Source organism: Lathamus discolor, chromosome 2 (genome assembly GCF_037157495.1).
Source record: "Lathamus discolor isolate bLatDis1 chromosome 2, bLatDis1.hap1, whole genome shotgun sequence".
In the NCBI taxonomy this organism is placed as follows: domain Eukaryota; kingdom Metazoa; phylum Chordata; class Aves; order Psittaciformes; family Psittacidae; genus Lathamus; species Lathamus discolor.
In genome coordinates, this window is record NC_088885.1 from 42,318,766 (window position 1) to 42,607,123 (window position 288,358).

A 288,358-nucleotide genomic window follows, 5' to 3' on the forward strand; every position below is an offset into this window, starting at 1 on the left:
TTCCCATTGAACTTGATGGGAGAAAAGCCAGCATCTCACAGCTCTTGCATCAGCGTGGCTTACACAGGCAGCTCTGTTACCATAGCATCAGGGCTTCTTTTGCAGCACATTTTCCATCAAGTGCTGGTTAAGATTTTTTTCTTAAATGCAAGAATCCAAAGCAGGTAACATGTTTATGAAATGTCTTAAAAAGAAAGTATATGGTCTGCTATTATTATACTGTAATAAGAATATTGAATCTGCAAGTTTCCCTTTGGTTTTTCTGTCTCCTCTTTTGCAAGATGTTGAATTATTGTCTTCCATCAATATACTACAATTTCCATTAGCTGAAATGGAAATCTGCCGTGAACTATGGAAAATGGATGGGAGAATAAACATAGGTACTCCATCTTAGCACAGCATTCTGGATTTTTTTCTTATAGTTATGTGTATTATAGATACTGAACACACAGACAAATACTAAGGGAAAATATCTGTCCAGTCTTGGACAAGACCCAGTTAAACAGACAAAATAATAAAGGAATGGCAAGATGGCAGGTATACCTCCTGGTATTTTTATCCTATGGAATGGATTTAGGAACTTCAGGTACTTTTCTGTGTTGCAGAAATTAGAAGCCTCATCACCTAGGATCTCCCAGAACTGCCTAAAGAAACAGTCACCTTCAGAGCATTTTTGATCCCATTTCTTCCAGAGGTAGCCCAGGCTGATGATGGTCAGCCAGTTTTATGATTAAATAGGATAATTTCAGCCGTGTGTTCACAGTTAATAAGTATGGAGGGACTTTTTATGGAGGCTCAATTTATGTCTCTTGGTCCAGGATGTAGTTAATAATTTACAGATATCTAAAATATTTTTCAGCAGCACTGAAATGCTTTTGACTCAACCTGTAGATTTTATTGGCTTCTTTGTTCTCAAGAAACAATGAGCTCCCATTTAGAGACAGGGAGGCCTGCCGCTGCTGTCTTCCTTTAAATCAGTACCTTTTAATCGAAGAATGAAGCTTTGCATTGTAGCAGGCGGCTTTTAAAGTGGCTTTTACCAAGCTGAGACACTTATTTTTAAGTGTCTCTACAGATAAGCCATGTGTTAACTGAGCAAGGTCTGGGAGCTGGAGACCAGGGTCTGCTCTCAGCAACACCAATACAGATGTGGAGAAACCTCCTTGAAGTCAATAGCTGGATGCTCAAAAGCTGAAAAGCCCTCCAGCCACGCTCTCATTCACCTCAGTTTGCAGCTATTTATTTCTTCTCTAGATCTTCCTGTTGATATCAAACCGGATATTTCATTCAGAGGGAAACAGGAACACCACTTTGTTTTTCAGCACCCTTTTAATCTTGCAGCAGGATTAAAATGCTTTTTGGTTTAATGCTAATCATATGCTGCCTGATTTTAGAGTGGCCTAGAGTTCTAAATTATTGTTTTGTGTGACAAGGGTGCTTCTGAGAGGATTAGAGAATTTCGCACGTCATTTAAGGTCAAAAAGGCTTCTCATTCATTTTCAACATACCAAAACCTTTTTTACTAAAAATTCAGTTTCTCTCCAAATACAGCCAGATGCATAATGCTGAAAATTAAGGTGTCTTTTGTCCACTTCAGAGGCCAGTCTGGTAAGGGAAGCATCCTGCATGTAATCAGCAGTGATTACTCTGTGCTCTCACATCCAAAGGGGATGTCCTGAGGTACCTGCAGCCTCTGGCCTGTTAGTAAAAATCCCCTTTGACACCCTGGTCTCACACCAGCGGGGCATACCCAAAGCATGTGGCTGGCTTCTTACCTAACTTCTCCTTTTGCCGAGTTGGGATAGTGGTGTTTCTCTGTAGTATTACTATTTCATTTACCTCGTTTGCCCCACAAGCAAGGCCACTGCGAAGCTAGGGTTCAGGATTGTGCAAATATGGATTAAAATCTCCTTAAGGGTCAAAATATCTGTCTGTGGATCTACTACACATTTTGAAGAGTTGCTTTGCTTATATAGCCTGCTAAGTTCTTAGGCACAGTGATAAAAGGCAGAGAGACTAAATCACCTTGGAGAATTACATTATTTTCTTATAAATTACCCACTTCCACTTTTCTAGTCAATAAATTCCGGAACATTTTACAATATCTCTTCCTAACACTGTTACATTTAAGTGCAAATTTTAGTTTGTGTAAGAGCGTTAATGCAAGATATTTGAAGGTTTGGAGTCTTTGTCAGCAGAATTGATTGGCAGCCTGAGGCAAAAAAACCCTCATTATAGTGGAAATATACAGAATAGATTAATTTCTTATTGCATTCAAATGATTTTGGGGAGAGCATTTTCTGTGCTAGCTTAAACTCCCCCCTTTCCCCCTGCTTCTTCTCACCTCTCCCACACATACTTAGGTCGTTCCTGCTGATATTTTTACTGCTTCTTTATTGCAATATATCTATATTCAAAGCTTTGAGTGTCTGAATTTGTTCTAAGAGCAGATCACTAAACAATGAAAATAATCTTATGCATCTCAGCGTTATTTGAACTGATCTCCATCTTCAAATATTTATTCTTCTTAGGCATATTAGCTTTATTTAAAAACATTTCATTATGTTACTTGATTTGCAAATCAGTCATTTAACATTCAAATCTTTTCTAGGGGAATACATTTCATATAAGATCAGCTTAAAAACCTTGACATGGGAGAGAGAAGTTAGAGAAGTATAGAAAGGTGAAAAATTAGCGACTGTTTCTCACATGCAGCAACTAAAGGGCATTAAATGACATTTCCAGCAAGTCTCAAAAATGGAGCAATTTGACACAGAATGCATAATCAAACAGTGGCACTCAGTTGATGCCACAAAATGCCAAATGTGGATACCCATACAGTGCTGGGCACTCGGAGCTAATCTGAGCTTTTGTCCAGCTCAGCCTCTTGGGTCTTACACCTTCAGGTTCTTGTTGTGTTTCTTACCCGTCATCTAGAAAATTCAGAAATTCATCTAGTTTCAGAATATTAGATAACAGTCCATGCTAATCCATGGATATAGTGAGAATTCTTACTATATATGCTGAAAGCCTGACCGTCTCACCCCATAGGGACAGGACTCGTGTGGCTCAGGCTGACTTCTCAGCCATAGCCTCATGGCCCATTCAGCATGTGGAACAGCTGTGCTGTTTTGTTCCTTAGCCCTCAAGGAGACTGATCACATTCAGATGGTAGATGACTTTTTGAAAACAAGAAAACAGAACTTGAATAGACATGACAAGCAGTGATGCACCAACACTTTGGCAAGGAAATATGTTTCCTTTCTGTGCCAGTCCTTCATTGTCCTCTCAGGTAAATACATTGCCTGCCAAGATCTACTCTTTGCATATACACAGAAATATGCAAATCTTCAACACTGTGTTTGGGAAAGGCAATAGGAGTGAGGCAGCCTGGACTCAAAAAGTCTAATCATGGTCAGGCTTCAGCTCCATGCTTTTTTCTCTCCCTTTAAAAGAGAAAGAATATGTCTGTATTGCTTGGAAAATTGTGCCTGACAGCTGCTGGCAACAACCTTTTTGTATTATCCACTGCCACAAGCAAGCCAAAACCTTGGCAAGGGGAGCATTACATAGCCCTGGGACATGGCTCAGCTCAGAAACCCAGCTTGGGGCTGATCCTCCCAGGGAGCTCTGCTGTGGTGCTCTGAGGGTAGGGAGATTCCTAATGCTGCCGGATGGCACTTTCTGGAAACACTTGAATGCATGTAAATAACCATTGGCTGTTCTTGGGTGTCAGCTATGAAAGGCACCTCATGAGGCTCTGCGTTCTTTTATATAACCTATGACCTGTTTTTCTTTTGTAAGCTGTGCACCTCTGGATTAGCTGAATTGAGGACCTGACCTGAACTCCGTGGTCACGAACTCCATGGTCATGAACTCCATGGTCCTGACCTGAAATTCATGGTCAAGCTAGGCTAGCAAAGATACAAGGCATTTTCTGTAAAATAATCAAAATTATGTGGCTTAGTGCCTGTTTTAAGAGAAAGAGGAATTTGATCTAACCCTTTGAGTTCTTGTGCCCTAACGATTTAGAAATATCAGACTTTTCAGATGATTCTCTCCTTCTTCCTGATTGCAACAGAGGCTTTAAAAAAACCCACAAAAGTATTGATAGCTTTTTGTATGTGTACCTTATGTGTGCAAGTGGTTTTTTTCAAGGTTGGGAAAGCATTTAACAGCTCAAATGAAGCACCTCTGCCACTCTGTAGCTGCCCATGTTGTCAATGCCCATTTTCACAGCAAACGGGTAAGATCCCTTCTTGTAGAAAGAAGGTCAGACTATGCAGTGTAGAAGCTCTGCTGCACTTCCTTAACCCTTCAGCTTTAGGACTCCCTGAAGGATCAGTATACATCTCTTTGGTGTGATACTGGGGAAGGTACAATCCTCCTTAATGGTCACACCAATGCTGTTTTTCTAGGCTGATGCAGTATTCAAAAACCACGCAGTTTCACATGGCAGTATTTTGGCTCCTTTACTGCATCTGCTGGAGTTCTTTTTTCCTCCATCCTTGCAGTTCAACAGATCAGCTTCATTTAATTTGAAATAAAGACAATGGCTCTCAGCACTGAAAATTTTCACTCTTTGAGAGGAGAAGGAGTCAATAATAAGCAGCTGCCACGTGCACAAGCGCTCTGTGAGGGCCTTTCTCAGACTCAGCAGGGGAAATGGGATTCAGGCAGACTGTGTAATCAGTGATTCTCTCCAGCTCCTGAAAAAGGGCAAATAGACTTAAATATCCAAATTTAAAAATGCAGCTGAATGGGCCATGAAATACTGTATCGACAAAACTCACCTTCTTTGAACAGTGCTCTTCATTTTGCAGAGAATGTGGCTCCTGTGTATGAGTTGCTGTGGGAAGAAAAGGAAGAAAATAGAAGACAGCTGTGCAAAATAAATATTTCTTTATTTCTGTTGTAAGCATGAAATATCTCTAAGCTCATCAGGGATTGTAATAGAGGGATATTATTTTCCATAAATAAAAATGTCAGAAGTCCAATGTACGGGTTCGTGAGTTTAATAGAAATGGTCTCTGTTGTAACAGTATGCTTTATATTCTAGTCACGATGCATCAGCAGTTTATTCTGGAGTTCATTCTGAGGAGGTAATGACTAGGAAAATGACAAAGAAAACTGTTACTGACCATTAGTGAGCAATCACTCTGTCATATTACCAAGATAATTTAGATAAATGTGGGGTTTAGCTGTCTCCAAGGGAGACAGGATGCTGATATCTTAGATAGTGCTGCTTTTTAAAGCTTTCCCATTTGATGAATATATATTTTCGCCTCAAAGACACAGACTAGTTCCCCATATCTTCCTGATGGAAATAGTAATAGCTCATTTCAGTGCTGTCATCTTTGCTCAGTTGTGTAGAGCATGAAGCTACACAGTTTTGCAGCAAATATGGAAAGCTCTGTTTGGAAACATAAGGTATTTAATAAATGAATATAGAGCATACCATGTTTTTCTTCAATTGGCTTCTATTATTTTAGCAGCTGCTAATTATGCAGTGTTGATATTTAGAGAAAAGAGTAACAGATTTATCTGCTCCATCTGGATAATCAGGCTTTTAGAGCATGTCCTTCTACCAACATTGGACTTAACTCTTCCTGCTTCTGTTTTCCTTCTGAGGCCATATCAGGTTAAACTAAAAGGTCCAGAATTTCAGTTAAGATAACCAGACAATTTTGTTCTACTTTGTAACTTATTTTTGTTGTTGTTCTAATTTTAAAATTGCCATTTCACTGCAGTCATCACTGGCACACGGTGGCTTACAAGGAGCTGCATTGGATCAGCTTGGTGTTAAGGCATGGATTCATAGCACACAGATCAAAGACTTTCAGGATCCATCTGCCAATACTAGGCTTCAGCATCCTGTATGAGACAGGCTCTTCCACAGTGTACATCAAATACCATATCCTTCTTGGAAATAATACAGTTCTGTGGGAAGGTTTTGCAGCAGTCAGATGATTGCCCATATCTAAAACCAGATATTCAGGTGCAGAGTACCCAAAGAAGCGATGTTTGCACATCGTGCATACAGTTGAGTCTGAGCTCACAGGAGAGTTCCTCCTAGCATATCAAAGTGCTGTAAAGCTGCTATTTCCATATGTCCATGAACAGGCCTAAAATGTATGTACGCATCTTGCTTGGCGGGAGCCACCCAGCTCTTGTTCCCCAACCTGAGCTTTCATCTTCAAGTTGACTCCACTGGTGTGATCTATGTGGAATGGAAAACATCCTGAGCCAAGACCAGAAAGAGATGCAAATCACCCCTATTCACTTCCAAGGCTGTTAACTCTCCAGGTACAAATAGTGATTTATATCTTCAACTTCAGTAATCTTTTAACTAGGGATCAAACTAAACAAAAGGATAGCTCCTACAGTGTCAAGGATTGATGTTGCAACAGATTTAGGATTAGACCATGTTACTCCTGAACCTTTGGTCAGTTTTTGCAGTACAGCATGCTGCTTCTACTTCAATTTAAGTAGCATAGCAATTGAATATTAGAAGGCCAAAATTAAGTGAATGGATGGGAAGTGAGGGAGCTGAAAAGACAGAACTGATGTAGGCAGCTTGTCAGATGGGCGGGTTGGAGATACAGGCTACTGTGTCTTGGACACAGTGAACTCATTTTGGGTGCCTGGGTACAAGCAGTTCTCTGCTGCAATCCCCCTGCCTGCGAGGAAGGCAGTCCCTCTGCCTGCAGGTAAAAAGAGCCCATGAAAGCCTAATTAATAAAGACTAAATTTCCACTATTAATGTATCACTGATAAAATTAATTCAATTGGTTTACTCTAATGATTTATTTCACTTAGGCTAGAGTTTTCTGGTTTTTTTCAGCCTGCTTTTTGACACAGCATAAGTCATATTGAACACACGATGCCACAGCTATTTCCATAGCAACAGGCCCTTCTAAATCTTGATTAGGATTTCTTGGCAGAGCTGTTTTCTCAATGCCTGGTTTTTGAAGGAGAAAGCTTTAGTCAAACACAAACCTTTAAAGAAGGCATATACGGAGAAAACAACTAGGGAGGAAAGATTTATTTTATAGAAAAGCTCTTCAGACTTTAGTAGGATGTGTTTCTATAGGGTTTGTGAACCCACAGCAGTTGTGAGATAAGATATATGCTAAATACATTGCATAGTATACGGTATCAAAAGATGAGCAAAAATATCAGCCTTGGGAACACTTTTTCTTTGTATCTAAACCACACATTTTTTTCCTCCAAAAGTGTGTTGGAACATCTCCTTTCTTTTTTTTACAACGGATTTTTCTTAGAGTGCAGATTCCTCTTTCAAGAAAGCCAGCTGTATCCTGGGCTGCATCAAAAGGAGCGTGACCAGCAGGTCAAAGGAGGTGATCCTGCCCCTTTACTCTGCTCTTGTGAGACCTCACCTGGAGTATTGTGTGCAGTTCTGGTGTCCTCAACATCAAAAGGACATGGAACTGCTGGAACAAGTCCAGAGGAGGGCCACGAGGATGATCAGGGGACTGGAGCACCTCCCGTATGAAGATAGGCTGAGGAAGTTGGGGCTGTTCAGCCTGGAGAAGAGAAGGCTGCGTGGAGACCTCATAGCAGCCTTACAGTATCTGAAGGGAGCCTATAGGGATGCTGGGGAGGGAGTCTTCGTCAGGGACTGTAGTGACAGGACAAGGGGTAACAGGTTCAAACTTAAACGGGGGAAGTTTAGATTGGATATAAGGAGGAAATTCTTTCCTGTGAGGGTGGTGAGGCACTGAAATGGGTTGCCCAGTGAGGTTGTGAGTGCTCCATCCCTGGCGGTGTTCAAGGCCAGGTTGGATGAAGCCTTGTGTGGGATGGTTTAGTGTGAGGTGTCCCTGCCCATGGCAGGGGGTTGGAACTAGATGATCTTGAGGTCTTTTCCAACCCTAACTATTCTATGATTCTAAGTCAGATGTGTTTTCACCAAGGCTGGCTAGTCTTTAACCAGGGACCAAAGCGGAGTTATATGCTTCTGAGGTCACTTGTCAGGTAGTCATTTTTGTTTTCTTTTTTTCCCCTAACACATATCTACTTTTCTGAGCTTTTTCACCTCTAAGTATTTAATTCACTAAAAGGGCAGTTCTCAAAGGGGAGAGGGAAAGGATATATACTTGTTATGTAGTCAAAAAACTGGGGCTAAAGATGCTGATAAACTGACATAATCTCTCTAATATTATGTAAAGGTTTCAGGAGCTTTCTGATTAATCTGAATCAATCCTAAGAAATAACAGAAGAATAATGAAGTCCCAGTGTACTTTCTGCAAACAGTACCATAAAGGCCAGCAATGATTTAATTTGGTAATCTTATATAAGCAAAAAGTTTCTATTTATTTATCCTAGCTGGTTAATTAATATGAGCACAGTGGTCCTCCAGCCTCCGGTCAGTTCTGTACTGGCAGAGCAGAGTAGTGGAGCTGGGCCAGTTGCAAAATGCCGGTTTGAATTCCTTTGCCAGACTGAGCAGTGAAGGTTTACTCCACAGAAAGTACCCGTTTTTTTAGTCTGATCTTTGGTGAAAATGTTCAAGCCTACAATAGATGGGCAAAGCATACAGAAATGTATCTCCTAGAGAGATTCGAGCAGGACAGCAGCTACCACAGGATACATTACAGCACTGTAAGACATTTGTCAGTTTGGCACTCTTTCAATTCCTTTATTTGCATTTGAATAATTATTGTAAACTGTGGAAAAGCTTATTTATTGTTTGATGCTTTTTGTCACAAGAGTGGCAATAGTGGCCAGACCACAACCACAGACAGCTCATGGCTCTGTACTGAGCAATGCCCAGCAGCTGGAGAGCAGTAAAACCCTAGGGCAAGCTTGGAATGAAGCATCCTGGCTCTACCATTCCAGCCTCTAAAAATTTGCATCTCAGACACTTCTCGAGACAGAAATTACCACTCAGGCACCACTGGTAACCACCTGTGTGTTAAAACTGACCATTTATAATCATAGAATCATAGAACAGTTAGGGTTGGAAAGGACCTTAAGATCATCAAGTTCCAAACCCCCTGCATGGGCAGGGACACCTCACACTAAACCATGTCACCCAAGGCTCTGTCCAACCTGGCCTTGAACACTGCCAGGGATGGAGCATTCACAACTTCCCTGGGCAACCCATTCCAGTGCCTCACCACCCGCACAGTAAAGAACTTCCTCCTTATATTCGATCCAAACTTCCCCTGTTTAAGTTTGAACCCATTACCCCTTGTCCTATCATCCCCTTTTTCCTATCTTTTAAACAATTTATTCAGGCCAGGACATTCCTCCCTGAGAGCTGAACTGCTTGACAAGCCCCTTGATAAGAGACCTTGTCAAATAACTTCTGGATATCTATATGCATGACATCATGTATGTTGATGTCTGAATCTATAGATGCTGGCTGGAAATCATCTGATCTCAGCAAGTTGTTGCAGTTCGGTTTGTCCACATTTGCTCTATGACTTTTCCCACTGACCCTTCATGATGCTTTTTCCCGCATGTATTTGGTACTAGATGTCTCTGATGGTTCGTAACCAGCACCTGGAGCACAGGCTCTACACATGATGTACAGGAGCACTGAAGGTAAAACAACCTGAGCAGAACCAGGGCTCCCATTTCACGTCTTCTCATTTATGAAACTAATTCTAACACTTGTCTCTTCATGTACAATATGGATACACTCCCTAATTTGCTCTTTGTTAACCATTTGATATGTTATTTAATAAATACAGAAACTGTCACATTGAAAAAAATACAAAAATCAGTGTGATGAAAATGGTACCAATCCTCCTGTCCTCCTCTGATGTTCAAGGGTAGAAAAAGGCCCAACAATGTGGGGTGTGTGCTGATACCTCACAGAAATAAATAATTTTGACAGAACATTGGTGGGATGGAAAAACCACTCAAAAGCTGTGAGGTGCCAAAGTGAAGGTTGGCAGTGCCTTGCTGAGAACATGTCAGTGGTGTTCTCCTGGCTCCTGCTGAGACCCACCAGGCTGAAATCCACCAGCCATGAGGATGCTGTCATGTGCAGCCCATGGACCCTGGCACTTCAGACAACATGTCTTAGTCCTGGTTCAGAGATGTTTTCCACACCCATGTTGCCCATGATGCCCCTGACACCCCCAGATGTCTGCCCCTGTGCTCCCTCTTCAGCAGCATTATGAAAGGGTGCTGGCCTTCTATCTTCATTGCTCACTGCCCTTCTTCAGTGCTGTGCATCAGAGAAGATGTGTGTAACAACAGCCCCAGTGAGGGCAAACCATAGCATTCTCTGTCTGTCCTCTAGCTTTAAAGAGGCTTCTCTGACTTCCCTGGTGCTCACAAGCCACCCCTAAAGCCTTCACACACTCTTGCCTCCCTTGTAGCCCCACACAGCTGAACAGGCAGTATGTTTTAATAAGGGAGGAGGGAAAACACACAGTGAAACACCAAAGCTGCCAGGCAAATCATCTTCCAAGATGTTGTTTCCCTGAAATGTTGATGGCCTTATACACCTTAGGGAGAATGTTAAATTGCATTTTCTCACAACACCATCATTCAGGTTGAGGATATCTGATAGCCTGAGCAGAGGCAAACCGTGCTGCTAATGGAGGAACATGAGCTGTCTACCTGTGGGTGGGGAGAGACATGGCTTGGTGTTGCAAGACAAAAACTAGAGTCTTTATTTTCTTCTACTTTTAGTGATTAAAAGGATTCTATGTTATACATAGTGACATTACAATTTTATTTTGGTTTTCTGTCATCACACTTCTACCCTGCAAAATCTTTATTTTCCAAAAACAGGAGGAAAAAACCCCATCTTTCTGTCATGATTTTTTAGGGTTTTGCTTGAGGGCACCATTACGTTCCAGCCATTTTTTGAGTGGGGATTTCAGTATATACAGTAAGGGGTTATATGCTTGGGTTAGTTTATTCAGGAGTAGCAAATCTACACAAGATATATGAAGTAAAAGGATGTGAGGGAAGCAAATGAGTTCCCATTCTTGCTGGATCATGCAAAAGATAAGGTCACAACAAGACAAAGTAGGGTCACTTTCAGATAAATTATATGTAATAATATCAGCAAAGAGTTCCTTTGATCAAAGTTAACTTCTAGAGGAATTAAGTGATGTTGTGAAAGCAATTTCCAAATATAGTTGCAAGATAACCTTTACTGCACTGCCTTTATGGTTATCAATTAAAATACATATCCCCATGAAATTAATCTGTCACTTATAATAGCTTTGTAAATCTTAATGTTCTTCCATGTGTAGTTCAAGAGGTAAATTCATGGCACAAAAAGAGAACATATTGTTTCCTTCAGGGAAATATCTGGTACTCTCTAGGCATACCAGGTAGAAATAAATACAAGCTCTTACACATACTACACACACATATGCATACATATGCATGAAAGTAAGTTATTCAAAACCTTTTATTTCTTTTAAATGTGGTGTTCTATGTTAAATAAGGTGATTAGCTCCTTTATTTGAGGGAATGTGGCTTCAACACTGATCACATTTTCCTTTGGCCACCACCAATAAAAATGAAATAATTCATCATAAATTAGAAGAACATGGATTCCTGACATCTAGTCCACTGGAAACAAGAGAGATAAATGAATAAAGAAATAGATATCACTACTTTCTTAGGTTTATTCTCAGATAGCAGAGTTCTGAGCAAGCCAGGTGATTATTTTTGCAATATTGCTCAGGGCCCAGCACAGTTTTGATGGTTTTGGTCTCTAATTTCTATCAATTTTCACAATATAACAAGAAGTCATCCTAAAAAAGATCTCACTGGCAAAACTTCAGGAAAAATCAGTGTACTACCAAAAATATGCTTTATGAGACAGACAAAATGTAGCATGCCTAGCTGTATTGCTTTGCGCTCATAGAATCATAGAATGGTTTGGGTTGGAAGAGACCTTAAAGATCATTCAGTTCCAACCTCCCTGCCATTGGCAGAGGCACATTCCACCAGACCAGGTTGCTCAAAGCTTCATCCAACCTGGCCTTGAACACTGCCAGGAATGGAGAAGCCACAGCTTCTCTGGACAACTTGCACCAGTGTCTCTGCACCCTCATAGTGAAAAACTTCTTCCTAATGTCTAATCTAAATCTAACCTCTTAGGTTTAAAAGCATTATCCCTTGTCCTGTCACTACACGCCCTTGTAAAAAAGACCCTCTCTGGAAAAGACTCCTTTTATTATTGTGTTATGGTAACCTGAATAGGACTATGTGCCTTCTTTATGCTTAACAATCTCATGCATTTAACTAATTTTGCCTTCAAAGTACTGGTCGGGACGTTTGTTCTCCAAGAGGTGTGTCATGAACATGCCATAGCCTTAATTAAAGCAGTATATATTATTCAAGCATAATCAAACATGGTTTAGGTTTAGTGAGTTGCTGAACATCACAACCATAAATCGCATGTCAAAGTTTCTCCAAAATAATGCAAATAACTCAGGTAAATGCTGCCACTGTTATTACAGAACCTTTTGTACTCATATAGCCTTAGCAGGTTTATTATTAAGTTTTCTTCCCTCAAATCTCCTCAGTCTGCTCCAGATGACAGGTATAAACCCAGAAGACTGACCCTCCGTAAATGCCAAGCAAATATAAAACAATTGCAGTGCCTTTTAAAAATACATCAATCACTCATCTCTCAGCACATCAGTCATTCACCTCCCAAGGCTGCAAGATTTTGACCTGAGTCATTGCAGTCTGTCTTACTTATTATTCTCCATGTCCTTTGTTGGGTTCAGGATTGCGTCAAGCCCTGAGTGAACGTGCTGCTGCTTGCCTTCCTCCTCCAAAATTCATCTGTTTCATTTCCAAAGGGGAACGTTTATTTGCCTCCCTCAGAAGGTGTCTTGGTGCAGCCCAACATACTAAACTGTAGTGAGCTAAGAGGGTGCAATTTCTTTCACATTTGCTTGCTACCATCAAGCCCCAGGTACTTTCCTTGGATGTCTGGTCTTTAGAGTATTCACTCCCATTGAAAAGCTTACTTTCTACTGAAACAAAATCTCATCAAATTATGTCCAGCCTCTGTTTTTATAGATTACTCCAATTCAGCAAAATGTTCACACCACAGTATCTTTTTAGTCTGAAAGCTGGTCCCCTTCGGTCTGATGGAAATGTAGAGTTGATGGCAATAAATCTTTCCAAATAAGACCTTACTTAAAAAGACCAAACCCTCGTGTTTTACAATTAAAAAAGGCACAAATCTATCTGTTCAGGGTTGTCTTTGACTCTTGAATTCTGATCTCTCAGATTACATTGATTACTCCACATCCAGCAACTTAGTATGAATCTGATATTCTCTGGATAGAGATCTCCATGCTTTAATTAATTCAATTGACATTTTGTTCTGTTATTAAACAAAAAGAAAAGGAAGAGTTGAATGCCAGGGTTCATCAGAATAGTTATTTCCCATTCAGTCATTGACTATCTGGATCATAAATGTGACTGTTTCATGTAGGAGCAAGATGTATTGCTTTTAGCCTTGCATTTTGGGAATAGATCATTCACTTCCCATTGCATTTAATTTTATCATAGGAAAAAACTTAATGTGACTTATGAATAAAATCATTATAATCACAATTATTGAGCAAGATGAGAAGTTTGCCAGGAACTGAGCAATTTCTGTTCCTTGGCTTCAAACTCTGTTTACTGAGTAATAATGTCATTTGGAAAATAAATGAAGACTAAGATTAGCCTTGCTAAAGAGAAGACAAGAACTGTTATTAGGCAACATTTTCTCTCAGGTTGTTGGAAATAATGTTCCATATGTTTCTGCATTTCTAGTTCTGCTGATGTAAGTAGTTTTCTTTTTACATAACTGACTTAACCCATATGTCCTAGAGATCCAAAAAGACACATGTGCCTCATTCATCCTGCTATAATATTAAGGCTGAGAAAGCCCAAGTCCATATTAAAGTGTTAAGCTATTAGCCATGGGAATCATAAGATGTGATTTTTCCTGCTTCTTGAGGGCTCAGAGCTGATTATTATCATAGACAGGGCTTCTTCTTGACTGGGGTATTTCTGTGTTACATTAGTGGGTGTGAGTCCACATCATCACTGTGTTTCTGACCGGGAGAGCTCTGTTTAAGCAAACCATCACTATCTAGCATGTGATGTAAACAAGAGCCTGCAAAGTATCTCCATTTTGGGTGAAGCCAAGAAGAAAGTGGGCTCTGCAGTCACATGTCTGGTGCTTTGGCCAGCCTTGGGTGTTTGTAGGTGGCCCAAAGTGGTCCCCAGCTACGGGTAGCACGGACATCTGGCCCTCAGCACCAGCTGCTTCGCTCAGCAGGTCTGCCACTGTGTTCCACTCTTCCTGCCAACACAGACAGCAGTTATCTACTTATTCCTCATGTCAGGAAAAAGGATGTTAGATGAGTAACTGACAGGTCTGTTAGAGACATGGCTGGTACCTGATGAGTGTCATGGGATTGACAGATCAGTCTATTATAAGGGCAAAGAGAGGCTGCTGTGCTTGCTATTGTATGATGGTAGATGGTGCAAAGGAGAAAGATACCTCCCTGTCATTAGTATCTGCACCACCCAGTCATAACACTTGCAATAGCTGGAGGAAGCAGGGCAAATATTTAAAACAGAAACCCAAGATTTATTTACATTTTCAAGTAGTGGCAGCAAGGACACTTCAGTTGTAACAATTTGTTCCCATGGCTTGCTACTTTCCCTATTTAATAAAACCCTCATTTCAAATCTGTTCAGTTTGCTGAGCTTCAGCTACTCACCTTTGCATTCCTGTAGCAGATAGATAGTGGTGGATTGATTGCCGCAGGGCATCTTGGTGAGGGTGCCCCATTCATGTCCCACTGCTGCCCCATCCAGCTCCTTTCCAGGCCCTAGTCATGTTTGTACAACTCACACATGGGCTGTTGTTATACCCCTGGCCTTCACCGTCCCTACCACAAGCAACACATGAAGTTCTTGGGGAGGAAGGACATAGTCCGAAGAGTAAGTTCCTTTTCCCAAGCACCACAGCAAGAGCAAAGGCTGTGCATTAGCTCTGCAGGCAACTAGATGATTTCCCAGCTGGTTCGGCAGCGGGGCATCCTTGTGGCCTCATCTGTCTAAATGCCCAGAGCGAAGCAATGTGTGTAATTGAGGAAATGGTTTCCAGCTGCTATCACTATAGAATCATAGAATAGTTAGGGTTGGAAAGGACCTCAAGATCATCTAGTTCCAACCCCCCTGCCATGGGCAGGGACACCTCACACTAAACCATCCCACCTAAGGCTTCATCCAACCTGGCCTTGATCACTGCCAGGGATGGAGCACTCACAACCTCCCTGGGCAACTAATTCCAGTGCCTCACCACCCTAACAGGAAAGAATTTCCTCCTTATATCCAATCTAAACTTCCCCTGTGTAAGTTTGAACCTGTTACCCCTTGTCCTGTCACTACTATGCTCTGAGACGCAAGTGTAGACACAAACCCATCTTTCAGCCTTGGAGCTGGGCCCTGCCCCTGTGAGGAGCTGGTAGCTAACATGAATAACCCCTGTGGACTTTATCATCAGTGCCCACACATACTCATAATGTAAAGCAAATGCCAGCTGTGTGTTTAAGATGTGATAAAAAAGAAAAGAAAATACAAAAAGCTAGACAGTCATGTGTCATACTGGCTTTAAGAAAGTGCATCTTATTTGGCATTTCCCCCACAAAGTGGACTATGGATGAGGGGCACAGGATGTGGAAGGAGGAGAGTGTCTTTCTTATGGTCTGTCTTTCAAAAACCTTGTATCCAGATAGAGTAAAACTTAATAATCTCACCCAGGACAATTACTTGGATTCCAATAAAACATGTAAATATAGTAAAGATTAAAATCCTTCTGTCAATAAAGAACTTGAATCTTTAAAAGTTCAAACAAAACCAGAGGGAATGACTGCTGACAAGGGCCCTTCAGTTCAGCAGGATGCTGTGACTGTGGCTTTACAGTGGAAGTCTGGCCAAGAAACAAACTGCTGTTCCTCCTCCTATTGTGTGGACACACAGTAATATCAAGTAGCTGAAGCGCTTGCAAGGCTTTCACTGCTTGTGTGCCCTCATTTCATTTCTGCAGGCACATCTGGCAGTGTCATGCTTCACTAACAATAAGTGGTAGCATATAAATGGGTGAGAAACAAATGGGGGAATATTATTAGCCAATATGAAACTGCATCAGTGTGTTAAGATAGTTTCAAAGTAATAGATGTTGTCATTTAAATTAGAAGAAAATGCATACCATTATTAGGATCTAGCAGGAAACTAAAATAGGCCATCACCAGGAATATGCTATGCCTATCGATCTTGTATAATAGTACTAAATGAAGTTGTAACTCTGAACTGTTTTATCAAGACATAACCCCATTTTTGTAAGATTTTTATTTTCAGGAGGTGGTTTTAATCTTTTTTTGTGTGTCTGGGAGAATGTATGATATTTTACTTTCTTTAGTTCACTTGTATGCTACAAAAGACCAAATATACTTGTCTTTTCACAAACAGGACACTGCCAATTGCTAGGCAAGGTCTTCGTGAAACCACCTCATATGTGGCATCTATTTTAGCTCTTGCATTGCCCTAGCACAGTCAGAGTGAGAGCTTTACAAAATACGAAGCTCACAGGCTACATCCAGTAGCTGCTGCTTGATTTTGACAGCTTACAGAATACAGCTGAGCAACAAGGCTTCTTCCATGCAAACAAGCTGCTTCCCAAATTCAGTATAACATTAGTGCCACTTAACTGCTAGCAAGGCTGAAGCTGTACAGTGTCACTGGGATCGATGAATTGACTGTTTATGAATGGTTATATTTTAGTAAATGGCAAAGTTATTTAAGGAGAAGTTTGTCAGGAAAATGCACCGGAATTTTATTGTGATTAATCTGGCTATGGAGAAGCCACAAAGTTAAACCACCAAACAGATGAGGAAATTAACCTCTGCTGATTGTAAATGCAAAGTGGTGGTGTGGAATCGATAGCAACCTGTCCGTTAGTGCTTACTTCCCTTCTCTTCCTCAGCCTTAACTATAAAGTACCTGTTTCTCTACTAAACAGAACCACATAGAACTACTGCTACTAGTAACATTTGTGACACTTTTTATCTTTGCAAAGATTAACCAAATGGTCTTCCACATTCTGAATAGAATTTGCCATCATGCATAGCCAAAGGCATTTAAAGTGTTTTCTAGACCTTCAGGGCAGAATTTTTTTGTATTTTGGCAAGATTTCAGGGTTGCTGCAAGGAGCTCAGATGGATTTTTGGACAAAACTGCACGAAGACAAAGGATTTCTCTATACATACAAATTCCAGGTTGATCTTGGTAACTGTCTGTGTCCTTACAGGTAAGTTTCAGGACCCCCAAAGCCAAGGTAGGTAATTGCCCGAGTTGCTGGGAGGCTGCCAGCCATACCCCGCTGCCTGCTCTGCCTGTGCTGAGCCCTAGGATCCAGCCAGGTAGCTGCTGGTACTGGGGGAGGAAGATGTGACAACTGACAGAGAAACAATTACTTTTAGCAGAGTTTCAATACTTTTTCCTAGAATCACTTAGTACCCACTTTTGCATACCAGTGGCAGCAGAGAAACTGCATTAATGCCCTTTCACTGTTTCTCTTTCCTCATACCCAGACTCAGCCATACCTTCATTCTAGTTCAGATGCTTCTCCAACACCTTCATTAGCTCCTCTCCCTTAGAGGGGAATTAAATAATTATATTTGCCTCTACTGCAATTATCAGCTATGCTGTATTTTATTCTATGCACCCCCTGCGCTTGTGTTAGCAAGACAGAGAAAATACATGCCACAAACAGATCTTGTTAGGGAAGTAAAAGGACACCAGCAGGGCAGCAGCAGGAATGGAGCAGAGGAAAAGTTCAGGGGAGAAGCTGCATTTTGGTGTAGGACTCCAAGTACAGAGTATCCTGGTCATATATCAAAGCAGTGAGACATGGATCACACATCTGTGTCTTACCCCTTTGGCAGAACTACACATTTTTTTGTAATCCAAAATGAAAAAAAAAATGGATTTTGCAAAGGATGGAACCATTCAAAGCGCTCCTGAATTGTTCAGCTGCCTCCCACAGTGGCTCTGAGTTTGGAGGTCTGAGGAGGACTACACGTCAACTCACACTAGGGTACCTGCAGTGGGCTGGAGCAGTCAATTTTCCAAGAAATGAGAAAGGGCAGCCACTACATCGCCCAGGAGGGATGCCAGAGAGGCTGAAACATGAGATCATTCTGGAAAAATTCTGCAGAATCTGAAGGTATTTCAAAGAAAACTGAGGTAGCTGCCTTGTGTAAAGGCTGTGATATCTTGACTGCAAGCAGCTATCGCTCCTCCATAGCTAGTTCTGAAAACAAGGGAAGGACTTTTTCACTCAGGGCTGTATCTATTTAATATCAACATTCGAGAGATTAAATTTCTGTAGCGTGAAGCCAGTTCAGACATTCAGAGAAGGGGACCACCCTGTACCAGTGCTATCGAACTGAACATCGGACATCCAGGGCCCAGGACCAGCACATCTTCACTTATGTGTTTGTCCTTGTACTGCTGTAACTAGAGAGTCCTGAAAACCTGCTTTGCTGCAAAATGCTGCCTGTGGTTCAGAGTGAAACCATCTTGTCTGGGTACATATGAGAAAATAGAATCACAGAATAGATAGGGTTGGAAAGGACCTTAAGATCATCCAGTTCCAACCCCCCTGTCATGGGCAGGGTCACCTCACATTAAACCATGTCACCCAAGGCTCTGTCCAACCTGGCCTTGAGCACCGCCAGGGATGGAGCATTCACAACTTCCTTGGGCAACCCATTCCAGTGCCTCACCACTTTTACAGTAAAGAACTTCTTCTTTATTTCCAATCTAAACTTCCCCTGTTGAAGTTTGAACCCATTACCCCTTGTCCTGTCACTACAGTCCCTAATGAAGAGTCCCTCCCCAACATCCTTATAGGCCCCCTTCAGATACTGGAAGGCTGCTATGAGGTCTCCACGCAGCCTTCTCTTCTCCAGGCTGAACAGCCCCAACTTTCTCAGCCTGTCTTCATACGGCAGGTGCTCCAGTCCCCTGATCATCCTCGTGGCCCTCCCCTGGACTTGTTCCAACAGTTCCATGTCCTTTTTATGTTAAGGACACCAGAACTGCACACAGTACTCCAAGTGAGGTCTCACGAGAGCAGAGCAGAGGGGCAGGATCACCTCCTTCAACCTGCTGGTCACGCTCCTTTTGATGCAGCCCAGGATACAGCTGGCCTTCTGGGCTGCAAGTGCACACTGAAGCCGGCTCATGTTCATTTTCTCATCGACCAACACCCCCAATAAGAGCTTTGTGAGCGGCAGCAGCACAGAGCAGCTGAGGGAAGAGGTGTGATGCCTTGCTGGGTCAATGGGAGGGTGGACTATGGTGGAAGTGAGCAAAGTTTAGTGCTCTCCTCTGTGTGGAATCGAACCAGGACATCTCTCAGGAGACTGATCTCTAAAGTATTTATCACTAGGGAAGGATTGATAGCAGGTAGCCCATTTCTTACAGATTTTTTTTTTTTGTCAACGTTTACATTTCCTGCCACCCACAGAGAAATAAAGTGAGAATGATGCTCTCATCTACTGAGCCATACACCATTTCCAGTCATTTGGGTTCTGGCTCAGTGAATCTTCAAGTATTTTAAAGAGCAAGGAGGACAAAACCACCTTTCACAATGATAATTACCTAACACACCTGCATCAGAAGAGGGCCTCGTATTTGATTGCTTTAAAGAAAAAGAATCCAGTGGCAAACAATGGAATTATAAATCTATTATTTGGGATCAGTCCATGACAATAAATCAATGACTGTGTCTCTTAGTTCCATTTTCAGCCTCCGTAAACTCCTTAGTACCCCTTAATTGGTTTGAGTCTCTTATTGATTTTTCCAGCTTGCAGGGGTCAGCAAGGTTATAGAGAAGCTGTCTCTCTCCTTAGCCTGCTCCATGTTGCCACCCACTGCATAATAAGGCTCCTGCTATATTTTAAAATGCTAATTTATTCTCTTTCAATATTTGAAAAAAGTACAAAAATTCTGCATTAAGCATATAAGGAACTCATTGTCTGTAAAATGCCAGATTTTTAAACAGTTTTCAATGTCTTAAAATATTGCAGAACCTTACTATAAAGGGTTTAGCATGACTGAGTTTACTTACATATTTCAATATTTATGCCTGGAAGAGAGACAAAGGAAAGGGAAAAAAAGACAGAAAAAAAGGAGCAATTATTCACAACTCACTTGTCTGAATTTCTGCTCAGAGTAGATATATGATGTTGTCCCTCCCCTCCATCATTGCCATCACCTGCAAGGGCTGCTAATAGACATTATAAGGGTGTTTCAACTATAGAAGTGCTAATAGATGCTATTCTAATGCTGCCCATCATAACAAATTATAATAATCTACAGCATGTCCGTAGAGAGGTAAGAACAAAGGAGAGATTAGTAACTGAAATAGTGCAGCAGCAATTAAAACACTTGTGGTTAGCAGCTGCTTCTAAATTGCTAGAAATTAGTATTTACATAAACAAGGACTTTCCTTTACCAAAAGGGGCTTATGTGTCATGTAGGGTCTGCTGTTCTTTTTTCTAGTTTCTAGGCATCAAGCAGCAAATGGAGAAGGTCAGCTGCATGATCATATTTACTCCTTCCTTCTGTAAAGATCTTCTTTAGGGCATTTGTATTATGTCCTCTATTAACAAAGCAATTCAATTGCCTTGAGGAATACACCACATTCTTAACTTGCAATCCAAATGCAGACATTTAGTTTCTTTCTCATATATTTTTTGAAAGGTCTTCCTTAGGTATTTTGAGCTTCAATCTAAGTCTATCTATCTTCTACAGAAATCTGTTTGGTCTTTGGTTTTTCAAGGTAATTCCTGTTTAAAGGATAGGATTTATCTGAACTCTCTCTGTATGGAATTGCCTTCTATCCCTGAGGCCATGCAGAGATAAAAGTATATTACTGGCAAGTTTTCTTTTCTGATTGTTACAGGTATTTTCCAAACATAAATAAGAAAAAATTAATAGGGAGGATATTATTTTAACCCACTTAGTTATGTACCTATTACTAATCAATCAAATTCCTCCTTGGCTACAGAACCAGTGCTTTCAAGAGAGATTTCAGTGGTAAGTGGCCAAGGAGCAGCTTGTGCCAAGGTGTGGCAGGGACTGCGGCCAGGGCTGGCTGTTGGTGCAGGGCACTGGGAGATGAGTGAGAAAGTGGGAAGGAGAAGCGTGATGCTGGCTGTGGAGGAAGGGATATTTCAGCACTCAGGTACCAGCAGGAGGGTGTGATGGCTGAGCAGGTATATTTGAGAGGCACAGCAGTGGCACACTTGTGCCCAGTGTGAGACAAGACAGGCAGGGGAGGTTGGTATAGCATCCTCCTATATAATATCATTGAATATATTTCTGTGGTTGATGCTTCTAATAGGCCAGAGACAGCTTCAAGCAGAGAATCTATTTCAAAGATTAATTAAGAACAAGGTAATCAGTAAGCAGAGATGCTTGCTGGCTTGTTTGTTTGTGTCTCTGATGGATGCAACAAGCTGGGGACAAGGGAATGTTTTCAGGAAAAGCAAAAAGAACAGTATTAGAGAACATACTGGTTCACTTTATAAAGACATCCTCCACCTTTACACTCTCCATAGAATGTCTCATAACATGTGTCCCAGGTAGGAAGGCTTTTATCTCCCAGAAATATCTTGACAAAAGGCAATTTTCAAAGTCTACTGACAAGATGATGCACAAATAATATAACTTTACCTTATTTTTCTGTAGGGAAATTTTGTATAGGAGGCAAAAAGAGAACTTTTAGAAGAGAGAAAGAAGAAATAAGAGAGAAAAGCTATTTTATCCCTGGGAACTGAACATTTTATCAGATATAACAATGTGGAACAGTAATATATTTGAAATGTTTTTTGTTACCTTTTGTAGACCACCGACTGCCTCTGTAAGAATTTGGAGGGCATGAAGATTTCTCACCACACAAGGTTAATTTTTATCTTTTTTCCAGAAAAGAAGTTATTTAGTAAAAATGTCATATTACAGATTACAATCTAATAGTGAGAAATTAAAACTGTACCATATCAACTTGATACCGTATGCATGCTTCATGGTACGTGTGGTTAATCATTCAAATTAATGCTTTAGAAAGGTAGTGGTTTCTCCTTTATTGAAATCTTAAGACTGCATGTTTTTCTAAACAAAAATTCTCTTGGATGAATGGTTTTCAAAAATTCAGGGGAGAAAAGTTCTAAACTGCCTTTGTTCATTATTGAGTGCACAAATCCTCATTGAATTTATGTCCTGCTGACCTACTGGTGTTTATGGCTTCCTTGGACAATGTCAGGAAGGCTGACTAGACATTCCTCAAACCTTACAATTGACTGTCTGGTAGCTGTACCTCAGTCACTGGTGGCAGCTGCTTTTCTAACTGGCTTTACATGCCACACTTCCAACCCTACTGGTTTCTCTGCCCATCTCCTTTTCTGGATGGCAGCTAAATTTTGTTTTCTTCTCAGTGATGGTATCCTCCACTGTATGACTTGCCCATTACCAGTGTTGCTCATTCAGACCTGGTTTGTATCTTCACCACAATACCAGCTTTTACTGTGCCTGCTGTGCTGGTATCACCTGCCACTTGGCAAGACCTGCAACACCAGGCAACACAAACTTGCTTGAGGAACCAGCCACACCAGGGCACAGGCTTCCACCTATCAGTCCCAGTGCCTTGACAGTTTGTATTGCCTGGGCTTCTTCTCAAAAATTATTAAAGAAATTAAATGTTCATAGGATAGGAGTAAAGGTCCTTTTACAGGTTGAAAGGTGGGTAAGGAGCAAGAAGCAAGTGGTACTATTTAACAACCACTTTTCAGGATGTGGAGAAGTCAGCACTGTGGACCAGTTCTTGGGCGAGTTTTGTTCAACAACCTCATCAATCACAGTGAAATCTCCAGGTCTGCAGATGGATAAAGGTTTACTGGGTAGCAAGATGCAATCAAAATCATGCCAGATGCTGGTGAATGGAAATGGCAGGCCCCACAAAAGAAGGTCTTTGATCTTCAGATGCCTTGAAGTCATTGATTGGCTCAATGCACAGCAGCAAGCAAGGAAGCCAACAAAGTCTTGCACGTCAACAGGAACAATACTGAGAACAAGATGGAGTTTTGATGCTTTGTGTGTTCCTTATGGCATACCTGTATCTTCAGCAATGAGCGTGCAGTTCTGGTGTGCACATCTCAGGAGAAACGCGGAAGGGGCAGGGGCAGCGGAGGGGTCACAAGAGTGGGACAGCTGTCCCACAAGAAGAGATAAGAACACCACCACTTTTCAAATGCAGCGCTGAAGGAGAGCCCAACCTTCTAGTCTGTCCTCATAAGGCAACTGTAATTCCCCCGCTGAGCATGTGCTTAACTTTAACAAGATTGTGAAGGTCATGGAATAAATGAATGCAGACACGTTACTCGAAAAAGAAAAAATCCCAGAGTCTCAGAACTGTGGGGTTTCATGAGCAGGAGGTGAGTTTAAAGCAGATAAAAAGCAAGCACTTCCTTATACAGCAGGTAGCTGTGGGAACTTGCTGTCATGGGAGGTTTCAGAGGCACACAGTGTCAGTAGGTTTAGAAGCGCTCACATCAAATTTGGGCAAGTTTGTAAGGAGTTCTTAAAAGGCTTAGACTGGGATAGTCCTTCTAACATCCCTAATCCAACAGTCACAGACGTTGGGGATGTGTGAGAGGATGGACCACAGGACGTGGCCAGGCTCATGTGTGTTTCCCAGACAGCAGCTCTGACTGATGCTGGCAGACAGAGAGCTGATCATCGGGCTGTGATCCAGCAGGGAGTCTCCCCTGTCCCAAAACATGCATGTCTCTGACACAGGAGGGCAGCCACAGCCACCACAGCGGACAGGCCCTTCCCCTCCCACCCACCGTAACTCTGACCCCTTCATCACCTTGTGCCAGACCATGGTGGACCCACTTGCAGAGCAAGAGAAAACATACCTTGTCTTCCATGCAATCTGCATACACTCATATACCCTGGCAAACCAAAGATAGGTGTTCAGATCTGTCTGTTTTGAACTTCTGTTACCTGGAGAGTTCAGACAACAATTTTACTTTTCACACAGCCAGGTCCTATCTGGCACAGACAGAGCATGGTCATACCTAACAAGCCTTCTGGATTCAACCTGATTCTTACTGAACAGCTTCAGTATCCCTCCACTGTACTACCTTGAGTCCCAAGCTGTTGATTAATAACTCATATAATTAAAAGTTAACAGTAAAAGAATTTCCCATTATATTGATGTTCCATTTTCTGTGAAATTGAGATGTGGCTAGCTTGGCGGGGGGGGGGGGGGGGGTGTGGAACAAGGGAAAAATTAAATACTGAAAGATTTTCTACAGTCTTTATCACTTTAAAGGAGCAGGAAAGGAGGAACATTAAAGAATAAGAAAGTAAATCTCAAGGTCAAAAGCACTGCTGTCGTCATAGAGTCAGTGCTATTTTCATCCACGTATTTCTGGTAAGAATGCACTTCATGTGATGCTGCAGGAGTGACGTAGGTGTTCTTCATACCCCTGAAAATCCTGCCCTGCCGTGCTCAGAAGAGGATCAGGTACCTTAGTATAGGGTGGAGTCAGGAACCACCTAAGTGTCAGGATGCGTCTCAGGAAGCAGAGACAGATTTTACCCAGGAGCAATGTGCCAAGCCCCTCAGAGGCCATACTGAAAGAATGATAAAAGATTACTTCCTCTTTTTTTCATAGTCTGGGGAAAGTGCTCTGAGCTCCCATGGCTAAAGAAAAAGAATTCCACTAATAAAGACCACAGTTTCCATGTTCAAACACCTGTGGCTTCAGGAAGGAAGTTCTCAATGCTGATTTAACTCTCATATACTCCAGTTATTCTCTTATGTCTCAAATCATATATTTTTTAACCTGCTGGCAAAAACTTGCGTAATGACATGGAGCAAAAACCTGAAGGCCATAAAACCCAAGTGTGTGTTGAACATAACTGACCTGGAAGTAAAGTGACATGGGCAAGAAGACTGCTGTATCTGCCGTATCTACACAGGAGAAAGCAGAATGCAGCATCTAACCAGAGGACGGATACCTTGAGTCTTCTACACAATGTTCCCAGGGATCAGCGGTGGCACTTGGGAGTACCTGTTCATCTATATGCCACAACAGACACTGTGATATATAGTGGTCACTGTTGCTCTTCCTAAAGAAGACCTTCCTGCTCTGGGAGCCCTGCTTTGGCTGCCCCGGCGTTGGCAGCGTCACCGCCAGACAGAGCCGATGAGAGGGGAGGCTGCAGCGCAGAGCTCGGGGGGCAGAAAGTGCCTGCCCTGGTCTCTTGAGGCGAGGGTGCACCATGGGCAGGGTTGCACCCGGTGCTCTCCAGTGGAGGTGCTGCTGCAGCAGGGGCTGAGCTGCGGGATGCTGACAGTAACTAAAAAGTGTCAGGAAAGCTGAGAGGGAGCAGGACTGCTTGTTCCAGGCCCAAATAGTGCAGGGGACACAGGCGTCCACCATAGCGCATACAGCAAAGGAGGAGGGCATTAATCCAGGAAAGTTGGGAGCTAGTAACCAAAAAAGAACCCAACAACAAAAAAGGAAGAATGGGTGATTGTCCTGCTGTAATCAGTGCTGGTGCAGGCTCACCTCGAGTACTGGGTGCAGTTCTAGGCCCCACCATTTAAGAAGAGCATGAAGCTCCTTGAGTGCATCCAGAAGGGCAATAGAGCTGGTGACAGGGCTGAAGGCACGTCCTGTGAGGAGCGGCTGAGGACACTGAGTTTGTCTGGTTTGGAGAAAAGCAGGCTGAGGGGTGACCTCATTGCACTCTTCAGCTCTTCCCAAGGAGGAGAAACAGAGAGAAAGATGCTGATCACTTCTAGCTGGAATCCATTCATAGGACATGTGGGAACAGCACAAAGCTGCACCCAGGAAGGTTTAGACAACACATTAGGAAGCATTTCTTTACTTAGACAGTGGGCAAAAATGGGAAGACACTTCCAACAGTGGTCAACAGTGAAATACACACATCAGAGTTACAGAGGCATCTGGAAAACAGCATGCTTGAAATTTTGGCCAGCTTAGAAGGGCTCGAGAAGTTAGACTTTAACTTCCATTTAACTCATTCCATTCCTTTCCACGCCCTGCACTCACGCCGAGTTGTATAATGATGTGCCCCTTGTATAACTGAAATGCCGAGGGGTTTTCAGCACCAAAACCACTTTCAAAGACAAAAATCAGGCACAAATCAAATTACAGGTGGAAAGAGTATTTTATTTATTTATAAATACAGGTTTTTATTTATCATATTCTATTTGAGTTTAGATCAGCTTAGCTTAGTTTAATTAATACTACAAAGGAAAGGCGTGGCAGGAGGGGTGCCGTGGTGGTTCCCCTTAGTGAAGCCATGCTGGCTGTCACCAAGCACCTTGCTGTTTTTCATGTGCCTTAGCATGCCTTCCAGGAGAATCTGCTGCAAGATTTTGCCAGGCACGGAGGTGAAACTGACTGCTCTGTAGTTCGCTTGGGTCTTCCATTTTCCCCTTCTTGAAAATGGGGGTTATATTTCCCTTTTTCCAGTCGTTGGGAACTTCACCTGACTGCCATGATTTTTCAGATATGATGGCCAGTGGCTTAGCAACTTCATTCGCCAGTTCCTTCGGGACCCGCGGATGGATTTCATTGGGTCCCATGGACTTGTGTACCTTCAGGTTCTTAAGATGGTCTCGAACCAGATCCTCTCCTAGCTCCATGTTCTTCTTACATGATACTTCACTGAGGGTTTTAATACTATTCTACTGAAGTGAGTCACTTACTTGTGTTTCATGAGTGTTGCAGGGAAAACCTGCTCGGCCCAGACAGTTTAAACCGAATTGGGATCAAAACACTTTGTTGAGCTTTGGAGAACGTGGAATTAGGCAGCAGTCAGTGAGGTGCTGCATTCGAGTAGTTGTACAAGAGGTAAACCCCCAAACTAGACACAAGAAGACCTCACCATAGGCAGTGTAGTAGCAAATGCCAATTGGTGTATTGATAAGGAATGGCGAGGAAACGCTGCATGCTCTCTACCTTTCTGCAAAGTCCATGCAGATGGAACCCAAACCTCTTTCCCTTCACCTCTGGGATCGCCACAGTCAGATGCCTGTACGTGGTATAAAAGCCTTTAGGGATACAGTGTGAACCTACAGATTTATTTAGAGGGACACCCCGCAGCGATGCCCAGTGCGTGGCCACCATGGGCAGGGCCATCCCCCTGGGCCTCCTGGGCACAGGCACTGCCTCAGGGCCAGCACCCCAAAGGCCTTGTCCAAGGGATGCTGGCTGAAGGGGCAGCAGCAGCAGCAGCAGGGCTGCGGTGGGCAGGGCTGCGGGGGCACCGTCACCCCCGTGTCACAGTGCCAGCACCCGGGCACGCAGCATCACAATGCTCTGGGGCAGTACGAGTCCAGCGCCCTCCCCTGTCCCACTGCCAGAGTGCGCGGCGCTGCCAGCAGGACAGAGCTGGCAGCCTGAGGGCATCCGAGAGGCAGTCCTTGGGGCAGAGGGGAATTCCTGGGAGGGGGGAGGGGGTTGATGGGGGCAACCCTTGAAGCCGCACGAAGCTGCAGGAGGTTCCATGTTGCAGTTGCAGCTCCTGGAGGGGCCACGCTCAAAGCTCGTCGCATGGATGGAAATCCTGCTTCAGTCGTCGGGGAGCTCGCCGTCCTCATCTCCTGGGCTGCAGGGAGTTAGGTGAGGGGGGGACTAAGGGAGGGAACACGTGAAGCTGCGAAGCTGCAGGAGGTTCTGTGCTGCGGTTCCAGCTCCTGGAGGGGCCACGCTCAAAGCATCATCGAGGGATCCTGCTTTAGTTGCCAGGGAGCTCGCCGTCCTCACCTCCTGCGGAGAGAGTGGCAGTGGCCGGAAGACAAAGGATGCACAGGTGGCTCAGTGCCCTCCCCGAGTGCTCTGGAGCTCCCACTGCCAAGCACAGGAAGGATTCGTGCTCCGAGGATTCATCAGGCCAATGGCATTTTGCTGCTGTTGGAAGCCCTTGAGATGGCTTCCGGGGGAAGCAGAAAAAGCAGGGCCAGTGTCCCCTTGTCCCCTTAGAGGCGTAACCAGCGCGTGGACCGGGAGCAGGTCTTGCTCACGTGCTCAGGGAGTAGCCGATCGCCAGCACTGGGGTCAGGAAGGAATTTTCCCCCGGGGCAGATTGGCACCAGTCCCCGGGGGTTTTTTGCCTTCCTCTGAGCACTGGGCATGACCACTTGTCAGGGCTCCTCAGTCCGTTCTGGCTGCGTTATCGCCCGGGGCTCATGCTCCACGAAGGCGGCCCCTCGTGTCCTGCAGCTGGGGGGGGAAGGCTTTTTTCCCCCAGGCTGGACTAGCAAGCGTCCCTGGGGGTTTTTGCTTTCCTCTGCAGCCGAGCACAGCCCCTCCATGGGGCTCCTTTGGGCCATTGTAGCTCAAAGGCAGCTGCTCGTGCTCCACGCAGGTGGCCCTCGTGCCCCGCATCCGGGGGGAGGCAGCCTCCTGGACTCCCAGGGTGGCCCCAGCGTGGCCCCGGGACTTGCTGCTGTCCTCTGTAGCATTGAGCACCACCCCTCCCTCGTCAGGTCTTCCCCGGCCCTTTCCGGCTGGCTTCTTTCTTGCACTGCTCTCGCACCACCACGGCACCGCTCCTGCCCTGGCTTTCCTGGGTCAGGCTGCAAGGGAGGGTTTTTCCAGCTAAACTGAAGGGTCTAAACTAAACCAGACTAAAATTAACTAAGCTAAACTAAATCAAATAGCTTTATTTAGAAATAAATAAAATGCTCTTTCTACCCGTAACCATTCTGACTTGTGTCTTTGTCAGTGACTTACAAAGTGGTTTTGGTGCTGAAATTCCCTTGGCATTTCAGGTAAAGAAGGATCTCCTCCTTGTACAACTTGTGAGCGCAGGGAATGGAACGCAAGAAAATGGAATGGAATGGAACAAAAGAGAGTGGAATGGATCTGAACAGAATACAACAGAAAGCTCTGCTCTGTTATGCATATGGAATCATAGAACAGTTAGGGTTGGCAAGGACCTTAAGACCATCTAGTTCCAACCCCCCCTGCATGGGCAGGGACACCTCACACTTAACCAAGGCTCCTTCCAACCTGGCCTTGAACACCGCCAGGGATGGAGCATTCACAACTTCCTTGGGCAACCCGTTCTACTGCCTCACCACCCGCACAGTAAAGAATTTTTTCCTTCTGTCCAATCTAAACTTCCCCTGCTGAAGTTTGAACCCGTTACCCCTTGTCCTATCACTACAGTCCCTAGTGAAGGGGGGAACCCTTGAAGCTGCACGAAGCTGCGAGAGCTTCTCTGCTGCAGTTCCAGCTCCTGGAGGGGCCGCGCTCACAGCTCATCAGGAGTCCATCTGGCACAATACGCTTCTCTCCAGTGGCACCCCATACATGCCTAAAGGAGAGTAGACGAGGAGTGCAGGTCTACTTCTCACAGAGCAGGCAGTGCCCACATACAAAAGATTTGCAACCGTTCAGTTCAGGAGCACATCCTGCTTCAGGCTGAGAGCTCTATCTTTGAGCCTCACTCATGTTTCCGCAAAGTTCATGCAGAGGCGACCAAACCCCCTTTCTTTCACCTCTGGGATCGCCACACTCAAATGACTGTGCAGGGTATGAAAGCCTCCATTGATACTGACCGGACACAGGGCGTAATTATAAATAAATCAAATACTCTTTCCACCTGTAATCTGGCATTTTGCTGCTGTTGGAAGCCCTTGAGATGGCTTCCAGGGGAAGCAGAAAAAGCAGTGCCAGTGTCCCCTTGTCCCCTTAGAGGCTTAACCAGCGTATGAAGAGGGAGCAGGTTTTGCTCACGTGCTCAGGGAGTAGCCGATCGCCAGCACTGGGGTCAGGAAGGAATTTTCCCCCGGGGCAGATTGGCACCGGTCCCCGGGGGTTTTTGCCTTCCTCTGAGCACTGGGCATGACCACTTGTCAGGGCTCCGCAGCCCGTTCTGGCTGCGTTATCGCCCGGGGCTCATGCTCCACGAAGGCGGCCCCTCGTGTCCTGCAGCGGGGTGTGTGTGTGTGTGTGTGTGAGTGGGTGAGCGGGGTGGAAGGGCATTTTTACCCCCAGGCTGGACTAGCAAGCATCCCTAGGGTTTTTTGCCTTCCTCTGCAGCCGAGCACAGCCCCTCCATGGCGCTCCCTTGGGTCATGGCGTCCCAAAGGCAGCTGAACTTTGCAGAAACGTTGATGGCAGACAGGGTTTCCTCACCATTCCTTGTCAATACACCAAGTGGCATTTGCTACTGCACTGCTTATGGTGAGGTCTTCTTCTTGGAAAGAAGAATTTCAGAAATCTCTTCTGCGTGTGTTCCACACGCTGTTTAGATATTTGCTTGTGTTTAGTGACATTCATGTGTCTACTTTGGGGGTTTACCTTTTGTATTGCTACTTGAAGGCGACGCTTCACTGACTGCGGCCTAATTCCGTGTTCTTGATAGCTCAAAAAAGCTTTTTGATCCCAATTGGGTTTCATCTGTGTGGACTGAGCAGCTTTTCCCTGCAACACTCAGGAAAAACAAGGGAGTGATTCAGTTGTGTGGAACAGTTTTTGAAGCTTCAGCTAAGCATCACGTGAGGGTACCGTAGAGAGGGCAGAGATTTAGAGATTGGCAGCAAATCCCCCAAGCCCATTTGTTCAAATCCTTGAAATGCAGAATGGCCGCTGGTCTCTCTCCCATAGGCTTCTTTCTTCTTCATCTAGAGAGTGGCTAAAAACTGGAACAGGCTTCCTACAGAGGTGACCAATGCCCTACGCCCATCAGAGTTTCAGATGTATTTGAACAACAGCCTTAATAACACGCTTATCTTTTGGCCTGCCCCAGAGTGCTCGAGCAGTTGGACTTGATGATCATTGTAGGTCTCTTCCAACTTCCATTTTTTTTCTCCCTACTTCCTTCTTTCCCAAAGAGTACACGCCGAGGAAATACTGGATGCTGGTAAAGACTGGCAGAAGGAATCCAGGATTTTCTTCAACTTTGTGTAAGACGATTTCCTCTTTCCAGTAACAGAGTAGCCGAAAAGGAGATGTTCATTGTTTGACCTCTTGCTCACCAACAGTGAGGGGCTGGTTGGGAATGTGATGCTTCAAGGCAGACTTGGCTGTAGCTGTCATGAGATGGTTGAGTTCAAGATTCTTAGGACAGTGAGGAGAGCGTGCTGCTGGAGTTCAAGAGAGCAGGCTTTGGCCTCTTCGGGAACCTACTTGGTAAGGTTCCATGGGAAATAGCCCTAGATGGTAGTTGGGCCTCAAGACTGCTTGTTGATATTCATTGATCACCTGCTACAAGCTCAGGAATGTTGTCTCCCAACTAGAAGGAAGTGTGGCAGATGGGCCAGGAGATCTCCACGTATGAATAAGTATCTTGTGAGGAAACTCAGAAGGAAAAAAGAGGCTTATAAAAGGTGGAAATGAGGGCAGGCAGGCAGCCTGGGAAGAATACTGGGATGCTGTCCAGGAAGCTAGGGACCACATTAGGAAAGCTAAGGCCCTGTTAGAATTAAATCTGGCAAGAGATGTGAAAAAAAAAAAAAACCCAAACAGAAAGGGCTTCTATAGGTACGTAGCAAATCAAAGACAGTCTAGGGATAATGTGGGCTCTTTCCAGAAGCTCTCAGGAGAACTGGCTACCCTGGATTTGGAGAAGGCTGAGGTTCTCCGTGACTTCTTTGCCTCAGTCTTCTCTGGCAAAGGCTCTGACCGCACCACCCAAGCCTGAGAAAGCAAATGCAGGGACTGTGAGAATGAAGACCTTAGGTCCACAGTAGGAGAGGATCAGGTTTGAGATCATCTTAAAATAAAAGCAAAAATGCAAGATCACTGGCATTGCTTGTGCCTAAAGCCAGGCAGGCTGCCAGTTCCTACAGAAAAGGAGATTAAGAGATGAGAGAATTAATAGAGTTCAAAGGTAGAATGCAACTGCAAAACTCTGAGCCTGATTCATTGCCTGTGGGTAGGTCCTATGTGAAAACCAGCTGGAAGTCAACCAGCTTCTAGAAGAGGCTTTAAGTATTTGACTGTATAAAACTAATGGAGGTTTCTGCTTAAACGTTTCTGTGCTTGGTTCAGTGTACTGCAATAACTGTTCCCACGCTTAGCAGCAGTGTGAAATACCCTGTGTGTTTCCTTCCGATGAAAAGAGACATTCATAACAAGTGACATCATCACCTGATTCAAAGCATTAAACCACTTATGCTGCCCAAACTTGCTCCCCCTCCTCCCTTTTTTTAAATATCATTTCTAGTTTTATGTGGATCAGATGGTACATTTCTGCACCACAGGGGAAAGTCAGTGTTTTCACTCATGCCATTTCACTTACCTTTTTGCCCCTCCTTTCTCCCTAAAGTGTTCCAAACTCACCATTCCTTGTTGTTCACATTCTCCTTTCTGAGCAGACATTATACAGCCCATTGTCACCAGGTTTGGACCTTTCCTCCCTGATGCCAGGTACCCCTGCTTCAGAACTGATTACCTGAACAGTGTCATGAGTCTATTGCTCATCTGGTGACTGCCCTGAAGGCAGAGATACTCATTGTGGAGGAGATGTTTGGACTTCCCACTGGGTACGAGTTCAGCTGAACTGGGGTGGAGGATCTGATCTGACTGGATTTTGAATAGATATGGACCTATCACAGAAGGTCATACCTAGAAATAATGTATAATGATCACCTTTTCAGCACCAGTAAGCACCCAAGTAGGCACCACATGAAGAAAGGCAAGGCTTTAAGATGGACCACAAGAAGATCATAGAGGAGGATGGAAGTTCTGGGTCTGAAATGTTCTGCCTTAGATATGAGGGGCTCAATCTTCTTGAGAGACTTCTGAGAGAAACATAAAAAAAAAGAAACATGAAAAGATGTTTCTTTATTTGAAGGCAATTTGCTACTTCAGAAGAAGAGAACAAAATAAAGGGTGATGACCAAAGTTTGTGGAGTGAGAGGACACTTGAGAGTGTAAAGAGAAAGGGTCTCAGAAGCCAGGGTATCTTTAAATTGCAAACACCATGAGAAGCTATTCTCAGATTGCTACCACAGTCCATAAATTAACTTTGGTCTTGGTCACCACTTTGTCAACAGTATGAGCTATTGCTTTAGGTCATGTTTGCTCTGGGGCCAATCTGTCCACCCATGCTGCACAGGCCACAGCCCTACACTGGCTGGTCTGGCAAAAGGAAGTAGAGAGTGACAAGCTGAAAACCAAAGACAGGCATAAATGCAGATGCAATAACTTTTAATTCTAAAGAGTATTTTGTACAATAATACGAACCACTCCAGGGTCAACTCCCCAACCCCAAATGTCCATCTGTATTAAAGCAGCTGACTTCTCCACTGGCACAGCACCAGACACATCTCATGTCCAAGATTCAGCACATCCACCAGACCTGTTTGTGGCACAGGGCATACATGACTTGATGGAAAGGGCCTTCTTCTGTCCTGGCATGACAACAAGAACTGCTGTCATACTCCCCACAGTGATTAGTATGAAGGAGCTGAGAATGTCACAGAAAACAAGAACACTATGAATATGCTGAACTGGGACAGGGCAATTCCACACAGGGAGGGGGGATGCAGGTGTCAGTCTTCAATTCTGTGAGTATATAATGGCTGAATGCAACTGAGTACATCTGTACACTTTTTTTTGAAAACAATCATCACCTTGAATAAAACATCCCAGATTGACACAAAACTGTATATTTTTTCCCCCAGTTCTTCACTTTTGCAGTGGTATCAGAACAACAACTATTAACACAATTATAATTTTAGTATCTGATTTTTAAATACAACTCTAACAGTAGAAACAATCCACGTCTGCAGTTCTCTGTCAATTTTCCCATCATGGCATTTCCAGTAATTTGTCTGCTTCTGATTCTCCCCATCCCCTTCCTTCCAATGAGAAAATAACAGTATTGTCCTTCTTTGTTCTTTCAGTAAAGCATGAGAGGAAGTACCAAAATACTAGTACATACTTCCATGACTATATATATAGCCAAAATATTTTCTTGCCACAGAATAAAGACCTCAGCAAAAGTCATCATACACAGCAAAATGGCATACACAGTGTATAGCTACAAATGGTTCAAAACAGCATGTTTATTTTATAATCATATTTAAAAATGATGTGTTGTGTCATTTAAAAATTATGTTCATTGTATCAACATTAGACTTTTCTTTGTGTCTCTTTCTCTGAGAGAAAGCCAAATAATGTCAAACTGTGACTTAAAGCAAAAATGTTCGTTTCATTGTTTTAACAAAATGTTGTGAAGAAGTCTTCAAATGTTTAATGTTACTTCTTGGGATAAAAATTACAGTGTAAGAGTTTATAAAACCAAGCTTTCTGTATATGATTAACGTATTAGTGGTATTACTGTATTAACATCTTTGTTGTTCTACTAATTAATTCAATAGCCAACTGGTATCAATTAGGTTCTCTAGTGATTATTTCCTTCTCTGTAGGGTTTATGAGATGGGCTTGATGATCTGATGTGATTCTTGAAACTCTTTAACATTTGAACTGACTGTGCATTGATGAACACAGATATGACATTGTGCACCAGGATGCTTAGAGAAACAGTATAGAATACATACATTTATATATAGGATATATATTTTATATACATACATTTTTGTAGCAGGGTCAGAGCAAATCATTACTTGAAAACTTGCATTTTAGTAGATTTACTCCTAAGATGGGGTGGAGAGAAGAGTTCAGCAGTTTCACTCCTTCGCTGAAGGCTCTTGTGGATCCTATCTTGTCATTGTAGATCAGAAATAAAACATCAGAAGACTTACCTCAAAGAAGACTGAATATTCCCTCTTGAATCCATTGGTGCTGTGGGATAAAGCAATGCCTGTCTGACAATCAGGAGGTATCACAGGCAATTGCATCCTTCTTGTATGGAACGAGGGATGTCACTAGAAGAGCCCCCCGTCCTATTGTTATAGATCTCTGCTTAAAGGTGCTTCCTGGAATCATCTCTGCCCTATCCAGCCTGCTTTTCTGCAGCAGCTTTTAAGGAACAGTACACAAGTCTGTGTGGCTGCTAATCACCTTTGGCTGGCCAAGAGACTGCAGACCTTACAGCAGTCATCCATGACTCTGTCTCCATGAGGTTTGTCTACCGTAGCGCAACTACTTTAAGTCTTTGCTGAGCAGTGCTGCTGACGGAGGGAGCAACAAACGCCTTCTTGCAAAATTACCTCAAATAGGTATGGTTCTTTTCAGTGATCTGTCGTGTGTACTTACAGTGTTACGAACAACTAATTTCCCTTCTATATAGAAAAGTGATATAGTGAGATTTAGTATTGCATGATTTCTGTGCTACCTCTGCCCTTCAATGCTAAACAACTGCTTAGAAAAACAAATACCTTTGCAGATGAGCAGGGGCTTGCATACATTCAATTGAATAGTAGGCAAGAATGCTTATGACTAGCTAATATGCTTTATGGTAAAACTGTTTGCTGATATAAGAGTGCTCAGTGTACTTGGAAGCTTAGAAGTGAGTCACTTCATTTAGTAGACGAAATAGGCACCCAGAAACTGCCTGACTACTAAGCTACTCTTATTTTCTTTTACTTGCAAAGATTCATCCAGGAGGGTCTAGAAAAGATTTGAAGCTGTGCAAATGAGCTGTCCAAAAAAAGAGAGACTTTAACAAGGTTGAACTTACAGTCCTCCCAGGATGAGTTTTTCCAGACTCCCATTCTGCAGAATCTGGCTGCTTTTCTTGACTCTTCTTTCCAGCAGGGCTTGATCCCACCAACCCTCTGAACCCCTACAAGCCATTGAAAGGGGCAGAGCTCCTCACAAGCTAAGCACAGATGGGTAGAAAGAGAGTGATTCCTCCACATTACTTGTCCCCAACTCCCAGCCCATGCTCATGCTCACCCACAGGGCTGGTGCAGGCAGCAGGGCTCACGGAGAGGTACGAGCAGCCAGCTGGAGGTTGCTCTATTACTTTTTCAACCTTTTCTTTTTACAGGGGAATTGAAGCCCGGCACTGATTTCCTGAGCTACTTGCTGGGATTGCCCCCTGCTGGGTCAGGAAGAGCTGGGCTCCTGGTGAGGTGCTGTAGGCAGAGCAGGCACCAAGCCACTGCTCCCTACTCACTGCCGGCCATTAACCTCTCCAGCTGTCTTGATGGTTTGAAAAGCGATTCCTAATGGCACCAGTGATTTCTATAGCAGAGTTGCCTTTCTCTGCAGGAAAGGCTCTTTAGGTCTTGGCTTCTCTTCCTCCTAGTCACTGGGAAAAGAGAAGAGGGCAGGTTTGGTGTAGAGGAAGCCCAGGCACTTCATAGCCTGCCACACCCCCTGAGTTTTGTTCTCTTCATTTAGAGTCTGCAGCTTGAAAATGTACCCATGTCTCATGGGTCCGGAAATGCTACTGATTCAGCGGATAATGTCTTGTAGTAGTCATCTGTCACTGCAACCCTTTCAGTGCACCTCACACAAGCCAGGCCTAACCCCATCTAAAAACTCTGACTTAAATAGGGATATGGGTGGCACAGCTGTTTAAAATGCTTCCTTGGTTATTGTGTGTTAGCACAGTCCTGTGAAAGGGTGTGAAGGAGAGGGCAGCAAGGTGGAAGTCTGCTCTTCATCCTCACTGCTCCCTTCCTGGCCTGAGGAAACACTCGAGAGGAGAGGAGACTGTGCTAGGTTGGGTTAGTAATTGAGTGAAGATTTGAATCTTTCAGAAAGACAGCAGAGAGTGTTCTTCTGTCTTTGTCTGTCTGATGTGGCACATCAGAATGGTTTAGGGACATTGTGCTACTGTCCATTTAGTTTTATGAAACAATGAGAGGTACTCTAGGCACTAAATAACTCTGGCTTTGCCTGTCTGTGACTTCCCCCTATATACACATTTGGCATAAAAAAGGATCATTAGGCTTAACTTCCCATTTTCTCTTTGCGTAATTGTGCCCTACTGTAGTGGAATGCTCCCTGCAATTTCGTCTGGCAGTGATAATTCTCTGTGTATCTTGGTGTGAACTGTAAGATGTGGGGTGCATTACTAATCAGATGCCAGGAATTACTCTAGCTAACTCTATTTCAGATGTGGCTGAAGCTATTTCTCTCATGTGTATGTGCAATGTAACTTGCTATTACCCTTGCCTCATCTGGAACGTATAGACTGTTAAAGTATTTCACAAAGGTCTATTGAACTACAGACTTATTTAGTACTTCACTTAAAATATACTGCAGGTGGCTAGAAGTAATTTCTTGAAATACAAGACACATGTTAGCCTATGATCACTACAGTTTCCCAGGCTGTTTCACATCATTTGCCAGGTGTTAGCTGTAACCTGCCCCTAATGCAGTGCATTTTACCGGAGCAGTTTACTATACAGAACTTCACAGCTAATTCCGCTAGGATACTCTTCACAAATATTTGGGCAGTGGGCAATCTGATAGAGCTGATAGCAGTGTTTGCAGTTCTGCTTTATTTTATTATTGATTGGAATTTCAAGTTGAGTTTTAATAGGGGAAAACAAATCACTGAAAAAGTGTGTACACTGTTCCAAGTATGAACCACAGAACTCCAGGTAGTCAATCAATGTCCAAACCAACCCAGTGACTGCTCTGAAGGACAAGCTGCATACATATCAGAAAACATCTCTATTTTTATATGCTGATATAATTTGGAAAACTGCATCCCTTACTCATAGGAAAACTACAATTTTACTTGTAACCAGTAGTTAAAAAGAAGTTTTGATGCAGAATGGAGTTTGAGCTGCCTGAATCAAAAGTTTAGCTTGACACTTAGAGAAAGGGTACAGCTAACAGTCCCCCTGGACTTCTTGCTTTTCTGTCCTAAGATTTCAGCAAGTAACTTGTCGTGGTTTAAGCCCAGCTGGTAACTCAGTACCATGCAGCCGCTCGCTCGCTCTCTCCCCACCACTTCCTCCCTCCGCTCCCAGAGGGATGGGGAGGAGAATCAAAAGAATGTAACTCCCACAGTTGAGATAAGAACAGCCCAGTAACAAAGGTATAACACAAATCACTGCTGCTACCACCGATAATATAATGATAAGGGAAATAACAAGGGGAGAGAATACAACCAACCGCTCACCATCTGCCGACCGAAACCCAGCCCAACATGAGCAGTGATCTAACCCTTCTGGGTAACTGCCCCTAGTTTACATAGTGGGCATGACGTTCTGTGGTATGGAATACCCCTTTGGCTAGTTTGGGTCAGGTGTCCTACCTCTGCTTCCTCCCAGCTTCCCCTCCTCCCTGGCAGAGCATGAGACTCACAAAGTCCTTGGTCAGAGTAAACATTTGAGTAGTAACTAAACACGTCGGTGTTATCAGTGCTGTTCCCAGGCCGAAAGTCAAAAACACAGCGCTGCACCAGCTACTAAGAAGGAGAAAAATGACTGCTACTGCTGAACCCAGGACATAACTACAACCTCAGTGTGACAGGAATCAAGAGACATATTGGTCCTTATATGTGATCTTTCATCCTTATGCCAAATTATTATACTCTAGCATATAGCCTCTCTTCATGAATTACTCTCTGCAAGACTTGCTGGACAAGGTCCACTGGAATTTAATCCCAGAGGGAAGGAGTTACAATCAGTGACAGAGATGCTGTGTGTGCTGTACGTAGACTTCTTACTGGTGTACTTAGCTTGATTCTTCAAGCCTGGAAACCTGAATAAGTGCTTTAAGAGTGTGTTAACAACTCACATTTATCTTGGTTCATAGAAATTCAGCCAGAACTAATACAGAAAACCCCTTTATTTTAAGGAAGAGAAACACTTACATGAGGTTTAGATTAGTTCAGTGGATGTTTAATGTAGGCAGAAAAGCTGATTCAGCAAGACAGGAGTGAGATAAAAGCTGTTGGATACAAACATGTTAAGGGTGGTCAGACCTTTAACAACATATTAGTTCATTGCTGAATAGCTGATTCTTGACTTTTCTGTCCTTCGGTATCACAGAGAGCCTTGGCTTGCTCAAAGCATTCTGTGGTACTCTGTTCTCTGGAATATTTCTTCTTATGGTTCACCAAGTATGATTTTCCCTGAACAGAAGGTACTGCTTTGGTTCATGCCATCCAGATTTATGAGCCACCTCCTAGCCACCTGCAGTGTATGTACAAATGTGTGTGTTTAAATACAAAGTTTGGTTTAAAAAAAATCCAACAACTGTACTGTTATGTCTGGGGTGTTAAATAATATTTGGAATCCTACCTGCAGAGACAGCACAATATACATACAAGTGCTGGTAAACCCCCAAGTTTTGTTTGCTAGGTAGTCAGCTGGAGGGCTGTGGGAACGGAGACCATCGGTAAATGGCTTCATCCTTGATAGGTGACAGACTGTTCTGTATCTTTATTGAAAGCCCATTAGTAGCCTGGCCAGTCATTGACTTGTGACACATTTAACACAGCTCATTTCAATTGTAAAAGTTTGGTAAAAGTCTGTTGTTCGAAAATCAGTTATTCAATCATCCAAGAATGCAGCAGCACAGAGTAAAGGGCGGACACTGTGCATATTAAGTACTGCAAAGAGGGGTGGCACTGAACACATTAGGTAGTAACACTGGGTCTCAAGTTCATTTTAAAAGGCTTGGTTTTATGGCAGAAAAGGCCATATTACTCACTGGTCTTTTCCAAGAAACAGAAAGACCAAATTACTCATTCTGCCGCACAGAGCCTGTTCCTCTGGTATCTATTTCACAGTCATAGACCAGCTGGGTGAGCCTGCAGTGCCCCTTTTAGGGTACACGCATTGTCAGATAGGATCAAGCAGGCCCAGCACTCTCTCCTGCTTGTGGCTTTGGTGCAGCTCTGTCTTGTCTCAACAGCCGTTTTCTTTCCCATCTGCAGCAGGTTCTGTTAGGCAGTCTCATAGCAGTCCTTGCTGTCTTAGTTTCCTGACATATCATGGCTTTTTACCTACCCCAGAGCCTATTGTTTCTCACCCAAAAAGCATGTGAAAGTTTGACCCTTTGACTGTGACGATTTCACTTAAAAAATGCCATGTATATTTCTGACATTGCTCAATATATGGATCTCTCATCTGTCAGTCTGCCTTGGTTGTCAAAAGCACTTCACCGCGTTGGTCTTGACTTTGTGCAGTCCTAAGTGACTGCCCATGGGCAGACACAGATATATATTTTCAGCTGACATAGCAAAGAAAATTGTAATAACAAGGAGCCATAGCCTTTATGTGTTTTCATTGATCTGGAAAGCCATGCTGAGTGAGCACACTGCGGTTCAAGCTCCATCGCCGCACTGCTAGTCTGTGGTGTGCAACTGTCCAAACTTAATTGATTAGTCTCTATTCAGGAGAAGTTTCTGGTAATTTGAACAGATATGTAGGTATGCTTGGACAATAGAGAGGAATACAATTCCGTATTTCCTCTGGATTTCATTCAAGGATATCTCCATCTCCAGCAGCTACATTTCTTACCTGGTGACACACATCTCATGAATATTCCAGACTCATCCCCTGGGCCAGGTCCCTGGCTGCAATGCTGCACTGCCTTGGGACTCCCAAATACAACATTTTTTACCTAGAAAATCACCATTTCAATTCATTTCGGTTTGGTACTCTTAAGTGGGTAAACTGCCATTCTCTTTTAGTCCAGTATTGAACAGAACTCTCCACAGGACATTGTTGATGGTTATGGCCATGGCTCCTATCATAACAGGGCCTGAGCTTCAACCAAGTGTATTCTCCCCATGCTTTGCTGTTTCTTGATTTACCTGGCTCACTCCACACCCAAGACAGTGTCAAAACTGGGGCAGCAGGATAAATTGGGAGGTTGGTCTCACATGCAAGTTTAATCCCAAGGCTAATGTAAAAAAGATAGGTCTGAGATGGTTACAAAGTCCTCTTCCCAATTCTGCAGTTTGAAAGAAATTATCTCAGCAGCTCCTACAGACAGATTGCGGCTCCAAGGCAGAAGTGAGAAAGTGAAGATTATTACCTAGGCTGTGCTTTAATTCTAGCCCTTCTATAGGACATAGATTAAAGGGCAAGAAAATTAATTAGTGCACTTCAAACCTGGGTGATAGATGAAGCACCGAGCAGCAGCTTCCTTCCTCCTTTCAAATGCAGAGGCCCTGATCCTGCTAGTAATCTGTGCGGCACTGGTGAGCAAATCCAAAGCAGTGGGTGAAGCACCTAACTGCAGCTGCTAGCTAGCTAGCTGCAAACGCCTGTGCTTTCTGTATGAAATGAACTTAGACCTTTATAAGGAGAGTTAGTAAGGCAAACCAGATTAATGGAGTTAATCTGCAGACAAGGTATTGAATCCATGTGCATGACCAATCATTTTTTATAGTGAAAAAACTCACTGTGGGGAATCAGATCAGCTCCAGAAAGACATGTGGTAGCTCATGGGTAGCTTTATATAGCCAAAATCTAGAAATCCCATTTTGGATCTTTCAAACCAAGAAAGTAGTCTATGAATTTAGCTCCAGAAGTTGCCCTGCACTTGGCTCTAGAATGGGCAAGCACAGCAGGGTTATGGTAAACAACAAAACTCCTAGAGTCCTGAGATTTCACCGCCAGAAGGAGAAAGAGTAAGCTCTAGCAAAAGAGCTACGTGATGGATGTTGCTTGAATTGCCAGCCAGAAGACAAACTGGGGGAGTCAAACTGGAGCCAAACAAAAAGTTCAGTGTAAATGACAAGAAAAATGTGTTTTAGGGGTATGGAAAGTATAGCAATATGCAGTGGATGAAGGTAAGCTGACAGATGAACTGTCACCTAAAAACTATTTTTTTGAGAGTTCACAGGTGGTTTTAGTTCCTTCAGTGGGACCAGACTGGACTATTTGGGGTTTGTATGTTAAAATGTTTAAAAAGAAATAAATTTCATGCAGCTGTGGCAGTGACAAGAAATGGAATACTGCCAGCTTATTCTAGTGCCTGCAGAGCTTCTTTAAGTGTGATTGGCCAGCTATTCCTTTCTGCACTGTTTCTGCTTTCACTTCTTCAAGAAATGCCTTGGTTTTGCTGGCTGGAATCTCAGCATTTTGAAAGACCTCCAAGGCATCCACAGGCTGCATGAGGTAGGTCCTCAAACATTGAGAAGCCATTCTCACTGGCATCATTTTCAGTTCAGACAGCAGGACAGAACTCTCCAGATGCACTTCATGATTCAACACCATGCCAGCATCAAAGCAGACCACCAAGGCATCCACTAATTTCCACAGGGGTGACTTTTATTTCAGTGCACCACGGGAGGGTTTTTCTTAGCTGTTGTCTTTTGTAGTGTGGTTTTGATTGGCTTTGAATTAGGCTAAAGCAGTAAGTCATTATTTATACATTTAGCAAATGCTGGTGCATCAGCATTATTTTTGACATTTAAATGTATGCAGCAAAATTAGCTGAGTTAGCTCCCCAGTTCAAATGAGAAGTGCTGCCAGTATGTCAATCATCAAGTTTGCATATAAACTGGGAAACCACCCATGGCTTCATGGAGGCTGCCCTGTCAGAGTGATCTAGATGGGCATTGAAGAGCATTCCCGAGTCCTGCTGTCTGGTCAGTAGGACTGCCTCTGGGATGTTCTATTAGCACTCCCACTGCACTGGCAGGGAGAAACACAAGGAGCAGCCGGTCCTTGCAGTGTCCTCAGCCATTATGGCCTCTCTGGGACCCTATTCAGCCCCATGTCCCACCCAAAACAGCAAGGCATTGCCAGCAACACTCCTGGAAGGACATCCTGCTCCCCTTCACTGGGCAGTTATGTCCAGGAGAGGACGGCCTTCCTGAAGCCATCTAGGACCACTGCACTTGCTGAATCTCAGAGAGGTTTGTGTTGGTTTACATCGTGCACCAGACACATTCTGGTAATATACTCATGAATATACAAGTAGCAGAATAGGGCAATAAGCCTTTTACCTCTTAATGGCAGCCATGAAAATTGCAAACATTCGTGACCCAGACTCCCATTTATCCTTGCAGCATGTTCAGATGTTTCCCAATGTTTGATTTTATGGTCTTTTTCCTGGTTTAGATACCTGAGTGCCCTGTACTAAATGGTTAAGAGATCTGAATCTTTCTCACAGTTGTCCCTACGATGTTCCCTTTTAGTGTTTCCATTTTTAAACAGTGGAGCAAGAAATTTGAAAGACACTCTGGTAGGACTGGGTCCCAGATAACAGTAAATATACAGGAAGAAACTTTGCTTTATTTGGGCTGAAGGAATGCAATTGCAAACAAAAAGTATTTATTGGGAAGAAGCTATAATACTACACCATAAAAACAAAATTGCTGACGAGTAACTTGCTCAGTACAACAAATAAGCATGACTGCATTTATCATGGAAATATCTGCTTATACTTTAAATAAAGTGTAAACAAGCAAATATAAAATTTACTTGTTTTATCAAAGCAAATGTCATCAATGTTTTTATTTTTCCCTGATATCTTTCTGTTTGTGTTTGTATTGCCTTCTTTTCAACTCTGCCCTTACAAGGTAGATTTCAGGCTAAATATTTATGTTACTCATTCTCAGGTTTTATTAGAAGCTAGAATAATACTGTTGCCATTTACCCGTATAACACAACAAAGAAAAATCCCAGCAGAGCTGGAAGAGTGGAGGGACACACTGCATCATCTTTGTACCTCTGCTGATTTCAGACTGCACGTGATAACAAGCCAAAAGTATTATTCTGTCAGTTGTTTTTGTTGTTGTTAGATGGTTCAGGTTTCTGTAGTCCCTCACACTGTTCCTCATTCTGCAACTGAAAGGGTTTGTTCTCTCATCTTCACGTGAGAGATTGATTTGTCACAGTCCCATTAGCACTAATAGCAGCCATTTGCAAAAACCTCTTGACAACTCTGAGCCAGGTCATTCAATAGCAATGCAGGCCTAATTCAGCTCCAGGGGCAAGTGTACACTGTCTCAGACCTGTGTGAAATGAAAAAAATGGTGTTGTGGACTCAGTGTGCTGTGTTGGGTTCCTTGCAAGTTACCCTCTTGAAGAACTGTGAGGGAAGCTATCTTGTAAATGAGGAGTGCTCTCTAAAATGATGAGCCTTGAATTTTGTCTTCCACATTATTCTCTTTGTTCTACTGGTTCTAAAGAAAAACAAACAAACCCAACCAGGAAATATGGAAAAATAGTAAATACATAGAATAGTAAATAGCAAACATAGAGAAAATAGTAAATAAAAATGTTCTATTACCACTTCAGTCAAACTTTCTGCTGCCTATCTAATGTCACTTTCCTGATTCTCGTCTTGAATAAGAAGTAAGATGTAGAGGCAAAGTGCTAAACTATAATCAATGTCATTGGTAATCCCAATTTACTCAGTTGGATTTAGAAACTACAGAACATATGACACATGAGAAGAAAAAGTATTTTGAGCTATCTAGAGAACAAAAGCATGGGCCCTGGTCCTGCTAGCAGTCTGCAAGGTACTGGTGAGGAAACCAAAAGCAACCCACCTGGATTCCCTCTGACCCGGGGTGACAAACATGAAGGAGACTTGGAAAGACTGACAGAAGCTGGAATGAATATTTGAGCAGCTCCAGCCAGAATCTTAAGAAAGGTACCGCAGGTGAGGTTTGCCTGGAAGCCGCATGAATCACGCTGGCTTCCCAGAAACCGTTTGAAGGCTGAAGGTTGAACATAATTCTAATTTGTCACTGTATCTCTGACTGCAAGCACTTCGGTCTGTGCTGGGGGGCTTCACCACCAAAGGTTTTTACAGCCTGCCATGTCATCCACTTTGTAAACTAACCACGTCTTGTTTAGTTCTCAGTTTTCCATAGGGTGAATTATTTCTCCCATCTCAGAGGATACAGCCTCCTCTCTGTGGAAGAAAGCTGACTTCTTCAACTAGAAAACACTCAACATGTCTGCAGTTTGATTTGAAGCTTTCACTCCTGAATCTCATGATAAAACTGAGATTAAAACTCAGCATTGCGAAACAATCTGTAGAGACTGCGGATGTATCCCTAAACTAGTGAAAACAGAGCTGCCTATTTTGAAAAGAGAGGAAAAGAGATAATGCATTGTCCTGGGTTCAGCTGCAGCAGCCATTTTTTCTCCTTCTTGGTAGCTGGTGCAGCGCTGTGTTTTTGACTTTTGGCCTGGGAATGGTGCTGATAGCACCAATGGTTTTAGTTACTGCTCGAATGTTTGGTCTGACCAAGGCCTTGTGAGCCTCATGCTCTGCCAGGGAGGAGGGGAAGCCGGGAGGAAGCAGAGACAGGACACCTCACCCAAACTGACTAAAGAGGTATTCCACACCACAGCACATCATGCCCAGGGTGTAACTGAAAACTACCCGGAAGGGTTAGTTCTCTGCAGGGTTGGACTAGGTATCAGTCAGTACTCAGTCGGGCGGGGTGGGGCGAGTTATCGGTTGCCGGGTGGTGAGGTGTCGTATTCTCTTCCCTTGTTATTTCCTTTATCATTATTATCATTGGTGGTAGCAGTAGTGATTTGTGTTATACCTTAGTTACTAAACCTTTCTTATCTCAGCCCCTGGGAGTTGCATTCTTTTCGATTCTCCTCCCCATTGCTCCAGGAGCAGGGGGAGGGCAAGAGCGGGGGGGGTGAGTGAGTGAACGAGCTGCGTGGCCTGGTTTAAACCATGACATGCATCTACTTGGAAGAGGCAGGACAGTGGTTTATTATTCTAATGGATCACAACTCCACTGGTTGCTTGACAAATCTATCTTAGCATACCTGCACAAGAAGACTACAGATCAGGAGATGTATAACCATCCAAGCTTTAGTAAAGACCTTCCAGCTGACAAGCTCAATAAATACAGCATAAACTAGAACTAGTTATAAAAACAGTTATTTTAAGAATATTAACTCAGCATGGATTCATTTTCAAATGCCCTTTTGCAGAAAAATGTCATCACTTTTAAAGTAGCTGGTACTTCAATAAGCCCTCTGCCTCTAAGTGAAAAAAAAAAATAAGACCCTCTGTCTCAGTTAAACTGCACCTGACATCAGAGCAAGCATTGTAAGATGGTACTGCCATCTTCATGAATAAGGAACATTTGATTTATTTATTAGTTTGAAAGTGAGAAGATTCTGGGAATTTGCTGTCAAGCCAAAAGACTTTCTTTTGCATTACCTGTTCTTCCAATTTGTATTAATGAAGCTGCAGAGAGAAAGAAACTAACAACTGAGTTAGTCTTTTATGAGCTATTTCCTTAGCTATTTCCTAAGCAAATGCAAAAAGTAATGGAGTCCTCTATATTCGTATTTCCTCAGTAGTGGTTTAGGACCTAACTCACTTCAGGTTACCTAGGTCCTAGGACACAGTCCTGTGTTAGAAGTGCCTAGGAAATGAAAGTCTCCTGTCACCTATGTGTCAGGAGAAAGTGACGGGAAAGTTCTTTCCTACCTTGTTTTCTCCTGGCTGGTCACTGTAAAGAAACAGAGGGCTAAAAAATGAGTACTCACCCCATGTACCTTATTGTCCATCATTCTGCCCATCAGGGAATACAGTCTGCATCAGTTAACTTTGCCATTCAGAAAGTTGGTGTTTTTCTGTTATATCAGAAACTGTAGACATCCAGCAGGCTGATGAAATACTTTTTATTAGTCCCAAGGGCCTAGCTGTTCAATAAATTAAGAGCAGGAAATCCAAGACATGTTATCTCTTCTCTCTAACACTACCTGAATTAATTGGCAAATTGTTCTTTGTTGCATAACAGGTGCAAAACACATCATACCCAGTGCCTTGCTCCTTCTGAGACAGCCCTCCAAGGTGCCCTATTGCTTTCTGTGCAGCAGGTCTTCTGTATCAGACTTCAAAATTAAATCTTTACTTTTGTCAGTGAGCATGGGCATCTTTACTGCCCGCTGCAACGTCTGGCAATGGGCTGATGATGTGCACGTAGACTGTGGAACATTCAGAAATCTTAGGAATAAAAAGTGCCAGAAAATGTAAAGTATTGCTCCTTATTGTTGTCGTATATTTAAACAGGCAGTAGGGGAAATACCTGAATTTCATTTAGAGATACTGCTTTTCAAGGGTCAGTTCTTAGCCCATTCCAAAGCAACACAAGTTTTACTGTTACCTCGAATGAGATGGGGGTTAGGAACGTTAATCTTAATAGATGCACCTGATAACCAGAAACCCACATCTGCTCCCCAGCTAGAAAATAGTGCCATATTGAAATCCTTCATACAAATACAGTGATTAGTTGTTTGTTACTTGCATGCAGCAGCATTCTGAATATTAAGCCAGATAAGGAAGCTTTCACGTAATGAATTTGAGAGTTCCTTCTCAAGTCAGACAGGTATTGGTAAAGAATTAATCTCATTGTCCTTTGAGCACTTACAAATGGAGCAGTCAGGAGGTTTTCATTGCATGGCAAGATACAAGGATCAGATTTTGAATCCCTCCTAAGCTGCAGTCCCTTAAAAAAACCACAATAGTAATTGTTTGTATTTGTGGAAAGTTTGTAGGCAATTCTCTGCTTGCTACACACAGCTCCTTTCTTTGGATTGAAGCAGAATTGAAGGTAGAAATCCTAGTTCAATTGTCAAATGCAAGCAGGGGAGGCAGTGGGTGGCCCTGCTCTTTGCTGTGCCTCTGCAGTGAGCGCTAGCCTCCCCCCGCTGTTCTGATTTCTCTTTCCCTCTGCATCCTGTGGTGCCTGCTGAGTAAGCCAGTTGCCACAATCAAAGCTAGAACCTCAGGGTACAAAGTCATCTCCCGGAAAAAACAACCTCTTCTGAACCAGACAGGCTGATTGAGGAGGGCAGTGCACAGGAGAGCAGCAGCAACCCTGACCTCTGCATGGCTTAGCAAAGCAATCAAAAGTTGCATTGTTGTCTCAATTGTGTGTGAAAGCAATGATTAAGTACTGTGTTTTAGCAAAAAGGGAAAAAGGAGATAGGGTTAGTTTGTGCTGACCATGTTCTCCACAGGAGACTGTGGCAAGCAAAAACTGTGTAGGAAAACATTCTAATCCTGAGGCCAAGCGGCTGCAGTGGGAACACTGAATTTCCATAGTTATGAACCAAGCCTGTGGGATACACAGTCCAGTGTTGGGTCTCCAGCAGTGAGCAATTTCAGATCCATCAAAGAAAGGTACAGGAAGCACTGTAACAGACAAAGGTGTGATAAGCCAACCCCATATAAAGTGCCTTATCCTAATTCTTGACTTGGAACTGGCTTTACATCTGAAATGAGAATTTGTCCAGTCTTTCCAAATAGTGTGTTTGTGGATTCACAATTGTGTAAGGACAGGTGATGGAGGTGGAAATAGCACTGGTTGTTATAAATGATCATATATAGATGCTTAGCTGAAGAAAACATTATTATGGTTACAAAGTCAAGAACAGTCATTAGCACAGGCTGTGCATACAACTGCCCAGGACTGAAACAAGATCACATCTTGGGAAAAGCTGTTCTCAGTGGCAAGCTTTGTAGTAGTGCATGAAGCATCCCTACCTCTCCTGTCAGCAATACATTTCCACCAGTATTCTCTTGTCTCTTGAGATACTGCACCAACAAAACTAGTTCAAATCCAGTTCACACTCTAGGGACACCTTAAGGGAAACCCAGTCACCTACATGATGCTCCTAATTTAGGGTTCATTGAAATTAAATTTCATTGTGCATGATACATTCCTCAGAGACAGTTCAGCATTAGCAGCTACAAAGGCTGCTGAGTTTGAGGAGCAAACTTTATGCCACTCAAGCAGTACCTTAGTGCACCTACATAAAGACCATTTTCATCTTCAGGTCTGAAAACTTTCACATGGTTAGATCCATTTTGGCTCCTCTGCAGGTTTGCTTAGGAATCCTTTTTAAAAAGCAATTTTAAAAGGCAAACTAAAGATCTAATTCTGGCACTGAAGAGCAGCTAGACACAGTAACTGCTGGACCATTACACTAATTGCAACTTAAATGTTTTAAAGAACAGACAGATAAGTTTACCTCAGCTTTGCAAAGGTATATTATTTAACAAACACACAGAGTACAGGTGTTTTTGCTACCTAGATAATGTGAAGGAGAAAACAAGCTTTTTTTGACTGATGGCTTTGGGGTTTTGAAGTTGGCTTTTTGATTGAATTCAAATCTTATTTATTGGGACTTTCAGAGCTTATTCAATAATCTACTTCACTCCAGACAATTTACATTACTATACACTTGTGAATTACAGATCATATTGAACCATTTCAGAAACCTTCTGAGGTGTAAGTGTATATGAGCGACAAAACCAGTACTGCCTTATGTAGAAATTACATATCAACTTATAAAATGCAATCTGTGTAACTTACTTTTTTTATAATGCCAACCACAACACAGCACAGCTAAGATGCATATGAGAACTGGGACCTATTCAGAAAAGACAGAGGAGTTTAAAGTTTACCTTGATTTTCTTATTAATATTTTTGACAGGTAACATGAGTATATTACCAGGTAACTTCTTAAATGTGAAACCTTCCTAGCTATAGCAGCTTATATAAGACACCAAAGCCAGTCAGTCTAGATATATTAGTCCCAAGAATCTATAAAATCAGTCCATCACCACTGGAAAGATTGGAAACTGGCTATTTGTAGGTCTCAAATTTAACGTGAAGTTAAAAACCATTCTAAACCAGGTATGTTTCTAATGGAAGTCTGTATCAGTCAGTCTTGGTCCTAAAGAACATTTTCCTGACAATAGCTAGGAAGCAAAAATATTTTCTGATAAAGTTTGTAGCTAATGGGAGAAATTGGAGGAGTTATAAATAACAGAGAGAGATGGTTATGGATAGAGCAATTGGGACCATTCAGCACACCAGCTGCCATAATCAATATGCAATTAATACTTCCAGGATCACCGAATTCTTGATGTTTGAACAGCCTTTTATCGTAGAATAGTTAGGGTTGGAAAGGACCTTAAGATCATCAAGTTCCAAACCCCCTGACATGGGCAGGGACACCTCACACTAAACCATGTCACCCAAGGCTTTGTCCAGCCTGGCCTTGAACACTGCCAGGGATGGAGCATTCACAGACTCCCTGGGCAACCCATTCCAGTGCCTCACCACCCTAACAGGAAAGAATTTCTTCCTTATATCCAATCTAAACTTCCCCTGTTTAAGTTTAGACCTGTTACCCCTTGTCCTGTCACTACAGTCCCTTTTATTGTTTTATATTCTTTGCCTTGACTTGAAGGTATTCTGAGTACTGGTACCTTTTGTACTTCAGTCTTCAGACTACCCTCAGTGTTAAAAATCAGTGATTTTATTTCAAAGAGTGCTTGTTCCCTGGAAAAGTCTTAATGACAATTTGGCTCCAAAGAAACCGTCACCACAGAAATGCTGGAAGTCATCTGTGGGAGGGGGAAGAATTGCCTCCATTCCTGCTAGCAGCTGAGACTACAAGGCTGTCCTGTCATTCAGCAGAATGCGGTGCTGGGAATGTTGTATATGCTTAACTAACTGGGAGAGCACTGGGACACAATTATGGTAATAAAGAGGTAAGATGCTAAACACCAGGATAGCACACAGCTTTCCTCCTAAAAAATAAAAGAAATCTGCAATTTTTTTCCAAAATAAGTATGTATTTTTCAAATGTGTTTACAATCAACCAGAAAAGAGGAGGAGCAGTCAGGAAGAGAGCAAACTGCAGAGCAGGAAACCAGAGCTCAGCATGTCTTGTGTGCCGCATGCATAACCATGCATGGGCCCCTTCAAAATGTAATCTTGTTTGTGTCACTGTTTGCTACACTCCCTAACTGGATTAAAAAGAAGAAGATGACAAATCCAAATCCTCCAAGAGCTATCTTTGGAACATCCTCGGAGATTAATGACAGACTCACAAACAGGAAACTGTTTATAAGACTCATTTGTGGTGTGCCTCTGATTAGGAGGCTGAGGAATTTATAACAGTACTAACAGAATAACGGAGAAAAACTTCAAGAAAAGCTTTTCAGGTTCTTCTCAGATTATGCTGTCATTCTTGATTTGAGGCTAGTGTGATACAACCAACCTGCCTCTTTCTCGCCTGAAAGAAAAAGATATTTTTCTAGGGTTTATTTATTTGTTTGTTATTTTGCAACTGTTTGGGGTTAATGAAGTGTGGATTTGTGAAGAGTGTGAAGGCTGGCAATGTACTTGTTACCTGTGGCTCCAAGGGAAGCACAATCAAGACTGACAGCAAGCTCCTAGTCTGAAACTGCATAAAATAGGAAAAAAAAAAAAGGGGGGGGGGGGGGGGGGGAGCATAACAAAGAACACTCGAGACATTGTGTATCCATTGGAAGCATTCTGCATCTTATGATATTCCAAACTTGAAATTCTCTAAGAATAGTAATTTGAGTAGTTCCAGTCTCAAATTTGCAAACCACACAAGTCATATCTTTTCAAAATCACGGTACTTGCAATAAAATACATGGTTTAAAAAAGAAGGCATAGCAAAACAAAATTCGTAAGATTTCTTAGGTTATCATTCTTTTCCATCTTGTTCCTGAATATTTCGATTAAAACTTACAGTTCCTTACATATTATGAAGATTAGAAGCTTAATTTTTCCAAATGGTAACCTCAATATCCAGTTAATCCACAGATTAAGGAGCTGGTGCCCTGTGACTCTTGCCAAGGCTATTGGAACTGATTCAGTCTTGAGAGAAGTTGGTCTTATGTAAGCCATAATGTCTTTAGTGTCTGAAATTGAAATTTGAAGAATTGTGATGGGTGTTTGTGGGAACATGCCAAGTGCAAGGTCCTACACCTGGGTCGGAGCAATCCCAGGCACAGCTACAGGTTGGGCAGAGAAGAGATTCAGAGCGGCCCTGCAGAGAAGGACTTGGGGGTGTTGGTCAATGAGAAAATGAACATGAGCCGGCTTCAGTGTGCACTTGCAGCCCAGAAAGCCAACCGTATCCTGGGCTGCATCAAAAGGAGCATGACCAGCAGGTCAAAGGAAGTGATCCTGCCCCTCTGCTCTGCTCTTGTGAGACCTCGCTTGGAGTATTGTGTGCAGTTCTGGTGTCCTCAATATAAAAAGGACATGGAACTGCTGGAACAAGTCCAGAGGAGGGCCACGAGGATGATCGGGGGCTGGAGCACCTCCCGTATGAAGACAGGCTGAGAAAGCTGGGGCTGTTCAGCCTGGAGAAGAGAAGGCTGCATGGAGACCTCATAGCAGCCTTCCAGTATCTGAAGGGGGGCTATAAGGATGCTGAGGAGGGACTCTTCATTAGGGCCTGTAGTGACAGGGCAAGGGGTAACGGGTTAAAACTTAAACAGGTGAAGTTTAGATTGGAAATAAAGAAGTTCTTTACTGTTAGGGTGGTGAGGCACTGGAATGGGTTGCCCAGGGAGACTGTTAATGCTCCACCCCGGCAGTGTTCAAGGCCAGGTTGAACAAAGCCTTGGGTGGCATGGTTTAGTGGGAGGTGACCCTGCCCATGTCAGGGGGTTTGGAGCTAGATGATCTTAAGGTCCTTTCCAGCCCTGGCTATTCTATGATTCTATGATTCTAACTGTGAACATGGAGAATCTTCTGCACCAGCCAAGGCTGATTGAAAAAATCATGTCAGATAGAAGAAAAGTGAGCAAGTGATTTGGAGACCTAATGGTCAGGCAGATCTCACTTGCAACTTTTTGTACAGAAATGTATGTATGTGCTCTGGCTACTCATCAAGACTGATTCCCTCTCCTTTTCACTCCCACAAAATGCCATCTATCATTACTGGCTGACACTTCCATTTGTGCACTGTGACCCCTCCAGAGGCAGAAGAAAAGACACATTTGCTCAGCACTGAGTCTTCTTTTATTACCTTATATGAAAAGACCTCTATTTACCCCATTAACAAGCACTGTTAAACAGCAGCACCTGGAATGCAATGAACTCAGAGACTGGATGCTAGATGCTGTACAAGTATACATTATGTAGGAGCCTCTACACTGAATAGCTTCTGGACATTAGGTCTTATTTTAATTCAGGGTGGGAAAGAAGTATAAATAATCTTATAGAAAGATTCTGCTGTTTTTTGGTTGTTGTTGGTTGGTTGTTTATTATGTATTTAAAGGTCATATCAGAACAGCACAGATAACTACATGTATATAACAAACATCAGTCTAACTGCTTGAATTACCAATACATTCATGCTGCTTATACTTCATTAGATCACAATCCTATTTATATAACATAGTGCATTAGTAATGTCAAGAGTGATATTTGTTTAATGGGCAATTTTTCCAGTGCTAGACTCCTGATTACATAAACCTTCAGGGGCTATGGAGAAATACAGCTGTAAAGAAATACACAGTTTATTTACTGTTATCCACTTGGATTGTGCATAATGCAGGCACTACTACTCCAGGACTTAAAGGAGACCCTCCTGATTCAAAGGTATTTTGCAAAAGAATATAAAGTGCCAAACCTGAAACCTCTAAGCAGTCAGTAGGGGAACTGCCGCATTAACAAGGTGACCCACATGACCAGTGTTACCACGTGACTGATGTTTATTGCTTCGTTTAGTTTTTTAATCCCGCAGTTTTCAAGGCAGCTTTGTGACTATGAGAGATCTGTTCTGCAAATTTGGAAATGGCAGCTCTACAACCCCAAATCTTTACCTGAACACGTTCTCAAGATTGGTGCTTTACGTTACACCCAGCTATGCAGAAAGCTGCAATCCTCACATGTCCCACCGTCTTCTTACTAGTTCACATCACTGTACGTAAGCAAAATCCTTTAAGGTTCTTTTGGTGATCAGTATGTTCCAAGGAAGGGATAAGTGTACTCTCTAAGTAACTGCTGACACTAGAAGCCATTTTGTAGCATAGATCTTCTCTGCAGTTATCATTTGGCCCCTGATCTTCACTCCTGCAATTTTTAGAATACATGTGGAAGGGTTTATATTCCAGAACTTCCAATAGCTCTTTCCCTGATATTTTATGTAAAAAACAAAAAGTTAAGAACCTTTTTTGAAAACTGAGTTTGAGATACGAGTTCAAATTGCATCTGACTTAGGACTTTCTTAGCTGGAAAACAATACCTGCAAAACCCTACAACTTTGCTACCTCAAATCCTGTGGAGTAGAAACAGCTGTGAGATTTGAACACAATGCCTTGCATATGTTTGCTTGTTTTGATTGTGGTTTCATTTTTTCCCTATTCGGTATGAATCAGTGAGTTAGGCTACCAACATTCAAAGGCACTACTTTCATGCCAGATGTGCAACTCCTGGGTCTAATAACAGGGGCTGATAGTGAAATTTAAATGAAGAATTGTCACTTTTCTATATCACTCCTGCTTCCCAGCAACTCCTGCTTTTTGATTACTGTAACACTCACTTGTGCTTATGGACTTCTTGAGACGGTGAAGATAGTTTTGGAGTGGGGATTTTCAAAATTCTTTTGATTGCAGTTTTAATTGGATTCATTAATTACCATGTAATTTTTAACTATTTTCCTGTTTGTCAAATGCTCTGTATTGCAATTAAAAGAGCCTGAAAACCACATTCTGCAAATTTCAGGTAATACAAACAGTTCTCTTTTAGGAACTGGGTTAGGTCACACGGCATGAAGGAGCTGTTAAATAGTCACAACTTTCCACCTGCACTGATCTGGGTTGGATGTGAAAGGTTTCGTATCCTATTAACAATCTCCTGAGCTAACCAGCCCCTTAAATGTGATTACAAGGATCACGCATCTAAGACCTTCAAAAGGGGTTACGGAGTTCTTTTGATCAACTAAAGAAAATACCTGGTAAAGCTCAGGATTGCGTCAGAGAAATCTTTGCATTCAAGAAATAACTCATGCTTTTGGGCATACTTGGTATTTCATTATGTTGGATATGGTGGAATACTAAGCTAGCTGTAGGCAAACTCTGTGGTGGTTTTCCTAGAGGATATTTACTCAGATGTCACAGGAAGTATTGTTTCCCTGTAATAAACACCCAAAGGGGAGGAGTTCCTCTTATTTGCTACAGGCTGTGCTCAGTTGAGCAGCTAGGGAGGTCAAAAAGCAGTTCCCAGAGAGGTAAGTTCTTTAATTTCTATAGTGGTGATCTCTCCTCTGCTAGTTGAACATGTTGTTTATTTTCTTAAGTATTTATGTATCTGCTGATCTTTGTCTGTTGCTTGTTATTTGCATATGTCCATAATTAGCCATCAAAACACCTCCTCATGCACAGAATAGTATTAAAAGCTCAATTATAAAGAAAAAAAAATAGATGAAAAGAGAGAACACGTGCCTTAGGTCCCACAGGCGTTCCATGGCTGAGCTCTGACCACGATTCACAGCCTAGAAGCAGGAGGAACTGCTTCTGTAGGCGGTTCCACAGTGTCCAGCACAGCAGGATCCTGACTTTATTTGGATGTAGTAAGGACTTCCACAGTACAGCAAGTATTTTATTAAGTACATTGTAATCTTAATTTTAGTGCCTTAATCACAGAAGCATCTTCTTTTTCTTTTCATCACTTGAAGCTTCTCAGAATGTAAAAGTGAGTTTATCAGTTCTGAAGTAAGAAAGGTCCATGCTATTTACTTATGCTTCTGGTCTATTATACTGCAATGAAAAGTTAGACTTACTTTGTAAGTATTGTCTAGTGAAATCTAATGTTGAGGATGCTGTGAAAGGGTATTTATTCATACTGCTTTCATGTTTCTCAGTAATTTAAAAATAGTTTTCAGACTTACACCCACAAAGTTTCTAATGAAGTCAAGAGCTATGTTGAAAGGCAAGGAGAGAGTCTGAAACCAATCTAACTGCAATCTGTTTAAAAGATAGTGTAGTACAAGATGCTGTGTCGTGGCATTAAGCACAACTTAACCTCATACCAGGTACAGCTGGAGATGATCACTATTTATCTTCTACTAGATATTGTCAATAAATAATACTTGTCCTTAATTATTTCAAATTTATTTTGGAAAAGAAGGTACATATACCCCCATTCACTCAAGAACTTTTAAAACTTACCTGGAAGGCTTCCTACAGAAAAGCAAAGCAATACATTTGAGGAAAAAGAGGGGCAAAAGCCATGGCATGTTGATATGGAGAAAGAACACGAGGGGGTAAAAATAAATGGAAAGAAGAAATGTGGCTAGGCTGTGTAACACAGAATGTCAGTTTATCACTCCACATACCAGTTTTTCTGCAAAACCAGTGTCTGTTTGACATGTAAATTGTCATTCACTAAGGGCTGCAACTCCCTGTTGTTTGAACAGTGCCTACCTTTACAGACCTCAAGAGCTGGCTGTGACATTTACTCATTTAAACTAGGATCCTTTCTGCAGCAATGGGCTGTTATTACTTGCATATCATTCAGGATCATCTGAATGAAACAGAAACTAGTTTTGGCGAGTTTCACAGACGAGTTAACCTGAACAATTAGTTAATGCAGAAGACCAGAGCGTCTACAGCACTTCACTCCAAATGGACTCAGCTCAGTCACATCATGGGCCTTTGAGACCCTTTGACAGGAGAGGGAGTGCTCAAGGGAATCTTACATCCTTGAAGCTAAGGGACAGTGACTTTGGCATGCAGGTATCAAGAAGCAGACAAGGCAAGCAGAAGTGGGTTTATTTTAAGACAGTAGTGCTAGGAGTGGAAGGGGATCTGTGAACTAATTACTGAAGTTATTGTCATTTCTGGCTTTAAGATTGTGTCTAAACATTTCTCAGCTCCTTGCTCCAGGCCTCAGATGCATGCCAGCTCTGCCTGGGAGAAGAGGTATGAGGGTCCACCATCCCCTTTTTGTACCTGGGTTTCCACTACAGGCTTCTAGCCTTTCATCATGGTGCACTCTGGTAAAGCTTCTGCTTGTAACCTGCCATCCAGCCAGACACACAGCTGAAACACAGTGGGTTCTAAGCACTCATAAGCACAGCTGAAATCAATGACAGCCTTGCTCAAGGAGAGGGAAGGTTTGCACAGTGTTGTTCACGTAGCAATGCAAGCCTAAAAGACATGGATGTTTTTACAACTGAGGCCTTATTCTCCTAGTGCTTCTGATCCCAGTTAGTAAAATGGGATTATAAAACTAGGAAGCTCATTTTGGTTTTTTATGGGGGGGGAGGAATGATTATGAAGGAACGGAACATCCAGCTGAAAGGAGTTAAGGAAGCCTATATGGCACCTTAAACTTTTCCTCATGAATTCCTATGTGCATAATGCTGTACACAGTCTAGAAATGTTAACAATTTCTATACAATAAAGAAGCAGTCATTTGATGGACGGAATTAAGGAGGCTTCTTGTCCGTATAAGTGTCTGGCTTGTGGTGTTTGCTGTTTAAGAATATATAAGTTTCTATTGATTAGTTTCCCACAATGAGGAATTTTATAAGGCTTCTTATCCATGTGATTTATTTGATGTCGGGATTGAGTCAAGCAGCCTTTCCCATCACAGATATATTCATGTGGGAAGGCTGTCCATGAACTATTTGGTCTCTGCACTGATTTCATGAAAGACGTATAATATAGATGGTTCAGAAATAATTCCCCTACTGTCAGACCTATCTGAAAACAAAACCCAGGTTCAAATGCTATGGGAAAAATGGAACAAGGTAAACTCAGTGCGACAGCAGAAGTCTCCAATGGAGGCACACACTCCCTGGTGCTGATTAAATTTGGCTGCTTCTTTGCAGTGGAAGTGCTAAGCATCCTCCACAGAAAACATAGAAGCATAGTTAAAGCCTGGCTTGTATATTACTTAGCAACTATACTAGAAAAAATCATTCATTTCCCAACTTTTGAATACTTTATCTTGCAACTTCACCCTGCTATCGGTATTACGTTGTGTTGCCGCTTTGTAGCTACCCCTCTGCAACAGGCACTAACGTGAGCTCTCTGCACGCACCAGGTCTCAATTATTTTTAGCGGCGCAGGTAAGCCTCCCGGGATGCCCGAGGACCACAGGCGCGGTGTAATCCCCGACGGGCGGATCGGCCCTGGTGCCTGTGGCCGCGCTCCGCACGCAGACAGCCCCGGAGCCCCCGGTTGGTTGCAGCTTTGCCGGGCTCGGCATCCGCCCGTTCCCCTGCCGTGAAGGGAAGACGGGCCGCCCCGGCGGCCCCGCCGTGCCCTGCCCTGCCCTTCTTCCCTTCCCGGGGCGGACCGAGCCCTCCCGGCTTTGCGGTGCTTGCGGGGGATTAACGGGGCAAACCGCTCATCCGCCGTTGACCCCGGGGCGGGACTGCGGCCGGGCCAGGGCCGTCCGGAGGAGGAGGAGGAGGGCGAATCCGAGGCACGACTGCCGGAGGTGTCCGGCCCCAGCCCCCTCGGCAGCGCTGGCTCTGCGGGCACAGGAGGTTTCGCTGCGGGTAATCCCCGGCCCGGGAGCGGTGGGCAGGGCAGGAGGGGGGTTCCTGTGGACGCAAAGTGACTGGCGGCTTCGCCCCTGCTCAGCAACCACGCCTCGCCGAGGGGCTTCGGTGCAGCCCGGCCCTCGGAAAACCACGGGCAGGCAGGACGGGTGCGACGGTGCCGCCCGCTGCGCCCCTCTATCGAGCCGGGCGCTCCAGGCAGCGCCGGGGTGTGCGTGCGTGGCCGAGTAGGCAGCGAGTGGGTCCCGTCCCCGGGAAGCGTGTGGAGGGCACGGGTTGGCACTGCCTTGGCCCTGTGCCCTGGGCTCACCCGTTCAGGCCCCGGGGCAGATCCTGCTTCTTTCTACTTTTTAAGTTGTTTCTTTTTTTCCTGTGGGTGAGTTTGGGGGTAAGGAAAGTGAGTATGCAGGAGAGGTGCTTGTGGTGGTGACAGCCAGGGTGCTGGGGCTGGCTGCAGGTGCTGCTAGAGCCTGCAAACCGTGGGCCTTAAGGAGAATGTGTGGAATATCACCGTGCCCAACAGCGTTCCCGGGGTACGCACATACCCCGTAACTTCTTGCCTGCTAATGTTAAGTGCTGGCAAGTTTTCTTGTTGTCTGTAATGCCTTACTTATCTTCCTATCAAATGGTTGTATTGCCTTCATTTCAAGCCTTGTCAAAACTCATTGATAACAGCTTCTGAATTAATTTTGAGTTGCTACTTAGCTGCTGTTTGAAGTTATGAGACATAGGGAGTGAGTGAGATCGCACCGTATTGATTTTTATGGCCTTATAAAATTTTACTGTGCTAAAATAGGAAAATTAAGTGATGCTTTAGCTTTGAAAGCTATGTTCTTTGCTAGTATATCGATCTAGCGTGTAGCTATTGAAAAATTATTCTCATCACTTGCAACGCCTCTCTTCTGGGAGCCACAAAATGAGCTGGGTATGATTCGGTTCATGGTTTGCTAATGTCAGTTCATTACTTCTGGTGGCACAAGGTCCAAATACAATTTGATAATGGACCATTCCCACTTCCATTATTAATCTTGTTTTCATGATGGTAATGCCCCTGCATAAATATTTGCTGTTTGATGACAATTGAAATAAAAATCTGTAGCTCGGATTTGTTTTCAAAATATCAGAGCTTTTAGAATTGACTGCAGTAATTAAATTCACCATTTTGTTGCTGCATTCTTTTTGTTGCCTCTTCGTAGAACTAAAGGTTGGCTGCAAAAATAGGGATGTTGTACTGATGTCATGTTTGAGCTCTGAAGGATTGTAGCCCTTGTGCACAAGATTAGATTGAATCTTACAGCCCTCGGTGATTCTTTAACCTATGGCTTAAAAAAAACCTCTCCTCCAATGGACTTTGCTGAGAGCAGTAAACCTCAGCATATAGTAGCACTTCTACTGTTGCAGGGCATGGAGGGGAATGGAAGAAAACCAAGGTGGAACTTAACACTGATGTAGATCTCTTCCAGTAATGGCCTCCTGAAGAACATTCAAAGAGTGAAGAGCTGGAGCCTCCCTAAGCAGGCTGACCAGTTCAGTTAGCAGCAAGTCAAAATGTCAAGATTAGCTGAATAATAATCAGCAGATGAAATGTCAGTATGGACACCTAATATGCATTTATCAATAGAAGGAGATCAGGTACCGACACCACACAGTTCTGTTTCTCTACTGTGTGTAGAAGTTTTACAGAGGTCAAGGAGTCCAGAGGCATCAAGTTTCTCTAAAAGCTGTCTTGCTTAGTTGGGAAAGTTCTTTTGCATACCAGTCAGCAAAGAGGAGAAGTGTTTTTAGAAACAGAAGAAACGGTTACCCAGTCCTTCAAAGACTGAACGCTTTAAAAGTGCCCTCAAAAATGGACCCATTTTTTCCCTTGAGCAGCCCTAAGGTTAACATATATATTTTGAGCTGTGCCCAGGAAATACAGTGTCTGAGGTAACGTTAAATTTATCACCACTTCTTGCCTCCAAATACTTTAAAGTAACAATTCCTTTCTACCATTACATTAATTTAGGGTTCAGTTGTTGGGTTCAAAGTTTGTTTGGCAATGTCATTGTGTGGTTCTTGCCTTTTCTGTCCATCATTAGACAATGTCCAAGTTGCCTGCCAACTTTCAAGTGATGAGACGTGGCTAGCTTGCAGTTTCCCTAACTGTAGCATGGATCTCATACTAATTTTGTCAGTTGTCAAGGTATAACTTTGTTTCCAGTGGTAAGGTGAGTAGGCTAGGATTCATTTCACCTAACATGTCTACTCCTGAAGCTGTATAACTAGTTCCCTGTTGTAGTCAATAGAAATTTAGCCAAGGTAATCATTAGAGTCTGGAGAGCAAGTTTTCTTAATGCTAAGGGAGATGCTAACCAGATCAGGTGAATCAATTTTTGATTGCTTTGGCTGACTAGAATGGGATTATGGTACCCAGCTTAGGTTCCAATAGGTATATTGTACGCATATCAAGTTAGGCGAATTCCAGGTCTTGTGTCTTTCTTACTTGTAGAAGCACACAAGTGGACTGACTCCTCTAGAAGGTGGTTGATTTTCATTCTTCATCTATCATAGCTGGGGCTAAAGAGGGTGGTTTTTTTTCCCCTCCGAAAAGTTTCTTGCAGATGGGAAAAACAATTATTCAGTTCTGGGAAAACACTGGGGAGTGTATAGAGTGGAAAGTAGCAAGCAAACTGATACACAATCAAAGAGGATAATACAGATAGATACACAGATAATACATAAGTTATGTAATTGTGCAGATTTATATTTTTGTTCACATTTTAGAGTAAAATTATAATGCTGAGTGTATTTGGCTTTTGACAAATGAAGTAAAATAAACCCCAAAAATTGTGTTCGTAGCACTTGATTTTAATTAATTGCCAAACTAGGTAATCTGGTCACACTGACCTTAGATTTGTCTATAGTTCCCATTCAGATATAGGTTGTATCATCATTGAAATCAGAGGCCAATTTCCCCTAGAATTAAGTGGGGGTGGTATTGTGATTTCCAGTGCAAAACTTATTATTTGAATGATGGATGAGAAAGTATGCTGCCTAAGTGGCTCATTATAGCTACATTTATACTAGCTCAGGATCTGAGCTGCAATCCATGTTCATGGTTGAATAATCAAACTATTTGGACATTTATCCAAAAAGTGCTAGGTATTAGTATGATGAATGGTGTATGTAGCCTCATGCTCTTGGACTGTCTTAAGGATTCCATGCAGCAACCTTTAACTTTCTTATTAAGTACTTGTCAGTGTGGCATAAACTCATGAATTAAGAGGAAATGTGTTGTGGGATTTTATTGTGCTATTGCGTTAAGTATTTCAAGACCCCACTGTGTTTTGCAATTAGTACCAGACCAAAGAACTTATAAACCACATATTGTATAAAGGCATCAGGTGGTGAGGTGAGAAGGGTTTTTTTTCTTTGATATAACAAGCCTCTGCAGTCTCTACATAAACATTGCCTGCAATTTCTTTTTCTTTCTTTTTTTTTTTTTTTTTCAGGGGGGGCGGGGTGGGGTGTTTTAGGTTGGTTTTATTTTTTGTAGTTTTTTTTGTTTGTTTGTTTTTTTAGGGCGATTTTTTTTCTGACATCCATTAGGCAGGAGGTTTAAGTTTCAGAATCTGAAGGAATGCAGGTGTCACCTCTACAGAGGTAACAGACCCAACAGGCAATGTAAACCAGTGTTGCTGGCTCCTGACATCTACCTCCTGTGACACATGTGAAGATGTCTGGCAAATTACAGGGTAAGGTATGTGCAGGTATGTCAGTTGAAATGAGGCAGTCTTTGAAATGAGAAGGGGGGAGTGGTGTGGACAAATAAAAGAAATCAAAGGTAACCTTGATAGGTATGTTTTGAACTGAACCAAGGCAGGCCTGATTCTAATTTTCAAGACCAGAAGACTGTGATATTCAGGAGACAAGATGCTGATGGGAACCTAAAGGCTGGATTCATTTTAGTCCTGTATGAATAGGTATCTGCTTCTGTAATCATGTGTGCTCCCTTTATGGAGAAGGATGAATGACATGAGGCGAGGTACCTCTCTTGTTTTATCAGCTCCTTATGGAAGAAATAGAGAGAAGCTTCAAACTAGGTGGTATAAAACAGGAATGAAAATATTGGATTGACGTGTAATATTCCATGTGAAATTCAGGTTCCATTGTGCTTTCAACCCAACCTGCAGAACAAAACCTATTGCTTATTCCTTCTTGACTCTGTTGTCTGTAATGCTCTGTGGCCTTGACCATAAAGCCCTCACGAGTGCAATTAGTATGTGACTTGGGTGTGATAAATGAGCTTCATTGACTTGCCTTTGCAGTGATCTGATAGGCCACAGGAGATACACTTTGTTCATCGTGAAGCTGCCCTTTCCCTTCCCCACTCCGAACTAGCTAGATACAGAAAAGGATGGAGAATGCAGTGATCTACCAGCATTGATGATGACCAGGTCATCTTAGGGACACAGTTTAGTGGTGGACTTGGCAGTGCTCGGTTAGTGGTTGGACTTGATCTTAAAGATCTTTTCCAACCTAAACAATTCTGTCACTGGATATCCCTGCTATGCAACCTGAGGTCTGCTGCATAGGGTGTATGTGTTTGAGGTGGCCTAGGAAGTGAGAAGTCACAGGGGCTGGCTTATAATAATTATTATCTGATTTGTTCTTATAACTAACATCAGATCCCCCTATTAGAGGAAGAAAACCACCCTACCACATTGGTTTGTTGTCTTGGAACTACAAAACTATTATTTTCCAGCCTCAAATACCCTGAATTTAATCACTCTGTCATAGTCCATTTGGATCTCTTAAATTTACTGGACAACGTCCTCTGTGGTTTAAACTTTATTTCACGAGCTCATTATGAAATACAACAAACAAGCACAATGAACAGGGGCTCAATCCACTTTTGCCCAGGTTGATTTAGCACAAGTTCACTTTTTCACCATTCACGTTATAAGGCTTCATAACTTATAACCCATAACTCTTCATCTGTGCATCTAGGAGAAAAACGGGACAGGGGGAAGAAGACACTTACCAAGCTGAGGGCAGGAGCGCTTATCTTTTCCTCCTCCATCACAGTGTAGGTGTCCCCTGTATCCCATGGGGAAGCAGGAAGGCCTCAGCAGTCCAGCTGCTGCTGGATCCACTTCAAAAGCTTTGGGTAAGCTGATGTTTTATGCTTTCGAACTTGGAGGCTTGGCCTACATCATTTCCCTAAGTTAGCAGATTCTGAGGAGACTGCCAGACAAAAGGTAATGGCTGTAGGACATAGAGATTTGCAGGTGTCATGGTGCATATTGGCCCTTTTGCTCTTTATGGCCACCTGTCCTGCCTACCTGGTTCTCTGGCTTTGACCTCCTGGTGCTGCTCCCAGCGTACATCAGGCCTTAGCAGGAGCCAGGTTTGACAAAATCTGAGCAGAAGCTGAGTGAGCTGTTCACATCAGAAGTATTTCAAAGGGTTTTTGTAGAAGTTCAAGGGTACGTTCCCAGCTCAGAAGTTTGGATCAAGTTGTAAGTTGTTTTTTTTAAAGTAAAATCCTAATGGTGAGGGGTATGATAAATTACCCAGTTGTTTGGGCATCCAGACGTATTCCAGAGACAGTCCAATTTAATGCTGATATATGAGGTTAAATCATTATCAGCTTTCTCGGCTTCACTGAGATGTAATAAAACGTTATTCATCACCCAGAACAGAACCCTTGAAATCATTCCATTTCATATATTTTTAATAACAGAGGTGGAAGCTAAACAATTTATCTGCAGGGGCTTGTTCGTAAACATGGTGGAAGTAAGGAAATACGATGTTCAGTATGACTTACTCAAGTTATGATTTTGAAGCTGTAAATTCAAAGACAAAGGATTAGTGTAAATAAATTCCTTCTGGAATGGTACTCTTAAATTATTGAACTAAGTATGACAGCTATTGAATGCATTGTTTTTAAGTATGTGGTGAATTTTCTTAAGATGATGTGCAACTGGTGTGATTTGCAGAGGAAAATGCAAGTACATGTGACAGTGTCTCTAGTATGTTCTCTGATGGCCAAATAGCACCTGCAGGATCATGTTTCCAACCCTTTTTATAGTTCTCCTTGTACCAGTCTCAACAGACAAATAAGCAATTGATTCTGGGAGTCAACGAATTTCAGCTGTGTTCTTTTAATGTATAGGAAGCTAACAAAGCCTGGGGAGCTGTCTGAAGCTGCAGGTTATGATGTCCATTTTTTTTTGTTAGAATGTTCTTGCTATAAAGCCTCTGTGCACAGGGGTGGGCCTTTGCTTAAGGGTATATTTGGAGATTCAGGGTATCAGTTCCCTGTTTGGCTCTGGCACAGGCTGGTCTTTGCATTCCTGCATCTTATGTACTCATCTTTGAAGAGGAGGAAATGAGTCTTCCTTTCTTTATCTTCTGCCTATCTCCTGCCATACCCTGCCTGGGTCAAAGGCTGTTACTGTGTACTCTTGTAATGTGGGGCATAGCAGACCCTAGGTTTTGATGGAAAGCTACATAATCTGTAGAGAATGATTTCTGGGTAGGCAGACCCTGATAGGATTTGCATGTCTCAGAGTCACAAAATGTTTGAGGCTGGATGGAGCCACCACAGGTCATCTAGTCCACCCTTCCTGCTCAAACAGGGTCTCTTTTCTAATGAAGGAGCTCTCTATGTCCTTTTCATCCCCAAAAAACACTAGTTATAGATTGAGTATCCAGTAAAACTTAAACAAATAGCTAACCTCAATTCTAAAAACAAAAGCTCAGGTAGAGAAATGTTGAAATTCCATCACTGTTGAATCCCACAAAGCAATGTTTTGGGATTATGAATCCTAATTCCTTCATCATCCTTAACTTGCTTATTATTTTGTGTAGTCCCAGTTATGAAGTCCCTCATAGCAAGCATTTCTATATATGTATAAAGTAACTAAAAACCAACAGAAAGAAACAAAACAAAAAAACAAAAACCAGAAAGCAAAACAGAATTTTGAGAAAAACAATATTTGAGAATAGGCAACAAAAAAAAAAGTTCTCCCCCGAATGTTTTAACTCGTTTGTGTTCATTTTCTGGTGAAGAGAATGCTTTGCCTAGAAGCAGTAAAGCTCCCACGAGGTGGAAAGGTGGTGCCTTAGGAAGAAGCTGCAGTCAGTGTCCTGGCCTATATGAATCTCAGGGAGTGCTAGACATTATGCTTTCAGTGCACAGTGCATGCAAAAACATTTCTAGTGTTTGAGACTGGTATATGCATTTCGCTTAGCATTTGTAGGAAAACAATTGCTATTAACCATTTGTTTGAGTGAACATTACAATTTTCTTGCTTCCTAGGAGCCATCATTTGAGATGCTTCCATTGACTGGGAAAACAATTATATTTGATAACTTTCCTGATCCGTCAGATACCTGGGAAATAATTGAGACTATTGGCAAAGGAACATATGGAAAAGTTTTCAAGGTGTTAAATAAGAAAAATGGCAGCAAAGCAGCAGTCAAAATTTTGGATCCTGTTCATGTAAGCTACTTAAATTACTTGTTTTGTGCTCCTTTAATTGTAAGTGAATTTATGTGGTCTTTTTTTTGTTTGTTTCTTTCTTTATAAATCTTGGTGAATCATTTGCGTCGGAAGTGGTGGTGAGATAAACTGCTTCAACCTGCTAAGTATCAGGCTATTTATCAATAAATTTTTTGAACCATAAGTGATCTTGGAAGTGGTTGCATGTGGTAGAATTGAGAAGTATACGTGAAGTTTGTTGCTTTTACTTTTGATTACCTCATGTTTATCTCTTAATTCCAGAAGCAGATCTGATTATTTTTCTTTTTAGTACCAGGAGTCCTAGCTGCTTCTGTTTTTACTGGTGCTCCTGTTCCTTTTTTATTTGCACACTAGCCAGTAAGAAAGTTACATGCTTTTAAGTGCATTAGATGTACCTGGAAGCTTCTATTTTGACTACATGCTTTTAGCTACGTGCTGTGAATGATATTTTAAAAATAAAATAGCATACTTTATGAAAACACAGAACCAACAACATAATGTGCCAAATTACGTAGATATCACAGAGGGACCCATCTTTTCAAATGGAAAATACAAAGGAAATAGCACCTACGCACAAAGCAACAGGTCATTGGGAGGTGGAAATATGTTGTAGAGTATGTTTTTGTTCTCAATAGCTGGCATTTGTTGGATGGTAGATAAATGCTCAAAGAGTAAGGAAGAACATCAGCCTGATTTATAAAGGCATATCCCACTGGTGCTGCGTATGGCTTGGGATTATTTTCTTGAGAACAGTGACCTGTGAAACTTGGACAAAGAACTGTTCTGTTTCAAGCGGCCCCTTTGAGCTCATCTTTTGCACTTCCAATATAGGGTTGTGAGGTATGTGCTTCCATTGCACAGCCTCTGGGCAGGAAGGGAAGAACATGCCATGCTGTGTGAAATGCCACAGGTCTGGAGCTGCACAGCCACAAAGGGCTCTGTCTACCCCTGCATATCACATAGTGTCAGATTGGGATCTCATGGCCCGTAAGTCCGTGAAATGAGTTTGTGATAGCATAGCGTCTTGCATTTTCTTAGCTGTGTTCCTTGTTCATCTGATTTTTATGTCAGCATGCTTTCCAAGCAACAAAAGGAGACATGTCTGCAATATGTACCTCTCCCAAAGTAATCATAATTTGCAGTCAAGTGATAAGGATCTTGATTAATTCAACTGCATAGGAAACTATTTTTGACTCTGTTGTTTTCAGTAAACAAGGTTCATGTGCTTAAAATGAATAGGCAGGACTTTTAGTTGGTGTTCATCTAAATGCGTGTATGGCAGGAAATACTTTTGCTTTCATCTGTTTCGCAGTTGTTCAGAGTGATTCTTAAGTGGCAACTGGCTATGGCAGAGAGGGATTACTGAAGGCATTGTGGACACTTTCGAAATTGTGTGCACTTTGGAGGCCATAGGAAAAGGATAAAGGATGATGACAGGAAGAAAGAAGAGGTAGTAAAGCTGATGCTAGAGAAAAGAAATAGATTAAGTAGGAGAAAAGGGAACAGAATGTAAAGAACACAGAAGAAATACAATGGATAAATATGCAACATAAGAAAATGAAGGAGAGAAAATGCGTAACTGGTAAAACCAGATTCCTTATTTGAATGAAAAGAATAGAAGTCAGTAATGCAGTCAACATCACGCTGCAAAGCTTGAATCTTTTATCTGAATATATTGTTTTTGTTCTAAGAATAGTATTCTTCTTTCTCCCCTCCTATTTACAGGATGTCTAGGGTAGCTGCTGAGCCTTCATGTTACTGTTAAAATGGCAATCCTGTATTAGAAATAGGGTGAAAGAAATAAACTAGTTCTTTTTGTTTAAACTGAAAGTATTATTAATGGCTGCAGAGGGAGCCATTGCAATGAAGAAAGAGATACTTTCTATGTTTTCTTTACATTTTAGACTTTTTTTCTTTGAAGAGGGTTTCAGAATTGTGCCACCTGAGAGGTGGACTGAAGAAAATAAGCAGAAGAAATGTGTTTTATTTCACTTAATTTAACTGATATTTCCACATTAAAATGGGAAACTATTTGATCGTGGGCGATGTGAGACTGAAATAAACATTTTGTGTTGAATCCTTTAGAGCTCTTGGACTCTGTGTTGAATATCAGCTCAGCTTTTTGAAACTGAAACAGGAAAGCGAAGGTGTTGAAATGAGAATATATAAAGATGGAACTGAGAATGCTCTTAGTCTTGTTCTTAGGACTATTAAGTAAATACCATTGTACTTTAGGGCTTTTAACCAAGTCATCCTATGTCTAAGTTCACATGGAAATATTCCCTGTAGCATCTCTGCAAGGGGAACTCTTATGCAGGTAAATATGTTAAACTCAACCAAATATTTGAAGTTTTCTTCTTTCATAAAATACAGATAAAGATTTTTCTTTTTAGTATGCACAGAATGAATATTCTATTAATTCTCTCTATTTTCATTTTTCCTTATAATAGTAAAAATCTTATAAAATTTGAGTACCCCTCAGGAGACACAAACCCATATTAAATCACAGTAGGACAGGAGGCTAATTCTTCTCCAATTTCCCTAAGGCAGTCAGGGCTATTGTATGTTTTGTGTGTAGACTTTTGGCTTTTGACTTTCTGGGTTTGGGGCTTTGTTGTTTCTTTGTTCTTTTGTTTGTTTGGGGTTTTTTTGTTTTGGTATGGTTTGGGGTTGGTTTTTTTTTTTTGTTTTTTGCTTTAAGATTTGCAAGTTCACGGTTTTTTTTTCCCTTGCTGTATTTCAGACTCTGTTTGAATAGACAGAATGTTATGTGTTGGATTTTTAAAATGGATACCATTATTTATTTATTAACCTCTTTGTATTTCTCATTTGTGACACTAGGATATTGATGAAGAAATTGAAGCTGAGTACAACATTTTGAAAGCTCTCTCTGATCATCCCAATGTAGTGAAATTCTATGGCATGTACTATAAAAAAGATGTGAAGAATGGAGACCAGCTTTGGCTAGTTCTTGAGGTAAACAATTTGGAAAAATAAGAGTTTTGTTCCAGTTGGCATTCTTATGTTGAGTATAAACTCAATAGTGGTTGCATGTGAAATGATAAATGCTGCTGTTCAGTCTCTACAGTGTCCTGAATTAATGGTCTGCTCAGAGTTCAGCATTCTTATTTTGGTATTATACTGATAGTGCTGTGGCTTCAGAATTAGGATATAAATTCTGATGCGGCTTCATAGAACTTGCTGCATAAAATATTTCTTTGGTGAAAGTCTTATCATGGGAATCTTTCCTTAATAGTATTTCTTTAAATATGACTAAGATAGGACGTAAAAGTTAAAGAAACCACTATAGTGATTTTTTTTTCCTAAATACAATGATAGAAATTAGTTAATTGAATTGCCTTTTTTTTAATGTAAGTAAATGCAGAAATAGGTAAGTCAATAAAAAGAGGGTACTGCCCAAATACTGTTGAATGAAGCAGGACTTCCACAAATGGAGTCAGTGCAAAATAAGGCCTGTGATTTGAGTGTTTCAGTCTTTAGTTTTGACTAGTCTGGGAGCAAAGAGCTTGATTGTTACAGTTTTTATAGATCCACTATAACCTATTCTGCAAAAACTGCCTCCTCTCCCCAGAGGAAAAAGAAGAATGTCTCTGAAAGGAATAGTGTGCCTTTCAGCAATCAAAGCTCTTGCTGATGTTTGGTCAGTGTTTGATAAGGTTGAGATTGGAGAATTGGTTGCATTTTATGATTTGTCAGGTAAGTGAATACAAATCTCCTGCCAAATATCTCAGTGATACAATGTTATCTAATCCTGGAAAGCTCTAAAAATACTGAAGTTCTAAAAGCTTTTCCAAATTCTTCTCACTTGCATTGGGAGGATGTTTTAAAGAATAGTTTGCCTTGGAAATAATAAATTATTAGGCTACACTGACATCAAAAGATGTCAGCTATTTTGTGCAGTGAGCATCTTTGAAGATCTAGCTTCTGTTGTGTCTGCTGGGCAGTTGAAACTCCATCTGTGAAACTTCTGGCCTCTAAAGGATGGATGCCAAACTGCCAGGATGGAACAGACTGTGAGGAAACAGTGTAGTGTTTATATTTTAGCTTTTATAGTTCACATGGATTTATATTCTTAATGTGAAAACCAAAAACCTACATCCAGAGTATAATTTTTATATTTATTCTTTGCATGCAAATCTGTACGTGTGCAAGGGCTAGTATGAGTGTGTGGAATAGTCCTTGATGCTTTCTGTCACTGCACATGTAGATCCATGAATACAATGGATTTCGGGGGGGGGGGGGGAGGGGGGGTGGAAACATCCCATCCATAAGTAGAAAAATAAATTCCAGTGGTGATTTTGGTGAAGCTTTCCCTTTAGTAAAAGTATCTGTGAAAGAAAACTGTTGTGGAAAAGATTCCTCTATGAAAGTGTCACCTCCCTTTCAGCTTGCATGCACCGTTATACAGCCATCGCAGTTTGTTTTTCACAGTGGCTATTTAGGTGTCCTAGAGTTGATGAGAATGAAAATATCATAATAATCTCCATTCTGTCTTGTTGCTTTGGGTTGTTTTGGTGTGGTTTTTTGTTTTTTTGTTTCTGGTTTTAGGGTTTTTTAAAAATTTGTGTCTAAATTCATAAAGGTGGTGATTAGTCTTTGCTTTAGATTACAGAGAACTCTGTTTCTGTTGCTTTGGTTTTGTTTTGGTTTTTTTTAATTGATTTTATCATAAAAGAGCATTTTCACTTCAGAACTGTTGCGTCCTCTGAAGAAGGAAATCCAGTCTTGAAATTTAGATTTGTTGAGTTTGATATCAAGGAGGAAAACTTTCTCATCTCCTTCTCTAAATAAAGTTATCAACTGTTCAGAATAACAGCACTCGACTCTCACTTCAGAAATCCCCCCTCTCCATAGGCTGCACTCAGATATGATGAACATCTGCTCTTGTGTTGGTGCTGTTCTGATTGTGTTTGTAATGAAGAATATTGTGGAGGGATGATGCTTGCCATCTATATTAAGCTTTGTCACATGTGTCCAGAGCTGCAGGCAGAAGAAACTGGCCTATTGAGTTTGTGCCGAAATCACTTGAGTATGTACTTGGGTGAATCAGCTTAGCAGTTTCATGTCAGCAGACACCAGCATGATGACACAGCTAAGACAGCATGTGCTGTAGCCCATTTCTTTTTGATCTGGATGTCAGTTCAGAAGGGAATAGATCTGAGATAATTGGAAATCAGCTGATGAAGATGGAACAGGGAGATAAAACACATTAGGCCCTACAGGTGAGCCTGTGGGTCAAAGGCAGGTGGGGAGAGCAAGTGGCACAGCCCTTGCCCAAGATCTGGTGCAAATAACAACCTAGTCATGACAGAGTGAAGGCTGAAAATACCACAGCATGGTAAATGGTAGGTATTACACAGCTTTTACTTTCTATTGTAGGTCAGAGACCCAGAATCATGATGCAACATATTTCTATAGTTCATTTCCTACACAGATAATGTAGACCTTTCAGAAGCATTTTGTGTCTTTTAAAAATGGACTAATTATGCATGCCATATATGAGATAAATTTTGGTTTGTGAACCATATAAGTAAGCTAGTATATTTTATAATTCTCAGTGTATTTTTATAGGAAATGGAACAGGCATTATTTTATAGGGAAAAAAATTTCTTTCATGAGTTAAACCTTAGCTTGGTATTAAAAAAAAAAAAAAAAAGGTTTGAGCAGAGTGACTTCCCACACAAAAATACAGGTTTGTAACATCAAAGCATTTTGTAGAAACCCCTCATTTCCGGAGAGGTGGAGGGAATTGCCAAGAAGTTACAGAAATGCATCCCTTTGTGCTGAATGTCAAGCAGACTGACAAAATGTTCTTTTTAGGTGGTTTTGGTCTCCTAGTGTGTATGTGACCATTTCGAGAACATTTACAATGCCCTGCTGAGTCAGACCAGTGGTCTGTGTAGCACAATATTTTGTCTCCTGTGGTGGCACTAGAAGATGCTATTTAGGAAGAGTGTGTCCAGTTTTTCTTCAGTCAATTTCCCTCATGCTCTCCAGTGACCATGACTGTTGTATTAAGGATGTCCCAGACTATTCTGTTCGCTATCCATTTATGGACACTAAAACTTGATGCTACTGCCATGCTATACAGTCTTCTTTTAGAGCATGGAAGTTTAATTTTTGTGTCATTATTATATCCTTATTTCTATATATAATATTCCATATGGTAGAATATAATATTTTCAACATTAGGAAAACACTTCCAAATCTAAATATTTTTCAATGTGTGGCAATAAATATAGAATCCTGTTCATTTGAGAGGGAAGAATATGTTACAGTTTCCAGTAGACTGCTAGCTCTGTGTTCTGATCAGCTCTAATGCTAAAAAGTACCTTCACAGACAGTATTTCAGTAGCTAGTGCAGTCTGTACAGGCACTCGTTATGCCCAGTCTTGACTGAAATGAACCTGATTCATTTTTGTTCTCTTGTAGAAACCTTTTCTTGTTGTAGGGTAACCTTCATCAGAGAAACCATGTGAAACTGTAGAATAGCTTGTACCTGGACTCTGCTTTTCTGAAGTGGCACGTTAGCCTTCCCATTCCCTCAACCTTTTAACATGGGAAAATAAATGCATTAAATAATAATTTATTTTAATTAAAATAAGTAAGTTAACTTAGTTTTAATTATTTGCCTTTATTAATTTAATGCATTGGTAACTTGTATCATTCTGCATTGTTGCAGGCAAAGTAGTGTACTTTGAGTTTGATCTTCTGAATGTTTCTTGATATTAATTGAACCTGCTAGCCAGACACTGAGAACTCAAAAGAACAGAAAGATTATAATAAGGGATTATGGTGATCCAGTTGGCAGCTGTGTTTGCTAATTTAAAATTTACCTGAAGTTGTTCGAATTTGTTACTTTCCTCTGATCTTTCAAAGTTAACATCAAGAGGAAAGGTTTTAAACTTAGAAATATCGAAATTCTCTTTTTAAATCCTTGGGAAGCTTCTATTTGTGTTGCATTTTCTTCAGAAAGGACGAAATCATTGAACCCAGTAAACAGAAGAGTTTTGAATTAAACTAGAACACAAAAAAGTTCAGTGAATCAATTCACCTGGTACTCTCTTCACATAGACAAAGTACAGACCCATGGTACGGATTCCATTTAATCGGAGTGAGGACACTTGAACAATTGTATAGGTAGACCCATATGGAAAAAAAGATTAAAGTGCCAACCTGCTGTACCAGGGTAATGGTAGCCCATTGCTACTGGATTAATTCCAGTGGCTTGGCAGGCCCGGGAAAGCTTGCACATCTAGCCAAAATGCTTAAAATCATAAGAACTGAGAAAGAACCTGTCTAACAGAGTATGTTATTCTGTGATAGGCACAGAGTAGAAACCAGTGTAGTTCCCACTCAATTACCAGTTGTAGGAGCTGTTGCAGTAGTCCCATGAGTCACATACAATGTGTGTGTAACAAGCTGAGACCCTCTGATGTAACTCCTTTCTGGTTTTGTGTAGATCCTTCAGAAGAATTACATTCTTAAATTTGCCCAGAGATGGAGAGCTCAGCACAATGTATAGAGTATCAATTACTCCTTTCCAGTCCTAAAAGTGAGGCTTCCTAGCAAGAGCTTACATCAAAGCTTTAAGCCAGATATGACAAATGGATTTGGAAATGGAGAGCCAAGAAGGTTACAGAAGTAGGTGGAGATCTCAAGCAGCTGCAAGCGTTTGTCACCACTGTAGCAGAGGAGAGTTATTAAGGAGGATTTGAAGGAGGATAGTGCTGTGGTTTTCTCCTTCAAAGCAGAAAGGAAGACATGTTATGCCTACAGTTACCCAGTAATGGATGCCAGCACTCTGAGTTAATCAAGGATAGGAGTAGATCTGTTGCTAAGGAAAAGCTGCTGTGGGTCTCAACAGTAAAAGCAACTAGCTCATGTTTGATGTGATGGAGAAGGGGCAGCCAGCATGAGGGTTCGAGGGAAGAGTGGGGTGGTCAGGGGTGGCTGGTTAGTGCTAAGAACTCACTAAGGCCAAGAGAAGATGATGTTGCAGTAACTCCTTGGTAAAATGAAGAATGCTGAACAATACATCTGCACTGCTGCATCTGGTCTGCAGTGAGTCTTCTGTGCTGTTGCACTGTGGTATCTGCTGTTTGGAGACAGAAGTTTAGTATAGCAGATGCATCCAGATGTTTGCAAGTGCTGGCTGTGGTCACAAAGAGAGCCCTAGAATTCATGAAGTATGTATGAATTTTCTTCACAGAATCATAAATGAACAGTGACAGCATAATTTACATATGTGTCAGATAGAGAAAAATTAGTATAATTAATGCCCAAATCTAGTGTGGCTAATAGTCTTGGATTCTTTACTGACCTACTCTACATGAAAGAGTTTCTGATCACGTTGCCTTTTCGACATCACATGTAATTCTAACGTATTGTGAAACTCACTGAAGTGCATCTTTCTCGTTTAAAGAACAACAACAACAGCAAATAAATTGCTCTGTTATATACTGTCCTATCTATGGAGTATATTTATCTAAAGAAATACAAGTAATACCACTCTCAGCAGGTCCAGTTGCCTTGGGAAATGGAGATTTATCTTTTTTTCTTCCGGGAGCTGATTCGCGGACGCTGCAATTCTAGGTTGCAGCGTAGTTTGCTACAAAAGTGAAAAAAACACTGACCAAAGTTCTAGGTATTGATATTTTTCTTTTTTAAAGAAGAAGGCTAAAATGGCCAGAAACACAATATGGATTTCCAGGATCAGGACAACAATGTATTAATGAAATTCAGGTCCTTTTCTTACCTCCACATGCATTAAGAAAGGCAGAGGCACATCACCCAAATATTTCATTGCTATTCTGTAGCTTAACATGGATGAGGCTTCAGCTGTGAGATGTAAAACTCCAGCTGTTGAGAGCTGTGAGATGTGAAACTCCAGAACTGGGTGAGGTAAAACATGAAGAGAGACAAGAAACTGGAGAAAACACCATCACCCCTCCCTGCCCCCCAACAAAACAAACCCAAGAGAGATTCTTTTTGCAGGAGGCAACAATATATTTACTTCTGACTCATTAATTTTGACTCGATGAGCCCTATAAGGAGACTGGCAAGTTCTCTGTGTTATATAAATAGATCAGTATTTTTGAAACCTTTGTATCTTGATAATCTTTCTTGCCTTTACCTCATTCCTATATCCCAGTCTAAAAGGGCAAAGAGTCCTGTAACATGTATGAGGCAGGAGATGCCTATGGTTCTTGTGGTCAGAATGTGCTGTCACCCACACATGGCCAACACAATGCGGCTCTGCTTCTATTCTGCATCCAGGCACAGACTGCTGCTTCAGAGTCCTGTTTGTGTCAAAGCAGGGCGTGCACAGAAAAGAAAAGCTCAGGGCAAGGCAGGTAGTTCTGTCTTTGTCTCTTCCTGAGCTTTCCAGAGCCATGATGAATCCTGATGGCTGGCAGTAAAACATTTTTCTCTCCATTAGCTTAGCTTGGTCTCTCTTTTTTCTCAGCTAATGGTATTGTCACTGTTCACGGCACCTCTTGGTGTGTCAAGAGGGAGAGAGGAACTGCTGTCAGTGTTGCAAAGCAGGCAGTGCTTGTTCTTGATGTGGAAACACATTTGGCTGAAAATGTCTGCAGCCTCACAGCTTGCAGGAAGGCTCGGAGCCTAGTAGATGCTGATCATACAATACCCTTTTTGGATGTTGCATGGTGGGAGTGGGAGCGACTTAGACTAGCATATCTGAAGTTTAGCAGGCCATTTCATGTCATTGAAGCTGTTGGGACTTCAGTTGTTGAAGTCCATTCAAGTGAAGGTTTTGTCTTTAAAAAATAATACAGTTGTAAGGAATGGGTAAGAGTATGGAAACCAGTTTTTCTTGTTGCTTGGATAGTTTCTGCAAGAGTGGGAAAAAACAAATTCAGTGATATGCATTTTTGTGCAAGGCCTCCCTGAGTAACAAGCAATTGCTGGAGTGAGCCCCACAGGATCTGTGGGAATGCCTAGAAGCAGGACCCAATAGTCTCATTTTCACTTTCAAAGAGATAAGCCTATCTGAGATAAACTAGAGACGCTGGTATATCAGTTACTTCTCTTTCACACGAAATAGAGGACCTTGTGGTATGTACAAATGAATAATTTACTTAGGATTTTCCTTTGGCATGTTTACAGTCATAGAAACATAGAATCATCTAGGTTGGAAAAGACCTTTAAGATTATCAAGTCCAACCATTACTCCAGGACTGCCAAGACCACCGCTAAAGCATATCACTGAGGGGTATGCTTTTGTAAGATACAGCAGCTAATATATGCAGATTCTTTTCTATCTAAGGGAATAGGGGAAGTTTGTGGGGTTTAAAAAAGCCTTTGTTTGGAAGTTGATCTGTATAGTAGAATATATGATAACAGCTATAATAAGAAAAAATATATGCAACTTTTTGGTGTGGAAGATTTAGTATAAAACAATAATCTTTCAGGAAATGAGCATGGTGGAAAGTAACTCATCCATTTGGGGTTTACAGCGGGTGGGGTGGGGGGAAGTGAGTTGTCATTTGTCTAAATGTTATCAGGTATTTCCAAATGACACATACAGAAGAAAAATTAAACAATTGAAAATTGCTTTTTCATATTTCTCAACATGGATCATTTTTCAGTAATGTCTTTGGTTATAATTGCTCCATTCAGACTAACTCTGAATATTTTGATCCATTACGTGTCTGAATTATCCTTCATTTCTCCATTTCTAGTGTATCCCTCTTTGCTTCCCAATTATAGCAATTTTTCACTCTTGAATTATATCCTATTTTCTCAAGATCAAAGTTGTGTGGCTACAACTATCATTTGATGCTTCGAAGTTCTAGTAAAACCTCGTAATTTCTGAAATAATGAGTATTTTGTGTTACACTGTTTCCACAGTCCGCATCTTTTAAACAGCTGGTGAGCATACATTATAGCTCACCTTGGTGGAGAATACTGCACATACAAAAAGCTGGTTCTGTGTAAACTCTAACAGTTTTTGCCACTGTGGAGTAAAGCAAAAGACCAAAAAAAAAAAAAACAACAAACAAACAGAGTTTTACCATTCCACCATGTAACTGAATAGCATGTGAATATTACACTCTCGCATTCTAATATTTAACATAATTTTGTTTTCTATATATTTTTGATCACAGTTTTACCAAAGATGTGAAGTTATTAAAAAAAAATGAAACGACAACAAAAATGGAAACACAGGAAACACACCATCAAATCCAAACCCTACATTTGTATAGCTTTTGGTGAAATCCCAGATTATCAAACCTTCTTTAGCTCTAGTGAGGAATGACATCGATCATCTTAAGCGTGCTTTGGCTAAGGCTTGTCTCTTTTTGCTTCAGACATCTGAGGTTTAAACGCTTAAATTTGAGTATGATAGGCAATATAATTTTGCTGTGTTAGTTCTCAGTTTACAGGTTGAGTCCCTTTATACAGGAACCGACTGAAGCAAGCGGACTTGTCTGTAGTGTAGAAAGGTCTCCTCATCCTTGTCTTTTGTTGACCAGAGAGGGCTGGAGATGACAGATTATAGAATAGTGTAGCAAGGAACAAGGAGCTAGGACCTGCAGGAAGCAGCCAGGTGTCAGTGGTGACAAAAAGAAAAGCTTCCTGGGCTCCAGACAGGATGTCAGCGTTTACTGCAGTTCAGAAAGCTGCTGACTTTGGTGAAACCAAACCCTGGAAGCAAGGAACTGCCTTGCATACTGAGCAGGAAGAGCTCAGTTTACAGAGCACTGTAATTTCAGTTCTGTCTGATCTAGTCTTTCAGAGTTAATCATTCCAGTAGTTTATTTTAAAAGATCCCAGGTCTTTTGAGTTTAGCATCCTTTTGGTTCTTACAAAATTCTCTTTAATAATGCTTTGGAATGATCTTCAGGACACTCGTGCTGTGATAGGGTCCCAGTTGCGGTAGCTCCTTTTGTAGTCACCAGAGAGAGCAGGCAACTCCTAGAGCAGTTAAGCTGTCCTGTCCTGCACACTTCTGGAAGAAGAATTGCATTTTGGCTGTGTTTCAGCTTCACTCCTTTTGTAAAAGAAGCCTTTCAACAAGCCCCATTGTTTGAATCAGTGCTTCCCCAGCCACACTTTCAAACTCAATAGAGAAGATTTATGTGCCAGTAATTTAAATTACAGTGAATTACATTAAATTATTGTCGTTATGTAGGAACATAGACATAAAATGAATTGTGTGTAGTGTGGACATGGCAGTACTTGGAACTACTGTCTCGACCCCAAATCATGTAGAAATGATGCTACAAAAGAGGAAGGTGCTTTGAAACTTTTCTTAATTGGTGAAGAGTGAACAAAAGCAACGTGATTCTGAGAAAGCAGTAAAAGCTGTGAAGTGCTCGCTGTCACCACAGGCTGCCTTATTTGATGCAAGATTCTATGTGTTTTCCAGAGCCTTAGCTAAGCTTGCAGCAGTCAGTAGAAATACTTCTGTTAACGTTACTGATCCCTAACTTAGGCCCTGCTTTTTTTCCCTTGCCAAGTGAATGATTTTGCACTGTAAATGTTTTTTTTACCACTGTTCCTTGTGTCTAATAAAACAATGAATTGCACTGTTCTCTATATCAAAATGTTCTGTCTTGATAAGCTGCCTCTTGCATTTGCTCAGAAAATTCTGGGCTCATAACTGAGCAGTGCCTTTCAGTTTTGTAGTTAGGTTAGTTGCGATTTTGCACAGTGATCCTCCCATTTATTTCATTTTTTTAAATAAATTTAAACCCAGTGTTACACCATTGTGAAGCTGCGAAGCTGTAGCTGAAGCTCCTTCAGAAGTTGAAGCTCCTTCAGAATTTCTATTGTAAATGTATTGTCTGGTGAATTAGATCTCACTTGCTTTACATAGCACTGTTCCAAATCATAACTTGATACCAGTTCAGCTGTATACTCTTTTGGGGAAGATACGTAGACAAGTGATAACATTAATTTCTTCATTAGCAACTTCATGGGGATGCAAATGTATTGTAACATAAAGAATGTAAATGATGGGATGGTGCAATATGAAGTTTGCATCAGAAGTAGCTAGCAGGGGAATTCAGCTAAGATGTTCCCTGTAAACCTTTTGTACAGCACTGTTGCCTACTTGCTTTTTTTCCGTTCTGTTAGAGACAAAACAATATTACAAATGCTTTAGAACCGAATAAATCCTGCTTTGAGGGGCTTACTGCTTTTTTTTTTTTTTTTTTTTCCTGTTTATGTAAAGTCCAGTGACTTCATTCAGTCATGCTGAGGTTGAACGAAGAAATTTAGAAAGCTACAATATGGGCATAGATGTGGCTTTTTCTGTTTATCCACAACGTGAGGCTGAGATATCTATGTCCTGAGAAAAATAAGCAGCTGTGAAGGCTGGCATTGCATAAGATGGAATAGGCAAATTTTTCCTCTGGCTGGCTGTCTTGTCAGTGCATGCACTTGATAAAGAAAATAAGAAGTTAAAAGCCAAACTGAAAGAGAAGAAATCAGAAGCAACAACAAAACACCCATGAGGCTGTGACTAACACAGCCCTGAAGGTGCTAGATCATGTAAGAGAGCAAAATTACAAATACCACATGGTTTGTGATCACTGAAGCTAAATAACTCAGGAAAGATGTCTGGTTTAGTGACATGTTTCATTTGGGCGAAATTCAAAGTAATCAGCTTTACCTAAAAGCATAGGGCATTGCTGTAGTTTCTTTTGATTATGGTTATCTTGTATCACTATTAGGAAAAAGAGGAACCCCAGTGTATATCTTTCTTCCATTTGAGGTGAAATTAAATCTGAGCTGCACAGACAGGAGCTGCATATTGAACCACTTGGCCTGTTGAAGAAACTGATTTAGTGCCCCATAAGTCTTCACAAGGACCTTCAAGTATTTGTGCTAGGTGTCAGGTGCTGTCAGTGGAATGTGCTCTTTGGCAGTAATACTTATGAAAGCATGTCACACCACAGGCAAAGAACAGGAGTTGATCTGGTCACAGCTGACCCTGTGTGACAGCCAGCACTGTGAGATGGACAGTCCATCAAATTCTGTCTTGGAGACAAGACAAAGAAAGTGACTGAGGAACTGGTTGTATCAGGTTGATTCATTTTAATTGAGAACTCCTTTGAAAAGTTGAAGATGGAAGGAAATTTGAGTGTAAAATATGCCAAAATAATTTTGTTCACTCTTCTGAGGAAAGGAAGGATGGTGGGGCAGCAGGGTAAGGATAATGGGCTTCAGGAGAGTATGCTTTACCCAGCCTGGCGAACTGATAAGTACTTGTGCTTAGTAAAGTAGTGTAAAAATGAGGGAAAGCAGGGTAGCTGGCAGTTATTAAAAGACATTAAACACACAGTAGTAAATTAGCTGATGCAGAGAAAAGGAAAAAAAACCCCACAGTATGAGATGAGTAAGAATGGATCGGGGTTTGTTTATTTTAATATTTCAGAATGCCTTCGAATAGGAGAAACAAAAATGCACAGCTAAGGTACAGGCACTTAAGGATAAACTCAGAGAGGCTAATGTGGAGTGGTAAAGACAAGATTATATAACTAAGACACAAGAGAAATGAGATACAAGAATGTTTAATATACAAAGGGGAAAAAAATAATGACCTAGGGAAATGCAAGCCAGTCAGTTTAACTGTGATATCCACAATTATTCCAGCACAAGTTAACAGAAACCACTGTAGAAATACCCAGAATCCAGTAATGTGGTAAGTGGTCGACTTGGGTTGTGCCAGAACAAATCATATTAATAAAATCTTTTCTTTAAGCAGGGTAACTGATGTAGCAAGGAGAAAGCAATATATGAGATGTGTCTTTTGTAAGGTTTTGATAAGGTCCCATGTGACAATCTTGTGAGGAAAATGTGGAAATACATAAGCAATAAAACAGATAACCTCTTTTTCATAAAACTGGATTCAGTTGTTCACTTTTGGGCTGGGAGAGTCTTGAATGGGCATCTACTTTTGCTCTGTTCATTAATAACTTAGGTGATGAAACAAAGTCCACATAAAAAGTTGGGAGTGGATGCCTAGTTTAATTACAGGCACATTGGAGGGTAGCATGAGATTCACAGTTGTGAATACTGGAGGGATTCTTTTGAATCACAGAAAACAAAGGTCAGTAGACACATGAAAAGTACTGCTATCCATGGGAAGAAGAAATGGAGAGTCTTCTGTTCAGCTCTTCCCAGCTAAGACAAGAGTTCCAAAGGAATTCTGTATGCAGTTTGGAGCAAGCATCAGTGGCAAATTTCAGGCAGTCTAAATTTAGAAAACAGGGATGATTTCAAAAGGTTTCAGCAACTAAGTTTGTACAGCCTAAAGAAAAGAAGAATGACATATCATGACAGTAGTCTGACAGAGATAGTGTTAAGTAGAGAATAATGGTAATTCATTATCAAAGACTACTGGAGGGAAGGACAAAAATAAAGCAGTTTTATTGGAAGCAAAAAATATTCAGGTTAGGTAGTAGGAAAAATTCTTTAACTTTTAGGCTAGTGAAACACAGAAACAGGCTACTTAGAAAGATTTGAGTCTCCCTTAGTGAGAGATTTTTAGGAGCAGATTAGACAAATATCTGTGGAGGACTGGCTGGAGCACCATTCCCATCAAGGCAGGCTGAGAGAATTGAGCTTGCTCGGCCTGGAAAAGAGAAGGCTCAGGGAAGACCTTACAGCAGCTTCCAGTATATAAAGGGTGACAACAGGAATTCTGGAGAGGGAATTTTTACAGGACAAGGGGGGAATGGCCTTAAACTGAAAGAGGATAGATTTAGATTAGATACAGGTTTTTCATTGTGAGGGTGGTGAGACACTGGCACAGGTTCCCCAGAGAAGTTGTGGCTGCCCCAGCTCTGGCAGTGTTCAAGGCCAGGCTGGACAGGTCATTGAGCAACCTGGTCTAGTGGAAGGTGTCCCTGCTGGCAAGGGGGTTGGAACTGAATGATCTTTAAGGTCCCTTCCAGCCCAAACCATTACCTGATTCTGTGAAAGTACCAGATTTCTACGCAATGCAAATAAAGTGGACTAAATTACTTCTTGGGGTCCCTTTTACTCCTATGTTTCTGTAGTTTTATGGCAACAAAGCAGCAGCAGCAAAGAATCTTTTGTTCTTACAGTTGTCAGTACTAAAAGGAAGTATAGCCAGCTCAGAGACTGGCAGTGCCGCTGTACTGCAAGATCAATGAAACGGGTCAGATTATTAGTCTATTCTAAAACCAGAAAAAAATAGAGATTAGTGCCTAAGATGCTCTTAGCATTCTTATGTGCGATAGCATTAAAGCGAGGTATGACAATGTGACTTATTTGTAACTATCGTTTGTGCATGCTGTTAAGTTGTGCATATGTGATGTGCTACCCAGTCATTTATGCCTGTGCAGCCTTTAAAGACAAGGCAGGTAGTAATTGTAGTTGCCCTGCTATTCTCATCCAAGCTACTGAAATAAGATGAAAGCACCTTGGCAACTGCAGGGTGCAAGCAAATGTTACCTGACAGCTTAGTACAGATGCATAAATCAGGAGCAGTTGGATGATTAAAGGCTATAATAGCCCTAACAAAGATGCAACTCCTGGTTTTCTTAAAAGTAAAGCCGATGCTGAATCCTTATTCAATGGGTATCAGAATCAAGAAGAGCTCAACAGAGAGGAACAGATCAGCTGGGTCAGATGGAGAGTGAGTATGACCTAAAAAGAACACCTGGACGACTGTGATGTGATGGCAATTTTAGCTGACATTTCATGTGTTAGGATCGTGCTATTTTATAGATCTATTGCTGAAGACATCTTTGCATACAAATAGCTCAATTAAAGTACTACAGGGTTGCGGCAGATGGGTGGGTGGAGGACTGTATGTCATCCCAGTATGAGTCTTTGCCTTTTGAGTGCTGGAAAATCGTAAGGGAGGAACCCTTTGCTACCACTGTAGACGAGTCACAACCAAATCTTCTGCCACAGCTATGCATGGCCATCTGAGCTACAGCATTTACATGCAGGTTTTCACATGGATCAAGACTTATCAAATTATTCTTTCCCTTGGTCTGAGTATGCAAGATTTCCCTAGTCTTTTCCCCCATTACCGCTGTCTAAATACCTGAACTAGGGACTGAATATATTAAAATCCAAATATTATGAATTATAAAAAACTATAGTTTGAAAAGGACCTTTGATGATTATTGGGTCCAGCCCCCTGCTCATAGATGTTTAATTCCAATGTTATAGGTTTACACAGGGTCTCTGCCATGCAAGTTGTGAATTATCTATAAGGATGGAGATAACACAGACTTGCTAGATAATCTGTTACAGTTCTTAACTACTTTTGTCAGAGACGCTTTTCCTTTATGTTCAGTAGGAATCTACTATCTTGCATTTGGGGATTGTTGCCTCTCATCCTTTGCTGTGTGCCTCTGGGAAGCACCTGTCTGTCTTCTCCACCCCCTTTTAGGTAGCCTGCAGGGTTCAGTTTACTGCCCTTTTAGTTGCTTGTGTTTGCAGGCAATATTTGCATTCTGTCATTGCAGGCACTGAAAATAACTGCTGGTAACTAAAATACCTGTAAATCACAAGGGAATGATAGTAAAAGTGGCTAAGATTAAATTGATGAAAATTGCTCATGTACAAAGTTATCACGATGACATTTCTAAATAGCATCCTTGTGGGAGGATCACTAGTATCTTCCATTACCGTGTCTGACAGTCTGGACATTCACAAAAGTCTCTCTCTTTAAATTAAGTTTATTTGAAGAGCTTAAAAGAGGATTTCTATCCTTTGCTGGGAAAATGCAACCTTTGGAGACTTCCTAAAAGCAGTTTAGAGTGAAGGGCTTTGGTTTTGTATGCAGTTCACATACCTGAGTTTTTGGAAGCTGAGAACCAAACTGAGAAAGTCCTTTCACTTTACATCTACTACTAGTAAAGATGCCACCGACACTTCTTCCATACACATTTTTCCTTCTGGAATTACTAGCTACTTAAAATAGGTATTGTTAGACTGATACAAACCACGAGAAATGCATCTGTGCATGTAATAGAGAATGTGTGCATGCGTGTTTTGAGTGTGGGAAATGGAGATAGAATTAATACTCTCTTCACAGAAGAGCCTATGTCTCATGACAGGTTGAAAGACAGTAGATTTGGTGAGTTACTTTGACCTTTAGGAAGCAGCCCTGTGGCACAGAGCTCAGATAGACACATAGCTTCTACTCTATGTCTGTCGCAGATTCTCCATGCATTTCTTGTTGTCTGTTTAGAGTGCCCTTCATCATGGTACTCTGAGGAGCTTTTACCAAATGAGGTGGACTTATGACACAGACTGATTAGCTGTTTGATCATGTGAGTTCACAGTGCTTGCAACAAAATAACAGCTACCAGTACCTCTCTTCTCTAGATGCTTCACTGGAAAGATCTTTTTTAAAGCCATCTTTGTTGCTTTCATGATTCCTTGTCATCCAAGCATTACAGTTGGCTTAACTCCAACACAACAGCTTTGGTAAAAGACTACACAGTTTTTCACTATGGACAGCATGCTACTAAGAAGCATAATTATAAGCTGCAATATTTAACAACACACCAGAAAACTTCCATTCTGGCAATACTGCTAAATAATGCTTACCCTATCACCTCTCATTGAAGGACTGCGTGCAAGCTGTGAATTATCTCCAGGGATGGAGATAACACAGACTTGCAGATAATCTGTTCCAGAAGAAATGTGATTTTTTTTTAATGGTTTAAGGATTTTTTCCCCTTTAAGTTGTTAAGTCATGAACTAGATCCTAGTCAGCATCCCCAAGAATAATGTATTGCCCTATCTACTCAAATATGCAAATATGGCCAACTACTGCATCAGGCAGGAGAATTGTCATGTTTTTTTATCCTGTTAGGAGAAGGACTTTTTGAGGTGTTTATGATAAGCTTGCATTGAACACACACAATTTGATAGCCAGAGTCAGGAGAAAGAATCACCATTTGAACTTCGGTTAAGTGCGTACTCAACAGGGACATATGGCAGCTTCACCTGCAAAAAAAAATAGACAGTAGAAATAGGGAATGAGACCAGATGCAACATTTTACCCATGAGGACTTGTTTAGCCTGTATTAAAAATAACCTGATATTTTAGTTAAGTTTTATCTTCCAATACTGATATTTATCTCCTAATAGGGATTTGTATCTTATGAGAGGGGTAGAAAAATTATTTAATGTGACATGTTTAAGAAAAAAAAAAACAAACCAACATTGCAGTTCTGGGCCCCTCTGTTCAAGAAGGACAGGGAATTGCTTGAAGGAGTCCAGCGCAGAGCCACAAAGATGATTAAGGGAGTGGAACATCTCCCTTATGAGGAGAGGCTGAGGGAGCTGGGTCTCTTTAGCTTGCAAAAGAGGAGACTGAGGGGTGACCTCATCAATGTTTACAAATATGTAAAGGGTAGGTGTCAGGATGATGGAGCTAGGCTTTTTTCAGTGATATCCAGTGATAGGACAAGGGGCAATGGGTGTAAACTGGAACATAGGAAGTTCCACGTTAACATCAGGAAGAACTTCTTTACTGTAAGAGTGACAGAGCACTGGAACAGGTTGCCCAGGGGGGTTGTGGAGTCTCCTACACTGGAGATATTCAAGGCCCGCCTGGACAAGTTCCTGTGTGATGTACTGTAGGTTACCCTGCTCTTGTGGGGGGGTTGGACTAGATGATCTTTTTAGGTCCCTTCCAACCCTTGGGATTCTGTGATTCTGTGATTCTGTGATTGCTGACCCAGGCAGATAAATTCAGTTTTGGCTTTACTGCCTAAACACTGAAGAACATAATTTCTGGGCTATGGTTTCTTCCTTCTCCTACCTAGAAAAAGAATATATTTCTTTCTGGGTTAGTTTTCTTTACCTTGAACAGAAAGACTAGCAGATATCCAGCTCTGTAAAGAAAACAGAAGAATATCCACCTATGAGAAGCACAATTTTAATACTAGATAATGAAGAAAAGTAGTTTTAAGAACATCATATATGTAATTTGTTTCACTGATGGTTTGTCACTTGTGAAACAGTTTCAGTGTTCTGAAATGCAAATACATTACATTAACCAGAATTGTCATCATCCATATGGTTTGATTAAACATGTCACTGATGTCACAAAGGTAAAACAGTAGAGACCCAGGGAAGATAATGTCATTGTAGAAAAAAAAGGTAACTAGAAAAGGTCAATGGAGAAGGCAGACCAGCATGGCTAAAGACAGTAAATTAAATCCTGCTTGGGAATCTGACCCTAATCCAGCAAAGTGCTTAATCTCATCATTTAAGCATATGAGTTCTTACCTCCCTAAGCATGCATGTTGTCCCACTGAAGTAAGGGTGAGATTAAGAGTTCTAAGATCATTGTCATAGAGCTCGGCATCTATCAGACCAGTGCTTTCATTGACCTGATGCAGGACATATCTTTCACCAAGATTTACATATTAAATAGTTTTTATGTGGGCATTCTAGTGCTGCAAGTTCAATGCAACCCAAGGGTTCCAAAGGTAGTCAGAAAATTATTGTAATGTTTGGGTACAAAGGGCTATAGAACGGTTTTTTGCTAAGGTGCAAGTCTTTCTATAATTGCAGCACAGAAAAAATGTAGAGGTATAGAAGAACAGATTAAAAACATCATATAAGGAGTATCTGATGTCTGGAATTCTGCAGTTGAAAGGTTTTATTTATAAGTTATAACCTTAATCCGAATAGACTTCAAAATATATAGTCAAAAGGAATTACTGTTTTGGCTGCATTGGTAAAACATCGTACATGAGTATTTATTGTCATTTGAAAAGCCACCAGATGATATAATATTAAACTTACAATTTATTTCACTGTCCTGTTGGAAGCAGTTGCTCTTCTACAGAGGTAATGTCAATGAGTATTGTTTACAGAGGTACAGTCAATGAGTATTAGGTGCATTATGGATGGTTTAAGGGCTTAAGTACCAATTCCTTCTTTGTGGGTGTGTAACTGCTACAGAGTTAGCTGCTAAAGCTACACTGTTGCTTCTTCCTGTGGAAAAACTGTAAGTAATAAAAATGAACATATGAAATATTGCAGATCTGAACTAATTTATTGGTAATGTGAGTGCACTGATCTTATTAGGGATCAAGGCCAAATCTCTGCTTCCTGTGTATGTGGGACAGGACATGAGAGACTAACTGGACCTTGGACGGGAGAAATGATTAACCAGAGTAGATTGTGGCTCTTCATCTAGAACAAGAAGCTGACATGGTTGATGCTACAGTGGCTATAATTAGTGTTACACCCCTGGCCCACCTTGTTTCAGTGGGAGTTGAGACCTACCTTTCCGTGGTGCTTTCATCGTCTTCCATGATGCCCGTCCCTTGTATATAACATCCTTCTACACTAGGAATTAAGGGCTGCTTGGCAAAGAGGGCATCTTTCCCTTTGGACCATTTTCCTGTTGAGAGAATTTCTCTGCTGCCTGTCTTTAAATCCATCCTATGTTGTATGTGGCTTTTGTACCTGAGAATTGATGCAGTAATAATCGATGCATTGCTCATGAGTTGCACATGATGATACAAGAGGCAACTGGCATGCCCCACAGAACATGCCTTTGAAGCAAAATTACTGCACTTTAAGCTACTTCTATTTCAGTGAAAAGCAATTATGTATATAGGAAAACAAAGATGTAAACTGCTGTACTTGTATTTGGGCAAAAGTAATTAAATGCAGAAAATAGTGGAAAAAAATGGCCAAAGTTGCTGTGTATGTTGTTTGTACAAATGGTAGACATGAGGACAGTTTGTGGTTTGCCAGTTTAATAGGAGCTCATTTGGCTACAAATACAAACCCCACTGAAAACTAAAACCAGGTGGCTACTCCAACATTCTTAATTCCTTCTTATATTTCCCTCATGTTTTGTAGCTGTGCAATGGAGGATCCGTGACTGATCTTGTGAAAGGATTTCTGAAGAGAGGAGAAAGGATGAATGAACTTATAATTGCTTACATTCTACATGAAGCTCTGATGGTAAGATAAGCTCTCAGTGAAAGGACTGTCAGTATTCAGCTCATATTTTTTCTTTAAATGAATGAAGATCATGTCTTCACTAACACGGCTCACTATCTTGTATTAATAGCAGTGTTTAATGAAATCAATGTAATGTGTAATTCAGATGTTTCTTTTTGAACAAGCAAGGTAAAGAAGAATTAGTACATTTCATTATTAAGAGAATGAAAATTTATTTCTGACTATTGTTTAATTTCCTCAGTAAACACAGTTCTGCATCAGAATTGCTTTGCTTTTGAGAAATAGCAGAAATATGCCCCAAATACTGTTCATTTTCTTATGTCTGTATCTGAAATATTATTATAACAAGATGATCAACAGATTGAGTGAATTCAAACACTACTACAAGAATACTGTTTTTCTTTTTTTGTTGCTGATCAGGATCAAGTGTCATTATTTTTCTTTTAACCAGAATTTGATATTCTGCAGTGGAATTTAGGCCTTAACAGCTTTCTTGGAGTTTATACTCTAAAGGTGTCATAAAGAATGTAGAGTTATAGCGCTTTTTTCCTGCTTTCATCTTCAAATTTCTATTTGACATAAAATGGACTAATTAAAAAATGTCTATTCCTTATGGTATGCTAAGTGTTTGGCTTTTTTTTTCCAATAAGAATGACATCTCTGTGGTTTTGGATTAAAAAAAAAAAATCTGCTTTATGGTTTTCCATAGTTTTCCGCTAATTTTGTTTCTGTTTTGTAGTGTAGAGGACAGGAGTGTTAGTAGAAAGTTCACGTTTACATCTCATCTTTCAGGGACTTCAGCATTTGCATGAAAACAAAACTATCCACCGTGATATTAAGGGAAATAATATCCTTTTGACCACTGAAGGAGGAGTCAAGCTTGTGGATTTTGGTAAGTTAGTATTACTTATATATACAATTAAGGTTGTACATCTGAAGTATGGAAAATAAAATAAATCAGAAAAGACTAATTATGTTTTTAATAAGTTTTTGAGTTCTTTGTTAAAAATTGCTTGGATATCCAAAAGTTATTTTCTAATTTGATAGAAATAAAATATTCAGAGACTGTGTTTTTACAACTTTGGGGTTTCCAGCAGTTTTGCTAATGCTGTTTCGTTAGCATGGCTAACAAATAGAAGGTATAATTTGGTGGCAGTAAGTGCCAAGTGCTTTGGGGCAGACACAGTGATTGAAATGGCGAAGTTAGTTAATAGAGTTCAAATAAGGTTGGTACTTAGTTCCTTCAGGACCATGGGCTGTTTCAGTGAAATAAGAAGCCGATAGGGAAAGCTTCCTGTTACATATGAGAAGACTTAGAACTTCATAGAATCATAGAATACTTAGGGTTGGAAAGGACCTTAAGATCATCAAATTCCAGCCCCCCTGCCATGGCCAGGGACACCTCACACTAAACCATCTCACCCAAGGCTTTGTCCAACCTGGCCTGGAATACTGCCAGGGATGGAGCATTCACAACCTCCCTGGGCAACCTATTCCAGTGCCTCACCACCCTAAGAGGAAAGAATTTCCTCCTTATATCCAATCTAAACTTCCTCTGTTTAAATTTGAACCCGTTACCTCTTGTCCTGTCACTACAGTACCTAATGAAAAGTCCCTCCCCAGCATCCCTATAGGCTCCCTTCAGATACTGAAAGGCTTCTCATAGAATGCCACCAAATAGGTCAGGCAGGATTTCCCCTTAGTGAAGCCATGATGGCTGTCACAACCACCTTATTGCTTTTCATGTGCCCTAGCATGCCTTCTAGGAGAATGTGCTCCAAGATTTTGCCAGGCACAGAGGTGAGACTGACTGCTCTGTAATTCCCCGGGTTATCCAAGGAAGTCGGACACCTAAATCCATCAGAAATTTTTGTAATTAACATTTCAGTGTACAGACTATTTACACTGGTTGCCTAAATATGGATCTGACCACAAAAGTCAGTGACACATCTGAACTTACTAGATCTTGTGAAGAATATATGAGCTTCACCTCAGTCTCATATACTTCATTAGTGTGATTTGAAACAAAACAAGAGATATTGCAAGAAAGCAGTAGAGGGGGAGATATTACATAGGTAATCCCCATTTTCCAAAGTCTGGGAAGAGTAACAGATTATTTTTGGCAAGTCTAAACCTAAGAACTGGCATGAAGTGAAAAGGATCTGATCAAGTCTGTTAGGCCTAAAGTGATTTTTGAATGTTATCATCTGGTTTTACCACCAAAAGGGAAAAACAGACACACAGGTAGGTGGATGCAACCTGTTACTTATCAGCCATACTGCAGTGATTTGCCTTAAAAGTGTATTGACTGCTGTTCCATATAAGGGGTGTGTGTGTGTGGGTGTGTGTTTGTGTGTGTGTGTAAAATAGTAATGCTCATTATTATGAACTGTTATCCCCTGGTAGCACACTGTCTTCTAAGGTTTAAATTCAATTTCTTGGTAACTACTTCACAGCACAGCAGACAATTGTAAATATGATTCCATTCAGAAGATGGAAAATCTGAAAATTTCCCTTTACCCTCCAATTATTTTTTATAAGATTTATTCAATTGATACATAGCAATTGTTTAAATTAATCATGGGATTTTATTAAGTAATTAAACTAATTAGTTAAATTAACTTTAATAAATAATGAACAAATATATATATATTCTATTTATAAATATATCTATGAATTAATAGAAATATATAATATATTTTGTATATTATATATATGCATATATTTCTATAATTATATGTGATATATTATATAATTACATATTATTATATCATATATTTCTATAAATTTATAAGTATATTACTTAATATATTATTAATAAATTTAATAACTAATAAATTTTTACTAATTAATTAATTAAATTACTCATGGGATTTTTACTCCCATTGCTGTAGCGTCTTCCTGCCAGTAGACTGTATTTATGTAACTCTCATTACTTCACATTTAAAATCCCCATGATTATTAGGATTACTTATTCTTCTGAAGATTCATGTATTTATGTTCACTATTTTATTCATCAGATAAAATGTTCTATTGAAAAGCCTTCAGACTTCCTAAATTATCTTCTGTACACTTGTGGGTATTTTCTGATAGTCTGGAAGTTTAATGTGGGGCAACATCAGTATTTTTGCTCACAGGTTTTTAATGTATTGTGTATACTATTTTTTTTAAGGTGCTGAAGGCAATTAGAGCTGTGGAGGATCAATGTTTCTGAAAATTAACTCACTTATGCAGATGTCAAAACATACAAGATGTAGGGATGAGGACCTGAATTCTTTATTCCCCAGTTACTGCAGTCTGCTGCTAAGGCTGTAATTGAAAAATAACCTTAAAATCTTACAGGGGAAATTGTGATTCCAAAGCACAGATGAGAATATGCACGAGAAACAAACATGCACACACACACTTATGTGGGTCAAGGAGGCGCCTGTAGTATCTGCAGTCCTTCATCTCAAAGGAATATAGAAACTGCACCTTAACTTAGGAAGAGATAGAAAGAAATTTTCCCTGGCTTTTTTCGCCCCCCCCCCCCCCCCCAAAAAAAAAAACCCACAAAGAACCAAAGCACAATATGAAGCCAATAATGAGTAGTTAAATAGGAAAAAATTGCACAGTCTTCACAAAATGAATGTGGAAGACATACCATTCACTCTTTGGGCTGATGTTTAAGGTATTCATCTGAGATTTGGAAGATTTGTGTCTTCTACTTAAGAGGATTTAAACCCACATTAATCAGATTCCAAGAGTATTTTTAAGCTGGGAATGTGAGTTGATCAAAATCTCCCCTGTTGGCACTGCTATAGAATGTTGTACATAAACATTTATTGGATAAGGGACTGAAACTCATAGCCATCTTTTAATATATAAGCCTGTATATCTGCAGGCTGCAGAATGAGATAGACATGCAGGCACAATCGCATTTTCATGCAGTAAATATTCAGTGGAACAAATTTTTTTCTTTAGGTTGAACCAATTATTATGTGAGGCCAAGCAAACAAACAAACAAAACCAACCCAAATAACCACCCTGGCCTTTCTGGCATGCACACAGCTTTTCTGTTGTGGGGAGGGGAGCAGAAGCAGTGGATTGAGGACCTCTGCAACCACCAAACACACTTGACAAAGGAAGTGAGCCATTCCCAAGATAATTTTGACTGTGTCATTCTCCTGCGTGCTGGTTGATGATGAGGTGTTCCTGAAGAACCTTTTGTTCTCCTCTCCTGATACTCTTCATGGTAATTTTCATGTAAACAGGTGCATAAAACGTGTATCTGAAAGATGGGTCTGTGAAGTGCCTTACAGAGCACAGTACTAGAAAAAGACCTATCCTCAGTCTGTATGTGTTATGTGGTAATACCATTTGCTCTTGTGTCTTTTATTTTTTTTTTAATTAAAGTACAGTTAGGAACTTTTTAAGAGTCATAAATGAAAGAACAGTTAACTTTCAGTGAATTAAATCACCTTTGAAAATAGCTTTACTTTCCTTTGTTCTTTCGGTACTCTTTAACTTGATGGTATAGAGTATCACCATTCTGAGTCCTTTCTTGCACAGGAGTGCTGGCTTTCCAAGAGCTTCATTTTGTGACACAGTTTATACACCTTGCCTTATGGTTGTTGTGTCATAGGTATTTGTGTATGCTGCGGCCATAGTTTTTGGACATGTTACAGTCTGTAATGGGTGACCTTCACAACACCCTTATAAGGAAGTAAATTACTATAATTCCCAGTTAACAGTTGGGGATCTGAAACTTTGAGGGACTGATCTGCTTGAGGTAGCAGAGGAAGTGTGTGGAAAAGCTTTCCCAAAATTCAGGCTAACAGCCTGAACTGTTTGCCCTTCATAGAGGTATTGATAGTTAAAAAGATGAGAAGGACTTTGAAAGAATACTGTGGCAGTGCCTCACCCAGATTGGTTTGAAGAGTGAAATTTTTGCTTTCCCTTAAAATTCTGCTGTAATATTGCTTAATTACCCCAGTAATATTCTCGTATCTAAGAAACACTCAATCCCTGTTGACATTAATGATGAAATCAAGTAAAAGAGTTTATAATGTCTCCACACCAATGCATCTGGAGCTCAATTACTTATAAAGGTATTGCCAGATAGAAGTTTTAGTCTAAACCGTCCAAGCCACAAGAAGTTTGAAATGCTGTTACGAGGGAAGCATCTTCTCTTGTCACATCCATCCAGTATGATAACTTCAATTGGCAAAGATAAACAAAATCAGTCTTTTTTTACTACAGATAATGAGTAACAACCAAGGGAATCTACTCTAAGCATCCCATGATCCAGGGGAAAAAGGGTACTAGGACTGGCTCCCTGAAATGCCTGTACACCAATGCACGCAGCATGGGGAATAAACAGGAGGAGTTAGAAGTCTGTGTGCGGGCTAAAGGTTATGATCTAGTGGCGATTACAGAGACATGGTGGGACAGTTCACATGACTGGAATGTGGTCATGGATGGCTATGTCCTTTTTAGGAAAGATAGGTCAGCAAAGCGAGGTGGTGGAGTTGCTCTTTACGTGAGAGAGCAACTAGAATGTATTGAGTTCTGTCCGGGGTCGGATGAGGAGCAAGTGGAATGTCTGTGGGTACGAATCAAGGGGCTGACTGGCACGGGTGATACAGTTGTGGGGGTCTATTACAGACCTCCTGATCAGGACGAAGGAGTTGATGAGGCTTTCTACAGGCAACTGGAAGTAGCCTCGCGACTACATGCCTTAGTCGTCGTGGGGGACTTTAATTACCCCGATATCTGCTGGAAGACTCACACAGCCAGTCATTCACAGTCTAGGAGGTTCCTCGAGTGCATTGATGATAATTTCTTATTGCAAATGGTGGACGTACCAACTAGGGGAGCAGCGCTGCTAGATTTAGTACTCGCCAACAAGGAGGGTTTGGTCGAAGTGGTGACGGTCAATGGCAGCCTTGGCTGCAGTGACCATGAGATGGTGGTGTTTAGGATCCTGTGTGGGAGGAATAGAATACCTAGCAAAGCCACAGTTCTGGATTTCCGAAGGGCCAACATTGGCCTCTTCAGTCAACTGCTAAGGGAAGTCTCATGGGAAAGTGTACTAGGCGGTAAAGGGGCTCAAGATAGTTGGTTAGCATTCAAGGACCGCTTCTTCCAAGCTCAGGATCGGAGCGTCCCAATGAGTAGGAAGTCAAGTAAGGGATCTAGGAGACCGGCGTGGTTAAACAAGGAGCTGCTGGGCAAACTCAAGTGGAAAAGGAGAATCTATGGATTATGGAAGGAGGGGCTGGCCGCTTGGGAGGAATATAGGACAGTTGTTAGAGGATGTAGGGAGGCAATTAGGACAGCTAAGGCCTCCTTGGAACTCAATCTTGCTAGTCGGGTTAAAGACAATAGAAAGGGCTTCTTCAAATACATAGCAAATAAAACTAAAACAAGAGGCAATATAGGCCCACTGCTGAACGAAGTGGGTACCCTGGAGACAGAGGATATAAAGAAGGCAGAGGTGCTGAATGCCTTCTTTGCCTCTGTCTTTACTCCTGCAGACTCTCCCCGAGGGCCCCGGATTTCTTTAGCCCCAGAAGGAGTCAGGACAAAGGAGGAGTTTGCTTTGGTAGATGAGGATTGGGTTAGGGATCAGCTATGCAAACTGGACATCTGTAAATCGATGGGTCCGGATGGAATGCACCCACGGGTGCTGAGGGAGCTGGCGGAGGTCATTGCTAGGCCACTTTCCATCATCTTTGGTAAGTCGTGGGAAATGGGCGAGGTGCCTGAGGATTGGCGGATGGCAAAGGTCACACCAATCTATAAGAAGGGCAAGAAGGAGGACCCGGGTAATTATAGACCGGTCAGCCTTACCTCCATCCCTGGAAAGATGATGGAACAACTTATTCTTGACTCCATAACTAGGCATATCAAGGATGAGGGGGTCATTAAGAACAGCCAACATGGTTTTATGAGGGGGAAGTCATGTATGACCAACCTTATAGCCTTCTATGAGGAAGTGACTAGGTGGAGGGATGATGGTAGAGCGGTAGATGTAGTTTTTCTTGATTTCAGTAAGGCATTTGATACTGTCTCCCACAGCATCCTCATAGATAAGCTAAGGAAGTGTGGCCTTGATGATCAAGTAGTGAGGTGGATCGAGAACTGGTTGAAAGGAAGAAGGCAGAGAGTTGTGGTCAATGGCGCAGAATCTAGCTGGAGGTCTGTGACTAGTGGAGTTCCTCAGGGGTCGGTGCTGGGACCGGTGCTGTTTAATATTTTCATCAATGACCTGGATGAGGGAACTGAGTGCACCCTCAGCAAGTTTGCTGATGACACAAAACTGGGAGGAGTGGCTGACACACCAGAGGACTGTGCTGCCATTCAGCGAGACCTGGACAGGCTGGAGAGTTGGGCGGGGAGAAACTTGATGAAATTTAACAAGGGCAAGTGTAGAGTCTTGCATCTGGGGAAGAACAACCCCATGTACCAGTACAGGTTGGGGGTTGACCTGCTGGAAAGTAGTGAACGGGAAAGGGACCTGGGGGTCCTGGTGGATAGGAGGATGACCATGAGCCAGCAATGTGCTCTTGTGGCCAAGAAGGCAAATGGCATCTTAGGGTGCATTAGAAAGGGTGTGGTTAGTAGGTCAAGAGAGGTTCTCCTCCCCCTCTACTCAGCCTTGGTGAGGCCGCATCTGGAATATTGCGTCCAGTTCTGGGCCCCTCTGTTCAAGAAGGACAGGGAATTGCTTGAAGGAGTCCAGCGCAGAGCCACAAAGATGATTAAGGGAGTGGAACATCTCCCTTATGAGGAGAGGCTGAGGGAGCTGGGTCTCTTTAGCTTGGAGAAGAGGAGACTGAGGGGTGACCTCATCAATGTTTACAAATATGTGAAGGGTAGGTGTCAGGATGATGGAGCTAGGCTTTTTTCAGTGATATCCAGTGATAGGACAAGGGGCAATGGGTGTAAACTGGAACATAGGAAGTTCCACGTTAACATCAGGAAGAACTTCTTTACTGTAAGAGTGACAGAGCACTGGAACAGGTTGCCCAGGGGGGTTGTGGAGTCTCCTACACTGGAGATATTCAAGGCCCGCCTGGACAAGTTCCTGTGTGATGTACTGTAGGTTACCCTGCTCTTGCAGGGGGGTTGGACTAGATGATCTTTTGAGGTCCCTTCCAACCCTTGGGATTCTGTGATTCTGTGATTCTGTGATCACAGATTCAGTTCCTGAATTCATTTAACTTCTAGATACATTAAAAGTTTGTATTTTCCTTATGAGAGAAGGCTGACTGAAGGCTGTTTTGCTACCTCAACATTTGTGGGAATTAGCTGTTGTTCTGGTAGAAAACCTTTGGGGAAGAATGTTACGCCTGAGAATTGCAGTAATTATGCTCTAAGCAGGGAGCATTCTCTACCACATCAATACAAATAATAAATAGCTGCACTATATTCAAGTGTAGCTGCTATGTTTTCGGTATAGGATAGAGATTTGATGGAAAAATATAGATTTACATTAAATTCCCTGCAGCACTTTAAAGGGAGACAACTGTTGTTGTCAACAATTGTATAAAAAGGGTTGGAGACAAGCAAAGTGTGAACTAAATTCCCGTTTTATAAATATTCTTAATTATATTCACAATTGCTTATTAGTGTTCTGGGAAGAAAGTCTATTACATCTGTTTCTCAGCAGTCTGGTTGAATGCTGTGGATTGACGTTAAACAGCCAGAGTGAAAAGAAACTGTACCACTAAAAGTGCAGAAAAACACCTACTAAAATTTTCAAAAACTTCTATCATGTAAATCCAAATTAATTTAATGCTAGATACATATTGAAAGTCTTGTGACAAATTAATCTGCAGCTTTTACTGCCTAAATATCTTTCAATGTCTGACCTTGTTTCATCAGTAAAAAACTGGCCTGAAGTCACTTGCATGCATAGCACACCTCATCTGTAATAAAAATTCATATATTCATCTGCATCTTACAGTGTGTAACCAGTTTCATAGAGAGCCAAGTGTATAACATCTGCTTATGCTGACAAATATTTGCTTCTTTGAATAGTCCCTCTCAATTCAATTTCTTTTCTCGAAATCAGGATGCTGCACAGGGCCTTTCGTGTATTAAAAAATATTAGTCTAAGACACAATTCCCATTTGGAAATTCTGAGATGCCAAATAATGTGCTGTTTGAAAAGGGGAGAAACTTAGCTGTATTATTATTTTTATTATTTTAACTTTGCTCTGAAAAAATTCAAGTGACATTTCATCGCGAAAGATTTGACATGTTTCTAAAATCCCCTGCCATTGCAGTGAGTGAGAGCTTAAAACGCAGAGCTTTTCACACTTGCATGTTATTGAAAGAAGAAGAACACGACTCCCTATCAGCAAACTAGATATGTTGCTGATATGTGGAGAACTCATGGAGGGAAGAACCACTTTTCCACTAAAAGTTCTGAAACATCTAGAGTTACGTTGCAAGTCATTCTTTTAGCTAAAAACAGGAGAGTGTAATGCTGATGGAAAATTCCTCTTCAGCTGTGTTTCTGAGGGTTAATCTTGTAGGCTTACAGTCTTGAAGAAGGGCACAGGTAGCTCATACTTCTTAAGGGACTACTGAAGCCTGCTGCCACAGACTAGAAATATCTCATGATGAGCAGCTGTTGTCTTGGAAATGGCCACAAAAAAATGTAAATATAGATTGTACTCTATCACTTAGGCAAATGCATAGCTTTCCAGCAGTATTGTGCCTTGCTGAAGGCCATGTCCTTCTATGCATCTAATTAAAACATGCTTCCTTGCCACATGTAATTAGACTGTTGACATTATTACCAAGAAAAGTCATAGGAAAAGTAAAAACCAAGTCAGATATCTCAACATCTCAGTAGATATTAGAAATATTCAAGAAGCCAGACATCTAAATGGATACTAGAAATACTCGAGTTCCCATAACAAAAATAAAAATTTGGAGGACTCATTAAATCTTTGGAATTCAAGCCAGTTTTTAACCACAAGAGTTCCTATGATTCCCCCCCGTTTGCCTATGACTATCACTGTGGAAAAGGCGATATTGAAAAGGATTGACACTGTCTATGTTTAGTTTCTTCTTCATTAATGGTATCTAAAGCTCTTCATCATTAGTCTCTGAATAAGAAATACATAGGAAAGATCAAAGGGGGTTCTGTAGGTAAAGCAGGCTCCAGTGGAAGATATGGAAAGAAGGTAATCTCACTGCTGCTGGCAGATGGTGGAAAATTACAAGCTGTTCTGCATGTAGTTAATAGAATAGTGGTTTCAAGGGTTCCTTTAATGCTGTGGATAAAGAGATTGTGTAAGTAAAACATGTATTGTAACATTAATGGAATATATAGTGAAGGTAAGGTGATTTTTGTACTTCAACCATGCTCGGTTTGCATTTTTTCTGCTTTTTGTTTTACATCAAGTATTTGATGTAGAAGTTGCATGTGAATATTGTCTTGGCATTCCAAATGCGGTTTCAGATATCACACTTTGCATGTAGCTAGCACAGTTTTATCGTGAATGTATAGTAGCCTGAGTCAACTAGACATGTAATATGAATTGGGGGAGGGAATACTGTATTGCTGTATTTAGACATTGAAAACTGACATTACTCTGTTCAATACTTGAACTATTTCTTCCACGTAGTTTGGAAATTGCAGGTAGACAGAGGTTAGCTTTTGTGTTTGGAATATAATAGGGTTATTATTTTGTTATGGAGAGAATTATCGTTCTTCTTTTAAAGCTACTCGAAGTCACCCAAAGTTAAGGCAATGTTAATGCTGGCAGTTCTGGATGGCCTTATAATTGCAAATTGCAATTTGTTAAAACAAGCCAATTGTATGGCACTCTTTTTGGTAGTATATTTTTATATTAACTTTATTCTTACTTTAAAATGTATGCAAAATGTCATTCAGATGATAACAAGTACAAATATTAAGTTAATTTCATGATTCAGCTGAGTTCATAAAATAAATTTCTTGGGTTTTTTTCTCCTAGAAAGAGTGTTTAATAATTCTGCCAGCATTTCTCTTCCTTACAAATTATGTTAGTGATTCTTTACTACTAGTAGTGATCGGTAGTAATTGATCAACGTAAGCTCAGATGCATAGATGTTTTTGTTATGTTTTATTGCATTATATTCATGCATATTCCCATAGAGAAATACAGGTCAAAATACTTAGTATTCTGTGACTGTACTAAGCAGGTAGAGTTTTTGAAGTATAGGTGTGCCAGCAGCTGCTATAATGACAAAACAAGAGTAGTAAAATCAGTTGCACTATAGAGCATGTCCAAAATATAGGAACAATCTCAAAGTAATTAAGGAGTCCATAGTAGGACTTCATCACAATAGTTCCACTGTGTAATTGCTCACCTCTCCTGATTTTTCTGGTGCATGAGGAGCTTTCTGCTGGTCATGTGGGGAAAGCATCTGAAATCTTGGGACAGAGGGTGGGGGGGGAACCACAGCTCTGTTCCCTTGCTGTGACACAGTGCTATGGACTCTCCCTGCCGTGAACAGACTTGATAGATGCAGTCTGTTGACTGGTCACAGTTGAATCTAGCGAGCCTTGTGTGGCATCTGGCACTTCAGAGGGAGAGAAGGCTCACAGGACTGTGCTACAAATGCACACAGTACGATTTGGGCTGCAATAGATTGAGAGTCTAGAGCCACCTTGTGCTCAGTGAATGGGTTGAGAAGACAATTGTGACTGATCCAGGTTTGGGGCACTGTTGGAACATTTAGGGGAGGGACATTTTAATCTCTGTCCCTTTTAATACATATCATGGTTCCCAGCCTCGCATGTCCTGCGAGGAGAAACCATTGAAGAGGAACTCAACATGACCTTGAGTAATTTTCCAGACTTGTAGATTACTTACTCTGGAGTAGTCAGAATATCCTATTGCGTCTCTTTCTCCTTGCGCTGCATTAGGTATAAATGCTGTCTGAATCATTCAGCAAAAATGAAACAATTAATTAAAATAATTTAATTTGAAAGTATTAAAATAATTTTTTCTGCCCTTAGCTTACTTCAAGCAATGAATCATAGCGAGGCTTATATTTGCCTTAGTCATTCTAGCATGCATCATAATAAAGCTATCTGCTTCACTGATTTAGATCAAAACCAGGCTATTATTGTGTTGTCATTTTTGCATACCGTATAGTGTCACATTCACACGTTGCTTCTAAAAAGCATTTACTAAGGGACTGTGGCAGAAGCCAACAGAAGTAGGAGACTTTGAAGAAAGCTTTCTTCATAAGCAGCTTGGCAGACTGCTTTGAACCCAATCATAGTAATAATTCCAAATTTTTCTAACTAGGGTTAGCAGGGATAAGGTGGATTGCATTGGCTTGAGCTGTGGAACATTTTCATTGTTGAATGTTTAATTCTTTGTTGAAGGCTTAGTCCCTAAAAACTTATTTTATGGGCCACGTGTGAATGAAAACCTTTGTGCTGTTCAATAACAATAACAAAAAACAAGAAATCATGTGGCCAAATTCTGTATCCAGGATAAGCTGTACACTTGGTCTTTCAACTGTTTTCTTCTAAGGCACATAAAGATGTCACTGATAGCTTAAACATTAAAGAAGCTTGACAGAGAAAGCTGGTGTCATATGCCAGAGACACATGAAGTGAGAAAATATGCCTATCTGGCCAGCAAAGGCTTGTTCTTGGTTTTCTCATGAGTCACATCTGTGTATACTAAAATCCATTAATTTTTACCTGAAAGTTGAACCCAGTTACTTATTTGTACTGAAGTATTCCCGTCCTTATGTATTTTAAACATTCTGTCCATCAGCACAGATGTTGCCAGTAACCCAGATAATCTTAACAGGAACACCATGTCATGTAAGAAAGAGAAACATCTCCAGGGTTTTCCCATTCATACACACAAAAAAAAAATAAAATATCTTTTTTGGGTCTCAAAAGTGGCAGTAAGTTTGAAACCTCCTATGTAGGAAGGCAGCATCTGAAAAGGAGGACTTTCCTCACCAACATACTTGAGTATTCATACCATAGAAGTAGTATTAGTTAGGTTGGAAAAGACCTCCAAGATCATCTTCACCAGATTGTGTATAGCGCACAAATCCCTTAGGCTCCAGAGAAGACTGCTTCTCCTATCTAAATATGTCTGGCCAATTGTGCATCAGGAAAACAAATGTTCCTGTGCCTCCCTTTCAGGAAACCAGCTGAAGCCCTGAAGCATGAGATTTGATTAGAATCATTGGTCTGGTGCCACACTGAACTGTCAGGAGCATGTGGAGGGCATCCCATGGTCACCTGCTCTACTGCAGGCCATGGAAAGGGTGCAATCAGAATCACAGACTAAGGGAAGCATGAGTACGCTGCCACACTATCCTGACAGTCTCCTGTATTATGAAAAAGTTCTCAAGTTTCTTAAAGAAAGAAGCTGTGTTAGAACCTTTTGTTTAAAAAAGATTATGTATCTCATAGATGTAGTGAACGTTCTGCTTTTTTTTTAAATCACTGCTTGCAATTTTATTATCAGTACGTACCTTGTAATGATTCTGTATCTCATTTAGAATTTTCGTTTTATTCCTTATATGCCTAAAAATGCCTTTTCTTTGTTTTTAATCTTTGTGGTGAGTTTACTGTGAAAGCCACTGGACTTTGATTCCCTTAGTTTTCATTTATATCACACTATATTTCATAGTACAGACTCAATTTTTTATCCCACCCTTGCTCCATGCCTCTTGGCTTGTAGTAGTCACCACAGATTTTTAATTTTCCATGCAGCTCATATACATGGTCTTCTTGTATACTAAGCTTTTGATCTTCCTGGAGTTGTAAAGGACCACTTGGTTACCTTTTGGGTATGCTTAAAATTTGCATCTGGGGTGCATGTTTTCCTGAGTGGGGTGCTTTAGTTATCATCATGAGCACACTACATGCATTAAAATAACACATAAAGACAGGGATGTGGTGATAAAAGGCAGAGGCACTCAATGCCTTCTTTACCAAGGTCTTTAGTTGTTAGACTGCCCTTCAGTAATCCCAGATCTGTGAGACCAATGGGAAAGTCTGAACCAAGGCAAAACTACCCTTGGTATAGGAGGATTAGGTTAGGGATTTAAATTAAATGGACATACACAAGTCCATGGGACCTGACGGGATGCACCCAAGAGCGCTGAGGGAGCTGGCCCATGTCATTGGAAGGCCGCTCTGGAATATCTTTGAAAAGTCTTGGAGCTGAGTGGATTCCTGAGCACTGGAAGGAAGCTATCGTCACTCTTCAAGAAGAGCAAGGAGGATTCAGAGAACCACAGGCTTGTCACTCCCACTGTGATCCTGGGAAGGTGATGGAGCAAATATTCCTGAAAATCATTTCTAAACATATGAAGGACAAGAAGGTGATTTTGAGTAAGCACTGTGGATTTATGAAAAGGAAGTAATGCCTCATCATAACATGACATAACACACACCTTTCAACATAAAATACTGCTGAAAATTCTAAATTTTTTTGGCTCCTCATTTCAACTTTGTTTCCTCTATTTTTATTTTGATCTTATTGGTCAGAACCTTATTTTAGTTCTAGATGTAATTTGAGCCCTTATCACCAAGTTCTCATGTGTCAAAAAAACTCGACTTTCTGTCAAGTGTGTGCTCACAGCCCAGAAAGCCAACCGTATCCTGGGATGCATCAAAAGGAGTGTGACTAGCAGGTCCAAGGTGGTGATCCTGCCCCTCTACTCTGCTCTTGTGAGACCTCACTTAGAGTATTGTGTGCAGTTCTGGTGTCCTCAGCATAAAAAGGACATGGAACTGTTGGAACAAGTCCAGAGGAGGCCCATGAGGATGATCAGGGGACTGGAGCACCTCCTGTATGAAGATAGGCTGAGAAAGTTGGGGCTGTTCAGCCTGGAGAAGAGAAGGCTGCGTGGAGACCTCATAGCAGCCTTCCAGTACCTGAAGGGGGGCTATAAGGATGCTGAGGAGGGACTCTTCATCAGGGACTGTAGTGATAGGACAAGGGGTAATGGGTTCAAACTTCAACAGGGGAAGTTTAGATTGGGTGTAAGGAAGAAGTTCTTTACTGTGAGGGTGGTGAGGCACTGGAATGGGTGCCCAGGGAGGTTGTGAGTGCTCCATCCCTGGCAGTGTTCAAGGCCAGGTTGGATGAAGCCTTGTGTGGGATGGTTTAGTGTGAGGTGTCCCTGCCCATGGCAGGGGGGTTGGAACTAGATGATTTTAAGGTCCCTTCCAACCGTAACTGTTCTATGATTCTATGATTCTATGATTCTAAAAGCTCACCCAAAGAAACAGTATTGTGCTATTTTTGTTTAAAACCTTGGTTTTGAGGTCAGTTGATTGTCTGTAAGAAATTCTGAGCCTTGACATTGTTTCAAAAATGTTCTGAAACACGTGTATACTTATGGCCTGTTAGTAACATTTTCTATTAAATACTTTTATGCTTTCTATCCATGCTAAGTAAATAAACCTGGGATCAACATTCTGGTCTCCCTTTACAGTCTTAGTGGGGATGCTGCCACCAGTGCAATACAATTAAAACCTGGTGTGTTTTGATGTTTGCCATTTGGACTATCAGAATTGCTTTGTTTTAATCTTGTTCTTTCTCTGTTGTCTTCTGTCGTGGATTTTGAAGGAATTATGTGTATTATGTTTTTAGCATTTTGTATGCATTTCAGCTGATCTGTCTGAAGTTATCCTGTCTGTATATATACCATTACACCAATACAACCTGAAAGAAGCAAACAAAGAAATGAGACAGTATCAAGAATAACAGCAATTACAGAGGAGTTATGACACCACCACTGTTCTGTGGGAAGTAGCTAATTCCCTCTCTGCTTCCTGACAAGAACGGTGACTTCTCAAAGTGAAGCTTAGGGTGCTAAAGGAAAACCTTAAACCATTGGGGCCTGTTGTCTCCAGATGTAGTAAAAAGATGAAGTTGAGTCATTTATGAGGGATTGTCTTCACACCATTGTAAGAGATGCAAAGAAGGAGAGGCTGCTTTTTGCAGCAAACAACATGGAACAGGAATGCCAAAATGTATCTGTTACCAGGCTTATGGGGAATGCAGTGTAAGATGCTGGTGCTGCTTTACATCTGTTTCTCTGGGAGATGAAAAAATACTGGGAAATAATTCAAAACATTTCAGCCTGTTTAGATCTGCAGGATTAACAGTGGGAGCAGTTTTTGGTCCAGAGGCTAGCTTGAGGAATGGTTGGGTTGCAAGTTCTTAATCCAAGGAAAGTCACAAAGAGGATGTTTTGGTTGGGAAGTGGACACTGAAGGGAGAAATGAAGAAAGGTTATGAAAGAGGAAGCCAGAGGAATGTAGTAGCTAAAATGTAAGCCTGTTGGGGTGGGGTCTGTGTTTTTATGTATAAATGCAGTGGCTAGCACGTTGGTAATGCAGTCTCCCTGCTGTGTGCTTAATGTGAATTTAGTAGAATTTGCTAGGGCTCACCATTCCCCCTTTAGCATCAACCAGTAAAATGTGCATACTTCTGTCACAGGACATAACCATAAAATGATGTTATACAGCCTCCCAATTTAGATCAGAACAGTGTCTGCTCAGATTGGATGCTACTATGAGACAAATCTTTCCTAATAATAGGGAGCTCATTTCTGCACTGTTTTGCTTTTACTGAGTACTAAGGTCAGAAGTAGATGGTTTTACTTTCAATGTTATTGCAATATGCCAGTTTTTGCAGTAAAAAAGCTTGAATAATATTCATGGTGTAAATCTGCTAATTTCTAGGTTTTATTAGTAAACTAGTGCCTAAAAAAAAAAAAAAGAGGAGGAAAACAATATTTTCTTCAGGGTATGGTCTGCATTGGTACTACTAATGCACTTATTCAGTAAGCTTTTCACTTTCATAAGATTTACCATTTGTGTGTGATAAACATTGTGTGATATGTGTATATGATAATGTGATATGCTATTTTATAACGTTTTTTTATTTTCTTAGGACAATATTTGACTCATTTTGCAGCAAAGCAATAGTGAAGGGGAAGGGGGAGGAGCAAGACGGGTTTTTTAGAAAATACAGAAGTTAAAAAAAGCTGGCCAGCTACATGCTTGACTGGTTACTGAAATGCTGGAAGAAATGTTACTAAGTGTGGAATTACATCATATTTCCTCTATACACAGAAAAAGCCTGAGGAAATATCATTTGTCATAAAACCTAGGCTCCATAATCTGAAATGCCACTTTACTGCTAGGAGCAAAATGGTAAAAACCCAAAACAAACAAAAAGCACACAAAGACCTCAAGAGCCTGATGAAGGCAGTGGTGAACAATTTAAATTAAATCAGCTTTTTATTGCAGTAAAAAAGGGTGGAGGAGGAAAAAATCTTTCAGTTTAATAATTACAGTTCAAAGAGAAAAAAGCAACAATGCACAGACAGAAAAGGATGTGCACGTTAATGTACCTTTTATATTTTGTTCTTTATCTCTACAGAAAGTCGTGATTATTTAGAATATCTGACAATGGAATCATAAAAATTTCTTTGCCTGCAGATCCGAATCCTGTTTCCTTGTCCAAGACTACAAAAAAGGCCTTAGCACAGGGGACTCCCACAACACATAGAAAGAGAGAGGGAAGAGTAGCTTCCTTTCCCTTCAAAAATGAGGATCATGTAAAGATGTCTGTTGGCATCTCTGCAACAGTGACAGATGTGTGGTGATGTGTGCTTACTCCTTGCTTTCTGAATGACGTGTTTTGCTGAGGGCTTGGAACAGCCACAGCTCGAAACAACCAGCCGGAAGCTGGACCTCGGACAACTCCTCGAGGTGCCAAAATCAAAGCCGTGCTTAGCTGAGCTGAAGTAGGACTGATGGACTTTGTGCTAAGACTGACCTACTTTCCATGGTGTAAACACTGTATCGGTCTTTCTGCATGCAGGGAGAAATAGAGATTTTACTTTCTCAAGCCTGAAGTAGACTAGAGGGAGGCAACCATAAAAGCAACGGTTGTGTTTGTCCCAAAGGAACAGGCAGGATCTTTCTTGCTGCCTTATTTTCAGCAGTTATATACATTTCTGTGACGGGCAAATGCAGATATGTTTTGTCAATCAGAGCTGAAGACCTACATAGCTTTAGAGTGAAAAACAGATCAAGCCCTTTATGATTTCTTGACCACTACTTTAAAAACCCCAAACCAATCAAATTCTGCCTAGACAGAGATGTAGTTAGTATTTCCACTGGGCAGTTACTGCGAATTGTTCCTTTTATGAAACATCAGCAGAATTTTCAGGAAGATATGTTCACCCAGGCTCAAACCAGACAATACAGGGGTGAAACTGGCCAGTGGTGCTCTCTGGAGCTTCATAGGTTTCAGAAAAATGAAATGGCACTCACTGAGTGAAACTCAGTCTTTTTACTTTTTTGAAAAGGAAGCAGATATGCATATGAAGGCAAATTAAGTGAGCTGTAGTGTCAGTCTTAGATATTGGAAGAAGTGAAGAACTCAGCACCTCTCTTGCCATCCGTGATATTGGCACTTCAGCCTGTGCCTGTGGTGGACCTCACAGATGGCTGTTACTAAATCCATAACAGTTTGGGACTTGCTAGTGGAATGGGAGTTTTTCTCCATGTGTGGACGTCACAGTTGACTCATAAATCCACAACAGTCCAGGACATGCTAGCGGATGGGTGGTTTTTCTCCATGTGTTGTGCTCTTTCCTTTGCACACAATAAAGATATTTCCAACCAATACAAACTTGTTTTGTAATGAAGGAAACTGATGGCAGGCCGGTCAGAAGTGTGCTGTATCCCACTAGAACTCCTAATATTTCAGTGTCTTTTAATTTAAAACCATAAGTAATCTTCAGACCTCAGAGCTCACATTCTAGCTCTTGGCCTGAAATAGTTAATTCCTCTAAACTACAGCTCATGTTACAAAGCTGATTTGCAGGCATTTGTTGTTGCTTTGAGAGTGTGCTTTGAACATGGAGAGACTTCTGGTCTTGTAAGAAACTTGCAGGTTTTATTGTTTCTTTTTTATGGCTGAGCCACTGAGAGATGAGGATAAGTATATTTTATAGGGTTCAACCTGAAATGTATTAATAATGAAACATAATAATATCAGTGCTGAGCGTTAAAAGAAAAAAATAAATATGTGCAAGGTACAGAACTCTTTTTATTTTTTTCTTTTCCCTAAAGTGCTCTACTGCTCTCCTAAAACAGGATATAGGAAAATTGTAATTAGCCAGTCAAAATATATGTCAGATTACTAAGGAAGTGCCCATATGGGGCTAAATCCCACTTCTACTTGAGTCACTGGAAACGAAGGATGTGGAGAACTTCAGGTGAAGTGCTGAGTACCTTTGTGGACTTGGCCAGACAGATGTATCTGAGATTTGCCTATAGAAAAAGTCATAGCATGAAGACAAGGACATCAACACTCAGAAGGGTTGTCTTGGATGGAAATAGCAGTTGCTCTGATTATGGCTTCCCTTCGTTCTTCCAGGTGTGTCTGCACAGCTGACGAGCACTCGCCTCCGTCGGAACACCTCCGTGGGCACCCCGTTCTGGATGGCTCCAGAGGTTAGATTCACGTTTCAAAACATTCTGTCACTGGTATTTGAAGGGTTGCGTTCTGTATTTCTGCTTGCTCTTTGTCTTTCTTCCTGACCGCTGGTCTGTTCCTCACATGAAATATCAGTGTCCTTTAAAAAAGCGTTTTCAACTTTTTTTTTTTTCTTACATGTTTGCAGGGATTAAGTTAAAATTGGGTTTATTTTTGAAATTACAAGGTTAAAACCAGAGAGCAAGATGTTAAATTGTTTATTAAAATGTTAAAGAGGAGAGAGTACTACCGTTAATCCTTTTCAGCCTCCAAGCTCTGAAACTGTGTGTATGTCATATTCCCATGGATGGAAGGAGCCCAGGGTGGTAATTTTTTAATACATTATAGCTTTTATCTTTTGATTTCTACACCTGGAAAGTTTTTAATGCTGTACATCTGTAGCTGACAGCAAGAAATGGAAGAGTTTAGTATGAATGAATAAGATGTACTATAATAGAGTGTGTGTATATATTCATATATGTATATATATAATATTCATAAGATAGTACATATTTTGGAGGTTTTTCTGGTCTGAAATTGAAGCATACAAAGATACATCTTAAGCTGAGTCAAGAAAGCTATTTTGTTATAAATAAGCTTTGCACTTGCAGCATTTGTGCACGCACAACACATGCATGTACATGCACACGAAACTATACATGTTTTTATAAAAATACTCTGTTCATAAACATTGGTCTAACCATGTAGCTAGCAACATGCATGTTGGTTTAGACCCGTAGATAATGGCATGAAAAATTCTAGATTCATTCAGCATTGTGGATAAGCTGAAATATACATGAAATCAAATCCATTTGCTGTAATCCAGTGGCAAATGCATTGTTGAAAAAATATCTTCATCTTGAAATTGGCTGATTTGGCTGAACAAGGACCCTGTAAGAGACAATGAATTCAACTTCAGCAGGAGTTCCTACTTGTTTCACTTCATAGAGAGAGCAGTATATCTCCATTAGTTATTTTGCAGGATTAATTCATAGAAAAGAGTTTAGCATTGCTGAGTTTCTTTCTACTTCCCTAAGCACGGGATGTAGTTTACCACCTTCAGCTGAAAAGGCCAAGGATTTGCACCCCTTTGTCTGACGTGGGACCATCTGGTCAGAGAACCTGGTGTCCATGGGCACCTGCCTTCTCTAGTTTAAGCATTGGGTTTTTCTCAGCAACAGGATGCCTTAGGTTGCTGGATGCATGCAAGTCTGTGGATTTCACTGAGCATCTCAGTCCTGTAAGAGATTTCCCCAGCTGTGGGTATACTCTTAAATTTGGACATACAGTGACCATTCAAGTCTTTTACTCCAACAGGTGATTGCCTGTGAGCAGCAGCTAGATAGCTCCTATGATGCTAGATGTGATGCATGGTCGCTGGGTATTACTGCAATAGAGCTGGGAGATGGAGATCCACCCCTTGCTGATTTGCACCCTATGAGGGCACTCTTCAAAATACCAAGGTAATATCTTGATGTACTTATTTCTGCCAGGTGAGACAGACCTTTTTCCTTAACTTACTTTCTTCAAGCTTAGACTGTGTAAATTTATGTGTAGAGTTTCTTTGTATTGTTTATACTAGGGGGAGGTTAGAAATACTTTGTCCAGCTATGTTTTCTGCAGGCTCTGCTTCAGCCATGTGCACACATTGAGTAGTTCAGAGCTGACTGTGACTACATTTGAGAAAAAGCCACAAGGCCTTCTCGTGTGTGGACTGCTGCACAAAATACATGAGCACAGTACTTAGCATGCAGAGTCCTGTATATTTTGTCATAAAGAATAATTTATGATAGAAATACAGAGTCTGAGCATGCCTCTATGATGAACAAGCCCCATACCTGTCCTCAGGAGTTATGTCCTTTGAAGCAAAGTGTTCTTCCACCACTCCCATACATTTAGGCTGCCACTTTTCATTAGTTTGTGCTGCTCCTAGCAGTTCCAATGTTGCTGTCCTTGGGCAGTGCAAATAGCAACTTCTTATATGTCTTCTTTGAAGCTGGAGGTAAAAGTACCCAAATTGCCACTTAACAGCATTTCAGGGAACATCTATCTCAAAGTCAGTAGGGAAGGATCATACAGCTGTTTGTGGATTTCATTCTAGTTGGAAAAGCACCAAAACAGTTGAAACCGCATAGTCTACATGAGTGCTTCAAGTCCTTTACAGTGAAGTCACCCAGATTAGTATAAATTTTCTTCAGGTTTAAGAAATCTTGGCTGACTTGGCACTGAAGCAGAACATGAATGCTCTTCTTACCTTTACTTCCTATGGGGCAAGTAGTTACAAACTGCTGTGGTCAGTCATTTCAGCAGGGCCTTCAAAAACCATTTGATTATACCCTTACAAGTACTGGGCACCTTCCTTCCCTCAAGCAAATGCAAGATCAAAAACCTTTCTTTCCATTAAGAACAACCTGAAGGTGACAGAGTAAGAAAAACAGTTATGATGATTGAATGAAAATAGACAAAAGTCACCTTGTCTATAGGTATTCCTTTTGTCTTTGTGTCTATACTTGGTCTTCTGTTTGAATGGAAGGCTGTTAAAACAATTTGTACCAAGTTAACACCTAAGGTAAACAGCTCTAACGACAAAATGAAAGTAGCAGTATTTAGGCCTTCGTTTGACTTCTGATTAATTTCTGATAGATGAGAAATAGTTAAAGAGCTAATTTCTTCTGACACTTTGTTCAGCAAGTTGACTAATTCAGTCCTGGGAAAACCTAAAATAGAATTTCTGTGTAAAAAGTCTCTGAAGAAAGTATATTGTTTCAGGCTCGTAAAGAGAAACTTGCCATTACAAGTGAATAGTGATTAATGGGTTGTTAGTTTCACTTCTGATAATTGATTTGACTGAAAAAACTGTAGTGATTCTTGGCTATGCTTGGTAGATCACATCTGTGCTATTTCTCCTTGTTAGTTACAGAAAGTAGGAGAACCAGTGAGGTAGTGTGTCATATACCCATGCTGGTTTTACCAGTCAAAATCATTATTTTTTTCAGTGGCCTTCTAAACCTTGTTACTCAGCCTGCCTTCATACATTGTTTTTGTCAAGTGAGCAGCTTATTAATTTATTGTCACATTGACCTTTGCAGGAATCCTCCTCCAACACTACAGCAGCCTGAACTGTGGTCACCTGAATTCAATGACTTCATTAACAAGTGAGTAACAGTTGAGACCACAGTAGCTGAACGTGGAACATGTGTAAATGTCACATGTAAAGTGTCTTTGTATTCACTATGGAAATCTGTTGCCACTAATACTTTTCCTTAAAAACCCTTGTAAATCCAGTTTGGCTTTCAAGTGGGAGTCCAGATTTAAAACGTGAAGTAACATTTTAACACATTTGATGTTTCTGTTTTTCTTACAGACTATTTTGTTTTAAAATGCAGTAATTTAACAACTTGGACTCATCAATTTGGTGAAATCTTAACTATTTTCAGTATAGAGCTTTTGTGATTAAGATGGATGTATTTATTATGGAAGCATAAGTAAACTACAGACCAGCATTTCAAAACTGAACAGCAGTCCCTCAACAATGATATGTTTTTTCTGCCAGCACAGGTGCTTGACTAAAGATTATGAGAAGCGTCCAACAGTATCTAGTCTTTTGCAGCATGATTTTATTAAGCAAATTGAAGGAAAAGAAAACGTGCTACAAAGACAACTCATGGAATTTATTGATGTTCATCAACAAATGGGAGTAACTGAAAAGGCAAGGTAAAAGTAGCTAAAAAAGTAGACCAGTTGGGACAATTTTGATACTTTCACTGTTTCAGAACGGCTAGCACTCAGGGAAAGATTCACCTGTCATAACTGTGGCTGGCCAAAAAATAGACAGCTTAATCTTTTGGTTCCCCTATAAAGCCAGTGGCAAGAGAGGGGCATTACGATTCGCATGTAGGATTAAAGAGTCTTTAGAAGTGCCTTTCCTTTCTCCTCTGACTCAAGATGCAGATTAGGATCTTATCATTCGGAAAGCTAAGGTTAGGCGAAATTATGTTTGGCATTTTCTTACATTTACATGGTCAGCTAATGTTCATTTTAAGCAAGTATGCTAAAAATAACTGATCAGGTTCCTGCAACAATTGGATACCACTGACTGAATGAAGTGTATTGCAAATTCAAATCCTATGTCTTATTGTATAGATATTTTCTTTCTTCCACTGGTATTTAGGAATATCAATTCTGAATAAATCACTTAGCACCTGATGGCTTTTGTTTAAAAGAGCTGTCAATGGCTTGGCTCAATTTTACAATTTAAAAAAACCCAATTCAGTATACTGAAGTAGTGTGTCAGTTGTGAAATGTAGCAGATTAGTATTGATGTACTACTGGTGTGACTGCTCCTGTGGTTCACAGTAAGGCATGACAATCTTTCTTTTCTTTTAAATGGCACATAAAACTTAAAAGACATTTTGGCATTATCGCGTATGGAAAAAGCTTACTGAAATCTGCCGCATTTCCTTTCAGACATATTTATAGTAATAATATATACAGCAGTCTTCAGTTTTAACTCTTGAAATTTTCCTATTTATTCTATGCTTTAAAGCTAATTAAAAATCTATTTCTAAATAATTTATAATTTTCAAGTTTCCTTGGACCTTAAATGTATGTGGCATGAGTAGTACTTCCCCTCTTCTGGCATTTCAGAGAAAAACTATGCAGTTGGCTTAAATTTGAGCTTCAGACTGGATTTGTATGTGCAGACTTTATATTTGCTTAATCCAGAAAGATTCTGGAATAGAAAGAAGTTTATTAGATGTCAGTGCTGAGCACTAAAACAGCAACATACTCCAGACTTTTGAAAGTATTAATTTATGCGATATAGGAAAATGATATGTTGGTAAAAGTAGTCCAAAACACTAAGTAACATGAACTGAAATCCTGATAACACTTGTGACACTGGTCCTTTCAAAGCCTAAATAATTTTTAAAAAACATTCTTGAAGTCAAATCGTCATGAGCTTTTTTACCCATTCTGTAGAACGCATACATTTGTTTTCTGTCAAGTCCTATACTTTTTTCCAAAATCCTTTCTTTTTTTTTTTTTCCTGCGTAAATGCTGCATAAAGCAAATCACATGAACTTTCTTTTCCTATACAATACATGCATAAAGAAAGTGGCCCAATTTGCATGCACACAAAGCAGTCAAATGGCACAGGAACAGGATGATCTATTGGTACTTCCTCCATCCTGTTTAGATTGTGTTTTATTCAGTCTTCACATGAATAAGTTTAAGGGAATGTAGTACCATGTGATGAAGTTACACATGTTTTTACAGCTGATCAAGTATAATTTCTACATAAATTTTCCCGAGGGAAGATGGAATTTTCTCTCTGAAAATAGTGGTAATTTATTTTCTGAAACTGTGTAAAAGATCTAGTTATTTAATTTAAATGGCATGGTTAAACTAATAGCTTGGTCCATACCTCATAGCAGGCTGATACTAATATAAATCTCATTTGCACTGATTTAACCAAATCTTTCCATACATGAGATCAGTGAAGGCAGTATGAAAGACTGGAAGTAAAAATCCCATTTTACAGTCACTGTCCCTACAATAACTTCAGCTTTAACATGTTTATTTTCTACATTTGCTGGAAGATTGTCTTTCATAGCAGTGCATGCAGCAAAAGACTAGCTGTCTCCTAGGAGCAGTAAGAGTACCCATCTTAATATCTGTTACCATCCCTGTAAGAGCAAGAAAAGTAGATATGATTTTCGAGTAGCTGAAACTACCTTATGTACCTTATTTTACTTTAGAAGAAATTAGAATTCCAGGCCTGTAAAGGAGAATGGCATTTGTTCTTTCTGCATGATAAAAGGGTTATACAAAGATCTTTGAATTCAGTGGTCGTTTTTTAAAGTCTTTAAATACTAATGATGTGTATCTTCTGGCCTTCAATCTGCACAGAGTAAATGGTGTCAAAAGCAGTGTGTATACAAAAGTAGCATGTAAATTTGATCCAGGGCCAAGGCATAGGCTGTGCAGTGGCAAGTCACCTGGAAAAGGCTCATCTTGAAATCTTCTGGCTTTTTTTTTTTTTTTCCTTGATTGTGCTGTTATGGGGCTGTTTTTACACTGGCACTATAGGGCCCTTTTGTGAAATTCCTGAACTTTTACCAGCTGCCGGCAACTTTCCTTCTAAAGCTCCCTCCTGGTCTCCAACTGACACTCTCAGTCCGTAATTTGAAGCTCTGCTGCTTTTTGGCACTGGGAGGCAAGTAGTTTAAGGCATTAAAAAACTCTCCCTTCCACTGAGAGAAGAAATCCTCCTACCTGTGTCGTGTTGGATAAATGGGCATGGCATACAAACTCAAGAAATTTGGTAATATTGCCTTAAAGCTGTAAGGAAGGAATCCAGTTATTGTCTCAATATGTGTTTCCTCTCCTCTTCAAATTCAACTTTATTAATAAAAGTTTTGTATTTCAAAAGAAGAAAAAGAAAAATGCCTGGACGGTAATAGCTGAGGTCCAGCCACTGCATCTTCCTGTGTGTGCTCAGAATCAAATTACCCTTTTTGCCCAGCATGCTGAGGTGTAATTTGATTCTGACTGCCTTCTGCAGTGGTTGTCTGTTGATGTGCTTGTGACCTTATCTTGTTTGCTGAATGTGCAGTGTATATAGTTCAAAAACAAGAGATCCTGTTAGGTTATGTCACAGGCTCAGAAGTTTGTGCGGAAGTCCAGATCTTCAGATCCAATCTTTGAGCACTATGGCTGCTCAGGAAGAATGTGTGTTCTAGACACAGAGGGGAGCCACCCTACAATCACTCCATTAGCACCAGTGTTCCTGAGGTATTTTCTACCGTTGATGAGTCACTGAGTCATTAGGACGTTGCACTGGGCCCTCTGAACCTTCCCATTATTGTTATTCCAGTGAAGAGGAACCTTGTTTTCAGTTCTGTATCCTTTCTTAACACCTAGCAAGAGGAACAGAGCCCACTTACCTCCAGAATAACCGGAAACATCAACTTAAAGGGCAATATGCCATAGACCTGCTCAAGACTTAATGTGGGTGATGGAAGACTGTACTGTTTTTTCAGTAGCCTCTGAACAGTCTTATACCACTAGCTTATCTGATGCTACTTGAGGTTCAAAAAAAGCATGTATACTAACAATGAGCTTCATTACAAATTCCACTTTTTTACTTTGAGAAAATGCAATACATTTTTTCTCTGAAGTCATCACTTCTTCATGCTAAAAATATCTGTTTGCAACTAAACCTTTTCTAATTCAGATCTCACGTTGAAATTACAATGCCAAGGGCATGAGAAAATGTCCCTTGATACATTAACATTTTCTAATACCATCTTAACTGAAACTCTCTAAAATCTGCTGTTTGGAATGATGAAGTAAGCTGAAGGAGATAAATTAATGTTAGGAAGTAGGTGAAGCAGGCAAAGTTGCATCCTAAGTGCAATTGTGGGGTTTTGTTTAGTATTTGGTTTCTCACTGACCTGTGAATTCTAGGTGAGGAGAGCCACATTCACGATAAGGGCCTTGGGCTTCTGCAGGGGTTGACTTTGTCATGGCTATGGCAAGAAAAGCCTTTTTCTTTGTGCAACTCACAACATGGCATTTGCCTCTTTCCAGAGGGGTTCATGACTCATAATGATCTTGATACTACTTTTCCTTTGGTCTTTTCAAATTGATGAACTTTCTTTCAACCAATAGAAAATATTCTGTTACAACCTAGTAGTATGATCCTGAGATTTTATGCAAATAAACTTCATCCCATATCAGTTACTCCAGTCCTCAGGACCACCTAGCTCTTTACATACTATATTCCAATTCTTTTCTATGTTGGTAGTGACACAAAAGGCATGATAATGGAATTTATTGCACAATCTTTAACAAAAATAAGACAAATTCTCTAATGAACAAACAATAACCTCATTTGAGCCTAGCCATTCACCTTAGGTTTCCCCTCACTTTTAGCAAATCCTTCAGTCACATATATTCTTGTAAGTCACATTATAGCTGTTATAATTTATAATTAGTGATGAAAATAATTATTAGAAATGAGTGCTGCAGCATATAGCCCCAAACTGCTCTAAAAAACCCACTTTTTGCTAGGGCAAATGAGGGGAAAAGAACTGCATTGTAAAGAGTTTTACTTTGCAACAGAAATAGCTGTCTTTGAAATGTCCTTCAGAACTGTCGCATCTACACCTGACAGTCAGGCTTGTAAGACTTTTATCTGGAGTTGTTTGGCTGTCTTAATCTTGACTGCTTTTACAATAATCTCTGCAGAAATGTGCAATGATTAGTACAGTGTGTATTTCCTGGGAATTATGACTCATTCCAGAATGAGCTGTATACGCAAGGGATATTCACTGCACCTAGATTTCAGCAAATGACTCTGGTCCCCAGGTTAAGAGCCTCATTGTTATATATCCTCTAAGTAAACATAGGAAAGAGACCCATGCTACTGCAAAGTGATTCCAAGGGCTTTGGGGTAAGCTGAATTACTTTCCTAAGATTTTGTACTTCTGTATTGGTCACGCAGGGATACCACTAAAATCTAGCGATAGGGTGCAGAACGGTTGCTCTATTTAACTATTTGGAAAGTTCAGGGAGGTAAGTGAGCTTGTAGAAGTTCAGTGTACAACATGCACAAAGGTGGTGGTGAATTTATTCTCCCCTGTTAAAAGCATGGAGTACCCTACAGTTTCTTTCCACGACTTTCCCTGATTGCGGAGACTTGTGTCACTTATTTTCTGGGTGTTCTCTCTCTCTATTTCTATCTCTGAGTCATTCTGCAAGTGGAAAGCAGCTGACAGCAATCCTTTAAGCCCAAATCTGCAGGGCAGATTGTAGCTGAGGGGAAATCACCACACTAGCTTGACTAATGCAGCGTGAGGAGCAGAGTAAGACAGCTCACACGGAGTCCAGTGCTGTCTTGGTCAAGGTCTCCAGATAGTATGTATCAGAGTAGGGCCTTAAACATGGGGGTTCAGAGATCCAGACCAGTCCTTCAGCACTTCAAGCCACTTCTTCATCTCACTGTAATTCAGTGTGGGCTTTGTAGGACAGCTATGCTGCAAACTGCTTTCAAGCTGCAGAAGTGATAAGAGTTTCTGGCAACACAACCTCCAGTCCCATGCTTCTAGTTAATACACATTTCTACAATAGAATAAGAATCTCCTTCCATGCAATACAATGGACAGCAGCAATGCCTGAATGACGAATAGTTTACTTGCTGAAGCAAAGCAGGAGAGAGAAGTTACTCCTGCATTCAGGCCTCCCTGGGAGTAAAGGTCCACAACTGCTACTTTACTGTCAGTCCACGTGCTCGGCAACTCATTTCTCCTGAAGGTGGGACACCTCACCAGGCATCACTTGCTTTTGGACCTTCACCTTCATCTTCTCAGTATGATTCTGACCATAGAGCATGGACCTGACTCATGATGGCAATAAAGAACTGATCCTAAAGAGTCCTTTTAGAGACCTCTTATTTGCTCAGTTAAGAACACATATTTTGCACTGAAAATTGTCAGGGATACATCCATCCCTTGAGACTATTATGAAGATTATGAAGGACCAATAATCTGCTTTTGGAGGGCATAGTAAACCAGTACAGGCTTTAGCAAACAGATTGTGCAGAGCAGGACATGACCTAGTTGGAAGGACATGGACCACCTCTGAATCAAAAGCCCTGTAGCTCTGCTGGGCAGCACTGTGCTCTCAGCAACGTTGCATAAGCTTGGGCACAGCTCCCTGAGACTGCAGCCAGTGCTGTCCAATCATTTAAACATAGAGGGAGCACAGGTTTTCCTGCAAAGCATTGTGCACATACAGCTGGAGTCATATCAATGCAGTTTTCTAAATTCAGGTGCAGGTTTTGCATTGACGTAAGACTACAGTTTTATTTAAACGTATTCCACCAGATACATCTGCTGAAGACAAAATTTTGATCTTAAGTGTGTATTGTTCTGTGCAGCCTCCAGAGAAATAGAAGCACCAGCAGTGACAGACCCTGTACAGGTTTCTCTGTGTTGCTTTTGTTTGTTTTCTGTTTGTCACTTTTAATGTTCCTTATAACTACTGGGAGGCGTACAGCTGTTCCCCCCTTCACCTTACAGAAAACCCGATTATTTCTAGTTTCTTTTTTACACCCAGACCCAGGCCAGCCTTTTTCCTGTCACTTTTTAGTCTATATATGAGTCTTCAGCCAGATTAAGCAGAGAGTTCAACGAGGCATCATGAGTCACACTTTTCTTTTCATGGTATTTTTGGACCTATCAGAAATCTTTTAAATACATTCTGACAATTTGAAGAAGAAATAGCTGCGGTTGCCTCATTTTGATTTAACTGAATCTTGAAAGATAAGCAGGGGGTGTGAAGGAGGATGCACACAAACAATGCTGCCTTGACTCATTTTCTTGTCCACACTGGAAGGATGTTTCTGGCCTTTAGCTGCTTAAATTGCTTGGTGAGCATGGCTGTGAGATCTGATTCCTCCAATGAATAATTTCTGAACAGAGAAATGTGGTTATTTCAGTTCACAATGTCTATGTGCATGATGATAATGGAATTTCAGTATTGATATCAACAGCATTGATGTGGGGGTTTTAAGCGGTTGGAGTTTTAGCAAGAGAAGCAGTATAACTGCCCTTAAGGGGACTGTGCCCTTTGACAGCAAAGCAGAAAAATATTGTGTTCTGCAAATCTGCTGCTCTGCTGTACTCTGGAGAATGGACAATAAAATCTGGTTTAACAAGCACTAGTGTTATCATAATGTCAGCTGAAGAGGATTACAGCAGAATCAATTTTATGTAATTAAGCTTCCCTGCCATAAACAGAGATAGTTTCCTTAAAAGAATAATATGAAAAAAGAGAAGTCTCCATGACTGGAGCATTCCCATCCCTTCTTGCAAGGCAGTTGTCAGCTTCCTGCATTAAATGAAAAATGGTAATTGAAACAAATCTTGCGAAATATCACTGTCACTGATAGGCAGTAACATTTAAACAAACAAACAAAAAAGTACTCACTGTGTAACAATTCCACCAGAAATGTAAAGCATAGCTTGACAGATGCCTTGTTTTGGGTTTTCCTTTGTCAGTGTAAAAGTAGAACAGCAGAGCTTGATATAGTCCTGCACTTCCTGCATCTTTCCTTCATGTACATGTTGATAGGACTTTCTCAAAGTCCTACTGATATTAGGCGCGTTCTCTGAACACAAAATAACCTTCATGGAGGAACAAAGGAGAAATTGTTTCAACTGTCCAAATTTAAATTTTTAGCTGAAACTGTTAAAATGTCAATGGGAGCTTGGGCTATAGAGGGGGCACATTCCCATTGAGAGGGTAGGATTTTCTCTGTACATCTGGCTTGTGAATGCAGTACTATACTTCAGCTGGTAAATGCAAATCAAGCAGCAGCAGACCATGCAAAGCTGAAGAGTGAATTTAAGTCTTAATATTACCACATCCTTTTTAATACAACCTGGGTGTAAGTGCAACCAAAAATTGTCTCATAGTGGTATTTTAAGGACAGTACTATCAGGACAGTAAAAATGGGCTCCAAAGGAAAGGGAAGAAGAGGTCAGACCTAGGAGAATTGTGATTGTTTTGCACCACTCATCCTTTTCAATGGTGCCTGCTTGCATTTGTGTGTGTTTTCTGCTTCAACTTCAATTATATTTAAATATAATACATACCAGATTACAGCCCAGTTTTGGATCTCTTGCAGCAAAAGCTGTCTTTCTTTCCCCACACAGACACGTACTCCTTCTATGTCTCTTTTTGTCTGTTTGCACTGCTTATGTTGTAACAGGACCATGTGTTGCTTTTCCCCTCATGTAATTGGGCCTCACTACCATCCTCACAACTGTATCTAGTCTTTTGGGGGCCTGTAGCAAATACTGACAGAAAGAAAGCAAGAAAACATTTGGAGGCGAGTTGCTTTCTCATGCAGATCCAGGGTGCTAACAACATTTTGAGAGTTGTCTGCAAAATAGCTGGGTGTAAAACTGGCAGGAATTGGTTCCTCTCTTCCACCAGGGCAATGTAGATGCTGTTGATCCATACTGTTCATCATGCTTCCTCGTCACTTGGCCTCCACACTGGGTTTTGGGCAGCGATATTGGCACAGAGACTATGCTAGCTCTTATAGTAAAGTCTTATGTTTATGTCTTAATGTTATGGTAGCAGAATTAGTCAGCTATGGTGTGAAACTCCTGCCTTTGCATTACAGATAAGGGAAAGACTCCAGTGGTAGCTGGCATCCGCGTAAGGGAGGGGTCAACTGCACCATTAGTGGCATGCGTATTAGGATAAGCTATTCTGATACCCTCAAGGAACAATAGTTAGAGACAAGAGAAACTGAAAGAAATGCTAGATGAAATGCATTCATGCCTGCAGTTCCATCATTCAGGTCTTGATTGCACTCACAGTTTGTGAGGGCATCATTTGCCCATTTCAGTCCTGGCAATCAGTAGCTGATGCCAAGTGGGTACCTGCTTGACTTTCTGAACCTGCATCCCACATCTCTGTATAGCCTGCGTGACCTGAAGTGGCACCCGTGAAGCAGGTGGTGTTCATGGAATGGGTGCAGCCCATTAAACTCTGCAGTAAATCTTTTAAAATCTTGTAAGAGTTCAGAAGTCTCTCAGCTTGCCCCAGAAGTGTGATGTTCATTCATTCTACCTCATCTTGGTGCAGCTGCCCTCTTCCTGCTGTTCTGTGTTCACTGTACAGTAAAGTACTGGGTAGAAAACACACTTTTACTCATGCCATATATCCAAATGTCAAAATTAAGTAAAGGATTTTGTCTGGAATCAAGGTAAAAAGTGAGTGTGTTTCACACAATGCAGTTTTCCTGCTGTATCAATTTGCCAAGGTGTATGTTCCATGTGTTTGAGAAGTGCGTTCCTACCTGTAGTATTAAGGGGAGTGAGGTCATATAAGGAGATCAGATTTACTTGATTGTCTTTCTGTGCTTGTGCCATTTTGCACATCTGAGCTGTATTCAGTTTGTGAACTCTGCTGTTACTTATCCAGTTTCTCTTTCCCTGATTTTACCCATCTCATAAAGCAAGTATAACTAATGTGAATTGTAAACCTTGCATTTTCTGCTGCTTTCGCTTTGATTAGCAATGCCTTTACTCTTGGATAGAGACTAATCCAAGTCCCTGGGAATTTTCTTGCCAATTTGTATAAGACTACATAAAGTTTTCTTTGGTTTGATTAAAAGGGAAAAGAAATTTCACTTTAAAACAAAAACTCAATTGAAATTTAACTCTGATAAGAAAAAGGGTTAAAATTTTGTTTCCTTATTTTTTATGATTTTTTTCCTGTAGAGCCCAAGAAAATTCTTCTTGGTCAGGATGTATTTCACATACATCTGGTTCTGTAGCACTTTACAGTGTGGTCAACTCAGCCAGGTTTTAGATCTTTGTCATTGCTGAGCTAGAAGTGTTTCCATCCTGGGTGCTTTGTCTGCATCATCATTGCCCTATTATTTCATTGTACACCCCTGGATTTGTCCTGTCCATGTGTCCTGGGTTGAGCAGCAGCAGTCATTTTTCTCCTTCTTAGGAGCTAGTGCAGTGCTGTGTTTTGATCTTTTGGCCTTGGAACAGTGGTGATAACGCCGATGTTTTCAGTTGCTGCTTGAATGTTTGGTCTGGCCAAGGACTTTCTGAGCCTCATGCTCTGCCAGGGAGGAGGGGAGGTTGGGAGGAAGCAGAGACAGGACACCTGACCCAAACTAGCCAAAGAGGTATTCCATACCACAGCACGTCATGCCCAGGATGTAACTTGGAGTGACCCGGAAGGGGTAGAGGGACTGCAGGGTTGGAGGAGGTATCGGTCGGTGCTGGGCTGGGGGGAGTGGGGCGAGTTACTGGTTGGCTGGTGTTGAGGTGTTGTATTCTTTCCTCTTGTTATTTCCTTTAGCACTATTATTATTGGTGGTAGCAGTAGTGATTTGTGTTATACCTTAGTTACTAAACTGTTCTTATCTCAACCCGTGGGAGTTGCATTCTTTTCGATTCTCCTCTCCGTCCCTCCAGGAGCAGGGGGAGGGCAAGAAGGGGGGGAGTGAATGGACGAGGTTTGTGGTTGGGTTTAAACCACGACACCATGATTTTTATCTGGGTTATTTTTCTTTTTGCAGGGAGGTGCCAGAGTTTGACTGTTACATGTTTTAAAAATATGTTATTTTTTCCCCTGTGCTGCATAGCTCCGATCTTGCAGCTGGTGTACAGGTGTTATCAAGCAGGGATCTCTACAGTCAAAAATTTCTTCATAGTATCAGCTGTGTGATTAAACCATAGATTTTGAGTTGTGGATTACAGGTGCGCTGCTCTAAGAAGTTATATCTTGTCTTGTCATTCAAATATTTGTGTGTTTGAATTCAGAACAATGGAAAGCTAGAATTTTTTGGTTGAATTGCTTTCAGGATGGTTACAGATGCAGGATCGGCTCTGTGTTTCCTTACATCAGGAAATCACGTCTCTTTCTTTTCTAGATTTGAACGTATTCATACAAAGAAAGGGAACTACAGTAAGTCACTCGTTTCAAACCAGGAAGAGGTAGATGATTTAGCAACCTTGGAGGTACTGGATGAGGTAAGAATCTCCTTTTTCACTTTTACCTGAAGGGGGGTAATTGCATATTAGAACACAATGGTGTGCTGTTGATTTTCAAGTTCAACCATGTTGTCACATTTGTGTCAAGTGTGTAAGTGTAAACAATGGCATTTTACCAGTTTACACCAAATATTTTAGATTTACCTTTTAGATTTACCATTTTGCAGGAATAGTTCCAACTCCAAGGTAAAATACCCTCTGCAGTTACAGCCCAAGACCGGGCAGTGTTATAGCACTATTTGCTTAACAGGGTTTATATTGCTAAGTATCCAGTCTGCAATGATGTGCTAACCTGAAATTAGTTCAGGTCCAATAACAAGCACCTTCTCCCCTGTTGCTTCAACATTTAGAGTGGTCTTAAACTAGCATACTGCCCCAGGCTGGGCTCTCACTGACTTTGGTGTGGAGATGCTTAGAGATCAATTTATGTCAGCTGGCACTATGACTTGTCAATGCCTTCCTGTGAACTTTTAACAGAATTACTGATACAGGTCTCACTGTTTATCAAGGTTTGAAAACTAGCCTGCTAGGAGCAGGGGAGCATGCTTAAGGGAGGGGGGAAGTCTGTTGTGTTTGTACTTGAAGCTTCAAAACCAGAAAGAAGAACCACACTACAGCACATTATCTGCAGGTCTTAGAGGCCATCAGTGGTTGTAAACAAACTGCCATTCTTCCTCTGCTGGGCTGCTCATAAACTATAATTCACATTCTCTTATCTTCCATCATCCAAGAGCTCGGTTATAGTAGTCTAATGTCTAGGTAATATTAATAGAGCTAATCCAAACTTCATCTACTGCACAAAGCTGAGATTTAAGCATTTTTTTTTTTTTAGTATTGAGAGTAGCCATATGCTAGTGAGACTTTTTTATCTTTTGGCATGAAGCATATAAATAATCTGAGTAAAAGAGAAGGCACAAAAACCAGATGAGCTAGAACTGTATCTCAGAATCTCATCTCTTCTGAGGCTGAGCATTCTCAGGAAGCCTCCACCTAAAGGCATCATTTGACTACATGATATTTTACTGAATCAAATCCAGTTTAAAACGTCTTTCACATATGAATGACAGCTTCTCAAAGCCATCTCCTTTCTTCCATTCAAACTTTTCTTCTAGTTTAGGTAGCCCATCAGAACAGTGAAACAGGACATCTTCTATCAGTGCAAGAAATAATTGTAAAAAGGGCAGAAGTTCCCCTTAAAAAAAATGTGTTAATGTGAATCTGGTTATGGCCAAAAGCAAAACAGCATTCAAAACCAAAAAGGGAAGAGTTTATAAAGGCAATGGTAAATCAAGGTTTTTAACTTGTGTTTTCCTTCAAAGGAAATGTAACCTCTTCAGCTGTTGAGAATTCAGGTTTTAGGTGTTATTAACCAGAACACAGTGCACAACACTGTGAACAGATAGATGTGAAGGAAAAACAGCTCCTTCTGCAGTCCTCTGCTGCTTGTCGTTCTTTTCCTGTGGGGATACAGCCTAAATATTTTTACATGTACCTCAAAACAGTATCAAGGCTGGTTTGCATTTTTTCATCCAGCTCTGTGTCTTGTTTTGGTTGGAAACCTAATCAAGTACATTACATACCCAGCTCTATGCGGAAGAATCTGAGGGAAATTATGTCAAGAGATTGGGTGTGCCACTATGGCTCTTTTTTTTTTTCTTGGTTCAGGGAGAACTGGGTCTCCAGCAGCAAAGAGCAATCACAGCAGAGAGTGACTGTTAATATAGAAAGGTCCAATCAGTTCAAACCTGTGTCTTATCATAAGTGAGAGTGATGTTAGACCAGTTGTAATGGCAGTTATGAATTCAAGCATATGGCTCCTGCATAATGAATTACATGAAGCTGTAGTGTTAGAAATGAAGACAGGACTCTCTTACAGAAACCTTTGATTAATCGAGTTACAGCAGTACTTATTAGCTCATTTTCCTACAGCCGCTTGCGGATCTGTAAGTATATATTGTTCAAAGTGAGTTTGGATGCAAGAAATTAGGAATGGCAATGTGTTTGAAAGTGTTACTCACTTTTCATCATGATCACCTGTATTCCTGACTACTAATACCTTCCCTCTCCATCCTTACTTATTGTAACTATGTATTTTATACATTTTTATAGTACTCTTTTTTTCCTCATGTGATTCAATGTTCCTGTTTTTTCTCCATCAGAACACAGTAACAGAGCAGTTGCAGAAGGGTTATGCCAAGGATCAGATCTACACCTATGTTGGGGACATTCTTATTGCTGTTAATCCATTTCGGAACATAGATATTTATTCTTCACAGGTGTGAAAATCTAGGTTTGGTTCTTTTTAAACTAGCACTGATTTCCATTGAAGTTTGAATATTTGTGTTAAGTATAAAGTAAGACCATTCTTGAGTTTACATCAGTTCACTCTGAAAAACAGAATTACCCATACAGTTATTTCTTCAAATGCATGTTGACACACATCTTTATCACATACTGGATTTCAGCAAAGAAATTAGAAACTCAAAAAAATTTAATTTCTGACATCTTTATGTCTATAGTACAATGTCTATATCATGTCTGAAGTGCAAACGGCTGTATTTGAGCAAGTCATCCGTTTTGATACATAGAAATAGATTTTTGACACTGTTATTCTTCTAGTGACTTTCAAAATTAATTCCTGCATGAGGTAAATTGTGCTAAATTTCATGAGGTTTGTTGACTAGAACCCCATGGAGTGTAAAGGTGCTAGCTGCCCATAGCAGCTAGTTCAGAAGTAGTATCTCTAAAGAGAAGTACATTTTTCCATGTGAATCTTACTTCTCTCTGTGGGAGGGAGTCTGCTTCCCTTGGAGAACTGTAAATGTCTGGAGGAGCGAGGGGCATTTGCTCCCAAGACAGCTGGGGAAGCCATAGCCATTTAATTGATCAGACAGCTTACGAAGCAGCCGTGTAAAATTTTAACTTTGTGAATTTGCCTGTCCATTATACAAAAGGGGACAGATATGAGTATCTGGTCATTCAGGAATTTTGCATTATTAATTATCATATACTGTAGGTACAGAAAAGTTCTTAAGTTGTGCCATCTATGTCATGCAGAAATACTAAACGGATGAGATGTAGAAAAAAAAATATAATTTGGTCTTTGATGTCTGGCAGTGTTAAATTTTCTTCTGCTAATTTGAGCTTCCCAGCATAGTCATCACTGCTGGTAACCTCAGCATGCTGTACTCTAATCTGACAATAAAACTCAACTGTGATTTAAAAAAAAAACAAAAGGTTGTTAAGGGGCAGCTGATAATGTTCTTGTTTTTCCCACACTTAGCATTCCAAACTGTATATTGGAGCCAAACGGACTGCCAACCCTCCTCATATTTTTGCTGTTGCCGACATAGGTTATCAGTCCATGGTGACGTACAACTCTGACCAGGTATAGATGAGGTAGTCTTAACTATATCGTTTGCTCAGCTGAGATATGTAGTGAGCTCAGAGTCATGCTCTTGTTCCCTTCAGTGTATTGTTATTTCTGGAGAAAGTGGAGCTGGCAAGACACAAAGTGCCCACCTTCTGGTTCAGCAGCTCACTGTCCTGGGCAAGGTATGTTTCAAAAGGGATTTCTCTGTAAGGCTTTGCTCTTAGGCATAATTGACTGAACCTATGGACAGGGCATTGGTAGGGGGGCAAAACTGTAATACATTTTGCAAAGAACTTCCGTGACTTCAGATTGGAACATGATGCAGATCTGTCTACCCCTTCCTCCCTGCTGAACTAGGGTCATTTGGAAATATGTTGGGGATTCTGCAGTGAAGTACCCGCTGCAGTAAGGGTTGTGACTTAGTCCGCCCTTGTTAAACTGTGTCTTCAAATCACCCAAACTATACTAAAGAAAATCCTCTTATAGCTTTTCACCTCCTTCCACAACCAGATTGCTGTCAGTGAAACATGGTCATTCTGGGAAGTGGCCACATAATGTTCTAAATAAAATGGCATTTTTGCATGTCCCAGGTGAGATGCAAGCAATCTGATCTATTGTTATGGTGCAATGCAGCAGGAAGCAGTTACTAACAAGGATCCTAAAAGTAGGCCAGCCATCTCAGTGCTGGGCCAGAGAAACTGATTACTTCTGGTGTTGTCATTATCATTATGTGTGTTATCTCTTCCAGCCAGCCCTTAATTCTGCAGATTGCTATATTCTGACAAGTTTCATGATTTAAGCATGCCTGTATTTACATACGATTCACATGGGAATGGCTTCCCTAGTGATGTCACACTTCACAATACCAACTAGAAAAGGAGAGAAACAAGAATGAACGTATTTGAATGACTACTGATAATTTTAAGCATTGTCTTTTCCATATCCAGGCTAATAACAGGACTCTACAGGAGAAGATCCTCCAGGTGAATAACCTTGTAGAAGCATTTGGGAATGCAGGCACTATCATCAATGATAACTCAAGCAGATTTGGAAAGTATTTGGAAATGAAATTCACTTGTGGTGGCACTGTAGTAGGAGCTCAGATTTCAGAGTATCTCCTTGAAAAATCCAGAGTTGTCCACCAGGCAGTGTAAGTATAAAAACATTTGACCTAATTTGGGGGCTACAAAAAAAACTATATTTGATCTAATTTGGGAGCTACAGAGTAGGACTACAATGTAGGAAATTATCTTGGATCAGAACATGAAGATGAATAAGGTACTGGGACTTTTTTCTTATACGTGATACATGAATAGCTTATAAATCTGTAAGCTAGCTGAAAACTGCTTCTGATTTTTTCGCTGCCTCCTGGGTTATTTAAGCCAATCTCATAAAAATGCAAATGTGATATATAAAGTATATCATAATGTGTGAAGAATTAAAAGGAGAAGAGAAGGCTGCATGGAGACCTCATAGGAGCCTTCCAGTATCTGAAGGAGGCCTATAAGGATGCTGGGGATGGACTCTTCATTAGGGACTGTAGTGACAGGACAAGGGGTAATGGGTTAAAACTTCAACAGGGGAAGTTTAGATTGGATATAAGGAAGAAATTCTTTCCTGTGAGGGTGGTGAGGCACTGGAATGGATTGCCCAGGGAAGTTGTGAATGCTCCATCCCTGGCAGTGTTCAAGGCCAGGTTGGACAGAGCCTTGGGTGAGATGGTTTAGTGTGAGGTGTCCCTGCCCATGCAGGCGGTTTGGAAGTAGATGATCTTGAGGTCCTTTCCAACCCTAACTGTTCTATGATTCTAAAAGGTTTCTAATAGTTCAGTTGTACCTTTCTTTGTGGAAGTTTGAGTAATGTATTAAGTATATTACTTGGATTTAATTCCTCTACATTTCCTTTAGTATTGTAGTTTTGTTTGCAAAGTGCTCATTTTCCATTTTGGGGCATCTAGTAGGATCTGATTATTAAGGGTTATGGACCAAAAGCAGAACAGGCCCATCTCTGCCGTGTGTGTATCTCATAATACAAAATGACAGAAAAATGACATGGCATTTCCAATTAATTTAAAATATCGACATGTATTTTCTATCCTAATACATAGCACAGCCAGATAAAAAATATTTTGGCAACTCCATTTCCACCATAATAATAATAGAAAAAAAAAAAAAGCTTGAGACAAAGAATGTTGTCAGTGATTTAAAATTTTGCCCTTGCTGATCACTTACTCATTTTTACTCATTTTGTAGTTCTGCAAGATCTTGTTGCCTGTTGTAGAGTTGTGACGTGAAGAACATCAGAGTATTACTTGGAATGTTTCAACAAACAATTTAAAGTTAAAAGCATTTTTGTGAAATGGTGGGTTTTCCCACAGTTGAACATAAGCACAGATACTTCTTTTTCAGAATAAAATGAGCTTTTTCCTTAAAATACCACCGTTTTCATAAATTTTCATGGGTTTATTCTTTGGCTGTCAATTTATATTTAGCCACATGCTGAGACAGGAAGTCAGCAAAGCATTTACATGCCTCAGATGCTATTTAGTTAGGTGTTTAGATGCCTGAAATCACAAGAAAATGCCACTGAAGTGTTCAGCATGAGAGTCACTCTAAGAGGTTATATTTTGTGGCATAAACTTCCAAGGGCACTTGAAGGTGTTTGTGCCTCTTCTGCTCTTCTGCCAGAGCAGGAGTCCCAAACTCACATGTTGAGCTAGGAATGACTTTTTGCAGAAAACCCAGTGACTGATTACCCAGAAAATGGGAGGCTCAAGTTCCAGACTCACTTCAAGCCAAGAGACTTTGAACCTGCAGGTTCTCCTGCCTTTCCCAGAAAGTACACAAAACATCAGGACATTGTGAGGTTTCAGACTGTGCAAAGCATGGCTATGCAACCTTATGTAACCATAAGGGGGGGACTGAGGGACTGACACTGAGGGGGAAGATAAGGGATCTGCTCCTACCCCTTAAATTGATCTTGTTTTCTACTGCTGACTGCCCACAGTAAAATAGAAACTAAGCTGCCTCTGGTCTAGGCACCCCACACAGACAGGAGTGCACCGGTCTGTGATCCTGTTTCACAGAAGCATATATTAGTGCTCCTGGGACGCATGCATCAGCTCATGGAAAAAGCAGGGGTTTGAACACAGTTCGTTTTTTCCATTTCATAGTGACTGACTTGGCTGTCTCGGGGTTCAGTGGTGGTAGCAACTTTCCATCTAAGCATCCAGTTCTTCCTCATAAGGTGCACTGGAACCTTGAATGTGCAATAAAGCTTCTTCTCTGGGTTTGGGCACCTTTTAGGCAAAGCATGCCAAGTAATAAGGCCTTTTGATGAATGTCTGCTTCTGTGCTTTCTTGGTTCAGGGCTAAAGGACACAGCAAACACACAGGGTTCAGTGAATCAGGAATTTGTAGTTCTCCTATGGTCAAAAGATTTTTATTAAATAGCTGGAGGTTGAGCAGCCCATTTAATACAGGTGGGTGAGCAAATTGCAAGATCTCACCCAGCAGCTACCAATTGCATCCATGGTAGAGCAGCATTTAGCTGGTTGTAGCACTGAGCAGCCACCCTGGCAGCTTCAGAACAAGCACACAGGGGCACACAAAGGGTGTTCACAGGAATTTATGTAATAAAGCTTCTTTCAGAGTGTTCTGTCAGTTTGCATGAGGCTTGCCTATTATTGAAATAACGTTTAATAATAGCATGTGTGTCATCAGTAAATGTAACCAGGTTATGTTACTAAAGCAGTTCATTGTTTCTCTTGTTTCAGAGGCGAGAGAAATTTCCATATTTTTTATTATATTTATGCTGGTCTGGCAGAAAAGAAAAAACTGGCACATTATAAACTGCCCGAATATAGACCTCCCAGGTAATGCAGTTTATTTGTACATAAATTGTTTACTAAGAAATGCAGTGTTGAAATCTTAAGCTCATTTATATTCTAACTCCGTATCCATCAACTCTTTCAGATATCTGCAAAACGATCATTTCAGAATAGTGCAAGATTTCATGAACAATAGCTTTTATAAGTCGCAGTTTGAATTAATTGAGCAGTGCTTCAAAGTCATAGGTTTTACACTGGAGGTGAGTGGTGATAACCTCTTTTTGGGATGAACTTTCACAGCTACCTTAATCAGGAAAAACTTACATAGAGCATTCAAATAATCTCCCTTGTTATTTTCTTCCTTTAGCAATGGTGGTTTTGTTGTTTTGGATATTGCATGGTCAACTTACTGTCATATTACCACATTTAAATTTTTAAGGTTTCAAGGTATTGATAATCTAATTAAAGGGTATTAGTCAACAAGACTTTGAAATTAGTGAACACAGCACAGCTGAGTAATTGAGGAAAAAAAAGGCTTTTGCAAATTAAATGCATAGAAAATGATGCTGCAACTATTTATTAGCCTGTAATTTTAGGCCTGTGAATAGGAGTCTCATCTCTGTTTTAAGGTGAAATCCATGGTATGAGTTCTAAAAATTCATTGAGTTTTGATGAACTCAATACGTTTTTACAACTCCAGGGGTAAAGTTGAATGAAGTTTTTACATCCCTTTGGAATAAATCTGATCGCTAAACATTAACCGAACCTATTCTTTCTCTATTATCTCACATCATTGCTCTGCTGGCCGTTAAGCTCCTTTCCTCAGGCTGTCTTTGGTATAATTAAAATAAAAACAAGCCTCTGGATTTATACAGTAGAATGCAAGGGAGGGAAACCCCATCCTGCACCCTAGTTCTCTCTTAGGAAAAGTAATGCATCACAGCTAGAGGTTACCACTGACTTCATTTATCGCAAATGATAGTAGGGGTATGACCTGTGAAACACAGCACTAGTGCTGCAGAATGGATGTGTGGTTTAATTTCTTCGACAAAACTGTGTGTCGTAAGGACCTTTTCACAGAAAATTACTCCAGTAGAATATTTCTGGCTTCTCTCAATGTAAATATTTGAGTAGCTAGCAGAACAGATTTATTCATCTATTCTGTTCCTCCATACTAATTTTGCATTAAGTTGTAGTAGCAGTGGCGTTCACAGTCTCCTCCTCCTTTACATGGTTACTCACAACTGCACTTAGTAATTTCACACCTGTACTATCACATCTTTTCATATCTGTACTTTCACCTTTCCAGAAGCAGCATCCAGAAGGATGCACAGTTCCGCACTGATAGCAGTTTTGTCACAGCACTGGAGACCTTGATAAGTACTAATTTATACCATGAAAAGCATCAAGCCTGGTTTTGTTCCCAGTTCTTTTATTCACTTGGATGGATGGAAACAATAGCCCTGACCATCCAAAAGAGACCTTCCTATATATTGAAGATCCAGTTAGAACTAGGTCACTGGCTGCATTGTGCAGTTCTAGCATGGATCTTTACTTGATTAACTCAGCAAGCCACCATGAGCTGAATCTGTAAAGAATTACTCACCTGTAGAACCCCCACAGTTTCAGAAGCAGGTTGAGTACCACAGGCAAACTGTGGTTACATGTGGGCCCCATCCATTTTAGCCTGTCTTACATTCTCCACAGGGTGAATTAGCATGTCTGAGGTTGTGTTTGCAAGTGCAGGAACAGAGAAGTCACCTTTCCCCACTGAAATGCTGATACAGGATACATGTGCAAAGACAATTTATTTTCAGTGAGAAAAAGATACCTCAAGACAATGATTTCCTTCTCTAAATTCGCTGTTCAGTAATGCAGCCTTCACTTTTGATATTCATGCCAGTGCACAGAGGAGGAGGTTCTGTATAAGCATGTTCCATGTTTTGTTAGCAGAAAACCTTGGACAGAATATCTTCTGCCCTCCAGTTAGAACTGAGACCTAAACAGGGCTTAATTTCTTTGAAAAACTTTTTAACTGACTGGTAGGCTTTAATAATAACTGCTGCCAGTTCTCCCTGTCTTAAAATCACACTGGTTTATTTCAGGCTGCATGGCAAAATTAATAGGAAAGGACCGCCTGAGGTGAACAGTAATCACACGGTATGAGACAGATCAAGCCAGATTTCAAACACTCTGGAAAAGGGCACAAAAATGTCAGCAGCTATACACACTGTACAGCATAATGCAGAAGTTAAGCTATCTATTTGTTTGCATTTCACCTATGTCCCTAAGCTTAAAATGAAAATGATTGCTTAAAACCTAGGTAAACTGCATCCCAATTATCCTAAGAATGATGTTTTAGAGTGAGCATATCTAGTTTGTCTTGCTGTCACAGGAGTAATTAATTTAATAACTGCTAGATTAACTTCTGAAAGTGTTGAAAACAAGCTCAAGTATTCTAGAGCAATTAAGGATTTTATCTGAGTAAATGATGCCTGACGGAGTACCAGCAAACTATTGAATATAAGGAATAAAATGCTGTGAAAAGTCCATCATTATAAAATACCAATTATATTTTTAAAAACTGCTTCATATAAAACTACTATAAAACTTATAAAACTGCTATTATATAAAATATGCTGTTAATGCACACCTCAAAATATATAGTGTCGGAGATTCCTAGCTTAAAGCAGTCTCCTCTACAGAAACTCAGCATTTCTGAGTAGAAAATATTCAAGAGATCGTCGAGTAACTGAGAAACATTCACAGTACAGATGAAAATTCACAGTTCAAATCTAAGTCAAGCCTGCAATGAAAGCATTGTTTCATTGTTTGCAAATCTGATTTTATTTGTCATATATAAGTACTTAAGATAATTTACTGTATGTATCACTTCACTGTTCCGATGGATATTTGTCTTTTTTCAAGGCACAATCCCTCTTCAGAGCCTACTAAATCATTTGAGATTTAAATACATTTAAGTAAAGTCCATACTTGAGCTCTTTGGTGAATACACAGCTCCTAACTGACATTTTGAAGGGTAAGGTGCTTTGCCAAATCAGGGATGAGGTCTCACTCTTCTCCCAGTGAAACTTTTTCTGGTTATGTCACTGGGAGCCATTGCAGACCTATTTTCAGGGTGCCTTTGTTTCCATGATTCAAGAAACATAGATGCAGAATTTTTTATGTTTTTGTTGTTTTAGGTACATTCTTAGACATGGTTGTGCCTGCAGGCACAGTGAAGGGCTGATATAAATAACCTCTGAATTCTTCCTGTGTAAAAATATTGTGTTCACCACTGTTTTGTGCTTTCCCTAGTCAGTGTCAATCCTGTCTTGTTGACAAGTGTGGAAGAGAGATTAGGCTATAGTTTGTCTTGCCCTCTTTGGGTGTCTTACACTTGAAAAACTATGCTGAGTACAGAACAGGCAAAGAAATGGATCTGCTGAGAAAGTATTCCTAAAAGTAGTGGGCATGTAGCAGACAACAGGAAGAACACATACTCATGCCTATCGCACAAACCAAAGTGATAAATCTATCTGGCTATTAAGTATTGCATCTTTTTTAATATACTTCTCAGGAACTTGGAAGTGTGTACAGTGTCCTGGCTGCCATTTTAAATGTGGGTAACATTGAATTTTCTGCAGTAGTATCTGAACATATGATCGACAAGAGCAACATTTCCAATCCAGTAGCCCTTGAGAATTGTGAGTATTTTTTCTTGATATGATTATTTTCCTTTACTTTTGATAGCAAATTTATTTTCTTGCAAGTGAGTTGTCAGTGAAAACTGTATTCACATGGAAATTTTGCAAGAATAATTAAATGCTGAAAATAGATAATTCCAAGATCACATGATTGCAAATACAAAGGGAAAAAATTTTCCATGTTATGCACCTCATTTGACTAACCAGTTCACTGGCATTCAGGAAACATGACTAATACTGCAAATGCCTGAAAATCAAATCTTTAGAATATTTCCAAGGTTATTTGAACATTTGATGGAGAACCTCATTAAGACATTGAATAGTTTCTTCCAAGTTTCTTTCTCACCTTATTCATTATTTGTTCCCTACATGTGTCTGTTGAAATATGGATCACTAATTCTTTGGAAGGGATGCCTTATGTTATAGGCTGCCAGGAGGCAGAGGAAGGAAAGGGTCAAAGATTCTCAATAAAGTTGCTACTCTTTCTCAGTAATTATAGGTGGGGAGATAACAAAATCTTCACAGTATCTTCTTAAACGTTTTCCTGCAGAAAAAATAGGCAGAAAAGTACTGTAGAAATGGGAAAGAAGTACCCTTTTTTTTTTGGCTCAAAAGGAGGGAAGCCATGGCTTATGTGGATAGATTATAACTGAGAGAGATATTCACACCTCACAGCTTACATATTCTTGATATAGTCACCTAGATTCCCTAGCATTTCTCTATGGAAAGTTTGGAGAAATAGCCTTCTTGGTAAAGCACTTTAGAACCTAAAGATTTCTGCTTTGAATCACTTACTCATTGACTGCAGTGGAAGCTAGGAAGGTGGGTGAATAAATTAGATACACTTGTTTGGCATGAACATCCTTGTTACTTATAGTTCAAGACTTTGATTTGGCTCTTATCGTACACTGAACTTGCAGCTTTGATTGCAAAAATGCTCACTTTCCTTCAAAAATCTGCTTCTGAGCTATGCCTGTGACCTTCCTTTCTAGGTGCATCCTTGCTGTGTATTCAGGCAGATGAACTGCAAGAGGCCCTCACTTCTCACTGTGTAGTGACTCGAGGAGAAACAATTATTCGTCCCAACACTGTGGAAAAAGCCACTGATGTCAGAGATGCCATGGCCAAAGCACTGTATGGGCGCCTCTTTAGCTGGATAGTCAATCGCATCAACACTTTACTCAAACCTGACAAACATTTAAGGTAAAAGAAGCTTTTCAAGAATAAAGAGAGATTTTCTGTGGGAATAATATCTACACTAGAGCATTTAAGACTATGTAGTGAAAATACAGTAGATATGGATAATACAGGCATCTGGTGTTTTCCTGTTTGACCTTTACTCATTTAACCCTTCATAAATTACATACTAACTGCTTTTTCATTTATACTTTTTCAGGGTCAACTTTTGACATTCACCTGCTGATTGCATAGGTGAAATTCTGCTCTTATTTGCATGATGCCATTGTTTCTGTCGCTGTTATGAGCGTAGTTTCCTGTATGTGTGATAGTAGTTCCCAAACACATTTACTGAGGTTAATGTCCACCCTATACCCTTACAAGGTGACATTTTAAACACAGAGACAAGAAAGATGTTGGGAATGAGAATATATCACATTTTGAGGCTTGCACTGGAGATCCTATTGGTCAGAGTCCTCTATGCCTGCTAATAGTGGTGGAAATGGGCAAACTTACAGCTACCTGAAGAGGAATATCAATGATAAGTAGCTTTGTTTTGCAGTCAAGGCTGCAATCCTAAAATTTTTATAAACTTTCAAATATTTGGTTACAGCAGAGTGTCAATAAATAGAACTTTAATCAATAAGTGATAGGATAAAATTCATTCCTATGTCTCTCACATACCCATTAGAAGAGAGACCTTTTCCAATTGAATACTTATTATGCTGGTGAGAGGAAGAAGGTTTGATCTGACATAGTCACTATGGAAAAAAAACCCCCACCCAGAAATCTGCTTTGGTTTTGTGGTATTAAAATAATTTGTATTTTCTATCTTTATATAATTAGCTCTGAGAAGGAGCAAGGCAGACAAATATCAGCAGTGTATTCACCAAAAATGTCATTTATAGGCAGATAAAATACTAACCAAACTCAGGTCAAAATCAACAAATACTTTTGGTCCCTCAGCAATTAAACACTTCCATTTTTGAGGTGGACTTCACAAAAAGGTTCAACTGCTGTTCATGAATATCTTGAGGCTGGTTCTTCATATCCCGTTTCCTTATCATTTTATTTTTAAAAATAATGAAATACTGTTTACAGATAGCCCCTCAAATGGGTTTTATAGGTAGACTGTGATTTATTTTTTTAGTTTAGCTAGGGAAAACACACTAATGTCAACTTCAGTTTTACATAAAATTATGTCCTCTTAATTTTTTTGCTTCAGGAAATAAATACAAAATTAGCACTTTTTTCCGGTTACAGAAATGACCATGTATCTCTCAGAATACCTTATCTAAAATCTCAAACCAATGTTTTTACTACTAGTACTTCTCTGGAACTTAATTGGTAATTTAAATTAATATCGCACTCCAGTACTTAAAGTAGTTATTTAGATGCATAAAAGGTCTAGCCGTTTCTTTTTTTTTTTTACCTTTAATGTTGAAATAAGTGGATTTAATTGTTGCCAATAAATAATAGGGAGAAATAATATTTAATGACAGCAATCTTTAATTTCAAAGATGCTGGTAAGTAAAGCCTCTTATTACATGAGAAACAAAAAGAACTGGCTGTTGTTTCAGTGCTGTAGTCAGCTTTTACAATAGAATAATAACTAGCAAATATTAGTTTAAAAGTAAAATTGTAAATCTGCTATGCACCTATCACTTGACTCAGACATGTGATTCGGTGTATCTGGTTTACAAATACAGTCATCTTTCAGTTGATGTGCATTTATTCTATTTCAAACAAAAAAAAATTATTGTTACTTTAAGAGGTATCTGTTCTAGCAAAAATTATGCCGTTTAACTGGCTTCCAGATTTGGCCCATTATTTCCTTTTGTGAAATACTACAGGAGCTAGTCAGTGTAAAATAAAGGTAAAGCAATAGAAAGCTTATTTCATCTTTGCAGTGGAAACGATGATGGTTTGAACATTGGAATTCTTGATATCTTTGGCTTTGAGAATTTCAAAAAAAATTCTTTTGAACAACTCTGTATCAACATTGCCAATGAACAGATCCAGTTCTACTTCAATCAACATGTCTTTGCCTGGGAACAGGTATGTGTTGGTAGTTTGATAAGGCTTTAATATTGCTGAACATATAAAACCTTGTCTCAAGAAACTACATCATTCCTTCTCCATAGTAGGTTGTAAATTGTGGATTATAACAACTGTTTTCTGAGTATGTATTCTGTGATGCAGTGCTTGCTACTTGCAAGTAAAATGCCCACATAAACTGCATTAAACTTGAAAGTTACAGTATCTAAGCAACATTAACACAGTGATAGCTGACTTGAAACAAATGCAATGTTGTTTTCTTGAGGAATAACATGAGTGATGTAATGTATGATTCTACAGTAAAAAAAGTAGTGATAGCATAATTTTTCAAGTGCAGTGCTCATAATACCTTGCTAACAAGCTTAATGAACACCAAAATTCCATTATTAAAAAATTAAAAATCTCACAACTATCTTGTTCTTATTCAGGAACTAGATCATCTAAGCTAAATAATGGTGGATTTAATGTAAATAATTTTATTTTAAACAGAGAAAAGGAATAGAGTTGTAATTATAAAAGTTTATAAAATTCAAGGGGATAGTGAAAAACCTCAAAAAATATAATCTTAGCTTTGTAAATAATTCCATGAGAATTAAATTAACCATTTTTAAGCCATTGTTCAATATTGTTATTTGAAGAAATAGCATGTTCAGGGAAAAAAAAATAATAATCTTGCTGAAAATAGAAATATTCCAGAATTCTGAATGAGCTGAACAGTCAACATGCAAACTTTCTGTTTTATTGAAATTATTGGGAGTTTTGATACATAGGTGAAAATACTAATTCTAATTATTATTTTAATTATTCATAGAAAATTAGTATTTTGTCAGTGTTAATCACTGCATGTATTAAGCACGAGTCAGATATAAGTTTGGAATATGTCTGTATATAGAGGTGTGCACGTGCATGTGTCAGTCTAGAGGTGTATACATCTGTTTGTAAAATGGATAATTTTTTTATATGGATCCATGTTTTATTCTGTTCCCAATTATTTCAGGAAATGCTGTCTTGCAGTCTAAGATCTTGTAATAGTTTTTACAGATTTATATGGAAGATTCTCGGTCACACTTATTTCCTTCTCTTTAATAACATCAAAAAGTCAGAGAGAAATTAGCCTGCACTACTATAATTACTTAGATATCTTCTTTCCAAAGTACATAAATTCACACAAAAAGAGCACCTGGCTACTGCTTTTTCTAACAACTGGATAATGGAAATAGCACAGACTGCAGCACTGTTACTTATTCCTGTCAAATCCAGGCACTGACCAGGTCCCATGGACTTTCATATGTCGACTTCGCTCAAATGATCTCTAATTTGATCCTCCCCCATGGAGGGTAAGTCTTCCTTGTTCCAGACTTTCCCTCTGGTCTCAGGGACCTGGGATTATCAGCCAAGACCACAGCAAAGAAGGCATCAAGTATCATAGAATCATAGAATCACAAAATAGTTAGGGTTGGAAAGGACCTTAAAATCATATAGTTCCAATCTCCTGCCATGGGCTGGGACACATCAGCCTAAACCATGTTTCCTAAGGCTCTGTCCAGCCTGGCGTTGGACACTGCCAGGGATGAAGCATTAACCACTTCTTTGAACCACCCATTCCAGTGCCTCACCACCCTCACAAAGAACTTCCTTACATCTAACCTGAATCTCCCCCATGTAAATTTAAACCCAATACTTCTTGCCCTATCACTACGGTCCCTGATGAAGAGTCCCTCTCCAGCATCCTTGTAGGCCTCATTCAGATACTGGAAGGCTGCTATGAGGTCTCCATGCAGCCTTCTCTTTTCTGTGGCATCCTTGCATTCAGCAACAGGCACACTATTTCCCTAGTTGCCTTTTTGTAGCTGATGGACTTGGCTTGGCTTTCCTAACAGTATCCCTGTACTCCCAAATTTTGTCTTAATATTCCTTCTCTTTTTTAATGGGACTTCCATCTTGTTCATTGAGTCTGCCTTTACTTGTTTCTAGATATCCTAATAGGGGACATTTTTGCCAGACCTATATTAATGCAGAAGTTTGTGACGTCATCATCTAGTAGGAGCAGTATGCTCTCCTGTACATGTCCTGCTGCAGTGAAGTCAGAGTGGTTATTTTGCTGCTGAGCAGATGAGGAAAAACTGAACTTCTGATTTTGACAACATAGAGTTTACCCCTCTCTCCCTGTAGGAAATTAGTACGACATTACAGATCTTATGCAAGGGGAAGATGATTCTTAAAGAAGATGATCGGACATATTTCAGTTTTGGCCACTCCCACTCATTCTGTCATAGATTTCATTGACTCACACCCATGTGGAAAGCACTAGGATCTGTGAGTTCAGGTGGTCTGGCCAGGATCATTTATGAGTGACACAGAGAATAAAGGATGCCAGCTTGCAAGTCTTCATCATGTCTCTTAGTTTCTTGCCAATATAGTTGTTGGGCATATCTTTTACACCATTTAGCAATCATTAGTTATTACGGGGTGGTTCTTTGCCTCAGAACTTTATTTATGTTAGCCTCCGTAATCTTTAGGCAAGGTCATTATCTGGTTTTACTTGTTTGGAATATATGCATCTTTATGTCTACAGTCTGTTTCCTTGGTAGGTTTGTAGGAAAAGGGAAGGTGTTGTGTGAAATGCTGTAACCTTGCAGCCATCCTCTTGTTGCCAGATTTAGAGAGTGTTCCACTCACTGGCTGGCTGCGCTGTGTTTTTGTATGAGTGAAGACCTTCTGGTCCTGAGGTAAACAATACTTTCCTCAATTTTATTGCTGTGAGCAAATGTTCTTCATTGAAATCATAGGCCATTCTTCTAAGACTCTTTCTTCTGGTGCTTACATGCACGTTTCCATTCAAACTTCATTTATACTAGTCATTTATACTAGTCCTTTTACAAATGTCCACATCCTGCCTATAAGCCAACTAAGATGTCTAATTTACATGATACTGCTTCACCAGACTATATCAATCTTCATTATATTATCTTGTAGCAGTCTCCGAAGATACTACTGCAGCAGTGCAGAATGAGCTATGTAGATTAACTTCATGCAAGTGTGGGTGTAAAACACCCCATTTTGGAGCCAGGAAATGACAAATGCGTTATGCTGCATTACAGCTCAAAGGCATGGGCTAGTATCTCTCCACAGCCCTGTGCAATGTCAGACAGACATGTTGGTATGCTCTGTGCAATCTCAGAAATCTCTAACATGACTCTGCATTGCCCCTGTAGATCTACCCAAGAAAGACTGCAGAACTGAATTTCTTTCACACTTCCCTCAAGCAAAGTCAAACAATTTTTAGGTACAATATTTCTTCTTTTTTTTTCTCCTGTTTTAGCCTGTTCAATTCCATACCACATACAATTAGATGAAATTTGACATATTTGTTGGGAAGTCAAGGCCTAAATCTGTTGATGATAGTCTAGTTCTCCATTAACCCATGTCAGCCTAATGAGTGATTGTATAACTAAGAGGGGTGAATAATTTTTTGTCAACATAAGCAGTAAAGCCAAATAATAAATGAACTCATAAGGCTGAATTGTACTTTCAGTGTTGCAGGTGGTATGTTTCTAGCAGTCAGTGGTTTGTCTTGTGTATCTAAATCTGACAAGTGTTCACAGTTTTGCTTTCCTCTGAAGTGTGACCTACAAAAATAGGGCCTCAGAAGTGATAGGAATAGTGGGAAGGAACAGTGGTACTATCACCACCAGTAGCTCAGCGTGTCTGCATACCAACATGGAGAACTCAAATTAAGGGAATTTATTCTTTATTGTTGACTTAACCTTTGCATCAAAGAATAAAGGCTTCTAGGCCTGAATGCAGCCTCCTTTCCCTAATTTAACAGAAAGGCTGAAGAGGGGAGTATTGTTTTAAATAAGGATAGTTTAGATCCCCAATAATCAGTGGGGCAAATAGATTTGTATCTGTCTCGCTGACTGGGGAAGAAATGTGGGCTCCCAACGTAGTCCCTTAGTCTGTAGTTAAGTACAATAAATGCCGGCACAAGTGGGTTTTTTAGGTTAATATTAAGCAAAGCACCTTCAGTTCTATCCTTCAGGGTGTTTTCCTTACGTGTAAGGTACTGATACAAGTTCATTCTGACAGCTCCATGATCTGCAGGTAACACTGTCCAGCAAGACAGATTTCCTATTTTCCTCATTTGTGATTCTTCTGCAGAAAATAAAAGGTATAATGTCAAATACGTGACTCATTTTGGAAAGTGGCAAGTTTACTGTCAGTTGGAATGATGCTACTTTTTGCATTAAATATATATAATATTTATTTTGCATTCATATGACAGTTTAATCTTTTACTTTAAGCTAGGAGATGTTCCTTCTGAGTAAGACTCTGGTGTTCCTACTTAAACCAAAGCGTCATCATACCATGTTCTCAACAAAATGCCATTACTTTATTTTTATTAAGCATGAAGACCATTTCCTAATGCATTTAATAGTTCTTTTGTTATTAAGTGAAACCAAGTTGCACAAGCTATTACCTAGTTTTGATCACAGAAAAGATACCATGCAATACTGAGATGAGATAGGAGCCCAAGTACTAGTGTAACTCAGTCATTCCTTTTGACATCCCATCCATAAGAATACTTTATAGTGGATTATGCTTTAGAATTTCAATGAGCAGCTGCTATTTTAAGGGGCTTTCTTGTCATAAAACATCATGGGGGATTATAGAATCCTTTAGCTGATTCAGCTTATTAATTCAAATGAGATCTATTTCATTGCAGGTTTATGATGTGCATCATTAAGACTGCTTGTATCCTAATAATATGTTTGAAGACCAGCATTGCACAAGACAATGTAATATGGTATCTTATTTCTGAGCCATCTGTTACACTGGTAGCTGGAAGACTTAGTTGTCAGCCATCCTCCAGGGGCCTGTGCGAAGTGATGGACTAAACTCTTCTATATCCTACTGGGCAGACAGCAGCAGGACCATTCTCATCAGCACTGGCACTCATTCAGTTGCCGAGGTGCAGACACAAAAGACTGAATGGCCACATACGCTGCAGGCTTGGAGGTCAGGGCCTGCTGGGCAGCGCGTTCTGAGCAGGGAGGGGAGCAGATGTTGCTGCTATGGTGTAGTAGTACAGCTATTACATGCCTCCTTTCAGTTTCAAAGAGGAGAACGCTTTTATCAGCTCTCTAAACCAGCCTCTCTCACAAGCATTTGAAGTTGGAAGAAGTTAATCATTAAATAGGTTGTCTGTGAGAGGATTTTTGAGGATATCTGAATGTCACAGAAACACTCTTCTCTGATAGATTGATCCTGAGCAATCTCTTCCCACTTCGTAAGTGTACTTTTAATAATCCTAAGCAGTAACGGCTGGTTGCATGAGCATAACATCTGTGTGTCAGTACAGTCATAGTCCTCAGGTAAACTGCCCCTACTCCGGTGTTATGACTGGGAGATAGCATGGGCTCATTCCCTTCCTGCCACTAGCTCCTGCAGGTGCATAATTAACTTCTTGCCTATATCAGTGATACATTTATTACTCTCCTATCCTGTTCTGCTACTTGGGTTATTGATTAAAATAAAAAGCAAAACTCCACCTGGCCACTGCTCCAGGGGAGACATGAATGAAGTTAATGTTATGTGTCTGAGATGAGGAGCACTCAATGAGGCTGTAACAGAGATTCTTACTGCTTACACCCTTGTACAGGCATATAAACTGAGCCGTAACCTATCCTTAGAGTGAAGAGTGCCCTTGGAAATTAGATTAATCTGGTTACTGGAAGGGTTTGGGTATATATTCTCTATATATGTTCTCTTTCAGATGGATCAGTAGATTTATTTATTGGGCCTGTATTTCAAGGACAGTGCTATGGATTTTATTAATTTTGCTGTTTCTCTCTGGGTTAGAGATTAAGAGGTGTGAAGTCTTATAACGTGCTTTTCTGTTGTATAAGGCAGTTAACTCCTTTTTGAAACGCCTTCTTCCCTCATTCAGAGGGATGTCATGAGTGAATGACACATACAGAGAGGTCTTTCAGGGTTAGAGGTCTTTGAGCTCATTAATATTAGCCGTCATTCCTGTTTATGACACTTCTCACAATGAACTCAAGATAGCACAACTGTGATGTTTGCACTATACATTAATATAATAATTTCATAAAGTCCTGTCCTTTGGAAGAGGGATTATTTTTAAAGTAGATCAAAAGGCTTAATCAAGTGTTTCATATTATAGCCTGCACAGGACTGAAGGCAGCCCTAGTATCTGTGGGAGCGCTGTGCAGAGGATAACTGCTATTGCATTATGTGATGCAGGCAAAAGTAAGGGAGGGGCAGCAGTCCTTAGAGCATCCTTCTCTTGGTAAATCTATGGCTGCCCTTGGCCTTGCTTAAGGTTTAAAGACAGTCATTCTTGTATTCTTCAGCTATAACTTCAGTTGTTTTAAACATAAAACAATTGCAACACACCGTGGACACAGCATTTGTTACCAGGCTTTTCTCAGCCTAGTAGGAATTCAAAGATATTTGCAGTCTTCAGGAGGAAAAAAAACAACCCAAGCAACCAAACAGAAAACCCGCAAAAAACACCAACCAGCTTTTCTGCTGCTTTTTAATCTTACTGAATGCCTTTCCTTGGTTCCTTAAAAGGAGTGAAAATGTTGTAGAGGCCAACCTGAGACTATTTCATTTTTAGAAAGCATGTACATCGTTCTTTAGTTATTAGAAAGTGTGTGCACCATTCTCCACATAAGACCTTTTCCAGGTGTTTGAAGAGAGAGATCAAACAAGTGAGGCCCCTATAATCTGTAGTCACTTTTGTAAATCTTGGCCATTGTATATCATATAGATCTGAGCAATGAACTGGGAGTGTAAATGTAGCTCTAAATGACTAAGAAATATTTTTTACATTGCAGGTGAGGGAAGTAAATAGTGCAAACACTATACTTCATCTTCTTCAACTCTGTTTCTTCGATTCTTGCATATTCCTAGAAAGTATCTTGCTTTACCAAATATGCCATAGGAAGCACCTACATACGCAAAGGCAAATTAAAATCTATAGCCTGACAGTGTTATACATCCCAGCTGACATTTGTTCCTGCAAAACCTTGATGTCTTTAGCCACACAATACTTTTTCAATGTAGTTTGAGTTTGCTGCAATTGACAGATTGTTAATTATTTTCTGAAGCGGTTATGTATCATAAACAAAGCATGCCTTCTGTTGGCTGTTACAGAATGAATACCTGTATGAAGGTGTTGATGCAAGAGTTATAGAATATGAGGACAACAGGCCCCTCTTGGATATGTTCTTGCAGAAACCAATGGGTTTATTGTCCCTGCTGGATGAGGAAAGTCGATTCCCACAAGCGACAGATCAGACACTTGTAGGTAAGTTCATGGTTTATTTCTTAGTTCTGCAGGATGCCTCCCTGCTAGATTTCTGTCTGATGTGTCCAGTTTAGGCTATATGCTAATTATGTTTTTAGCAGGCCCACATTCCAGTTTCACAGTATGTTTGTGGGAGGCATGCATGCATGAATGCATGTGTCTTTGAAGTACACAGAGAAACATCCAGAGTACAAGTGAACCTAGGCTGCTGATCCAGGTTTTTAGGTCTTCTGCCTTTAAGAATTCTTAGCTGCAAGGTGCGAAAGATAAAGATCAGAGTTAAAACTCTGGGTTCATCTGCCAAGACCACTGTTTTCAATGTTGAATCATGTTCAGCTTTGAGATTTTTGATGACCTGTCTCCGAACAATTTTAGTACTTTTAAGGGTAATGACTGCAAACCTGCCTCATTGCCTTTCAGCAAATTATGTTTCCTGTTTTTTTTATTCAGAAATAAAAATTAAAACCCCTGAATATGTTTTAATTCAGATCCTGAATATTTCAATGCTGCTGAGTAATTGCAGCTACAGTTGATGTAGTTGTTTCAGTGGGGTTTCTGTGCACATAAATCCTTGTTTTACTCATTTTTGAATCTGCAAAGTGTCAGATGAGAGTTTTAACCAGCACCCAATCACAAAACCTAATAACAATAACCTAGTAGCAATGCCCAAACTAAAACAATTATATGAGCTTGTTATCTTTCTATCCTCATACATTTTAGTCTACAGTACAGATCAATCAGTTGGTAAATGTTTCCTTACAATTACCCAAGGAATCCTTAGGAAGAATTACTACATTATTTCAATTGGTACAAAGTAAGTAACTGATCCAAGAGCTCCCATATTCTCTACCCAGTACCTTTTGTTACAAGACTATTATGGTACCTTTGTGCTTAAAAACATCAGACACTGTTTTGTGCCTCCACATTGTCTGAGAAGTCAGGCAATATCCTTAGAGAGATACAGCTTTAGAAGATAATTATTGTACAGTAACTCCAGTAAGATATGTGTTTCCTTTCAGAAAAATTTGAAGATAATTTGAAGTCAAAATATTTTTGGAGACCCAAAAGAGTAGATCTAACCTTTGGGATTTATCATTATGCAGGAAAGGTAAGATGCCTAATGATATTAGTTAGGGATTGTGAAATGGTAGAGCTGGTAGGAAATAGATGTCAGCTGGGTTGGTTCTCAGCCTTCCTGTGTTCAAACCTGACATGGAAATCTTGGCAGTGCCTTACACATTAAAAGTAAATCCAAAAGTTATTTTCTCTCATTAAAAAAAAAAAAAAGCAATAGCAGGTGTGTATTTTTCTTAAATGTCACCAAGTAAACGACTGTATTATAGAAGAACCAAAACGTAACCATTATGCAACTCAGCAATCTTCCCCTTAGTTCCTCAAAGTCCTGTGTATGCTTTTTCCCACTGCTTCGAATCGGGATCCACCTCTGTTCTTTCTACTACCCCATCAGCCTTACTTAGTTTTGTACCTTGTAATCATCCAGATAGGTAGCTCAGGCCCTGCTTTCTGCTTAATTTCATGAGGAGCATCTTGCCCTCCTGTACAAGATGACGTGCTGCACATGCTTTTCAGACTCAGGGGGAGTTGCTGTTGCTCTGCAGCAAGATGCCACAGGTCACCTAAACCTTGCCTTGTGAAAGCAAGATGTCCCACCTCCTCTTGATCTCTTTCAAAGGGTATAGAGTGAGCTTTGCTGTCTCATAGGAAACAGTGCTGGAGCAGCTGGCCTAGAAAGAGTCAACATACTGCCCATCATCTGATGGAAGATAACTTGCTCTTTGTGTAAGACAGCCAGCTACAAAAGGCCTGCAGTAGCTCCTCTGAATTTCATCTCCCGCTGAATTACATATAACCAGTACTGCATACTTACTGCTGAGGAGTGGAGAGCCAGCTCTCCCTGTACCAGTGCTGATACAGGAAGATTCCACTTGTGCCCCATCAGACCTTTCCAGGGTTCAACAACGTTTTTAATTAGGAAGTTTCTCCTACTGTCTAGCTTGTATCTCCATTTCTGTGATGTAAGTTCATTACTCCTAATCCTGTTTACTGTGGTGCTGGAGAACCATTTATTTCCTCTTCCTTTACAAACTTTGTTGTTTTTTGAGGTTTTTTCTAAATTAAATATGTCAGTATCTTCTACCCCTCTTTGCAAGCCAGGTTTTCTTGTGGATCCTTTACCGCATCACTGGGATAGAGCCCTAAAGGTACATTTTGAGTGAGGTGCACTGTTCCTGAAATTTTTAGAGATTTCCAGTTTCACTATGCAGTTTGTGATTTTGCAGACTACCTCTGCAATTAACACAGAGATCTCTAGGAAAAGTGGCAGGTCCTAGGTCCAGTACAGCCCGGTCTGAATGGGACAGAAATATTGTACAGTCACATGACTAATCCTGTGTGGTATGATTGAAATCAAGTGCATTGCTAATTGTGCATTTATATATGTACTGGTGTAATGGAGGACTACAATACACTTGTCCTAGTGATAAATACACCGGCTAAAACTAATATCAAGGTATCTTCATTAGGGAAAATAAATGTCTCAAGCTACTTTGGAATGATCGATTTGTTTTTAGTGATCTGCATCATAACGGTTATTGAAAATATATTGAAAAGTTAGAACTTACAGTGATCAAAAGGAAGAATGTAAGCAAGAGAGAGCCTGATGGCCGAAAAACTATTTGTGTGTCTTGATTTATTCAGAGAATATGAAAATATTGAAACAACATTAAATATTCAAATACTATTAAAAGCCACATTCCATTAAGCATACTTAGTGCTTAAATTTACAGTTACTTTTCAAAAGCCCAGAAGATGCGTAAATGCACTTTTTAAACAGGTTCTATATAATGCAAGTGGATTCCTAGCCAAAAACAGAGATACTCTGCCAGCTGATATTGTGCTGCTACTGCGATCATCTGAAAACAATCTGACGCGACAGCTGGTAACCCATCCTCTTACAAAAACAGGTATTGCTATTGGGGTGATCCTCTTATTCTTCTCTAACCTTCATGATGACCACCATTAGGTTTCATATGACCACTTGTTGGTGACATTATACACTTTGTGGCTTAACTTTCCAACCCTAGAATCTATACAGAATGGAGCCCCAGCCATCTCAAGCTGCAGGGGAGGGATTGGTCTGGTCAAGTGCCAAGGAAGTGGTAGAGGCTTCTTTCAGGGTCCTCTCTTCAGGGTAGGGAAGCAAGACAGGGAATCGAGTGCATCCCTTGAGTTGAGGACTGGACAGAAAGGATCAGGTAAGTCACTGGCCATTTTTGGGCAGGGCATGTATAAATTGCCTGGTTTTCTCTAAAGCAGTAGAGAACCAAGGTTGGGGCTCCTAATATCTGCTTCAAAGAGTGAGGAGACACTCCTCTGTTTCCCCAGAGTTTTAGGCCTTTACAATAGCTTCACTCATGCAGTCCTAGTAGTGAGCAATTCCTCAAGCAGTTCATAAATTGGGGTGGAGGAATATGACTGGCTCTACAGAAATAACTCCTAAGTTGCACCTAAATTGAACTACACCCTTGTACAGTGTCCTACCTGCTGTTTTGGATGATGGGTATGTCTCCTTACAACCAGTTTGCTGTTGTTTTGTATTACTCCCTGTGTGATGGCACTGATGCCATGCAATAACTACTTTACAACATTACTTTCTTGTACAACTACATGGGAGATGTACTTGCAGCAGAACAGAAAAGCTGAATTGGAAAATCCTAATGGAAATTTCTCTAAAATGTTATTGTAGCTTACAGAATCTGAGGTTTTGGCAAGGCTCCTGTTCTTCACAAAGGGAGCTTTGCTGGAAGAATGAAAATTTGGTCTTGAAGGTCTACTTAAAGTCAGTGTTCCTGTGAAAACACTAAACTCAATGTCCTTGCCTGGACTTTTTGACTTATTGATATCTGCTAGGGTACTAAGCTGTAATTTCTGTAGAGCCAAAGCCAGGTCTCAAATGGTCCCAAGAACTGATCACAAGTCTTCCGTAATGTTTTGTAAGAAAACTCTGTAGGTTGTTTTAGTCTTCTTATTAAGTATCATGAAACACTGTGTGTAGCCTTCTGAAACTGACCCAAACCATCCAGGTATAACAAGTTAAAGTTAGATTTCTGATCTAACTTACTCATCTAGAATCAATGGAAATTTAGAGGTTCCCCCAGTATCCAACCCATCTCGCCTACCTCAGGGATTTTTCTTAGGATGGGATAAATTTCTGGAGGTGCCTCTCTCCACTGAATACAACAGAGATCCTGTAAACACCTCACTTTCAGATAGCTAAAGTTAGCTAAAGTTAGGCTTGAATAATCCTCTCTTTTCTTCCCACCCTGAGATATTCAGCTAAGCCCAAGGGAAGTTTAGCACTTGATATCGTTATATAATATATGACAAATTAGCTCAGCATGCTGTATATTTGCAGCTGTTTATCCAGCTCTTACCCAGCTCTTAGTGATGCTAGCTGAGCACAGAGAGATTACAGAAGACAGTGAGATTCCAGGGGTGTTGTGCTATTAGCAGAAGCAGTAGCAGCGTGCAGCAGTGGTTGGGGTTTATCAACATAGTGACCTGATGGAAAGCTCAGCAAAATTTTCACTATTCCTTTAGACCAGTGTCTGTGTAAGCCACTCCAGTGCACCTAGTCCTCTAAGTCATCATAATAAAGGTGTTCCTCGATTAAGAATTCCAAGGTTAGAGTCATAAGACTAGGTCCATGCAAATAAACCAAACAGGGCTAGCGAAACAATCCCACAGGATTGCCCATTCTGACTATTTCATAGCATGCCTTCCTGGAACAGGTTTGGATCATGTCAGCTAGCAGTCTCCCAGAAACACAGAGACACACTTCAAGAGAAGACACAGGCCAGTAATGGTTTCCAACAAGCTCTGTGGAAAGATAGAACCTTAATTTTACCAGGAGATTAAAGGAGTAGTTAAGTATAGAGTTTAGCTGTATAGACTTGAGTTGTGATATGTCACTTGCCCTCAGGGCCAGAGAAGGGTGCTAGCACTTATTGTTGCTTTTAACTAATATATATGTAGCCTTAGAACTAGAATAGTACAGTAAAGTCATTAGGGTAAAACCACATGGATGCTCCAAGATGTGTCTTTCTCACATTCTGCAGCAGTCTGTTTATTTATTCTTTTACTCTAGTAGGTGACATAAGTGCTGAAGGAGGAAAATTCAGCCCATGTTCAATCTTCATGCAACTTCTTCAAAGCTTGTTCCACCCCAAGGGTGAAGGGGGAAATGAGGACATACTCCAGAAAAGTCAACGACCTTTACAGTTATATGGTTACACTGGGGGAATGAATAAGGTGGTTCAGCGCAGATTTTTGTTTAGCTGAGATGTAAGCATTTTGGTTGCTTGCTTCCTTTCATTTTCCCATAGGTAACCTGGCACACACAAAAAGCAAAACTACAATCAGTTACCAAATGTGGACCCCTCAGAAATCAATCAGTCATACAAAGGTAAGAAAATGGATTTTGTGATTCTGCATTAAATCCTACTTTAAACTAGAAAGGCAATACTGTTATTGGTACTAAAAGTAAGTGAGTAATCCCTTCCTTGATTTTTCTCTCTCCCCTATTTTCTTTTCTGTTTAGCTGGATATCTTTGTGTTGTGCAATTCATATTCCTTCCGTGAGGTAAAAAACTGACATTTCCCTTCTTTCTGGCTATAGTTTTGTGACAACTGCAAGTGAAAAATTATTATTTCCCAGCTGTATTGTAGCAAAATGAAAAAGTAAAACATTGGTGTGGAGCATAGCCAAGTTCCTTAGAGAACTACCAAAGTAACAGGGGTGTTGAAATAACAGACGGGACCTCAGACACTGCCAGGTTATTTGTGACAGTTATTTAGATGCTCTGTTATCGAACTGTGTCCTCTGTGTGTGAACATTCGTGTATTGTGTAGCAAAGTAATGTAATGTACTGGTGTAACTGATGTGTGCTAGTTATCATGCTGTAACTTTTTCTGTTTAGAATACTTTTTTTTCAATTAATTGTGTTTTGTGAGGGCTGCTTCACTGTGGCATTGCAAAAGGCCCTACAGACTCCACAGAGATAAAAAGTGACATTTTCTTTCTTCATCTTTATAGAATGAAGCAGGAGATACTGGACATCATCCAAGAGAGACAACCAGCATGAAAACACAGACAGTCGCTTCTTATTTCAGAGTAAGATACTAGATCTTTTAATAAGTTTTTCAAGAGTAGAATGAATGTTTATTCTTTCACTTTTTGAGATGCACCTGTTGATTTAGAGTCAACAGTGACCCATTTAGAGTTTGTGAAGTTCATATATGGCACAGTGGGCTGTGCAGTGCAAATATCTAGAGATTGTGATGTTTCATCTTTAATTGTACTTGATTACACAGCCGCATTTGTCATGATGATGTGTGATGATTGATACTAATCTACCACTTGATTGTTTTTCCACCAAGGGAGATAATGGGAAGTTAGACATTAGTGGTATAGCATTTCTTTAAGAGTTTAAGAAGCAAGAGGGGAAGTTAAATTGAAACAGGAGCTCCGAAGAAAGATCTTCATGGTCACTGCTCAGAGGCTGTTCTGAGTCCATCCTTGAGGTTCCTTCAGCAATGCTCTTGACTTTCCCAAGCACTGGATGCGCTGCTGGTCCTGCAATAGAAAGTAGTGTGAAGAGCACTTTCCTCCAGTGGTGCACTTGGGCTCAGCTCTGAATTTCCAACTCTTATTTAATTATCTCTCCCAGGAAAAACATAAAGATGGCTGAGGTGATGTTCATGACCTGTAAGAGTTCATTTACATCTATGACACAGAACAGGAAGAATCAAGATCTCTGATGAGTAGGTACAGTTACACAGCTTTGTGGACTGCAAAGGATAATTTCAGCCTAGGTAGTATCATGGTGGCCCAAAGCTGCATGGTATTTTAAAGTTCTAGATGGAAAAATTTATTGAATCTCACTCAAACCTAATGTCTGTGATTCAGTGCATTGCCAGCGCATCTAGCATCAGAGGCTGCAAATGAGTTAATTATATTTACACTTTTCTGTTATTACTTTCTGTAGTGGAAATCCCTGCTCACATCATGCTAGCTAATGCTCTTAAATCCAGTCCCACTGGTTTACTCATACAAAGAAATCTGTGGGTGGTTGAGAAAAGCATCTACCACCTCATACTGAGCAGGAAAAAAAAATCCATTAGTAAGTCCCACCAGTTTGTGCTCGATTGGCGTACTAGTGATGGAGCTAATTATGCACTTTGCTGCATGGTGCAGCATCTGTCCAGAAAGAACATTTTAATAGGAAACATATGGCTATTGACGTCCTAGACTAGTTTCATGTATCCAACCTACTGCTGAACAGCATCACCTCCTGGCTGCGTCTTTCTGTTGGGTCAGGTTGAATCTTGAGGAATGAGCCTCTTCATTTGTGTTTTAATAAGATCCTTCCATGAAGCAATTTTACAAAACACCAGTAAAGGTTATTTACAGCCAGATTCACCTCAGTAGGCATGGGGAGCTACAAACTGCATCCTCTCTGCCTGCCTGGTACCCTGGTGAGGCAGAAAAAGTGCAACTTTGGAACTGTGGTTTTGTGTAATTCTAGTTCTGCCCTCCTCAAAAGTTTCCTCTTGGGAGGGCAGCTGTAGTACAGTGAATAGGACGTGCTAGAGCAGAGCAGTTTAAGCAGCCCCTCTCCTGGGGTGACCTTATTTTTCTCCAGTTTAACAAAGGGATGGCAGTATAGATTGGCTTACTGCTCTTCCACTTCCCATGCATAGACTGATGATTTACTCTCTGGGTGAATAAGCATCTTCAAATAGGTGACTATAGGAAAAAGAAATGGGCTATAATTACCTAACAAGGCTCCAAAAGAAACAAATCACTGTAAGGAGAGTTTTTATCATATGTTAGGCATTATGGCAGTCTGTGAGAGTGTTCTGGGTGGAACTTGGTACATCCTTTTGGCATCAGTGTTTCACTCAAGTAGTATATGCTAGTAACTTAGAGATCTTACCAAAGCTAGAATTGTTGTTGGGTCATTTGCTTTATCTACCTTTAAAGTACCAGGTCACTGAAATTTAAATGGGTTTGGTCATGGTTCTAATGATATGAAATAAAATATCAGCTACACATTGACCTTTGTATAAGTTTTATAACTGGTGGCAGATATTTTATTACTTTCTTGCAGTATTCTCTGATGGATTTGTTATCCAAAATGGTTGTCGGCCAGCCTCATTTTGTCAGGTGCATTAAGCCAAACAATGATCGACAGGCAAACAAGTTTGATAAAGAAAAAGTGTTGGTTCAGCTGCGTTACACGGGAATTCTGGAGACAGCAAGAATTCGAAGACAGGGTTACTCACACCGTATACTCTTCGCTAACTTCATAAAACGGTAACATTGATGCAAAGAAGCCTTTTCCTTTCCTATCGTTGCTGCCCAGTGTTTGCTAAGCATCAGCAGTATCTTTGGCATGGTCTTTAAAGAAAAAATACGAAGTCATTTTCTGTGATAAGGAAAATTACAAACTGAGTGACAAAGAGTAGTTCAGGCACAAGATCAGTGAACTGTTTTGGACTGGTAGGGGAAGACGATGCATCTCAGGATGATTGTTTCAGGCTCCCTGCACATTTGAGTAAAAATTGTCTTACTTGTAATCTGCAAGTTTTCCTCCAAGACTTGAGGTTCAGAAATGTAATGCTTCAAATTAAAGCTGAGAATTTGGAGCATTAGCATCCAAGGGTCACTACAGTTTTTCTAGCTCCTGATACTCAGCACTGTGCAGAGTGGATGATAATTTAGTATTGCTCATCTAGAGCTAAGAAGTTCATTAAGTAAATAGTTTTGTTTAAAATACAATTTCTAAGTATTAATCACTTGTTAAGAAGAAAAGTAATGAACTCACTATGATTTTATAAGTCCTTTAACTATCTCTTGTTCTTCCACCCCAAAGATTAATCTTGACCATTTAATCTGTACTTTTCTCTCACAAATAACAACCCTAAGTATTTGCCTCAATCAGAACTGAGATTTGTGGAATGGGCGTCAAAACTGGGAAAAAGCAAGCAACACCCTTTCAGACAGAAGCACTTAAAAGTAGTAGTGCACTAGAAATAAAGAGCTAGCATCAGAGTGCAGCTGCAGGCACGCAAAGAGACAGAGGAAGGTCAAAGTGATATTTTTATAGCACTGTTTCTGGAAAGAATAATTTTGTGATTGTTACTGTTTCGGTAGAGTGCTGCATGGGAAAAGTCAGTTATCCCTGTACCAGGATGTGCTGTGGCTTTTGGTCTCTCCTTTTTTTAACAAAATTTGCTGTTCAGGTACAAGAGAGGAACGCTGTGAATATAACAGGGTAGATCTCCAGAGAGTATGCCCCTGGTTGCAGTGAGGCCATGCAGATCAGCAGCACTGAGGCACTGAGGATATGGCCCCCAGATAAAAAAAAAAAAGGATTTTTACTAAATATCTATCTCCTTGTCCTTTTTTGTTTTCCCGTAATAGTTGAGAGTTACAGGTAGACCTGAGATAACGGCAGAATTATTTTGTTTGAATAAAAATAAGTGAAATCACTGTGTAGTAAAAAAAAAAAAAATAGGAGCAGTAGGAATTGGTGATAATGCAGGAATCAACATTGTCTGTTCTTTTAGTATTCCATGAGGAAAATTTTACCATTATGTAAAGCTGGTACAACTCAAGCTTTGTGTATAAAGGCTGAATAACAAGAAAAAAAACAGAATGTACTGTCAGGAAGCACAGATAATCCATGTAATTTTCCTAAATTAAAAACGCCAAGATAGGTACTGTTCATTTTGTTAATGAACATTTGGAAAAGTCCTGGAACACTCAAGAACTTTCTTACCCAGCAGCTGAGTTGATTAAGTTGTGGGTAATTGTTATTCTTGAATCTCTTCTCCTAGTCAGAATTGATTCTGAGTTATGAGTTTGCCAGGTTAAATGTTTGTATATGAAGTGGCATAATGGCACGTATTGACATAATGGCATGTTCCAAAAGGATCTGCAAAACTAAATCCAAAGGGATAACAAGACCTGGGATGCATCTCACATCATGTTAACTATCTCAAAAGTAAATGGTCTAGCACTTGACATAACATACGAAATTTCCATTCTGTTTGTAGATATGAATGAGATAATTTAGGTACAAAAGCTTTAAAAATATTTTTCTTTTGCCACTAAAATCACTTTCACAGAATGCTGAGAGCCAGAGCAGCACAGAACTGGTGCACTGTACTTGGGCTGCACACTTTTTAAATGCTTTCTGGTGTTGATACAGAATTAATCAACCCTCCAAGTTGTGCAATATGCCATTCATCCAGTTTTGACTGAGTTTCTTAGTACTGCATATAAATCACAGCAATTTATTTCATGTGCTGCTTTGGGCTTCTTCAGTGTTCTTTTATGTAACTTTTATTATTTAAATAAATGGTTTAAATGTATTTGCAACTATTGCTCACTATTAATGGAATAAAGAATCATGTATTTGTCTTCAGGTATTACCTCATCTGTTACAAAACAAATGATGATCCTCCAGTCAGTCCAGAAACCTGTGCTGCCATCTTGGAAAAAGCCCGCCTTGACAACTGGGTTCTTGGAAAAACTAAAGTAATTTTCTGATACACTCTATCTGCATTATTGCAGTCTGTCATTCTAAACTTATTAAGCAATTTGGTTTCTTACCGCTTTGGTTGGAGTTGCTTTTGGTCTCTGTTGGTGTAAAACAAAAATGCCCTTTGCTGGATGCTGTTTCCTCATATCTGGCTAAAATCCTGACCTGTAAAGTGTTAAAGTTCTGATGGGCTTTAGTGAGGCCACAGTGCAAAGCGGTATGTGACAACAGCACTGCTTGCATTTTCTTTCAAAAAATGCGGTAACAAGGATCCAAATGTGCTTAGTCCAAGCTTTCTTAAGGCAAAGAAGTTATGGTTCTTCCCTGGAGCAATCAGACCCACAGAGGGAGAGGAAGAGATTCTGACTTTCCAGCCTGAGGCCTCTGAGGCAAACTCTGCTGAACACTGGGGGAAGAGATAGCAGAATGATCCCATGTGTGTGAAGTGGGATAAGATTTTATTGTAAGAGAAGCACATGTCTGTTTCCATACTTGCTTTTGGTTCTAGGTCACTAGTCTTCCCAGTGTGCCAGAGCGGGACACCCACCCACCCCCCCCCCCCAACTGACAGATCTCAGGAGGTCTGCCAGAGAAAAGAAGCATCAGACAAGTACTGTACCAAGTCTCTTTATTTGCTAATGTAACAGAAGTGCCCAGGAAGGTATGGATAGAGGCATGGATCCTAAACTATTTGAAATCATCTCAGTGTAGAAGAAACAACTGTTCTCCTTATGAGACATCTTCCTTCATAGGTGGGAAAGAAGCTATAAAGTTACCTCCTTCCCAGCCTTTATTTCCTTCTGCTGCTCTGCTGTCTTAGCGAGGATAATGGATAACATGCAGCCAAAGGAAGCATATCTTGAAATGCGAGACCTATAGCTTATGTTTACTTTGATTAGGTTTAACCTGTGTGCCAATGAGTGACCAAAAATCAGGTGAATTCTTCAAAATAAACATAAATATTGTCTTAATCACACAAGCTTTTTCTACATATTTTATTTTATCCTAATATATAGCAGGGATGTGTTTGTATCCATTGTGCTGGACTGGTTTTTTAGGGGTTGTATAAGCTTCATGCTCAATAAAAGCAATTTAGTAAATGAACAATGCCTTAGATTCAAAACAGTAAAGCAGGGAAGTTCAGATTTGGATCATGTTTATGTAGCATACATCAGTATGGTTAGCAAAACTGCCAGCCTCATAGTTTTGAAAACAGATTTAGAGTTACAGATGGAAGTTTGCAATGGGACTTTGAAACACCTTCCCATGAAAGCATAAATAAGCAGGGGCTAACAGAAGATGTTGAAAGCGAGAGTAAGGTAAACTGATACCCCAAGTAATGAAAATGCTGTCTCTAACAAGAATGATCCTTTAGGTACTACACACAGCTGAAGAGTCTGTTCATGATTTACAACCAACTTATAACTCTTGTCGATGTTTAATGGATTGAGTGAATACAGGGCCTGGAAAGGTAACTAAAACTTTTGCTTGTCTGCCTACTCTTTAAGGTATTCCTCAAATACTATCACGTGGAGCAGCTAAATTTAATGCGGAAGGAGACTGTTGACATGATTATTTTGATTCAAGCTTGTGTCAGAGGGTGGCTGGCTTCAAGAAGATACAAAAAGATAAAGGAGCAAAGGGAACAAAGTGCTATTAAAATACAGTCAGGTAAGAACTTTAAAGCATTGAACATTTTGCTTAAAGCTAGTGCACGTGTACGGTTGATAGATGGATGTGTGTGCTGGATGTGGATTTTGCCTTTTTTTTGCTGCTATATTTGACAAAATATCTTATACTTGACGATGTCTTTCTTATGAAGAAAAATTTCTTTTAACCAGGTTATGACAAACTCTTTGCTGAAGTTACATTTATCAATGTTACATTTCAAAGGCAATTTCAACAATGGAAGGACATGATTGCACAGATGATACTGTTATTAATAGTATTCTGACATGCTCTGACAAGGTTGTGTAATATAATAATGAAAATAAAATATATCAACTGTCCTAGATAATAAGACCAATTACACTGTTGATGGGGACATCAACTGAAATTTTTAGTACATCTCAAACATCATAATAACTTTTTTGGTGGATAAACATAGTTTTTATGTAGATTTACTGCTTGTTCTTGTTTGCCATTTATTTTTGAAAGGTAAAGCCTGCAACATATTTATGAATATTTTAATGGAGGTCTGGTGCAGACTTTTTTATTCTTGCAGCTTTTTGGGTACCTAATGAGTTATTTAATTTTTGACATTTCTTTTCAGCTTACAGGGGTTTCATTGCTCGTAAAGAATACAAAAATGCAAAACGTAATAAAAAAGTGGAAGAGTATATTACTAGGCTTCAAGCAAGTAAGAATTGTTTGCTTTCTTGGCTTTTAATGTGCTTTTCATACACAATATGTTGATCCAGATTCTTTGCTATTGAGTAGCCACTCTGACTGTGCTCATTTACACATTCTGAGGTATAATTCATCTATTACATATTTATATACAGTAGTTGAAACACGTCAGTGTATACTGTTACCTGTACCTCAGAGTGGCTTAAAGGCACTTTGCACAGCTGTGAAGTGGGCTGGTTAAATGCCATAGCAAGCCTTTTCATTCCTAGTCTGATACCTTGAAGTATTACATCTGGTATTGTTGAAGCTCCATGTGACACTGTCTGCGTATAATCTGTGTATGCATGCTATCCTATTAGAAATATGTTTTGTTATGTACCAGTAATAGTTATGTTTGAGAAGACAACAACCTGTAATTTCACCCATGTCTCTGATTCTTTTTTGTCATTGCTAAATCCAATCTAGCAAAATATTCTTCTCTTTTCTGCAGCAATAATCACCTTAATAAAATAATCAGACTTATGCTTTGTGGCATCCCTTTTCCATCCCTATGTTTCTGTCTCCCTGATCCCTGCAGAGATGCTCTGAAATCAGCAGCAGTACATCAAGAGGGGCACTGGTCTAAAAACAGCTGGCACATATCTGCACAATACTTTAGTAATTACAAAGGTGGCAACCGCAAGTATAAGCTACTGCTGCCAGTACCCAGGCTATCTAGATTTAAACTACCTCAGATATGCCTTCATGAGTATATACTGACACCAGAGCTGGTTTTAATCATTGCCAGATGCATCTGTTAATTGCACTGAGCCTATGCTAGCATTTGCTGAAGAGCACTTCACTGCAGTTGGTAGAACTTCATCAGTGTAGAAAGCAACCTAAAACCAGAATAAAATCCAGTAATGTGCCAAAGATAATTACACATCTGAAAGCTGTCAGTTATACTAGGATATTTAACAAATGAAAAAGTAGGAATTTACCACTTTGCTCTGTTTGTTGATCTCTCCAGTGCTTCTTGTCCACCTTCTCCGTCCTCTGTGCAGTTTCATTTCAACTTTTTTCAGTGCATGAGAAGGCAGAACAAAATGGATATCCATTTTTCTTAGCTTTCTGTTTCCCCCACCCCATTTATTTCTAAACCAATACAAAACTCCTCTTCCGGTTTGAAAACAAAGCTTCAACGGGTATTATCTCACAGTTCTCAGGAAACTTCAAAAGTGAACCAGAATAAGTATAAAAAGACCGAACATAGCTTATTGGCACGTTCGTTGACAGTGTAACCTGATTTATTTCAAAATAACTCCTGTTGAGTTGCTTTTGTATGAAAATGGAATGAGGACTGCCTCAGAAGTCCAAGAAGCTAGTATTCAAGAGCTGGTTGAAGGGAAGAAGGCAGAGAGTTGTGGTCAATGGGGCAGAATCTAGCTGGAGGTCTGTGACTAGTGGAGTCCCTCAGGGGTCGGTGCTGGGACCGGTGCTGTTTAATATTTTCATCAATGACCTGGATGAGGGAACTGAGTGCACCCTCAGCAAGTTCGCTGATGACACAAAACTGGGAGGAGTGGCTGACACACCAGAGGACTGTGCTGCCATTCAGCGAGACCTGGACAGGCTGGAGAGTTGGGCAGGGAGAAACTTGATGAAATTCAACAAGGGCAAGTGTAGAGTCTTGCATCTGGGGAAGAACAACCCCATGTACCAGTACAGGTTGGGGAGTGACCTGCTGGAAAGTAGCGAAGGGGAAAGGGACCTGGGGGTCCTGGTGGATAGGAGGATGACCATGAGCCAGCAATGTGCTCTTGCGGCCAAGAAGGCAAATGGCATCTTAGGGTGCATTAGAAAGGAAGTGGTTAGTAGGTCAAGAGAGGTTCTCCTCCCCCTCTATTCTGCCTTGGTGAGGCCGCATCTGGAATATTGCGTCCAGTTCTAGGCCCCTCTGTTCAAGAAGGACAGGGAATTGCTTGAAGGAGTCCAGCGCAGAGCCACAAAGATGATTAAGGGAGTGGAACATCTCCCTTATGAGGAGAGGCTGAGGGAGCTGGGTCTCTTTAGCTTGGAGAAGAGGAGACTGAGGGGTGACCTCATCAATGTTTACAAATATGTAAAGGGTAGGTGTCAGGATGATGGAGCTAGGCTTTTTTCAGTGATGTCCAGTGGTAGGACAAGGGGCAATGGGTGTAAACTGGAGCATAGGAAGTTCCACGTTAACATCAGGAAGAACTTCTTTACTGTAAGAGTGACAGAGCACTGGAACAGGTTGCCCAGGGGGGTTGTGGAGTCTCCTACACTGGAGATATTCAAGGCCCGCCTGGACAAGTTCCTGTGTGATGTACTGTAGGTTACCCTGCTCTTGCAGGGGGTTGGACTAGATGATCTTTTGAGGTCCCTTCCAACCCTTGGGATTCTGTGATTCCACGTGATTCACAATTAGTGCTTTTCTAAGGCCCTGTCAGACTACAGTATAAAACCCAGTTGTGCTGCTTCCAGTAAATATTTGGGTTTCTTTGCCCTGTTTTATGTCCCTTTTATACAGTGCTCATTACACCGAACCCCTGCACCTAGTGGAGCCCAAGATGTTCTAAATTATGAGTAGAGAATGCTAAAGCAAGTAAAACCAAGTGCCAAGTTAAATTAATGTGTTAGAATAGACTGTTTATGCTCCCTTCCCATTCTGAAGTGAGCTTGGCTTTTCCTGTGATACAAAACACTTTCAGCAGTGTTAAAGTAAGAGCTCCCATATCTATCGTCTCCTCAGGGTATTTAAATCACCTGAATCCTCTATGCCCATAGCCTTGGTACTGCATTTGGAATTAGAGTTCAACAGAGATATTTTTAGAAAACGCTATGCTCTTTTTAATTTGCCAGGGATTACCAGATTTGTGCTGAATCCCTGGAATTGCAGATTTGTCCAAATCACAGTACTGTGGAGACTGTGCCAGTTCCCATAAGGAAATTTTTTGCAAGTTCAGGAACTTTTGAAGCAACATTCTGAATGCAGTTCAGTTTTTCATTAAAACATTTCAGTGTAGATGTCTGAAAGTGACCTAGGTGTATAAACTCCTCCTAAAATCAGCAGAGCCCAGAGTTTGATTCATTTTATTCAAAACTACCTCATTTGCCCCCATATTGGTATCTAGTATCATTTGAGGTGCCCTAGGTTATCTTTTCTGGCCTCTAGTTTTATTTCATGTGGTATACCAGACTTTCTCTCTCCAGAAAGTCCTGTCTCTCTTGGTTTTTTTGCCAGCTCCATGTAGAAGAATCCTTGGCTATCCTGGAGCACTTCAGCTGGCACTAGATACCTATGTGCTGGCAACTGCATCAAGCAGTCAGCACCTTCATGTCTCAGGAAAGACCCCTGTTTGAGTCCTTACTCATCCTGGTTCAGACCAGAAACTTGAACTTCTGCCTCCCACAAAACACAAGTAGCGAGTACCCTTGCCATGGTGTACCTGGTTACTGTGGAGCTTAGCACATCTTTCATGTTGAGCTTTTTCATTTTGAATTAATCTTTGCAACAGAAGCACGAGCTGAGGCTTCCGTAACTGCTGAGCTATAAAATTTTCAGCTTTTTTCTGATCAGTTGAATGTTCAGCTAATTCCAAGCCTGTGCCAGAAGAGAGCCTGGTTTTCTCCATAGTCTGATAATCACGTTTCCCAAGGAAATGAAAGACTGAGTCAAATCAATTGCCTGAATCAGACAAAACAGGTACATGAAGCTGGCAACACTGTGTTCTAGAGGCACCTCTATAGCCCTATGCTTCTGCTTCGTTCTGCATCTTCCTGTATTTAATTTAGTCCAATAAAACACAAAGAAAGAGCTTGTTTTTAAAATTGGGAATCTCAAAAAGTTTTGTTGGACAGAATAATTTCAGATGAAATGTAATTGTAGTAACCACCCCAGTCTGTATTTCCTTGTTGTTTTTTGTTTAATGCTGTTACCATTTGACTCTCTGAAATGTCCAGGACACCCATTGCTTGTTGCCTAAGGTAGTTTTGTATTACAATTTTTATCAGTTGCCAGAGGATACTTACTCAGGAAGAAGAGAAAAGAACTAACTGAGGCAAGAAACAAAGCAGCAGTTACAATTCAGTCTCACTACAGGGGATATAAGGAGAGGAAGATCTTCAAAAAGGAAAGGTAGATTATTTTCTGTGTCTTATGTCACTCAAATGTTCCTTTCAGTGGCTGCACTGATGAAGAGCAACTATATAAGCTAAAAATAAAGGGAATTAGGATTATTCTAGGTATAGATGCAAAGGTAATGTGCCTTTATGTGGAGACTTTTAATGTCAGTAGCAAATATTCTCATACTTTTAAGCCCAGGGAATAAAAGCATTTTTAGAGGAAAGATCAACAATATTGTGCTTACTTCTAAGTTTAATGTAATCTGTAGATTAGTATCATTTTGGAAGTAGCTCATTGTAAATAATACTTGGACAGGAGCAAGAAATAGGTATCTGCAAGAAACTGTTCTTGTCATCTTAAGTCACCGTTTGAGATAAATATAGGTGATGACAGCAGGAATTCAGATCGAACAGCTACAAGTCAGGTGAGATGAATCACATTCTGAATATCTCTGCAGTGTGGTTGTAGGACCAGTCTTTGAAATGGAGCTGGCAGCATTTGCTAATCACCATCTTTAAGTAGATTTTAACCAGAATTTAAGTAGGTGCAGACTAGTCTAGGGAGGTGGAAAACAGCTGTGAAGGAGTCCAGAGTCTTTCAGAGGGAAGGAATAGGGTGGCATTTCACCTGGCACTGAAGTGATATTGATCATAACAGACAGTTTAGGGAATAGATCTTTTAAATTTGACCCGAACCTGTGGCTAGGATTGTTCTTTTTTGCATTTCTAGTGTGAGTGTGACTTGAAGGAGTTTTCTTTCATGAATACATTTCGAATTGTGTGTATTTATACATACTTGAGGTGCTAAAAAGTTTCTGCCGTATGTTCTTGTTAACATTTAAATAATTTTTTTACTGTTTTACCAGCCCTCATGCAGCCTAGGTTTATCCTCTAGCAATTTTCCATGAAGAGTTTAACAGGGATGTCTGTTTTCGCTCAAGAAATAGTAATAAGCAGAAAGACAGCAATTAGCTTGCTACCTTTAATTCCAGCTATATGCACTACAATCTTTCCCATGATTCAATGTATCAAATTGCCATTTAGTACACAAGCACCACCAAAGATAGTTGTAAAGTTGTCCCTATCTTTCATCTCCTTCAGCTATAATTTTTGCCCTAAACTCTATTCCATTCAGGGAATCACTTAGAAAGAAACAAACTGAAAATGCAGCATCCATTAGTGAAAAAGATGAAAAACTTCAAGATAATGAGGAAAGTCCAGCTGGAATGAAGAGGGCCCTTCCTAAAACAGAAGAAGAAGCAGCTGTCATTGTTCAGAGCTATTATAGAAGCTACAGGGTCTGTAAAAAATTTAAGGAACAGCAGAAAAAAATAGCAGAGGAAGAATTATCTGCTGTGGAATTCCTTGAAGCACAACTGCAGCCAGCTGAAAATGCTATATTGGAAGAAGTAGCAAATGAGGAGACTCCAGATGAAGCTGATGTTATTAGTGAGTGCCCTGGGTCTGGTGTCACAGGGAATGTACAGGACCAACAGACAACCTTTACTGAAGGAGAGGGAGGTTCTGTGAAGCAGAACCCTGCAGTAAAACATTTTGTTGAAGGTGAAGAGCGGGCCTCTTTGGAAGAGCTGTCCAACAAATCTGCCAAAATCACAGCTGAACCTAGCCCCCAGCAAGAGCAAGATAATCAAGACAAACTCCGTGCAGATGGGCAAAATCAAGAATCTGCTGTGGTCCAGCCCAGGACTGACAGGGATGTGGAAAGAAACCACCTGAAACATGAAGCAGTGATGCCTACAGGATGCAAAGGAATTATAAGAAAAGAGTCACTAAGAGGCTCATGGAAGCAAGTTGAGGCAGAAAAACAAAGTTCTGAAGACCAAGAAAAGGCAGCAGTGGTTATTCAGAGCACTTACCGTGGTTACAGAAGGAGGGGACAACTCAGAAAAGAAGGGAAACTACCTTGTGTAAGTCAAGAGAAAACTGTAAAGGAGCCAGCAGAAGCAGTCCATGCTCAAAATAATAATCCCCAGACAACAAAAGATAGGGAAAGCGCTAATACAGAGGCTGAAGACCCCAAGACACCAAAGGGAGACTCAGAGAAAGAGGCTTGTGATTTGGCAGCCTTTTCACGACAGGTAAGAAGCTTGTAAGCTACATATGTTAAGCATAATACTCCAAACAGTGACAGAATGGCAAGGTTCTTTTACTGGTTTCAGTGGTACCAAGGTTTTACTCTCTAAACTGAGACTGAGATTTTTGTAACAAGTGTTCTATAAAAATGCGTATTTTGGACTGCAAGAGAAAATACCCTTTTCAGGAAGGAAGAAAAGACAAAGCACTGTCAACAAATGTTGTTAGTTTTAACCTGGCTTAAGTTAAATGCAGAAGCTTTGCCTTTGTTGAAATGTGTGTTTACCAGGCAAGGCCCTTAAATCAGTAAACTTGCAAAATATCCTGTAAGTGAGACTCAAAGTTGCTGTGTCAGTCACTCACACATGTGCAGGGATGCCTACAGCTGTAGAAGCTAATTTGCATCAGCAAGGTATCATCTACTCATATATGTGAACCAATATGAAGTAGCCGCAGGGCCCGGGTGGCAATGTGGAGTTTTCTATGAGTCTTCTTCATTTTCTTCTTCCTCTTTAAGGAGGATGGGGAGGTAAATGTGGTAGGAGTCTACACTGCAGTAAGTGTAGCAATACCATTTAAATTCATTCTCTAGTCCACTATTTTACTTTTGATTACCTTGGAACATGTATACTTACAATAATGTAAAATCCTGTGTTATGTTTATCAGATATCAAAATTATCCGAAGACTACTTAGCATTGCAGCAAAAATTGAATGAAATGATACTGTCACATCAGCTGAGACCCGTCATGCTGCCCAAAGATAAACAAGCTAATGGCCGACTTCCTTCTCATGTTTGTCAGTCAGGTAAGGTCAAACCTTCCTGTTAGCAGAATTTTCATTGGTGAACAGGACTGTCTTCTGTTGCTGACCCAAGTACTTCATACAACTTTTGTGGCTACTGATGGCAGGCATAACAAATGTGTCTTTTACCAGACTTGACTTTTAAAAAAGCACAAGGGAAGGACAGCTGGATACCAGTCAAGCACTGCCTTCTGCTGGGCCCATGATGTGACATTTCACTCTGCAACACAGCAGGTTTGACAGTGTACACTAGGCTCAGCCACTCATCTACGGTATGGAGCGATGGCTGCAGGGACCTGAGCCGTGATTTCTTTCATCCCCGTGGCCATATTTATAATAGCTAACAGGTCCACTGAAAGACCTTTCTTGGTATGGAATGTGAACTTTCTCTTTCCACTTTTGAACATAATCTACACGATAGGAAAACCGTTTCCTTTCTAGCTATGACCAAAGCACAGGTTATTAAAATAAGATAACCACATAAAACAAATACTTGAGGTAATAAACTGCATATTATCCTGCTAAAGTGAAGCAGGTAGATATGGTGAGTGATCCACTGTCTATTAAACAGGGAGAAGCCTCCCTGTCTTCTTGCTCATATTATATGTTACAGTACAATTTGTACACACACATTTACAGAAGAAAGACAGGCTTTTACTGCAGGTTTCCCTCTAGGACTACCTTTGCTGTCCTACCCTTGTAAAGGCAAGGATTGTTGAGCTTTAGCTGTTCTATAAATCATGTGGTACTTACCTATTTGTAATTACTTTGGTCTTTTGCATTTATTTACACTTCTTCCTCAGCTTCACTAGTTTTATATGTCGTTTTACAGCTATAACACATGAATTGTATTTTATAGCTGTATGCCAGGTCGGAATACCTGCCTGCCTTCATCTGTGGGTAGGTGGCCATTGATCAGCTTGATAAAACATTTATGACATTGCTACCCACAGAAGGGGAGGAACTGTGGGACAGCTGTAGGGCACACTGTAACAAAATGTTCAGATTTTCAAAACTGCTTATTTTAATAAAAATGCAAAGCCTGCAGTTTAAGGAACATATGAGCAAAAAGGTTAAATGAATCTTAAATCCACAAGGTTAAGTTATTCTTAAGTGAATTTATTTGTATTTATAAAAATGCATAAAGCAAGCTGCACACAGTTCCTGGAATAAACAATTTTCCCTGTGGCTCGAATTTCTGAGTAGGTTATATTTGCTTGCTAAATACTTTCAGCTTAACATAATGGCTCCATCCCAGGACTGCACCTTTGGACTGTTAGTTAGCCTTGGGTTGGTGTGGTGTCAGAATAGATGCACAAATGGCCACTGCAAGTTTTTTGAGGTCAAAGCCTGAAGTGAGAGGAATTTGATCAGTATGGGAGCAATTTTTTTCTCTTTTTTTTCTCCAGATGAGTAATGGTGCCCATCCTTCTAAGTATTAAATGACAGTTCAAGTACAAAATCTCAGGAAGATAATTTTCTATATTTAGAATGAAAATCACATGGTACAAGTAGCTCTGCTGCAGCTGAGGACCTTTTCAGCTACATGAAGCAGTCAGACAGGCAGGATTTTAATCCAGGATTCCCCCTGCTGTAGTCTGTCTCAGCACTATGTATGGGGGTTTCATGGGTAGCCTTTGCAAGGAAAAGTGAGCCTGTGTAGCACTGGGAGAGCACAGCAGTTTTCACTGGCCAGTCTTTCTTCTTTGCAAGCCAGGGAACAGCAAGGCATAGGACTGGAGAAAAGCAGGGTAGTCAAGCACTTCTGCTGTCTGGTTGTTCTCAGCTATTGGAGTGGTCCTTTGAGCACTATGCAGCCAGGACATACAAAATCTGTTTTGGGAGTTGGCCAAATGCGTGGCAGAGCGTAAGACTGAGGAAATCACAGAAGTGGAATACAGCCATTTTCCATAAACACCCTCTCTGATATAGCAATAATCCCAGGTTACCAGACTCTCAGAAATTATTTAGTGTCAGCCAGAGATGAAAACTACTTCCCTCAGTGGGTGTGGTGGGACTTAGGCATTTGCAGTTGTGAAGTTCTCAGTCTCTTCCAGTTCCTAGTTCTAGGTCTGTGCCAGACTAATACCTCATTTTTTTCCCAATTGCTAAGAATTTGCACTATCAAGTGTAATTTCCAAATTGGGCAGTGGTAAACATCCTATGACTAAACAACATGTAAAAATTGCTAACGAGAATGCTAGAGAGCATTTTTCTACATGCAAATCTGAAACTTGAGTAATTGTATCCTCACGCTGTGTATAATTAGGAGAGTAAAAAGGTGTGCCCATGAATGTTGTAAGCAGTAATACCTATTAACTTCTTGTTGTCAAGTCCTGGAATTCCAGTTGCTATATTTGCATTTTCTGATTTCCTCCAAGCTCCTCTACAAAACCCTGCTTTACTCTTGCTTTCTTCCTGCTTTATTCTGAGCTTGTCTTTATACATCTGTCCCCATAAGATGTGGAACGGCGCTGAATCAAACATGTAACATTTCACTTAAATGACCCGAAGACAGGTTTATCTGTTTCTCCAGGTGGCCTAATAAATGGAGACCTTTCAATACTTAGATGCTTATCACAGCTGTAACCACACTTTTCTTCAGTGTTCAGTATAAGATCTGCTGTAAGACATAAGTTAATTTACATTAGCATCCTTGGATGTTGATTCCTTGAGATTGTTGTCTTCCAAGCTTATCATTGTATGTCAGAATGTGCACAGTTCAACCTAAAGGGCTGTTGATACTAACTCATCTTTATTCAAGCATTTCTTGCTCATACTTGAATGTTTCAAGCACATGCAGCTCTCCACACTTCCCATAGTTTGTGGTGGTGTCCAGGATACACATACATTAGATTAGCTGGTCCTAAATTAAATTTTCTTATTGTTTCAGTGTATCTGGAGCTTTCAGTGAGGGCTGAGTATGAAAGTAGTAATACCTTGTAACTAAACACCATAGAATTAAGAGTATGTTTGCAACTTAAGTGGGAACCTTTGAGGTAGTGTTAAATGAGCTAGCTGAGATACTGATAGGAATATTTCTTAGATTTGCCAAACTTTAATGTTACCTAGCAGCCACACTGTTCACATGCCTTCACTGACCCTTAACTCTGTATTTTATTCATTCTGATGGAGAATGACCTTAACTTTTATTAAGCTTTCCATCATCACTTGATCAAATGTATGTTTTGACAGACTGCATCAGGTTTGGGCAAGAGAGAGATTTAACTTCCTGGGCATGAGTTACAGCATAGCTAACATTCGATCTTGATGTTCAAAAGCAAAGCATCCAGGTCACAAGAGCAAAAACCTCTTTCTTTTGACTGAGTACTGACTGTATGCATTTGGGCAGTTTGAAGAAAATCCTTCCTTTCAACTTGTTTGATCTGTCTTCTTCTTGGTAAAACCTTTATGAAGGAACGCCTGTGTAGCATCAAATGTGGCGGGGCGGGGGGGGGAGTCAGTTTCTCCTATGCATTGCTTACAAGGCATGTATTGTGGAACTGACAGCAGCTGTTCAGGTGGATATAATCACAGGCTGAGACAGGAGTCTCAGCACAGTCCTTTGGTCCAGCCCTTAGTTGTGTTAATGACTAACTGGGGCATAAACCCTAAGCAAGTCTTAATGTATCTTGCTTTGTGCATCTTATTTACCCTGTTAGTGAAATAGGAATGATAGCACCAACTTAATATTTACAAAGTGCTTTGACTGCTCCTGTTGTGAATGGCTTCCTTACCAATGTTGTAACAGATGTATTGAAATGTTTGTTAGATAGAAAGCCTCAGTTTTCGTTTTACATATAAAGCATACAGCCAGATCTAGCTGGGGATACTTGAAGTCTTTAAGGAAAAATAGGATATAAGGTATTTTACTATGGAGAGAGTGGGCTTCAATAAAACCTTTTATTTGTCATGGATTCTAGAAGCAACATAATTGGCCTAGTAATAAATGAATGATTTTACCCCTCCTTTCTGCTTCATTGCCTAATACAGGAAAGTATAGGCCATCTGAAAAACAAGTGCATCGAACTCACCCTGTATCAGGCTTGGGTATTTAATTTCCATTCCACCTTTAACTCTACTAATTAAATGTTTCTCAAATTATTGGTAACTAATAAAAAACCAAGTTTTGCTTTGTGCAGTGAGCTGTCCAGTACAAACAACTACCATATCAGCTTATTTCAGTAGCAATAAACCCACAAATCTAAGCCGGGAAGGAAATCACAAGTTCACTTTCTGGTGAAGCAAAGCAAGCTAAACCCATCAAACTATGTTTTACTTACTTACTATGTAATTTGGAGACAAAACTCAGAATTGCATTTTCGGCCCCATATATAATTCTAAATAGAAACAATGGAGGTCCAAGTTTTGAAGCCTGCCTAACCCAACATAGTATTTCTGTTCAGTTTTTGCATAGCTTATCCATATGTACAACACACAAGCAGAGATGAAAAGCTGTTTTGAACTGAAACCTTTAGCATTGTCAAAATGCTGGGTTTTCAGTGTAATAGGAGTCTTGTTTGCAGAGGCATACAGAAGTATATAAGTAATTTCAGTTGGAATAATTGTAATCTAGAATATGATAATGCTTTCTGTGTTTGACAGTGATGAATTAAAGAATGTAACAGCATACATAGTGATGAATTATTAGGGAACAATAACAAATATTTAGGTGTTATGAGAGCCTTTTCCTTGGGATTTTCCTAAAGCCCCAGTTTGGCTTCATTTTTTTTTTCCAGATTTTCATGCAGCCATGATCTTTGACACAATTTTTGAAACCATCCTACAGACAAAGGGTTGGGTGTTTCTGTTCAACTACACTGAAATTTAAGTTTGGTTGTTGTTTCTTTTTTTAAAGATATCGCTTCCAGTTTAGGCTCCTGTTGTGTTTAAAATAGGGAAGATATGCCTCTACTCTCTCACAAATGGAAACTCACGTAACTCCAGGTGGCCCATTTGAAATGCAGCAAGGTAACAACAGCCCACGTAAGAGCACAGTCAGGGCTGCTATACCTATTCAGATCAAAGAATGTAATTTATATTTAACACAGGTTAGTGAAATGAATTTTTTGCGTCTAAATTTCGTTGTTTTAACACGAATTATCTGTACCCTGGCTTAGAAAAACACTGTTGTTTTCTTAAGTGCAAAATGTTAAAAGGGACTTGTTCATTGGTTACATGAGAAGCAGTCTGCATTTCAGATAAGAAACTAAAACAATAAATGTAATCATTATCCAACTACAATTTAGATTAACATTACTCATTCTGGCTCCTGCTTATATCTGTGACCTTTACAAGCCTTTATTTATCACACAGAACAAAAAACTTACACAGCTAATTTTGCAGGAGTCAACACTGATGTATCACTGATCATTTCTCATTTTAAATGATTGTGCTACCTCCTAATTAAAAAGTTGCCTGATGTGCATGCTAGAGTTTTTACTTCTATCATGTAAAAGGGGTTTCTGATGGTCATTAGAGAACAAAATACATTCTTCCTTCCAAGACTCAATCACATGTATTTAGCACATCTGGGTTAGAGAGTTAAAGTTGCTTCATGTGAAAGAGGATTCAGCAAAACACAATTCAGTAATTCATTGGGAGCTAGATCCTCATTCCACCCTCACACTATGTTCATTTCTAAAGAGATGTTTTCTCTCATGGACTGTCCCCTGAATACTTCTGTGATGGGACAAGGACAATATAAAACCTCAGTGGATAATGCAATGTACCTTGACACACAGTTCACTGTGCCTAAGCCTTGTGCTGTGACATCATTCATCTCCTTGTGTGTGTCCCAATCCACCTCTAGCATCAGTGTTCTGTTGCTGTGCAACCGCCTTCATCATGAAGGAATTGCTATAGCCTCCTATTAACTTTTCCTGTAGCTGAAGCCGACTGTTAAGGTGATCATGCTCACCATGCCGTACATTTGTGGTCCCTCAGCCCCCCAGAGTCAGTTCTGTGGTCTCAGCCTCCTAGAGTCAGTTCTGCAGGAACCCTGCACTCTCTGTTGGCTCTGTGACAAACAGGCTATGCATCCATATCAGCTGTACATCTTAGCACTGCCAGAATTGCATATACATTTTAAACAAGCAAACATCCAGGAGATTTTTCTGGTTCCTTGTGTGCCAACCAATGGAATCCACAAGTCAGTGTCCAGCTCTGAGTCTGGAGACTGCCAGAGAACAGCAGTTCCATTTTGTGTTAAAGATCTTAATTTTGTTTCCATTAGAACCTAAAGCATTTTTTGCGTGTTTGCAGAAAGTTTTTGTAGATATCAAGACCAGAAGTTGAGTACACTAAACTAGATTACACTGGATTCAATGGACATGGTTACGCTGTTGCCCAGTGGTACATGATTTGGCTTTAAACGAATAGCCTCAGCAGGAGACCTTGAGGAAAATCTACACCATGATAATGTAAAGGACCAACCTCTGAATCAGAGGTCTGATGCTACTGCTCTGATTCAGCACCTCAATGATCAACTTGGGCCTGAAAAAAATAGCATCCACACCACCCAAACCTGGGTACAAGATGGTAGCCTTCCAGTAGCCATTACGCATCTTTTCTTTTCCCATTTTTAAATCATTACCCTTTTCTCAATGTGGAGCATCAGCCCTTTTCAGAAGAAGTCTGTGCCAGGTAGACCGCTGGGCTGCCTCAGCCTGACATTTGTTACATGGTATGTGTCCCTGTGGGTAGTCAGGACTCAAATGGATAAAAGCATTCTTACTTCCAGGCTAGTGATGGAAATGCCTGAAACAGTTCCCTTCTTCAATTACTGAAAGCAGTAAAAGCGGCTATATGGATTTTTTTTTTCTCTTCAGTGAAATTCCCCCATTTTCATAAAAGCTTCCCATTCTATGAAGAAATAATCAGTGCAATCTTCTGCTTTTTTACAGTTGCAGCCAAAGTAGAAGACTCTCGCCCAGTGAAGAGACCCCCAAGGAGGCCACGGAAGCCCAAGACATTAAATAATCCAGAGGACTCCACCTACTACACTCTAATACATGTGAGTTTAGCAAGCTTTTGTGGGCTAAAACTGCCAGATAATTCCCACCTAAACTTTCTTTCTCACCACCCAACTCACTATATTCCTTTCTAATGCAGCATTAAAGCTGTGTCCTGCTGAAAGGAGGCAGGCCACAGACTTCACGTTTCAAACTAGATTTGAAATTGAGGTTCACTTACCCTGACTGGGAACCTAAGTCAGACCAATTTTTTTGTACATACTCAAATGTACGTACATCCATTATATGCATAAGCAGCATTTGCACTTTCAATACCCAGATTAAGTGCCCAGTCTCCATAGTTTCTTTGTAAGTCATGGGAGAGAAAGAGGTTTGTTTGGAGAGCTATTTTGAGCATCTAAATTAGCGCTTGATCTTGCAGAGAGAGGAAATATTAAAACAGGCTGTATTAGTATGCACACTGTAACTTCCTTTACAAATGTGTCAGATTGTGATTATGAAGGAACTGGCAAACACCAGCAGCTCAGGAGACTAATGGATTTGAGTGTCTCTATATATAGCCTTTGGTCCAAGTTCAGATACCAAGTGCTGCTTTCCACTCTTGACTTCAGTGCCCTTAAATATAGAAAAAAAAAAGCAAGAAAGTAAGCAGGAGAGAAAATGTAAAAGCAGCTCAGAAAGCAGTTCCAACAAAAAAGCAATTAAACTCATTTGCTCGAGGTGCCTGTATCTTCGTGACCTATTTTAACAGCCGGTGAGAGCCCAGCTAATAAACTAACCGTAGCAATTGCTTCTCCTTTCAACAGAAGGTGTCACCAGGGCCTTTAGGGGTAGTTGTGTCTGGCATACCAAAAAGGGCAAATACGACTATGTTTTATTATGGGGGCTTTGAAATAGCACAGCTTTGGAACAGTGATATTCTGAAAAGAAATTATATTCTTAAGAATAAAATCACATGTAAGAATAAGATTTGGTTTGTGAAAGCAAGACTGGTGACATAAAGGACTGAAATGAAAGGCATGACACTGAATTCTGTATTAGGAAATTTGTGAGGAGAAAGGGGTATTCTGAAGTAAATGAGTATTTAGAAAACCAATACTATACAGTCGGGAATATAGTATTTTCTGAAAGGTGATTTGTTACACAGCCAGCTCCATATCAGAAAACAGCCATCACAACAGTGCAAACAAAATCTGCAGTAGTACTAGGGAACTTTTAAACTAATTTTTAGCAGCAGTTTTTCAAGGTATTAATCAGTATTACCTATAATAAGTCATATTTTTCAAGAAGGTGTGAAAAAGAGAATCCTGTCTTCTTGAGCGAAAGTTCACTGGTAAGGGAAAGGTTCAGCAGAAATGTCTGTACACTGAAGCTTAGAAAAGGGACTTACTAGTTCTTAAGTCTGTAGACCTTGGGTAAGTCATTGAGCTCTAACCTGAGGTCCTTGAGGGTAGTCAGCTTTCACAGCTATCATGGATTTTTTACCTTATTAGATTCACTGTGACCTGCAGGTATTCCCAGATGATTATCAGGTCCAGATCACATGAAAGTGAAAGCACACAATCTAAGTGCATTTTTTGACATTTTTTCTGTATCTTCTGTGAAAAATAGAATTTGTCTCATGTCACAGATATTAATTCAACACCTTCCATTCTCACTCATTTCCTTGCATATCAAATTAGCTAAAGGGATACACAGGTACAAATGAAGCCTGACAATATTGTTCATACAAGGCACTAGAAGTTTATCTTGTGGTATATTTCTTTAAATCAGCCTATCATTTTGAAACTATATGTCTTGTCAATTTGCCTGCATTCTGAAGTCAATCAGGTTTTCTGATTCTCAGTGACTTTATGGTTACTAATCCTAGTGAGTTTTCACGCATTTGCAAGAAGCACAAGACCAAAATTAAGACCATCTGCATTTAAAAATACTGCTTTTGAAGAGTGGTGCATTAGATGCTGCAATATAACATTGTTTTTGCTGTAGGGACAGAAATCTATTAGAGGCAAGAAATTACTCACTTTCCCTATGAATCTTCTCTGCATTTTGAGTTGTCTTGTATCCTAAAGGGCACTCTTGCCACCTAATATACTGCTTTTTAAATGGGGCCTGTGTCCATTTTATTTTACTAAAACCTGGCGTGCCGCAAGAAGTGACAAGACTGCATGGACATTAATAAGAACAGGATTATGCCTGCTTCCACTGAGTTGCCTGCGTTCATGGAAATTCTCATGGCATCACAGTGAGACACTGATCACTGTCAGTGAGACAGTGTTGTCATTAAAACATTCATTAAAACAACTACAGATGCTTGAAAGTTTTAGATATCCTTTTTTTCTTCAGATATACAACACCCTCCTACCTAACATGCTGATGAATTATATCTTTGCATAAACTTTTCTTGCAGTATTTTTTAAATGATTTTGTATTTTCTTAGAAATCCATACAGGATGAAAAACGGAAACCGAGGAAAGAAAGGTAATTTTTTTCATTATCTTGCTATTGTCATTTTAGTACTCTAGAACAGTTCTTAGCTCTACTTCAACCAGGAGAATAAAGCATGAAAAAAAAAAAAAGCATGGTAATTCGGTGATTCACAGGAAGGACATCATATACAAAGTTAAAATAGGCAATTTTCAGCCACAAAAACCCATTATACAATTCAGTCATTCAGTTTTTACCACAGCATGGCCCTTTACCATGGCAACACAAGCATAATAATAAGTTAAGATAAGGTCCACATCAAAGATAGTTCTGACACAGAAAATAATTGAAGGTGCTTAAAATTCCAGTCAAAGCAAATGAGCAACCAGTTCTTTTTTGTTAGCAAAAATACAAAGACTCTTAAAATTCTCACCTAAAAATATATGACTGGAAATAGATCATAAAAAAAATAAAACAATAATTATTAATAGCAGGTAAAGAAGAATAGTCCTTGAAATTTCAACTAGAAGTCTTTACAGTGTAACTAACCCATTTTGATGGATCTCTGCAAAAAGAAAGCAAGCAATAGATATATTCTGCCTTTCTGTATCTTAAATCCTTATGTGTGCTGTAGACATGGTTCACAGCTTTTGACATACATCGTAGCTTTATTTTATTGGCGTTTCTGTACTTTTCTGCTGCTCCCCAGTGACATTGCTGTGGTACCACAGTATGCCTGCTATGGTAGCCAGGTCACACATGCAAGACAAATGAGCTCTTAGCACTGTCCTCAGCTGAAGTTGCAGAATACAAACTCTGTATCTAAAATACATATCTTAAAGGAAGTTAAATGCATTACATGCACACAATATGTGCTCAGAGCATCTAGCTTCATTCAGTCACAGCTTAAATTGCACTTGATTATGCCACTGCTTAAAGGATCCACTTAATGTCCATGTCCGCCATGTCTGGTCTGTTACAGCTCTTTTTCTGTTGTCAGTTGCATCCTGAAAAAAAAAAAGAAAGAAAAGAAAAAACCCCACACCTATTATTGTCTTCTTTTTAGCCATAAAAAAAAAAAATAAAAAAATAAAAAAAAATTTAAAATCCAAATCTAGTGTTTTCTGTCATTTGACCTTAGTTAGGTTTTACTCATCTTAAATCTAGCTCCATCTTACATCAGTTCCATGACTGCATCTTCTTTTGTGGGCTGACTCTGTGTTAGTAGAACATAGCAACTGAAATCAATGAGTTATTTCTGGTTGCTACCAATGTGAGAATTGAATTCTGAACTTCTTTTTTCAGGTTGCTTTTAGGGGATTATTTTTTCCCTGGTCATTCTAAGCTGAATGTTGGGATTGTTTTTTTCTGCACATATGATACCTTGGATAGCATTCATCTAACAAAATATGAGACATCTGCATTATTGACACTGATATCTGAACTAGTTGCCTTAGACTGTCTTCTGGTACTGAGAGACAAAACCGGTCATTTTCAGCAATATAATTAATCTCTTCCTCAAAGAGATATCTAAAATAGGTCAGATGAATTATACCCTAAAAATGCCTCTCCATTAAGTATAATGGCAAATCCAAACAATTTCAGTCATATATGTCTGTTTTATGAACATATAAAAGTATTCAGTATTTCAGAATTCTCAGTATCTGTCTGCATCATACAGCCGTCAGATTTCAGAGACTCATTTATGGCGCTTACATATGCTTTTCCTTAGAACCTCAGTGGAAAAACACAACTCATGATATTTGGTTGCCTTGTTTTTGAATGTTGAATGTAATATTCAAAAGTTTAACTGTTAACCTAGTGTACTTATTTATTGACAGTCTAAGCAAAGTCCTAGATTTAGATATCTACTACCAAGAAATTTCATCGACTGATCCCACCTCAAAGGACAGCAGTTCTACCACAAGAAAGAAGAGACACCCAGCTGAGCGCAAGACTTCAATATTAAGAGCTGCTGAAAGGTAATTCAAAATAATAGTAGGAAAAAATAAGTGTTGTATAACCTTGTTGAGATATTCAGAAGATTCACATAAAGAAAGATAGAGTTTCAAACTTATGTTTTTATTCACACAATCTTGCCAAATTAACTTGTAAAATGTGTAGCTGAAAGTTTCCCATCTTTATGCAGTAAGGACAAATGGTGGTATGATTGGTGTTCAGCCTACCTGCTAGTTTTTGGCTTCCCAAGTGCCAGATGAGATGGACAGACATCCTGCTGTATATCTGTTCTAAAATAAAATGAAACTGAAGGAGAACCTAAAAGTTGTATTTCTGATCTAGGTTTTAAATAGGGTGGATACATGCCAACTTTTTGCCTGCTTTCTGTAGATAAGACACCAGCTTGACTGCCTCCTTTTCCTACTGTTCTATAGCAGCACTCATGTTTCCAGCCTACGGTGGACCCCACCAAGGTGGACAGCCAGGAGGGGAACCCTAAAGGGAGGGTTTACTCCACCTCCTGTCTTCCCACATAGACTTCATAGAGGGTGACCTCTGCTGGGCTAAGGGAATTCGTATTCTCACTCTGGCCAATGTAGCCACACACATTGCACATGCAAACACATATTTATCTGTCTTGATATGTTTATATCTTCTTGTGTCTTCAGATATGTAAGAAAAACTTGGGAAGTATAAAGGTCAAAAGCTTAAGGGAAAGAGTAACCCTGGGATGATCAATGAATTTGAAAATGTGTCTATAGTAATAAAGAAAATGTTCATAGAAGATGTTGTGCCACTTCCTTTTTTACGGTTTTTTTTTTTTTTGAGGGGAGTGGATTTTTTCAGGTAGGATCTAAATTAGTTTTAGGAAGGTGTTATGGAGGCATGGAATTACAAATAATAATGTCAGGGAGTTACCATATAACTTACATCCCTTGGAAAATGTTGCATTTCTAAGGTGCTTAAATACATCAAATCTGTTACCTTGGGGTTTGGTTTAGATGAATGAGAATTTTGCCACTGAGCTTACTAGAAGGAATTTCTTACCTTTTACCAGGTGCTGCTCTGGCTGCATCCTAATTACCCATAGTGAAAATATCTGTGTAACTTCTAAATTTACACTGTTATCTCTGAGAGCAGATGAATGCAATTAATAAATACTTCTGCCCTTCAGCATCTCTCAAATGGGGCTACCTATATCTAAAGACTACACAATCTTTTCAGACCACAGAACTGAAGCACTGCGTATTTTTTATATGGCAGTTTACCTCCGATGCTGTTGTAGGACCACTGGTGGGGTACACCTGTAATGTAGAACACTAGAAATGTCTGTAATTATTTCAAGGTAATACACTTGCAAAATAATTGAGTTTTATTTCTAATCTTGCTTCATGGTAACACCTGGTGCCAGGTCACCATTCCAGCCTGTCAGAGGCGGCTTCCAAGGTGCCTCTTGCCATCTGAAAAAAAACAAATAAATAAGATGAGATGGACATTTACATTGTGCTGCGCAGGCAGGTTAGAAACAGAGCAAACAAACTGACTGAAAATCTGGTTCAATAACCATCAGGCAAACGCTACTGCAAAGCACCCCTGTGTTCTCAAGGGTTTTGTGTCCTTTTATTATGTCCCCTTTGTAGAAGAGCATGTTGTTCTTCTGTGTTCATCTGCTTTTAGTCTATAGTGTGTTTGTTCCGAGGTGCCTGCTTTATGCAGCGCAGGAAGAGGCCTAGCAAAGTCAGTTGGGTTTTTTTTGTTCTCCTTTTATTTCCCCCTTCTGAGGGAGGAGGTGAAGCAGTCGATTAGGAGTGTTTGCCAAGGTAAATGTTTTGACTTCAATTTCTAAACCACTTCTGTACTGAATCCCTAGGTCGAGGGTTGCAGAAAGCCCCCTGGAAGAGGGTAAAACTGAAGATAATCCCTATGACTACAGACGACTGCTGCGGAAGACCTCACAGCGCCGGCGCCTTATCCAGCAGTTCTAGCTGCTGCTGCTGTTCCTGCTGCCATTTGGCTTTTATTAGCATAATCTTTTTTATCATTTTATACCATGTGCTTCCTTATTTTTTTCTTTTTTTAAATCTCCAATGTTTCAAGTTTACAACGTGTGTTCATGTGAATGTGAATTACTGTGGTTTACAGCCCCACACCATTGCAAAGGGACACTGTCAGTCGCATCATATCCTTTAAAAAAAAGCTAATATAGAAATCATCTTTCTTTCGGATATGACTGCTACATCTTAAAATTATTAGACATTAAGGAGCTTAAATCTAGTTTACATTCCTCAATGCGTGGTTCTTTTTGGCATTTCATCAGTCTCATCCAATTAAAATAGATCATTTAGTTTATAGTTCCCTAGTTAAGCTTTCAAATCCCCACATGCACCTTCAAAAAACCTTAGTTATTGTTTCTAATAAATTGTTTTACGGGGGGGGACGGGGGGTGGTGGAAATGACAAGAACACCATAGGGGAATTTCTGCTCATTTTAGGTTTACATTGCGTGAGTTTTGGGATGAACTGTTTGTGGCAAGCATCCCTTTAATGAGAATAAATATAAATGATTAATTGGATGGCATATTATGGCAGTTTATTTCATTATTGACTTTAGTGTAAAGCTAGTAGCCAGTTTTAAAGGTCACTATTGTGTGTATAATCTTAATGTTGGCAATGTCCATTTATGGGGAGTATATCCAGCCCTCTCCTCTGCCTCTGAGCTTTGTGACTAAGTGATGAACTTTTAAATCGTGTTTGCTTTGTTCTCCTTTGCATTAGATTTTTACAAATCTTAATCTCTGGGGTGCCAAGAGAGGAAGAGAAGGAATAGAAATACAGTCTCTGGTTAATTGCTGTCAAAATTTAATGATCATTCTTAATCAGTTCCGCTAGAAATTAAGTGGAAATAAAAGCAATAGCCACCATGTTCAAATTTCCCCCCCCCAAGGTCTTATTCAAAAGACCTTGTTTCACAGAAACCACACAGATAATTGCTGTGCTTCCTTTCAGGATTCATAATTGCGTGTTCCCAGCTGCAAAGCAAGTGACAGCAAATTTCAGGATGCCAGGATACAGGCCTGATCCTGCTCCCTAGCTTAGCTCTCCTAAATCCCACAATTGGCAGCAGCAGCCAGCCACAGGGGCTGGGCTTTGTCTGTTCCCCACACACACTTGGCCCTTTCTTTCCCTAGAGACAGGTAATCATTGCTTCCTCATCTCTAACTAGTTATAAGGCTAGGTGCTAGATTAAGAATTGCTGCAATGTAAAATTTGTGACAAACTATTGAAATATCAACATCTGTTTTAAAGTTGCTTTCTCATGTACTAGTAAAACGGTAAAGTAAATAAAAAATGCACAAAGCAGTGTGGCTTTGTCTGAATTACGGTTGACTGTGTCTGAATTACACCCTGAGATGACGAAACATCATGGACTCTGGGGCACGAGCAAGCCAAAGCGGGAAGACCTTACAGCAGCCTCTTGCCATGGAAAGCCAGAGTTGCCCTCTATTTTACCTTAAAGCTGATGCGATGCGGAAACTGGAATATACCTGTAATTTCACATAGAGATGCCCAGACTGGTTTTATTTTACCTTCCCATCAGGATGGTGGTTTAAAAGCATCAAAACAGTGCAGTGAGCTTTCACAGGGGGACAACCATGGCAGTGCATGCTAAGACAGATGCCCTCGGCTGACCACAACCTGGGGGCCCCCGGGCTCGGCTGTGAGGACCCGGGGGGCTGCCTCACAAGGGCTCCCTGCAGGTCCGAATCCCGGCCTGCCTCCCTTCAAGGGTTAGGGCTTAAATGCCCTCCTGTGCTGCAGGAGAGGCAGTCACGCCAAGGAAGGGCCCCGGGGTCGCACGGAGCAGGGAAACGTCTGGGTGGAAGAGGAGGTTTGGTTGCCCTCAGAAACGACGTCGGGGAGGGAAAGGGAGCAGTTTTCCTTCTCTTCCAGTCTCGCTTCCGAGCCCGAGCTCCGTCGGGCTACCCATCGCCAGAGACTGCGGGGAGACCCCGGGACCCTGCGGGAGAGGTGCCCGGTCGCCAGGCGGAGGACGCAGGGACCTCCCCAGGCATCACGGCACCGCGCTGGACTCCACCCGTCACCTCCGCGGGAGCGCAGCAGGGACCCCTCTGTCCAGCTCAGGGGAAAGAGCGGGGAATTGAGTCCCCCCAGCCCCGCACACGCCCCTGCACCAGCGCCTTCGCCGCAGCGGCCAGGGCCGACGAGGCCGAGGGGCGGCGGGGACCCGGGAGGTTGTTCTCTCCCCGCGCCGGGACAACCCCGCCTCGGCGCTGCCACTCGGGAGTCCCCTGCTCGCAGCCGCGGGTGTGCCCCAGTGCAGGAAGTGAAGGGTTGGGAGGGAGGGGGGCATTTCTCGGTGCTTTGTAGCTCACGGGATTGCGGTGGCTTCCCCGTAGCCCCAGTGATCCGTGTCCCAGCCCTCCCCTCGGGGCACCGGGCTGGACCGACCCTGTCTACCGCGCTAAGGCCCAGAAAATCACCCTTCCCCTCCACTCAGAGCTCGGCAGCGCCGAGGGGATCTCGGCTCCCCGCTCCCACCCCGCCGGGCTGCGGCCGCAGGGACCGCAGGACCGTCGTTGCGCTGGAGGCTGCACAGGGCACTTCGCTCCCCTCCCACCCCAGCTGTGACAGCTGCAGCCCCACATCACGCCGCCCCCATGGCTCGGCTCTGCCCCGAGCGTCCCCTTAGGCGCAGGGCGCGGGGGACCCTTGGCGGCGGCGCCGCCCGCCCCGTCGCGGTCGGGGGTCAGCGTGCGGTGGCAGCGCGGCGGAGCGCACCCCGGGGGCGCCCACGGGAGACGCTCCCACCCACGCGTGCCCGGGGCGCCCCCGCCCCTCCTGCCGCCGCCCGGCGCAGACGCGCGCACTTACCCACCCGCCCGCCGCGCTCACGCACAGTCTCTCGGGCCGCCGGGGCTGCAGTTCGCCGCTCCGCGCCCGCCCCGCCGGTTCGCCTCCGCCATGGCAAGCCCCGGCTCCGGCTTCTGGCCCTTCGGGGCCGAGGAGGGCTCCGCCGCCTCGGAGAGCCCCGGCACAGGTAGGGGAGCGCCGAGCAGCCGGGAGGGACCGGCCCGACGGAGCCTCGGAGCCGCCGCCGCAGCGCTACCCGGTCACCGGAGACCCCTTTGTGGCAGCTGGACCGGCGGGACGGAGCGGCGGGGACCGGCAGCGGTTCTAGCCGGGCTCTGCGCGGCTCGGCGGGGCAGGGGGTTCTTGGGGAGCAGTGCCGGGTGCCGAGCGAGGTGCCCCCGGCCCGCGCCCGTCCCCACGGACCCTCCGCTCCATTTTCTCTTGCAGCCAGAGCCTGGTGTCAGGTCGCCCAGAAGTTCACGGGAGGGATCGGAAACAAACTCTGCGGTAAGGGGAGAGAGGCCCCGGCAGCCCGCGGCGGAGCCCCGGCTGCGCGCCCGCGGAGCGCCCGAGGGCCCTTACCCGGGGCGGGGGGGGGGGAGGACTGGGCGGGGGTGAGGCCGCAGGGCTGAGGCCGTGTGTTCGTGTCGCTGTCAAGCCCTGCTCTACGGAGATGCCGAGAAGCCTGTGGAAACCGGAGCCAGGGCAGCCCCGGGGGCAGCGGAGACGCGGCCTGCCTGTACCTGCGACAAAAAGCCCTGCGGCTGCCAGAAAGCGGAGGTGAATTACGCCTTTCTGCACTCAACAGGTAACAGCGCTCCCGGGCCACGCTGCATCTCTAAAACTAACAGGTTAAAACAGCGGTTCTGTAGGGAAATCGCCTCCTCCCGCCGTGCGCGGAGGTCTGAGGGGAGTCCGACGGTGCGCGGCGGCGGCTCCGCGGAGCTCCGCGCCCCCAGCCCGGCCCGTTCCGCGCCTCCGCGGGAGCTGGCAGCTCCCAAACCCTCCGAAAAATAAGTCAAAAGGCAGAAGATTCCGGGGAAAAAAAATGAAAGGGCAATAAAATCCCGTCGCGCTGGAGCCCGCAGGTTGCTCTTTCTACGGAGTACTGACAGCAGCGACCTTCTCGTTGAAGTCCCCTGTAATTAAGGTTTGAGGGGAGGAGGGAGAACGAGCGCTCTCTTGGTGATTTGTTTTAATGAGAGATATTATTGCGTTTCATCTTTCCTGACCTTAGAGGTAGCGTCCCCGCTACTACACAGACTCCCGCTCCTCGCGGAAACCCGCTGGCCAGGAATGTTCCCGTTCGCAAGGCGGAGCGGGGCGGCGCGGCGCGACCGGCCCCGCCGAGCAGGGAGAGAAGAGGGGAGGGCGGGCGGCTGCAGACCCCTCGCTGCTCCCGCTGAGCCCCAGCCTTCCCGGGGTGCCCGAATTGTGGGGCTCTGACACGGCTCTGCGCCGCCTGAGCCATTGCACTTAAACAAAAGATGTCGGTGTGCGCACCGAGACACCGTGCAACGTCGCCTCAGGAAAAGGCTTTAAATTATCAACAAGTTACTTGCATGGGGGAGGCACAGTGGAGGTGTTTCATTGCAAGGCAGATGGCAGGTTTTAGAGGGCTTCTTGTAGCGTTTGTTTCCCAATGCTTATTTTTCCTGAGATTCGTTTTCCCTTTTTTTTTTTTTCCCCTTGTTTCCCATTCCTATTGTCTAAAAAATTGGTCTGAAATATACTGTGTGGAAAAAATGCCATTTTAGGTAGGATATTAAAACCTAGATATCAGTTCTCAAAACACTCCTAAAAATAGTCTTACCAATTGGCTTATTAAATGAAAACAAAGTCCATCTGTATTGAACACGATTAAACGATTTCCTAAACATAAACTGGAGAAGCCCTTGTCCAAAACCTGTGTATAAGGTTGTAAAACGAAGTTAACTTTTAATTTCTCCTTTCCCAGATCTTTTGCCAGCATGTGAAGGAGAAATAACGACTATGTCTTTCCTACAAGACGTTGTGGACATTTTACTTCAGTATGTGGTGAAAAGTTTTGATAGATCAACAAAAGTTATTGATTTCCATTACCCAAATGAGCTGCTCCAGGAGTATAACTGGGAACTGGCAGACCAGCCACAAACCTTGGAAGAGATTTTATTGAACTGCAGAACAACTCTGAAGTATGCAATTAAAACAGGTAATGGCCACTCGCGTTTTCTACCTTCTGTGGTCTCCTGCATTGATTAAAGGTGTCATTGCATTTTCTAACGTTTCATTGAAACGTTAGAGACTGAAGCAGCGACCGTGTTTTGTCACTTCCAAGCAATTCCTAGCAGAGGCAGGCATGGTTTTCCCGGGTGATGGAATCTCGGTTTGCTGGCCGTGCAGCTCCGCGCACCCGTTCCCGTTTAAAATTAATGCTTCTGTGAGACGGAGTTGCCGCCTGGGACACAGAGCCGCCTTTTCACCGCCTTTGCTACTTTCCTCCTTCCCTTTGCTACTTTCCTCCTTCCCTTTGCACCCATCTGACATGAGATGGCCCGGGGCTTGCCCCTCGCTCCCCGCAGACCGGAGCCCAGAGGCAGCGGGAGCGGGCGGTGGGGATGTGAGGGGGGTATGTGTCCCTGCAGGGGGGCAGCAGGGACCGGCCCATTTAACAGCCAAAATCGCAATAAACATCCTGTAAATGGGAGCTCGCAGCGGCCATTTGCAGTGTGTCTGTCTCCCGTTACCTGCAGGACATAAAAATAGGAGAATTTGGCGAAACTGTGCACAAGGGTATTAAGGGCTTTTTCACCACAACTTTAGGCTCAAGCAATAAAAACAAAGCCCAAAATGGTTTAACAGCCTTTTGTTGCTGTATGTTTTCTCTGGGTAGGCAAGAGTGGGCTGGTTCCTGCTTTCTGGGCCCCCTCATCTCCCTTTTAGCTGTGCTGCCGTGTGGGCTTCGTAGCTGGCGGGGGTCAGCGGGGGTCTCCCCCCAGCTCAGTACCCGGGGCCACCTTAAATAAACTGCGGCAGAGCGGGCAAAACCCGTAGCTATGATTGAGAAATGATGTGGAGCGAGGGGAGCTCTTAGTGGGAATTTGAATTACTGAGAAATTGCTTAGAAATAAATGTGTAGCAATTACTGAAGGAGGCAAACGGCTGATTTGTGAATGGAGGTTTAGGGGAAACAAGGAACAGGTTTTGTCACCTAGGGACAGAACAGATTGATCTCTGTAAAGGTGGTGGTGGATCTGTATAATCCTTCCCGTTTAGATGTGGAAATGTCTAGCTGAATGTTTTGGATGTAGGAGTTGGGTGCTGTCAGAACGCCCGTAAAATATTGGAATAAATAGTTAGATAAATGATGTCCACTGGAACAAAGTCGATCAGTCCAGTGATCCATGTGATGTGTCTGGGCAGGGCATAGGAAAGATATTTCCCCAGAATGCTGTGAAACACAGGATCTGTGGATCTGGGAAATCAAACAATAGGGTTTCTTCAGTGATTTTCGTTAACTGTTTTTTATTAAAGACTGTTCCACATAATGGACCCATTTCATTTTGTGCATCCAAAGCAGACCCTTTAAAAGAACGTTACAATTTGTCTCCCTCCCTGAAAATATGTGAGGCTTTCTCGGCTTTTTTTTTTAATGTGTTTTAGTGAAAATAATGTATTCAGAGTTCAAGGACTGATGCTGAAGGGGTGTGTGTGAGAGATGCGGTGGTGTGGTGGGGTTCAGCTGAGGGGTGCAGAGCCACATCACCTGGCTGCCGCTGCTCCTCAGCATCCTCGGGATTTACACCCAAAGCCCTTTCACTTGTGCTTTAGAGCAAAACACCCGAATTGCCCTCAGAGGAAGGGCAGTGCACTGAGGTTTCTGGCAGCAAGGTTCTGCTCCAGCTCCTGCTTGCAGGAGCCTTTTGGACATGAGCTGGGGGGAAGCCTGGGCTGCGTTTGGCTGAAGGGACCCGGGAGGCTGATTGGAAAATAAATTGCATTGCTTAAATTAGAGTCTCACAGCTGGATCCCCAAGTCCAAGCACCAATCCCCGGCTGGGACTGGAGGAACCGGCTGGCCGAAGTTTTGGCCAAGGGGCAGGTGTGGGATGCTCCCAGGTGTTGTCTGTGTGCCACGGCTCAGTGGAGTTCCGGGGGGGGGCTGTCACACAGGGCTTTCTGCCCCTTACCAACTACCAGCATCTACCCCCAGCAAGAATTTTGTCTGTGAGAATGTAAAAGACAGCTTGCAAATGCAGGGAAAGATGGATGTGGAATTCAGTTCCTGTGTGACGCTCAGCAGGGGAATTGAAATGTGATCATTTAACAGTGGCCTAGAAATCCCGGGAAGGGTGAGAGGAGCCGGTGATGGTCCAGCTTTGATCCCTGGCAGGCTCTGATGCTGGCAGAAAGCCATGAACAGGAGGACTGTGAGCAAGGCCAAAGACAGTGCCGCTGGCCTTACCTTTATCCATGCTGTCCGACTGTGCTCAGACCTTCTCATTTCTTCCCTGTCGAGGTTGTGGAGGCTTCATGTTCATGCTAGAAGATGTCTGTGCCTGAAACCAAGTGTAGGCAGAAGCATATTTGAGAGGAGGGTGCATAGGGCAAAACAGCAACCTTGGCATGGGGAGCTCGGCTCTGGGTGTCCCAGTGTCTCAGCTCTGGTTCATGCCCATCATCTGCGCATTTACTCTGGCTTATCTGTAAATACACTGTGTACTGTTAAACCAATCAGTAAGCCGTAATCTCCTATTTTCACGTCTCATCCCTTTCCCTACACCCTGTTGGTCTCTTTTCCAGGCACCTCTTTGTTCAGTGACAGCCATGACAAAGGATGTGCATTTCAGTCAGGCAGCACCCGGGTAGCGATTTTTGAGCATCTCTCACAAATTCTTACCTGGCAGTAGAGCCTATATTTTAAAAGAAAGACACAATTTTCTGTGGCCATCTAGCCAAGGGAAAAGAGCTCGCTTATATATTAGGGTGTCACATGGATGGACAAACCCTTTCAGCTGGGGCTGGGGTCAGATTGGGGCATTGTGTTCTCTGTGATTGCATGTTAAAGCCATGCTGCAGAAGGGAGCGGCGCTGAGTGGAGGGGACCATGTTACAGGTGTAGGTGCTGCGGGCTTTGCCAGCAGCTGTGCCAGCAGAAGCAGCTCTTGCTCACCCTGAACTTATGTCTTTGTAGGAGCACAGTGCTGCTCCCCCCACCTTGCTTGCTCCAGGGTGCAGCTGCCCTGACCGCTATGTGCAGCCAGCCCTGTTCCTCCCTCATTTCCCAAAGCAAGAGGTGTGCTGTGAGATTCCTTGAAGAAACAAGCAGTGACAACAGGGCTGTCGCCTGGGGCTGGGTACAGGGCTGATGGAGAGCTGCTGAGACACTGCAGCTGCAAATATGAATTCTGAGTTTTTCAGTGTGGATTCATTTCCAAAGCAGGAGTTTTTCTGGCATCTTTAAGCTTCCTGTGGCACGGATTCACCTAAGACTTTCAGCTCCTAATTTTCTGTTGCTTTCTGTTGGGATTTGGGACCCTGCTTAGAGTCTGGCTGAGAGACTGAACCTGAGCTGTGAACACTGAAATCTCTCTCAAAATCCCATTGTCAGGGGAGATGCAGTCCTCTGCAGGCAGAGCTCCTGGGATCGCTGTGGCTTTGGCAGTGGTGGTGGCATGCACATGTGCCCCAGGGCCACCTACTCCACTAGAGAGCATGGAGGGCAGGGGCCAGATCCTATTCATCCTGCTGGATCTTGGGAGAGTCCCTCTGTCCCTGAGGGGCTTTGGCCACCTGTCCTGGGCAGTTTGGACCAGGGGAAGGTGGCAGTTCGTATCTCTGGTGTGGAGGGCTCGGTGCAAAACACAGTCAGGCTGAATGGCAATGGCATGAGGCTCATCTCAAATTAAGGGCACAGGGAACTGGATTTTGCATATGTGCACCCCCAGCCCTTATCCCCTGCTGTGGTCTGCCCACACAGCCCAATTATTCTGCCTTTGTGTGCTGCAAGGTGGGAGCTGGGGAGCAATTCCCTATGCTGTTCTGCCAGCCATGTGTCCGTGCCTGATAAGAGGCCACTGGAGACCAAAGATAAGTTTTCTCTTGGTGCTGGGTCTGCATTTCGTCGATCATCTTCCTCTGTCTTTTGTTTCCTGTGATGGCAATACAGCATGTTGTCTGTGGGTCAGGACAGGTGTTTTCCAAGCAGAGTCTGCCTTCCTTTGCGTTGGATGGTGTTTAAGTAATTGTGAATCATCCATAATTTGTACTGATAATTATGCCACTTAACAGGGGCTTGCGCGAAGCAACCAGTAAAAGCACAGTGTTAATGGTGCCTGGGTTTAATGGGTCCAGGCACATTTTTAAGAAAAATCTCTAACAGGATTTTAGGAAAAAATTAGGAGCCAATTAGATTAACCAGGTAAATGGACTGTCAGCTCATTGAGTATATTCTTACGCATCATTCTGATGGGGCAGCAGTGCTGGTTTTCATGGGGTTTGTTTAAAATCACAACTGCAAGCAGCCAGGCTATTTGTAATTGCACTCTGACAGGGAAGAAATGACAAGGACCTTCACCTTCCCTGCCATCTTCGTACGATCATCAGCCATTGAGTCATGTGCAAAGCAGTCACCAAAATGTTCCATTTTCTCATTTCGCCCTGTCTGTTATAATCATTAGCCATTCATCACTGATGTTATATGTACTGGCAACCTCTTCAGATGGTGTCTCGTGTGTGCCTTTCAAACCTAGCCAGGCAAAACCACATCCAGTGACAACATGTGACACACTAACAGGAGCAAACAGCTATTTTTGTGAGGCAGCGTTGTGCTAATTTTCAAGGCATATTGAGAGGATAATAAGGAATGTTGGAATTCATTATACTGTGTTCAGTGTAATTACTCTGATTTTACTGAGTTTCCAATGAGAAAGGAGAGAAATCCTGCCTTTTCCAAGAAATGTATTTATTGCTATTTGCTTCGTTTTGTACCTTGAAAGCACTTCCTTCTCTATAGAAATCAGGAGGTAAATACACCACTTGGCACTGAATAGTTTCATTCAGAGTCATCAGCCTTTCAGTAACAATTTTCCATCTTATGCAGGGCACCCTAGATATTTTAATCAACTTTCAACTGGATTGGACATGGTTGGATTGGCAGCAGACTGGCTGACATCAACAGCAAATACTAATATGTAAGTAGCAGAATTTTTTTTCCCGTAATAATATTTAACATAATTTTGCAGTTATACTCTAAAATAGTGGCTGCTGTAGCTGAATGAACAAAAGAAAGAAAGGTTGCTGGAAAAACAGTTGTCTGCTTTTTAAATGGTTGCTACAGCCATTTACATGGAGACTTTCAACAATGTCCTGTAAGCTGTCAGTTATAAAATTTCATCATACTGATACGATGTTGGTTTTGCTCTCCCCCTAAAATATACATAAAAAATATTTTAGCTATTTGCATGCATAAATATGTAAAAAGAAAGGCGTGCTAATTGAACAGTTGCCTTCATGTAGAGGAGTTACGTACAATCCTTAGTCAGAGCAGTTAGAGCCATTGCTTTTTGTAAGAAATAGGTGCAGAATTTAAAGCGTGGGCTTTCTTTTCACTTTGGGGCTAGGAAGCATTTTTGTGCAATTGTTTAGCTTCATGCAGTGTCTTGTCATGAATAGGGCTGCTGACGTGTATGCTTCTAGACATGCACACAGGGTTTTGCAAGGCAAAAGTCTGGCTCTGCTCAGCAGCTCTTGAATATAGGACAAAGCCTTGAGCCTGGAAGAGCCGCACCAGATTGGTGTCACTGAAAAGGGTGGAAATGGAAAGCACTCTCAGCATTTCTACTTCTAGACATTTGACGTCAAATCAGAAGGAAGGTTATCAAAAGTATTGTGAAACAGAACTCTACCAGTGCAACGTAGAGTATATTATGGATATAATGTAATGTAATATTGGAAAAAAGATGTATTAGTATTGTAGATGAAGCATTAAATATGGACATTACTACATTTCAGGTTCACCTATGAAATTGCTCCAGTGTTTGTACTTTTGGAATATGTCACACTAAGGAAAATGAGAGAGATGGTTGGCTGGCCAGGGGGCTGTGGCGATGGGATATTTTCACCTGGTACATGACATTTCAAGCTTTCTATATTTCTCCAGACTATGCTATATGACATCCCCTGTAGTTAAAGGGTAAACATAATTAAATATGCATGTTTGAGAGGCCACTTGCTAATAACCACCAGTGGCCTCTTTGAGATAAACTTATTGCATGTTTATGAATTTCAGGGATGTGATTATGAGGGTCTGTTTGAGCAAATTGCACTGCATTATGAGCAGCTGTAATGGCACATGGGAAACATAATCAGAAAAGACATTTGCCTTGCAGTTTTGCTTTGCCCCCACTTTTTATGGATTACATGAAATAGAAAACCCATTGTGTTAATAATGGAGGGAAGAAACACAACAATGCTCTCCATTTCTCCAGGAGATACTAGAGCAAAGAGGGAAAGACATAGCACCCCTTTCAGAGTAATTTTAGTGGGGTCGACAAGATCCTGCAAACATTACAGTATGTGGTTAGCTTTCCATGTGTGAGATGGCCTGTGGAGGCCAGGGAGGGTACTTGGGTGGCTAGTTAACCTGAGTGCTTAAAGGCTCAAAACCTGGCTCCTCCAGGGCAAGTCAGTGAGGCAAAAAATGAGCGTGGTTAACTGTAGAGAAATCACTGACTCTGATAAACACTACATTGTTAAGACATGGTTTTATTTCAATCATTCCACTTAGCCTTTTGATTTATACTCTTTGTCACCTCCTGTCTTACTCTGGAATTTCATTGCTAAAAATTTTGGCCTATCTATCTCACCAAATCACAAAACATTTAAAAAAATTGACATTGGGCATAGAATGTTGGCTTGTCAAAAGAGAACAGACTGATAACTGATGGGAAGGGAGCCCTTCTGGAAAGAAAGTACATTGACCAAATGGAGAGGGAAAGTGTTTGGACTGTTGGGCAAAGGAAAAGCCTCACTGATAACAACCTAGTATGTTTAGCTCTCCAAGGACATGAAGGGTAATGTTCATGCTGTGCAGAGGATCAGGCAAGGCTCTTCTTCAGCTGTTCACATGTGAATGCACATGTGGGTAGTGGTGCAGGAATTTTTTCGTGGGCCTTTGCAGAAAGCTGGAGAAAAGGATGAGAAGAATTTACACTACTTTGTGTTGAGTCCTTATTTAAAAAGCACTGAGAGCAAAAGCTCTGACAGCTTTTACTTTGCTCCTGATCAAAACTGTGGCCTCCATTACACAGGGCAGCATCTAAATGTGTATCACGAGCCCAGGACCTAAGCCAAAGTCTCTGGAAACCAGTGGTTGGTTACCGTGTAGTCCCTGGCCTGAGTCAGTACAGCTGGTCTTGCTGTAATTGTAAAGAACTTGCAAGTCCCTTGCCTTGCAGGCTTGGGCTGCAGTAGCCCAGCCAGGTTTGTCAGGGACCTGAGGGGAAACAGCAGAGCAGTAACAATGCTGCTCAGCCAGACCTGGTGGGCAGGGGCTGGGTATGGGTGGCAGGGAGGGTGAGAGGCTCAGTCCATGCACCAGATCTGCCCAAGTGTGGCAGCTGTGCTCAGGATAGTGTGAGTCAGGAAAGATCTATGCCTCAGGAGAAACTGCCATTCCTCCCAAGTCTGCAAAAGGTCCCTACCTGACAGGGGGGACCAGGTTGTCATTAGTGTGTCAGATGTGGGGTCGGGCTCTCTGGCAGGTGCGTGCCTGTGCTAGCATTTGCAGCGCTGCTCCCTCTCATCCTTTCTTTCTCTGCAGTGTCTGGTTTGTGCTAAGTGCATATTTCTAATTCACTCTTCAGCAGCACCCAGTGTTCGGGTTCTGCTTTTTTAGGCAATAATCAAAATTGTCTCTATGCTGTCTTCTCATTTCAAGCTGTCACGGCTTCAACTGAAGACCTTACTGTTGGAAAGATTCTCACTCTCTGCATTCTCTGGAATGAAATATACAGTATCAATACATGCAAAGCTCAAAGGCCTGATTAGGTTCTCCAGATTCTGTAGGTGTGTTTTGTTGCCTGCAATTAACTGTGGGTGTAAACACAGCTGCAAAATTAAAGGCAGAACGCAGGCTTATTAATATGCTTAAGGTTAAATGGCAAGGTAATAAATACTGACAGGAAAGCCCATTGCTGGGGAAACTTAACATTTCAGTCTTGATTCTTTTGACACTGAGCCAATGACTTTGGACAAGTTAGGCCAAATTTCTTCAACTTGGTCACCTTAGTTCAGTCACCTAAGCCATCAACAGCCATTACATGACATCTGCATTTTTCTGGGGACAGATACCTCAGCATTTCCTCTTAATCTCTCAGTTTCTTCTTTTGTCATTTGTGAAAAGAGGTGGAAGAATATGTTCATACCTCTCAAGACAGAAAGGGGAAGAAAAAGCCTGATTTGTACTGACCCCCATGCCAGTGATGCCATCCCTTTATGGCATTTTCCCTTGGATTCACAGGAGGGCCAGGGGGGTCAGGGAAAGCCAACAGCAGGGTTAGCCTCACTACAAGAGCAGAGCTAGGACACTGATTAGAAACAGAGGACCCAGTTTCTCTGGGCTGTGGAACAGTATGTATATCTCCAGTGGGATAAATACAAATCTTACAAAAATCAAAACATTGTTAAATTTCCCAGCACATATACCTGCTGGTGTAACACTATGTAATGTCGCTGCTTTCACCAGAGCTACACTGATCTGCTTAAAAGGTGGATTATCTCTTCTTATCTCACTTGGCTATCCAAGTGTTGGGTGTCTACCCAGGGCTAGTTACAACTGCTGCCATATGTTCAAGGGAGAGGGATGTCTGTGTCTGCAGGGCAAGTCATCCCACTTACCACAAACAGCTACCTTAGGATGAGCTGAGCCGTCTTCTAGAAGTGCATGTCTTGTGCTCTTCACTCCATTTTTAGGTAGTTAAAAGTTGGGTTAGTTAAACTCTACCTCAGCTGCATTCTGACCTGTTCATTTAAAACCCTAAAACCATGATCAGTGTACGCTTTTACTTTATATGAATATACATATTAATATATAATCAGTCTGTATATATATATAGTATATATACAGGATAAAACTGGTGGATTTTATGTGTGTGTATGTGCGAGAGTGTGTTTGTGTGCATACATACATAAAAGTACTCAGAGTCTGCCTCAGGTTCTGCATTATATTCCCATAGTGCTCATGCAGCATTAATGTATAGCCAAACATTGTTCCACTGTGAGCACAAAGACTCAGTTTGTAAAAGTCTTTTAAAGGAAAAGGAAAGTGCTTGCTTCTAATTTATGCATTGACTATTGAAATAAGGGAACAAAGTACTGCAGAGCTGTCATCCAATACCCATCTTGAAGCGGGCAAAGTATCCATCTCAAAATAGGTATTTTAAGTAAGCGTATGCCAGAGATTTTATGGCTGGTGTTAGGGACATTTAGCTTTTTTAACTTGTTCCCATCAGAGGACAAATAAAAAGAAAAGTATGTGTCAGAATGACCCTTTTCCTTTTTTCTTCCCTCCCCAAACTCCAGTTATCCAGAAGATAATGTCTACTGGGACTCACTGTGTGGGTTTCCTCAGAGCCAGGGCATGAAACGCCACCCTGATTTGGGAGGGGAAGGCACAGACTAGGTTTCACTTGGAAGCCCCTTAGGAAGTTGCCTTGTAAGGTGTCTGCCTGGGAGGTGGAACAGAGTGGGGACTATGTGTTGATGACATATGAAAATATAAGATTGGGGACTGAAAGAGAAAGGGCAGAAAAAAATGAGGATGAAAGGAAGCTCCAGTCACTTTTTTGCAGTACTATTTTTGCCTAAATTGCTATTTGGGAGTAGTAGATTCTGTTATTGTGCAACCCAGCTGTGAGGGGCATCAGGAAGAAGAATCTGTGTTTCTGCCATGCAGCAGAAACATTAGCATTAGAGTCAGAAAATCTGTAGCAAGACTTGTCGTTTGTTCTGCAATGATATGACAATGCATAGAAAAAGTAACAGTATATTACTGTGGACTCCAGGTGGTGCCATATCTAACATGTATGCTATGTTGATTGCACGTTTCAAGATGTTCCCAGAAGTTAAAGAAAAAGGAATGGCAGCTATTCCCAGACTGGTTGCCTTCACATCAGAACATGTATGTGTTTCTGTTTTTTCCTATCTGTTGCATCTGCTTGTATGAATTTATGATGAATAACTGAATGGGAATTTGTAGCCAACTGTCCTCATTTCTGTTACTCCTTCACTGGGAATAGAAAAATGGAATGAGCTGGCTTTCTGATATGTAGAAGGATGAGCTGTGCTGTTATCTGTGTCTGAACAAGCCACTGCCATTATTTTGCTCTCACTTGTGCCTATATAATACCGGTGTGAGTGGTAAGCACCACATTAGAGAAAGAGAGCTCATCATCAGGCTTCAGCAATTTTTGCAAGGAATGTCTTTTATTCAGGTCACTCTGGGGGAACAGAAAATCACTTTGAGTCAAAATGTTTCTAGCTGAAACCACTCCTGATGTTATTTAATGAGAGGGTGATAACATACATGAAGACAGTAGTACAGAAATGCTCTGTGTGTGTACAGCAGATCAGCTGTGGTGTACAGTGGGGAACTAGACTTTGATGTGGGTTTCTGCCTGTGGGCAAAAGCTTCAGCACAGGCATTGATGGGAGCTGGTAGTGCAAGCGAAGAGGGGAGGTGGGCAAAATAGATACCAGAGTGGTCCGATATGGGAGAGGCACAAAGTATTTTGCTCTTTGAACAGCCATACAGAACTCATTGGGGAGTTTATTTTGGCTTTATGGTCATTTAAAAATCCTTGCAGCTTATAGTGGAGAATGCATGTGCAGGAGGAAGGGGAAGGAGAAGAGGAAGGGTTATATCCAGGATGGCCGGTGAGCTCTCTTTGGGCTTCATGGTCCCTTTCAAAATTTCTCTCTAGCTGTAAGGGCTCAGCCAGAAAGGCCTCTTCCATGGCTGAGGCTCAGCAGGATGTTGTCCATGTGAGGTAACAACATCCTCCTGGCTGCCTTTTTTGACTTACTCAGAAAGCCTGTTTCCATTCCGTGCAAGTATGAAGAGCAAAGAGTCCCAAGAAGTCTAAAATCAGAAATATCTAAAAGGAAATCCCTTTGAGGATGCCTTTCCTGGCATTAGGATGAGATGTAATAACACAACTGCGGGCGGCGCGTTGCAGAGCAGTTGTCCTTAAAGCAGTCAAAGAGAAGGGTATTCTACAAATGAGTAGCAATTCTCCAAAGCTGGCTGTACAGCTAGAGATGCATTATTCATATGGAAGTTACAGACCTAATAAGTCTTGCAAATAAGGTTCAGCATGATTATTTAAAATAACAAATTCTATTAATCATTAGAGAATGTCATTGTGTTCATAGTGATAGAATGTTAAACAATGAACCAAATTGTGCTATCAGCCTCAAAATAATGAAATGAGCTTTAATAGTTGTGTTTTCATGCCAGGGAAGAAGCAGTTCCCATAGCAAATTAAACATTCCAAAATCAAATATACTGGAAAATCCATAGAACAGCATCTGAAATTGTTAAATTTTAGAAGTATCTTGAAATTTCAGGTTTGTCCTTTCTTCTATCAAGTTTTTTATAAAGTATGCAATGGCACGTCTTCTAGGGAACTTAAGAAACCACACAATGTGAAGGCAGAACCCTTTAACCCTTAATTGCCCAGAGGATATAGGGTCAGGATTTAACCCTCAAAACAGCAGAGGCTGTTTCACAGGAATTGCAGAGGCCTATAAGTACAGTCCCATTTTAGATAGGAAATGTAGTGTAGAACCTGAATAGACACTAAGATAGGAGGCTGTCATTCGTCTCATTTATCACACCGTGCTGACAATCTACGTGAAGTTTAGACTCCCCAACCTGATTTTGGTTTCTGTCTGTCACAGTTACATGCTCTTGTAAGACGATAGCCATGGAACAAGCAGACTGTAAGTGGGATACTATCATTTGGCATTTGCTTTGCACATGTGGGATAATAGTAAACAAAGCTTAAAGCTATTGTACGTGTTTTGAAACTTGGAGATTTTGCTCTCAAAATTTTCAGTCAGAAGCAAAGATTCAGTATCAGCAGGCCTCAGATAAGAGTTTCAGCATCACAGACCAGACTTTATTTTCATTTCTACCAGTCTAAAGCTTCCATTATTATAAATGAATAAAGTTATGCCACAATTGCCACCAGTATTACTGTAATCAGAATCTGGCCTCAGTCTGATACCATGACAGGTTCAGCTGCTAGTGGGGGAGAAAGGAGGGGAGGAGTAATTCACAGCTCCTAAGTAATTCCCTTCCTAATTTAGGAACGCATCATGTTCCTAAATTAGGAGCCTCACTCTCTGCACGACCAGTGAAGAGAGGCATCTCTGGAGAGAAACCCGGAGCATCCAAATTAGGAGCCTAAATATTCCTTAATTTAGATGTTCTAGATCACCTTCAGGGAGGTGAGGGAGTGGAGTGGGGAGGTGTTCACCTACTTCTGTGCATTTACCACACAGAGAGATCAGCCTCCTGATATACTCAACCTACATTAGACACCTAAACCAGGTTATGTGACTATTCCAGCTATGTACACTCCCAGCAAGCAGATCTTCCCTGATCTGTTCAGTAGGACTGTGATTTACCTGTCACTCTGAATCTGTTTGGTTTTGTTTCACCAGTGACAGCGAAATACGCCATGACTGCTTGGATTAGTCTTGGCCCAGGTATAATTTCACTGAGATGCACTTGTGCTCAGGACATAATTCAGTCCTCTGTAGCGCATCATCAGTGCACTGCTTTGATCTGCACCAGTGCAAGAGCAAAGTGATGTTCTTCAGGGAAGCTGTTCTGGACTGCTTATGATAGAAGAGACCTTGACTCAGAGGGGTAAAAGTGATGGATGTCAGTCATAAAAACCTATTTTTGTCCATTGTTTCAAACACAGCAAAAACTGTAAGATGAAGGCCTCCTCCTGTGTCCCAGCACATTAGCTTTAGGTTGTTGTGAGTGCTCAGCTGAGCACATCCCTTTATCAGTGTGGAGAAAGTGGCTGAAAGGGAGAGCTGCCTTCTCAGAATATTTTTATTGATCCATTTGTCTATAAGCTGAGTCCTGCTGAATTTTAAGCCATTCCTTCTTGTGATTTTGACCTGGCCAGCTAGCACTCTTGAACAACAGTAATCCAACAGTAGCTGGGAATAGTATGGGGCAGGTATAACCCCTAGCAGGCAAAAAGGACAAAGTCATCTTACCCTGATGAGGAAATGGGTGTAGAGAAGGAAAGTTCAGCTGTAGAGAACAAGTTGGGTTGCGAATCAGCCTTTGGCATTTTTATTTGTAGTATAAAAATAGCTTAAGAAACTTTCAGTTTTTCCATGGATTTGGTATTTAATTAGGGGCTATACAGACTCGATCCACAGTTCGGAGAAGGAGAAAAAAGTTGGGCATAATTGGAAAGGCATATAAATTTCTTCATCTCCTCTGTCCTTCAACTCAGCAAGACTTAACAATAGTGCTTATGTTGTCCACATCGGCTTTCCTTATTTCCCACCCCTCTAGCACTCCCCGAGGGAAGAGTGCGTGGTCAGGCGCTCACCAGAGAAATAGCAATATAACTCCTGTTGTAGTCCTGGAAAAGAAAATGCAGAATAAGAACTGGCAGGTGATTGAGTCTGATCTGACAATAAGGGACCTCTTTGCACACTTAGAGACCCAAGGGGACACAGAGAAGCTCTGTCTGCTTCTGGCACCCGCTTTGCACTCTCTTGGGGTGACCTAGCTTGTGCCTGAGGCTTCGCTGGGAGTGCAGCTCTGGAATCCATGTGAAGCGAGGGGCTGTTGGCTGCTCAGGTATAAGGTCATATTCTATATAGCCACACATACTTGAAGGGACCTCATCTCAGGAACATGGGGAGTGCCTGCGTGAGGTGGATTGTCTGTGGCGGTAGGGGAGCACCTTCACAGCAATAGTGCAAGCAACATCTACACAGCGACTAGATCAAAGGAGACAGTTAGCAATAAATCACTGCTTCAGCTTTGTGCATGCTGATTTTCCCTTGCGGATAAGCCCCACTACTTGCAGGCAATACAGCAAACTACACTGACAGCTGTGGGAGAAGAGTGGCTTTGGAAAAGTTTTTGTCTAACAGTCTCTGAAACCTAATGTGGAGGTTCTTGGCACTTGAGGCAGAAGGAAATTAAGAAGTGACTTCTGTTTCAAATCAAACAGCTCAATAGACCTCCATTTCACACAGCCCACGGAAGATTTTAGGTAGGTATCTGCACAAAATGAAAAGCTGATCTTTAGTCCCACTGCTTCCATGGCAGGCAGCATTGTCCTCTGGCTGGCAGCTTAGGAGGCAGTTTGCACGACTGCTACATGAAAGAAGTGGCCCGAGGCATGACTTGTGTGGCTGGGCTTCCAGGGAAGGATTTGAGAAGCCTGGAGATAATGTTTTCCATTTGGTAGCATGAATGATGACAGTGTAAGTTATATTTCGGAGCATACAGTGCGAGTGGGAAGGAGTTTTGTTTCCACCTAAGGAAACTAAGAATCAAACTCATGGATATGTGCATTCTTGCTTTGAATTACCCAGTGCATAATAACTAGAAAAGTATATTTTGTTGATATTTGAAGCAAGGTGGAAACAGTGAAAATTTGGTCTTATTTGAGGAGCAACTTAATTCAAATAGCACCATTCAAATCAAACTAAAACCATTATCCAGAAAAACACCGCTTTAGGGCACCCTATTTGGGATAGGAGTCAACTTGTGACTTTTACACTGCTACAGGATCCTCCTGAGCTCAGTGCAACATTTCTTATTCACAGATAATGCTGTAAAATTACCCTTACTGGAAAAACAAGTGTGGTAGAAAAGCAGGATGAAGTCACGCATTAAAAAAATGCGAAGTATTAGTATGTTGTGCAGAAACACTGATACATTCATTTCTCTCCTGACATTAGCCAATAACTTTGAAAACTGAATAGCAGTAGCTACAGAAAACAATAGGAAACATGTATTTAAAAATGTGATGGGACACAGTCTAATCTTTTTGTAGATAATTGAAGGAAAAGCTGTAGCTTACAATTACATGTTAAAGACAGGACTCAGGTCATGCTACTTTAATCACCTGAAGTGTAAACATTAAATCTGAATTAGTCCGCACACTTTTTATAGCTGACAAAAAGAGAGCAAGATCTGCAGAAGACACCTCATCCTACTTTAAAATGGGTGCCAAAACCTTGGGAATGAGGTGCCTTCTGGAGGTGGTTTTTCTTCCCCACTATTGCAGGAGCCCAGACAGCAAGCCTAGACCAGCCACGCATGTTTAGATGATTAAAACTAAGATAGAAGGAGCCCAGCCTACACATCCAGGGATCCCACATTGCTTAAAGTCTAGGAGAGCTGGAGCAGAATGTTTGTTCACATCTTTTGCTGGTGGGTGGCTGATGGGGTGAGGCTGAGGGTCCAGGTCTGCCAGGGACCAGGCTGCCAGCCAGAGGATTCAGCTGCTGGATGGCTCAGCTTGATCAGCTTTTGGGAACTGACTGCCTCTCATTAGCCCTCCACAAAGCTTGTGCCACTCCGGATTTATGTGAGCAAGGAGAAACTGCAATCTGAAAAACCAGCTCATGGAATTAGGATGGGTCTTCCTGACAGCTTCAACCATGCCAAGCTACAAAAATAGAAGCATCTGTGTATTGAAGCATTGTTCATTTAAGATAAAAAACCGTTTTCATCATAACATTTTTAATTATTTTAGTTCCTCCTTTTTCCAGTAAGCCTATTCATTATTGCACCTGTAATAAATTTACACTGTGTTTTGGAAGTAAAAAAACCCTGTGTTTTTAGTTGCAAAGCTAACTATGAAAAAAATTACTATTAGGCAAGCAGACCTGTTCTTAACAGCATTTGAAATATTAGACAAAGGGCAAATTCCCATGGCTCAAAATCACCAGTGTATTTTCTGATCGATAATATGCTTTTGTCACTAATATTGGCTAATTCTTTATGCATTCTCCTTCTGAGAATTTTCTGAGAACCACTGAACTTTAACCACATTTCTTTTCAGAGAAAAACTGAGGTCCCGCTCTGTTGGGGGGTGCGTTTGTAGTCTTCCATGCACCCTTTTGCAGTGCATGAAGGGAGGGAGGGAGAAAGATGCCATGACAGCCTGTTCCCACCCTGTGTCCTCCTGTCTTTGGCAATCACAGGACAGTGGTAAAACCCTGGACTTGCCAGCTTCTCCTAGCTGGTTTTTCATTCAAGACCAGCATCAGGCAGTCTGACCCATCCTCCCTCTTTGACCCTGGTTTTCCCACCTGAAGACTTCAGATCTGCATAAATCTTACATGGCCATGTTGTGAAAGATGATGTTCAAGCCCACTTCCTTGTGTCACCGAACAGTCTGTAGCCCCATATTCCCGAAGGGGTCATGATTAACGTCCCCTTTCCCCATTAGTTCTGCCTAATCAGGCTTATTTGTGCAAACTTTTCCTTCTCTTTGACCTTTATATTTTTCTATGTTTACCTTTATATTACACAGGCAACCAGATTTCCAGCACCATCCCAGGAATATTAACCCAAAATTTAACATTCATTATCATGAGTAAAGTTTTCTTTGCTCTTAAAACCGTATCTTTTCCATTTTCACTTTCAGCCTAGCTCTTTCAGAGCTTTTCAGGCAATTGGACTAATTCCTCTGATGTTAACTTAAGACATAAAAAACAAAACAGCAGTCATATGTCTGTGACTGTATACACAGATTGATAATATCATGTTCAAAGTTTGTTTAGAAATTGTAATTGCATTTGCCCTTCTGTGCACAGATTTCTGTATTTCTTCCCAATTTATCCCTAAACCTGTTTTGGTTCCTGACTGCTGTATTCCCTTCAGTCTGTAAAAAGCCTCCAGGCAGCCAAGCTATCAGCACTACATTAATTATTTTCCCCCAGTGCTGCTTTAGCAGTGCCATGAGACTTCTCAATGAGGCAGCTGAGCCTGGCCATATTCCAGTGGATGATGTCTTTGAGCACATGGGCTTAATTTTCTTTCTCATAGTAAACTACTTAAATCTGTATTTTCTTTTTTCTCAAGGCACTTTAAATAGTTCTATTTTTCTATTAGAAAAACAAATTATAATAGTAAATCTATTTCAACGAGTATGGAATAAGAAGCAAAATTAATCAGTGTAATGTCATTGACTCAAAACCCAGTGAAATGTATCTGTGACTCTTCACTCCTACATCTCTATCCGTATTTATATATTACACTATGTAGTATGTGCACATCAGTTTGTGTAATACAGGAATAAAAACATTATTTTTTTTTAAGTATAGAAATCCAGTTCCAGCTTTACACAGCATATCAGTGAACTGTCCTTATGGTGGCAATATTCTAGCTCTTCTTTGGTTTTCGCAAAGTTCAAAGATATCTTCCTAAACTTGAGAATTTTTATAAACCTTCTCCTGCCAGTAGTCTTCTCATGGCCTCTTCTCCTCCCTGCTCTCATAAATCTGCACTGCTGCATCGTGGGGCTCAGGGACACCCGTAGGGCTGGGAAGAGACTTCTTCCTCTCACATCGAGTTGGTTTAGAATTGATTTTCATTTCTCAAAGTGTTCATTATGTACAGAGCCCTTTAGCACGCAGTGAAATCCCACTGACTTCACAGCCTTAAGGTGAAGCAGACGTGTAACCATGATGTCCGTCTCTCTCTACAGCTCTCTGCTGCTCACATTACCGTTGAAGCCAAATACTCCCTTTGCAAAGCAATAGTGGTTACTTCTCTGCTTTGTGGTCTTCTGCAGAGTATATGTCTTCCTTTCTTCTTTAAGGTTGTGGACACCTAAAAAGCCCTGTTAGATTTTGATTTTCATGATCTTTTTAATAGTGTTACATCCTAAGCTAATGGTACTATAGTACACACAAACAATTGCCCTTCTTTTTAAGTTTAATAATCTGTAGTTAAAATTACTTCCGACAATATTGTTACAACTGGGAAAAAGTTAATACAAAATCAGATTCTTGGAGGTATAATTTGATCTAAAACTAGTTCATTATTATAATCACTGGGATTTAAAATTACAAACCAGGACTGGCTCAGGAGTTAAGTCCTATGAGCTAGAGAAAATTAGGCTGACTTGTACTCCAGTATATGATATCCACATTTTATTTTATACATACAGATTAACTAATAGTCTTACTAATAGCCCAGTTCTGGCTTTAAACTGCTGTAGCTCTGTTTATTAATTGGAGTTTTACTAGGTTTCACTGGCATGAGATCACAATTAGGCTTCCTATCTCAATTTCTCTCAGTATATTATTTGGCCAGAAGTTACACAGCAGAAGCACATCACTCTGGATGTCACAAGCTAAATTATGTCCCTAGGGAAGAATTTTTTGTTTCAGTAAACCAAGTTCATAACTGAATACGTACAAGCAATAGAAGCTGCGGGTATGCATCAAGGACAGAATTTGGGTCCATTATCAGTCACAGTTATGGATTTAATATTCCCAGAGTAAATCCAGATTATAGAGTGATTGCTGTTTCTCTAATTGACTGTAGTGACCTGGTATGAAGCCTCAAATTACAGTGATAGGTTTCCAAAATGAATATGAACAGAATTACTGCCTGTGTGGGGCTAGTTGCTAAAGGGCTTGCAAGAGTGTAGTGTTTCGTATTAAATTAGACAGGAAATAATTGTAAAAATAATACATAATAAAAAATGTTCTTTTTCAGAGTCACTTTTCTGTGAAGAAAGGAGCTGCAGCCTTGGGTATTGGTACAGATAGTGTGATTTTGATTAGATGTGATGAAAGGTAAGTAGGGATGCCAGATGCGTCTCGTTTTTATCGGAAGAGGATCATCAGGTGCTCAGCTCAAAGAAAGCATATAGAACACGGCCGGCAGTTGGTATAATTCATTGTAGAACTGTCATCTTCACCTGCCTCACACTGACCAACCCCACTTGAGGAACTGGCCCTGCCAGTAGCTTCTTTACAAGTCAGGTTTTGGATCTCATCAAAAAAGTTGCCTTCCTCAGGGATTTCTGATACTTCTTTTTCTTTCATTCTGAAATGAAACAAAGTGCCAAACTAGCAATCATTCCTTACATGTTCAGCTAAGAAACCAGGAAGAACCATGTTTTGGTCAAAATAGAGTGTTTAGAGACTCATATTTTGATCCATTAAAACGAGCTAAAGTGGGCCTTTTATAGGAGTAAAATATTGAGGGGCAAATGTAATTCTATTAATTCATGCCCCCACCATCTTACTCAGCTGGACAACATTTCTTGCATAGCACTTGAAGGAGACACCCTTGTGATGGGATGTAGAAAGAATGGTCTTGGCAGCATTGTGGCCAAGAGGAGGATGATGGCCCATGGAAAGGAGTAGTGCAGCAGGCACCTAACCTACAGGTCCCACAGGCTCTACAAAATCAGTGGTAGATAACTTCTTGCTTAACTCACCCACTAAAAAGTTTTGATTCACTGTGAAAAACAAAATCAACATGTTATGATGGAGATTTTCAGTTTTAGGGAAAAACTTTCTGTGTGACAAAAATTAATAGAATGAATCTTTATTGATTCTACTGAGAATCTTTTCAATATAAAATGCTCTTACAGTGAATCCCAAATATCACAGTTATAAGGTACTGAATTATTTATGGGCTTAGCATAATGGAAGATTTAACTGCTATTAAAGTATTCTGCTCCCACATTAAAAGAAGAGCACCAACTAAGCAATTCACAGTGCTAAGCACAGCGCCTGCATATTGACTTATTAACAAAAGACTAAGCACACCGCGAAGAATTAATGACAGCATCAGCACAACCAACACACATCAAAATAAACATCCAGTTGTTTCTATTCACTGAAGACAGACATGGATCAATGAAGTGGCATCTTCCTTTTCTTCTTGTGCAAATTCAGTGTGATAATTTTCTTTGAAGACCACAATGCTTACCCTGCCCACCCTGAAGTAAACAGCAGGATTACTGCATGTCTCACAAAATCTCAACAGATGTCACCAGGACAAAGCAGGCTGTTAGCACAGGATATGAGCTGGCATGGTGGAGACAACCCTCCATGAAGATGTGGACCTGTGGGAGAGCGAAGGAACACCATGACATCATTTTGATGTTTCCAGCACAACGAGGAATGCTTCCTATTGGCTCTTCCTCATCCTGACCTGCACTGACAAAATTTGTCTAGTTTTGCTGTACAGTGTAAATGTGTGATGACTTTTAAGCCAGAAAAATGTGCAGAAAATCATGTTCTTGCTCATACCCCAGACTGGACAACCATACGTTTCTGCTGCCTCTTACTACCATGGAGACATACTGGTAGCAGTAGTCTCCCACTAGAACAGGTTGCTCAAAGCCACATCCAGCCTGGACTTGAACACTGCCAGGGATGGAGCATTTGCCATTTCTCTGGGCAACCTGTTCCAATGCCTCATCACCCTCACAGTAAAGAACTTCTTTCTTTTATCTAACCTAAACTTTCCCTGTTTCAGTTTGAACCCATTACCCCTTGTCCTGTCACTACAGTCACTGACGAAGAGTCCCTCTCCAGCATCCTTGTAGGCCCCCTTCAGTTACTGGAAAGCTGGGAAGGGTCAAAACACTTCAGTCTTATGTGGCAGCAGTGAAGACTGTGTACACATGTGGATAATAGAACACCTTGACACCAACACTCATTCTGTCCTCAGCATTCTTTTGCTTCTGAATCTCTTCTGCCTCACCCGGCAGCCCTCCTGCCTCTAGACATTTGCCATTTAGCACATCTCATTCAACTCCCTGCCACATTGTCTGGGTAAGACTTGTGAAAGAACAAACCTGTTGTTTTGCAGTGTATCTTAAGTGTTGCAGGTCATCTGAGCTCAGGTGATAACACATGAAAATGCTGTGCAAGTAAGCAGTGTTGTTGACTAGCTTGCTAGATTTGGAGCCGGAGGGTGTTCTGTGCTGCAGCACGTGCTTGGACTATACTGAAAGCCAACCTACTGCTTGCTCCTTGATAAAGCTTCATGCTGATTGGACATTGTACTCTTCTGGCTGTGAATTCCTGCACATACTCAATGTGACCAGGGGCTGGATAATCACTTATCTTGGTAAAAATCTGGGCAATGGAGGGATCTGCCCAGCTCCTTGTTTTTCTATGCACAAGCTCAATCCATTAGAAACTGCTAAAAGACCAACATCTGTGTTTGGAGGAGGAACCCCTTGCCTTCCTTTGGCATGGGATTTGGTGGGGTTTTGGTTTTGTTGTGGGTTTTTTTTTGTTTTGGTTTGGTTTTGAGGGTTTTTTGTTTGGTTGGCTTTTGGTTTTTGTGGGGTTTTGGTTGGTTTTTTGTTTCATGTTTTTGTTTGTTTGTGTTTTGTGGGTTTTTTTTCTTTGTTTGATTTGGTTTTTGTTTGGGTTTTTTTTATTCCTCTTATGATGCCAGAAACAGTTTTTGATGATAAGACAGCTACTGCTTTTCTCTGAACATGTGCATGTAACTAACTGGCGGAAACTCACAGTGAGTTGAATACTCTTTAGAACTTCCTTGAACTTCTGTGAGAAAAAGTAGGGATTTTTAGGCTTTCAGAGCTTCTCTAAAAGTATTATATTTTCAGAATATTTTCAGTTATTCTTTCAGTATTTTGAATAAGTGAAATGCAGAACAGATTTTGCAGAAAACTCAGCAGTACAAACTTATTATTTCTACCAAAATATTATGCCTTACTGTGAGCTGTGTAGGGATGAACGCTTAGAAAAACTGGTAGTATCTTATTACAAGAATTTTTTATTTTTTTATTGTTTTTTAATTTTCATCTATCCAAATGTCATGAAAACACTTCATTTTTTTTTTTGTACAAAATCAAAACAAAAGCTAATGTTTTTATTACTTTCCCTGAAACTACTATTTGGATTTTTAATACAGATTGCTCTTTTTTTTTATAGCAATAGGAAATCAATGCTTAGTGAACCAAAAAATCTGAACAAGTCTTTAAAAAAATAGCGTTAGTCTAAATGGACAACATCCAAACCAGTGAAGACATTATTCCTCTAATGTGAGCAGCTGCCATGTTTGTATTGCCATTATGCATACTCTTTTCTTAGATAGTCTTGCTTGTGGCTAAAGCAAAGAAAACATTAACCTCAATATTCAGTATCAGCACTGTTCTAGCTTGCACCTAATCCATTGACGGTAGTTCATAAATTAGCCTTCAAGCCTTATACCATGGAGTCTGAATCTCAGTAAATGGTTCATACTAAAGGTGTTGCAAATACAGTCAATATAAAGGACCTGTCAGTGCATTTAATGCATCTGTACTGGTGGCTTCTTCTCCTATCACGGTGCAAGCAAATGCAAAGATGTAATGCACCAAACTGGAATAGTTGCCTGAAACTCATTCATCCCCAGGATGGAAACAGAGAGGTGACTGCTTACACCAGAGCTGATTCGCGCTGCTCAAGGCCATGCAGCTCAGCTGGCATTTTCTGTGCCTGCTGGAAGGGAACCATGGGATTTGGCACACAGTATGCTTCCTGGGATAGTGGGCTGAGCCTCTCCTTAGGAGCCTGGAGCATATTCATAGGACTGTAGTTTCAGGAACAGGAGGTTCCATGGAGTAGCATCAGTCTTTAATGGGGGTAGCCACAAGATAACTTCTCTCAGTTACCATCACCATATTGATGCAAATTAGTTGACAAAATAACTAGGGTAGAAACTCAAACTAATGGACAGAGTCTTTCTGCACTCTTCAAAGCTGTATAACCCTTGGGCAAAAAAGTCACTTTGTTTCTCTCTGGGCTTCCTATTAAGCGAAGAATTAACAGCAAGAGCTGATTTCAAGATCAAATTATTAATACAACTCTCTCTTGCTCCAGAGGGAAAATGATCCCATCAGACCTTGAAAGAAGAATCCTTGAAGCCAAACAAAAAGTAAGTTTACTAGCTTTTCTGCTTCCAAAAAAGAAAAAATCAAACAAACAAACAAAACCAAGCACGAACGATACAGCTAGTTGTTTTGTTTTCCCTGGTAAAATAACACTGGCTTGCCCGTTAACATAGACTGGCAATTAGTGAGGCAAGCATTGCTGAGAAAATAGGTTTAGAGCTACTTCATAATCTCCATGAGCTATTTGGCTTTATTTAAATATATTGTTCTGCATAACATCTTCCCTTTTTTATATTAGCCTGTGACGCAGTTACTCAGCTATTGACAAGACCAGAGTAATCATCTGAGGACTTTGTATGTATTTTAACACATGAAAAGTGTTGCTCATAGACTCATCAAATTAATAACACAAATCTTCATTAAAAGCTCACTTTTTCAAAGAAAGGCAATACAGGAGATAAAAAATAAGGCAAAATGACATGAGTGCCACTCAAACTTGCTGACAGTCACAGAAGGAAGTTTAGACTGTTTTGATAGTTTAAACCCTAGTCTAAACACTCCACTTTTGTTGCTCAGATTACTGTTTATGAAATCAATATAAGTACAAATGAATTTAGAATGAAACACTGATATAAAAATGGCAGACCAAAGACATCATAGTGCAAAAACAGTGAGTGCTCCTGTGTGAGACACAGGCTTTAGCAGAGGGAAGGCAAGAGATGGTCCCTGGCCCTTACAGAGTTTGCTGTCTTCTCTTCAAAAAGAGCTGTCTCCTGCCTCTGCGCAAGGAATGGAGCTAGAGGCGAGCTCCACACCTCCCCTGTGCACTTCCCCCAGACATGGCGCTCCCAGTGACAGGACTGGACCACCATGTGTTCAGGCACTCTCTGGGATAGCTAATAATGCAACCCAGCACACAGTCCTTCAGAGATGCTTCTTGCACTGTGGTGCTTGGGTGAGGTTTGTTTTACACGACATCATGAAGATGAAGAGCAGACCTGTTTGCTTCAGGCAGGTGGTGTGGAATAAAATTGTTCTAAGCCTTCATCTGTCTCATGCATCCTAATAAATGAAGGATGCTGGTTTGGAGGTTTGCTGCCACCTTAAGGTAGAAATTATAGTACCACTAGCAGCTAAAGTAAAAGACCGGTGTAACTGTAGCAGGGATGTCCTCTAGGAGACACTTGTGGGCTCACTGTGGAGGCAGCACGCAGGAGTTGGGGGTGCTGCAGGCTGAGGAGGGTGCAGCGCTCTGCCAAATGCCTCTGCGCTTTCTTGCAGGGATTTGTTCCTTTTCTGGTGAGTGCCACAGCTGGGACAACAGTGTATGGGGCATTCGATCCTCTCATAGCTATTGCAGACATCTGCAAGAAGTACAAAATCTGGATGCATGTGGATGTAAGTATCATTTTATGAGGGGGGCTGGATTATAAGGTGTATTAACATTAATAAATTAATTAATTAATTAGCATTTTGGACAGTGTTAGCTTGTACAAAATCAGTTGTATTTGGTTTCTGTAATTAAGCCTAACATCCAAGCACTGACTTCCCACTCAGAAGGGCTCAGGGCAGGGGGACATTTTAGGAGCTGTGGCTGTGCAGTACTTTTAAGCAACTGGGGCACTGAAGATGACCAAGTTTGAATACTTTTGACCTTCAGCTTTACCTCTAAATGCTATTAGTACAAGAAATACATAAGAAGCATATTGAGCACTGGCTCCATTTCTGCAGCAGCTACAAAATAAATACATAAAGAAAAGCCTACATTTGTCTAGAATAAAGTACCACAAATTGTTGAACAGGTTAATGCAACTGCTAGAGAAATTTATCAGATTGGCTACTCAGCTTCATCTGAGCTCTTGCCAATAAATCTTTCTAAAGGATCATCTTTCAGCCCTCTAATGGCTTTTGTGTCATTTTTGCAAATTCTCTCCCAAAAATGGCTTGGTAATTGAGTTTCCAGAGGGCTGAGCATCTTGCTCTTGGATTACTGTGTCAGCCAAAATCACTCCAATTCAAAAGAAGAATTTGTATGTACTTTAAAGTACTTTGAGTCATGTGAAAGGCCTGTTTGTCCCAGATCTGTGTGAGCAAGCAAATAAGTAAGGGGCAAGCAGTAAGCAGTAGTGGTCGGAAGTACGACAAAAACTCATGAGAGCAGCTGAAATCCCAGCCTGGTTTGTTATCATCACTTTGTCACTAAAGGAGGAAAGGCAGCCCACCTCGGGGCAGCTCTGCAAGTCATTAATTGCAGCATGGGGAAGCCCAGTGTGTGTGTCAGAGGAGGTGGTGAGGTAGGGAATAGCAGGATGATAAGGGTGGGCACTCAGATTATGGGCTATAAACTGCTGCCTCCAAGCTACTGGAAGAAAATTGTTAGCACAGTTAATGTCTCAGGCTCCATTTGCCTGGTCATTTTGGAACATGCCATATCAGCAAGAAAAAGGAAAGAACCCCAAACTGATCTGAATGCACAGATGTCACCATGGAGAAAAACAGAGTTCTCATTAAGATAATGTGTCTTGCCTTCTAGGGAGCATGGGGAGGTGGGCTCCTGATGTCAAGAAAACACAAATGGAAGTTAAATGGTGTTGAAAGGTATGATTTATTAATGTTAATTAAACACATTTATTAAGTGCATTTTAAACCCACTTGTGATTACCATGGCAATGTCTATAAATAAAAACAAAAATCAATGTTATCTCCAAGATACAATATGAAGAAATTATGCAAACTGTCCTTCCAGTTGAAGGAGCATTGCTGAGTGCCTTTGTTCAGTGCTACAGTAGTGTAGCTACCAAGCTGGTTTATAGTAAAAACAGCAGACATTTCTTGTTTGCTTTTCTATTCCTTGCAGCATCCATTTGTAGGCCCAGAGTGGTTTCTGCAACATTCTCTGATTCAGCATCCAGCATGAATTAGCAACTGCATTTCTCTAAAGAATTAATCTTAGAGGTTTCATATGGTGAAGTCTTGAGCATAAAGGTGGATGCACCTGCAGTCTGGATAAGTGTCCTGGCAGTCAATGACCACTACTCTGGCATATCGGGAGAGAATACCCCCCCTCCAAGCTGTAAATGACATCTTCCAGTAAATGTGTGCCTGGATATATACACAGTTGTAGTCTTGAGCTCATGAACTTGATATAGAATCATAGAATCGGTTAGGTTGGAAAACACCTTTAAGATCAGAAAGTCCAATGTTAACTGCCACAGATGAACAGAAATTACAGCAGCCCAGTTCAGAGTCTGGAAGGACTTAGCTTAAACTTAAAACCAGCTGCTTATTCAGACACTTTTAGTTGAGATGTAGAACTCTTTGCTATAGGATGTTAAGATTTAGGAGAAACAGAAAAAAACCATTCATGAATTCTGTGAGCCACAAATAAGTGGGAGCTCGGAGAGTATTTAGAGAAAGCTTGTATGTGCTTGCCCTGTTTGGTATTCTTCCAAGGCACCTATTTAGGCCACTTGCTAGAGAGAGTATACCGGGCTAGATGGAGTCACTCTCACATTTGTGTATTTTCCAAAGCTCATGCTGTTTGAGAGTAAATTATTACTCCCTTCTGCCTTTTTTATCTCTAAACTGAACTGCTGTTCCTTGCCAATTAAAATCACAACTTCCTTATCCTGTTCCTGAAGATTAGGAGGATACCTTGATAATTCAGTTCCTTTCTCAAACATCTCACATGCAAAATTTGGAAAGGCGCCAATGGTTCTATGAATTTGATTTAATTAAGACTGCCTCCAACGCTCAAAACTTACATCTTGTGCATTAAAAGGACATCAGAATACCCAGCAAGTCAAAAAATTTACCCAGTTGCCGATGAGGACAGAGTATGAGAACAAAAGTTTGCCTCCCAAATTGCTGTGCAGATTCTGCTGGAATGAGAAGTTCAGGTTGAATCTGTACTGGAGAGTTTTCCAAATAATATGCTTTAGACCCAGAATTCCACTGGATTTTATCTAGTGCTTTGATAGGCACCATCTCCACATGTTTGGCAATGAATTAATGAAATTTGTCATTTCCAGTGCTGTTCCTCTGCTTGATGGACAGGGCTTGTTTCAGTTTGTCCAAATCTCAAACGTGGATACCTTTATAGCAAACTAACAAGAACAAGACTAACAACTTTTATGGACATTCCTGTTTCATGGTAGATATTCAAGTACAACCCAGTCACTACAGATGTGAATAGAAGAGAACTGGAGCTGGTACTCGTGTTTGATAGCGAAGTAAGGTACAGGGAGAGATCATAAAATGGAACACTCTGTGCTCTGAGTACTCACATCCTTCTGGTAACAGGCAGTCCAGTAAACATACTCCTATAAAAGGCAGGAGGAGTTGCAGAACCATTCTTTCTGTGCTCTAGAGTCCCCACAGAGCAGATTTCAAGCTGCTCCAAGGCACCATGAAGGAAGCACTTTCCCTGGGTTGTGCTGCAGATAGGTCTGGCCACCATCAGGGGTTTCAGTCTGGTGCCGCTCTCCGAGAGTCGCGGGCAGGATATGACAGCTACCTGAGAAAAGCATGTCTGCAGCTGCATGAGTGGTCCCATGCAGGCTCTGGGAAGCCTCCGTGGGGCCGCAGCTGGTCGGTGAATGCACCTCAGTCTGTTTTTAATGATGTATGAGGACCAAATTCTGCCAGTCTTGAATATCTCTTTCATCCATTTAAGATCTCTAAGGGAAAAAAATTTCTTCTTTATTTTCTGTGACCCACAGCCAGAAAATCGCACAGGAACTTGGTGCTCAGTTATTTAGTACCGAGCATGCTTTAGTACATGAGATGCTTTAAAAAAAAATAAATCTGTAGATCCCTGTAGCTTTTTTACTTCACTGTTTGCCTCCATCAGCGATTTACGATGATTGAAGCCCAGAATAACTGATAACAAATGAAAAATGGTGGATTTTTATTTCACTTTTTCTTTTTCCTGTGTGTATTTGGATGTAATTGGGGAAATGAGCGACCTGAGGGTTAATCAAATGTTTTAGGCAGATAATTAACATCTGGTTGTTGTTGATAATCCTTTCACTTGAGAAAACCCATACCACTACTATCGCCTAGATGTCTTAAAAGAATTCCTGCTTGATTCTGCATTGGCACAGATAAAAATTAAACAGTAACATATCAAAGGAAATTCACAGACCTGGATGCATGTTCAGAATCATTGGCTTTGGTGTTGTAATCAGATGACTGACTCTGAGCTGATTAAAAGCTGCCAAATACTTGAAAAGCAGAGCCAAGTGGCCAGATGTTGCCTGTGGAAGATGGTTCCCTACAGAGTTTGCATCAGGCACTTGCACAGTTCCATTTAAATAGCAAAGAAGAAAACACAGAAGGGCTGCCCGCTGTCCATGTGGATATTGGAGTTACTTGCTTTGAAGGGGTGGAAACAATTTGGCAGGGAATTATAAAGATATGCATAAACCTACAGCTCTGTTTCCAAGTCCTACAAAGGAAAAAACTGCCAGATTCTAACATGCTCACCTCTGTTCACATAAGTGTTACCTGCAAGTTACCTGGGTCCTTTAAGTTTTTTATGTAGCAGTTGACTGATTCATACCAATTTATATGATCAAAACTCAAATCACTGCACCACTTGAAATCCCGTGTACTATGAATCCTTGACAGCCTGCCAAATAGGATGCAAATGTATACATCTATCAGCTAATCATCATATGTAATAATAGTAATTTAAAAACAGCCAGTCAAGCATAACACAAAATTAAAATAATAAACAACTGGACAATCTTCCATTCAGCCCTTGCCACAATCCTTAATGTCTCTTGCCTATATTGCTATATTGCAACAGCACCCTGTTTGTTCACAAGATCTAGGCTGACAGCTCTTTTTGAAATGAATGTGTCCTGAAGGGAGGCAGGATCAGACTCTTTTGTGGAAGGGTGGATCAGTTCTGTGTTTGTTACTGTGATAATTTTGGACCCAGTCCTCCCATTGTGTGAATTACCATAGCCAAGCTAAAATTAAGCAGCTGTGAAAGTTTACCATTAGCAGAGCAATGATAAAGTTACTTTGGGCCAGGTTTTCTGAGTTACACAGGGACTTAGACACACACAGAAGCATCTAAAGGCATTTTAAAAAATGCCTTTGTCAGCTACTTACTAAAATCTTGCCGAAACTGGAACCAACAGGAAGGAATCTGCTCCTTTGCCAGCTTCCTATCTGCATCTTTAATCAGCTGTGTGACTTTAGAGATTTCATCAGTCAGGTGGGTGTTTTCAGGAAGTTTGCCCAACGTTTATAAAGTATAGGTGACTCCCCAGAAAGCTTAATACTGATTAAGTTCAGTGAACAGAGCAATTACCCTGTGGTAAATTGCCAGAATTGTCATCCAAAAACCAACTGATGTGGATTAGGTCCCTCATGAAGACATTGCTTTCCTTATAATCAGCCATGATTATTTTTGGCTTTGCTTGCTCAGAAAAAGGTGCACATTGTTCATTATTATTCTAATTATTTCTAAATGTCTCCATAGTTTCACAACCATAATACAGTGTCTCAGTTTCATGTGCTTTACTGTCCCAGGGCCAATTCGGTGACCTGGAACCCTCACAAGATGATGGGCGTCCCGCTGCAGTGTTCAGCCCTGCTAGTAAGAGAAGAGGTATGTCCCAGTATACTTGCTTCTATGACCTTTTCTGACATTTTGCTTCTAAACATCCTGGATGTTTTCTTCCTAACTGTGCCATAGTTAATATTAGCTAATGTGAGGAGGGTTATGAAAGAAACTGAGAAATAGACTTCTAGTGCTCAGGCTGTGACTGCAAAAGGAATTAAAGCAGCTGTCTACCAGAAATAATAGACCTAATCCATGACAAAATCTTTACAGAGTTTTGTGGCTTTCCATTCAAAACGTCCATAGTTAAATACTGAGTGCATAACTGTGTAACCCCACTAGTTGCTGTGTAACATAAAATGTAACTGTTGGCAAATTCAAGTCCTCTTGGGGTGAACGGTATGGTATATGTGCAGAACATTTGGTTCAGGGCCTAGGCATCATTACACTTTCTAGACTTTTATGATAGATATTTCCATCCAGCTCTGATCCAGATATCCACTTTGGGGCATGTGAAAGTAAAAATGGGACACTAAGTTCATTTGGAATAAAAAGTAGACATTTCATTTAGTGCTAGAATTCGAATTACCCTCCAAGCTTGCGATTCTCATGTAACTATTAGTTACTGGGACAGCTGCTGTACAACCATCACTTACTAGACCAGCTATCAAAAAGCTGGTTGCTTCTTTTGCTAACAGCTGTACAACAGATTGTACACAAACTGATTGCACTTAGGAAGAGAGAAGCTGACTTTCATTTGCCCTCTGGGTCAGTTCTCAGAGACAAATCCTGCCTGTCTGAAGTAAGTACCATCCTTGACCTCTAGTGAGAACACATGGCTCAGATTAGGAGAAAGTAGGGTTTTTTTGCTCCTATTTTGCTATCTCAGTTTTGAGTTACACATAAAGATCAGACTTGAAGATAAACAGCCATATTTTGATTCTTCTTGGACTGGAAATTGCAGTTTTAGGCAACAGCCCTAGGATATACCTTAAACTTGGTTAAGGACTTAACTAGAGCCAGAATATGGCTCCCTGCATTTCATTTAAAAAGCTAAAAAGGAAACCTCATGCTTTTCTGAGCCAGGTGTCTTCACCTTGTTGGCTTCTGGCCCTCCCACAAAGCTGCCTCTCAGAATGGTGTCTTGAAACCCAGAAATAGCTCTAGCTGGCTGTTTAAAGTCCACATGCTCTTCAGTCTGTTCAAAGCTTTCTGTACCACTTAAGCATCCAATCTGCAGCTGAGGGCTTTGCAGAAAAGAGCTGTGCCTGCAGAGAAAGGAAACAATGAAAATCAGAATTTCAGAGTCCAAAGCAGTTAGAAAAGTAGTGTAATACTACTTAGTCACCAAATCGGCTTTGTCTGACTCAACCGGAACAGACGCCTTCCGAGGAAAGGAGGAAAAGAATAAAGGCAAGATCCAAAAATAAACTAATGTGTAATGATGTTAAGAAGCACCATGTCCAGCTTTTTAATAAAAAAAATGTCTTGGCTCTGGAACTGCATTACACCTGGGCCCTAAATGGGATGTGACAAACTTAGTCCATTACTGACCAACTAAGTCTGCTTTTGTCACCTTTTTTTTGGTCTTCCTTTTACACTTGGACTCATATTCCACTGAATTTGGGTGTTTGTAATTTCCTGCCCAAATCAACCCTCAGAACAGTAGTCACATCTGTGCCAAAATCTCGTTTTTGTGTTTCTACAAAGGGATTGATGCAGAGTTGCAATCAAATGCACGCTTCCTACCTCTTTCAACAAGACAAGCACTACGACCTGTCTTATGACACTGGAGACAAGGCTTTGCAGTGTGGACGGCACGTCGATGTCTTCAAGCTGTGGCTGATGTGGAGGGCAAAGGTACGACTGCCTGCAGTATATTTGTTTGCATTAAAATAATGCACACCAGATACAGGTTTTTTTTCTGCAATCACCATTTTAGAAAATATCTGACCTGAACCTCCCATATACAACATGAAAGAAAGAACATTATTATTTTCTGGGATTTCACTTTTAATGATTTAGCTTCAAAGAAGCACACATGATTTTGAAACTTGAACTCCATGGATTTGTACAGCATTTGCTTTGTGTAACTATAGGAGTCTTGACAACATAAATCATATACCTAGGAATGTTGTTAGGAAAATCTCTGGAAATAAAAAGATTTTTTTAACAACACTCAGAAATTAAACATGGCAAATCAAGACTGGAATACTCAGTTTCAGAGCATGCAGAAGATACAAAGTCATCTTTTGAAGGAGTGGAGGAAAACTCATCAAAATCTGTTCTGTGAGAAATCTGATTAATTCATCTGTATTTGTAGAATGTTGCTAAGTAAGTTCTTCCATGTATTTATCCAGTGTGTTACGTCAAGTTGCCTCAAGTTTTTTCAGAGGAGATGACATCACTTTTTAATTTCCAGAAAGCCTTAAAGATCCTCATGTGCTTCATTAAACTCTGAAAGCAGTTCTGAGGCAGACGGCAAATGTCACTGGAGGTGTGGGAGTCTGTAAAGGAGGGGGGAAGTCTGTGGTCTCAGTAACTGTTGTGCTAACTGGTGTCTCCAGAGAGGCAGCCAATTTTAGCCACATGTATCTCTTTCACTCCAAGCCTATCTCCTGGGGCTGTGCTAGCTCTGCCCTGTTTTGAGATCTCAATACACAGAGGGATAATGACGTGGCCTTTTAAGTCAGTTCTGCACTGCCAAAACAGATTTAACAGGGACATGCATCTATTATTCAGACATTTCTTCTTCTAAACCCTGATTTTTCAATATGCCTTGTACTGCTTTTTCTCTTCTCACACCCTGCTTGTAATATTAATGATATGAAATAGGATGTGTGTTTCTGAACAGTTTGTCTATTCCAGCTGTTTATTCCCCTTCCTGCCTCATGAAGCTGGAGCCTTTCTTTGTGGCATCACAGCTTGTGATTGCAGGAACAATTATGATGTCACAGGGAAAGGATTATGGACTTCTGCCAGAGAAGAAAACCCAAGATTTGCTGCAGCTCTTAAAACCACAGCCTCTGAGTTTATTAGAAGAGAGACAAAACATTACAAAGGCAGGGCAGTATCTAAACAAAATGTGCATTTTCAGAGGCCTCAGGCCAGGCTTTAAAAGTCCATCTGCGCATTCTGCGTTTAACTGAAAAGAAAAATTATTCTTGAAAAGCCCCCAGCACATCACCCCTGGAAGATTATAATCCCTTACTTTCAAAATAGCAGGAGACTCCCCATGTCTGAAACTCAGCACCTCTAGACACGCTCTTCCGTGCCAGTCCAGGCTATCCAAAACTGTGCTCAGGCTCTCTGCAAAATCTGCCAAGGATGCCCTGCATTGAAGGTGTCAGTAATATTTTGCGGAGAACCAAGCTAGTACCTGGTGCTTAGTTTGTAGAGGTGGCTATAGAGAAGTCGGTGGCAAGAGCTAGAGACAAAAGAGCTCTGCTTAGCAAAGTCCATCATCTCACAGAATTAGAGCCTTCATCTGTCGCAGAGAGACTTCTGGTAAGTGACTTGTGCTGATGCTTCAGCAAGTGCTGCATGGTTCTTTCACTCTTCTGGTTTACAGAACAGTTATGAAGCTGTGTTTTCTCCCTCTCTTTCTAAAGGGAACCACAGGATTTGAAGCACAAATTGATAAGTGCTTGGAACTTGCTGAATACCTATACAATAAAATAAAGAACAGAGAAGGGTATGAAATGGTGTTTGACGGAAAGGTATGTATTGCTACTTCTTTTTCCCATTTGGGCAACAGCACTTGCCTTAGCCAACCTATTGGGATGCTACCAACACCTCAAACCAAACAGCTTATGACAGAAAGCAGTGTCCCTTGTAACAAATCCCACCATTTCCACATCTCTCTGCCTTGTGTGATCCAGGGACAAGGGATTTGAGGCAGCTGTGCATACGTTTTCAGTTCGCTCAGTTTCACCCTGATGAAACTAAACACTGGAATCTCAGGCTAAAACAGCATATACACAATTGGAACCAGCTCTTAAGTAATGAATGGAAGTTGCAGTTCGTAATAGCAGAGTCAGTTATGAGTGGGGGTTACAGTGCCCCACACAACTCTGAACGGACAGTTGTGCAAAGTGCTTTTATCTGTGTTCTCCAGTGGGCAGTCACAGCAGACCTGCAGGGACCTGGGGTGACCTGTAGGGACCATTTGCACTGCAGTCGCTGCTGTGACGGGATGCAGCAGAGTGGCTAGTGTTGCTCGGAAGCCTGGCTGGCTCATGTGGCAGAAGTGACGCCACCGTGGAGAGTGTAAATATCTCTAGGCGTGTTTTTAATGTGGGGTGGAAAGCTGAGATGGGACTGTAGGTACCAGGTACTCAGCTGGAGCACAGTGTCCAGGGCAAGGTAGTGCAGCCTGGGTTGCATGGCTGTACCTGTGTACTGCATCAGATTGGTGTTTGGCCATCTCTTTGTGGGCAACCCTGTCTGGGTGGGGACAGGCTGGTGAAGACCTGTTACAAAGTTAACTGGTGTTTTGCCTGTAAAACAGAAAAAAAAAAAGATCTCATTTTAGCTTTTTACCTCGTACTTGTGATAGCTTTTGCTCTCTGTACTTGCCCTGGAAAGTTTTGTCAGTCAGAACATTGCTCCCTGGTAGGGATCCCTTAGTGCATGCCTGAGTGCTCTGCGGCACAAGGATAAAGTCACTAGTTTCTTCAAGCAGAGATCACAGGCTCATACCTGTATGCCCCTATGTGATTTATTTCCCCTGCCTCTCACATAATCACTGAATTTGGTCCACTGGGTCTAATGATGAGTAAAGGAACTGGCAGCAGAGAACAGCAACAGAGGTTGCTGTAACTCATACACTTAGCATCCAGCAAAGAGGAACAAAGCAATGCAAGCAACTGTTGGGACATTGCAAAAATACACAAAATGTCAGCTACGTTTTACGCCTTTCTGCTTGGTGCTCCCATGCAAGTTAAATTAGCTAAGATGCTGTGGTGCATGCATATTAATAGCGCAGCTAGCTGAATCAAACTGAGAAGTAATAAATTTTATTAGATGTAACACAATCTTAGATTGTCTCTTGCACCACCTGTGGCTCCTGTTTACAGGACCACATTCTGTATTTTTTTCTCATGTAATAACAGCAAATGACACTGTCCTTACCTCTAAATGAGACTCTAGCCTTAGCCGCACGATCTCTTCCGCCTCTAGAGGGGACAGCACCTATGAAAACTAGACGCCTCTCAGTAGGGCATAAATGCATTTGCTCAGCAGGATGATCTGTTTCTGTATCTGGCACACTGGGAATAAATTGCCCAAAATTATTTTTTCTGCATTAATAATGATGATGACTCTCAATGGACCACAATAATGAAAACCATTGACTGCTGTCAACAGCATGATGTATGAGAGGGAGAGAAGGCGTGAACTTAATTGCAATTGAGATATTATGACCATTTCTTACAGTGTAAACCATTATTATTCTGTGTTTAGCCTCAGCACACAAACGTCTGCTTCTGGTACATACCTCCCAGCTTGCGCGGTATGGAAGACAATGAAGAAAGAATGAGCCGCCTTATGAAGGTAAGCAGCATCCTCCAGGACATCATGCAGGGAACAGTGAAACCCTTGAAGGCAGGCAGCCCCTGAAATGATCTCCCAGGGCACAGGGCAAGGTCACCTCACGATATTCTGGCAAATGATACCTCCGTCGTCATTTTACTGCAGGTTAGCCTAGCACCACCTTACTCTGATCTCAAAGTTTGTATTCCCTGGGTTTGCCTCACCTGTAGAGCACTTACTTGCTGTGTGTGTGTTTACTGCAAGTTACTGTGAACTGCGGTCATTAAACCCAAGAAATGCAACAAGAGCTTAGTAATACTATGGCAATCTCGCATATGAAAAGAAGATGGAAAATTACTGTAACTGTGTTTTCAGCACTAGAAAAAAAAGAGCCACTGTGTCCCCGTCAACAATATTGAGAAAGTAGGAGAGTAAATTCACCAGTGATTTTAAGAGCAGGGCAAAGGAACAAGATAAAACAAATGTCTTCAGTGAGACATTTATTCTGTGACGGAGTTTAACGTTTTCATTGATATTGGACATAATTTCATTTAAACTACTTCTTGTAGCCCTTCATCCTTTAAAAAAAAAAAACAAAAAACAAATGTGCTCTGTGTTTTGTTGCAATAATCATAAGGATGATGGTAATAATGAAAATAATGATAATAAGCTTCATCAAAATCCCCTGCTTTTTGTTACACGGCAGGTGGCACCGGTGATAAAAGCCAGGATGATGGAGTATGGCACAACCATGGTGAGCTATCAGCCCCTGGGAGACAAAGTGAACTTCTTCCGTATGGTCATCTCAAACCCTGCAGCAACTCACCAAGACATTGATTTCCTGATTGATGAAATAGAACGCCTGGGACAAGATTTGTAATAATTGGGTGTGAAAGTCTGTTCCTGGACCTCCAAGTAGACAATTAAGTTGTCACAAACTGTGCGAATGTATTTGTAGTTTGTTCCAAAGTAAATCTATTTCTATATTGTGGCGTTGGAGTAGAGTACAGTTTAAAATCAAGAAACATGGCTCCTTTAAAGTCCTTTCCTGAATTTTAGAAAACCTCCTTAATAATTAGCTACATAAAAAGCTGCATTGAAACAAATAAGGAAGAACAGAAGATACTGAAAAATCTTTTCCCAATTTTAACACAGCAGCTACTTTATATTAAAAGCAATTGGACTGAGTGATGTAAATTTGCCCAAAATGATGACAAAATCACATTGGGGGAAGTGGGAGGGGACAGTGAGAAGCAGAGTATAAAAGCTGTGTGTTTAAAAGTGAAAATGTTTTGCCTTTTTCGTAGTACTAGAACAGAATTTCTAATTTACCTAAAGCAGCATTTCAAATGTATTTAAATAGGTATAGTTTTACAAAAGGAAATACATATATATATATAAAAATCCTATTTTGTAAACTATATATTTTTATTTTATATGGGTTATAAAACTGTGAGGACAGAAACTGAAAATTAACTAGGATCCTTTTTCTTTTGATGGAGGTGCCTCAAATATTTATTACTGTTTGTTTTAAAATATAAGCCCACATACTACGTTCTTAAGAGGTACCAATGCCTCATTTCTTCATATCATATGGATTGTACATCTCCAGGGTTGATTACTGAAAAACCTCAAGAGTACTGCAGCTCTTAATACCACTTAATAAGATCAGTTACAGTACAATAATAGGATGCTATTATTCTTACTTATGTTTCCCACTTGGCCTAACAAGCAGACACACAATCAATATACAGTGCTAACCAAGACTGAAATAAGGTTGTATTTGGATGGTTTCTGTGTCCTGTAATAAAAAAGCCTATCCAGAAAAAAGTCACATGTCTGAATTAATGCTCACCTCATAGCCATTTATGCTATGAGCAGTCCAAAATGACACTGAAAATTAAAATGGGCTGAAATTCTCACTAAAGAAATAGATTCTTACTAATGAAACCTCACAGCTGCATTAAGAAAGTAAAGGCTTCTAACAGATGTACAGGTCTGCAAGACAAGGCCTAAATTAAATGTAACTAATCTGAGTGACAGGGATGGGGTCTAAGTAACAAACTGCTTTGTCAAAGGTTTTTCCCAGTGCTGGACTCCATCGTTGTCTGTAACAGGTTTTGAAATAGCGGAAATGAATGAGATAAGGCTACATCTGCCTAAAACGGCCCATGAGGAGCCTTGCAGCCTTTTTAGAAACCATGGGCACAGCTACTGAGGAATTCACGTGCTGCATCATTCTTTACTATTAGAGGTGTCTCTGGCATGAAAACCAAAATTTATCCTCTTTCCCCCTAACATCTGGAAATGTTGGTAAGAGTTCTGCGGCTCAGGCCTGTCTACTTATAACCCTACTAAAGTTTTGGTTTCAGCTTTGCCTGAACTGTTGTTTGTAAAGCAATATTGTTTTGCTGTCTCTAAAATATTTGAAGAGAAAAAAGAAAAAAAAAAAAGTGCAGTGTGGTTTTAATTTCATTTAAAATAGATAAATGGAGTATTGAGTCAATGTAATATCAAGAGGACATGAAGTAAGAGGAAATAAATTGTGTCTGTAATTGTGTTGCCTTTATTATATTGATAGTACTGTTTTGTCACCTCAGATTGAGGCTGTGCACTTTAGATTTAAACTGTACAATGTTGCAAATCAACATGTGTTGCTGTATAAGCTTGTACAATATATTATTGATATGTCATTATTTGTGTGGTAGTAGTGTTGACTCTTGATATTGTAAGAACTGCATTCACGCCGGTCCCTTTACTATATCTTTGCTTGGTATTAACCTCTCTTCGTCAGCTTTTGGGTAGACCTCTCACCTCGCTTTGGTGGACTTCCATTGCTACCTGCGATGCCTAGTGTTGCAAGTCAAGCTCTAGAGGAGATACCAATTCCATGAGGAAGGCCTTCCATGTGACCTTTGCTAAATGTATCAAAATCAGCAGACTAATCACTGAAATTCTTAGAGCCACAAATTAGATTCCTTTTTTCTTGCTGGGGAAAAGGCAAGCAAAGAGCTTAAAAAAGTAAAACTAGTACAGGGACAGTGATGAAGTGATCAGTAGCCTGGTTACATCTTGCATGTGCAATTCCATTTTAAAGTGCTAAGTGCAAACAACATTTATTAGCTGTATGTGCCAATCCAAGATTAACATTCGGTGTTCCAGGAGAACCAGCATTTTTTTTTTCCGCCTTACTGTATCTACTGCAGCCAGGAAAGAGTGGCATAGCAATCTGTTCTTGTGTTTGACCAAAATATCTTATCTGTGGTGTTGATCTAAATCCAAATAAAAGTGTAAAACATGACTCTGGGTCTTTTCATTAGCAGCACTGACGGGCACTTTGAGCATTTATCACTTGTGCCATTTCAGAGCAAGGCCCCAATAAAGAGAATGTTTAATTGTAACTTTCTATGGCTCGTGTTGGATTTTTTCATGGCGAGATGCATTCTGCTAACTATTGTAACATAAAAAAATCAGTTCCATCACCAGACCCTTTTTGAGGCAATGTTCAGTACCAGCTTACAAGTGTAAATCTGCCATCTGGTATGCCTTTACCTTATCTTTACAGACAGATTTAGTTGCTTTATTCTCCTCAGACAGACTCACTAATTTTTTGTGTTTTGTCTTTTTATTCCACAAGCACTTACCCTCAAATTAACCATAGGCTCTAAACAGCCTCTGGCACAACAGTGAAAGCAGTCAGAGCACTTTCCAGGACAACACAGACTAGATGATGGCAGCAATTTGAAATGCCATGAAGCAAAAAAGACAAAACAGCTGATACAAAAATTAAGGTTTTAATCCTCATGTCTCCCCTGGTCCAGGGCCTCATTCCTCCAAAATCTGCCACCTGCCTACTGTATTTTCCTTCCACCCTCTTAAGTGCTACCCAGCATGATGCCAGCAGCAGAGAAAGAAAACAAAATGACGCCATCGGAGCAGCAGTGGTCAGAAAGCTTATGCATGAAATGAGATTTTCTGTATCATTTCTTTAAGTCTGCAACAGAATCAGAGCTGAATGCCTATGCCGAGTACCTGCTCAGAGCTCAGCTAGGAGGTCTGGAAGGAATTGCAGAGAAAGCATGTGAGAATTAAGATACTACCCAACCCTGATAGAGATCTTCTTTTGGCACTGGGAAAGGGACCACTGGTTTAGCATTTTGGAGTACTAGCCCCATGGGTGTGCATGAAGCTTGGGCTTTGTTGTAAACCTGCTGCACCCAGAGCTGCATGGAGTCTCCATGAGGGATGGGGGGCTGGAATGGATTTGCTTAACTGAGTTGAGTACAGGGTCCTGGCTGTGCTCAAAGAAGGCAAAATAAAATAGCCGAGCTAGAGGGAGTTCAGACAGCAGCATTTAAATAGCTAATTCTGGCACTATCCAGCTACAGCAGAATTGGAACTTGAGAACTGTGTTTGCACCAAAACAAGCCACATCTCAAATTTCATAAACCCTGGGGGGGGGGGGGGGGGTGTGGTTTGGATTTTTTGGGGGAGTGGGAAGGACAACAAACAATGGCACATTATTTTTAAGTCCATAGCTATAAGGAACAGCAGGACAATATGTAAAAGCAATTTCTTGACATGATGTTTGCCTTGACACTCAGTAGTTAATAGCTGTTGAGATGGTTAATGCAGAAATAACAGTGTAGCTGTGCTTTTCTGCAGTTTTTGCAAATTCTCTTCCTGGGGCCATGTTGGTCAGAGCATGGGAGCAGCTTAGGGAGAGATGAGAGGCAGGAGAATCATCCAGGCCAACTGGCCTGACAACACAAATTGTACCACCCAAAGACATGGCTGATAAGGTGGCTGGGTCTCAACCATTTTGCCTGTTGAAGGATGCTTCTTGCTTCCCTGCAAATGGCCTTCAGGAGAGACTGAGAGAGAAGCCCTCACCTACACTACAGCCCATAGCTCCATGGAAGGCGTTTAAATATCAAGATAGTTGTATTAAACTCATGTTACAACATGGTTAAGGAAGGAACAAAGCAAGACAGAGCTCAAGGAAATGCACATGTTTTATCTAACTCAGTCAGCTGTCCTGGTTTTGGCTGAGACAGAGCTAATTTTCTTCCTAGTAGCTGGTGCAGCACTGCGTTTCTGCTTTAGTCTGAGAACAATGCTGATAACACACTGACGGTTTAGTTGTTGCTCAGTAATACTTACTCTGATCAAGAACTTTTCAGTCTCTCATTCTCTGCCAGCGAGGAGGGGCACAAGAAGCCAGAAGCAAGCAGAGACAGGACACCTGACCCAAACTAGCCAAAGGGATATTCCATATCACAGCATGTCATGCCCATTGTAGAAACTCTCAGAATGGCAGATTGCTGCTCTGGTCAGACTGGGTATTGGTCAGCAGGTGGTGAGTAATTGTACTGTGCATCACTTGGGGTTTTTAGTGAGTGGGTTTTATTCCTTCCTTTCCCTCTCTATTTCCTATTACTGTTATTACATTTTACTTTTGTTTCCATTATTAAACTGTTCTTATCTCAACCCACAAGTTTTTACCTTTTTTCCAATTCTCCTCTCCATCCCACTGGGGAGTGGGAGGGTGAGGGAGCAGCTGCATAGTACTTAGTTGCCAGCTGGGCTTGAACTGTCACACCAGGCTATCTGCCAAGTGGAAAATCATTCTAGGTAGAAAGTGGGCCCCATAGAAAGCCACAGGATACTGTCTTTAATGTGCTAATGTCTTGGATTTATAATGCCTGAACTATCAGTATTCTACCTGACCAGCCTAACTAAAGGGAGTAATTCAGCAATTAAAGGAAAGCCAAGCGCTGCAGCTGGAAGAATTACAGACCTGACTTTGCTGTTCACTAGGAAGATGAAATGGCTGCATGTCATTGGGGCTGTTCATGACAGCACTGTAGGATGTGGGTTTATAGATATGACACTGTACTTCAGAGCAGTAGAAAGTCTGAGATTACAGAATCACAGAATCACAGAATCCCAAGGGTTGGAAGGGACCTCAAAAGATCATCTAGTCCAACCCCCCTGCAAGAGCAGGGTAACCTACAGTACATCACACAGGAACTTGTCCAGGCGGGCCTTGAATATCTCCAGTGTAGGAGACTCCACAACCCCCCTGGGCAACCTGTTCCAGTGCTCTGTCACTCTTACAGTAAAGAAGTTCTTCCTGATGTTAACGTGGAACTTCCTATGTTCCAGTTTACACCCATTGCCCCTTGTCCTATCACTGGATATCACTGAAAAAAGCCTAGCTCCATCATCCTGACACCTACCCTTTACATATTTGTAAACATTGATGAGGTCACCCCTCAGTCTCCTCTTCTCCAAGCTAAAGAGACCCAGCTCCCTCAGCCTCTCCTCATAAGGGAGATGTTCCACTCCCTTAATCATCTTTGTGTCTCTGCGCTGGACTCCTTAAAGCAATTCCCTGTCCTTCTTGAACAGAGGGGCCCAGAACTGGACGCAATATTCCAGATGCGGCCTCACCAAGGCTGAGTAGAGGGGGAGGAGAACCTCTCTTGACCTACTAACCACTCCCTTTCTAATGCACCCTAAGATGCCATTTGCCTTCTTGGCCGCAAGAGCACATTGCTGGCTCATGGTCATCCTCCTATCCACCAGGACTCCCAGGTCCCTTTCCCCTTCGCTACTTTCCAGCAGGTCACCCCCCAACCTGTACTGGTACATGGGGTTGTTCTTCCCCAGATGCAAGACTCTACACTTGCCCTTGTTGAATTTCATCAAGTTTCTCCCCGCCCAACTCTCCAGCCTGTCCAGGTCTCGCTGAATGGCAGCACAGCCTTCTGGTGTGTCAGCCACTCCTCCCAGTTTTGTGTCATCAGCAAACTTGCTGAGGGTGCACTCAGTTCCCTCATCCAGGGCGTTGATGAAAATATTAAACAGCACCGGTCCCAGCACTGACCCCTGAGGAACTCCACTAGTCACAGACCTCCAGCTAGATTCTGCGCCATTGACCACAACTCTCTGCCTTCTTCCTTTCAACCAGTTCTCGATCCACCTCACTACTTGATCGTCAAGCCCACACTTCTTTAGCTTATCTATGAGGATGCTGTGGGAGACAGTATCAAATGCCTTACTGAAATCAAGAAAAACTACATCTACCGCTCTACCCTCATCCCTCCACCTAGTCACTTCCTCATAGAAGGCTATAAGGTTGGTCATACATGACTTCCCCCTCATAAAACCATGTTGGCTGTTCTTAATGACCCCCTCATCCTTGATATGCCTAGTGATGGAGTCAAGAATAAGTTGTTCCATCACCTTTCCAGGGATGGAGGTAAGGCTGACCGGTCTATAATTACCCGGGTCCTCCTTCTTGCCCTTCTTATAGATTGGTGTGACCTTTGCCATCCGCCAATCCTCAGGCACGTCGCCCGTTTCCCACGACTTACCAAAGATGATGGAAAGTGGCCTAGCAATGACCTCCGCCAGCTCCCTCAGCACCCGTGGGTGCATTCCATCCGGACCCATCGATTTACAGATGTCCAGATTGCATAGCTGATCCTTAACCCAATCCTCATCTACCAAAGCAAACTCCTCCTTTGTCCTGACTCCTTCTGGGGCTATAGAAATCCGGGGCCCTCGGGGAGAGTCTGCAGGAGTAAAGATAGAGGCAAAGAAGGCATTCAGCACCTCTGCCTTCTTTATATCCTCTGTCTCCAGGGCACCCACTTCGTTCAGCAGTGGGCCTATATTGCCTCTTGTGTTTGAAGAAGCCCTTTCTATTGTCTTTAACCCGACTAGCAAGATTGAGTTCCAAGGAGGCCTTAGCTGTCCTAATTGCCTCCCTACATCCTCTAACAACTGTCCTATATTCCTCCCAAGCGGCCAGCCCCTCCTTACATAATCCATAGATTCTCCTTTTCCACTTGAGTTTGCCCAGCAGCTCCTTGTTTAACCACGCCAGTCTCCTAGATCCCTTACTTGATTTCCTACTCATTGGGATGCTCCGATCCTGAGCTTGGAAGAAGCGGTCCTTGAATGCTAACCAACTATCTTGAGCCCCTTTACCGCCTAGTACACTTCCCCATGAGACTTCCCTTAGCAGTTGACTGAAGAGGCCAAAGTTGGCCCTTCGGAAATCCAGAACTGTGGCTTTGCTAGGTATTTTATTCCTCCCACACAGGATCCTAAACTCCACCATCTCATGGTCACTGCAGCCAAGGCTGCCATTGACCGTCACCACTTCGACCAAACCCTCCTTGTTTGTGAGTACTAAATCTAGCAGCGCTGCTCTCCTAGTTGGTACGTCCACCATTTGCATTAAGAAATTATCATCAATGCACTCGAGGAACCTCCTAGACTGTGAATGACTGGCTGTGTGAGTCTTCCAGCAAATATCCCCACGACGACTAAGGCATGTAGTCGCGAGGCTACTTCCAGTTGCCTGTAGAAAGCCTCATCAACTCCTTCGTCCTGATCAGGAGGTCTGTAATAGACCCCCACAACTGTATCACCCGTGCCAGTCTGTCCCTTAATTCGTACCCACAGACATTCCACTTGCTCCTCATCCGACCCCGGAGAGAACTCAATACATTCTAGTTGCTCTCTCACGTAAAGAGCAACTCCACCACCTCGCTTCGCTGACCTATCTTTCCTAAAAAGGACATAGCCATCCATGACCACATTCCAGTCATGTGAACTGTCCCACCATGTCTCTGTAATTGCCACTAGATCATAACCTTTAGCCCGCACACAGACTTGTAACTCCTCCTGTTTATTCCCCATGCTGCGCGCATTGGTGAACAGGCATTTCAGGGAGCCAGTCCTAGTACCCTTTTTCCCCTGCGGGACAGGGTCTAAAGAGCTATCCTTTCCCACAAGTGAAACAAGAGATTGATAGTCCTCCTTAGCCCGCCATCCTTCAATCCCTAGCCTGTTCCTCCTGGGCTTGTCCCCAACAGGCCCAGTTAAATCCCCTCCCCCCTTCATAACTAGTTTAAAGCCCTGTCAATAAGCCCTGCTAACTCCTGCCCCAAAACCCTTTTTCTTCTCTGGGACTGGTGTATCCCGCCTGTCACCAGCAAACCAGGTGTCCCATACAGCAGCCCATGACTGAAAAACCCAAACCCCTGCCTTTGGCACCAGTCACGTAGCCATACATTAACCTGCAGAGTCTTCTTATATATCCCTTCACCCTCGCTTGCAACAGGTATGGAGGCAAACACCACTTGTGCTCCAGACCCTTTAACCAGCCGTCCCAGGGCCCTGTAGTCTCTCTTCATTGCCCTTACGTTCCTCGTAATAATTTCGTCACTGCCAACCTGAAAAACCAGCAGCGGATAGTAGTCAGACGGCTGCACCAGTTCAGAGAGCTTCTTTTTAACATCTCTAATCCGAGCCCCAGGCAGGCAGCAGACCTCCCTGTGGGGTGGATCCGGTCGACAAATGGGCCCTTCTGTTCCCCTCAGAAGGGAGTCACCCACCACAATTACTCTTCTTTTCTTCTTGGTTGGGGAAGTTCTGAGGCATGGGGGTGAGTGACAAGCCCTGGGTGACTCACTAGATAGATTTGCCTCACCATCTCCATTCACCTGGCCCTGAATTTCCAAGACCTCGTACCTGTTATTCAAGGGCAACTGGGAGGGAGGAAGGGATTGTGAGGGTTTTCGCTTACCTCTCCGAGGAGGAACCTCCCTCCATCCATCCTTGTCCATTAAGCTCTCTCCTTCTGTCTGATGGCAGGAGGGAAGGGGATCCATATCTTGTTGAACCACTTCCCTCTGCCCTTGCCTTAGGGTGTGGTTCCACCAATCTATTTCACTTTCACACTCTCTAATGGCTCTCAACCTTTCTACCTCCTCCCTCAGTTCAGCCACCTGCCTGAGCAGGTCATTTATTTGCTCACAGCGAACACAAGCAGTATCACTGGCTCCCTCCAATACAAGTGCCAGGCTCAGGCATTCGCTGCAGCCAGAGACCTGCACAGCTGCATGTCTGCAGGAAGGCTCAGTCTGGATACCCACATTAGTACTCACTACAGCTTTCGATCGTGTTGTAACCATGATCTATCTGGTCAATCAATCCGTCTACGTCTCTCAGCACTCCTTCCCCCTCCTGTACTCCAGGCGAGTCCTCTCGATGAGGCGGTTGGAACGCTTCCCTGCCCGCTCCCCTGCCCGCTCGCCTGCCCGCGCGAACTGCCGCGCAAACTGCCTCGACCCTCTGCCTCGACGCTCTCTGTTTGCCGGCTCTGTTCGCCGCGCTCCTGTACCTTTATTGTATGAGAATAAAAGCCTTTGTATGTTGCTGCTGGAATTACCCCTGTTCTATAATTTCACATTGCATGAACAGAGCAAAGGCTATTTTGTCAGGGCACAGAAAAGTCATAAGCCAAGAAAGGGTGGAAACCTCTCACTGCTCTGCAACAGCTGCCCCTTTGTGTATTTTTACTCCAGCTAACCCATGGTGCTGAGTTTTCCAAAGGCATTTCAATACTTAACTTCCATGATGTGAACTCAGATTGCTTAATGCCAGTCCTCTAGACTACTTTCTTTCAGCCTGTTACCCATAAATCCTAAGGAAAATTTCCTGGAGGTCTGCGACCAGTCACTGCTCCACAGTATGTGAATTTTCTAAAGGGATCTTCACCTTCCAAAGACAAATTGTAGAGGCTTATGACTCAAAAGAGCTGGAAAACAGCTCAGCAGCATCTTTTTCTATCACAAGTTTTTGTAACATTTTTTTTTATGACAAGTAACAAGGTCTAGCGTACTGCTGGCATCTGACCTGCACCGGGCACTACAGTCATACAAGATTTTAATTATACAGCAGCCAAAAGATATGCTCTGCACAAGCATTAAACTAACACACAGGACAGTACATAAACAGGTATACAGGATTTGCCCCTTTGTCCTAGAAACTTTCATTATTTTTTACAATTCTGTACCAGTAAATTTCCATTTTCTCCCACTTGTGCACTGCCTGCATGATGGACTTCTGGTTTCCTACACATCCTCCTCTGTGCTGGTAATGAAAATGGTTCTGGAAGAAAGAACAGATGTTCGGGATTTGATGTAAACATGCTTTTGCTGCTCTGAAAAACTAAAAGGAAATGTCTTGTGTTAAAATAGTTAGCTGCAGATTGCAGCTGTATAAAGATGGTCTATAAAGAGTGATGAGGCAGTGTGGTTGAGGACAGCACACATACAGGGACTGCCAGGCAGAGCTCCCCAGGTGCTCCTGTGCTGAGAAGCAATGCCCACAATGGGAAACAACTCCACAACAGTCCCCGCCAAACAGTTTACTCAGCTAACACCAATCTAGCTGATTTCCCCATTCAGATGAGCCACTGCTGTTTATATTACATTGGCAGCCAGCTGAAGCCCAAGCCTTGTAGCAGTAAAAGCTGTAACACTGTCGGCTTGAGATCTGAAAGCATAGAAGAGGTTTGGTGTGCAGAGCTTGTCTGAGGACTTTGTCTGACATGATGTTTTTTCTGTTTTACTAATCTTTCTTTATGATCAGGAGAGACTGTGGAAATAAAATATGAAGCTTTCAGGCAATTCTCTGTTTGGATTCATCTTTCAATGGGCTTGATTGTGGGACACAGGGTATTCAGAGCTGCTCCATTTCCTTTCACCAGTTCCCAGATGCATGACTTCCAACAGCATGTCTGATAAATCCTTCTGGCTGCAGAAAGCTCAGAGAAACCAGGACAACACCTCTGCACAGTGCCTGCAAAGATTCCCAAAGACTGGGCCAATAAAGTTGCCCTTGCTGGGGGAGGTGTGATAGTGCACCTTCCTCCTGCAGCAGACACCAAGGTCCCACGCAGGAGCGAAACACATCTAGATGAGTTATGAATCTCCTGCAACAGATTTATTTCCACGTACCTTCCCCATCCCTTATTCTGTGGCTTCAGCTCTTGCATCAGCAGTTTGGGCTGCTACTCCAGACAAGCCTGTCTATATTAAATTTGGGAGACAGAGAATTAAACTCCTTTGATAGTGATACCAATGAGGGTTGGCAAGGATGATATTAATAAAATGCATAGTGCCTCAAGTAAGCTCCCTCTACTCAATGAGATTTGTGTCAGTTCTGAATAGATGCTTCAATAGAAATTTTTAGACAGCAAGATTATTGTTAGGTTATTTTCTGTAATAACTTTGGATAAAAAATATAATTGTTTCCTGTTTGCAGTCTACAGACCCAACAAGAAGCCTCTGGAATTAGTATCCAACAGGCGAATGATAAATGGCAGGGTTATGAAGTAGTGCAAGTGCCTCCATATCTCACTCTGTCCTTTTACCTTCAATATAAACGAGTTGCGATACTGTTTACTACAGAGGTGTTTTCCACGCTTAACTGAAGAGAGATCTGCCTATTTACATGTCACATTTACTAAAATTCCAGTAAATGTCAGTACTTGAAAAAATAATCACATTAAAGTGAAATACAAAATACGTACGATTAACAGTAGTGCTCAAAAATGTCAGCTGATGCACACACTCAGTGCCTTGTTTGTGCATAATATGGTTCAATTTGTGTTGATTCGTTTCTCCCTTTGCCATTTCTCGTAATTCACAGTGTCATGTTTTTATGAGCTGGCGCTGCAGGAAAATCTACAAGCAAAGCACGTATTGTTGATATGACACTGGCAACCCAAGAAGTGTGCACGGATCATCTCACTACTTTGCCATTGCTTCTGAAACAGTGAGCCTTTTATCTACCACTGTGATAGACTTTGTCTTCTACAGATGACAACTTGCAACCACTTTTCTCCTTTTCTTCTGCTAGTTCATCTATAGTCACTATGAAAAAAAGAAATAAAAATAATCAAACTCAAAACCTTCCAGTGATTTGATCTGATTGTAGATACCTCAATTGCAATGCAGCTGAAATTACTGATGCATTACAGTTCCTGAAAGCAATTTTCTTGCAGTAACTCTGGTAGGAATCTCAACTAAATTGTAGCTATTGATCACTTGCTTTCATATTTCCACCTGGAAAGTCTGGCTTTTTGTTCACATTTTAGGCAGCCTCACTTGCTCCCAGGCTTATTTTTAGCGTGAACCAACTAATCCTTTACTACGGGAAACTGGGCACATTTGACAGGATAGGTCACCACAGGGTCTGATCCAAGCAGACAGCAGAGATGCAGACTGCACCAAATTTAACTTCTGCATCATAGGGGATGTTGCAATTTCAGAAATATCCCTGCTCTCTCTCAAGTACACAAAAAATACCCTAGTGTCATGCATAAAGACATCATTCTGCAGGCTGTAACAGAGCAATCTCAGAACTCATAGAATCATAGAATCCTTTTGGTTGGAAAAGACATTTAAGATCACTGAGTCCAACTGTAAACCTAATACTGTCAAGTCCACCACTAAACTATGTCCCTAACTCACATTTACACATCTTTCAGGAAGTGATAAAAAGTAATAATCATGGCTCAGGACTACCCTATGGTACCCTGAAAGAGACCTGGTCAAAGTTCTGTGCGATGTGGATGTGGGCAACATGTTGGCCCTCAGCAGGGTTGATACAAATCAGACCATCCAGCTGACTCAGGGAGTCTTTGGGGTCAATGCACAGAAGTATGACAGGCATAGTGACAGGATAAATGCATTAAAGGAATCTGAGAGCTCCAGAAAAACACCACATAGCAGGGGTTAGGATATGCCAGGATATCTTTGCTCAAGTGTATCCAGAAAGGTACTACTACAGTAAGATGGTATTTCGATTTTGTCTCTGGCTGTCTTGGGACTGACAGGAAGGAGATCCTCAAAAATGGGGAATTAATTGTCCTCGGGGTAGCAATGGCCTCTCTGAAGGGCTCTCACCGGTAGCGTATTTCTTACGAGACTACTGTGCTGCTGCTCAAGCAAGAGCTCCAGAACTTTGTTTCTTTGCTGTCTTTTGCCCCTTATGTAGGGAGATGGATGTTTACAGTTATTGGCTCAAGGATTTAGCTCAGTGCCATAAAATAATCAAATGGAAACAACTGTGTTATAGAGTATTATACAGTAAGTAACAGTGAGGAGACAAAGACCTCTGTTACTGCTTCACCTGATACAACCCTCCCTCGAGCCCTTTACTGTCCACAGTAGTTCCATAAGCAGAAGTTTAGAAAACAAAGGGAGGATCCTCATTTCTGGCCACCCATCCCTAGCTTCAATGCCCAAGACCATGCACGAGCTGTTAGCTGCTGTTGTCCATCATGCTTTGCTGTATTACTACATAGTCATTGAATGTGAACTAACTCAAACTTGAAGGACTGCCACAGGAAGAGCAACAAGCAGCAGATGAAATAGGCTGAAGGTCAAGATAGGCTCAGAGAAGAGGAGGCTTCCCCTCCTGTTCAGAGATTCGGTGGTTGGGACCTTCAAAAACAAACCATGAAGTCTCATGTTTAAACTCTAATTTTTTCTGACGAGATCTGAATCCATACCAGCACACACCAACACAGTGCTCATTGGTGCTTATAGGGGCAAGAAATGCTCTTAATCCCTTCTGCTGACATGTGGTCTGGATGAAGCTATGATGGTTTTGGTACAAAACTACTTAACAAATGTGCCATAGAGTTTTTTGTGGGTTACACAGAGAGTGGTTCCACAGGAGTCTGTCCCAGACCTGATTATGTTCAGCTTCCCACGAACAATCTGGACAGTGAAATACAGATTATGTCTATCAAGTGCCTAGATCGTATGGTGCAAGGAGGTGCTGAAGTCTGGAAAGAACAGGGAAAGGGCGACAGCCGAATTCAAATCCATCTCGACAGCCTGGAAAAACAGTTTGAAAAAAAAAAAGTTGAAGCTCAGTAAAGGCAAGTGAAGGGTGTCATATCAAGCAGGACTGATCACAGTCACAGATTGGAGGGGTGGGTTATGCAGCAGCCTTTCAAGAAAGGGGCTCAATTATTAGTGAACAATGCCCTAACAGAGAAAAAGGATGTAGTCATTCCGGGATATATGACTGGGAAAATGGCTTGCATCACAAGCTGAGTCATCCCTCTAATCTGGTCACCAGTGATGACTAGTACAGCCTTAATGGGGACATAATACTCAGTTTTAGGCATCATGTTTCCAGGAAGACATTAAGATGACAGCAACAATAACTATTAGTGATCTAAAAACATACAATCTACAAGGAAATACTGAAAGCTGAACTGTCTGCCTAAAAAACATGTCAAAATTAATGATGAAAGTCCTCTAATACCTAAAAGTTTGCTATAGAGAGGAAAGGATTTTATTTTTCTCTGGGGTAATGAAAGCTCAGACAAAAAAATAATGTGTTCAAACTCCAACAGAAGAGACTCAATTTAATACTAGAAATAGCTTTCCAGTGATAAAGGTAATAAAGCCTCAAAACAGCTTACCTTGGGAGACATGGGATGCTGGAGTTCTATAGAGCAGAGTGAATGAATGTTAAGCAAGGAGCAGCTGATCTTGCATTCAGCAGAGGGATGGACCAGGGACCCTCCTTAAGTCCTTCCTGCTGTGTTTTTCTGTGACTCAGGGCAGCAGCCCTGGGTTAAGCTGTGACATAGCTCTTTTCAATGCCACTTTTCGAGACCATGTCTGTGCTGTGGATCAACATGAAGTTAATTTCTAGGAAATCCACTGTTGGAAGAGAACTTCAGAGCTCTCAGGCAATCAGTGTCATAACAGACGTTAAGAACTGTACTCATCATCCTCTTCTGGCAAAGGCCTCTTCCAAACTGCCAGCTCCCTAGACTGCTGCTGTCCTACAGGATAGGAGCTAGTTGTCTCCTCCTAAACCATTAACTGCTGCAAAACACATCAGAAAATTCCTTTAAAACATTCTCAAATCTACACACTGTAAGAGAGGTAGAACAAGAAACCCAGATGACTCTTGTGACTGAGATTTGAAGCTAACAAAGTAAAAACAGGAAGAGAGAGAGAAGGGGATGAGTTCAGATTTGCTCTCACCAGCTCTGCTGGAGGAGCAGCCTGGGTGCTCATCTTGACCCCTTACAGCCAGGACCAGGGAGGAAATAAACTCAGTCTTCTGAATTTGTTTCAAATTTGTCAGCTTGTTTTGCCTGTGTATTCTCACCTCACTGTGCACTGGCACATTAACCATTAATTTATATAGATATTACAAGATTTGAAGTAAATAAACTGACAGCCCTCCTACGCTGGGCTGCGCCTTCAGGGCATGGGGAGGGAGAAGGGAGAGATGGGTGTAGGTGCAAGGTGGCTAATCTTCCCTGGGGGCTGGGGAAGGAGGACAGGCGCTGATGCTGCACATCACAGGACTGTTGTGGTCTAGTCCCAGATGAAATGCAGAAACTACATCCAGCTGGTGGTGACTCCTCTTTAATTCATCTTTCCAGCTGGGTGATCTTGGATGCTCTCTCACCCTGTCTAGCCTTGAAAATTAACCCAGTGCAGTGGTGAGTAGGTGATAAAATATCCCTGTATCCTTAGTTACTGACAGATATGTGTTGGAGGAAAGTAGCCATAAATCCCGCTCCTCTACACCCACATAAGCTGAGTTTGATCTAGCCCCTGCCTGAGTCCATGACAAAATTCCCACTGACTGCAAATGGACTTGGACCAAGTTTATGAGCCACATAATTTACAGGATGTCTTGGCTGCCTGAACTAATGTCCATCTGTTTCGATGCCATTTATGACACCTAACAAATCGGTTGAGGCCGGGGCGAGGCAGGGCATGTCACATGAAATGGAAACCTGGATTGTCACTGCAACTGCAAAGCAGCTCCTTGGACATAGCCATTTCTCAGGGAGCCTTCCCTGGGACAGTGCTCACTCACTTGCTCTTCAACCTCAGTGGAGGCATTAATCAAGAAATTGAATGTGCCTTTAGGGTCAACTGGAATGGGAGGAAGCAGCTGATTGCCTCTCCTCACATTGCCCCGATGGGCCTCTATGCGCTGTTGCAGGCAGTGGCCAGTGATGGGTGTTCATCTACTTTTAGGACATGTAAGGTGTTGCCAAACCATCACAAAGGTCTACAGGATGAAAACTACCTGATTCCTGACCTGCACATATTTTTGGAGGCAAATATTTAGTTTGTATGTGTGAGGGAATTGTAACAGGCACCAGAAACTGGATAACAGCTATTATACTCAGGAAATCCAAGAAGAAAGCATATTTACCTTTAAAAATTAAAAGGGAAAAATTAAGAAATACAAATGAAGAGACTTGGAAGAGGAATAATGGATTTTTCAGGTGAATGGTAAGAAAATGATTTCTTAAAAAATCCATTGAAGTTAACCTGAAATGAATTTTTGTTGTAGAAACAAAATATATGTGTGTCCCTCCACGATTTAATTTCTGGTCTACCAAATGATGTTAAAACCAATATCATGCTTCCTTTGGGGATAATTTAGCCTTTTAAACTTGATATGTTTTTCAACACAGGTGAGGTTTTCAACATAAAAATGTTATTTCAAAATTAATGTCACATTTTCATTTTAAAAATGCAGAAATTACATACTTCAAACATGTGCAAACTGGTAACTACTCTTCTAGCCAGCATAACTGAGTGATTGACCAAGATTAGCTTGATCCAACCTATATTTGAAGCCCACCTGGCCCTTTTTTCTCCCCAGACCTCACTTCATTTCTGGAGGAGTTTCTGCTTCATCCCACACAATTACCTTCAGACAGAGTCCATCACAGCCAGCCGTAAGGTGGCTGGTGACAGATGTGGCCTCGCACTACCTCCTGACCCGACCACATTTGTGCATTAATTACAGTAAATGAATCAACTCTCTCTGTATCATACTGCCTGTGATGGATAGGCAAGGGAAGGGCAAAGGTGTGGTGGGAAGAAACAGTTTAAAACCAACCACGCACTGCACCATGATGAGGAATGGGTGTGGAGTACTCTTTACTAGATATGGGTTTTCCTCATGCACACCCTCAGGCTGGAGACATGGGCCTTCAATATAAACTTCCACCAAAGCAGAGTTACCATGTGTGTAAATTCATTCCTTCCACTCTCACCAAGTCATAAATTTGTTTCTTGAAGCAATTACCTTGCTTCAAAGCTGTATTTGTAGAGGTGGAGGCAGCCTGGCTGCCTCCCACATGAAATGGTGGATTTTGTGAGCCACTGAAGCATTGTGTGACCATGCAGCCTTCCCTCTGCTCAGATCGCTGGGGACTGGAGCCAGCCCTTTGAGGTTGAAAACGAATGAGAGGAAATTAACAAAATGCTGTTGGTTAATGTCAAAAACTTACCACACAGTGTAAGAGATCAGAGGTAAAAGCTGAAATACACAGCACAGAGACAATCACTGGCAAAGGACAGGGTGGCTCGGAGGGTGGCAGATGCTCCTATGGGTACTGTTGCTTGTTAATGTGTTTTTAACTTTACTTTTTTTTCCTACTAAATGGGGAAAAGGGCAGGTGGGAGAAGATGTCTGATTTCCTTCAAGCATTTTCCACTGGGGGTGTTTTCAAGAATTTGGCCAAAGAAGTACAAGGAGGAAAAGCTCATATAGCATCAAAAATGCTGCAATATCACATTATGTTGAGAACAGTCATTTACCAAGGAAAATATTCTCCCCTCACAACTGCAGGTTGTAAAGTGGTTTTAAACTGTGTACTGGGACAAATGATTGCAATTGCCATGTGAGGGTGTTTGCAGTACTTGGGTGGGGAAGGAAATAAAAAGAGATACATGCTTTGGCTAGTGCCCATCTTTCAGAGCTGCCCTGGTTTTCACATCACATTGGGGTTTGTGATAGCCTCGTCAGCTGGCTGAGATCTTTACCCTATGCTATGGAGTCCAGCAGTTGTCTTTTTGGAGACATCTTCCCTCCCTCACAGTGCTGTGAAGCAGTGAAGGAGCCAGTGCGATGCTGTCTCTGCTTCCGAGTAGCATGAGAAAGAGCACAGGGTCATTAATTTGGAGCCAGATGCCCTATCCTAGCCATACATCTAGTGGCTTCCAAGCAGTGTTTCCAGGATAAAACAGCAAAGTACCAAACAGCCATGTGGTTTGACCACTCTGATGTAACAATTCCAGCTTTTTTTAATTTTACTACCTAAGTGCCCAAGTTGCTCTTATAACTCATGAAGAAAGGTAGGTGCCTCTTCAAGGCCTCAGGAAAGACCCTCTTGCTTCAGACTGGGAGCCACATTAGAGGGAAAGGGAAGAGTTAGGCACATGGAAATGTATTTCATATGAATGCAAATTTTCAGCTTTCCTGCAGCCAAGGACAACTTACATTTGTACAGGAAGAGTGAAGATGCAGCCCTTACAGTAGAATGGATATTTTAAAGCTATAAATTGCAGCTCTGTGACATGGAAAATGAGCGATTTTTATAGACTGCAAGAGTTTTAATTTAAGAGATGCCAAGCTAAGAGCTGTCTTTTACATGAGAAATTACAATATTCCAAGTCGTAGCACCCTGGCTATGGGAAGGGATTCTGCAGTCCAGCTGCTAGATGAAACCTCAGCCTTGCCGCAGTCAGCAGTGAAACTCCCATCTGTTATAAGGATTTTGGGATTTCCCTGATATCCTTGCAGCATTCTGAACTTGATTGTGTTTTCTCTGTAAAAAGGATGATGTTCCTAGAGTAGGCACTTATTTTCTACATCACACATTTGCAATCTGGTTGTTCTTACAAGAATCAGACCGCTAGTGAGCGGCAGGTTTGACTGCTTAATGGAAACCTGAATTTGACAGAGGAAGGGGCAGAAAGCTGCTGTAGACATCAGGCAGCAATAACACAGAGCTCCACTAACCTAGAAGAGCTGAAGAATCTACCTGACACCCTGGTACCCTTGCAGGGAGGCCACTTAATGTGCAAGTGACTGCCATCATTAAGTAGATGGATTTCTTTGTTAGTGTTCCTGTAATTTCTTTGTACCTCAGCTGTATTCAGGAGACCTTACAATTTTTCCCCTGGTGGCTAATTTAACAGCCTGAAATGCTTTGTTTCATTCTCACCTTGGATGTCATTATTTTTAGAAAGAGACAAGCTGAATCAGGACTGTGCAATTACGTTGTTCAATCTGTAAACAGACAAATAATACACTGGTAGCTGGAGAAAGCTGCTGATACAATTAAACAGTGTTTTATATAAAATTACAGCAATTCCTAATTCTTTTCCTAGTCACATATTTTTCAACTAGGCATTTTAATAACCGACCTTTATAAATTCATTAGATGAAACTTCCTCTCATCTTATTTTCTTATGTGTTTCTAATGCATGAATCTGTGTCTCTTCTCAGTATCTCATTTTCTTTTATTTCTTTTTCTCTCATGTTTATACCGATAGCATACTTCGTCTTAATCCAAATTTTACTGCCATATGTCTATAAAGATAAAGTTTTTATCAATGAGGCACACATTGGAGATGAATAGCAGCGTGGAATTAAACCTACTAAGCTGTGAATAAAAGAAACCTTAGTTGTACTTTGTATGTAGTTAACTTTCTGCCTAGCAACATTTACTTTTCTGTAGAGGATATTTTATATAATGTAGCTTAAAAGAGAGAAGCTCAAAACAAAGGTACCTCAACTGGTTTGGGGAAGAGTGAGTCAGAAAGATTACAGCAAGGCACGAATGCTTTCACATTTCAGGCATTCAGTGGCCATTAAGAAGGAACAGCTGAAGTGCAGGAGGGTTGATCTTGGTGAGCACTAACAAAGAGCAGAGAGCTTCCCGGTGCTTTCATTTCACAATTCTGCTCCAATACAAATTAACCTTTGGAGGGTTTTTTAAAAGGCAAGGCAAGCAGATGTGAGGATGCTGTGCTCAGATGAGGAGGTGATGTCGGAATGCAGTCTTACCGCCTCCAGCCAAGTCTGCTGTTGAGAGCACCATGTGCAGCAAAGCACACCACAAAGCTGGGCATTGGGGTAATGCTTTCCTCTAGATCAAGAGAGTGTATGTCAGAAGATTATGTTATAAAAGAAGTTGCGAGTACTGGAGGTGCTTCTGAGCTAGTTCCAGTTCCTACAGCCTGTCTAATTCATTTCATGCCTAAAATCCTGACCATTCTGAAGTCAGAGATAAAAGGACTGCTGACTCCAGTGGTCCCAGGAACCCACTGGCTATCTTTGCTGCTCCCACCAGAGGTGGCTGGGTTTGATGGTGATTTTTTGTGTGATGACAAGCCACGGTGCAGTGTGCGCTCGCAGCCCAGAAAGCCAACCGTATCCTGGGCTGCATCAAAAGGAGCGTGACCAACAGGTCGAAAGAGGTGATCCTGCCCCTCTACTCTGCTCTTGTGAGACCTCACCTGGAGTATTGTGTGCAGTTCTGGTGTCCTCAACATAAAAAGGACATGGAACTGTTGGAACAAGTCCAGAGGAGGGCCACGAGGATGATCAGGGGACTGGAGCACCTCCCGTATGAAGACAGGCTGAGAAAGTTGGGGCTGTTCAGCCTGGAGAAGAGAAGGTTGCGTGCGGACCTAATAGCAGCCTTCCAGTACCTGAAGGGGGCCTATAGGGATGCTGGGGAGGGACTCTTCGTCAGGGACTGCAGTGACAGGACGAGGGGTAACGGGTTAAAACTTAAACAGGGGAAGTTTAGATTGGATATAAGGAGGAAATTCTTTCCTGTTAGGGTGGTGAGACACTGGGATCGGTTGCCCAGGGAGGTTGTGAGTGCTCCATCCCTGGCAGTGTTCAAGGTCAGGTTGGTTGAAGCCTTGTGTGGGATGGTTTAGTAAGAGGTGTCCCTGTCCATGGCAGGGGGGTTGGAACTAGATGATCTTGAGGTCCTTTCCAACCCTAACTATTCTATGATTCTATGATTCTATGACTGCATTTTGCCATAGGTAAGGTGGTACCCTTTCCAGATCCTGCACTTCTCAAGACAAGACTGGCACAGATAGATTGATAAGCCAACCTGGGCTGAGGATCTGAGATTGTAAAATCAGCTGCTTCCAAATTGCTGCTTCCAGGCAGAGCGATGGGCAGAAAATTGAAGGCTAGAACAGAAATAGGCAGACTGGGGATCCATCCTCCAGGGCTAAGGGTGAGAGAGAGGCTGCCAGTCACCCTCCAAAAACTTGCATGCTGATTTGCACCCCAAGGAAATAAAGGAGGAAGAAGAATTTAAACTGAGTTCATCCAGCTTCTGGACACCACAGTGAGTTGTTGCCCCTTATTCTGGGTGGACAGTGGGATGATAAAACAATTCTTTGCTAAAAATTAAGCAAGGCGTTTCATCAGAAAATGAGCAGAATGCATGCAATGGCTTTAAAATACTTAAAAAATGATGACTCTATAATGTTTGAAAAGGTATTTGGAAAACTTGGCAAATACAGTATACAGAAGCACTGCACTGCTATATAAACAAATAGAAACTGGAACGTTCAAAGGAGAGTGCAAGGGCTTGCATGTGTTTTTTGAAGCATCCTACAGACCTCTGTGGCAGGATTACATTCTCTGTTAATTCTGAAGCCTGGTTTGCTTTCTACAAAATTCCATACTGCAAGGGTAACAGAAGTGTTCTGAAAATGTATCATGAATGGGTATCAGCTCTGCTCAGTCTAAGATACAGATACACAAAATATATATGGAAATCAAGCATTTATTGAAAAATAAAAGTAAAGTAATTCCATCATAGTCAATGAGACATTGTCTTTATCCTAAGCTGATGTTTTCTATTAGAAGAGCTTTAGGTGGAATGTGCCTGGGACTTTTTAAGCAGAAGAACGGGGGTCAAGACAAGATTAACTAGGATGTGGAAAACCTTGGACCTCTGTGCCTTTCTGGATACAAAAAGAGTAGATTACAGATGTATGACCTATTATTCAGCAGGCATTAATGCTCGTTAGCATTTACACAAACTGGATTAAGTCAGCTGCATTTCATGGCTAGTAGCTAATCTGCTACTTTTCCTATAACTTTATAGACGTAACTTGGAAAATACTTTCAAATATACTATACCTTTCTTTCTCTTTATGAGCTGCTAAGACTATAAAGAAAACGCTACACTTTCTAAGCATGAATTAAGAGAGAACAGGGGTTATTTTTCTCCAATGAGTTTTACACGTTCCTAGTCTGGCTGCTACTCTAAGAGTGGTAGTTTTTAAAAAATAAAGGCAAACACAGCTACACTTAGTCATAATGTTTAGTAAGCAAGAGGCCCTACTACATAGAGATGCAATGAAAAAAACCCTACCAAAACCCAACACAAAACTGTAGTTTTAACAACCTCACAGTTCTAAAACTCTGAAAAAACACCATGTGGTTCAGGTTTTGAATGGTGGTTTTAAACCAGTCTTCTGTAAACCAGTCTTCTGTAAACACAGTGAAGACAAGGATATTTCTGAAGTGGTCATGAGTTAGTTTGTAGAATTCTAAGAAAAATACAAACATTTGGCTGCATATGTAGCTTTAAAAGGAAACTGTTGCATTAGTCTGATTTTAGTATGGGAAACTACTTTCTCAGACATATGTTTGGGGTTTTTTAATAGATTTCAGGTTGTTTAATCTGCTTCATAAATTAAAAAAAATTGAGAAATGGTGCACGAGAAACAGTTATTTTCAGATTCATCCCCTATTTTACAACAAAAGCCTACTGTATGCTTTTTGTCCTCGTTATTTGGATAAAGAGCCAGAAGCAAAATCTGAACTCAACACTTGAGCAACAATGTGGCCATCAGTGTGTTCAGATGAACACTTATTTACCACAATTAACTAATGAGAATAGATACTCTGTGCATACAACTGATGCCCACAGCAAATGTGCAGGCACAGTATGTATAGCAATTTTCCCTATAATGCTTAACATGTTAGAAGTCCTCACCAGCCCTCATTTTCTGTCTGGTGCTTGATAGTCTTTGGTATTCTCCTACAAATAGGAAGGAGATAATCTCTGCTTTCCTTAAGGTACAAATGGCTGTTTAAATGAAATCTGTGTATGTTACAGATTTCATTTAAACAGCAAAACACTGTGAGTACTTTTCCCAGCTTTCCTTTGCCAAACATTAAAATGACAACACACTGAACATTCAATTAAGTGGGACATTTTAATATTGTCCAGCACTAACTCAGCTCACTTACTGATTTTGAGTATCCTGGAGGTTATTCTGAATACTCCCGGATTATCTCTGCGAGCTCTAAAGGATCTTGCTGTGTCCCATGCTCAGGTGTGTGTTTCCTTTCCCAGCCAGCATCATCATCAGCCCTATCGCTCTTTTCAGGATACCAATCAGAAAAGCTATTTCTTCTCACAAGTGCAGGCTTTCCTGTTGAAACAAATGCTCATAATTTCAGGCAGCTACTGAAATCAGTCTGAAAAATGCCATGTCAACTAAAATACAGTGTAGTGACAGATGTGGAGCTAAAAATACCAGTTTGACAAGTCTTTGAAAAGTCAGGCGCTACTGAGAGATAGGTGTACTGCAGGCTCAGTGCCTCAAGGTCTGGGCACAGACATGGACTAGTGAGCAAGAAAAGTACTATGAGGTAAGAACCAAGGGCTGGAGAGAGGTGAGGCTGCACCATCCCACTACTTTCTGGAGCATGATGCTTCTGGGTCTGGAGCACCGTGGGACTAGAGCAACAGTAAGGCATGGTCTTGTTTCATCCTCTGTACCAAGGGTTTGGGTCCCCATCCCCTGGGGATTCCCTTGTGGAGGGAGAATCTGCTACCATCCACTTAACAAAGCCACAGGAGATATAGCACAAAGGCAGACAGCTCTACCCTCTGTAACTCATCCTCATGCCATTCTAAGATGTGTTTCCACCATGTGTAGTATAAAACTTAGGTCACTCTGGCCCTGACAAACTTCTGCGCCCCGGTTACTATGTCATTGTATCACAAATGTTTACTCAAGGAGCTTATCTTCTGTTTCTGCATCTAAAGATGCTCCCTTTCATTAGGCAACTCTCTCAAGCACTGTCTGATCTTCCTTGCCGTTTTACCCCTATGATGATTCTCCTTCCTGTATCTTTGCTGCAAAAGAATGTGACAGGTTGCTGTGAGCTGGGCATCAGCTTTTTTCCACTGAAAAAAAGATTGACCCTTTTTTAATTTAAATTTTTTACTATTCTGCTTTCAGGTCAAGCCTCTCCACTTCATCCAAACCATTTGGATGCATCATGCAACATTTTTGTCTTTTTTCCCTAGTACAGTTCCTAACACATAGAAAGAGAAGTGCTGGAGCTTGAATTCCTTGGTAGCATGTTCTCAGATTTTCAGTGTTTCTCCAGAAAGCTGTGATTAATAATAGGCAGAGGAATTGCTTTACAAACCTCAGCATCTTCTGACCATTTTCTCTCACTAAAGCCAGGTTTAATGCTTGATGGGCCATTCTAGTGTTTGAAAAAAAGACACTAAAAAAATGCAGTGGCCAGCTTCACTGAATCGTTGTGTCAAACCTATAAAAAGTCACCCTACCAATAAATTTAATGAGAATGAACTAAATAGCTTTCTACTGATGTAAAAGGTTTACATTTCCAGACAGAGCAAGGGACACTGTTATACCACGCTGCTGGCAAGCGTCTGCTTTTGTCTGTCATTTTCCTTCTCTAGGCCCTGATTTTATTATCATATTGCTGTAATGAAAAGTACAAATCATCTGGACAGCAATTGCAAGGAGCCATATCTCACTGCTCTGATGTCACCAAATCACTGTATTTCATGTCTTTGTCATCATATTACTTTTGTGGAAAATACCAACTAGTTTGAGGACTAGCAAGCAAATAAACAGGAGCTGGCTACATGAGTCTCCTCTGAGTCACGTCAGATATTTCAGCCCTGCCTTTGCCTGTGCCCTTCACTCCTTGCTGGCTGCGGCAGCCCTCTGCACAGCAGCTCCCTATGAAGCCTTCTGTGCTCCTCTGTGGGGACCAGGGGCTGAGGCTAGGGATTTCCCCAGTGGGAAAGTCAATCACTACAGCACAGCAGGGAAACTTCTGTTCTCCCGGTAGTTTCACACACTGTGAACAAGTGTTTCATTGCTGTTGCTCTATTCATAATCCAATTACTTCATGCACTTATCCCCCCAGTGTGACAGCAGGAAATTCTGTTTTCTGAATTGCACACATTTATTGCTACTTGTATGCAAAATTCCCACAGCTGAAATAGTGCTGTGATAGTGTAGCTTTTTTTCAGGTTCAATTCCGTCTCCTTTAAATTAAGAAGGCACTGGACTGGAGCACTAACTCAGCATTGTTTCAGCCTTCTGTCAATATTCAAATTGCTTCCCAGCAAACTAAGCCCACTCATATGGTAAGAAACAGCTGTGAGCAAATCTTATTCGGGTCTTTGTCTAAAAAACCAAAGGATGCTGATTTAATCTGGAGAAACTGAATGACCTTGCTTTAAAAGGCAGCTAAACTTTCATGTCTTTAGATGAAACATTCCAGAAAGAGCTAGTGATTGAGATATGTAATGCGATATCTGAAAAACTGACCCCAATTTCTGGTTACTGACCCTCATCTTACCTGCTATTGCTGCAGAAAGCTCAAGTAGCTAGCTGTGCAAAGGCAAGTGTGAACACATTCAGGCTCTGCCAAAGGTAATGATACATTTCTATCAACAAGAAGAATTAGGTGGGAAAAATATGATGGTTTGTGTTTTGGAAAATTTTGCAAGTAGCAAATTTTGCTTCATTAAAAAATCAGTCCAGAACTATACAAAACTCCAAGGCGACTATTCATTGCAAATCCTTCTAAATCACACTAGTATGAAAATGATATTTTGGGCTGGGATTTTTTGTCTTGTAAGTTGTTATAGGTGCATGTAAGGAGGGCATCGCTGCTTACATTCCTGTGCTGCTTCAAAAGAAAGATGGAGTCACAGGGGCACCAACAAATTCTCACCTGTAAAAAGAACGTACAGTAGGAAAAGGTAATGAGAAAGGGTAATATAAAAAACTTCACTTTAGAAGCTGTATTAAGCTACCTTTATTCAGGTGGCTCTCCAGGGGCTCTATGTGTCAGCGAGGTAGGCACAATCCTGCCATCAATAGCTGCTTGATCAGTGCTTTCCTTCAAGAAGGCATCTTGGGCCATCACTGCAGACCCATATTGTTCGTCCTGTTTATAAAGCAGAACCTCTCATACCCAGATATTTATGGCATGATATGAGCTCTATGCAGTACGGTTTTGGGTTTTTTTGTGAAAAAGTGCCAGTGATATTTGTACACTTTATGGTTGTAACAACAATTAGCATTTGAAATCTATAATCTCAGAACATCAGTGTGATCCCTAATGTGTAGATTGGTTAGCAGAAATACTTCTATGGCCAATGAAGCATTGCAAGCTAGAGGCTTTTTTTGGACTGAAACATGGGAGCAAAAGCAACTAGATCTAATAACCAGTAAAGCCTCAAGATCTGCAACCTCACCTTGAAACATAAGAAATTCTGAGGCACACATTCTCACTATGGTCAGTCTGTAGAAGCCTATTAGGTGGTGTTCAGAAAATAATTTCTTTAAAGACCTACATCTTGGTGTATATAATGCATTAGTGTAGCTAATCAGGTGAGTGTTCAACTCAGTGTATTCCTTTCTAGACTACAAACTGGATTTGTCCCATCTCATTCCATAGACTCCTTCTGCAGATTTCCCTCAAGTACAAAAACCAGATGGGGTTCAGCAATACCCATGGAGACGCTGTTCTGTCCTTTATTCAGGCATCCACGGTCAGAGATGGGGCAATGATATTTCATTGCTTCTACAGCTTTAATCTCACACCTCAAGGAAAAGTACCTTGTGCTATAAATTATTTTAAAGTGTTTTTTGTTGGACTGTTCTTTTTATTTTTTTATTGCTGATAAAAATGTGTAAATTTTCAGGAAAAGATGGTAAGTGAATCTCACTCCAGAAATGTGTATTTATCGGAGGGTAACACACATTTCCTCTAACTCAAAGAGATTAGTATGACTGTGCATATTTCCTAAATATAACTCACACATGCCTATAAAACTAAGGCTTTGTCTTTTCATTCAGATATTATTTTAATGTATGTATATACCACGTTATCTATCTATACACAATCTGCGCATATAGCTTGCACTGTATTGAATGTATAAATGCATTGAAAGCATTCTCAAATTTGCTTACCCACATCACCTTTTGCAGCACAACAAATAGAAATAGCAGCAGTATTGATTTTACATCAGTACTATATGCTTGAGTATAACCAATATAAAAATATTACATTGTGAACAGTGTTATAAAAGAGGTGGCTGCTACACCGTGCTCACAGCAGTGTTCCTAGCAAATTCCAGAGCTGTTCCATGGTAGGTGTGCTCCAAGGGGAGGCCAAAATGTTGCATTAAAAATGTAGATTGTTAATGTTTAAAATTCCATTTAATAATGATATTTAAATCATTATTTAAAAAAAGAAAAAAATCTTTAAGAAAACATAATTAAATTTGATTTATTTTAAGCAGAGCAAATGACATCTAAAATTTTTCTTGTTAGTTCTTTAACTAAGTACAGGGATTACTGAATTTCTTAGTCCCTGAATGTTGTAAAGGTACTCTAGTGGCTATTTATGTGTTTGTTATATTCAGTACAAAACCTCTTGCCTTTATAAGACACAAGATCAAGTACCCAAAACCAGATTCTACCCCAGTCGGGTCAATGGGGACTTCACCATTGATTCTGTTGGAAGCAGAATTAAGCTTTTACATGTTGCACAATCTTATCTGTGAATGACTAAGCTATCAATTTGTGTCAGCACCTCTCTCAAAGCTTATTGAAGACCAAGAAAATTTTTTTTCACAAACTCAAATCTTTCATCACAATATTTGACAAATCTATGCAACTATTGCCGTCATGAGTATCACCACTGTTTTACAAAGATACCCTGAGGCCACTTTAGGAAGCAGAAAATGGAAGTGGAAGGAGAATGGTGAGAAATACACAGCTGTGTCCCTGAGGCATGTGAAACTTTTGGGGGTTAGACTGAAAAGGACCAGCCAGAAGCAGACAGATGGAAAAGCCGGACTGGTCCACAATACAAGTTTTCAGGCTCAGAGATATCAATAATTCATTTATGTACAATCTGTGCCCTAATGCAGTTGCTCTTTGGGCAAGTGAACATGGTTGCTTCTACGTTCAGTCAAGAAGAATTAGAGTACAGAGGATAAACTCAAACCTATAAAATGAGAAAATGTAACTTCTGTTCTAAAAAACAGAAGAGTTAAAATCATATGTTGTTTTCTGTGTAATCCTATAATACAAAGAATCTGAACATCTTCCAGTGGTGCATCAAGTGACTCAGCGTGTACTTGTTACGCGTGTTTTGTTTTCTTTCTTGTTACTATTCAAGGGCTCAGCGTGTGTCTGCAAAACATCGCGTGCTGTATTGGTAAGGACTCTACCTGACTGGGCATTTAGCCTCGTAATTACTCTATACTGATTTTAGACAAGTGAATTGAAGAAACACCCCAACAGAAATTCTTCTGTTATGGTGTTCTTCTGAATTTCATAACTGCATATTTTTAGACTTGTCCCCAAGAAAGCTCAGTCTTTATCCTTAAACTAGAAAATGTAGATGTAGGCCATTCCCCCAGTTTTTAGAGTATGCCTTCAGAGACCCTTTCAAACGCTGCAAATACGAAGGATATTTCTGGCTTTTGGCTCTGATGAAGCATAAAGCGTTATTTTAATGTTAAATACATACAGACACTGCAATTCTTCCTAAGATAGCTCCTGTTACACTTAATTTGTTTCAAACAAAATTTTAGTGTCCTCTCCTTCTGATGCCTGATGTTCACAGCCCAAAAAACTAGAAGGTCTGTTTTTAATCTCTTTAAGGCAGAAAAGTGCTGTCCTTTAGTGAAAGCAGATGGGAAAGCCTGGGATTCCAGGCAATTACACACACATTGTGATCCAGAAATAGAGCAGCTGACAATGTTAAACTCTTTCAGCCTGCTGGAATGGATGAGTCTTCTTTAAGGGTAGACTCAAAAGAGTAATATTTTTCAAGTTAATGGATTATTACCCTTGACAGTCACTTTAAAAGAATAGGAAATTAAGGAAAACATAGCCTGAAGGCAATACCTCTTGGTACATGATTAAATTTCCATTCTCAGCATCTGTGATGACCCAACATCGTAACTGGGCACACTCATGGAGAGTGACCTAAACATCCTATACCTTGCCTCCATCATACCCACTAAAATCTCTTTGAGACATGAAAAGTTCTGTGGCCCCAGCAGCAGCAAAGGACTTGTGTTACCACTGCATGATTGCATCTATCAAAAGTAATTCTAATCATTAACCACCAAGCATGGCAGGCAAGAAAAGGGGAAAATACTGTGAAGCATGACAGACATATGAGATTAAAGTCACCTTTGCAGCCTTCTAACACTGAGCTGTCATGGACCATTCATACAGTTCATATAAATTAAAGCAGACCAAGAGTTCTCTGAGATGTACAGTTTTGTGAACAGCTAGTGAGCAGCACAACATCCTCGTATCCTTTGTATCAAGCAGCCCATTCTGGTTCAAGGTAATGTCCATTTCCAGAGGTTATGTCTTATGGCATACCCACGCTAAATTTGTACTGATTCCTGCTCTGAAGGATGATTGAGGGTTTTTACTTTTGTGCTCCTCCAGATCTGCTTGTAGAGACAGAAACTCAAATGAGAGTGCCCCAGAGCTGCCTCCAGTACATTTCTAGGAGTCTGGCAGATTTGCCTGCAAAATCAGAGCTGCGGGCAGTATGACTACATTCCTTACTCCTTAATCCTACAGAAGCATTTAAAGTCTGCCAACAAGGTTGCTATTCTAGATTATTATTTAGGAGATGCTGAAATCATAGGTCAGAAGTATAAGTCAATGTATTAAGGATCACTGCTAGATTTGCAAGAAGGCAGCTTTCTGAAAGAAGGGTAATTGATCTCTATACGAGAGGAATTTTACATCTGTTTTTAAGCCCCTCTTTCTCCAAATAGCTTTGAAAGTTTATCAGCAGAAGGGTGGGGATGAGCTGGGATGAAATGAAACACCTTTTTATGTGTAAGGGCACTTAAGGGTTTCTGGTTCTTCTTAATTTTGAATAAATCAAAATATCAACTTTAATAAAATGGAAACATTTAATTCAGGAATAGCCAAAAATAGAGCATCCTGAGGATAATCACATGGGGATTTTCCCACCAGCAGTCAAGATAAAATTGTGAAACAACTGCAGGTTCTAACAAATCTGTAGCTGGCAATAATGTGATGTGATCAGATGTGAAGTAAATAACTAAACAAGGTCTGATGCTGCTCCATTTCCTCTTTGCAGCTGTGGCCAGTAACTGTTTATCATATGACTGGAAGGCACAAGTAGGCTGCATTCTTCATTCTTCATGTTCTTTCAAGATTTCCATGCTTCTTTCATGGACTTGCACTCAGCTATGATATTGTGTGATTATGCAGTGCTGGCTGTGATGCCAAAGTTGGCTTCTGAGGTATCTGCACTGGAGCCTCTGGTGACTATTTTAAACATTTCAGTGACCTGTTTTACACCATAGCCTCAAAAGCAGCCATAACTTCATAACTTAGAGGCGGTAAATTTCAGCATAGGATTGCAACACTTGTTCATGGCTGTTATGCAGAAAGGAAGGAGCTTCCTAAACCAGCTTCCCACTGGAGCAAGCACACTGGCTTGACTTGATTCCCTACAGAAATACCACCCCTTAGGCCCCGCACAGTGAGGGTCTTGGGCTTTTTACTGATTGGGCGCAATCTAGAAGTCCAGTCAGTGTGGAATGTGGTGCACACCCACAGCAATCTATATGAAGGAGAGTGCTTCCCTGCTTCTCACAGTTTTGCCATGACCCAAATACAATCGACTAATTGATTTGCATTGAAGATAGGACTCTGATTCTTGTTAAAGCCAAGGCCACATTTGCTTCATTAATCCCTTGCAGAAGTGTCTACTGAATCCCGAAGTTTATTTTCACTGAGGTCTGTCACACTTGAGTCTTTTTCCCAGTACAGGGAATTGCTGTGTTTCCTCATATGGCTTCCACATTTCTGGAGTATATTTTTGTCTGTAGACATGCATATATATGTTCTCCTACCCTGCCCTTCATTAAAGTAAACATGGGTACCACAAGATCTCTTTCTCATGTAGCCAATGTTTTCTCGGTATGTATGTCAGTTGCAAAGAACATTCTGGCATTCTCTATATGCTTCCTATAGAGCAGCTCTGCTGCTGTGCCCATGCTCAGATGTATAAAATACCTGCTGGGCATGAAAATGCTCAAGTCTGTTCATAACTTTCTGAGAAATGGAACATTCCTAACAAAGGTTAGTATCCCTGGCGACTGGGGATTTGCATGAAACAGTCAGTAAGATACAGGGAGAAGTTTCATCTCTTTCAAGAATTTTAATTCCTACCTGAATGCCATAGAAGGTGACTATTTTCAGTTTGGATCTACCACCATGAGCCCTGCCCTGGAATTAGACATCTGTGTCAGTGCTTTCTCACAAACACGTATAAGATTTGTCATTTTTCCTAACAGCCTGCTCAGGATCTTTTAGAAGATTTGGTTTCAGTGGGGTCCTATACCTAAGGGGAATTTCTACCCAAATCTGCCAATAAAACCTAAATCCCCATCCATTTAATGTGTAGATACTATATGTGTGCCACTGTGTGTTTATGTAAAAACAAAGGCGCTTCATTAACTTGAGTGAAAAAAACCCCACACTGAGGGAAGATCTCATTAGAGTCAAGGAAAATTGTCTTGTAAAGTATTGGTAACATGTAAATTTGGTACTGATTTATGTTAACATTAAAGTATGCACACTTAATTAGCATTGATTTTAAAATGGAAAACGGTCTCCCAGGATACCGTAGAGCAATTCCTTACGTCTTAATTTGCTACAGATACTACTCTAAGAAATGGGTCTTAGTAGGGACTAACCTATTTTAGGCAAAATAAGATGTATAAACTTGAAAGAGACAGAACTTACGCTGTAAGGAAGAACAGTTAGGTTAATCTTTCTAGATCTCATGTAAAAAGTCTCCTCTAACTGCCTCCTGTGCTATCCCAAAATAAGCAACATTCTCCTGTTTTTTCCATCTTTCACATTCCAGCCTTTACACAATGGTGGAGGTCTCACTTGCACTAAAAATTTAATTGTGGTAATTTCATACATACATAAATACTGAATGAAGGGGAAGATTTACAGGGCAAGAATTTATGGCCCACTTTCTGTGCTTCCTTTTCCTTTAAAAAGTGTTTCTTAACCAGAAATAGATTTTCATGTTCAGCTTTTCAGCACCTTGACCTTGTCCTTTGGCACTTTTTCCTGGGACATCACCCAGTGCAAATGCACAGAGCTGCAAACCTGTTCGTGAACAGACATGCAAGCAAGTGAAGTACCACTTGGTGCAATGAACCCCTGGGGAATCATGCTAGAGAAACATAGGTGCTGGGAACAATCACTTAGGTGCCACAAATCATCTTAACACACAGGAGTTCAAGGGAGGACATAGACACTGGCTGCGTTAGGAGGATGAGGCTGCACAAAGTTTCCATGCTGTAGTGGGCATTTTCTCACATGAGCAGTCTTTAGGCTCCCACAGGCTATAAACTCTCACCTATCTATTACCAGTTTTCGTAGGCATCTCAGAACTGCAGATCACTTTGATATTTGGTTTTGTGTAAAGGCATTCATATAACCAGGACACATGTCAAGATAAAACTGTTAGATAATATCACGTATCTCTACATTGCTATAAGGAAAACATTTATGGATCAGACAAGTGAAATGCACACAGCTTTTCCCAAGGAAGTGAACACAAGGTTGTCACATACATCTGCTGACAGTAACAGATGGCAGCACTAATTGTTGTTCAGAAAGTTCATGTTGTTTTAATTTTCTCAAGGGCGATGCACGGACATGGACATGATGTGTTTCTATATTACCACATTTGTGCACCACTTAGAGAAGTGCTGCTGGTTCCCACCTTTGGTGGGGTGACCCTAAGGCTTCTGCTGTAAGCACAGAAGAGGGTTAAATGAGCTCCCATGGCTCCCCTCTCTCCTGCCTCTCTTTGCTCTTGCTTGGCCCCTGCTATTCCCACAGCAACAAATGCTGGGCTGAGCCCGCTGAAAGGCAGCTCAGCAGAAAACTATTCTTTTATTTCATTTTTGCATAAGTCAACTGAACTGAATCAGCCTCCCGAAGGGATGAGCATGGATTCTGATGGTAAAGAAAGAGAAGGAGGTCTGCACTACTGGGTAGGCAGAGGGAGGAAAACAGGAAGCAACAGGGAGGAATGGACCTGCACCATTCAGAGCAGCACACTGCCAATGCAACAAAGAGATTTTCTTTTAATAGCTGAATATGGATGGAGCAAAATGTGAGCAAGCTTTAGTAATGATGCTTGATATTTGCACACACAGTGGAGAGCAGCTACAACAGTACAGATGCAGAGGGGTTGTCAAGGAAACAGACATGTTTTGCTTCAGATGTGCAGTGAAGCACATACTCCAGACGTTCATATAGCCTCATTAGCACTGCATCTGAATAACTCACAGTCCTTAATAATGAATTTTACCCTCGTAACACCCCTGTAGTATAGTGACATTTTATCCTATTTTAAAGGAACAAAAGCAAATAGACAGAGCAGGCTGCCCAGTCATACCACCACATACCAGCATATTCCTGCACAGACCTCTGAAATCTAAACAAGAACACAGCAGTTGTACCCGTGATCCAGCCATTGTCATGGCTTTGATATGGGCCAGCAATAAACTACTAAGGAAGAACATAAAGATAACAAAAATTCACCTCCTTATACTGGTCATCAGACCATTGCCACGGAATGGTGCCAAGTTCATTTCCAAAGATTTGTGATACTTTCTTCCCCAAATAAAGCATGGGAACATGGGTACAGTTTGGGGTTCTGTACTTCAGAATCAAATAAAGGTGTAGGAAAAATCTCTTACCATAAACATACTGGTAAATGTATTTAAAATATCAAAGGAAAGCTAGAGATAAGGCAGTGAGCAGACATTACCCATCAAAATCCAACTGTTATCATGCTGCATTCAGTTCTGCTTTCAAACCAGCACCAGCTGCCTGTAAGCTTGGAAGAGAGGAAAGGGTGGGAAGGTTTCCCTGTTTAGGGAGGATGAAGTAAAGCCCCAGTCACAGGCAAATAGACCATCTGGTATGCTACCCAATGTTCAGGCTGCATTTCCCTTACACTTTAGTTTTATTTTCCAGTCTATCACATGCCCAGCAAACTTTGTTCTTATTAGAACAAAGAAACAATTAAAGCAACCATTTTTTCTCATTGTTCATCTAATAGCAACTGTTATGCTGAGACATGCATTTTTTAGATTCCTAGTGAAGAAGAAACAGTGCAGGGCTCTCAGGGTAAGCTGTGGCTGACAGGTGATGGCACTGAAAACACAGGCCACGGTAACAGGCTTTCAGGCCCTTTTAAGAAATCTAGAGATAAGTAACAAGAGCACCATAAAAATGGTCCTCAGTGAACAGAGAAGTCCATAGCGATTTCAGGATGTACGTCTGGTTCAGACTCACTGTTATGAGCTCTGTGTGTCAGGGCCTGTTCTGAAAACCTGCTTCAAAAGCCTGGCAACATCCTTTCTTCAAAATAGAGGAGTTGTCTAAACTGTGGCTCAATCTCAGATGTGAGCTGTGGAAAAGAGGAATGGCATGTCCTTTCCACCAGTCTTTGCTTAGTTTGTCGAAAGCACTGTTTCCTTTTAGACTGTCTTATCTGAACAAATAGGTAACTGTTAATTCACTTAAATGGCTGAAAACAACACTTTTGTCATTCTTAATACAGACCTGAACCTGACTTCAATAGTCCTCACAAAGGGAAAATACCTGTGTCCTAAAACCCTCTTTGAAGATGTCTACTGTCTACTTTTGTTTAAGGAACTTCTTCGTCTGCCCATGAGAAATATTTTTCTCAGATATTTTTCAAAATTTAAAATATGAACAAGCTGCAAGAAGACAAACAAAAATGAGTGTCAAGAGTATACAGAATCCTATCTAATTTGCCTTTGGAAACAGTCTTAAGTACTTCTGCCATTAAGGTTTAAGCCCCAAAAGAGTTTCAAGGCCTGTGATGTAGAAATACCCAGATTTCTTAGCCCACACACCCTTTTTCTTTCTAATAAAGCAGGCCGACATATCCTGTTGTATCGAATGAGTTAAGGGTTTAGCTGGAATCTACAGAAATTGAGGGAATGGAGTGACTGTGATCTCCTCTGTTTTCATTCTTACATCCTCTGTGTCTGAGTATTTTCTTGTGTCAGACTAATCCAGTCTTTGAAGACTTCATTGTTGACCTCAGGGCACCTAAAGCAAGTCATCATGGATGTTCACATTCAGAAACAGACTCAAGCCCAAGACAAAAGCTACCTGAAGCATAACATTTACAATGCATAATTTTTCCAATGATTTGATAATTCAGAAAAATGCTAGGAGAAATATAACAAAATCTGTATTGTTAAAGCATTGTGCAAGGCAAACTGCAGACTGCGTATTCCTTCCCATTTTGAAAATGTGCATGGGCTTTAACACTCAATTACTACTTATCTCAACCTGTACAGAAATTTATAACAAATGGTTACAGTGAATATCAGCTGATGTATATTGTGATACAATTTAGAAAGCAGAAAAGAAAAAATTTGCAAGAGCAAAGACCAAAATGAAAATCTATCATGAACTGATTAAAAATCAAAATCCCATGTAACTTGTAACAAAACAATTTGAGGCAGACTTGTTGCAAACACAGCTGTTTAATGTATGGCATCAAAAGCAAAAGACATCCTTTTCTTTGTGCCCAAAGAGCTCACTCATCCCTCACTCCCTGGTCTCTGAAGGTCTCTTTAAAAGAAAAATGGGCTAACTATGAAGGCAAAAGATGACAACAGTAGATAAAGAGATTGCTCTAACTACCTCAAGTATGCCTACAGTAATTTGTCTATCATTTACCTGTTGCACTACCTACATTCATCTGATGAGCCCATCTGTTTCCAGGCCAGCAACACCTCCAACCTAGCAAGCAGCCATTTGTCAAATCCTACTCCAAGGCTGGAGACCTGCCTTTTTACTGCACTTATCAGCTAACTATTATTGCCGCTTTTATGACTGCTAAGCCAAGGCAGTGATAAATAAGACCTTCCCCTGCTCAGAGCTTTTCACTGTAATGAAACAAAATCCTCTCTAGCAGTCAAACCTGCTACTGGCAGCCTTGGTGGCCACAGAGGTGCCATCAGCACTTAGGAGGCCTGAAAACAGAAAACTTCTTTCCTGGCTCTGTTCCACAACAGGCTGCTTCAGCTCCCCATCCACAGCCTTGCCTGGCTGACAGGGAGCTACACTGCATGGCCACACGCTGTAGTGGGCAGTGCCCAGCTTGGCTTCCTCCTCCGCATGGCTGGCTGCAAGGACATGAAATCTGGGGGGATGTTTCTGGACACCGGCTGGGGCAGAGGAAATGCTGGTGTCAGGTGTGTGAGTTTCTGCTTTTAGTGGGGGCACCACACATTTTAGTTTTGAAGTCTGGACTGAGAGCTTGAATATGGATTGAGTAGCTGTCACCTGAAACAAAGATCCAGACCTCAGTGATGTAGCTGGTCAGTTAGTAACAGCAATGCTACTGAATTAAGGATTTTCAATTTACATAAAATACTGCCATTCAAATACCTATTTCAAAGTGCTTAGTTATTACAAGAGAGCAGATCTGTGTGGATCTTTTAGATAGCTGGAAATAATGATTGCAGAAGAAAATTTGTAAGTTCTACTCCATAAGTTTAGATGCATTTGACTAGGAGCCCTCAACGCTTCACCATCAGAGTCAAGTCCAGTGAATTTGTATCTGCTGATTTCCTCAGAGGTACTGTGGTATGTAGCACATTGTCCTGGGTTCAGCAGTAGCAGTCATTTTTTCTTCTTCTTAGTAGCTGGTGCAGCGCTGTGTTTTGACTTTTGGCCTAGGAACAGCGCTGATAGCACAAATGGTTTAGTCTGACCAAGGACTTTCTGAGCCTCATGCTCTGTCAGGGAGGAGGGAAAGCTGGGAGGAAGCAGAGACAGGACACCTGACCCAAACTGACCAAAGAGGTATTCCATACCACAGCACATCATGCCCAGGATGTAATGGAGAGTTACCCAGAAGGGCTAGGACTGCGGGGTTGGACGAGGTATCGGTCAGTGCTCAGATGGGTTCGGGGTGGGGGGGGGGCGAGTTATTGGTCGGCAGATGGTGAGGTGTTTTAATTTCTTCCCTTGTTATTTCCTTTATCATTATTATCATTGGTGGTAGCAGTAGTGATTTGTGTTATACCTTAGTTACTGGACTGCTCTTATCTCAACCCATGGGAGCTGCATTCTTTCAATTCTACTCCCCATCCCTCCAGGAGCAGGGTAAGGGCAAGAAGGGGGGCTGGGAGTGAGTGAGTGGAAGAGCTGTGTGGCTGGGTTTAAACCACGACACACATGCTACAGATGTGGTAAACTACAGCACAGACAGGATTAATGGTCTTCTTTGAGTTATGCCAGAACCACTTGTTATTTCTTGATCAAGGACTACCCACAATATTACCCCCTAATAGAGTATTAGTCTCTGTATTAGTCCCTAACTAACTCTGTATTAGTCCCTAATACAGACCTCAGACTGGATACTTGAATAGTTTAACATGCCACGCTGAGCCTGCCAGTGGCATTTTTTACAGTACAAAAATTACGTGTATATGTTACAGTTCCAGACTAAGTCTCTCTGTTGTCAAGTGATATGCCCTGTGCCTTACTGACTTGTGAAAACTCATCCCACTTCAGCATGATCTCTGTGCTACAGCATCTTAATTTTTAGGTATTTTGCTCAGATATTCAAACCAGGTTGGGCTCCTGGGACAAATTTCTCTTTAAGTTGCAGTTAGATACAGCACTGAATATGGGCAACCTTCCAAGTAAAGCATTATTTGCCCTTAGGAGTATAGCAGTCAGCAACAAAAACGTTACAATAGCAAAATAGCCCAAACGCCCCCCAGCCATACCTAAAGCTTAGCATATCCTGGAGGCTCTCTGACCTGCTTCTGGGCAAAAAAATATTGTGCCCAGATTAAACAGAAACAAAACTTGAAAGAATTTGATACTGCATTGTGATTTAAGTACTGGCTGCAGAGCTGGCCAAACTCACTATCCCTTGTGTCTGGGGGCAAAGTTACAGATAGCACTTTAACACTTCAGTGCCTTTTAGCAAACAACGGTATCAAACCAACAGATCAAGGGTCACACACCAGTCACTGAGCATCACACACCTCCCACATCTGCCTTATGTAAATAAAATACTAACATTTACTGCTCAAGTTCTCCAGATCCTGACCATCAGCCACATTTATTGCACGCATGAGTATGCCTGTTACTTCTAGGACTTAGACTTTTACACTTACACACAACTTTTATACAAATAAACTCCTTGCAATATCAAGGTTTGCATTTAATATTTTCTTCAACATACAAAGTTCACTTGAAGGGACTTTGCTAAGGAATATTTCATGCAAAATAACTATCCAACCACTGTTACCAGGTATGAAGGATTGTTCCATTTATTTTGTCCACTGGCAATCTAAATGTTTATAAATCCAACTCAGAACCTGATAATGCTGCCAGATTTATACCAGATGAGCTGTGTGGAGCAGAACAGCTTGGTAGAAAGAAAATTTTAATCCATTTGTGCTCTTTTATGGCCCTAAGAGCAACTGGAAATAAAATGGCTTCTGGCGTAACTTCAAAAAAGCCATAAAATGTTCTACATGTTGTAGCTGCCATAATCCAAGAGACCACATCTAAATAAGTGGGGTTGGGAGAAAAAGCAGCTTTATGATAGTCTTCACCAAAATAACTTTTATAAAAAATATTTGTGACCGCAAGCTAAAACATCCATTTCCCCAACCATGTATTGCAAATCTTAAAGAACTTACGTTTCTTATTAGTCAGAACATTAACATTAGTATTAGAACATTTGCAGTACTAACCTTATAGTCATAATTGAAGCAACTGAAGCATCCGATGATTTAGATTACCTTCACGCTTAAGATTATCAGTTCTGAAATAGATTTTATCAGTAGCGCACCAATAACATTGTAGGTACTTACCAATACGTTATATGCAGAATAGGAAACACACTGCTTTGTATTTTAGCCTCCAGAAATCAAGTACCAGGAAAACTGGATGAAAGCAGATCTTTTCTATACAGCTGACTTTGGGGGCAATTCAAAGAGAGGTAATTCCATCTTCCCCAGTATATAAGTGAATTCCCAAGTGCACATGCATACACACAGACCTGAAAGCAGTTTTCAGTGTTTCAACAGTGTTTCTTAGACCAAGAGGTGTAAAATGCTGCAAGAACACTGTTACAGAAACAGGTGATCGCTAAGCATGAAAAGCAGAATTATAGGAATTTGTAAATGAATTTATCTGCTCCCAGAAGTGGGAACTTAGGAAATGAAAACCTCTGCTGAGAACAGGGCCTGTGGGTGAATGGTGCATCAAAGTCCACTCTGAATCTTAGCCCAAGCTATGGAACAGAAATGACTGTGTACTTGTCACGGTAGCAAGCACATCGTAGGCTCTGGCTTGATCTTTATTGTGTTTCCATAAGGAGTTACTATTCTTAGGAGCAGAGTTGTATGCTGCTGATGGATAACCTAAAATTGCGCACTTGATTTTCACCCATTTCACTTTGGGCTCTGGCTTACTTATTCTGGCTATGAAGTATTTCTTCAAGGCACACAGCAGACTGGCAGGATCGGACTTGTCAAAATGTTCTCAAAGCTTGCTGCGTGAAGCACAGTGACACTCTACAAAAGGCAAGCAGGCTGTTTGCTGGCTTAGCTTGAAATGCACAAGTATCAGGGAGAAAAGGTGGGCAAGAAAAAAACAAAAACAAAACAAACAAAATAAAAAAACCCCCACAAAACATATTTGTTCTCAAAATTATTAGAGGTTTTATATCCTTTTTTAACAAAAGAAAGAACCTCCTAGCACAGTCAACACACAGAATCTCAAAACCCACTGCTTTAACCATCTTGTGCTCTTCACAAATGCTGTTGTTGTGACTCCCACCATTCCTGCTGAATGTCACTACTCTGGTCTCCCAAGGATGTAGGCAGGTCCAAGTGGGACAAAACATCTCCGGTTGTGCACATGTCTAAGCCTCTCAAAGGAAGCTGGCGCTTAAACGTATGTGGTCCTTCACAGATTAGCATGAGAGGGAAGCCTACAGCAAACAAAACAATTCAAACCACAGCCACACACCAAAACATGAGAGAGCAGAAGTGAAGGTGCATGTCAGGGATAAAGATGTGGGAACAGTGGATTCTCAGCCTCATGGCTAACCATGAAAGGAGAGTGGAAGGCAGAAAGACCAAAATTAGAGGGGGGGGGGGAAACCCATTCATGGCTGATACAAAACAAATATTTGCAGCTTTCCAGGGAAGACAGCTGTCACTGAACCCTTCTAGCATACCAAAATGTAGGGGAAAGCCTGACCAGCCTAAGGACGAAGGCTTCAGGAGGCTGAAGCAGTTGAGGATAACAGCTTGCTGCCTCAGCCAGGACCACAGGGTGCACACATCTCAGGAGACTGGCAGTGTTGTACACTATTGTCCGAGGATTAATCAGACGTACTCAAAGTGTATTGTGTTTGCCTGGCATATAGGGGGTTCAAAGAGGTTTTAGCACAAATCAAGACAGCGGTAAGTCATTGATACGGCAGCAGTTTGAAGCAAAGGCTTGAACAAATCTAAGTACGTGTTCAAGGAAAAGTGAAGTACAGAGCATTTTGAGGCATGAAGGCATCTTAAGCAATTTGTCTTGTCTGCTTGGCACAAAGCACACATTTTTATTCTCCTCTCCTAATAAAACCAACAAACACACTTCTTCAACGAACAGCATATTTTACAGTATATACTAAATCTTTTTACTTTTTTGACCTTCTGAGTAGAGTATGAGGCTTTTATTTGAGTTTGATGCAAAACATCTCCAGCTCTTTACTTGAGACACCTGCATTTAATCTATGAATATTCTCAGAAGTTTTTTATACTCTGCAAGAGAAGGCTGCAATCATGCAACTCAGATGTGATTACTAGTCTAAATCACTCACCAGGTCACATTTGCTTTGAAAGCCCATATCTATCATATGGATTCCTGAACCAATTTTAACCCACAATTTAAAACAATGAAGCAAGTGCAGAAAAACTAACTGTGACAAGAACATTCTGTCAACATCCCACATACACAGAGGTCCTGAAGATACTCAGTACATATCTACATTATTGACTGCGTATAATAGAAAAATACCCAAAGGAGACTTAAATGAGCAATGTTAAGGTACCACTAGCAGTCAAGTGATTATTTTGAGCTCAGAGAAGGCTCATTTATCTAAGGAGAAGCAGTTCCCCAAATAAACATAGTTAAGAGGCAATGATGAAAACTGAGGTTTGCATGCCAGAACCCACAAGTATGAGAGGGTTCCTGATGTAAATTGGCACTTAATTAACCCAATTACCCAACTTAATGTTCCAGTTCAACAAAATACTTAAGCATATTCAGGACACTGTAATGTTACTGAAGTTTACAGAAGTTGGTGGATGGGAAGTGCTTTGATGAAGAGACAGAAATGAAGCCAAATCCGAAAGACATTATTTTCAGTTGAACAAATTTACAATTACAGCTGGTTGAAAAGAAACCCCAAGAATTTCTTTCAGATATTTCTGCAGAAAACTAGTTTAAAATCTCATACATTAAATTACCTAAACACTAGAGATTGCTTTTTCCTTTTCCTGCCTTTCTCCCCTTCTATATCTATTCCCCCTGCCTTCACTTTCTTATTTTCCTTTCTTTCCTTTACCTTTCCAGTAGAAAAATGGCAAAGAGGAAAGGCAGAGAAATTGTCTTCAAAAAAAATATGTAAAACTTTCTAAAATCCTTTTTCTACAGTTCTCCTTTTAGAGAAAATACTATTTAACCCAAGGGATTTTTTTTGGGTTTTGGTTTTTTTTTTTTTTGTTTGTTTTTTGACAGGCTTTTACTTTAAGCTTCTTCAAAAGCCAGGCATTAACACCCTTTTAGCAAGGAAATTACATCCAGGCTTTTAAGGCTACTTTCAAGCGATACTATTTAACAAGATTGCACTCGACTGTCTGGATAGCAGCTAGTTTCTCTTCTGAAGAGCCTAAAAACAAATGATACAATCCTGTAGGTCACAATATGCACGCAGAGCTCCAAAGAAGGTCTGAAGAAAACTACAAAATCTGCAACTGGCCAAGAAACTGTTTTAGCAGTAACAATTCAATTACTTAATGCAAACAAGTTTCTTGGATCCCCCCTTTTGCAGACATTTGGCTTTCCTTCATCCACAGCCAGACAGTGAAAGACATGTATAGAGCTATTTTGGAACATACTCCCTACCTATTTTTCTGCTATCACACTAGCACAGGCAGTGCCACTACCACAGTTACTGTGTTTGGAGCCTTATTTTAAGGCAGACCCTCCCAAGCTGAAGAAGGGCAACCAGGCCCATCCAAGGACAATGCTATTGTTTTCACCAGTATTTCACCAACACTTCTCCTGACCTTCCTCTGATTTTCATCGCTGGCTAATTTAGGCTATGTTAATGACATCTGTAATCCCCTTCTTACAGTAATTATTCATTTGACCCTTTCAAATCTGTACAAACGCAACTGATGAAAAACGTATCAGATGAAATTTCTCTTTTTTGCTTTCAATGAAAAAGGCTGAAGTAAAACCAGTTTGGTCTCATTTTGGTTTTTGGAGGAATCCATTTCAAAATTATTTCTAAATGGAGGTCACTTGACAGCACCTTTTTTCATTCAGATATAATGAACAATAACATCTCTGAAAAGAAGAAACAGTTTTATAATTTGAAATAATCAAAAGGAGTCTCTACACAGAACACATGAGTTTTAACTTGCACAAACCCTGACAAAAGCATAGCTGTGCTTCTGCAAAGGTCTGATCAGTATCCACAACAACATCAGAGTTTCCACATACAGCAGAAGCTTTATGAAGCACCAAACCAGGACAAATTTTCTTCTTTTAAGAAAATGTATTCTCTTTTTTCTTCTCTGTATTACTGGGGTGGTAGCAACCAAGATAAACTGTACTGCTCTTTTGACCCAAGTTAGCATTAAATGCAATTTCCATCTCCTCAGATCTACAGTTATAACTACAGGAACAGAAAACAGGTAGACTAGACGAGCTCTAGAAAGGTGTACCATTACTATTCTTGATTAGCTTGCCCCTTTAGCAAACACAGGTGACTAATTCAGGTAACAACTGTGAAATCCTGGCCCCAGGGGAGCCAGTGGTAAAAATCACAATAGCCACAATTAGTCTTACTCAAAACGGAACAAAAACACCAATGAAGACTTATTGTTTTATTTATTTCAGTCGTTATTTTAAAACATGTTACAAGATAATATTAACAGAGGCAAATTAAGAATAGTGTTTTTAAAACAAGGTAATATTTCAAAGTGAGAAATTTCATAAAAAAGCACCACTTGAAACTAGTGTAGTTTTCACAGTGCACTGCAGTCTGCAGAGACCACAGAACAGAGGAAGCATCCACAATATTAGAACAGACTTAACATATTCTGCCTGGTTTTGACTTCAAAGCATAAAAAATTTGCATAGGTAATAGAAGACACTCAGGTAAAATCTCTGAATTTGCAAAATGTTTCATGATACTAAACAATGCAGGTTTCTGTAAGCCAAATCCTTCTTCCTGTTGTATGAGCAGCACTATACAACCTAAATTATTTCCCTTCTGTAATGGTCAAGTTTTCCACAACAACCTATTGCCCATTATGTGCATAACATTAGTGAAACAACCACATGCCTTCTTGGATGTACTTACTAACTTAAACTCTCCGTACAGTCAGATTCTGCCAGCCTCATACCTACTCTATTACTTGACGAACACCTCAACTGGAAAAACTGTCTGGCAGAAAGGACTGGAGAGACTGTCTCCAGCTATTTTAACCATATTCATGAACATGGTATCAAGAGATACAGAATGAAAGTTTTTAAATTAATTCCATACTTCACAGTATTATATTGTGCTAACAGAAAGAAAACATATTAAAACAATACAGAAGTTCAAAAGTTGTAAATATAATTAAGATATACCTGTCAATAAAACATGCAATTTATTACAGCAAATGGGATAAGTGCCATAAAAGTAGCTTTCATTGTACATTATATGATTCCTCTTGAACTTTATCTTATTCAGGATCATAGTGCACCACTCAATGTTGCATGGTATGAGGCAATATATATCATTTTCATGGACACAAAGGCTATAAACTATGCCATTAATTAGGCTATCATAAATCAACACTGACTTCAACACACTCCCTCCAAATTCATGTTACTACAACCAAGGTCAGTGAATGGCCTGAACTACAGATTCAGGCTTTTCTGATTTTCCAAAAGGGAGAGACATAGAAGAGGCTCAGATGATCAGCCTTTTCTTGCTTGAAATAAGGCTAAAGTTGCAGTAAATTGCAATTACTACATATTTAGTAGACCTTACTGTAATTATGTGAATACCTTTTCACAGATGACATTAGCAAAATAGTATTAGATGCATTATCACCACCAGATGGATGCAAAATACTGTGCATCTGAAAATCTACTCTGAATTTAAAGGTAATTACAGGCACTCTCCCCAGAATCCTCTGCAAAGATTTACTACACTGAAGAATTCATTCTCTTGAAACATCTCTTAGCTGTAGTAATGTTCACTTGTACCTCCATGGTAGTTTCTGCATTCTTTAATAATGATGCATTTAAATGCGGGTACCAGCAACGTGCACTTAATACAGGAATTGAGTTATCAGTCTCTTCCATAGTCAAGGAATTCCACTAGTATCACAATCTCACTCAAATAAAGCATACTCATACAAATCATAGCATTACATTTGCTATATATTATATATAGGCAAATGGTTACTATATTCAAGTAACATCTGCACTTTGCTAAAATGTACCATATTATGTCTAACGTCAGATTCTGGTATCTGCTACAGAGGTTTAAATCTAGAATGACTCTCAAGTTGCCACTGCTCTGGGGAGTGAAGCCTTTAACACGACTTCATAGTGCTAAACAGCAAAGGAAAACAAGGGGTTATGTCTGTGAGATAGTGACTTTCTTAACTTCCTCAAAAAGAAAATCACAAGTGTATCATTTTGAGCTTTCTCTAACATTGTCCTTCCCTGAAATGTTACCTTAGAAATACCTAGGACTGCTCCCAGCAGGGCTGCTCTTACATGATGTGCAGCCTTCTACAGAAAGCAGATGGATACATCAGAAAACTTTAACTCTCTGGCATTTCATCTTTGTTCAGTCTCAGTAGACTTGCAGAGTGAAGTACCCAGAAAAACTCCTGTGCTTCTAGGTAATGCAGCTCTTCTGTGTATCACAGATATACATGCTTTCATGTATATACATACTTTTCCAGATGTCTTCTCGCTATCACTACAAAATATGGTCTGTAACAATGACAGTGTTTTGCAAATGCTGAAGACCTTTAATATTAGCTTCAATGCACCCTTCATGATGACCTTGTGAGAACAAATGAGAGCCTGGCTATACACAGGCACTGAGACCCCTGTCACAGACTTTGGGAACACCATGACTGACCTTATTATGGTTGGCAATCTTATGCTGCCTTACCACAGTGCCCACCCTGTGGTGGACTGTTTAGACTTTGCAGCTGAAAGCAAGGAAAACTACTATTCTCTATTTGGAACAGGAGAGCAATTTGTCCAAAGCCTGCATCTAAAGTAAACACTTGCAGAAAAAACAAATGATGGAAAGAGAACTGCAGCTGTTAAGGTCAGAGTTATAAAGTTGTAAGTAAAAACATAACTGCCAGATAGAAACCTTGCACTTGGGTTCATTCTTTTACACAAAATTACAGGAGACTTTACAGCAAAAGCAGTGTGACAAACTCCAAAACAGGTGAAGAGCACAGGAAAATACATACATTTTAGAAATAAATACTCAGGCAGCCAACTACATTAAAGCTATATCATGCGTAATATTCCTTCTTTCAGTAAGGTTGATATAAGGCAGCTTGCAAGTGCATTCTTAATCTCCCTCTTCTATAATAACACGTGACATACATCTATTCTTTAGCAGGGATGGTGAAAGAAGACTGGAAAGCGTTGAGCTATGTGACAGCACATACCATTTACTCCTAACAAAGGAAATGAAAAAGGAAAGCAAAGTAGCGTTTGTGAAGGAGAAGAGAGGCAATGAGAGAAAACACTCTACATAGACTAGAAAGAGAACAGTTTGATGGAAGAGTTGGAAGAAGACAAGAAATTAGTGTCACTGAATGTACCATTTCTTTGAACTGGGTGATCTATTAACAACAAAAAAACAACCAAAAAACAACCAACAAAACCAACCCTTTTGACCTGTTCAGCACAATAAATATGCTTGTGAATGGTGCTTCTTTTTGGTCAGAAAAATATTTTGTCATTTATAAGAAACAGAATAAAAATTTAATTTCCAAAAGACTCGCTTTCAAGACATTCTTTAAATACTTGGGTTTTTTCTCTTAAAAGTATTCTCTTAGAATAAACTTCTTGCTCTTTCTCTTATCTGCTCTTTAGAACAGACTTCCTTCTCATCCTGCAACTTTACACTGGCAAAACTACAACAGGGAAAAAAACCTTTGAATATTACTTACATGCAGATTGTTCCCAAATGAAATTCGAAGAGTCATTAGTTCCAATGTTTTCATGGTAAAAACAATGTTCTATTTTTGACCAAGTCCATTTCTATATTAAGCACATCTACTCCAGTGTTACTGTATTATCCTCTAGGATACCCCTAGGTTAAAGCATGTTCTCTCCATTTATAGAAAGCACATTTTATAAGATGCAGACAAATTAGCCTCAAAGTGCATTTCAACTTGTTATTAGCCTGCTGCAGTGAAGAAATCAAAAGTAAGTTTCCATTATTTGGCTGCGCTGCTTTCAGTTGCAGTACTAACAGGCCTGTATTCGCCCTCACCGGTGGTTTTTTTGTGGTCCAGAAATAACAGATTTTAAGACAATGCTTTATTAAAAATAAGAGTTTGATCTGAATTTTAGGTTCCTCTGCCTGAAGATGTTAACAAAAGTAAAACCCTGGAACACAGGAAGATCTCTTTTCTTTAAGACTGATCATTCAGTTATGATTATATTTAAATATTCCTAAAACTGAGAGCATTTTAGTGGGACAATATGCTCATGTCAATACAGTAGAAGGTACCAAACACGTATAGAATCAGAGTGGAATCCAAATGCAATTTAAACCCCAGTTCTGTGCTAACTTCACTGTACAGAAATTAAGATGAAATCCATAAAATAGATATACTGGTTCCATGTTCATGAGCAATTTGATTGATCCTTCCACGCACACAGTCAAGAGAAACTGATATCAGCGTTCCATTACGGACTTCAAAAGATGCACGGAGAGACACACTGGTCCATATGCTTCCCTCTGGCATCTGACCTCCAATCTGCTGAGCAATTGCTGTGGGTTGCATGTGATCCATGGTCAACTGATTGAGAGTCATTTTGAGCACGTTGCATGAGTGGATTAGCTTTAAGTTAAATGCAAGGCTGGCAACCCCCTTTTCAGTAAAAATGAAATACTTCTGAGCAAGCTGTCCAGAAGAAACCAGCTGTATCTGTTTCTCATTGGATGAGACCTGGGTGAAATCCAGTAATTTGTTTCTCACAGCTCCAGTAGGCAGCCCTGTAACAGAAACTGTGGCTGATATGGCACTTGAAACTGCTGAAGGGATCCAGATGAGGCTAAACATACTAATTCCAGAGCTATCTCCAAAATACCGAACATTGCACTGTGCAGGAGAAAGTATCTCAAAGCTAATCAGATCTCCAGCACCGACTTTTGTGGCCCCAGACGCAGATATTGATGTGTCTCTATAATTTACCCCAGATTTAAATACGTTCATTAATTCACTGTTGGTACCATTCCTATTGATATAAGAAATTAAGGAGAAACCCTCACGGACACATGTATGACCCATGGAATACAATGCCTGGTGGAACACAAACTTGACAACACCAGTTTCAGTGAACTTTATAGCTCTGCCATCATGAGATAAACTTAGCATGTAAGGGTCAGAAACAGAAATTATTTTAAAGGCAGGTCGATAGTTGGTTTGATAATGCATTGCTGTTGACATCTGTGCACTGAGTGCCACAGCACCCGTGTCATGAGACAACCAAAACAAACTGAGTGGGGTACTAAGATCATAAATATTTAAGTCTTTACTTTGACTGCAAAATTGATTTGGGCTCCTCAAATAAACAGAAAGAGTTTGGCTGGGCTCCACTTCAGCAGCACTGCTCAAACTAGTGCTCTGGAAATACTTTCCTTCTGGCTGTTCAATGCGAACACCGCTCAGTTCATAGCCTTCGTCACTGCCATTAAGCTTTAAGGAAAGTTGCAAAAAATTCCTGCAATTGTGCTTTACTGCAAAGTTGAGGTCAGTCCACACCAGACCGTGTTGCCTGAATACCAGGCTGTTATCTTCAACGGATAGGATTTCACAGGAAAGCTTTCCTTGTATCTTCAAGTTCAAGCCAGAGTAGACCTGAGAGATGCCAGACTTTACATAGGGTAGAATGATGTTTGCAGCCCAAGATTCTGAGAGCTTGCTTTCGCTGGTTATTGAACAAACCGTGTCACTGACAGTGGAACAAGGCACGGCCACCGCTCCATCTTCACACTGTAAACACGCTTGGCATTCCTGCATTTCCTTATTAAAGAAATACTCCTCTCCACACATTCCCAAAGCTGCATCTTTCTCAGCAATTCCAAGGCATCTGAAACCACCTGTTCACGGGAAACAGACAATATTTTTGTCATACCTTTAAAATACTAAAAACAAGAACTCTACAGCTCCACATATAAAGTATCTTTGATAACATATCCAATCATAAAGGAGAAAACAGAAGACAATTACGATGTTAGATAACTTTGTGCTATTAAAGGAACCTTGAAAGCAAGCAGAGGAAATACTTGGTGCAACTCACGTTGCTCAAGCCGAGTCCAGTGGTTTAGAGTGAGAAAGGAGTTAGTTACTGCAAAAAAGGCAATTCTAACCAAAACCTGGAATGGATCAGATACAATGATACTCCTCCAAAGACACTCCCTTCTCTGAGGTAAAAGGCATGGTGACTAACTGGTGCACTGAGCAGCAAAGGTATTTTCAACTAATGGAGAGTTCTCCTACACAGTGTGCACTATCTGCCCAGTTGTGTTATGGAGTAGCACAGCTGTAGCTGTGACTGCTAAAGCAGTGCCTTTCAACCCAAGGGACATAGACACTGGGTATTCTGTGTACAGTTTCTAAAGAACCTGCAATACACAAATGAAAAAAGAACTGCAAACAGCAGGGTTGAAGTCATCAAGCAGAAGTCCACGCATTTAAAAGGTGGAAAATCACTGCCCTAAGACACAAGCCAGCAGTGGTCATGATAGTCTAAAGTTAAAGCACTGCTGCAAACAGTAAAGAGAATATCCAGAGGTGCCATTTGAAATTACTTTATTTGACATGAAGCAGTTTTATCCTGTTAAATGGTACACCATGACCTCAGTGGATCAAAGAATGCACACCCAAAGAGAAGGTTTTAAAAACAGCCTGTAATTTTGTATGGCAATTTTCCAAGAACACCGCCAGCTGCCAATGCCTACAGCTGGAGCAGCTGGTGCCCAAAACCTTTGTGCACGGAGCCTGAAGGACTTAAATGAACACACAAGATTTGAGCTACCCTAAAGAACAATCACTTGCAGTTTGTGACTTAAAACTTAATCATTAATGCACTCACTTCTGCTTTTTTACCACCACAGTCAAAACTCAGTGATCATCTTTCTGATACCTCTTCTTAAATATCCTTTACTGTCTAAATACTGTGTAGTATGTTTTCTTTATTCCTCATCTGGAGGAATATATCTGGGCTGGGATCTGCTCTCAGACTGGAACTACAAGTATTTGACATGGACTCCAAAAGCCATTTTTCTCCATCACTAACCCCAGGGTAGAGCTGGCTACGCAGACTGCTAATACAGGCAGAAAAGCACACCGCATGCTGCAGACTGCAAGACCAAGCAGTACAGATGCACCCGGCCCAAAAGGGAGGTCAGAATACTGGCTAAATTTCACTTCTAAGACTACATTATTCAGCAGAGAACACCAAGCACTGTTAATTTATACAGACTTCATATATTCACCCTCATATCTTTGTCTATTTATGTTTCATTCACCTAAGCAATGATTCTCCACTAACACTGATATGTAGGACTACACAATTTCTGATATGAGAACATTCTTTGAGATTAGGCATCATTTTGTCTAAAAAGTTCACTGTAGAGCAGTAAGATGTTTCCACTGGAAAAAAAAGCCAAGAGAAACTTAACACTTTTTTACTGCTGAAAGTGTCTGGCCTTTTTTTTTTCTTTAATGAGAAACAAAACCCAAATAAATAAGATCATATTTTTTCAACTTAGAATATTTTAGAGGAAATACTGGGGAAAAAAAATCCCAAACAAACTTTCCTATTGAAATCAATTTTAACCGTGGTGTAATTGCTCACACAACACTTCTTAACCAGTTCTACTTCTCAAATCAATGGCTCCTCCATCACTGAGCAATACTGGACGAACTGTTACTGAGTACACAAATACAGATGGTTCACATAGCAGAGAAGATCTGCAGTAGTGCCTAGAAATAATTCTTATGCTATTTGGTTCTCTAAAATATTTTAATGTGTATGTAAGGATCTTTAGAAATGTTAAGTCTTATAAATACATGTGGTGACTACTCTCACCAATTTGCTGTCTGGTCTTTTGTTACTTACATCTGCAGCAGGTGTTCCCCCTGCACATACTTCAAATAAATGACTTCAAAGCAGCACACAGGCCACTTTATAGTGTGGACACAGTGACAAGAGCAGCATCCTATCCTTTGTTCAGAAGGGGTCTAGCAGCAAATGATAGTCAAACATCAGAAAGCCAGCACAGCAGCATGCTGTGACAGCTTTCCGCTTCTCTGTACTGCCTGACACCTCTTCCTGGCTCCTGCTCTGGTCACTGCTGCACCTGGTTTAACAGTGAGTAGCCTAGCTGTACTCAAGCTCCTGTTATGAAATAAAGTATCTCTGCAGCACATTCACCCACACTTGCCATACATGGATGCCAGGCAATTGCAAGGCAATTAGAGTAAGCCAAGCACGTATTTTTGTTCTGTTACTACTCATAACTGCCAGATGCAAAGGTAACATTCAAGAAGATTCTAAGTATGACCCTCTATGTCAAATTTGTATCATCACAATCAACACAGCTAATTACAAATCATCAGGGCCATCTGTCTAGGTTCTCTTTACTCTTTCCCCAGTAAGTTCTACAGTAAGCACTCTAGTTTGCATAGCTTTCTGGGGAGAATGCCTTTGTTTGATTCTACCTGGTGGATTCACACCAAAGACAACAGTCTGACTGCTCTCCCATGATTGTCTAAGAAGGAAGTGATGCACTTGACTCCATTTTCACTGATTAGGTAGTTCCAACCATCATTGCTCCTTGACCATTAGCCTTTAATCAAATAACCTAACAACTCTCATTGCAGATAAAAGCAAGAAAAAGTGGAAGAATCATAATACCAACGAGGTTGGAAAAGACTTTCAAGATCAAGAAGGTATGATGCAGAGGAAATTGGAAGGGTAAAGAAAGAGAGGTTTCTCAGTGCATGTTTCTTCATTGTTATTTGATCGGTCACCCTTCAGACTGTACAGGGAACATGAGTTGCTACAGATGCAACAACCTTTGCATGCAGCTCAAGAAACTACATACAACATCCGGAACTCGTATGTCAGATCACACCCCTATCTCCCCTACATTACCCAAAACAGACATTCAGTTTCAGCCTCCCTTTTGACACATTAATTGCACTTGTATAGGATAATGAGCTATCATGAACAGACAGGCTGAAAGCAGCAGTCCTCTCCAATGAAAAATAAAAGAATGCTCTCTCTTCCGTGTGAGACAGGGATGACATTGACAGGACATAGATTCCTGATCCAGGTGATAGGAAACAGTTTGCTTTCACATCTTTACAAGCTATCATTAAAATTGGGAGGGGAGGAATCAAAGGAAGAGTCCTTTCCTTTTAAATACATTGCTACTGCTTTCTGTGGTCTGACACACCACCACCATCCGTTTCTTGGCAGTATTTTGCCCTCGCTTACTTTCTTCCAGCAGCTGTATAGACCCACTCTTGATCTGGGTCCCCCCCACTCAGAACCCACTGAGTACATTCCTTCCCTATTCCAAACCACAGACTAGAGCAACACCAAATCCCTACCACACTGGTGATTCTCCTTTCCTAGGGCTGCACTTCCTTCCACAAAACCACCAACTCAACCAAACCCAGTCTCTTTACTAGAGACGAGATAAAGCCTTGCACCTTTCCAATGCTCTGCCTCAAATTTTGTGCTCTAAGACATCTTGCCTCTAACTGCCCACCACTGAGGCTGTCTAAAAGCGTCACCCTCTTCTATTGTAAGACTAATGGTATTTTGTCTACAGCATTTACCACATCAGGCAACCCTAAGTGCTCTCTTCCTCTACTTAATTCGTTTCCTGTGGTGTTTGTAGCAATGCCAACCAACCCACCACAGTTCCAGTCCAGAGGAAGTAAGGACAAACATAAGAGAGACCATGTCTTCTTTTAACCCTTTCCTGGAACCAATTCCCTCCCCCTTTTTTCTCCACCAGTGGCAGGGTGCAAATAGTACAAAATCACTCATAATCAGCTGAAAACAGCCCTTGCCCCTCAGAGAAGCCACTCTCTTTTTACAGGTAAGAAGTCTAGAGCAGGAAAAACATAAAACCTAATAAGCCCTCCTTTGGTTATTTGACTAAGAGCCCTCAGTTAGAGGTCACTACTGGTGAAATGACCAATTTGATCACGGAGTTCCTTTCAAGTATGTATTTTGGTTTTGTTTCTGACCAAAAATTAGACAAGTAGAAAGAAAACTAGAACCTGGATATAATTTGCTCAGTATGGCCATTAATTTTGCTCTCTTGTGTCTGACTGTCATAAGAAATAATGAAGGCAAAGCGTGCACTACTGAACTTGAGTCAAATCTGTTCTTAAATGTCTGAAAAATTCCCCCAAGGCTCTGCACATGATGAAACTGTTGACAGTTCCTCAGTATTTGACAATATTGTTACAAAAGAAGAATAAGATTGATGGAGGGAGGCTTCATAAAGAACCTTCATTAGATCAAATCAAATATCTACCCCAGTACAGAAGGAAAATAATAACTATTATTCTCCACTAGTAGTAACAGCTTTGATTTTGACCCCGTTTGCACCAGCATAAACAAGAAGAAAGTCAGCTCAGAAGTGAAAACTAAAAACAAAGCATATAAAACCCTACAAAAATAAGGTAAAAGGGACCATCCAATGCTCCTAATGGGTATTATGCCCTAAATAGCCTACTGGCCACATGAACTGCTATCAACTTACAGCTGAGTGGTTTTCACCCCCTTTAAGCTGAGCACTGTTATTCACAAACATACAGGCCTGAGTCCTTATCTGTGTCTCTGGCCTGTTCCTTCAGATCTAATTATCTTCATTCTTTAATTATCAGAGAATATAACTTACCCGGAGTATTCAGGCATTTTATCCTCTCACCACAAATGCTTGGAGATTCAGTGCATTCATCTCTGTCCTGAAAATCACAAGAATCACATTGAAACACTGTAATGCAACAACTTTAATTTGAAAGAGCCACTTCTTCAGCGTCTGTGACTCTCATCTGTCAGAAAACAGCATATGTAGGGATGGAGAGCATGATCCCATAAACATGCTGGAGCAAGACAACTTGTTTTGGATATGTCACCTGTTTTAACAAGGTATTCAAAAAGACAGTGTGATGTCCACACAGAGCAAGTGTGAAGATAACCAGCTAAATGCATTGGGTGTATAACTAACACTTGGTACAATGCATGATCTTTAAGACAGTGCCTCAAGGATGTTATAACAATCGAGAGAGTGTTAGAAATGGCTGTTAAAGACATTTAGTGTAGGAGGAAGATGCTAACCCAAAAACACACAAGAAAGGTAAATGACAGAGTAGTATTTCCTGTCAACAAGCCCTCCTTTCACCCTACAGCAGAGGGGAGGGGAATAACAGAGGCAAAAGAATAACAGGCCACATTTGCTATAATGCTAGCATTAAAGAAACCTGAGACTAGCACAGAGGGAACCCACAGACTCTTTCAGGTTCTCAGTATCTTGGGCTTAGGTCACCAGCTGACCTAATGTTAAGAACTGTGGGCAACATTTGGCAAACAAGACAGTGCTTTAAATATCAAGTTCTCCATATATTTTAGGACTTCTAAATGAGAGAAAGTGACAATAAACCCATCTTATTTTGATTACACACTAGGTTTGTATTGCATAATAAAATGTATGTTACCATAAAATGTATTAAATAATAAAAGCATGTGGTTTACATTTTTATATGTTTGTATGTTATGTTTTAGCTGGAACTAGTTTTTACATTAGTTTTAACTGACAACTATTGTTTCCAAGCTTATAAACAAATATCTGACCTCTAGTTTTGCTCAGTAAAGCTTTCCTCTGCTTTTCAGAGATGTCTAGAAGTTCCTGCATAAACAAATATAGCATGCATATAGATTTACATGGTTTAGGATGCCTTTTCCTACCATGATGAAAAGAATTAAAGTCCTGCCAGCTGCCAGATTTGTGAAACCATCACACCCAAGAGGCACAGACTAGTGGCCCATTTAGAGCAGTAAATGGTAAGGAGAAAAGCCACAACAAACTTCAGGCAGACTTTGAAGTGCCATGGACCCATTTGGTAAAACACATACTTCAAACTGGATCTCTCTAGCTCTTGAAGTAGTCATTTCCAGAAGGCTATCCCAGTATGCCCAACACAACACTTCAAAAGCAATAACTTAAAAGGTACAAAATTGTATTTCACCTGGCAAATCCGATCAGAGTTTGCAGAACACTCAGCCATTTGGAAAAAGCCAGCAGGACACAATGTGCACTTTTCACACTGTGATGGTTTCTTTTGGAAATTGCAAAATTCATCACTTTCACAAAGGCCACAGTCCAGCAAAGACTCCCCAACATTAATCACTTTTGCATCCACTTCTACCTTATGCACAGAGTACGACTTCTGGAGCTGATTTCTGACCTGGTTCTGAAGTCCTTGAAGATGACTTTCAAAATAGTTTTGAATATCTTCTTGCAAACTCTGAAATGACATTTGCTTCACCGTATCAAAAAGCATGCCATATTGGACTTTGATCAGATCCATTTGCTCATACATTTTTCTTTGCTGTTCAAGAATCTCCCGTTGCTGGCTAACCAGTATGTGCTGCTGTTCAGCAAGTTTTTCCTGCAAATCAACAATGATCTGCTGTTGGCTTTTTAGCATTTCAGTAAATTTCTCATGCCCTTTCACAAGGTGCAGCTGTAGTATTAAGGCATCTTCAGACGGAACTTCATTTTCTCCTGAAATACAAATGACAGATTATTATTATTAGAAAAGCAACATTCCAGCTTGCACTATTATCTCTTCAAAGGCATTAAAATTTTAATAAGCTAATGAAAAGTCTCACTAAATTCATATAATGATTATAAGGCCAGTTTCTTTACTATCTTTGTAGCCTTTTCTTCAGACCACAAGGTCTTCCATTTCATATGCAACATTTATAGTTGCAGACATTAAAAATGTCGTAATCAAGCCTCCTGCTTCAGGGCATGAATTAATCATCACTGGGGTTCAATAACAGATTAATCATTCCCATGTACATGTTCAAATACAGTAAAGAGTAAATGGTCAATTTTCACTGTAGAGGTGATAAAATGAGGTGATAAAACTTAAAACTTGCTGAGAATACTAAGCTATTGAGAATACTAAGCTATTAAGGGTAGTAAAAGTAAGGGTCAATTGCAAAGAGCTGCAAAAGGAGTCTATGATACTGGGTAGCAGCAATAAAATAGCAAAAAAAAAATCAGAGGAGATAAAGGTGAAATCAGGCACGCACTGGGGAAAAAATCATCTTTTTTGTATCAGATAGTGTAGATTATTATTACCATTTGGACACAATCTTGAGGTAAGATATCTAGATACAGCTGACGCTGGGCTACAGAGTCATGTAATCATCAGCTCAGTGCCCAACAGAGGTCAAAAAAGGCAAATATAATGCTAGGCCTAATTAGAAAAGGAATGCATAACAAAAGCAAATGTATCATTATGGCATATATTAATCAACAGGGCATCTTTAATACAGCAAGAAGTCTTGGTTCCCCATCTCAAAAAAGGGCATAGAAGAACTCAAGAATTCACAAAAGGGCAGCAAGGAAAATCTAATGTATGATATTGTTACAACATGAGTAAGTACATAGGGCTTTTCAGGTTGGGAGGAAAAAAACCTCAAAAAACACCAAACAACTGTGCTGCTGTATTACAGGTGTCCTGAAGGAAGTGGATATGTAAAGACTCTTCACTCTTTATTCCAATGCAAAAATTCAGAGACATTAAATGAAGGCAGCAGTTTCAATACCTGTTAAAAGTTCAATCAGGTCCAGAAAGATGCTGGCCCAATATATAACATAAAATCAGTTTGGGGCTAAAGATACACAGGCATCAATCAGGATCAGGAAATCTAAACAGCAAACTATCAGAGCTGGGAAAATGATCTAGGCAAATATCATGCCATGCTTTCCACAGTATCCACTGCCGGACACTGCCTGAGAGAGAATCCTGTATCCATACAGTCATTTATCTCTTCTTACGTAGCATTGAATTTCCTTCTTTTAAGTGCAGAATATCAAGGATGAAACAATAAAAAAAGACCAGAGCCAGTCCCTATTTACGGTTCTCCAAACACTTTTATTCACAGCATACGGCACACTTTTTCATTATTATTACTATTTTCAGTATTTGCTTAACTATTAAGGCAGTTTGCAGGGTACCAGATCTGAAGAAGTAAAGACCAGGACGCAAGAAAGGCCACACTCCCCACGCAAGTTGGAAATGTTTGCTAAATTATATTCCTAGATCTCCTTCTGTCTAACATGAACAAGTAATTCTGTGAAGATCAGAACCAACATCATCCGATTCTCTGTGAATTCATGTCTTTCATTTGACTGGCTAAATAAGTAGCACTACATTTGCTACCTTTCTTCTTCAGAATACAGAGCCACAACCAAGCTATTTCTGTCCTCCCACGTGAAAGCATTAACAGCTAGAGGCAAACTTTCAAATGCTCATATTGCACTCTCTTCTCTCTTTAATCACCTCTTACAAAGTTTATATAACCTTGCCTAAATTTAATACCTCTACTCATTGTCAGATTTGCCTGACATCAGCCCATAGGTTTGACAGATACTGGGCAGCAAGACAGTTACAAGCATACTGTGATTACCTATCAAGATTTTTCATCACCCTACACAGGCTCCATTTGTGCTTGAGGCTGGAAAGACACTAACAAATTCCTTTTCACAGCACGTTTACTCTCAGAAGTCTGGCTTACAACTAAGAATACAGGCAAGAGAGTGCAGGTCTTTGCCAACTATTTTCACTGTACAAGTGACAACATATTACAAAAGGACTACACCATGTACCAGCAACAGTTACATCTTCAAAGCAGACAAAGTCTGTGAGGAAAAGGACAGCCCTTACCTAGCCAAATAAAGCATAAGCATCTAGAAAAACTGCTGATGAAAGCTTGCATATTGGGGCTTTAGCTACCATGTTGACTACTGTTACTTAGTCGGGTTTTGGTAGATCTCCCTGTAAGTTTTCTGAGAGGGACTTCATCCTCTTCTCCTGCATTAATATGATTTCTTACATGCTGAGATCACATGTAAGAACAGGGGTCCATGCCAGTACTATAATCCAAATTAATGATATATTTAATGATAAATATAATATAAATGTAGTAAATAATGAGCACAATATTCTTAGTGTCCCTGCCCATGGCAGGGGGGTTGGAACTTGATGATCTTGAGGTCCTTTCCAACCCTAACTATTCTATGATTCTATCATTCTAATACCAGAAAAACTAAAATCTAAATGTATTTCCCTAGGAAACTGCTACGTAGTACTAACAGCCATCGCATTTACTGTCAAATGATCGGCAAACATATCTGCCTTTATCAATAACTACAGAAAGAGACACTTCTGACTTTAAACTTGAAAGGTTAACGAATTCAGATTTGTAAGGAACAAACAATAACAAAAATGTCTAAGCTCCCCTTTCTAGGCCTTTTGACCATCTTTCTCAATGAAATAGGAAAAAAGAAATAATCGTCAGAGGTGAGGAAAGACCAACTGCACCACTTAAGTCAACCCAGGGAACTGTCTCTGGAGAGCTGCCTCTGGAGAGCTGCAAGAGCAATATAGTCCAGGATATATTACCAAACCACTTTTTGCCAAAACCACCTTTCCTCCAGTTCTCAGTGGCTGAGATTCAGGGACCCATGACAGTAGCATTCTGAATTATTCCAGCCATCACAGATCTATAGACAGGGAGAATATGGACTCTTCTAAGACAGAGTTATTGGGCTTTTCCCATTCTGTGAATCTTTGCTTTTCTCACACACACAAGCAAAACTATTAGAGGAAAGGTTAACTGAAGTGCTGATTGAATAAGAGACATAAACTAGAGCTTATTTTTAAGCACATACTTTAGGAGCATTGTCTTCAACCAGCAAGTGACTGGCTTACTGGCAGTAACAATGGCTATAGTTTTAAGCACTGATGGCAGTTAAGCTTACTCACCTGATAGACCAACTTTGTATTACCTCTGCCCTAAACAGCCTTCCAGAACTTTGTAACAATGGCCATATTCCAGTCAGTTTAGTGTTACTCCCTTTGGCTGTCTAAAGCTCAGCTGGTGAGGATATGAGGCCTAAAAAATCCTTTGTGACTGTTTTTTTCCATAGTACTGCAAAATCATTTTGAAGCACTATGACTAAACGTATACTTACCAGTATGCAGCACTATGACTAAACTTTAATTTACTGGTATAAGAGGCCCTTCACTGCACAGTACAGTTGGTGCCACTGGCAGTTCACAATGCCAGAGTGATAGAGAGCATAATAAAGCTCTTGCTTGGAAAAGACTACTGAAAATAAGCTACATTCAATTATGCAGAAGGATTATCTTGTTTGCCAAAAGAATTCTGAAGTTGAAATCTAAAACAGCTCAGATGCAGTGCCTAAATGTGGCCTTGTTTCTCTCCATTAACCACATAAAGTTAAGTCACAGTGAGCATGTCACATGGGGATGTCTATTGCAGACACCTAAAATTACGAGAATTCCATTGCAAGTGATGTTTACACATTAGTAGATGACAGGATGCCAGTAATCCCACTTAACACCTTTCCACATTGTCCAGACAAGCATCAAACAGATTCTCCCACCAGCAACACTCAGATGTTCCCATGACCACAGATGCACTATTACTTTCCATACACAGGCACATCACACACAACCATGGCAAGGTCTGTTTTGCAGACATCTGCTCCATGCTTCCAGGATCAATCTATGGTGTAAGAAGAATATCACACATGAACCTCTGCTACATTTCCCCGGTATGCCTGGAAAGACCACACCATCCTGAGGGCATACTGCATGGACAAGGTAGACCTCAGGAACAATCTGACACTGCAGATAGTCATCCTACTGTGAGGAAGAAGGTGAAATCTTGCTTGGGACCCTCTGATAGTGCCAGTCACTCCTGGTAACTGAAGGGGAGGAAAGCTGTGGGCTGCAGGCACTGCTTGGTGCACAGGTAGCAACAGCATGAGAAACCTACAGCCTTATCCACCAGGTTTGGCAGGTATGAGATAGGGCAGCTGCTCATTTTCCCCAAATGCAGGTGTTTACAGCTGCAGAGGAGTCTGCCCAAAAGAAAACAACAGAAAGATGTGTCTGACAGGAAATATGAAGGATTTAACGGCAATTAATGAGCAAGGAGAGGAACGCAGAGGTATGCAAAATAAGACAACAGGAACAGGTCCTGTGCATTCCTTCTTTTGGGATGCCAGCCTTTCATCTGAAGTAAGGTATACTCACAGTGCTGCTCAGAAATAGCAGTGACAGTCTTGCAGAGGAATGGGCTCATCTGATTTGAAAAGGCAGTACAAGCCTGCACTCCAGAATCTTCACCTGGCCAACAGAAGTGATGGCTCAGCCGCAGCTGGCAGGAGTTTTCCAGATAGTAGCTGTGGTGCTGCAATACTGGATGAAAAGATGATGCAGATGCTGGTGTGATCCCCACAGAAGGGCAGTGCTGGTTCTAGCAAGCAGCTGGTGGAGAGTAATAGTCACTTGCCTCATGCAAATAAGCCTGCAAACACAGACACAGTGCTGGAAATCAGCTAGAGCCCCTGTTACTAGCCTGTGTCTTGGAGGACTGATATCAGGCATGGTCTTCAGCAAGCAGTAAAGCGGACTGCACCTCACATGAAGAAGGCTACAGCTAGAAGTGCTGGTGGAACTGGAGACTGGGTAGCACAGAGTGGTCCAGGTCCCCTAAAGATAGCCAGAGAGTAAGAAGATGTTTGGAGAAAGAAGTCATGCTGAGCTGGATGCTCTTTGTAAGTCCCTCACGGAAGTATACAGTATGTCTGCCTTCAGCACCATCCAAGAAGTATTAGTCCTTTCTGTCCGTACAGAATGCCCCTATTTGCCAGGGCTTGTATTACATAGAGAGGGATTTTGATAAGGACTACAAAAATGAATACCCTGGTTCCTTTTGCAAAAGGGAGGCACAGCAGTCATGACGATAGTGCAACAAGTATGAGCAGAAGCAGAGAAAATGGAGGTTAACCACACTGACCTCTCTAGTTTCTGTCCACCTTTGCTCACAGAGCATACAGAGGATCTGTAAGATAATCTGGGAGCAGTGTCAGGCAAGATGAAGGTAGACATTGTCACTACACTAGGCACGAGGGGGGTTACATCTAGACTAGAATCGACCCTAAGTGAAGAAGTCCGCTTTAGAGGAGGTGTCACTCCACTAAGTAGACATTGGTGAGGAGGCTTGGCATGCGCTCTCACGTCTGAAGCGGCCCCAGCCCTCAGATCAGCCACACAGATGCGACAGTTTAAATGACCATCTTCATGCTTTCCGTTAGCTTTTAACGTCAATGGGGAATAAATCACCCTTCCTCATACATTTTCTATCTTTCAGACAAGGCATTAAAACAGGACCCAAACTGCTTTATTGTCGTTAAAGATCTGGTGGAGCTTCTCATGTAGCCAAATCCACATATCCCAGGCAATTACAGAACATTTTCTGCTGACCTGGGAGTATAATCATGAACATACATAGACATCTTCCTACAGCGATACTGAGCTGACCAGAGCTGCGCTCTTGTCCATTGACAGACAAGTGCCCTGAATTACTTGGTGGGTTTTTTTCAGTCTGATACGGTTTGGTTTGGTTTTCCTGGCTATCATATTACAGAGAGACAATTTGTCGGCAGAGCTATAAAATGTTGCTAGAAATTAACCCCCCCATAAATACTAGAACTGTAAAGGCAGAGATAGTTAGAGGCCTTACACTTGTTTAAAAATAGCACTAAAAAAGCTTTTATCATGAGACCCACAGCCAATGAAACACGTGCGTGTGGAAGGGAGATGAAGGGAAGGGGAGAGGGGAACAACCCTCACACACGCCCCGAAGACCAGCGCCAGATTTGCCTCCTAGCTCTCCCAAAGAGAGCAAGTCCGGTGTACCCGCACAGGCGCCTTGCGGCCGGGCTCCCAGAGGTGCTCAAGCCGCTCGACTCAGCGGACACCTGCCAGACGCGAGAAGGCCCAGCAGCAGCCGGCGCGGCACGCTGACCCGCCACCCTCGGCACCGGCCGCCCTGCCGGGTGCGGGTCCTTCTCGGAGCCCCGGCCCCCCTGGGGCGCCCCCCACCTGGCTTGACGTCGCAGGTGAGCTGCACCCCCAGCGCGCCGCCTCCCCGCTCGGAAGCGCCGTAGGCCGTGTCGTCCCCTGCGAACTGAGCGGCTCTCTCGGCGGCGCGCAGCAGGGCGGGCTCGGGGCAGCCGTCGGCGGCGGCAGCGCAGCCCCCGCCGCGGGGCCGCGGCCGCAGGCGGGGCAGCAGCCGGCACTCCAGGCCCTGGCAGTCCCGGCGAGTGCCGTTGGCGGCGCAGTCTCCGCCGCAGAAGGCCTCCTGCGCGCCCCCCTTGGCGGCGAGGTGTGTGGCGCCGCCGGCCGGCGAGGCGTGCGGGGCGGCGTGCGGGGCCTTGCCCTGCGGCAGCCGCAGCGGCGTGGCGGTGTGCAGGAAGGAGCGCGCCGGGCGGCCGGTCCTGCCGCCGCACCGGGCCCCGCGGCAGGGCGGAGGGGGAGCCTCGCCGCCGCCGCAGGGGGGGCCGCGGCAGGACTCGGCGGCGGGGCTGACCCCGGCGCACAGCAGCGAGAGGCAGACGCCGAGCCAGCAGAGCGCCCACCACGGCTGTCTCCCCAGCATCTCCGGCCAAGCCTGCAAGAGATGAGAGACCGCGGCGGGTCAGCGGAGCTGCTCCTCTCTGCGGGGCGGCTCCAGCCCGCCGCTCCCTCCGACCTAGCCCGCGGTGGGCAGAGCCGCTACCTCCCCATCCCTCTCCCCCTCGGTTTGCAGGTCTCGCCGGAGCATCCCAAATCCGGGAAAAACTTTTCACGCCGCCCCCCCCCCCCCCCTCGCCCTGTCCCGTCCCTTCCCGGTGTCTGCCGGCGTAACCTGCGGGAAGGTGCGGCGCAGCGCCCGGCGCAAGTGCGGCCTCCGGGCTTGGCTCCTCAGGGCAGCTGGCCGCAGCGGGGACTGACCTCCTCCGAAAGCTGGAGGGGAATGGCAATGTGCAACATTCCTGGGGCTTCCTTAGCATCAGATTTCCCAAGCGCCTCCCCTCCGGTCCCTCCCGGCTGCCCGGGGCGGAGGAGGGGACTCCGCCGGGGTCCGGCTCTCCCGACAGCACTTCTTCGCGGTAAGCGTTATCCTAGGGAGTCCGGCAGGGATATGGGCACGTCTTAAAAGGTTGGCTTTCATTCCGAGGGGTTTTATTTCTCCTAGGGAAAAATAAATAAATAAATAAATACTGACCCCAAAACAATAGGAATGAAGTACAGGCGCGAGGCAGTTTCCAATAAAGAAAATTCCATGCGGCTGGCTTTCTTAATTCTCACTTTGACCGTCATAAACCTGCATCAAAGATAACCGCGACGGGCAGCCGCCGCTTTCGCTGAGACTACCTGTAGCGCAGCACTAACTGAAGTGGAGGGGCAGTTTTGACTCTAAATCAGCCAGGCAGCCGTGGTGATGTGTGTTGCTTTTCGATGGCGCAGCTTTCCCAGACGCCCTCAGGCAGCGCTCGCACCGGGGTGTGAGAACCAGCATACCTTTCAAAAGCTCCAAGGCGTGAGTACCGCCCCGCAGCTGGAGCCACCTCGCTTATCTCTTGGCACGGGAAAGCGACATTGTGTTCATCTCGGCACTAACTGCCGTGCCGCCTTTTGCCTTGGGGAAGTTGGCTGTCACAGGTACAACAGCTATGGACAGAAGAACGTGCAGAAATACAGAAAATACAATTTAGTGATTCATTAGCTTCAGCTTCTTTCCATCCACGGGCTTACACACGTGTAAACCCCCTCAGAGTACCTCTTACACAGTCGCTTTGCTGTCACTTATACAAGACAGAGGAGAAATAGCACATTCGTCTTTCCTCCCCCTTTTCCTCCCCTCCCCCCACGCCATCTGAAACTTGGGAATCTCGTTTTCTTAATTCGGACTGCGGGCTTCACTGTTTCCCTTCCTACCAAAAGATTACACCAGACACGTCACTCGGCTGGGCTGGGTTTGACTGAGCATGGTTTCTTTCGGAAAAAAAGCAGGTTGTCAAAACTGAGATGCTGTCAGGTTGCAGAGCTCCAGCCCTAACAGGGAGCCCTGCATGACACACCTGGGGGCGACAGCCAGCAGAGGGCAGTAAGCCTCCGCTCCTACCCGGCAGCCCCACTCCCCGTCCCGTCCCGTCCCGTCCCGTCCCGTCCCCATCCCTGTCCCCTCCCGAGCGAGGAAATCGCCTCTCTCTCAATCCCCAGCCTTTCCCCTTCGTTTTTACTCCCCGTGGCCGGTGGTTTGAGGTTTCTCGAGGCCGCACTGCGGCACCTGGCCCTGAAGGAGGGGAAACCAGCGGGGAGGCACCACTTCTTTAAAGGCCGTTTGTTTTGTCAAAACCTGAGCAGCACATTTTTTCCTGCACGTTTCCTTGGTTCTAAGTAGCTGAGGCAGCTGGATGCCCTCAAATGTTCTGTTCTTGTGTGCTCTCTCTGCATGAGCCAGTATTCTGCAAAAGTCCAGACAACCTGTAGTAAACATGTTTGAAACTGGATGGTGTTTTGCAGTATGGATAACAAAAACAATCCAAAGCTTGCTCAGCATGATTAATTCTTCTGCAGTCCCTAGCTTAACCAGCAGTAGTTTTGGAAAAATTCCATGCCATGTATCATCTAAACCCTATTTTGTTTTCTTGCCTTTCACAGCCTTTTCCAATAGCAATGTGCAACAATTATTTGATCCTACAGGCATTACAGACATGCTTAACCTGAATTACTATGACATCCAGCAGGACTGCTTACAGTGCATTCCTTTCAAGATGCACATTTTTCTTTAATCAAAACCCAAACCAGAACAAAGTAAATATTTTTGTCTGGTTGTTTTCCATTTTTATCGGGTTTTTTAGAAGTCTTTATTTTTCAGGCTAAAATTCCATATATTCTGTAATTTTTAGTAAATATTTGTTTCCAAAGAAAGCTGATAGTTAAATAAATAATTATGAAGTAAATGAAAGACATAGTAATAATTTTGTGTGTTTCCATCAAAGCATGATCATTAGCTAAGAAAGAAAAAGGATAAACAAATCCCACTGCAATCTAACTCACCATCAGCCAGCATTTGAAACACCCTAATCTTGCTCAATGCTTTGTGTCATTCACTGGTTTTCAAAACATTATCAAATCTAAATTCCAAGGTGTTTTCAGTATTTTCAGAACTCCTAAACTTCCTATTTAGAAAATCTTTCTAATATCCACTGGCTTTCAGTCTTTATTTGACAGGCTTTCAAGCAACTTATTCTGTACATTGGAAAAGGATTCTGAATCAAAGTATAAATTAGCTGATTAATAGTATGAGCTTAGGGTTCGACAAGCTCCTCTTAAAAGAGCCATCACCTACAGCTGCTGATACAGAGTGGAACTTTTATTCCTTCTTTCACTGAATGATTTTATGTCATGTAAAATGGCATGCAATAATGACCAATTTACCTGTCATTAAATACATTAGAGGGCTGAACAACTAGATAAACAGAGGATAGAGACATGTCGCTGAAACACCACCTCCCTCTGCTGTGTCCTCCATAAAGAAGTAACATCAAATCTTACAAGATAGCCAAACTCCTTTAGATGCCTATATTGTCATCCTTTTACAGGTAACAGTTTACCGTCTTGCTGGTATGGGGAAAGAAACATGAATTCAAATCTATCCAAAGGGAGAAGATGTAGAAACTACACGGAATGATGACAATAATAAAACAACAGCCAGAGATGCTAGGTTTTCAAGCAAACAATAAAAAAGGGAAGCAACACAGTTCAAGGGATATACTTTACTGCTGCTAAGTTACACACAAGCAGAAGTTGTTATCTTGGCATATGGGTACTGAGAGTCATAAAAAAGAGTTATTCTGTATGAGAAATTCAATGCCACATATCTCAGATGACCCATACTGCCAACCCTCACCTGCACAGAAGCAATAGCATCAATTCTGCAGTCTAGCTACAAACAAAATGAGAATCCCCTTTTCTAAGTAAGTTTGGGAATGACCTGATTATCCAAACAATTTTAAGGAACCACCTAAAATAATTTTTATAGAAGTTGATAATAAACTCACCATCAAATTAGGCTGGTAATACAAATTAGTTTTTGTAAGTTATACGTCTATGGTTAGAATAGTACAAAGATAGAAAATGCATTTTTTTTTTCCAGTTGCTGAGAGAAAACTAGATCCTTTCCACAATGTAGTTCTTAATTGTACTATAGCTGAGCTGGAGAAGGCACACATGACCGCTTGAAAGGTTAGTGATACCATTTCATCGTTTCCACAACCCAGTGCATTCTCTCTGCTCAAGAGAGTGCTGTGTCATATTGGTGTGCTAATTTGCTCTACGTTGACTCATGGGGCTACTCACAGCTCTGTAGATATGCTCTGTGTTGCAACTGCTTCCGCAAGTGAGCTGTATATGCCCTGTGGATAAGCCTTTGGGCTTTGTGCCTATTCTAGGATTTTACAGCTGGACCATATAACAAATACTTAGAAGTTGCTCATAGTTAGAATTGGTCACAGCTCAGAATATACATTTTCTGAGAAATCTCAACACTTTGAAATCTTAATTTATCTCAATAGACCTTCTAGTAACAAAGTCACTTGGGAAACAAAGATACACAGCATTTCCAAAAAGCAACAATTCCTTCTAAAGCAGCAGAACCCTGAATCCCATGAGATCCTGCATTCCTTGGATCCCTGAGACAAGGAAGAGGTCATCATATGGGAGTAGATCAGACTGAATGAAAAACTGGCAGCTGGCTGCCCAGCAAAGAATTATCTGAATTCCATTATAAGCCTTGCTGAGATAAGCTTTAATGAAATGTTTCACTCTCAATGAACCAGCAACTTTTGACAGAAAATATGACATGAAAATCGTGTTTCCAAAGAGATGCATTCGTAGTTGGATAACACAATGATAAAAACATCTCAGTCTTGGCTACATTGGCTGATCAGCATTAGTTTGTACTGCAAGTCTCGGCCTCCTGAAGTAACAGCCATTGAGTCACTTCCTGTTCTCCTAATTGCTGACTGCACTCCTTCAGTAATGCCACATGTAAGCACTAGTAGCACAGCACAGAATCTTATTAATGTAGTCACACTTGGATGCAGAGGATATCTTGGGCAGAGATTTTAGCATTCTGCATTGAAGGCTTATAGTTAGATACTGATCACAAGGCTGCCCAGCATTCTCCCTATCAAACCCCCTTAACAAGGAGTCTCTCTTGTTCCATGGGGTCCCTATAACATGGTAGTCAGAGCAGCATGCAAGTGATGAGGGAAGATTTCTCATGAGAAACCCCAGAGTTAAGTGCTGGAAGACACTTGTTTTCACAAGCCTTCATACAGAAGGTTTTCTACTAAGAGAAGAAGGTATGCTTGAGGAACATCACGCTGGTGCCCATTTGGGCTACCATGAACTGTGCAGTAGGGTTTTCTGCTGGACATAAATAAATATCATCTAGTGCAAGAGACACCTAACTATTCCAAATTATCTGCTGCATTTCTTTCTATATACTGTTTCTAATGGCTAGAGGATAACCTCAAATCTAACCTGTGGTCTCTTTTTTACATTACAGGTGTAGCAGTAAATATCACTTACTAGTAAAACTGTCTCAGATTTTCCCATTATAAGATCTGGTTTGAGTTTTTATACTTTTGCCAGTTTTTAACTGTTTGGGCCAATACATACTCAGGTAGGTTTCTGCCTTTGGCAGTGGTCTATGGAAAAAAGCATAGTGGTCATATAAAAAGCTATGTACTGCATGCAAAAAATGTGACAGAAATTAATTTACATCAGCAGTTTTAATTCTGGCATTTCCTAAATCACAAAAGTTTTATTTTGCAACCTTAATAAGAGTTTTGGGGGGGGGTTTATATGTTTATGTGTCAAATATTTGGTATAAAATAAATCACTAGCAGGTTACCGCCTACCAAAACTTCATGGGCCCTGCAAAAGTAAACATGTGTAAGCATGGTAAAGGTTCGACTAAAATGTACCAACTACTCTTGGAACACCAAAGGGAAAAGAGATGGTGGTTAAAAAAATATTTTAAAAAGTAAATGTGAGTGAAAAATGAGGGAAAGGTCCTGGATCCACTAAAGTCAATGGTAAAGCACCCAGAGCTATAAACGGTGTCAGGATTCCACATAGAAAACCAAACCAGAAAGAAAAAAAAAGGTAAACCTAGAAAATCTGGACCTAGCTGGATGCAGGACTGGATTCTTTATCTTTAAAGGTCTTCAAAACATAAAACAATGTTTTTCCAAAACCAAAAATATTTGGCTTAATACAGAGTGTGTATATGTAGAGGCTTTTGACTTCTCTTATGAAAAAGAACAGACCAAGAGATCTAACATTCACTTCCAAAACTTCTGAACCAGGACTTGTCAATATGGAAGTAGGACAAGATGCTCCTATTTATATTTTACTTCAGTTGCTGGATTCTGTTAAGATTAGTCTTCTTAAAACTTAAAAAAGGGGGGGGGGAAGGAGAGCAACTGTGTTCAAAATTACATACTTAGCATTTTGAAAAGCTTTTGGCAATGTTCCTTCTTATCAAGTTATGTCTAATACTTAGAAATAATGACTATGTCAAGCACAGGCCAACAATGAAGAGATGAAATCTAAGCAAGGAAAGTGTTAGCTGTGAAATCTTTCAGTGAGCACTCCAGATTAGAGAAATATCAGGTATGACTCTGGTCATGTTTTTACTTTGTTTTAGACAATTGTCCAATGACTGTTAAAAATGGGGGCTTGAGCCTGAAATTCAAAATGACAAAATCTTGAGTGTTGTCTATATTTCACTAATGCTGAAAAATATCAACAGTCTGCCAGAGAGAATAAAAAGAAGACAGACAGATCCCAGAGAATTTTTATGTACACAGTTTAGAGCAGTGTAATTTCAAAAAAGCCAGGTTGCAAAGTTACAGGAAAGATGGGAATGCATCTTGGTGCCTTTTGCCTTCAGCACGAAAATGGGAAGAAAGCTCCAGTTGTCATAATCGCTACGGCCAATTTTTCCTTTCTTTTAATTTATGAGAATTTCTGCTTTCCAGAATAGCAAGGGAAGAAACAGCACAGGAGTGATACCCCAGAGCAACTGGGGCTTTCCGTGTCCAGGAAAATGGCTTTCAGACATACCCAAGGAAAGAGCATCTCCATGAAAGGCTTCTGCAGAGATAGGCAGCATTGTAGCAGCTGACAATTTAAACATTTAGCTGACAATTTGTGCATTTTCATATGCACGCTTAGAATTTTAAGAAAAGGGAGTTATTCTTGGAAAGACAAAAAATTAAGACTGTTTAAGATCCTAAATACTGTAGACTTGATTCTCATTTACTCCATGTGAAGGAGCTTTACTACTGATGTAAATCGGGTGCTCTGTGTGTTTTCTAACCTATTATAAAACCCCTTACAACAAACATCCCATATTAACTTATCTTAGTGACTTTCTATCAATAAGAATAATTCAGTTTTCTCCTTAAGAGAGGAACTAAACTCCTGCTGTATAAGAGAATAACATATAAGTTTCCTTGGTTGCTAGTGCAGAATTAGGCACAGTCACTCACAAGGTTCTTCTTAATAATGCTCTAGTGTCTGGTGGTCTCTCAAATACCCTTTGTAAACTGTTTACATTGATCTTTGCTCCAAGCTGTGAGATGTTTATGGATCTTTTTTCAGTATGGCTACTTGCCCATCATCAAGACCTTAATTTGGTAATCCTAAAAATAGGCTAGGATCAGTTACAAAGACTTTTCCTCAACAATGTAGTTCTAATAAATTTAAAGCCTAAGGTTTTGGCAAAAAAAACACATTAACAGTCAAACTGGAAATGTTTCAAACACTGATTGATCTAGACCCAGATGAGTTTATTCTACTCAAGATAGATTTTCATCAGATAATCCACGAAGAGTGGGTTTTTTGGCCTATGATTCTAGAAATAATATTAACCTGGCAAAAATGTTGTTTCTATAAAGAAAAAGGCCACTGAGAAGGCTAAATATCTGTGTCTCTATTCTCATGTACTACACTAGTTTCTCTTACATCCTGTGTTTGCTTAGTATTTTCAGGAGCTGTGTTAGAGTTTCTGTGCTGTGGTTAAGTCACCTATCTAGGTCTCTGAGGTACTCATTTGGCCAGAGTTTGTGAAAAGGTTATAATCCAATGCAGGTATGTTTAGATCACATCTGAAACCTAAAGAAGTGTTCACTCCCCCATTCTTCACCCATAAGGATTTGATTCATAGACAGTTACGGTGCAGATTCCCAGGCATTTAGGCACAGTCACATAGCTGATGGGTCCTAAATATTTTTTTTACAATTCAAGGTGACATTTATCTCTTTTGACGTTTTTAGGTGGCTTTAAATGCCATTAGCAACCTGGTTACGAATGTCCAGTGTCAGACTCAGAAAACCAGCTCAGGTCTTCCAAACCCTCATTGAGCTCCTTCACATCATTCTCCATTGCTTTATTACCAGTCTTCTGTGATTTGAGAGGAAGAGAAGGCTTCCTTCAACTCTAGAAATGTTTGAAGCATTTCTCACATTGGGGAATGTGAGACCTGGAGTTACTAGAGGGAAAGAAGCCCTTAGGAGAGATTAAACCTATGGAAATTCTAATTTTTAGTTGAAAAGAACTATACTTTTCATTTCATATGATCCTTACAGAGGAGAAGTTAGAGTGGTCATGCAAGACCATCTTCACATTATGAGACCAGAACATATTTGCAAAGTTGTAATGTTTAAGCCTTTTTTTTTTTTTTTTGGAGTATGCTCACATAAACGAGATGTTCCTTTTGTATGT

General features: G+C 41.2%; 2 protein-coding genes across 2 annotated transcripts; both read left to right on the forward strand.

Moving 5' to 3' along the window:
- Positions 1–54,895: 54,895 nt before the first annotated feature.
- Positions 54,896–178,115, forward strand: MYO3A (myosin IIIA). The gene is made up of 38 exons (XM_065666606.1): positions 54,896–55,000; positions 56,645–56,693; positions 63,275–63,434; positions 65,592–65,774; positions 68,637–68,771; positions 87,675–87,779; positions 88,572–88,671; positions 107,222–107,298; positions 108,638–108,783; positions 110,410–110,475; positions 110,879–111,034; positions 121,797–121,896; positions 124,077–124,193; positions 125,201–125,305; positions 125,389–125,472; positions 126,238–126,440; positions 129,066–129,164; positions 129,265–129,379; positions 132,700–132,826; positions 133,819–134,029; positions 135,913–136,060; positions 143,246–143,399; positions 144,419–144,507; positions 146,254–146,383; positions 146,504–146,674; positions 148,805–148,884; positions 149,515–149,592; positions 151,592–151,797; positions 153,915–154,026; positions 155,539–155,701; positions 156,303–156,389; positions 160,397–160,520; positions 161,643–162,606; positions 163,269–163,407; positions 170,310–170,419; positions 172,819–172,859; positions 174,647–174,787; positions 176,635–178,115. Exons 2-38 carry the CDS (start codon positions 56,665–56,667, stop codon positions 176,747–176,749), a joined length of 5,370 nt encoding a protein of 1,789 aa, XP_065522678.1. The 5' UTR covers positions 54,896–55,000; positions 56,645–56,664; the 3' UTR covers positions 176,750–178,115.
- A 1,589-nt stretch (positions 178,116–179,704) lies between these two features.
- On the forward strand, positions 179,705–219,996 carry GAD2 (glutamate decarboxylase 2). Its single transcript, XM_065666608.1, has 16 exons — positions 179,705–179,822; positions 180,083–180,142; positions 180,294–180,443; positions 181,593–181,826; positions 186,716–186,806; positions 187,627–187,739; positions 191,679–191,794; positions 200,408–200,487; positions 204,550–204,604; positions 205,842–205,958; positions 207,094–207,158; positions 211,107–211,185; positions 212,848–212,997; positions 214,749–214,856; positions 216,601–216,690; positions 217,376–219,996. The coding sequence occupies exons 1-16, from the start codon at positions 179,747–179,749 to the stop codon at positions 217,547–217,549; spliced, it is 1,758 nt and encodes a 585-aa protein (XP_065522680.1). The 5' UTR covers positions 179,705–179,746; the 3' UTR covers positions 217,550–219,996.
- The last annotated feature ends 68,362 nt before the right edge of the window (positions 219,997–288,358 follow it).

Bases quoted from the DNA above. Each gene is read 5' to 3' on its own strand.
- MYO3A (XM_065666606.1), top strand. From the start codon at position 56,665: ATGCATGCCAGCTCTGCCTGGGAGAAGAG. The intron at 146,384-146,503 runs GTATTGCTATTG...TTCCAACCCTAG, and splicing joins CCATCCTCTTACAAAAACAG to AATCTATACAGAATGGAGCC. The intron at 174,788-176,634 runs GTAATTCAAAAT...CTGAATCCCTAG, and splicing joins ATATTAAGAGCTGCTGAAAG to GTCGAGGGTTGCAGAAAGCC.
- GAD2 (XM_065666608.1), top strand. From the start codon at position 179,747: ATGGCAAGCCCCGGCTCCGGCTTCTGGCCCTTCGGGGCCGAGGAGGGC. The intron at 180,444-181,592 runs GTAACAGCGCTC...CTCCTTTCCCAG, and splicing joins CGCCTTTCTGCACTCAACAG to ATCTTTTGCCAGCATGTGAA. The intron at 216,691-217,375 runs GTAAGCAGCATC...GTTACACGGCAG, and splicing joins GAATGAGCCGCCTTATGAAG to GTGGCACCGGTGATAAAAGC.